The sequence below is a fragment of the Hypanus sabinus genome, chromosome 13 (genome assembly GCF_030144855.1).
Source record: "Hypanus sabinus isolate sHypSab1 chromosome 13, sHypSab1.hap1, whole genome shotgun sequence".
NCBI classification, from domain to species: Eukaryota; Metazoa; Chordata; class Chondrichthyes; order Myliobatiformes; family Dasyatidae; genus Hypanus; species Hypanus sabinus.
The window spans coordinates 102,151,536-102,439,893 of record NC_082718.1 but is presented as its reverse complement, the minus strand read 5'-3'; the positions used below and the strand labels follow the sequence as shown (position 1 = coordinate 102,439,893).

General features: G+C 40.0%; 4 protein-coding genes and 1 pseudogene across 4 annotated transcripts in view; 1 reads left to right on the top strand and 4 right to left on the bottom strand.

Moving 5' to 3' along the window:
* Window positions 1-16,773: 16,773 nt before the first annotated feature.
* On the bottom strand, window positions 16,774-89,222 carry suds3 (SDS3 homolog, SIN3A corepressor complex component). The gene is made up of 12 exons (XM_059988309.1): window positions 88,704-89,222; window positions 55,442-55,514; window positions 51,544-51,599; window positions 46,297-46,368; window positions 45,252-45,271; window positions 43,095-43,251; window positions 41,820-41,915; window positions 38,553-38,614; window positions 37,570-37,591; window positions 37,318-37,423; window positions 19,337-19,421; window positions 16,774-17,437 (listed from the first exon to the last, which is right to left on the bottom strand). The coding sequence occupies exons 1-12, from the start codon at window positions 88,813-88,815 to the stop codon at window positions 17,339-17,341; spliced, it is 960 nt and encodes a 319-aa protein (XP_059844292.1). The 5' UTR covers window positions 88,816-89,222; the 3' UTR covers window positions 16,774-17,338.
* Window positions 89,223-122,959: 33,737 nt separating this feature from the next.
* taok3a (TAO kinase 3a) lies at window positions 122,960-235,194 on the top strand. The gene is made up of 21 exons (XM_059988308.1): window positions 122,960-123,098; window positions 152,778-152,881; window positions 153,224-153,441; window positions 166,917-166,983; window positions 167,145-167,246; window positions 168,302-168,347; window positions 169,496-169,592; window positions 175,415-175,528; window positions 176,038-176,129; window positions 181,713-181,806; window positions 182,260-182,341; window positions 187,568-187,735; window positions 190,317-190,520; window positions 203,868-204,005; window positions 213,365-213,601; window positions 215,824-215,952; window positions 216,750-216,953; window positions 219,138-219,377; window positions 224,818-225,030; window positions 230,185-230,367; window positions 234,132-235,194. The coding sequence occupies exons 3-21, from the start codon at window positions 153,305-153,307 to the stop codon at window positions 234,291-234,293; spliced, it is 2,709 nt and encodes a 902-aa protein (XP_059844291.1). The 5' UTR covers window positions 122,960-123,098; window positions 152,778-152,881; window positions 153,224-153,304; the 3' UTR covers window positions 234,294-235,194.
* A 17,096-nt stretch (window positions 235,195-252,290) lies between these two features.
* LOC132403412 (phosphatidylethanolamine-binding protein 1-like) lies at window positions 252,291-261,393 on the bottom strand (annotated as a pseudogene).
* Window positions 261,394-266,633: 5,240 nt separating this feature from the next.
* Window positions 266,634-272,883, bottom strand: LOC132404218 (phosphatidylethanolamine-binding protein 1-like). Its single transcript, XM_059988307.1, has 4 exons — window positions 272,650-272,883; window positions 271,670-271,779; window positions 269,049-269,149; window positions 266,634-267,005 (listed from the first exon to the last, which is right to left on the bottom strand). Exons 1-4 carry the CDS (start codon window positions 272,782-272,784, stop codon window positions 266,788-266,790), a joined length of 564 nt encoding a protein of 187 aa, XP_059844290.1. The 5' UTR covers window positions 272,785-272,883; the 3' UTR covers window positions 266,634-266,787.
* Window positions 272,884-285,574: 12,691 nt separating this feature from the next.
* The window catches only part of nos1 (nitric oxide synthase 1 (neuronal)), a 94,856-nt gene continuing 92,072 nt past the window's right edge, over window positions 285,575-288,358 (bottom strand). The window contains exon 28 of the mRNA XM_059986940.1: window positions 285,575-286,714. Within this exon, the coding sequence (XP_059842923.1) occupies window positions 286,699-286,714 (16 nt within the window). The 3' untranslated portion in view covers window positions 285,575-286,698. The remainder of the gene's footprint in view (window positions 286,715-288,358) is intronic.

Genomic DNA, 288,358 nt, shown 5'->3' with positions numbered 1-288,358 from the left:
AAACGGGCTGGGCCCAGTGCCTTGAGAGAGTAGTACTGGAATTAACATTAAACTAATGAGGAAGCAATGTATTAATAGTGAAACCATGAAGGCTTAGATCTGCACAGTTAGCAGTTATAATAGTATTAAATATAGCATCTTATCACCACATCAGGAACTTGTTCCTCTTCCTCTTCCCACCCACCTTTTGAAATGCAGTTATTGTAGGCAACTTAATTTTTCACATTGGCACAGTAAGTAACTAAAAACAAAATCAAATAGTGGAGATGCTGGAAATATAAAATAAAAACAAAAAAACACTGATCAGTCGATCCACAGCTATGGGTGGAGAATCAGTGGTTGTTGACAAGTCCCTTCATAATGCAATAATGAATCACAAAAAACTGAAGGTCATGAATCTTCAAGAACTTGATGTTCTTCACAAGACTCGTGGATTCAACTATAACACATGGAAAAAGAGCTACTATAAAAGAACAAGATTATAACTGTTCATTAAAATATCTTACCACAATGAAAGGAATAACATTGCCTGCACAATCTTATTCCATGCCAGTTCAAATTTTACCAACTGTTGTTCAAACCAAATACTGTATGTATATATCATTCACCATGGATGGAATGGCAAAATAGCTACATACAGGAATCATGAACTTTTAATAACTCATCTCAAAATGATTCACAATGCTTTAACACTGGAAAACTCCAACTCAAGATTCAAGATTGTTTAATGTCATTTCCAGTGCACTAGTATAAAGGAGAATGAAATAATTGTTACCCCAGATCCAATGCAGCAAAAACAGAAATACAGTAAGATAAAGAACACAATAATAAAAACACAATAAATATAAACACAAGATAGCTTATATAGATTGCTCGAGTATGTGCAAGGTATTATCAACTTTTACACTGTCAGATGTGCTGGTTTTCAGTTGACTCAATAAACGAAAGGTCCACTCCTCTTAGTTGGATGCAAAAGAATCCATATTTCCTTGTTGATTCCCCAGATAGCATTATCCTTCTGGGACCTGCACATAATTATCCCTGAGTCAGTATCGCTGAAATATCACATACTGCCTGGGAGTTCAGTGTGTGCGAACTGGCTACCACATTTCCAACCTTCAATATTGGCGATACTTCAATACTTTATTGGCTGTAAAATATTTTAAGGATGGCAAGATTATGAAATGTTCCTTTCTCAGGACTGTGCTGCTGCCAATTTACAATTTTAATTGCAATTTGAAATACGAAGGGTGATTGATAAGTTTGTGGCCTAAGGTAGAAAGAGTCAATTTTAGAAAACCTGGCAGTTATTTTTCAACATAGTCCCCTCCTACATTTACGCACTTAGTCCAGCGATTGTGGAGCATACGGATCTTGGACCTTCAGAAAGTGTCCACAGATGGGTGATTGATAAGTTCGTGGCCTAAGGTTAACTCTGGGTGATTATGCAGAAAGTTTGAAGTTAATAACTTATCTCCTTCTACTTCAGACCACGAACTTATCAATTAGCCCGATGAGTTACTAACTGTTGAGTTATTAACTTCAAACTTTCTGCATAATCACTCAGAGTTGAACTGCATGTTCATGTAACGAGAGCTGCATAACTCATCTCCTACCTTAGGCCACGAACTTATCAATCATCCCTCATAGAAGTTCCATGACCGAGCCAAATTAAAGTATATCTCAAGCGCAAAATATTTAAGACTTCAAGATGACAAGATGACTGCTTTTATTCATCCTTTGAAAAATGCTATAGATTTTTTTTTATCAATTACCCATAGCCTCTGATGAACATTCTATTTAATTTAACCAATTGGTTTAGCTACTTGGACTTTCTATGCACAACAATTTCTAAATTATTCTTACTTTCATCATGAGTCCAAACATTTCATATTTCTGAACAGTTCAGAAGAGACAAGACAATTTTTTTTATACAAGAACAAACTTGAAATCCTTGAAATCATATTGAAGACCAAACAATTGTGCCTCCACTGGACAAGCGCTTTCCGCTCCCCCCCCCCCCCACAGATAACACGCAATATACACAAAATGCTGGAGGAACCCAACAGGCCAGGCAGCATTTATGGAAAGGAGTAAAGAGTCGACGTTTCAGGCTGAGATCCTTCATCAGGACTGGAAAAATAGATGAGGTCAGAATTAGAAGATGAGGGGAGGGGAGGAAGAAGTACTAGCAGATGATAATTGAAATCAGGAGAGGGGGATAAGTAAAGAGCTGGGAAGTCGATCGGTGAAAGAGATAAAGGGCTGGAGAAGGGGGAATCTGATTGAAGACAGAAAGCCATGGAAGAAAGGGAAGAGGAAGGAGCAACAGAAGGAAATGATGGGCATGTAAGGAGATAAGGTGAGAGGGGGATATGGGAATAGGGAATATTGAAGGAGAGGGGTAAGGGCAATTACTGGAAGCTCAAGAAATCTGCGTTCATGCCATCAGGTTGGAGACTACTCATACGGAATATAAAGTGTTTCTCCTCCAACCTGAGTGTGGCTTCGTCATGGCAGTAGAGGAGGCCATGGACTGACATGCCAGAAGGGGAATAGGAAGTAGAATTGAAATTGGTGGCCACCGGGAGATTCCGCTTTTTCTGGCGGTCATAGTGTGCTCACCAATGTGGTCATTCCATTTAATGTTATTATGAATTTCGAGTACGATGATTACAATTTTTTTTATAGATAATATATGGCCGAGACATCTTTTCTCAAAAAGGTGCTCCTCTAATTAATTTTTAAAATGTTGGAATTCTGGAGAAACAGAAATAATGTTATAGTTTAAAAATACAAGCTCGGGGTAAAAACATTTTTCTTGAAAGTTTATCAAGTCTGATAAAATACATGATTTCAAAACCCACTTTTGCTGCCATACATTGTTAACGTAAGTACGAGAGAAATTACAAGTTTAAAACAGCAGAGTAATTTGGTAATCAAACTCACTCTCTTTATTTAAAAAAATTGTAGGACATTCATCCTGAGATCACAAGAAGTGAAACCATGCAGAACAATTTAATGATCAGAAGTAATTTGAATACAAAAACAACTTTAATAGCAATATTTTTTCCATGATCTGCAATGCGAAAACAGCATGCTGCTATTTTCACACTATAATTAGCTCAATCAGTAAAGTGGCATCTTTTCAAACACTAAAAAAAATGAATGAATACTATTAATAATCAGGGTTAATTTCATACTGAAGTATCAGTGAACAGAGATATTTGCAGATTTGTGGAAAAGTTACTTGATTTCTCTTTGAAAGGATGAACCATATTCTGATAAAGTACAGATCATCTCAATTCAGTCTTACTCTGCCAAATGATGTAAAAGTGGATTGTCCAAACACACTTCTGTAAAGAATGTACATACTTTGGGTTGAGATCATAATAATAAATAGCATAAGAAATCATTACTTGATTAATACAAGCATGGTCTAACTCAAAGAACTAGACAAATATTTTAAATGGCTTTGAATATTAATAATACATTCAATTAACATCACATGTACATTACACTTCTTTGATCTAACTATGCTTGTATATGTTTAAACAAAAGGCATACCAGTTTATAACAATTTTACATTTGCTTATCCAGTAATTACATCACACACTAACCACAGGTTAAATCTCCATTTTCTTCTCCAAACCACTGGGACTGAAAGAGTCAAACTTGCTTCCCAAGTAAAATTACTGATACTCTCTTTGACATACTGTAAATATTAAAAGTAAAAGATAAAAGGCTCAGATACGTTTTAAGATCAATTACTTAGTTCTGAGGAAAAATTAATAAATAAATATATTTACAACAAAGTTTTAAGAACATGGTTGTGGAAAGAATTTAAACAAAATTGAAGACTAAAACAAACACAAGGTCACTAAAATATTTCCTAGCACATATGAAAGAAAGGAATGCCCTTCTTAAGTAGTAGTCTGAATTTCCTGAATGAACAAATACAATATCTTTTAAGAAACAAGGCAAACTGAAAAATATTTCATCTCCACATCCTGCAGGAAGATAAAACCATATGACACTTATGTTCACAAAACCCTTTGAAGACAGACTGAGCAACAAATGCAATTTCTTTTCCATTATGTTTATAGATTACCACTTATCATCTGTCTGCATTTCAGCACTATTGTTGGCAACATCGTTTACTAATTCAATTGGAGATTACTGTAAGTCTAATTCAAAATAGGATACTTAAAATAAAGGATGCTTGGAAAATAAACATTGCACAAAGGTCTATTGCCAAATATCCTTTATTTTAAGTACCTCATTTTGAATTAGACAAAGTAATCTCGAATTGAATTAGTAAACGATGTTCCCAACAATATACTGGCAAATTAAAAATACCTTTGTCTTTTGTTACCCTAGACAACTTGTTGGTTTTTGAATTAATAGAACTAAAGACAACAAAAAGGAGGAAAATCATTTATCATGGGCAAATAATTTTTAGCCATACTCCAAGATTCTATATGCATAAATTTGACAAGTTTTGATAGATTATTTATGTGGTGGAAAATGTTATGTTCGATCCTTGTAGTAATATACTCGGGAGATAGCAATCAGCGCGAGAGGTCATTCTTTGTATGACGCGGCGCGAGGTTTAAAAAGAACTCAGGTAATTTTGGGGTTTTTTTCTCAGTGAGCAGAATTGAGTGCAGAAAAAGAAAATAAAAAGTAAGGAGGTGTAAGTGGAGCGGCTATTGTATCTGTGGCGCTTTGGCTCAACAGACTTTGGTGAGAATAGGCTTAAGTGAGCACAGACAGAGTGCTCGCCTAAGCCTGTAAGTAAGAAAGTTTCAAGTAAGTTTTTTTTTCCCTGCTGCTAATAACTAGAGCTCTGAGAATGGAATGGATCCACAGGTAGTATTCCTTGTGTGAAATTTGGGAGACGTGTACATTTTCACGAAGTACACCAAACTGCAGTTACTTAAAGACCATGTTAAGGAACTGGAGCTGCAGCTCAATGACCTTTGGCTCATATGGGAGAAGGAGGTGGTGATAGACAGAAGTTACAGTCCATCAATTTAGAGTGACTATCTCTAAATTGCAGGAGGTAGGTCCCTGCGTTGTCGTCAAGAGAGGGAAAGATAATAGGCCACCAGTGCAGAGTTCCCTGTAGCCATTCCCCTGAATAATAAATATACCGCTTTGCATACTCTTGCAGGGGACGCTGCAGCAACCAGGTCTTTGGGACCGAGACTGGATCTGTAGGTCAGAAGTGAAGTGGGGAGAAGAGAAGTGCAGTAGTGATAAGGGATTCCATAATTAGAAGAGCAGACAGCAGATTCTGTGGACATGAAAGAGACACCCAGATGGCACATTGCCTCCCAGGTGCCAGAGTCAGAGATGTCTCAGATTGGGTCCACAGCATTCTAAAGGGGGAAGGGTGCACACCCAGAAGTTGTGGTCCTACCAACAACATAAGTAGGAAAAGGGAGGAGGTACTGAAGAGAGAATATATAGGGAGTTCAGCAGAAAGCTGAAAAGCAGGACCTCCAGGGTAGTAACCTCTGGATTGCTGCTTGTGTCACGTGCCAGTAAGGGTAAGAATAGGATAATGTGGCAGATGAACTCGTGGCTGAAGAATTGGTGCAACTGGCACGGCTTCAGATTTTTGGATCATTGGGATTTCTTCAGGGGAAGGTATGACCTGTACAAAAAGGACAGGTTACACCTGTATCAGAGGGGGAACAAATAAACTTGTGAGCAGGCTTGATACAGCTATTGGGGAGGAATTAAGCTAATTTGGCGGGCGGATGGGAACAGAAGTGATAGGGTTGAGGAATGAGCAGCTGGTGTACAAGTAGATACAGTGAGCAGTGAGACTGACAGCAAGGAATGGCAGATGATAGGGTAACATTGCAGTCAGTGGAATAAGTTAAAGTGTAATAGGGGGCCAAAATCAAAAAGGGTGATGAATGCAGGACTGAAGCTGTTATATTTGAATGCACGCAGTACATAGAATAAAGTTCATGACCTTGTAGTGCAGTTAGAGATTGGCAAGTACATTATTGTGGACATCTCCAAGTTGTGGCTGAAAGAAGAACTTAATTGGGAGTTTAAGATTCAAGAATACACACGGTACTGAAAGAACAGGCAGAGAAGCAGAGGAGGTGAGGAGACTTATTTGGTAAAAAAAATGATCAAATTGTTAGAAAGAGGTAGCATAGGATCAGAAGATGTAGAATTCTGGTGGGTAGAGTTAAGAAAATGCAAGGGTAAAAAAAACCCCTTATGGGAGTTATATACATGCCTCAGAACAGAAGACAGTATATGAGCTAAAAATTACAACAGGAGATAGAAAAGGCATGTGAAAAGGACAATGTTACGATAATCATGGGGGATTTCAATATGCAGGTAAATTGGGACAATCAGGCTGGTGCTGGATCCTGAGAGAGGGAGTTTGATAAAATGTTTATGAGATGACTTTTTAAGAGCAGCTTGTGATGAGTCCACTAGGGGAATGGCAATTCTGGATTGGGTGCTATGCAATGGCCCAAATTTGATTAGGAAGTTTTAGGTGCAGGAACCCTGAGGCAGTGATCATAATATGATGGAATTCGCCCTGCAGTTTGAGAAGGGAAACTAAAATCAAATGTACCAGTATTCAGTGGAGTAAAGGGAATTACAGAGGCATGAGAGAGGAGGTGGCCGAAGTTGATCAGAAGAAAACACGAACAGGGATGGCAGCAGAACAGCAATGGCTGGTGTTTCTGGGGGAGCTTCTGAAAGTGAGGGAAAGATGAAGTCATTGTATAAAGGGAGGATGAGGAAACCGTGGCTGACAATGTAAGTCAAAAATAGCATAAAATCAAAAGTAAGGGCATATAACATAGCAAAAAAAAGTGGGAAGGTAGAGGATTGGGAAGCTTTTAAGAACCAACAGATGGTCAGATGATCTGGATGATGGGGTGGTAAATTGGATTAGTAAGTATGCCGATGATACTAAGGTAGGAGGTGTTGTGGATAATGAGGTGGATTTTCAAAGCTTGCAGGGAAATTTATGCCAGTTAGAAGAATGGGCTGAACGTTGGCAGATGGAGTTTAATGCTGAGAAGTGTGAGGTTCTACATTTTGGCAGGAATAATCCAAATAGAACATACAGAGTAAATGGTAGGGCATTGAGGAATGCAGAGGAACAGAGAGATCTAGGAATAACTGTGCATAGTTCCCTGAAAGTGGAGTCTCATGTAGATAGGGTGGTGAAGAGGGTTTTTGGAACGCTGGCCTTTATAAATCAAAGCATTGAGTACAGAAGTTGGGATGTAATGCTAAAGTTGTACAAGGCATTGGTAAGGCCAAATTTGGAATATTGTGTGCAGTTCTGGTCACCGAATTATAGGAAAGATATCAATAAATTAGAGAGAGTGCAGAGACGATTTACTAGGATGTTACCTGGGTTTCAGCAATTAAGTTACAGAGAAAGGTTGAACAAGTTAGGTCTCTATTCATTGGAGCTTAGAAGGTTGAGAGGGGATTTGATCGAGTTATTTAAAATTTTGAGAGGGATAGACAGAGTTGACGTGAACAGGCTGTTTCCATTGAGAGAAGGGGAGATTCAAACTAGAGGACATGATTTGAGAGTTAGGGGGCAGAAGTTTAAGGGAAACTCGAGGGGGTATTTCTTTACTCAAAGAGTGATAGCTGTGTGGAATGAGCTTCCTGTAGAAGTAGTAGAGGCCAGTTCAGTTGTGTCATTTAAGGTAAAATTGGATAGGTATATGGACAGGAAAGGAGTGGAGGGTTATGGGCTGAGTGCAGGTAGGTGGGACTAGGTGAGATTAAGGGTTCGGCACGGACTAGGAGGGCCAAGATGGCCTGTTTCCGTGCTGTGATTGTTATATGGTTATATGGTTATATGGCAACTGAAAAGCCATAAGAGAAAAGATGAAACATGAAGGTAAGCTAGCCAATAATATATATGAGGATGTGTTATTTCAGATATGTAAGGAGTAAAAGAGAGACGAGAGTGGATACTGGACCACTAGAAAATTACGGTATTGAGAGTAATTGGGGAGAAAGAAATAATGCATTTTGCATTAGTCTTCACTGTGGAAGACACTAGCAGGCCAGAGATGTGAGAGTGTCAGGGGGCAGAAGTATCATTGCTATTATTAAGGAGAAGGTGCTTGGGAAGCTGTAAAGTCACTTGGACCAGATGGACTACACCCCAGTGTTTTGAAAGAGGAGGTAGCTGAAGAGATTGTGAAAACATTAGTAATGATCTTACAAAAATCACTAGATTCTGGAATGGTTCCTGAGGACAGAAAATTGAACATGTCATTTCATTCTTCAAAAAGGGAGGGAGGCAGATAAAAGGAAATTATAGGCCAGAGACTCCAACTTCAGTGGCTGGAAAGATTTTGGAGTCGATAATTAAGGATGATGCTTTGGGGATTCTTGGAGGCACATGATAAAATAGCCAAAGTCAACTAAGTTTTCTAAAATGGGAAATCTTACCAGAAAAACCTGATGGAATGTTTTTGTAGAATAATAGGCAGGATAGACAAATGAGAGGCATTGGATGTTTTTTTTTTAATTTTTAGAAGGCCTTTGACAAGGTGTTGCACATGAGGCTGCTCAACAAGATAAGAGCCCATGGGATGACAAGAAAGGTACTAGAACAGATAGAAGATTGGCTGACTATCAGGAAGCAGGGTGGTAATAAAGGGGGCCTTTTCTGTTTGGCTGCGGTGACTAAGGGGGTGCCACAGAGGTTGGTGTTCAGAATCCTTTTCACTTTGTACGTCAATGATTTGGATGAAGGAATCGATGGCTTTGTGGCTAAGTTTGCAAATGATATGAAGATAGGTGGAAGGTCAGGTAGAATTGAGGAAGCAGGGTGTTTGCAGAAGGACTTAGAAAGATTTGGGAGAGGAGTAAAGAAGTAATAGATGGAAAATAATATACAGAAGTGCATGGTCATGCATTTTCACAGGTGTGGACTATTTTGTAAAAAGGGAAAAAGTTCAATAATCAAATTTGCAAAGAGATTAAAGCGTCCTCCTGCAGGATTTCTTAAAGGCTAACATGTAGGTTGAGTCAGTGATAAAAGAAGGCAAATGCAATGTTAGTACTGTAGCGGTGTGCTACACGCAGCGCTAAAATTATGACATGGAGTCGGTAACTGCAGTCAAAGGAAAAAACTTTATTCGAAATCCCCAGCCTCACTTTTAAGCCTCCCTCAACCTGCCCCCCCCCCCCCCGTGGTGCAGAGGCTCCAAAGCTCTGTGCTTGCAAATCCCCGCAGGCTATCTCCCTTAGCCGGAACGCTGGCTAATTGTGAGCCGGTTCGGATGTGCCAGGAAATGGGTCGCCACAGTACAGTATTCATTTTGAGAGGACTGGAATATAAAAGCAAGGACGTAATGCTGAGGCTTTATAAGGCATTGGGCAGAATGCAGTTGGAGTAGCGTGAGCAGTTTTGGGCCCCTTATCTAAGAATTCTGGCATTAGCAAGAATCCAGAGGATGCTCACAAGTTTGATGGCAGGAATTAAAGGGTTAACATCTGAGGGACATTTGATGGCTCAGAGCCTGTACTTGCTAGAGTTTAGAAGAACAAGGGAGATCACATTGATACCTTCCGAATATTGCAAGGTCTAGATAGAGCGGATGTGGAGAGGATGTTTCCTATAGTGGGGAAGTCTTGGACCAGAAGGCACAGCCTCAGAATTGATTTAGAACAGAGGAGGGGGAAAAAATAGCCAGAGGGTGGTGAATCTGTGGAATTCTTTGTCGCAGTTAGCTGTACAAGCCAAGTCATTTAAGGCAGAGTTTAATAGGTTCTTGATTAATCAGGGAGTCAAAGGTTACAGACAGAAGGCAGGAGAATAGGATTGAGATGGATAATAAATCAGCCATTATGGAATGGCAGAGCAGTCAAAGAGGCCTGACTCTGCTCCTAGGTCTTATAAAATATCAAAATCATTACTGATAACATATGCACTAAACATTACCCCAATGTAAATGGAACATTATTAAACTAAACAAAGCATGATAGCCCAAGGCCTAAAGCAGTACACCATCTCTGAAAACATTAACTATTTCATCCCTCTACATTTCCCCTTTTTAAAAAATGTATTTATCCACTTCCATTTTACCCACTTAAAAATCAGGGGCAACATTCAGTACAAAGTACTCAAACACTTCACATTTCTCTTTTAAATTCTTAAGTTTATTCATGCCATTTAGACTTTTAATGACCAGATGAGAAAAATCTTCCCACTTATTTGATCAAACCCTTCATAATTTTGTACACCTTCCATACTTTCTCTTACCCTTCTTTGCTAAAAATAAAAGAGCTCTAGTTTCACAGGATTCTAAAATTCTGACCCATTAATTTTCACTAGTAAATTTGGAAGTATTACCAAGTGATTCGAACAAAGTGAAATTATGTTGACATTCAGTATGGATTGTTCATCATTTTGCATACTTTATCTGTCCAATAACAGGCAGCATTCACCATTCTGAAATTCCAATTATGTAAGTAAATGAAACTTAAACATGCACTTATTTAGCAATTTTAACATTGGAATTGCTCAAATGCACTTCATGAGCATAATCAACCAATAAAATTAACCTAAAGGAGATAGTCGGACTGTTAACTAAGAACTTGGCTAAAGCAATCAATTTCAGAAGAATTTTATAGAATGAATGATAGGTTTCAAGAAGGAAATACTGAATTTAAAGCATAAATATTTGAATGCATCCTGTAGAATGGTGATAGTGTGCAGATTAATCAGGGACTTTTATTGGGAGAATGTTGTATTCTTGATAGATAGGAAGTTGGTCGGGAAGGGGTGGGGTTGAAAGAAGATGTGGGCGGCTAATGAGGTCATTGAGGGGTTTTGAACATTGACGGAAACATATGAAATATCCAAGTTTTCAATTGCCAAGGTTTAATTGGATCAGAATAGCAAAATCCCACCTAGTTTTAAATTTTAGTGGAGTTGTTTTTGCTGACAGCTATTATTGCACCATGAAAGAAAAAAAAATATTGCTACCAACAGGCTGGTAATGAAAATCGTTCATACTCTTGAGATTATAGATAACCAGTCTCAGTAAATCACAGGAGACCAGCAGTCGAACAAATAAATATCTGGTGTATTTACTAATCGTGCTCTGGGATTGATGGTGAGTGTAATAAATTAAAGATTCAAAAGGTTCAAAGTTTCATTTATTATCAAAGTATACAACTTGAAATTCTTCTTCTCCAGGTAGCTCTGAAACCAAGAAAGGCAAAGCAATCACCAATCCCTAAAATCCCTCCTCCCCACCAAACAAAAAGAAAAAAAATGGAATAGGACCATTGAACTCCAAATCCCTCCACCCACACAAAAAAGTGAACAAAAGTCAGATATTTATAAATTATTTGCTTTAGAGGAGGCCTATTGTCCTGACTGAGAATTATCCCTGAACCATTATCCTGTAACATAGCAATCATCACATTCATCTTCGCAAAGAAAATCTTCATTTAGATCTTGGGCAAGAACATGAAACAAAACAGACCAGGCAAGAAAATATCTGCAGGGTGGGCAGCAACTGCAAAAAGAGGATCAGTTTTTGCAGGTCTTCATCTATTTTGACAGAGTTGCGAAACCACGAAGTTGTCACGGCAATTAGTGCTACTGCCACACAGCTTTGACAATCCAAAGCCAATTCACACAAAAGGTGCCCATGTGAATCTGGCACGATCTCTTTATGACAACTTAGGTTTGTCCCCTCAAGTACTCCAGCTCCGTGCCATGTCGTAAGCACTGTTGGTAGTTTAATTGGCCACTATAAATCACCATAAGTGTGGGTGGGTGGCACAGTAACAATGATTTACAATAGCCAGTTAAAGGTGAAGAGAATAGTTTACAAGGAAATAAATGAGGGAATGGAATGGATGGGAATGCTCAAAGACTCAAGTTAAATAGCCTCACGACATTTTGGGAAAAGGCAAGTTCCCTTTGTTATTATCATTTCAAAGCATACAGAGACTATAAAAATCAATCTCCAACCAGCCCTTCAGAAGTTTTCATGTGTTATTGTTTTACAACATTGAATCACAATGGATTTCATTTGGCTTCTTTTGACACTGGTCAACAGAAAAAGACCGCGTCAAAATGAAAACACATCTCTACAAAGTGATCTAAATTAATTACAGGTAAAACAGAAAATAATAGATTGATGAGTACCGGTATTCACTCTACCCACACCCCTTTTAATAGGGCACACTAAATCATCACTGTTGCAGCCAATTGGTTTTGAAAGTCACATAGCTAGTTAAATAGAGATCTGCTTTTGGAGACCTATGTGCAGTCAGGTGTTTCAATTGTATGTAGTAAAAATACACCTGTATCTGGAAGGTCCAACTGCTGGTGAGTCAGTATCCTGGCAAAAACTACACCATGAAGACAAAAGAACACTCAAAGCAACTTCATGAAAAAGTTATTGAAAAACACAAGTCAGGAGCTGGATACAAGAAAATTTCTGCATGACTGACTATCCCTTGGAGTACAGTCAAGTCAATCATCAAGAAATGGAAAGAATATGGCACAGCTGTAAATCTCCCTCGACCAGGCCATCCTCAAAAACTGAGTGACCATGCAAAAAAAGGGAACTAGTGAGAGAGGCCATCAAGAGACCCACGATAACGCTGGAGGAGTTACAAGCTTCAGTGGCTGAGATGGGAGAAACTGCACAGACATCTGCTACTTCACCTATCGCAGCTTTAAGGGAGAGAGAAAGCCACTGTTCAAAAAAACTCACATGAACTCTCGGCAAATTTGCCAGAAGACACAGGAGACTCTGAAGTCAGCTAGAAGAAGGTTCTATGATATGATGAAATCAAAATTGAGTTTTATGGCCATCAGACTAAATACTGTTTGGCAAAAGCCAAACACCATACATCATCAAAAACACACCATCCCTACCATGAAGCATGATGGTGGCTGAATCATCCTGGGGATGCTTCACTGCAGCAGGCCTTGAAAGGCTTGTGAAGGTAGAGGATAAAGTAAATGCAGCAAAATACAGGGAAATCCTGGAGGAAAACCTGATGCAGTTTGCAAGGGAACTGTGACTTGGGAGAAGATTTGTTTTCCAGCAAGATAATGACCCCAAGTATGAAGCCAAAGCTACAAAGGAAGGATTTAAAAACAACAGTGTTAATGTCCTTGAATGACAAGCCAAGAGTCCAGATATCAATCCAGTTGAGAATTTGTGGCTGGGTTTGAAAAGGGCTGTTCACTCATGATCCACATGCAGTCTGCAGAGACCTATCCACAAAGACTCAGGGCTGTAATTGCTGCCAAAAGGTGCATCTACTAAATGCTAACTTGAAGGCGGTGAGTAAAAATGCAATCAATTATTTTGAGTTTAATAACTGGAATAAATTTAGACTTTGACACGAAGTGTCTTTTCTGTTGATCAGTGTCAAAAAAGCCAAATTAAATCCACTGTGAATCAATGTTGTAAAACAATAAAACATGAAAACTTCTAAGGGGAGGTGAATACTTTTTATTGACACCGTAAAAAGCTTCTCAACATTTTAGGAAAGGGATGTTACTTAACGCAAGCTCCATTTGTCATTATCATTTCAAAGCATATGTTCAGAGCATAGAAGACAATGCTCTACTGGATCAAAAACCCAGCTTATACACCCACACAATTAATACTGTATTGTTAGGTGTACAAAAGAAATATAAGTGGCAACTTCCTATACATTGTGTAATCTCTGAACAAGTACAAGCAATTATTTTAATATTCTCCATCTAGATAACATGCATTATTTCTTATTCATTTGCAAGGTAATCTTGCAGAGAAAGAAAAAATGTTGTATTATGAATTACTTCATATTGTGGAAGAAGATATTCTAAACCTTAACTTGAAAAGTACTCAACAGTGGCATTAAGCTGTGACAAAGACATCTTTAAAACTTGGTGTCATGTTTAATGTACCATTTCAGTTAATAAACAGAATTACTTGCTTTTATTTCACAATCATAATTAAATAATAACACAATGCAAAAAACTTACTTCAATGGGAAAAAAATCTGAACTTTCAAATAGAAAAGGAAATAGTAGTTTTGATTGTATCATTCATGTAGATATTACGTGATATTCATTAAAAACCAAGTTTGCATCTCAAAAGATCTTGAGGGGCAAATATATACAGTAACATTTGCTTTTATGTAGTTGTTGGAGGCAAAATCCAAAAGCATATTTGAAAATATAATGCTGCCATAGTATTTAAAAACTTAGTAACAAAATCATCACTGAACTATTGTGTTCTAAAAGCTTAAGAGAACAATGTTCCCTCTAATTGGTGTGTCACTTAAGACACTCGAAAACTTCTAAAGATGTACAGTAGAGAGTATTCTGATAGGCTGCATCACTATTTGGTATGGTGGGGAGCGGAGGGGAGGTGGGTGAGAGCTACTGCACCAGATCGAAAGAAGCTCAGAATCACGTTTATTATCACCAGCATGTGTTGCAGTTTATTAATTTAGCAGCAGTTCAATGCAGAACAAAAAAAAATCAGTAAATCAATTACAATATGTATATATTGAACAGATTTTAAATTGTGCAGAAAATAGAAATAGTATATATTAAAAAGTGAGATAGTGTCACAGGTTCCAAGTCCATTTAGGAATCAGATGGCAGAGGAGAAGGAGCTGTTCCTGAATCGCTGAGTGTGTGCCTTCAGGCCTCTGTAACTCCTACTCAATGGTAACATTGAGAAAAGGGCATGCCGTGGGTGCTGGAGGTCTTTAATAATGGACGCTGCCTTCTTGAAACACCACTCCTTAAAGATATCCTGGATATTTTGGAGGCTAGTACCCAAGAAGGAGCCAACTAAGTTTACAACCCTTTTTTACGGTCCTATGCAGAAGACCCCCCCCCCCCCCACCCCATAGCAGACAGTGATGCAGCCTGTCAGAATGCATCACTATAGAAAATTGTAAAATAAGTCAGCTCCATCTTGGGTACTAGCCTCCATTGTATCCAAGACATGTTGAAACAGCAGTGTCTCAGAAAAGTAGCATTCATCATTAAGAACACCCATTACCTCAGACATGCCCTCTTCTCATTGTTACAGTCAGGAAGGAGGTACAGACAGCTGAAGGCACACACTCAGTGATATAGGTACAGCTTCTGTTGCACTGGCATCCAATTCCAAAATGGACATTGAATCCATGAACACCACCTCACTTTTATTATTTCCGATTTTGCTCTATTTTAATTTAACTTTTTAATGTACGTATATACTTACTGTAGATGATTTACTTATTTTCGTTTTCCTATATTATCATGTATTGCATTGTACTGCAGTCACTAAGTTAACAAATTTCACAACATAGGCTGGTAATATTAAACCTGATTCTGATTCTAATTTGTAATGAACAATGTGTACAAAAATCTTGTGCTGTGCAATTTTTTGCCCAGTGGAGAACACAGATACACTGTTCTTAAGCAGAAGTAAACCTGAAGCTATTCTAAGGATAATAAACTACCAAGTTCAGTTTGTTGTTCATTGCTTAAAATAAATAAAATAATTGCCAATAAGAACTTTGATCTCTGCTGGGTTTCATAGTTTTCACTTTCATTCAGCTGCACTGTCACAACATATGCAGCAGACCTCCAGCAGGTAATAAAGAATTTTCTCACCAGAGTTTTCGCACACCGCCCATATGCACATTTGCTAAATTACACTTTAAAAAGTCAAGCTTCCAAATATCACTCCACCTCTTCCCACTTGTAAATTTTCCAGTAACATTTACACAAGTAACACATAAATATTTCTCGGAGCTGCACATTCCTGACCTCATGAGCTTTCGGTGTTGCAGCTTCTACTGTTTCATTAAGCCATCTGCTTTAAATGAAATAGCAGTTCTTTTCCCCTTCACACTCTTTGCTTCTTTGGAATTCAACACAGTGAATCAATAATTTCTTCAATAAAAGCAGTATAAATAAGACAGTTCTAAAATCTGCAAACAAATCATTGTGAACTCCATGCTGTCAACACCTTCTACATCAGAAACCGGAAAAGGAAATGTAATTGTGTACAATCATGAAATATAATTAACAAGCCAAGAAGGTAGAGGGTGACAACCTTCTGTGCACAGTATAGATTACTTCGTGCACGAGTAGAAGAAGATCTGTGCGCACACATGCATGCACACTTGAGAGGAAACATTAGTACAGAAGAACATGTTTTCATGTGCACATACTCAGTTTGAGTGTAACTTGCTTCAGGTTTTAATTGTGCAGCAATATCACCAGGTAGACTTTGAAATCCATGATTCAAAAGAAGAAAACAAAACAGAGTTTATAGCAGCCTTCTTGAAGAAGGAACAGGTCTTCAACTACAAGTCATAAATACCTGTTCCAAAAGCAATTCAAAATTTTGCCACACAATTGAGGAAGTTGGCATCATCCAACACTTATAAAAATCATTACAGTTACTGATACCAGGGATAATTACAAAAGAAACACCTTTTGGATTTAATCCTATTTCACAAATACTGTTCCCTCCAAAGCAAAAAACTTCAAATATTTCCAAAGGTTTTCCGAGAGTCAGGCCAAATTACTTTGAATCAGCCATGAATATTTTTAAGATGCAGTTTTAAAAGCACAGCTCTAACCTGCCAATCAAGCTGCTAACAAAAAAAAACTACTTGGTTCAATTCTATTCCAATGCCATGTGTGGCAAAACTCTATTTAAGAGTGTCATAAATAGCGATCATAATGTATGATAAATCATAATCACAGGCTACCAACATTTTCAATTTTATTTAAGGATACAGCATACTATAAACCATGAATTTGAGTTGATTGTTCAAAGAAACAAGGTTATTTGACATACTTATAAAAACAAACAAATGCATGTTTGGCCTGCTCCTTAGAGTGACAATGATAAAGCATTTAATACAAAATAAACAGCATGTACAAAACAGAGTCCTCTCAAAAAAAGAGTGATGGGGTTCAGGAAAAAATGTTCAGATTGTCCGGCACTGAAGCAAACAGGTCTTCACTCTATTGTCTGGAATAAATTAAACAATCCACAATTTGGCAGGTTCCAGCCATAAAGAGTAGTCACCTCCATCTTGCAAATATGATGAAAGCAAAGTGAAATCCGTGAAAAGGTGAATGTTATTCTTAAAAATATGTACAATCATCAAAACTGAGATGGCGTTGGAAAGTGTCTTCAAATAGTGTGTTCTTCAGTCTGTCAATAACTTGTTTGTTTTAATACAGATTTCCATATAAAAGTCATGAAAAGTTGACCTCTGAGCATTGGGAGTTAAGAAGATGTGCGCCTCCAACTTGCTAAGAGTTCTAGGCAGCAGATCGCCTCCGTATAATGAAGACTCCTCTGTGCAGCTGTCCTAGATATATACGCATCTTTGTGCTATCACTTGTCTTCCTTACCCATATCTGTAAGAAACAAAAATGGGTGGACTTTAAATCTGCAACATTTAAATTGATACATATTAACTATTTACAGAAACCCCAAATATCTGGAATGTAAAGCTTCAAATTAGGTAATTATTAGTACACACATTTTTCCCTACAGGTCCCTGGAAGAAGTGTATAGATAATAACAATTATTAACCGGCATTTTGTTCAGATACAGAAGAAGTTTCTCTTCACTCATAACTATTTTTGTGCTTTCAAGGGATGTTAAATTTTCATCAATATCTGGGATTGTGTGACAGATGAGACAGTCCAGAATGCCAGATGCTGCTTGTTTTAGGGTATAATGTAATCACTGATTGCAAATGCCACAATTTGATCACACAGGTACCAGCTGAACACAGATCTTGCAAAATCCAATGTGTTCAATGAAATTAAATGTGCAGGAGGCAATGGCCAATACTCTCCCCAGCCTTTGGTACAAACAAGCAGCAATAGACTTCTCTTTTTATTCCATCCCACAGAGTAATTGCCTATTGTTTAGAATTAAATCAACTGCTGCTGAAAGCTCAAAATTCACCATTGCCTTACAGTGGCCAGCACCAGGGTAGAACTATGGAATATTATACACCCAATAAGCATTTTTTCTCAAATCAGTCTGCTTTAAATCTGTAATCAATCTGATTTTTGCTGAGAGATGATAGTGGATGAGTAGCAAGTGGAACTCTCTGCCTCATTTTCGAATACTGCCATTACATTGTTGTCTGGACTCACCTGAGATAATGAGGTGATAAAAGTTCTCTTCTAAATGGCCGCAATGCTCAATTCCAAAATTATTTGTGTGTTCTATTTTGTTTTGCATCTCCCCACACATAATTCAAGAATTCTAAAAATTCTTAACAAGGACTGGCACATTAAAGTAAAATGGACACCAAGTTGTCCACAACTTCATTTCACTGGTAAGCTCAGGAGCAGCAGATTTTGGCAATTACATTAAATAACATACTACTGCTCAAAAACTACTTTGAAATGTACTTAACCCATCTCAGAATGTGTTTGTCTTCAATATAATCAGCAATGATGTCATTACAATGTTTTGTTATGCAAAACAGGAATTCAGTAAAACCCGTTATGCTGGATACCAGAAGTTTTAAGATATGTTTCTGAACAACTAAACAGTGCTGAAATTAAACTGTGACTGCATGCAAGTCTTAAGTCAGATACATTATATAAGAAATGAACAAAGAAATAATTTTTGCTTTTTAAATGATATTCTAAGCTGCTTCCAAGTTCCTTATTATTAAATGTTGAAAAAAGGCACAATTTTAAATAACACAAAACGAACTTGGATTATACATAAGACCAGAAAAAAATTGACTGATAATAATTATAATTTTAAAAGAAGATTTTGATACTTGGATTTTGTTACAAAGGAAATTCTTAATGCTGTGGGCACCACGATAGCACAGCAGTTAGCGCAACGCTATCACAGCTCGGGGTGTCAGAGTTCAGAGTGCAGTCCCAGCGTCTCCGGAATTCATGGGTTTTCTCAAGGTACTCCGCTTCTCCTCCCACAGTCTAAAAACATACCGGGTAGGTTAACTAGCTATTGTGAAGTGTTCTGTGATTTGGTTAGGGTTAAATCAGGGTTCTCAAGGGCTGCTGGATGGCACAACTCAAAGGGATAGAAGGACCTATTCTGTGCTGTATCTCTCTAAAAAAATGTTAATAAACCTTGATATTAAAACTGCCTAAGTGCAGAAGTTTAGTAATCTAGCATCTTGCCCGTCAACCATTTTACCCTATACCAGGTTAAGCTTTAAGTAGAAGAAACCAAAATTAATTTATCAATCAGGAAGCTTGTGCATCAATGCACACTGGTGAAAAGAAGAAATAGTACCTCAGAATAAGAAAAAGTACCTCATTTGTTCCAACTGAGCTAATTACACAGCCAATCTTCGTATTCTCCTTAGATTCCAGATAGATAGCCTGACTTTTATGATACCTAAAAGGAAAAAAAAATCTAATATTTGTAACAATATCTTAAATTATTGTTTTTAATTCAAGCTTTAAATTTCAAGCCTCACCTTCAGGCCTGAGTTCTGTAACCAGACCAGCACTGCAAACTAGTACTGAGCAAGTGCTGACAGAATCCACTTATAATACAGAATTGGAAAGTGTACTAAAGTTTAAACTTAGTTATTAAATAACCCTAAACAATATTTTTTACACTCACTCACCTAATCTACACACATAAACAGTAAATACTACACATGAAAATACAAACCGAAATACAAACTAGAATGGTAAACCCCTTTTATTCCTTTCTTTCTTAAATTTGATCAAAATGATGAATTTATGGTTTTAAACACAAGCTCTACTACTAAGAACAGTAAAACAGTAAATAATCCAGTACAAGCTAGGTCAGGGGTCGGCAACCCGTGGCTCCGGAGCCGCATGCGGCTTTCATCTCTGTGTTGCAGCTCCCCGTGGTTTGTTAGTTTTTGAAATGTAATTCGAAATTTGAAGATTATGGTGATCTTGTACAATCTAAATGAAACATTGTGGCGACCCCATTTCCTGGCACATCCGAACCGGCTCACAATTAGCCACCGTTCCAGCTAAGGGAGATAGCCTACAAGGGTTTGTGAGTACATGTCTTTTGGAACATCCGCGCCCACGGGGGGCGGGTTGAGGGAGGCTTTAAAGCAAGGCTGTTTAGTTCGAATAAAGTTATCTTTGACTGCAGTGTCGTTATTTTAGCACTGCGTGTAGCACACCGCTACGTGTTTTTAATCGCTATTAATATACGTCACCACTGCCAATGCCTGACACCTGCCAGTGCGCGATTTCTTTTAATTTTTCGATCCAAGGTAGGCTAACTATGGAGTAACCTTTAACCCAACGTCTTTTTTTCGGAGTTCAAAATGTTTTTGTTGCATGCAGAAATGTAATTTTGTTTTCTCTGCAGGAGTTCATCAATTTCATAAATGCAACACATTATAGTTTGTTTATACATAGCATAAAGGCAAAAAAAAGTTGTATGCAGTGTTATTTCATTTTAAAATGTCAAACGGGTTTTGTGGCTCCCAGTGTTTTCTTTTCTGTGGGAAATGGGTCCATATGGTTCTTTCAGTGGTAAAGGTTGCCGATCCCTGAGCTAGGTGATAAGTGAAGCCAGGGGGGTGGGGAAGCAGCGGTGAAGTAAAAGCTGGAAGATGGTAGTTGGAAGAGGGGAAGAGGTAAAGGGCTGAAGAAGTTATCTGATAGAAAAGGATGATGGACCTTGGGAGAAAGAAAAGGAGGAAGGACAGCTGAGGAGGGCGGTACACAGGTGAGGAGAAGAGGTAAGAGATATTGGGGGATTAAAGAGGAGGTAAGGGGAGGGGAAAAAGTTACTGAAAGTTAGAGAGATCAATATTCATTCTGTCAGGTTGGAGGAGCAATAGGAGGCCATGTCAGAATAGGAATGGGGATTGGAATTAAAATGGTTGACTGTGGGAGGTCCTGCTTTTTGTGAATGGAGCCAAGTACTTGACAAAGCAATCCACTAATCTATGCGAATCTCACCAATGTAGAGGAGGGTCGCATCAGGAGTGCTGGACTCACAAATGCACAGGAGGCCACTTTGTGAGTAGCAGAATATCAACACCTTTGGGACTCTGGTGTAACAAGACCAACGAATTTTCCATACAGCTGGATGTTACTCTTACCGATTTTCAAACACAGTTTTATATCACCTTATTTTACATGATACACAGTGAACAGTACAAGTTTTCCAGTGATTAGTGAATTTAAATGGAGTGTGTAATGTACAAGCACTTCAGACATTGGCTCCAATTACAAATGTCTTCATTCCCTACCCACTGTACCAGACCCCAACCCCAGCTCTGGCCACATACCCTCAAAATGTCATAATGAATGAACACCAAATTATTTATAAGACATAGCCTGAACTTTTGCATTCAGTCATAGGTATCAACCTTTAGGAAGGATGTATCAGCATTGAAGAAAGCACTAAATTGATACAAGAATCCAAGTGGTTAAATTTCAAGGATAAATTTTAAAGTCTAGATTGAATTTCCTTGAGTTGGTGTAATGGAAGCACTTAAATTGATATAATGGGTACAAAGAAACTATTTCCTCTCATGCAGAATTTGTTAGCATGCTTGCAACTTGATTTTTATTTTAACAAAAAGAAAATGCTGTGTCAACTGATATATAACAAAGCCTGGTAATTATTTTCATTTGGTGAGGTTAGTAAAGAAGTCAGATGAAAAATTGGTTAAGAAAGAGTTGTGTACCCAGAGCTATGATCCATCAGAAAGAGCTTGAGGTTCTGAATGGCCCTCAGCTCCTATATTTTACAACTAACCACAAGCAGAGAAAATCCTTACCAAATGACAGCATTTGAATTTCCAGCTTCTCAAGGAAAATCATCTTCCTGGATGAACAGTATCTCTAAATTACCAACTGACTAGCTGTATCACAAAACATAATTCTGGTAACTCAACAAGTCTAAAACAGTAGAGGTTTAATTCTTGTTATGTTAATCATATTGCATCAGTGCCTGCTTTTTATTGTATTAACAACTACATAGTTACTCGTTCAATTGGCTTTGTTGACTTCAGCTATTGCATTGATTGGGAACTGATTAGAAAGGTTGATTTGTCTGCCAAGAAGTGAGATGCTGGAAACCTGAAAAAAAATGGAAAGTGCTAGAAAAACTCAGGTCACTCAGCCTAAGTGGAGATATAAATAAAGTTAACATTTCTAGCTAATGACTGTTCATAAGAATTTATGGCAAGTTTAATACTAGTAACTATTATTAACTTTTCATGGACCTCAATTATCAGCAATGCGCCTACAGAAGGTCTTAAACCTGAGATATTTGGATTCTCGCTCCACATATGATGTTTGACCTGCTGAGCATTTCCATCCTTTTGTCATTTGAACTATCGTCATCCACCATTTCTGAGGTATATATAATCGCACATTTTGACATACTAGCTTTCACATTCATTGCTCAAGAAAAAAATTAAAAGGCCACATAAAAAAAACATAAATAGCCCTCAGGGAGGAAGATAAGCCACTCCTATTGCTAAGTGCTTACATATCTAAGCATTTTATGAGCAATTACTCAATAACTACAACTTGATGTAATCTGGAAGTTTGAGGGAGTAGTCATAAAAAAGGTCAGCAAAGGAAGTCAGTAAAGAAAGGGTGATATTCATCATGTAAACAGGTTTTGCCTAAACATGGACACACATTTGTTAAATTGAATCAACACTTTTACATATTATAACATAAACCAATTTATTCCAAACCAGATTGAGAAACAATGAAAGCAAGCTTGAACCTTAAAATGTTATTTGCTTCAAATAGAGAAAACAGAGAAACACATTAAAAATGTATAGCTTTCTGATGCCCCCAACTGGGTAAAGATAGGATTTACTTCTTAAAGAGATAATCAAACCAACAACCAAAAAAAGATCCCAAACAAAAAGTTTCTGAACAGATGTGCATGTGGAATCTTAGCTCACTTACAAGCTAAAATTGTTAATTAAATCTAATTCATACATAAACTATTATTCTAGAACATTTCAAGGTTCAGTTTTGATTGTGATGACAGCATTAGGATACATGTCACAAGGATTTTAGACTGATAGATACTACATCTAAGTGAACAATTGGATCTCATGCAAAGGAGCTCTCTCTGTGATTGGAATTTAAGACAAATTTATCACTTTGAAATGACCCATTTACTAATGCTTTGAGAAGTAACTCTTGATAGACTCTAACTTCAAACAGCTCAAATATGGAATCTGATAAAAGTTTTGTTTATAGAAATGAATTAGCTACGTTCCAAAGAATAAAATACAAGAGCAATGACAGGGAAAGAGGATCAGTATTAACACATGCGCTCTACGATATCCAAGTGTAGCTCCTCTCACCATTTCACTAAAGTAATGATCAATTCAAATGAGAAATGGGCTCAAAGGTTTGTGGCCTAATCTTGTTTTATGCTTTTAAATGTAGAGATGGAACATGACCTCAACTTCCAGAACTGTAATGCAGACGAGCCCTGAAGATAAACTAATTAATTAGTGTTTTGAAATGTATTGGTATGCCTTCACAATCCATTTTGGTAGGTGGACATAATGTTACGAAACAATGAAACAGTGGTTTCAGGATACTTTCATTTCGGGGGAAATGAGGAAAAGAAAACAATCATACAACAAGATACAACATTGTGTGTTGGAAAAACTCAGATCCCTCAGTGCTGTGTGGTGAAACAAATAAAGTTTACCAAAGCAACGAAAACCTGGACTGCAGTCATCAACTTGTACCCCACCTAATGTGTCCCTAGTGCCTATACTTAAGCTACCTTCAGCTTTGACAACTATAAAAGTTGCATGTAATTTTTCATCACTTGAAATTTATGATATCCAGAGGAATTTAAATTGAAGTTAAAAATAACATATAAATAAGATTTAAAGCATATTACCTTATTGTTCCTAATTTCTTGCCCAAAGCTCCCAATGAAATATAGTTCTGCCTTCTGTGTGAAGTCCAACCATGTAAAGCCAGCAACTGAGTTCAGCTGATGGAACCCATAAAACACAAGACCAAGATTATACGTTTTATCCAACGTATAATCCTCTGTAACCTCCGCCACCTCCTACGTGATCCCACAACCAGCCACATCATCCCCTACCCCCCCCCCACTCTCGGCTTTCCACAGGGATCGCTCCTTACGCGACTCCCTTGTCCATTCATCCCCCCCCATCCCTCCCCACCGACCTCCCTCCGGGCACTCATCCCTGCCAACAGAAGAAGTGCTACACCTGCCCCCACACTTCTTCCCTCACCACCATCCCAGGCCCCCGACAGTCCTTTCAGGTGAGGCACCACTTCACCTGCGAGTCAACTGGGATGATATACTGTATCCGGTGCTCCCGATGTGGCCAGTTATACATTGGGGAGACCGCCGCACACTGGGAGACCATTTCGCTGAACACCGGCGCTCAGTCCTCCAGCAGTGGCGGGATCTCCCTGAGGCCACACACTTCAGTTCCACAGACCACTCCCACTCCGACATGTCTGTCCATGGCCTTCCCTACCGTCAAGATGAGGAGGCGCGCAGGTCGATGGAGCAATACCTTATCTCCCACCTGGGTAGCCTCCTACCTGCCGGCATGAACTTCCAACTCACAGATGTCCGTTGATACCCCTGCCTCCACCTTACCCCTATCCCTATTATTTCAGTCTGGTTCTCTTGCTCTCTCTTTTATCCCCCTTCACTATAATCTCACCCCAACCCTACCTTTCTTTCTCTTTTATTTCCCATAATTCTCCATCTTCCCCCTAGCCCATTTCCCTCTAACCTATCACTTCCCAGCTCTCTACTTTATCCCTCCCCCCACTTCTTATCCCACTTTGACCTTACCATGTTACTTCACTCCTGATGAAGGTTTTCGGCCCGAAACGTCACTACCTCCTCCCATAGATGCTGTCTGGCCTGCTGAGTTCTGCCAGCATTTTGCGTTTTTATTTATTTCCAGCATCTGCAGATTCACTCGTGTTACTGTTACGAACCCCATAACTGGGTATCTTACCAGCAAAGATAGGAGTATCCGTTGAAGTCTGATGATAATATTTTTAACAGTATTTACTAGTAAAAATACACAAAAATATCAATGTAAATATATACAGATAATATACGTCATCAATACTAAACCTAAAAGTGCAGGTATAATAATAATCAATAAGAAATAAGCTCTATCGTTGTCTAGGGGATAATGAATTGTCTGATGGAAATATAAAGTTCAGTTCAGTTCATACAGGCTGCAGTTGTTGTTGTTCACTGTGTTGCAATTGTTGGGGGGAGAGAGAGAGAGAGAGAGAGAAACTTGCCGACTTTCCTTTTACGATCTTGATCCGTATCTGTCCTTTAGCTAGACCATTCCATGGAGGACTCGTCACCCAGGCAAGGGTGGACACACACACGAGCCCCCATCGGTCTCGTAGCGTCTCTCCTGGTGCATCTGAGGGGTGTTCCCCAGACCCTACTTTTATCCCCACTCACGGGGTCTCAGATGTCAATCAGGTTGGTATGATGCAATCCCTCAACCAGACCACTCTGGTTGCCCCCTGAGGGGTTTCAATGAATAGAACAGTACTCAATACACAATTCCTTCTCCAAGAAACAATAGCAGTAATCTCTCTCTTTGTCAATAGGAGACATTCCACCTTTGTATATCCCTGCGTTGTTTCTCTCTCATTACTGACATGCTGTTTATCTCTCTCATTTCCTGGGTATCAGACCTGAAATAATAGCGATTTTGCAATTCTCAAAAAAAAGGGGGGGGGACATTGGCGATTCTGTACTCTTCTGCCCATCAGAGCCGCTCCTCATTCGTAACACCCCCATCCTTCTAAGAATTTTTACCACAGGGAAAAATTAAGTACTACAGAGTCTTACAGAATTTCAGAATCTAACATAATACAAAAGAGTTTATTTTAAACTACAGAGTAATACAGTTATACATTCAACTTAGCATCTAAACATTTAGCAATTACATTGTCACTTCCCTTAATATCTTAATATCTTGTACCTTAATAAACTCCGGTAGCATCAGATTCCAATTTAATAACCACCTATTTTTATTCTTTTTCTTCAGCAAAACAAAACTAAAGGGTTGTGATCTTAAGTATATAATACAAAATCTGAACCAATACATGTGTGATTACTCTGTAATTCATTACAATAGTTTATGCAAATATTAATCTTTATTTTACTTTTAAACTTAACAGTCAATCTTTCATGGTGTTGCCTTTATTATTTACATGCTTTGTCGAAATCCCTCAAAACCAGATTCTGGTATTTAAAGTGGCATTTTTCAACCTTCCCCACTTTTCCAGTTAACTCTCACGTGGTTAGCTTGTTCACCAGTGTGGAATAGGCTTTTGCATACTCCTCTCATAGGAGTTATTTTATCAACAATGTTTTCCAAACTTAGCCCATCTTCTGAACTTCCACTCAATTCTTTATTTTTAAGCAAGTCGTTAGTTTTATCTTCAGGACCCTTCATTCTATTAGTTTTCAGGTTAACATCTGCAAGCGATCCCTCTTTGTCCAAACAACATTTCAAATTCTGCCTCTTCACAGCACACCCTTGAATAACATTAGCGAGTGGGGCACCTTTACATTCCAAATCAAACTGTAATTGATTTGCAGGTACCTTGTTAACAAGCCATTGTTCCTTCAGCCTGGTTACTGCTTCTGACACCAATCCAGACTTTAAATTTTCTTCATTCAATTTAGGAACTACACTTTTCCCTTCTCCTTCAATAATAATATCCACATCACCACCTTTTATCTCCTCACTAACTTTGAACACACCTTCGAACATAAACAACTGGGAATTCTCACTTCCCACTAGTACCAAGGTTAACCCTTTCTTCACTGAACCAAGTCCATCTGACCCACAAGGACTGTATTCCTTTTTAACTGAATCAGATACCTCAGACTTTTCCTGAGTTTTATTACTAGGTTCAGTACAACATGCATCCACATCTTGAACACACTCAAACTCAAACTTCCAGGCTTTCAATACCCGTCCCCTTTTCAAATTCTAAGTTCCCCTGATCCTCCCAGTTACTCTCTGGGTAACTCCCTTCTGGAGTAAACTCAACCCTGCGGGCTGAAACAACTTCATCTGCTAACCCAGCAGACTCCTTCAAAGTAACAGCATCCTTTTCATCTAGGACTGCCCTTATATCATTATCGGGAACACATTTAAATTCTTCAACTTCTTCAAACAGTTCTGTCAAGCCAGACAGATCATCCATGTCCAACCCTGGACCTTCTAACAGCCTTATCTGTTTCTCATTTTTACTCCGTGCCTCTATAAATTTCCTCCTGGCTAAGGGTAGGTCTACCTCCTCTCCTTTACTCTCTTTCACCTCCCTATTTTCCGTTTCACCACCCTCCAACCCCTCTTGGTCCAGGGTCGGTAAGAACGTCTCAGCCAAATCAACACAGGACATTTAAACTGGTCTCTTTCTCAGCTGCCTTTCTCGACATGCTGCGATAGATCTTGGAATCTAGGGGCGGGTCCTCAACACTTACAGGCTGGCTCATCAGCTTCACTGCTGAACATACGTCACCATCTGCTAAATCGTTACCAAGAAGGACGTCCACGCCTTCTCTCGGGAATTCTGATCGCACCCCTATTTCAACTGGTCCAGATACCAGATCACAATTTATAATGATCCTATGCAAAGGTACAGTTTCTGTCCCTTTTCCTATCCCTCTCAAAACTACCTTTCCCGTCTCAGGACCAAAATCTAGTACCTTACCAAGAATCAATGACTGCTCAGCTCCAGTATCTCTCCAGATCTGCACTGGAACTGGTGTTTCTCCCTCTTTCACAGACACGGTCCCTTCTGAAATAAATTTCTCACGCCCCTCTTGTATTTTATCTACCTGGGGCTTTCTCGTCGATTTGCTGATCGACACAATACACCCTATAGACTGCTGCGTTCCCTTTTCCTGTCTCCTTCCTCGGAGCAAAGCACTTAGATGCAATATGACCCATCTTTCCACAATTAAAACAGGTCAAGCCAGGAACCCTCCTACTAGCCTGCCTTTCTTCCTCCTTACTTTTACCACTAGCTCCCAGCTGAATTTCTGCCTCAGCCGGCGGGCTTTCTCTACCATTCCTACGGTCTTTCTGGTAACTCTTAGTCGAGGAAAACTTTGTCTTATGGGTTAGGGCATATTCATCTGCGAACCCGGCAAATTCTGATATGGACTTACTCGGCTTCTCGTTCAAATACATCTGGATATCATCCGAAACACAACCTTTAAATTCCTCAATCAGAATTAACTCCCTGAAACACCGAAAATCCTCTTCCACCCTTTCTGTCGCACACCAACAATCCAAAAGCACACACTTCTCATAGGCAATCTCTGCATACGTCTGATTCCACACTTTCTTTAAATCTCTGAACTTTTGTCTATAGGCCTCAGGTACCAATTCATAGGCCCAAAGAATGGCCTGTTTTACTTCCTCGTAATTCTCATACTCCTCCTCCTCCACAGACAACGCCGCATATGCCCATTGTGCCTTCCCTTTTAACACACTTTGTAACAACACCACCCACTGATCTCTGGGCCACTTCTGATTCACTGCCATCTTTTCAAAATGCAAGAAATAACTATCAACATCCGCTTCTTCGAACGGAGGTATTAACCTAATCTCCATACTAACATTAAACCTCTCCTCTCAGTCTGCCCCTTGAGCTCTTCTCACTTGCCTTAACTTCTCCATGTCCAGCTCATGCTGCCTCTGTTTCCCCTTCTCACTTTCAGCTCTTTCATGCTCCCTCTGCTTTTCAGCTCTTTCCTTCTCCTTTTCAGCTACTTCCAGCTATTTTAACCCACGTTCATGCTCCCTCTTCTTCTCTTCCGCGTCTAGCCTCAATTTTTCCAACTCTAACTGAACCGTCCCACTAGCTGGTACCTTTTCAGGGGTAGGTTCCACTACCTCAGCCGAAAACACCTCCTTATTAACATAACATTGAGCTATGGCCCTCTGTATCTCCCACTTTTTCATTGACGACTTCACCTCTGTGAGTTTTAATCTTTTCGCAATATTTACCAAGTCCGACTTTGTGGCAACCTCTAGCGCCTCCGGAGTCGGGTTTTTTGTAAATTCGTCTACGTCCATCTTTGCTGGTTTCCCGTCTGGTTACCTGCGCAACCAGATCCAAGTCCGGACTTAAAAGCCCGATTTACTGGCCCTCCAATTTGGTATCAAATCTCGAGACGAGGCCCCAAGTTGTTACGAACCCCATAACTGGGTATCTTACCAGCAAAGATACGAGTATCCATTGAAGTCTGATGATACTATTTTTAACAGTATTTATTAGTAAAAGTACACAAAAATAATATCAGATATACAGATAATATATGTCATCAATACTAAACCTAAAAGTGCGGGTATAATAATAATCAATAAGAAATAGCTCTATCGTTGTCTAGGGTATAATGAATTGTCCGATGGAAATATAAAGTTTAGTTCATACAGGTTGCAGTCGGTGTTATTCACTGTGTTGCAATTGTGGGGGAGGGAGAGGAAGAGAGAGAGAGAGGAAGAGAGAGAGAGAGGAAGAGAGGAAGAGAGGGAGAGAGAGAGAGAGAGAGAGAGAGAGAGAGAGAGGGAGAGGGGGAGAGGGGGAGAGGGGGAGAGGGGGAGAGGGGGAGAGAGGGAGAGAGGGAGAGAGGGAGAGAGGGAGAGAGGGAGAGAGGGAGAGAGGGAGAGAGGGAGAGAGGGAGAGAGGGAGAGAGGGAGAGAGGGAGAGAGGGAGAGAGGGAGAGAGGGAGAGAGGGAGAGAGGGAGAGAGGGAGAGAGGGAGAGAGGGAGAGAGGGAGAGAGGGAGAGAGGGAGAGAGGGAGAGAGGGAGAGAGGGAGAGAGGGAGAGAGGGAGAGAGGGAGAGAGGGAGAGAGGGAGAGAGGGAGAGAGGGAGAGAGGGAGAGAGAGAGAGAGAGAGAGAGAGAGAGAGAGAAACTTGCCGACTTTCCTTTTACGATCTTGATCCGTATTCGTCCTTTAGCTAGACCATTCCATGGAGGACTCGTCACCCAGTCAAGGGTGGACACACACACAAGCCCCCACTGGTCTCGTAGCGTCTCTCCTGGTGCGTCTGAGGGGTGTTCCCCAGACCCTACTTTTATCCCCACTCACGGGGTCTCAGATGTCAATCAGGTTGGTATGATGCAATCCCTCAACCAGACCACTCTGGTTGCCCCCCGAGGGGTTTCAATGAATAGAACAGTACTCAATACACAATTCCTTCTCCAAGAGACAATAGCAGTAATCTCTCTCTTTGTCAATAGGAGACATTCCACCTTTGTATATCCCTGCGTTGTCTCTCTGTCATTACTGACATGCTGTGTATCTCTCTCATTTCCTGGGTATCAAACCTGAAATAATAGCGATTTTGCGATTCTCAAAAAAAAAGGGGGGGGGGCATTGGCGATTCTGTACCCTTCTGCCCATCAGGGTTGCTCCCCATTCGTAACATTACCAAGATTATCCACTGGGTGCCCCTCAATGCCACTCAACATTCACCATATCATGAAAGATCCAATCTTGGCCTCAATAGAATGTTAACCTTCTCCCCCTCTGTCATATCTCATAATTAAAATGCATGCCACCCTCTACCGTTAAAAAATGAAATTACTCCACCTCCATAATCTCTGGGGTAGAGAAGCCCAAAAAGATTCAAAAGCTTCAGTGAGCATTTCAAATGAATGGCCCTTATTGTGAAATCATGGCCCCAATTTACGACCTTAACCAAGTGAAAGTAACCTTTCAGCATCCATCCTATCAAATTGCTTCAGAAGCTATGGTTTGGTCAGATCACCTCTCACAAGTATAAACAAAACTACTGAACCTTTCTTTGTACACCAACCCCTTCATCCCAGGTATCAACCTTGGTGAACTTCTGCTTAATTGCCCCTATTACAAGCATATCCTTCTTTAGAGAGCAAATCTGATGGCAGTTCTCATGAGTCAACAAGCAGAGAAAACTGATAGATTCAGCCACTCAAATATTTCAGCAAGTTCTGTATTGTGACTGTACCAGCACAGAAATCCACCTTTTACTACAAATGAAATAGCTAAACAATGTATTAAGAACCAGTGAGTTTGACTTCAGAAACTCATTTCTTTACTGAGGATTGCAGGGTCATACCTTAACTCTACCTTTGCTTATTTTAAACTCCCTATTTAATTAGTAAATTCATAGAAACAAGTAAATGCTTCCCTAAACCGATTTTCTTCACATTTTGACAAAAACATTTTCAGGCATTTTTCTTTCATGAAGTTCCAGAAAGGAGAACTTGAGCCTTTAAATTACTATAGCTAATACTCGCAGCCTATGTACACATCAACAATACTTGTAAGGAAAACAAGCAAGATAATCAGGTCACTATTCTGAGAATTTTAACTATGGACAGCAGCAAGAGATGTACAAGATGAAGATTAAGGGATGTCAGTGAGTTAGACCAGCGCGAAGAGTTTAAAAGGAATGAGTTTTTTCTTCAACAGTTTGATCGAGGGATAACTGCGCAGGTGCATGGACATCACTGAGCTACACCAGCACGAAGGATTTAAAAGGAGACAGTTTTTACAGCGGGTGACAGAGTAGAGGTAGACAGAGTAGGAGGGCTTTGGCTCAATGGGGTTTAGGTGATAACAGGTTAGGCCAGGCAGGTTACCTCTGAAGAATAGAAACAGGAAGTATGTTTGTGAGGCCGGTGTTCTGTTCTGGGTGTCAGCCAGACTCCAAGCCTCTCAGATGGCTACATCTTCGCCAGGTGCGTCAAGCTGCAGCTCCTTAGGGGCAATGTTACAGAACTGGAGCTGCTGCTCGGTGATCATCGTCTGGTCAGGGAAAGTGAGATGGTGATAGAGAGGAGCTATGGGCAAGTAGTCACACCGGGGCCTCGAGAGACAGATAAGTGGGTAACAGTCAGGAGAGAGAAGGGCAAGAGTCAGATACTAGTGAGTACCCCTGTGATTGTCCCTCTTAACATTAATTACTCCTGTTTGGATACTGTTGGGGGGACAGCCTAACTGGGGGAATCAACATTGGCTGTGCCTCTGGCACAGAGTCTGGCCCTGCGGCTCAGAAGGGTAGGGAAAGAGGGCAGCAGTAATAAGGGACTCTATAATTAGGGGGTCAGACAGGCAATTCTGTGGACGCAGAAAAAAAAAACACGGATGGTAGTTTGCCTCCCAGGTGCCAGGGTCCGCAATGTTTCTGATATCCTGAAGTGTGAAGGTGAACAGCCAGAGATCATGGTACACATTGGTACCAACAACATATGTAGGAAAAGGGAGAAGGTCCTGAAAACAGACAACAGGGATTTAGGAAGGAAGTTGAGAAGCAGGACCTCAAAGGTAGTAATCTCTGGATTACTGCCTCTGCCATGCGACAGTGAGTATAGGAATAGAGTGAGGTGGAGGATAAATGTGTGGCTGAGGGATTGGAGCAGGGGTCATGGATTCAGATTTCTGGATCATTGGGACCCTTTTGGGGCAGGTTTGACCTGTACAAAAAGGACAGGTTGCACTTCAATCCGAGGGGGGCCAATATCCTAGCGGGGAGATTTGCTAAGGCTATTGGGGAGAGTTTAAACTAAAATTGCTGAGGGGTGGGAACCAAACTGAAGAGATGGAGGAAGGGGCTGTTGGCTCACAAATAGAGAAAGCTTGGAGACAGTGCGAGAAGGAGGATAGGCAGGTGATAAAGAAGGGATGCATTCAGACCAATGGTTTGAGATGCGTCTATTTTAATGCAAAAAGCATCATGAACAGATAGGTATATGGACAGGAAAGGAATGAAGGTTTATGGGCTGAGAGTTGGCCAGTGGGACTAGGTGAGAGTAATCGTTCGGCAAGGACTAGAAGGGCCGAGATGGCCTGTTTCCGTGCTGTAATTGTTATATGGTTATGGTTATAACAAAACAGATGAGCTTAAAGCGTGGATTCGGACTTGCAGCTATGATGTTGTGGCCATTACAGAGACTTGGCTAGCTCAGAGGCAGGAATGGTTTCTTAAGAGTGCCAGGCTTCAGATGTTTCAAAAAGGTCAGGGAGGGACCAAAAGAGGTGGGGATGTGGCACTGCTGATCAGAGATAGTGCCACAGCTGCAGAAAAGGAGGAGTCATGGAGGGATTGTCTACTGAGTCTCTGTGGGTGGAAGTTCGAAACAGGAGGGGTCAATAACTCTACTGGGTGCTTTTTATAGACCACCCAATAGTAACAGGGACATTGAGGAACAGATAAGGAAACAGATTCTGGAAAGTTGTAATAATGACAGGGTTGTCGCGGTGGGAGATTTTAATTTCCCAAATATTGATTGTCCTCTCCCTAGAGCAATGGGTTTAGATGGGGTGGAGTTTGTTACGTGTGTTCAGGAAGGTTTCCCGACACAATATGTAGATAAGCCTACAAGAGGAGAGGCTGTAACTGATCTGGTAGTAGGAAATGAACCTGGTTATGGGTCAGGTCTCTCAGTGGGAGAGCATTTTGGAGATAGTGATCACAATTCCACCTCCTTTATCATAGCATTGGAGAGGGAGAGGAACAGACAGGTTAGGAATGTATTTAATTGGAGTAAGGGGAAATATGAAGCTATCAGGCAGGAACTGGGAAGCATAAATTGGGAACAGATGTTCTCAGGGGAACGTATGGCAGAAATGTGGCAAATGTTCAGGGGATATTCAGGGGATATTTGCCTGGCGTTCTGCATAGGTACTTTCCAATGAGACAAGGGGAGGATGGTAGGGTACAGGAACCATGGTGTACAAAGGCTGCTGAAAATCTAGTCAAGGTTCAAAAAACTAGGTAATGATAGAGATCTAGAAAATTCTAAGGCTAGTAGGAAGGAGCTTAAGAAAGAAACTAGGAAAGCCAGAAGGGGTCATGAAAAGGCCTTGATGGACAGGATTAAAGAAAACCCTAAGGCATTCTATAAATATGTGAAGAGCAAGAGGATAAGATGTGACAGAGTAGGACCAATCAAGTGTGACAGTGGAAAAGTGTGTATGGAACCGTAGGAGACAGCAGAGATACTTAATGAATATTTTGCTTCAGTATTCACAGTATTGGCAATTGTAAGGATGACTTACAGCGGATTGAAAAGCTTGAGCATATAGACGTTAAGAAAGAGGATGTGCTGGAGCTTTTGGAAAGCATCAAGTTGGATAGGTTTTCGGGACCGGATGAGACGTAGCCCAGGCTACTGTGGGAGGCGAGGGAGGACATTGCTGAACCTCTGGCGATGATCTTTGCATCATCAATGAAGAGGGTCCGGAGGATTGGAGGGTCGCAGATGTTGTTCCCTTATTCAAGTAAGGGAGTAGAGATAGCCCAGGAAATTATAGACCAGTGAGTCTTACTTCAGTGGTTGGTAAGTTGATGGAGAAGATCCTGAGAGGCAGGATTTATGAACAGTTGGAGAGGCATAATATGATTAGGGATAGTCAGCATGGCTTTGTCAAAGGCAGGTCATGCATAGGAGCCTGACTGAATTTTTTGAGGATATGACTAAACACAATGATGAAGATAGAATGCAGCGTACATGGATTTCAGCAAGGTCTTTGATAAGGTATCCGAAGCAAGGCTTATTAAGAAAGTAAGGAGCCATGGGATCCAAGGGTACCTTGCTTTGTGGATCCAGAATTGGCTTGCTCACCGAAGGCAAAGAGTGGCTGTAGACGGGTCATATTCCGCATGGAAGTCAGTGAACAGTGGTGTGCTTCGGGGATTTGTTCTGGGATCCCTTCTCTTGGTGCTTTTTATAAATGACCCGGATGAGGAAGAGGAGGGATGGGTTAGTAAATTTGCTGATGACGCAAAGGTTAGGGGGTGTTGTGGATAGTGTGGAGGGCTGCCAGAGGTTACACCAGGACATTGATAGGATGCAAAACTAGGCTGAAAAGTGGCAGGTGGAGTTCAACCCAGATAAGTGTGAGGTGGTTCATTTTGGTAGGTCAAATATGATGGCAGAATATAGTATTAATGGTAAGACTCTTGGCAGTGTGGAGGATCAGAGGGATCTTGGGGTCTGAAAGCTGCTGTGCAGGTTGACTCTGTGGTTATAAAGGCATACAGTACATTGGCCTTCATCAACTGTGGGATTGAGTTCAAGAGTCGAGAGGTAATGTTACAGCTTTTTAGGACACTGATCAGAGTCAGACCCCACTTGGAGTATTGTGCTCAGTTCTGGTCACCTCACTACAGGAAGGATATGGAAACAAAAGAAAGGGTTCAGAGGAGATTTACAAGGATGTTGCCTGGATTGGGGAGCATACCTTATGATAATAGGTTGAGTGAACTCGGCCTTTTCTCCTTAGAGTAGCAGAGGATGAGAGGTGACCTGATAGAGGTGTATAAGATGATGAAAGGCATTGATCGTGTGGATAGTCAGAGGCTTCTTCCCAGGGCTGAAATGGCTAACACAACAGGGCACAGCTTTAAGGTGCTTGGAAGTAGGTACAGAGAAGGTGTCAGGGGTAAGTTTTTTTTTTAAAAAACGCAGAGAGCGTTGAGTGTATGGAATGGGCTTCCGGCAACAGTGGTAGAGGCAGATACAATAGGGTCTTTTAAGAGACTCCTGGATAGGAACATGGAGCTCAGAAAAATAGAGGGCTATGGGTAACCCCAAATTTGTAAAGTAAGTACATGTTCAGCACATCTTTGTGGGCCAAAGGGCCTGTATTGTGCTGTAGGTTTTCTACGTTTCTATGTCTCTATCCGGAAAAAGTGTGTTCACATCACCATCTAGTGGTCTTTTTATTTTAAATCTGGGAAGTAGCAAATGGATTAAAAAAAACGTTCACACAATTTAAGGACTTGGATCCACTTCAGCTTGCCTACCAGCACAATATGTCCACAGCAGATGCCATTTCTTCACTCAACCTTAGAACATATGGACAGCAAAGATGCATATAATCAGGATGCTCTTTATTGACTAAAGCTCAGCAATCAATACTATCGTCCCCTCAAAGCTAACCAATAAACTCCAATACCTCCATGTGCAATTGGAACCTCGATTTCCTCACTTGCGGACCCCAGTCACTTCGGATTGGCAACAACATCTCCTCCACGATTACCATCAGCACAGGTGCATCACAAGAATGTGTTTAGCCCTCTGCTCAACTTACTTCACACTAAAGACTGTGGTGAAGCACAGCTCCAATGCCATATACAAGTCTGCTGGTGACACCATTATCATAAGTCGAATCAAAGGTGGTGACAAATCAACATGTAGGAAGCAAATTGACAATCTCATTAAGTGCTGCATAACAACAACCTGTTACTCATATCAGCAAGACCAAGGAGCTGATTATTGAATTCAGGAGAAGAAAACCAGAGGTCCATGAGCTAGTCCTCATCAGAGAATCAGAGGTGGAGAGGGTCAGGAATATCAAATTCCTCAGTATTATTATTTCAGAGGACCTGTACTAGGCACAACACCTTAAGTGCAATTATGCAGAAAGCACAACAGTACCTCTACTTCCTTAGATGTTTGTTGAAGTTTTAAATGTCAAGCTGAATTTTTACAAACTTCTACAGATGTATGGTGGAGGGGAGACTGACTAGCTGCATTACAGCCTCATATAGAAACAACAATGCCCTTGAATGGAAGATGCCCGTACAGCTCAGTACATCACAGGTAAGGCCCTCTCTACCACTGAGCACATCTATATGCAGCACTGTCACAGGAAAACATCATCCATCATCGAGGACCCCCACCATCCAGGCCATGCCCTCATCTAATTGCTGACATCAGGAAGTACAGGAGCTTCAGGACACACACAAGGTTCAGGAACAGTTAATACCCCTCAATCATCAGGCTCTTAAACCAGAGGGGATAACATCACTCAACTTCAGTTGCCCCATTACCAACCCTTCAAATCATGTTCCCAATATTTGTTGCTTATTTATTATTACTACATTTTATTTCTTTTTGTATTTGCACTGTCTGTTGTTTTTTGCACACTGGTTATTCGCTATATTGGTGCAATTTTTCATTGATTCTATTATGGTTATTGAGAATGGCAACAAGAAAATGAATCTCATGGTTGTATGTAGTTGCATACTGTATTTGCACTTTGTAATAAATTTACTTTGAACTTTCAAATGTTTTAAAAATACTTTAGAAATTCAGGTAACCTCACCTGAATGATGACACCATCTTCCATGGTTTTAAAAATGTACAAGATGGTGCGTGTTAATCATGCATGCTCATTGAGTTAAATTATAACTACTGCAGCAAAGGGAAATAAAGAAAAAATGCAAATTCCTTACTCACCATCTCTTATCATAATATAACTTTCCATCTTCTATTCGTGCTTCATATCTTTGTGCTGGTGATTCAGCAGGAGTGCTGGGAAGATGTTCAGGAGAAGACGGAGATGCTATTGAAAAAAACACAATGAGTTAGGGTACACACTGGTGCAACAACAAACATGATTCACTGTTTCTTCTGTGGAATATTTTGTAAAGCATTGTGTAACCTCACAACTGAATATATGATTTTTTTTAATATATATATAAAAAATACCTGGTCTTTTCGGAGATTTAAGCTGCAAAATAAAATAAAATAGGTTATTTCCTTTGATAGTTAAACTCATTCAAACCCCTGACCACTTGGTATAAACCCAGAATAAATTGCACCATTGTTTTGGAGGTGATTCACTATTATGGCAATCATCAGTTACCAGAACATAAAAGAATTCCTGCTATATAGCTGAAATATTTCAAATAACTTGTTAATCAAAACTTTCTTTCAGGCAAAATCTGGCCCAACCCTCATGCCAGACTAATGTGCTACTAAAATAACCCAATCTTCCAGAAGTTCATTTGCCAACAGTAGACTGCTTGATACATGGAAAATCCACAACTTTCAATGGCATAAAAATCTTGCCATTTCAGCTGGTACTAAATCAACTGATCTTTTACTTTAGCCAAGTCTTGCTTCAGAATATACACAGTAGATAAAAACCAATGATCGACACCTGTGAAAGGTGTGTGCAAACATGTCCAGTAACTGATGGTAGACATTGAATTTTCTACGCAAGCATTTTTAGTTGCTGGAAGACAAAAGAATGTTTTGCATATTGATCACATTGTATGCAAAAATCTAGGGTTCTCATCATAAAATTTAAGAGAGTATTGCTAATATTTTCCACTTTTTAAGTGACATTGTCAATAGGTACCATTTTTACTGACTCCATTTTAATTCTGGTTGAACTAACATCAACCAGGTAGCATTCCAATTCATAAGGTGCTTGAATATGCAACACGTTTTGTTTGTAAATACTCTTAACACGTTGATTAGTAGTGGAAGCCGGTAGATTGAGGGAATTTAAGAAGCTTTTACATAAACACTCGAATATAAAGGGATTGGAGGAATATAGATGATAAAAAAGGAGGTTGAGCATAAATTGGTATCAAGATTAACAAACCCTGGGCTAAACGGTCAGGCCCAGGGCTGTATGTTCTAACACATAATCATTTAATTATCTCACTTTTACAGTAAGTCACCTTATTGAGAGTTCGCAGATCTTCCATTATCTGTTCATCTGTTAACAAGTAATTTAACTGCGGTACTTATTGTTAAGCAGAACACACCATAGTGCCTTCTAAGATTCAAATATCACACTACAGTAAAAAGATAACTTCCAAGAAATAGTCTTGCTTGTTTATTTTCTCTTTTACATCTTATCAGCTATCACTTCCAAGCCTCATTTTATGGTCAATCAAAAACATCCATCCACTTGAGAAAAAGGCGCTCATACATGAAATTAGTGTCGGTAACTGGATTAACAACCGGGCCTCAAGGGAAACCAGATTATTAACTGATGACTTCCAAACGAAACCTTAACGTGTGAAATTTACAGTACATACACTGTAATGCCTGTTGCAGTGATGGTGTGGGTCTCATTGGCAAATCAAAACCTCTTATTCTCTTATTGTTATGCCTTTCTCAAGCATCTCAATTTGCATCAACACTCGTCACATTTAAAAATCCACTGCTTTTGCCTACACTTTTGAATATACCACTGAAAGATGTTTCCTCCCAAATGTATGCCATCTTAATGAAATTGTCTTGTTAATTGCCACCTAAATGTATGCCAACTTAACAGAGAACATAAATGTAGTTTTTTTTTGCAACTTCCCGTCCTATTTTACCTGTCTGCAGTTGGTTACATTAGCTGCCTCCAGCATCTTTTCCCTGTCATCAAGCTAGATCCTATTGTCAATCCAATCATAGGTGGCAAAATCAATGACTTCTCCTGTACCCATAGTCTCTACCCATGAGCTCTCACCACAATCCCCTGCTCAGGTTTTCCATATAACAAATTCGAAAAGGGTGAAAATAGGACTGAAGGTGTTGTATTTGAATGCACTCAGTATACAGATTAAGGTAGATGAACTTGCAGCACAGTTGCAGATTGGTAGGTATGGTGTTGTAGGCATCACTGAATTGTAGCTGAAAGAAGATTACAGCTGGGAGCTTAATGTCCAAGGATACACATTGTATCAAAAGGACAGACAGGGCGGCATTGCTCTGTTGGTTAAAAAAAATGATATCAAATAATTAGAAAGAGGAGGCATAGGGTCAGAAAGCGTTGAATCATTGTGGTTAAAGCTAAGGAATTGCGAGGGTAAAAAGACCCGGATGGAAGTTGTATACAGACACCAAACAGAAGTAAAGATGTGTGGCCTACTAATTACAACAGGAGATTGAAAACTCATGCCAAAAGGGCAATGTTGCAATAGTCATGGGGGACTTCAATATGCAGATAGATAGGGAAAATCAGGTTGGAGCTGGATTACAGGAGAGGGAATATCTAGAATGCCCCATGAGATGGCATTTTAGAGCAGTTCATAGTTGAGCCCACTTGAGATTCAGCTATTCTGCATTGGGTGTTGCGCATTGAACTAGAATTGATTAGAGACCATAAAGGTAAAAGAACCCCAAAGGCAAGTGATCATGATATGATTGAATTCACCCTGAAATTTCAGAAGAGATTAAAGTCAGATGTATCAGTATTACAGTGGAGTAAAGAGAATTACAGAGCCATGAGAGAGGAGTTGGCGAGAATTATGCTAAAACTGGATGAGGTTCAAAGGAGGTTCATGAAAATAATTCCAGGATTGAATGGGTTGTCATATGAAGAGCGTTTGATGACTCTGGGCCTGTATTCACTGGAATTCAGAAGAATGAGGGGTGACCTCACTGAAACCTATCAAATGGTGAAAGGCCTTAATACAGCGGATGTGGAGAGGATGTTTCCTATGGTGAGAGAGTCTAAGACCAGAGGACATGGCATTAGAATAGAGGGCGTCCTTTTAGGTTGAAGATGAGGAGGAATTTCTTTTGTCAGGGTGGTGAACCTGTGGAATTATTTGCTTCAGGCAGCTGTTGAGGTCAAGTCTATGTATATTTAAGGCAGGGGCTAATAGATTCTTGATTGGTCAGGGTGGGCATGAAGGGATACAGGGAGAAGGCAGGAGATTGGGGCAGAAAGGAAAATTGAATCAGCCATAATGAAATGGCAGAGCAGACTCGACAGGCCAAATGGCCTAATTCTGCTCCGGTATCTTATGGTTTTATTTCCATACTCTGCCTGTGATAACAATCTGAGTGGAATGTCACTGATAACCTTTGGCAGCACCATCTTTCTTAATCCCTTTACTGTGCCTAACTAAGTGGTTTGGCTTTTGTCCAACACTGACAGTCAAAGAAAAAGGTTACTTCCAATACCATCACTAAGATTGCATTTAGTTACTCACACAATTGCATTAACAATTTTAATTCTTTTCCATGCAACTGTTTGAAAACAAATCATATTGCTCACAGCTAAAACTTAATGTCACATTTGACCTAGAGGCAAGTTTCAAGCTGCAACATCACCAAGACATGTTTCTATTTACACACCGTTGCCTACTTCATTCCATCTGCTATTGAAAACATCACCCATGCATTTATTACATAAGATTTCAACATTCCAAAGCACTCTGTTACATGCCTTCACCTTTCATAAACTTAAGCTCATCCAAAAAAATAAATGCCCAAGTCCTAACTTGCAAAATGTCCCATACACCCAGCACCTGATGATTCTATCTTACTGGAGCTTCTGGTTAAGTAGCCGCATGATTTTAAAATACTCATTGAATGAAATCCTTTTCTCATCATTGAAATCTTCTCCAGCTCACTGATCCTTAGAGATAATGTACATGGCTTATTCAACCCCAAGTAGCCACTGCACCACTGGTGGCTGTGCCTTCAACACTTGCATGCAGGCTCAGAAATCCCTCCTAATCTTTTTATTTATTTAGAGATATAGTGTAGAACAGACCCTTCCAGCCCAACTTGTAGCATCACCCAACAACCCACCTATTTAACACTAGCCTAATCACTGGACGTTTTCAATGATGAATTATCTTACTAAACAGTATATCTTTGGACTGTGAAAGGAAAGCACAGCACCAGGAGGAAACACACGTGGTTCACGGGGAGAACATAAAATCTCCTTATAGAGGTTGTTGGAATTGAACAGCAGAGCTGCTCAAGCTGTAACAGCATTGTGCTAACCATTACACTCCCATTTTCTGCCTTCCATTCCTCCCTTAAAAATTTCAGAAGTTTGCCCTCAACCAGTGAAGGTAGAGCTATTAGTGTTAGAACTACTCAATTCATATCTGTTACTCTAATCAATAACTCAAATATATCAAAACATTAATTCGCTACTATTATTTTCTGAATTATCCTGAAAGCAGATATTCTTTTTAATGAAAGGATATCAGGTGCAGGTTTTCGTCTTTTGTCTGGAATTGGAACAGGGTCATTAGGTCTCCTCCTTAGTTTCCTAGTCATTATTGGCTTTACCTCCATAGAATCTGCAATATACAGATGTTGTTAACAGTACTGAGGGCCACACCCCAGAAGTTATATTTACTGCACAAATATGCAACACTATTCATTCAGTCAGTTAATACTGAAAATGTAAATATATTAAAGTACATTTTATTCCCATACCATTCCCTCCCCTCCCACCCCATGTTCTAAATTGCTGTTACATTTTATACACAAGAGAAACAGCAGCTGTTGGAAATCCAGAGCAATGCACACAAAATGCTGGAGAAATTCAGCAAGTTAGGCAGCATCAATGAAGGGGAATAAATAGTCGATGTTTCAGGCAAGACCCTTCATCAAAACTGGAAAGAAAGGGGGCAAATGTCAGCAATAAAAGGCAGGGGGAAGGGAAGGAGTACAAACTGGCAAGTGATAAGTGAAACCAAGTGGGTGGATGGGGGAGGGGGAATGAAGTAAGAAACTGAGGAGATGGGTGGAAGAAGTAAAGAGCTGAGAAAAAAGGTATCTAAGAGATGATGACAATGGACTATGGAAGAAAGGGGGAGGAGGAAGGAAACCAGAGGAGCTGATGGGCAGGTGAGGAGAAGTGAGACAGTAAGGGGGTAATCAGAATAGGGAATGGAAAATGGGGGGGCGGGGGGGGAAATTACTAGAAGTTAGAGAAATCAATGTACATGCCATCAGATTGGAGGCAACCCAGACACAATATCAAGTCCTTCTCTTCCAACCTGGGTTTGGCTTCATCACTGGGGTAGAGCAGGCCATGGACAGACATATCAGAATGAGAACGGAAAGTCAAATTGAATTGACCTGGAGATTCTGCCTTTTGCGACAGACGGAGAAAGGTGGTCAACATGCATCAGGTCTCACCAATGTAGAGAAGGCCGCATCCAGAGCACCAGATACAAGAGTTGACCCCAACAGGCTCACAGGTGAAGTGTTACCACACCTGGAAGGACGTTTCGGGACTCAGAATGGTGGTGAGGAAGGAGGTGAAGTGGCAGATGTGGCACTTGTCACACTCGCCGAGATAAGTGCAGGAGAGAGATCAGTGGGGAGAGACAAGTGGACAATGGAGTCAATAACTTTTCATTCAATTTTTAAACATACTCTTGCTCTGCTAGTATACTTTGTCAAAATCAAAGTCAAGGTCAGTTCTTCTTAGAGCACCCAAAGGAATATGAAATCTTAGTTCTACACACCTCCTGTGAGTTCCATTGTTAGCCTCTCATTCTCAATCATCTTTTTCTTTTCTTCTAACTCAGCAATGAGATTCTCTTTCAACTCAATCTTTTTATCTTCAAATTCCTTCACTGCTGCTTTCTTCTCTTTAATATAATTCCTTTCCACTTGTTCTGTCTGCAATAAGAAACGCTTTTGATGACCCATTATTTTTGAAAAATAGTCATTGAGCCATAAAGCAGAGAAAACAGTCCCTTCAACCCAACACATCCATACTGACCAAGCTAGTGCTGTTTGCTTGTGTTTGGTCCACATCCTTCTCACAATGTAAACATGTACTTGCGTGTATAACAATACTGTTGATTTGACTGTTCAATCCACAGTCCACTATACCACCAATTTTAGTGTCTCCACAAATTTATTAAATGTGCCACCTATTTTTGGATGAAAATCATTAATATTAATGACAAACAACAGGGGACTTTAGAGACCCGGAAATGTTATAATTACTTTATGCTTGGTTGTGCCATTTTCAACACTTTAATTCTAGTCTTTGGCATTGCTCAGATCAACTAGGGCATGATTTTTAAAGAAAACAAAAGATTAGTATTTCTGCTCAGCAACATAGAGGGTTTAACAGCATCACCTAAAACTGCTGGCTTACACTCTAGCATTCAAAAGGTATGCCTTAATTTAGCAAATTTTTTGATAGAAATATGGGAGATACTATCTCTAGCTCATGCTGCAGGGTTAAAGTACCTTAAAAACATCAATTGATGAGTAAAACAGTTAACATTTGCCCCTTTCCTTGCTTCGATCTGTAACCCCTTCAATAGGATGTCCTCCCTTGTTCACGAATTGATCTACCAGATTAATCACCTCCTTTCTTCCAAAAGGAATCATGTCCTTTCTGTGATTGTTATAAATCACTTGGATAAGGAAGAAGAGTGGAGGGTTCATAAGTTTGAAGATACCGTGAAAGTTGGAGGTATTGTACATCATGCAGGAGGCTGGCGTGGATTACATTTGGAGGTTACATTTAATATGGAGGAAGAGGGATCTTGAGGTCCATGTAAATAGATCGCACAAAGTCGATAGGGTGGTTAAGGAGACATATCACATGCTGACCTTCATCAGTTGGGGGACTGAGAACAATAGCCAAGAGCTAATATTGCAGCTCTATAAAACTCCAGTTTGACCTCAAGTGGAGTATTGTGTTCATTTATGGTTGCCTCAATTTTGGAAGGATGTGGAAACTTTAGAGAGGGTGCGGAGGAGATTTACCAGGATGCTGCCTGGATTAGAGAACATGTATTATGAGGAAAAGCTAAGTGAGCTGAGGCTATTTTCTTTGGAGAAACAGAGAATGAGAGATGACTTCATCAAGGTTTATATGATTATGAGAGGCTTACAGTGGACAGCCAGCATCTTTTTCCTCAGGGCAGTATTGGCCAATACCAAAGGAGATCCATTTAAAGTGAGTGGAAGAAAGTTTATGAGAGATATCAGAGACAGGGTTTTCTACTTAGAGAGTGATGGGTGCCTGGAACGCACAGCCAAGCTGACGGTAGAGGATGAAACATTAGGAACATTTAAGAGACTCTTAGATAGGCACATGTAAAAAAAAATGAGGGTTAAGGAAAGTATAGGAGACAATGATTACATTGATCATGATGTAGGCTGATATATGTCAGTACAACATTGTGAGCTGAAGGGCCCATACTGTGCTGTACTGCTCTATGTTCTGTTATTGGGATTGTGATAAATGAAAACCCAACTTTCAGGTGACACGAGAGGCTTTGTCTGCTTTGTTGGTTCATCTGCAGTGTATTTTGGACAACATTTAACCACTAAAGATCATATAGTTACAATTTTATATCTATGTTCTATACACTCATTGTTAAAGTCATACTATGCCAGCTCCCACTAGAGCAACCCGTTTTCAGACTTCTTACAATATTTTTCAACAGATGTTAAGTTTGTGAGAAATACATTTCTTTTCCTCTTCAGGGACTCAAAACCACCCAGAACAAAAAATTATAAACAGTTGCCTAAAAGTTGAATCCCACCATCACGTAACAACGCAGTAGTCTCAAGTAGAGAAAATCTTAATGCATCACTTGTTAAGATCTTTTAACTGAATTGGGAGGGGAATATTTAAGTTGCAGAACACCTACCTCCAGTTGCAGAAAAAGCTCTGGAGAAAAAGAAAACAAAATCATCATGTCAATGACATACACTTGAAGTTGTTAGCTGATGTGCCTAAATTCAGCAATGTAAAGTTTTAAAGTTTCCTAACTTTACTTAGAAATGAATCATACAACAGAATATTCAAAAATAACAGTGATGCTAATTCCCCTGTCTACTTTTAAGCACAAATGCTGCAGCAGTTTAAGAAATGGGCCAATACAAGACTACGGACCAACCCAATATCTATTATGTGAGATGGACTGCTCTGTATTGTTAAATTTAAGAAAACACTAACACGCTGTCCAGGTCAACATTGAGCAATTTGAAGCTGCTGAACAAAGTATTAGATCATTGCAGAATGTAAGTGCCTGCCAATTTCAGATCAGTTACCTTGTCAAATGACAAGGTAGACATTCATTACTTATAATCAACTTCTGGCTCTAAAAATCAAATATTGCATTTGTGAAAAATTAGTAAATAATAATATTGTTTTTTGCCTCCTTTTGTCTGTGTTAACCAAAACATTTGATATGGATTTCACAATGAATTCAACACATTGTAACCGGCATCTTTTTTTTTACTGCTACAAAAAGTCCAATTTGTTACAGGGATTCACAGACGTTTGGCCGTATTCACATGCACGATTAATGTATTTTCATCAATTTCTTACTCAAACTTTAGTATCTAAATATATCATGCCATAATAAATTAATGATCTACTTAGCAATATCAATTAGTAAAATAAAGTACATACAACATCTCTAATTTTTTTAACAAATGACATTTCTTTACAGATACCAATGTAAAATATAAACTTAGCCATTAAGACAATCAGCAGCTTTTGCCAGTGGCCAAATTTAAGATTAGCTGTGACCAGATTAAGTTAATTTCTAATACCTTGAAGACCAATTTGCTGATGCCTGGAACAGTGAAATATTAATGAAAACAATAATCTGTGGCAGCAGGAGATAAAGAAAAAAATTGTGGGAACAAAGCAAATAATTTTCATCTTAAATACCGAGTAAAACAAACCTGCATTTCGTATTCTTTCCTTGTATTGTTGATCTAGTTTCTTCATCCTTTTCTGATACTCCTGCAAAGTGCCTACAATAGAAAGACATATTAGTTCAGGAGAAAAACTGTTACATCAATTATTTTAACAGAGCAAATAACAGACAGTTATTTTTTTTTCAAATTCAATTCCCCAAAATCAAAAACAAATTAACAAGGAATATGAGGATGGGTAACAATGCATTAGAATTAGAATGTGGTAATAATTAATCAGTCATAACCACAAATGGAACAGTCACCTCCTTGCATTTTGACATTAATCATCCAAGATTCTTGGGGTCCCATATCTTCACTTTTATTTTTCTAAATAGGACTATACTTGTTCAAATGGAAATGTATAGAGAAAGCTTTTTCATAGGGTCACAGACAACTTCAAGGAGTCCACATTTTGAAGTTTTGGTTTACACTACAGACAAGGAACCATCCTTCTAGTGTACTGCTTAATATTTTTCCAGCCATGGCTGGAATTTTGTCTTATTGTGCTGCCACTGGGGACTTGATTTAAATTAACATTGTTTGCTTCACTAAAGGCAACTTAATCCACTTAAGGTGAGATTCTAGATCCAGAAATGTGCTACACTAGCAGCCTTTATAGCACATGGCAGATTCCGTAGCAAGAGTCCATATAATCAGAGACAAATTGGGAAAAGGAAAGAACTAGTGTTCCAGTAGAATCCCTTTTCAAATGCCACCAATGTTTGTGAGTGTTGAAGAGTGAGTAAGAGTGAGAAGCTTCAAGAACTGAAAGGTCACCCAACTATTAACTCCATCCCAAGGCTATTCTCTGCTTCCCAGACCCCATTTCAAATTCTCCACTACAAAACTTCCTACAATTTTAAGCCACTGCCACTCCCTACCCATCAATTTCCTAACTCTTTCCTACTACATCCAAGACATCAATTAGTACCACTTCTTTTCTGGAAGACTTTTCAATCCATGCACAATAGAGAAACCTTCTATCCTATGACTATAACCCGGAAGTGGAGCTCTACAAGTACTCAGCGATAGAGATGGCATTTCTGCTTTTAGAAAAATGGACTGGAACAACAACAAATTAATGTTTTATTGTAAGTTACCGATGCAACACATCAATGTAGCTATAAATCATAATCAGGTTTATTATCATTGGCATGTGGCATGAAATTTGTTAACTTAGCAGCAGCAGTTCAATGCAATACATAATCTAGCAGAGAGAGAAAAAAAAATATTAATAAATAAAATAAAACAATGATAAACAGACAAGTAAACAATTATGTATATTGAATAGATTATTTAAAAATGTGCATAAACAGAAATACTGTATATTAAAAAAAAGTGAGTTAGTGCCCAAAGCTTCAAAGTCCATTCAGGAATCGGATGGCAGAGGGGAAGAAGCTGCTCCTGAATCACTGAGTGTGTGCCTTCAGACTTCTGTATCCTACCTGATGGTAAAAGTGACAAAAGGGCATGCCCTGGGTGCTGAAGGTCTTTAATAATGGACGCTCCAGAAAGATGTCCTGGGTATTTTGTAGGCTAGTACCCAAAATGGAGCTGACTACATTTACAACCTTCTGCAGCTTCTTTCAGTCCTGTGCAATAGCCCCTCCATACTAGACAGTGATGCAGGCAGTCAGAATGCTCTCCACGGTACACCTATAGAAGTTTTTGAGTGTATTTGTTGACATGCCAAATCTCTTTAAATTTCTAATAAAGTATAGCCGCTGTCTTGCCTTCTTTATATCTACAGTGATATAAAGGTTAAATGCTCAGAGATCATGACACCCAGGAACCTGAAGCTGCTCACTCTCTCCACTTCTGATCTCTCTATGAGGATTGGTATGGGTTCCTTCGTCTTACCCTTCCCGAAGTTCACAATCAGCTCTTTCGTCTTACTGACGTTGAGTGCCAGGTTGTTGCTGCGGCACCATTCCACTAGTTAGCATATTTCACTCCTGTACACCAGAGAAGGGAAGATAGCAGCTATATTTCATTAGGAGTTTGAGGAGATTTGGTTTGTCACCTAAAACACTTGAAAACTTCTACACATGTACCTTGAAGAATATTCTTGCACAAGTCAGCATACAGAGAGGAGATGCAGCAGCTAACGGATTGGTGCAGAGCAAGCAACCTGTCTCTGATCGTGAACAAAACAAAAGAGATGGTTGTTGACTTCGGGAGGGCACTCTCGGCTGAACGTCGACGGCTCCTCGGTAGAGATCGTTAAGAGCACCAAATTTCTTGGTGTTCACCTGGCGGAGAATCTCACCTGGTCCCTCAACACCAGCACCATAGCAAAGAAAGCCCAGCAGCCTCTCTACTTTCTGCGAAGGCTGAGGAAAGTCCATCTCCCACCCTCATCACATTCTACAGGGGTTGTATTGAGAGCATCCTGAGCAGCTGCATCACTGCCTGGTTCGGAAATTGCACCATCTCGGATTGACAGACCCTACAGCGGATAGTGAGGTCAGCTAAGAAGGTCATCGTGGTCTCTCTTCCCACTATTACAGACATTTACACTACACGCTGTATCTGCAAAGCAAACAGCATTATGAAGGACCCCACACACCCGTCATACAAACTCTTTTCCCTCCTGCTATCCAGGAGGTTTTTTTCTGTGTTGTTTTTACATAGTTCAGTGTAGTTTTTGTACTGTTTCATGTCACACCATGGTCCTGAAAAAAGCTGTCTCATTTTTACTGTGTACTGTACCAGCAGTTATGGTTGAAATGACAATAAAAAGTGACTTGACTTGAATTCTGACTGGCTGCATCACCATCTGGAATGGTTGGGGGGTGGGGGGTGCTATTGCACAGGATTGAAAGAAACTACAGAAAGTTGTAAAATTAGACAGCCCCATCATGGGTAGCATCCATTGAAACAAGCAGTCAACGTTTCGGGCCAAAACCCTTCGTCAGGACTGACAAAGGGTCTCGGCCTGAAACGTTGACTGCTCGTTTCAACGGATGCTGCCCAACCTGCTGAGTTCCTCCAGCTTGTTTGTACATGTTAATTTGACCACAGCATCTGCAGTGTACTTTGTGTTCACCCATCATGGGTACATGCCTCTGTAGTATCCAAGACATCTTCAAGACACAGTGCCTCAGAAAGACAGTGTCAATTATTAAGGACCCCCCCCCCCCCCAACCCCATCACCCAGGACATACCTCTTTCTATTTATTACCATCAGGAAGTAGGTACAGAAGCTTGAAGGCACACAGTCAGCAATTGAGAAATAGTTTCTTCCTCTCTGCCATCCGATTTCTAAATGGATATTACCTGATCTTTTTTATTATTTCTGTTCTTGCACTACTTTTTTTAAATTTAACTAATATAGATATAAAGAAACACACATATATACAATTACCGCAAATCTTTTTTATTCGACATTTATCATGTATTGCATTGTACTGCTGCTATTTAATTAACAAATATCACGAAATATACTGGTGATATTAAACGCAACTTTGACTCTGAAGTTAACATCTAGCGCCTATTTGCATATCCAGTACTCTAAAATGCAAGAGATCAGAAATGCAATGAAAAAAAACTGCACAAAGTTCATTCTATTCACATTAGATTCCAGAAATCTATGTGTCTCTGTTAAAATGCAAGGTATTTGATTGAACAGCGAGTTGTTTTTGCAAGCTTCCGTACTTATAGTCTTTAACCTTTAGATAAAAAATTTCAAGTACAACCAGTCGTAATGTTTCTTCTATTGAAGATGTAATCTTAAAATTTTTACAATGTGTTTTCACAGTACTGCACTGTTAACGTAAAGCTATGCTCAGATTGGAATATGCCTTGATGGTTGCATAACAGATATAATATGATGACTCTGTGACCCTAAAAATTCTGTTTTTAACCATTCATCATATAAAGCAATGTCCTTATACCTGCCAGTAGAAGTACCCAAGGTTTTTAAAGATGGATAGGAAGAGATCATGATTACATCTGATGCCACTGAGATTCTGAGCAAAAAACATTTTATTTCTTGCAGAAAATTTACACATGGCAAAACATCTAGTGCAACTCAAAAGAAGTCGTGTAGAGGTTTCCAGCTTTTTTCCCCAATTGTGTCTCTTTACATTTGCTTCTCCTGGGAGATTACATGGCTACAGGTGATAATAGTGATCAGAGATTATGATGCTTTAATGAGCACTATAATGAGACTGGCTGAATGGAATGTATGGCATCTTCCAGATCAATCACAGGCCTGTAGTAGAGAGCACGGGACATACTCTGAAGATTGGCACTACTGAACAAAAGAAGCTTCCTAGAAAATTACATTTATAGCAATTATTGGCCTAGATTAGTTAAGAGGTAAATGTGTACCAAAGGAAGTTGTAAAGGAAAGGATTGCATCTTCAAGGGATTTATAGTACAACAAAGGGAAAATTTTACACCTGAGACAACATAGAACAGTTCAGCAAGAACAACGTCATGGTAAACCTCAAGTTAGCACTTGGAGACAATCTCGGAAAGCAACAGAATAAACCACATTATCTTTGTTTTTCTTCCTTCTACCATATTGCCCAATTAATTAATTCAATGCGGAAGTTGAATTATGGAGTTTTCGTGATTGAAAGGATTGTGGAACTAAAAGTTTACTTCAACCTTAAACAGAATGCTCAAGTCGCCAGCAGCTTAAAGCTTTAGACAGCAGGTGGTAAGGTTGCAAAGTATGACAGGAGCCAAAAATAATAGCTTAGATCACTTAATGTTCAGTTTGAGGAAAATGCAACTCTTTCAAGATTTGATATTGAACTAGCTGTTTGAAAGTGTGAAAGCAAGGATTGAGAAAGACAAGAAGATATAATTCAAATTGTGCACCATTTACCCAATCTCTTTCAGTGACTTGGATTAAATAATACCAGCCAGGCAAGAACTTTCTAATTTTTCTTGATCCATTTAAGATCAAACATAGACAGGCTTTCAGTTTAACATTCTGTCCACAAAACAACTGAGAATTCATCTATTAAATCACTGCCGCTATTTTTCAAACCTAAACATTTTATCTTAAACAATGCAGCACATTGTAATAAAACAACTGAAAGGAGATTTGAGCCCACAACTTTCAGATGTCTGCTAAACATCCATTAATGCATTGTGGAAAATCAAACAAAAGCACACCTGCCAGTACAATAGACTTTCACAACTGCTGGTTATCAAATGGTTCATATTGCGTCATTTATAGTTATTTGGTATAAAACTTGAAAGCAAGGCGCCTACCTTCCTGTAACTGCTGTAGCTGTCTTTTGAGAGATGTCAATTTCTCCTGGTACATCCTATGAATAAAAAGAGGAAAAAAATAAAAGCTTGCATTTAGATTAAAGTAAAATAACTTCAGTAACTTTGAACTTGTACATAGAACAAATATAGATGACGGCAATTCTGATTATGTTCAGCACACTGACCAGTTTAGAATGCCACAATATTGTTTCTGGAAAACACATTAATTTATGAATTCAAATAACCAGGATTATTTTTTTAGTTAAACAAATAGATTGGCATGGTCAGGCAGTTTTATTAGCCCCCTACAATATGTTGTTGAGTGGATACCATGCTGAAAAGGCTATGGAATTAAACTCTTCAGTGTGGAACTGGAGTTGCAGGTAAACTGAATGTGTCCAACAACTCAAAAGCCTCAAATTGAATATTGGCACTAGGTGAGAATTGACTCAATCTCAGTAATATTAGCCCAGCTTATTCATGCAGTGAAAATATTATCATGCCCTTACATATTCATGGAAGCTTTCATCTTAGCTATACTTTTAAAAATTATGCTAACAAATCCCACAAAATGTTATAGGCTCCAGCTTGAAGATATTCTCTTCAAATCACATCCTAAAAAATTCATAGCTTAAGTTGGTATGTAGCCAGCACACATTTTAGATACGTTTCATGAAATAATATGCAACTCATTGTCACTTTACTTTAAACCAATGGTTTTAAAACCATATTGTACAGATTTGCATGTGTATACTTCACAAGCTATTTTAGCAGAAGTCAGAAATTTGAAAGCCAAAACGCTTCACTGTATTTTTCTCCATGGAATTTTAAATTAATCAAGTTCCCCATTCCAGTTAAAATGAAGTTGAAAAGTTCAGCAAGTTATACAGAATGTCTTTCATAGCTTCAGTTGAAATCCAATAAAATAATAGGCAGTCTCCTCTTCTAGCGATACAAACACAAAATGTTTGACTATGGGATTGCTGCAATGTGAAGGAATTGCACCCAAGCAGCTGTACTTTTGACAGTACAATGTTTTCTCATTGCTGCATTGAAACATCAGCCAAGATTGCTGTGCTCAAATCACTAATGTTATTTCAGACAACAATTTTAGATTCAGAGAAAGAGGCTTTCCATTATCTTTTGACTGGAAAATTAAACCAGACAGATTTTTTTTTTAAAAAAAGGAACTATTCAAAGGATTTAAGATTTCTTGGCATATATTTAACCATTTAAAAAAAAATCCACTCATTATTGCAAATGCATGTGGGAACTTGTTACGTCCAGTAACATAAGCATCCTATGTAATAATAATGTAATTTAAATAATAATATTTAAAAGCAACCTATCTGCTGTAAAATATTTTGGAAGGTCACTTAAGGGTATGAAAGAGAATTTACAAACAAAATGATTTGCACAGGATGACTAGCAAACAAAATACAACAGCAGTTTTAATTTAAAAAACAGAATATCATTAGTTAGCATAGATTAGAAATATCATAAAATATGAGCAAATCAAAACAAAAGCAGAACTACATCATCAATATTGATCTTTGAAAACTCCATTTTGATAAATGTTTACTAGATTCATTTTGATTTTAGGCCATAGAAATTCAATTTGAAATATATTAATTTTTCTTTCCATTGCTGCTGATCTGTCCATTACCTCCTGAGGCAAGGTCTGGACCTGAAACTTTAACTACTCCATTTCCTCCACCATTGCCTGACCCATTGTGTACTTTCAATAATTATTTTTGCTCATTACTGGACTCATGATCTTTCAATCATAGTCTTAGGCTTGATTTTCCACATAATAGTTGTTGGCAATGGCTTCGCCGCTTATTCTTACATAGTCTCCAGGCCTCCTTTGACATTCTTTTGCCATCCTTTGACAGTTAATTCCTCTCGCTGCCAACAAATCATCAGCCTTATAATTTTAATTGTCTGTCAACCTCCCTCTGAACTTGCCCAAATTATTTAACCTCTTTAAAAGCCTAGTGAAGAGATTTAATTTTTTTTTAAATAAATCACTCAAGTTCCATTTCACCTGAGTATTTCCAGTATATTCTGTTTCTAGTTATTGGATCTATACAACCTGACTTTCTTTTAGTCTCATATATAGACCTTTTCTGTCAAAACATGAAACCAAAATCTTAAGAGAAACGCTACCATCCAGGAAACTAAATTCAGAAAACATCCTGAGGGGAAATTACAGAACATGGTATATAATAATATATTCCACTGAATCCTTTCACTTCAAAGCAAGTTTCAACAGGTTTCAGCACTATTCTCTTCAAAACAAAAAAGAACTTTTGAAATACATGTTATCAAGCCATCAACAAAATTCTTGGCATCAATATCTACTGATCAGTATATTTCAACTTGCATTCCATAAAACAGGTATCTGTTTCCACATTCTCTAAATAATATTCAACAGCTACAGACCAAAGATTTCAGGCACTAAGCAAGGTACTCAATTTCATTTTTATACATTAACTGCTTAATTGGTTTGTCCTACAATTATTGCCGTTTTGTTTCCCTAAAGTCCCATCAGCTGTATTCTGCAACTGTGCTTCATCTCCTTCCAGAGCAGTATGATTAATTCAAAAAGAAATGAACAGAAATTCTAAAATCAATCAAGCGAAAGTAAACAAAGGTGGAAAGATCATTGATGTTAGCAACCTTTAACAAAATTTATAAAATACAGAAGCAAAAATTGGAAGCAATCTTTCAAATAGCAGCGGAGTCAGAATATCTTACAGCTAGGTGGCAATTTACATTAAATCGACAGTACTATTGCAGAATTGGTTGTGCAAGCTAAATGCAAAGAACAATAATGTGAAATACTGACAAAAGGCCGCACTATTCATCATTGAAATAAAACTTAACAGCAGGACGAGCAGTATCTGTGAAAAAGAGCAGACAGTGTTTCAGGCTGAAGAAACTTCATCAGAATTAGGAAAGAGGGAAAACATGTTTCAAACTGCAGAGGGAGTAGGGAATATTTCTGAAAAGGTGAGGCCAGAGTTGTCAAGGGACCAGTTATAAAGGTTATCCAGTCAATGGGTTAATGGGATAGTTAGATGAAATACACAAAAGCTTTAAAAATTAAGAAAATGGGAAATGGGAGAGTGAGAGTATCATCAAAGGAATTCCAAAGTTACAAAAAATACAGCTCAAGACACCCCCAGCAAGTCAGGCTTTGCTCATGGACAGAAAAATTGTGCCTATAATCACAAATGGATGAGTTGCACCAGAAGTGGTTTGTTCCAATACAAAGAATCAGCAGCAGCAAAAATGGCCCTATGATTGCTGATCATATTTCACAGCTGTGACCAAGTTTATGCTTCTTTATTTGTATTATAATTTTCTAACTGCCTTGGTCACATACCTAGTGTTTATTTTTTTCTTTAACTGTCCATATTAACACTTCAACTGATGACCACTCCAACTTATCCCTATGGCAACACTGGCCTCAATCTACTGGAGATATTCCTTTTGACCTGTCTCTCCCTCTCCCACAGAAAATTCAATTGTTTTCTCTCCTACCCAGTTCCGACAAAGGGTCTGATGTGAAATATTGACTATTTCTCCTTTCACAGAGGCTGCCTGGCCTGCTGAATGTTTCCAGCATTTTCCATGCTTTTTTTCAAATTTGCAGCTTTTGCAATTTTTGATTTTCATTTATTAAAAAAAACTTACTTATCAATAAATTAAGTTGGATCTACCACTGTCAAGTACTTCAACCCGAATCGTGACTTCAAAATCTTTGACAATTTGAACTATCAAATCAAATTAGCATCTAAAATGTAACTATTCAGTGTAAAAGTGATTTTAATCAGTATTTTATTGAACTTATTTGCCACAAGGCAAATGCACACATTACAACAATGCTTACTGCTCTTTTACTTCCAGGTAGTCTTCATCATCCTGCTTATTGGCAATATCTGTCTCACTTGCATCCTCTGTATCTGTAATATAAACAAGTATGCCTTTAAATCATTTCGGAGAAAAGTAAAAGAATTTCATACAAAAGTAATTCTCATTTCTTGAAGGGTTGCATGTACCAGTAAAGTCAGAACAGTTTTTAATCATCCCTAATATTCTTTAATGTGTTGGCAAGAGATCACATGCAACAGGAAGTTCAATATCAATGATAACATCACAGAGATTATTCAACAGTGGGGCACTCAGTGACAGTAATAGATATTAGCTTCAAGTCATTAGGCTATTTCACAACTAAATAATCACTGCCTTCATGGCACAAACCTTTCCTACAGCTAATCAGCCCAATCTAAGTTTTGTTGTACGCAGGTATGCTGAATTTTTCCATGAAGTTATGAAATGAATTGAACATTGTGCATCAGCAGACATTCTCAACTCTGATCTTACAATGGAAGATTAAAGAAACCATCCAATGATTATAGAAAGTAGGACACTGCCCTATGTAATACCTGTAACAAATACCCTGGGGATAAGACCATAAGACATAGCAGAATTAGGCCATTCAGCCAATGGAATCTGTTCTGCAATTCCATCACGGCTGATTTATTATCAGTCTTCTGCCTTCTCCCTGTAACTTTTGACACCCTGATTAATCAAGAACCTATTAACCTCTGTCTTAAATATACCCAATGACTTGGCCTGCAGAGCTGTCTGTGACAATGAATTCCACAGATTTGCCACTCTTTTGCTAAAGAAATTTTTCCTCATCTCTGTTCTAAATGGATATCCCTCTATTCTGAGACTTCCCTCTGGTCCTAGACTCCCCCACTATATTTCACAGTATATTTTATTATTAAAGTTTGTATAAATTATACAATCATGCTATTCGTCTGCTTAAAGGCAGCCACAAACAAGAAACAGGAAAAAACCCAATTTTAAAAAAATACAGAGAGAAAAAAAGCAAATCAAATAAAATTTAAATGGTAAGACTCTTGGCAGTGTAGAGGATCAGAGAGATCTTGGGGTCTTTCTCCATAGGACACTCAAAGCTGCTGTGAAGATTGACAATGTTCTTAAGAAGGCATATGGTGTGCTGGCATTCATCAACCATGGGATTGAGTTCAAGAGCAGCAAAGTAATGTTACAGCTATATAAAACCTTGGTCAGACCCCACTTAGAGTACTGTGTTCAGTTCTGGTCACCTCACTACAGGATGTGGAAACTATATATAGAGTGCAGAGGAGATTTACAAGGATGTTGCCTGAATTGGAGGGCTTAACTTATGAAATTAAGTTGAGTGAACTTGGCCTTTTCTCCCTGGAGTGACGGAGGATGAGGGGTGACCTGATAGAGGTATACAAGATGGTGGTGGTGGAAGTGGATACAATAAGGTCTACAAATAGCCTCTTAGATAGGTATATAGAGCTTAGAAAAATAGATTGCTATGTGCTAGAGAAATTCTAGGCAGTTTCTAGAGTAAGCTACATGGTCAGCACAACATTGTGGCCAAAGGACTTGTAATGTGCTATAGATTTCAATATGCTAAAATCATGCAAACAATAAAGCAAACATCAACATTCAGAACAAAACAGTCCATAAACCCAAAGCTGGGAGCAGCCAGAGTCCATCACACAGTGGCAAGTAGCCATGAAGCTCACAGATAGTGTGGAGCAGCCAGGGCATGACACAGCCTCAGCGCCTACGACAGCAGAGCAAAACACTGCAGATCAGAACCAGTTTGACTCTTGCCACCAGTCCAAACAACCTGCCTTTTCAGTCCATCTGGCCTGCACTTGGTCATCCCCTGCTCTCAGATCCAGGCCCCACCACAGCAATACACTCCGGGCTGAAAGTGGTCCACACTTGACCTTTCCAAATCGATGCGGTGCTTAGATGGATCAAACTCTACTCTCGGTTTAGGTGGACAGTCTCTGAAACAGTTCTGCTTCAGATGTACTCCACTCCTCTTGCTCCAACGATGTCTACAATTCCAATTCCAACTACATTTTCTCCTGGAACACACCTCAACCTTGCTTCAGCTCTGTCTTGCACCCACATGCCTCGACCCTCAGATCAACCTCGCTTCACTCGCCTCTTGTTTGCAGTGCAGCTCACAACATGCCCTTCAGCTGCCAACTAAAATATACTTAATCCATTGCCTCAATATTAAAGGTAGGGCATTGAATCTGCCAGGTCTTGAGATTATAGATTATGATGGAATCAAATTGTGTTTCTAATTACAATGCATGATGTGCTGCAGGTTAATTTTAACAGTCAGTTTTGTCACTTAATCTAGTTAGCAATATACAAACAGTTTGAAAGACAATTGCAGATACTTAGTGTGAAAACAAAACTCTCTCAACATACACAATCCCTCGAGGCCCAAATAATCTGACCGTGAGAACCTACGATTCCACTGATATGGGCCAAATCCATTGCAGCCTATGCAATTGACAGAACAGTTTACTAATTTAAGTCTACAAATTGGTTTAAAAACGGCAAAAGCAACATTATATCTGACACAGACTTCTTGTTTAAATTAACTTAGAAAATAGAATAGTACAGCATAGAAACAGACCTTTCAGCCAACAACATTATGCCAAACTAAAGAGTAATCAAATGCCCTTTTGCCTATTCAATATCCATATTGTTTCACTTGCTGCACACGTATGTACCTATCTAATAGTCACCTGACAGCCTGCTTCAGATTTGCCTCCACCACCTTCCAGTGCATTCCAGCCTCCACCACTCTCAGTGTACAATACCTTGCCCCACACACTTCCTTTGAACTTAATCACTCACATCATAAATGCAAGTTCTCCAAGATCAGACATTTTAACTCTGGGAAACGGATATCAGATGTTTACCTATATATCTCGTAATCTTGTAAAGCTCTATCAGGTCTTCCATCAGCCACCGTCACTCAAGCCTCTCCCTATAGCATATGTCCTCTAATCCAGATAGTATCCTTATAAACCTCTTCTGCATCATCTTCAAAACTTTATCAGGTCCAGGAATGGAACCCGGTGTGGTCTTCTACTGCTGTACCCCATCCACTTCAAGGTTTCACTTGTGCATCCAGAGACACTCTTCTGCACACCACTTGAGTTACCGGCACCTTCCGGTCAGCTTGAACCATTCTCTTCTGACCTCTCTCATTAACAAGGTATTTTCACCCACAGTCTGCAGCTCACTGGATTTTTTTTTTGTTTTCCACACCATTCTCTGTAAAAACTAGATTGTTGTGCATGAAAGTCCTAGGAGTTCAGCAGTTTTGGAGCTACTCAAACCACTCTATATGGCACCAACAAACATTCCACAGTCAAAATTACTTTGTCTAAAATCCATCTAGACAACATCCACAGTTATATCTTCATCACCTCCTCAAAAAACACAATCAAGTTGGTAAGACAAGACTTGCCTCGCAAAAAGCCTTGCTGACTGCCCTAATTTAGGCATTGTTTTCTAAATATTCATAAATCAAATCCCTAAGAATCTCTCTCAATAACCTGGGGTATATCCAATCAGGCCCTAGGGACTTAGCCACCTTAATCCAGCCAAAGTTATTTGCCAATTCAAAAGTTTAAAAAATGCTAAACATATAATTAGAACCAATAAACAAAAAGAAAATAATTTTAAAAGTAACTTCCCCTGGAAACCTGCTTTAAATCTATATGATGTCAGATTACATGGTAGGACACAAAAGCAATTTCCAAATACTGTACAATGCTGGGGAATGTTTGCAAGACCAAGGTCTGTCATTAGAATCAAGCAGCAGAATGATTTGATGAATGCCATCTTCCACAACTAGTAAAAGATCCACAACTTTTGTTTTTGATAGTACATGTATCTAATTTCAGTTAATTCTGCAAAGCTAAACTGCCAGTGAGATCCAGCCTTGAGCTTTTTAGCTTGGCTACAATAGCACAAAGTCCACCAGGTACATGACAATAAAAAAGCCACAATGCCATCAAACTGCACTAACAAGGGATAAAAGAAGACATTCAGAAGCATATTGGAGAATTTAGAACCAGAAGTCCATAATAGTGATCGCAAAGCACAAATTTTGAATTCCACCATAGAATGAGTAGCTATTATAGATGATGGCAAGTATGAAATCACAGCAGTTTATTTTGCTTGATTTAGCATTCTTTGTTTAAAATAATTCATTAAAGTTATGTGAACAAAGTACAGGAATGGCATACGTCATCACTTCACTGCATCAGTAAAAATATTGGAATAAAATTTTATAATTTTAAACAACAGGAGTTTTAGAATCAATATTTTACTATTATTAAAGATTAAGCTGGGAGGAAACATTTTTTTCAGGTCATAACGATGAATATTGGCCCAGAATTTTCTGGGAAAGACAAGTCACCAACTGAGCGTAGACTTATCATGCAGATCTGATGAGATCATCCTTACAAAATGTCAGACAGAACATCTGTGGCAAGCCCTTTACAACACAAAGCTTTTCGGATACAAATCTGAACATATAACAGAACCAGAACAAGTTCTTATGCAGTCCCTCAGGATCAGGATGATACATGCATGCTCTGGTTTCTTGAATGTTCAGGTGGCTAATGAAGCTACTGTAGGAACAACAGCCTCTTCAACTAATGGCATCTGTTAGCATAGACAGGTAAGTAATTTATAAGTTGGCCCATTCCTTCTACCATTTATTCATGTCTTCCATGCACTCCAGGTGCAAGGACTAGAAATTCTCAAAAGAACCTTTTCCACTTCGAGCAGTCATAGGCTTGAGGTGTTAGTTGAACATTGCCATTTTTCCCCAAACACAGCCTTTTCTTCAGTCTTAAAATTTTCTTCCATGACAGAACTCAGAACCGTGTCAGCTTTGGGAATGTAACATTGGGCTCATGAATGACGTGGATTGCCCAGTGTAGACCTTGTGCATATGCATTAGCCTGGGAGAGGAGACTAACACTGGATCACTTAACTTTCCAGTGAATTTGGAGAACTTTGCAGAAATCTCCTTGGTGGCATTTAACCAACACCTTGAGATGACTGCTGTAGGTAGTCCAGATGTCCAAACAATACAGGGCAAGGTTTTTTGGGTAGACAACAAGCTCTGTGCCAGATCTGCGGGCTTAAAAAGCCAAGATGGTGCTAGCGATATTCAGAGACGTTTTGCAGGTAGCTAACAAAATGTACTTTTTCGGGACTACAATCACTGCAGTTTTCAGTCTGTAACTTCCCTTTGGAAGTTGTGCTTTTGAACCATCTGAACAATCTGGCGCTTCTGCGGTATCCTGAATGATTTAGTGAAATACACTCCCAAAAATGCAGGTCTAACCATTGCTGGAGCAAACTTCAGACCTGAATGAAGTGGCGGAACCTGGGTTTAAGAATGAGAAACGAACCAAAGTTCAGCTGATTTAAACACCAAGCCAGATTAAATAGTCTAAGGCATTGAGGCTAAGGGTGGAGGACAAACCAAAGCTCACTACTCCATTTCAACCAGGATACCCCACCTGAGCCTGTCCCATCTGCCTGTGTCTGGTCTGTCTCCCTCTCTTTTTGGTACTGCCATCAGGTGTGAGGTGCAGGAGTCTTGACCAGCAACACTCACCTCAGTGCTGAACTGGCTCCATAGATGTGGAATCACTTTCAGGGACTCAACAGTTTATGTTCTATTCTGTGTGTTTGTCTATGAAGGTTCTCAGTCATCCAGGTAACTGCACATCAAGCAATAGTAAATCAACAGACAGTGGAGCAAAGCAGATGGAAAAACATAGTCATCCCATATGTAACTGGAGTTTCAGAGAAACTCAGAAGGATTTTCAACAAACGCCAAATCCCTATGTTTTTCAAACTTACAAAGACACGAAGACAGAAACCCGTCCACCTCAAGGGTGCAACACCCTATCATAAACAGAGCAATATTATACATGCTATCCAATGCAATGAGAACTGCATAGATCTGCATATCAGCGAGATGAAACAACTACTTCACAACATAGGAGAGCTAACAACTCAGGTCAAGTCTCGGCTGTATATCTACACCTAAAGGACAAGGGACACCACTCCTTTGATAATAACAATGTGCACATTTTGGACGAGGACAGGTAGTTTGAAAAAGGGGCTAAAGAAGCCATCTTTGTCAAACTGGAAAACACATCCCTGAAAAGAGGGATATGATACAACCTATCAGCTACTTACAATGCAGTCCTAACATCTTTACCTCAGGATCTCCACAACAGTTCACTCCTCCATTCACGCCAAGAATAATGACCCTCTCATTACCTCTACAACTCTTAATGGCCTTCATGTGATTGCTATACCTTTAAACAACTCAGAGCTTAAAAGCCTGAAAACTACTCATCATGGATCAGAACTGAAAAACCCTTTCGGATGGTGGCAAAACACCTTCTAGATTTACTACTGCTTGATGTTCTATGTGTTTAATTGTTTACTTTTTATTGCACTATATGTTTTTTTTTCTGCACATTAGATGCTGGCAGTCTTTGTGTGGGTTTTTTCATGGATTCAACTGTTTCTTTGTTTGTGGGTACCTGCAAGAAAATGAATCTCAAGGTATAGTATATATACTTTGATAATAAATGTAATTTGAACTATAATCTTCAACAACCTTTCCTTGGAAGAAAAATCTAATAGTTGATCAAATCACACCATACGGCCTAGACAGTTGTTACTCAAATAGAAGTAAAAAATAAAAACAGTCAAGAAACTGAAAATTACTTTACATTTGCTTTGGTCCCTTATAGCCGAACTTCTCCACGGAAATAGGTGGAGCCAAAGATTTTGCACCAGATATTTTACAGGATCTCTGGCCCAACATGTTCAAATTTCAAAGTAAATTTATTATCAAAGTACATTCATATCACTATGTACAAGCAACATTCATTTTCATGCAGGTATTCACAGTAAATACAAGAAACACCAGAGTCCATGAAAGACCACACCTAACAAGATGGACAAACAACCAATGCACAAAAGACAACTGTACAAATGCAATTAGACATCCAGACAATATCAAGAGCATGAGATGAAGACTCCTTAAAAGTGAATCCATCGGTTGTGGGAACAGTTCAGTGATGGGGCTACTGAAGTTATCCCCTCTGCTTCAAGAGCCCGATGGTTGAGGGGTAACAACTGTTCCTGAACCTAGTGGTGCAAGTCCTGAGGCATCTGTACTGTCTTCCTGACAGCAGCAGCAATAAGTGAGCACGGCCTGGATGGTGGCGAGGGCTTTACCAGTGACGGGCTGGGTAGTATTCACATTTTGTGGACATTTCTGTTCAAGGGCATTTGGTGTTACTATACCAGACCACGATGCAACCAGTCAATTTGCTCTCCACTGCACATTGATAGAAATTTGTCAAGTTTTAGATGATATGCCGAATCTTCACAAGCTTCTAATAAACTAGAGGCACTGCCATGCTTTCTCTGTGCTGGACCCAGGACAAGTCCTCTGAAATGTTAACACCGAGGAATTATTTGCTTACCCTCTTCTCCTCTGAAGAGGTCTGGCTCATGGATCTCCAGTTTCCTCTTCCTGAAGTTAATAATCAGCTCCTTTGTCATGTTAACATTGAGTGAGAGGTTGTTGGTGTGGCACCATTCAGCCAGATTTTCAATATTCCTGCTCTATGCTGATTCATCACCACCTATCATTCTGCCAATGACATGGTATCATCAGCAAACTTAAATATGGCATTGGAGCTGTGCTTAGCCACACAGTCAGAAGTATAAAACAAGTGGAGCAGGAGACTAAGCACAGAGCCTTGTGGTGCTCCTGTACTGATGAAGATTGTGGAGATGTTGTTGCCAATCCAAACTGACTGGGGTCTGCAAGTGAGGAAATCAAGGATCCCGTTGCACAAAGAGGCATTGACACCCAAATCTTGAAGCTTATTGATTAATTTTGAAGGGATGATAGTATTGAATGCCAAACTGTAGTCAACGAAGAGCATGCTGATACATGCATCTTTACTGTCCAGATGTTCGAAGGTTGAGTAAAGAGCCAATGAAATGGCATCGGCTGTTGACCTTTTGTGACTGCTGGCAAATTGGAGCAGATCTTAGTTACTTCTCAGGCAAGAGTTGATACATTTTATCACCAATCTTTCAAAATACTTTATCACTGTAGATGCAAGTGCTACTGGACGATAATCATTGTGGCAGTTTAGCATGTGCTTCGTAGATATCAGTATAACTGAAGTCTGCTTGAAGCAGGTGGGGTCTTCAAAAGCTAGAGATTAGATATCAGTGAACACAACAGCTAATTGATCAGCACGGGTCTTTAAAATTTGGCCAGGTGCCCTGTCTGGGCAGGGTGCTTTCCATGGGTTCATCCTCTTAAAGGATGCTCTCACATCGGCCTAGGAGACTGAAATCACAGGGTCATTCAGGCCTGTGGGAGTTCGTGAAGGTATACAAAGACATTGAGCTGTTCTGGGAGTGAAACTTTGCTGTTACTTATGTCACTTGGTTTCACTTTGTGGGAGTTGATAGCATTCAAGTCTTGCCATAGCTGTCTAGTTTGTATTAGGTGATCAAGTTTGGTCCAGAATTGCCACTTAGAATGCAAGATGGCTTTCCAAAGATCGCACCTAAATTTCCTGTATTTTACTTGGTTACCAGACCTGAAAGCCACTGATCTGGTCCTCAGCAGAGTGCAGATCTCATGGTTCATTTAAGACTTCCTTTTGGGGAAGACTGAATGATTTTGCGGTGACACACTGCTTTTACGCAGTCTGTAACAACTGTGGTGTATTCATTCAAATCATCCAACGAGTCTTTGAAATCGGCCCAGTCCACCAACTCAAAGCAATCCCATAGCTGCTTCTCTGCCTCCTACACTACCTCTTTGTTGTCCTTACTATTGGAGCCTTGCTCTTTAGCCTCTGCCTGTATGCAGAGATGAGGAGGGCAGTCAAGTGATCAGATTTCCCAAAGTGCTGTCTTACATTGAATAGTAGGCATTCCTAATCAGAGCATAGTAGTGGTCAAGCAAGCTGGGCCCCCTGGTGCTGCAGGTTATATGTCGATGATAATTGGACGAGATTTCTTCAAACAAGCCTGATTGAACTCCTCAACAATGATTTGAAAGGCATCAAGGAAGGCTGTTTCTTTCTCGCTGATGGCCGTACTTGGTACCTTGAATGCCTGCTTAACATCGTCCTTTAGCGGTATGTAAACTGTGCTCAGGATAACGGAGGATAATTCTCTAGGTAAATAGAACAGTCAGCACTGAATCATTAGATGTTCCAACAAGAGTGTGACAAGACTGCTGTGTCCAAGCACCACAAAGATTTTACCATTAAATACATAACCCCACCTTTTGCCTTCTTTGAATCAGCAATACAACCCATCCTGTTTATCGAGAAATCCTCAGGTCTGATCACTGAAACCAGTGTGTCTGGAGTGAGCCATGTCTCCATGAAATATAGAACACAGCAATTCCTTATTTCCCTCCAATACAGCAATTTTACCCTAAGTCCTCATTCTTGCTCTCCAGCGACTCTACTTTTTCTAACAAGATGCTGGGTAAAGGAAGATTCATACCCCTTCATTTAAGTCTGGCTTGGAGTCCTTCCCCTCTCCCTCTGTTTTGGCCACAGTGCTGTACCTTTGTCTGTTCAAAAGTGCTGCACCAGCATGCTTGAGAGTCCAGTCCACCAAGTCTTTCAGAAGATCCTGAAATCGCTAGTTCATTAAGATGGTTCAAAAGTAGATTACTTAAAGGGAAATTACATGCAACAGATTGCAGTGACAGTAGTTCAAAAGAAGTATATTTAGAAGTTTTGTTAACTGCCCACATGTTGCTGTGTTTCACCAGCACCATCTTCAAAAAAAAATTAAGGATAATTGTACTCCACAACTATGGGTATAGCACAGCAAACACATATTGTGAGCATTCTTACAATCATAGTTAAAAACACAGGTAATTCCACTGTCACTATTTCGCAGGGAAATTCTGGCCAAGCTTCCAAGTGGATTCACAAACTTACCACAGGTACTCTCCAGGTTAGGTCACGGTTTCTGCTCTTTTGTTTGTAACCTGAACAATTTGCCAGCTGAAAATGCAAACCAAATTCTCACCCGGCAAAAGATGCTTGCAGCAACTAGCAATAGCAACTTGGTGCTCTCCCCAACACTCATTCAAGTGTACGGGCTGCACACATCATGTATCCACAAACTGGGGAAGATCTGCAATGCATATTCTGCATACTATCCACACTGAGTCCATAAATTCCTTGAACTAATGAAGAGGTAGCTAAAGGCACAAGCAAAGTCCAACTCTTACATGAAACCTTACAGTACAAACAATCAAGGAAATGGAAGTTTACTCTCCATTTTGGTCCTTTAAGTAAAAGCCTTGCCTTATCACCATTATTCAGCCTTTATACCCCTAAGTAATATTTTGGATTATTGAGTAAATAATCAAATACAAGTCAAATTCTATCTTCTCTTCCTTCTCCCCTCCCCCACCCATCTGAAGATTATTTTAATTTTGGCCAATTCATATGGTACCGATAAAAAGTAACCAGGTTTGTGCATGGCAAGAAAGAGAAGTAAATATTGGAAGAAAAGAAACAGGACTCAAATAGCCTCAGGTCACTTAACCACAAATGAAGAGCAACTATCACATTACGTTGACAGTAGAAACCCACCTAATGACAAGAACAACATGAATTTACAAACATAAACAAACCAGTGAACCATTATGAGTTAAACAATAGATCTGTTTTATGCAAACAACTGTTAATGTGTTTAACCATACTCAAAAGGAGGAATTAACTTGGACGAAGGAACATCAGATGCACACTTCAATCTATATTTAACTTTCTGACACTATTTTAGTCATTAGGAATGTCTATTTTAAAAACAAATTATTGCAATAAATATACATTTGAATTAAATTACATACTTTACATCAGAACTGACAACAAAATTTCCATGACTTTAACTTATTTGTGATTTCAAAAGGATAGATAAGATTTTCACAGAGTACACACACACACACAAAGGGAGGGACTCGGCATCAATGGAAAAGAGTAAACAATTGATGTCTCGGGCTGAGACCCTTCATCAAGACTAGAGAGAAAAAAGACGAAAAGTCAGAGTTAGAAGGGGAGAAGGGAAGAAGAAACAAGCTGATGAGTGCAATGGGAGAGAGTCGGGTGAAGAGACGGGATACAAGATTGCAGAAGGGAGAATTTGATAGAAGAGTACAGAAGGTCATAGAAAAGGGGGAGGAGCACAAGAGGGAGCTGATGGGCAGGTAAGGCGATGAAATAAGAATCGGGAAGGGGGGCATTATTGGAACTTCGAGAAATTAGTGTTCATGCCATCAGTTTGGAATGTAAGGTGATGCTCCTCCAACCTAAAAATGGCCTCACTGTGACAATAGAGGAGGCCATGGACTCTCATGTCAGAAATGGAATTACCACTGGGAAATCCCACTTTTTCTGGTGGATGGAGCATAGGTATTTGGCAGCATGGTCTCCCAATCTACGTCGGGTCTCAACGATATACAGGAGGCTGCACTGGGAGCACCGAACACAGAAGAGGACCCAAACAGATTCACAAGAAGCGTTGCCTCACCTGGAAGCACTGTTTGGGATCCTGAATGGTAGTGAAGGAGGTGGTGTAGGGGCAGGGGTAGCACTTGTTCTGCTTGCAAGGATAAGTGTCAGGAGAACGATCAGTGGGGAAGGATGAGTGGACAAGGGCATTATGTCGGGAGCAAACCCTGTGGAAAGCATAAAGTGGGGGTGGGGTGGGAAAGGTGTGCCTAGTAGTGGGATACCATTGGAATTGGTGGACGTTACGGAGAGATATGTGATGAACATGGAAGCTGGTGGGGTGATAAGTGAGGACAAGAGAAACCCTATCCCTGGTGGGTGGCAAGAGGATGGGTTGAGGGCAGACGTGCATGAAATGGAAGAGACAGGGTTGAGGGCAGCCTTGATGGAGGAAGGGAAACCCCTTTCTTTGAAGGAGGAGGAGGACATCTCACTAGTTCTGGAATGAAAAGCCTCATCCTGAGAGCAGATGCAGTGCAGATGGAGGAATTGGGAGAAGGTGACAGCATTTCTACAACTAACAGGGTGAGAAGAGGTATAGTCCAGGTAGCTGCGAGATTCAGTGGGTTTATTAAGACAGCAGTAGATAAGCTGTCTCCAGAGATAGAGAGATAGGGAGGGGGGTGTCGGAAAAGGACCGGATAAATTTTGAGGGCAGGTTGGAAGGTTGAGGCAAAGCTGAAGAAGTTGAGCTTGCATGGGTGCAGGAAGCAGCACCAATGTAGTCGTCAATGTTGCGTAGGAAGAGTTGGGGAGTGATACCAGTGTAAGTTTGGAACATAGAACGTTCTATATAGCCGACAAAAAGGCAAATATAACTGAGACCCATGCGAGTGCCCATGGCTACACCTTTTGTTTGAAGGAAGTGGGAGGAGCTGAACGAGAAATTTTTGAAACTGAGGACAAGTTCTGCCAGACGGAGTAGAGTGGTGGTGGAGGGGAAATTGTTGGGACTGGTGACAACAAAGAAACAGAGAGCCTTGAGACCTTCCAGGTGGGGGGTGGAGGAGTATAGGGACTGGACATCCACAGTGAAAATAAGATGCTCTGAATCATTGAAAAGATTAAGAGCATGTGAAGTATCACAGATGTAGTAGGTATGACAAGACTGAACAAGGGGGGATAAAACTGAGTTGAGGTATGCAGATAGTTCAGTGGTGCAGGAACAAGCAGAAAAAATAAGTGTACCTGGACAGGCTGTTTCTAGTTCTTGGGTAGGAGGTAGAAATGGGTGGTGCAGAGTGCGAGAACTACGAGGTTGGTGGCAGTGGATGGGAGATCCTCAGAGTTGTTGATGTCAGTGATGGCGTGGGAGACAATGGCCTCGTGCTCCTTAGTGGGATCCTGTTTGAGAGGTAAGAGGAGGTGTCGCTAGGCCTCAGCAAGGTAGAGGTCAGTCCGCCAGACTACTACAGCATCCCCCTTAACTGCGGATTTGATGGTGAGGTTAGGATTAGTGCAGAAAGAGTGGAGAGCAGTGCTTTCGGTAGGAGTGAGACTGTAATTTGAGGGAGTTTTTTTCCTCTGACTCTCAACTTTTTTTCTCCAGTCCTGATGATGAGTCTCAAGCTAAAACATCGACTGTACTCTTTTCCATTCATGCTGTCAAGCCTACTGAGTTCCTCCAGCATTTTGTGTGTGTTGCTTATGTAAAGAGGGTTTCTTCTTTTTGTTAACTAGCAGGAATGCTAATTTACTGATAACGAGAATGGTATTCCTTTGTAAACCAAATGGGGATTAATGTTCTTTCTTCTGAGTCTGTAAGCTTTTGTTGACGGGCTTTTGGGCAGATCGGCGCGAGGGGGTCGAGAGAGAGGACGCAATGCTCTAAGCTGGGCGAGGATCGGACCCCAAAGGGGGGTCCGAGGCCGGGAGATTCTCCGAGGGGGGGGGGAATGAAGCTAGATGTGCTTGGTTGACCACTCGGAGGGTCCTGAGCTGTTTGGAGAGTCCGAGGAGTTCGGAGGGTCCTGAGCTGCGAGTCGAGGAGTTCGGAGGGGAGCGAATGGTGGCCAGAAGACTTCAGTAATTGAGCTCCAACGGTTGTGCACAAAGTGGTTTGGACTTTGATAAGTTTGGCGCCTTTTCTTTAATTTTCTCTTCATATATACTGTATCGTTATTAATCACTTAGTTATAGTAACCTTTATAAATTGTACTCATTTAATCGCATATGGTGTACTGTCTGTTTTTGGGCCAGGCGGGGACATCACACAGCATCCACACCAGCTGATTACCCAGTTTGGCGGGGCCGAAGGCTGCTCCCCCTAGACGAAATGAGCTGAGCGAGCCTGAGGCGACCCAGGGGGTTGCACTTATCGATTTCCATTTTGGAAACAGGCTCTTTGGCCCAACTGGTCCACACCAACCACAGCATCTTCCCTGCTTGCCCCAGTTGCCAACCTTCAGCCCATAAACCTCCAAGCCCCTCCCCTCCATGAACTTATCTAAATGCCTCTTAAATGTTGCAATTGTACCCACCTCAACCACTTCCTCTGGCAGCTTATCCGAGGTACATACTATCCACTTTGTAAAGAAGTTAACTCCTTTAAGTCTCTTAAATCTTGTATCATGCCTCTTATTTTGATTCTTACCTTGACTCTTCAACCACCAGAAAAGACTGACAATCCACCTATCCACATCCCTCATTCTTCTGCACTCCAGAGAATAAATATCCAGCATGTCCAACTTTTTCCTCCAACTCAGGTACTTTAGTCTAGGCAGTCCCGTTGTAAAACATTTCTGCACCCCTCACCAGCTTGACAATGTCTTTCCAAATAAAGGAAAGACTGTACCTGTACACAGAATTGCAAATGTGGCCTCACCAATGACTTGTATATCTGCAACATAATTCAGATTCAGACTCAGATTCAGTTTATTGTCATTTATAAACCACAAATACAACGCAGTTAAAAAATGGGACAACATACTCCGGAATCGTATCATGAAAAAGCACAAAACAGACCACACAAGAAAAACCACATAACGTTTGGTAATCCCCAATCCAGAGTCCAGAGAGGCTTCTGCATATCGATATCGCACTACCGTCTTAGTACGTTCCCCGGAAAAGAACTACAAACCCATCAGACAAAACTAAACCTACAAGACCTACACAAAACCACAGTTACATGTAGTTATAGTTAACATATAGTTTTAACAGTGCAGACAATACCATAATTGATAGTTTCAACAGTGCAAAGCAATACCATAATCTGATAAAGAGCAGTCCATTGCACGGTTTAAAAGTAAGTCTCAAAGTCCCGACAGCCCATCATCTCACACAGACGGTAGAAGGAAGAAAAACTCTTCCTGCCATGAACCTCCAGCACCACAGCTTGTCAAATACAGCACTCTGGGAGCCCCGACCACAGCCAACTCCGAGCCCGTCCGAAAACTTCGAGCCTCCGACTATCCCTCAGACACAGAGCACCGAGTACTATCTCTGCCGAGCGCTTCGACCCCGGCACCAGCCGCCAAGCAACAGGCAAAGCCAAGGATTCGGGGCCTTCCTCCCAGAGAGTTTTCCAATCACACAGTCGCAGCGGCAGTGAAACAGGCATTTCAAAAGTTTCACCAGATGTTCCTCCGTGCTTCATACGTCCGTCTCCATCAAATCAGGATTGTATACGGCATTCTACAAATCAGGATTGTATACGGCATTCTACATGATAGATTACAGATATTCATTCCAAAGTGGCCGCTGCACGCTGCATCGCGCTGCCATCTTGCAGAGGGATGTCCCTACTACAAAAATCAATGCCCTGACTGATGAAGGTCAGCATACTAAGTGCCTCTTCTAAAAGTCATAATCAAATTTATTATCTAAGTACATATACGTTACCATATACAGTGGATTCCAGTTAAATGGGACACATCGGGAGCAGTACATTTTGGTCCACCTCCGATCCCTAATCAGGGCTTGCTTATAGATCTCTGGTTTCTTTCTCTTGTAATCAATATCCAGCTTTTTGATTTTGTTGACATTGAGTGAGAGGCTGTTGTTGTACCATTCACCCAGATTTTCAATCTGTTTCCATCTCACACCTCTAATATGCCCAGCAGCAGTAGTGTCATCAGCAAAACTAAATACAGCACTGCAGCTGTACTTAGCCACACCATCAAAGGTGCAGTATAGAATGAGTAAAGCAGGGGGATAAGCACCCAACCTTGTGGTGCACCTGTGCTGATGGTGATCGTGGAGATGTTGTTGCTAGTGAGAACATGGAGGCTACAGTTGCACAGGGAGACATTAAGGCCTAGGACTTGGAGCTTAGTGGTTAGCAGAGAGCATGATTGTGTTGAATGCTGAGCTGTAGCAAACGAAGAGTACCCTGAAGTATGCATCTGCACTGTCCAGGTGTCCCAGAGCTGAGTGAAAAACCAATGAAATAGCATCTGCTGTTGACCTACTGTGATGGTAGGCAAATTGGAGTGGATCCAGGCAGGAAGAACTTCATGACCAACTGCTCAGAGCACTTCATTAGAGGATGCAACTGCTACTGAACAATGGTCTTGAAGGCAGGTTACCACATTCTTCTTGGGCACCAGTATGATTGATGCCTGCTTGAAGCTCATGCTGAAGTCCGAGGTTTGAAACTCCAGCCAGTTGTTTAGCACAGGTCTTCAGTACTCAGCCAGGCATGCTGTCCAGGCCATATGCTTTCCATGGATTCAGCCTCCTGAAGAATGCTCTCAGAGCCTGAAAGCACAGGGTTTTCTGGCTGTGAGGGTCCATGAAGGTATCTCCACGTTGTGTCAAAGCAAACATAAAAGGCATTATCAACAACACACACAAAATGCTGGCGGAACACAGCAGTCCAAGCAGCATCTATAGGGAGAAGCGCTGTCGACGTTTCGGGCCGAGACCCTTTGTCAGGACTAACCGAAAGGAAAGATAGTATGCTTATCTGGGAGAAAAACCTTGTTGTTAATTATGCTGCTTGTTTATGTTTTGTAAGGGCCCTGACACTGCTATCAAACATTTTTCTGTGATTCAAGTTTTGTCCTGAATTGCCACTTTGCATGTGAGAAAGCTTTCCAGATATCGTTCCTGGATCTCTTGTACTTTCCTGGATGGCCAGTCCTGAATGCCATTAATCTAGACTTCAGCATATTTCGAATCTCTTGGTTCATCCAGGGGTTCTGTTTGGGGAAGATTCTGAATGATTTTGTGAGAACACAAGGGACTATGAAGTCCATTACAACCGTGGCGTATTCATTCAAAATTCTCTGATGATTCCTTGAAAGTGGCCCAGCTGTCCTCTGGAAGGCATATTTTATTTTGTTCAAAAGCCACTTCCATCGTGCGAATAGTTTCCTTTAAAAGTTTGAGATACTCTTTTCACTTTGGTTGGCTTATGTGCACAACAGAACCCATCTCCAGTTTCGGGCACCGTGGGGGTATAAAAGATAGAACGTGCAGGGAGTTCGCCATCTTTCTTTGATGGCATCTGCAGGGGGCCCAATTTCAGGCTGAATTCGCAACCAGGCCAGAAGGACCACTGAGAAGGAGCATTGCAGACACAGACAGGCCCCTCCAACCCTGTGGCTTTAGTTAAGTATATGTTTGTAGCTTGCTTACTTCTTGGGTTTTATAAATCTGAGAGGCTCAGCAGAGTATTAATTTAAAGGGTAACTGAATGTACAGTGTTTTGGTTTTCGGTAGCTTCAAAAAACACTTGCTCAACTAGACACCCGAATTAGTGTTCACTTTTTCTTTCTTAAACAAATACCTAATATATCCATTTTTAAATCTTTGTCTCCTGCTTCATTCATTGGATCCTTGAACCTGCTTGAACAATGAACCTTGAACCAGGTTACATTTGGCATAATCAGCAGGATCCACTGTTTAGGACAGATGAGTATTTTTAACCAGATGACTAAGACAGTAGAACCCCCCCCCCCCCCCACGAGAGATGGAAATTCCCCCTGGGTGCTCAGATTTGGTAGCCACCCTAACCTAATGCAGGGTTATGGACCGACTGAATATTGTTCGGATCAGTTTGATTCCCACCTGGGTTGAAACCGGACACATTCTGTCCATACTTAACTCATTAGGATTTCCCAGGAGAAAGGGCAGCTGAAAGGATGCTTTCTGGCTTCTTGCAGCTATAGTAAAGCACCAACACTAGCAGATCGTAGGTCTTGAGGATGAGAATGCAGAGTTGCGTGAGTGCTGCATTGCCACAGGGAAAGCTGCCACAACAGCACAGACCCAGGCTACAGCTCTAGAAGATAACGGTACACAGATACCCTGTCAGCTAATGAAGGTATAAAAGTTAGAGGCGGCTCAAAGGGCTAAATGGCAACCAGATCCCACTAAGGTATGAGCCATAATGAGGAGGGGCGATGATCTCAACACAAGTATAGGAGACAGGGATGTCTGGCTAGACGATGAGGATGGGGAAGAGGGGATAGAATAGAGTTCTGGGATTCCCTCAGAAAGGATTGCCCTACCTCCTAGATGCTACAAACCAGGCCCATGCTGGGCAAGCGGCCTCTTCCACCCAGAGGTGGAGGACATTGGCCACAAACAGTTAAGTAGTAATACAGAGGGCCCCTCCATGACCACAGTGACCAGGGAGTTCTCAGCTAAGGAACTGATGGAATTAGGAGATCGATACAGACTGAGATCTGGGGAGTCACTGGCCACTTGGCTGTTGAGGATGCAGAATGAGGGGATACTGGAGTGACCCTACCTAATGTAGAGATAAGCATTTTAGGGGGCTTATCATCTCAGCATGCAATTAAAAGCAGCCTGAGGTCATCACTCAGTTCCCAGGAGGCCAATTTATCACGGTGGGAGAGAGTAGAAGCAGCTGTTAGGTTCAGATGCCCTTCCCTCCCTGAATGGGATTTAAAGCCCTGAGTGGAATGGAGCACAGTAAAGGGAGGCTCTGAGGTCCTTCGCCACTGGGCTTTCATTGCAATAGTGTACAACAATAGTGATAACCTGCCAGAGGATGAGGAATTACTCTTTGCTATGATAGCACATCTGATTATGGCAGCAGCCACCCATCTAAAAGGAATAGCCTGTCTTTAATAAGGCCAGCAGTGGGTCATCCCATAAACGTAGCCATACAATTGTTGCAAGGGTTGGAGTATGTAAATGAAGGTACGGAAGATGGATAGGCAAATAGGGGCTATGTGGCTATATAACCTGTAAGGAGATGTTTTTAGCACAGCTTAGGGCAGGGTTACCAAAGGAGATGATCAAAGGGGTCTCTAATTCTACCTTATATGAGATGTGGAGGAAACGCTGCAAGTGGAAGCCAGGCAAGGGTAAAGCCAAGAGAGGGGTGTCATCTTCTAATCCCTCCTCAGATAGAACCTTGCCTGATCCCTTGCCAGTTTCCACACCTCAAGGTCAGGGTTCCATATATCCCATGCTGGAGTCATTACAAAAGGCCATAGCTGACCTCCAGTACGAACAGTCGTCTACCAATGCCCAATGCCAATGCTCCCAGTGGATATGATTGGCGGCCTTTTCCCTGCCGTGGGACCCAAGGCCTTACATGCACACCTATTACAATGCATTGGGGAAAGGAGAATGTGCAGCAATGGATGGCATTGGTAGATATGGTGTTGAACATACGATCAATCCAGGTAATCTTGATATCTGACAGTGTCCCTGGGTTACTATAAAGGGCTTGGGGGGGGGGGGGGGGGGTCCCTTCTTCCTACACAGGTTACATTGCAGGTGGCCCTTGGAGCAGTATCAGCAGGACCCATGACTGTATTAGTGGTGGCATCTCCTGAATGTATTCTGGGCATTAATGTTTTGAGGAGTAGATCACTGCAGACAGGCAAGGGTAATTTTTCCTTTGGGGTAACCCAGGCGAAGGCGCTGGTGGGATTGGCCAAGTGGGAGTCTTTGGTGATTCCGTTCCCCTCAAAGGTGGTCAACATCAAACAATATCCACATCCCAGGAGGCAGCAAAGAAATCGGGGTTCAAGCCCTAGTATGTGAGGCAGTCATTTGCCCCACCATGTCTCCCTAGAACAGTCCGCTGTGGCCAGTGCAGAAGTGAGATGGGACATGGAGTATGACGGTCGATTATCAACAGTTGAACAAACACACACTGCTTCTCAAAAGCACTGTTCTGGATGTGGTTACCGTCATTGAGGTATAGGGGTGGGGAGGGGCATTGTTATGCGGTAGTGGATCTGGCCAATGCCTTTTCCTTCATTCCTTTGAGTCCAGAATCGCAGGACCAGTTTGCCTTTACGTGGGAAGGTTGGCAGTGCACTTTCAGCTGCCTCCTCCAGGGATATATACACAGTCCTATGTTGTGCCACAGACTGCAAGACAAGATTTACAGAAGATACAGTTAGATTGGGTATCACTAAATAGATAATGTGCTGTTACAAGGACCCTCAGAGAAAGCAGAGCAACAGACATTGGATGACATAGTTAATTACCTCCCTGGGGAAGCAAAAGTGGTCCATCAACCCCAAGAAGATACAAGACCCCAGTCAGAATGTTCTATTTCAGAGAATACAACGCCATTGTGGACAGCAGGAAATAACTGAAAAGGCTAAATGTAAGGTTCTGAATACTGCCGTCCCACCTCGAAGGAGGAGCAACAGCATTTTGTTGGACTTGGGGTACTGACGCCAACATGTACCCCACCTGACCATGATATTACAGCCTCTATATCAGGTTTCCCACAAGAAGTCCATTTTCCAAAAGGGTCCCGAACATCAGGGGCCTTCAAGGCTGCCAGGCAGCCCGTGGAACAGGCCCTCCCATTAGTCCTGCGACACAGTAGCATACCCCTCAAACTGCCGGTTTTGGCTACCCCTCGGGTGGCTGAATAGAGGCTATGGCAGGTTTTAAAGAGGTATCTCGTTCCCTTAGGGTTTTGAACTAAGGCCTTCCCTGAGACAACATTACACACCTCCTTTAAGAAGCTATTATTGGCCTGTTATTTGGTTCTGCAGGTCACTGAACACCCAACAGCCTCTATCAGTTGTGCTACAACCACATCCCCCTTTCATGCAATGCGTAAAATCGACAAAGAGGGCTATGTCCAATGGTCTTCAATTCTCAAATGGAAATCGCAAGTTGCAAAATGTCCTAATAGGGTGAGACAGCTCCATAAGCAAGTTGTGTCTGCCCGATAATCATCATTGCACTCTCGATGAAATCCTTACAATCAATCCCTCAACTATACAGTAGGGTAAGCCAAATGATGATTTGATCCCTGAAGAAAAACGTCTGGTTCACAGACAGCTCTAGCCGTTGGCAGAGCGGCAAGCAGTGGTGGAAGGCTGTGGCTCTCCACCCTGCAACAGGCAAGGTTGGCCCGGAAGAGGGGGAGGGGGATCAAGCCAACAGGCTGAATTGGTGGCCGTAACTCTGCCCCTCCAAGAGACCACCAAGCCTATCAAGGTCTATACTGAATGCTGAGCAGTCACTAATAGTATGCCGGTTTGGATGCATCAGTGGCACATGTAGAACTGGGAGGTGCATAGTCAACCTCTTTAGGGGCACCCTTATTAGGAACATACCTGGAGAGATGCATGGAGCTGCAGATTTCTGTCTACTACATAGATGCCCACACTTCTTGGGACACCGAGGAAGCCATTCCTAACCCTGTGGATAGAGCAACAAAGATCACAGTGGCCACAGTGTGTTCCAAGAAGGACTGAAGTCACCTTGCAGACTGGACACACGAGAAGTGTAGGCATTTGGGGTAGGATGCGACGAGAAAGTGGGTGGAGGCTTAAGGGGTGGCATTAACTTACGATGAGGCCTGAACTGCAGCTGCAAATTGCTCAACCTGCCAACAAGTTAAACCTAGAGTACAGCTGGTGGGTGCCTCAAGACATAAGGGAGCCAGTCAGATCTGGCAGATCAATTGCATCAGGCCTCTACCACAACAAAATAAAAAGCGGTATGTGCTGACAACGGTTGACACGTATTACAGCATTCTAGTTGCAGAGCCGTGTGTCTGTGCTGACCAAGATTACACTATTAAAGGGTTACAGCATTTGGCATCCATGGATGGGGCTCCCTGGGAGATTTAATCTGACAACAGCTCACATTTTACAGGAGCTAAGGTCCAGGATTGGGTCACGGAATCTGCTATGGCTTGAGTGATTCACATCCCATATTACCCACAGGTGGCGGGCCTTATCAAACATTTGAATGGGCTGTTGAAACAGCAAATAAAGCTACTGACCCTGCTATCCATACACTACAGGGATAGCTGGGTGTGCTACAGCAAGCAGTGGATCACCAAGCTCCTGGCTGGGTCTCCCATATCCCAGGATTTAGCTATGTTGGACTCTCTGAAGTTAGGGGAGGTAGAGTTGGATGGAATCAGGGAAGGTTTGGGTACAATAGTCACAATGGCCACTGGACTGGGAGGAGAGCATAGCACCTGGACTGGGGTTTACATTGCCAGGGGAACTGGGAATGTCATAACTGAATAACCAACATTAAGCAAGAGAGAGTGAGTGTGTGTTTACCCTCCATTACAGAATGACAAAGTGGTGGCTGCTGGTGGCAGTGGTAATGATGCTGATCTGTGGTGGGTGGTCCTACAACACATTCCTGCAAATGGCGTATGAATATGTAAACAGGACCAATGCATTGGATTGCTGGATTTGCTTGCAAACACCGAACAACACCATAGAAGGGAAGCCATTAATACCAATCCCTTTCAATGACAAGGAAAAAGATTGTTGGGGGAAATTATCCAGCTTCTCGGGTTTTGGCATTTTGTTTCGGGGAAAACAAGGATGGAGTGGTCTATTTCAGCTAACCCCACCCCATAGTATGGCTGCAGTTTTAAAGAATCTGAGATTTAATAACCCCCAATGGAATAAGGGTTTTAAGGGCTGGTACTTCCCTACATATAATTTGCTTAATTCCAAGGTTCTGACTCCAAAAATAATTTCCCACCCGACAGGGAAGGGAAAGGAATGTTAGAACAGTGATGAGTCTGCATATCAACAGCAGGTGGACCAACTGGCGCTCTGGTGCAGTCGGAACACTCTGGAGCTGAACACGCTCAAGACAAAGGAGATGATAGTGGATTTCAGGAGACATCCCACCATTATGTCCCCCCTCACAGTCCTCAGCAGCCCTGTGTCCACCGTGGAGAACTTCAGGTTCCTGGGAACCACCATCTCTCAGGATCTGAAGTGGGAGCAGAACATCAGCTCCATCCTGAAGAAGGCCCAGCAGCAGATGTACTTCCAGCGGCTCTTGAAGAAATATGGTCTGCCTCAGGAATTGCCACTGCAGTTCTATACTGCAGTCATTGAGTCTGTCCTGTGCACCTCCATCACTGTGTGGTTTGGAGCCGCCACCAAGCAGGATAGAACCAGACTACAGCGCACAGTGAGGACTGTCGAGCGCATCATTGGAGCCTCCCTGCCCTCTATTGTGGACCTGTACTCTTCCAGGTTGAAGAAGAGGGTGGGGAACATCATAAAGGACTCCTCCCATCCTGCGCACGAACTGTTTGAACTGCTTCTGTCTGGTAGGCGCTTCAGATCCCTCCAGACTAAGACTAATAGGCACTGAAGAAGTTTTTTCCCTACTGCGGTCACTTTACTGAACAGTTAACTGCCGGTTAACTGTCGGCTAACTATTACTTGGATTGCACTACTTGTATGTATAATCTATATTTTCATTTATATTTATCATCTGTTATGAGCAGAGAGACAACATCTGCCGGAAGTAAATTCCTTGTATGTGCACAGGTACTTTGCGATTAAAGTCGAATTCTGATTCTGATTAGTGCAGATGGTATGATGAGCACAGGTTAAACCAGTCAGTAGGATACAGCGAGTGTAATTGGGAAAGGTACCCTGAGATGGCTGTGTCTATGCTGAATGGTGCCAAAAAGATAGGGTACTCTTTGGATGCTAAATGGCACTTACTAGCGACATGGCTCTCAGGCCTACCATAGTAGTAAGGTTGCTGCTATCTGAGATATATTGTGCTGATCACACATCAGCTCAGTGCTTTGGATGAGCACCTTACCTCAATTGGTCAGCATAGTAAGAGGGAAGACGGTACTTTAATTTAATTTAGTTTAGTTTTTAACTTTAAGGCCCAATTGGGGTTTAAGGCAATGGATAACAAAGCCAGATACTGCTACAATACAGAGATCACCCAAAAACAAACCTTCATGGAAATCTGCTGGTTAGATTGCGCGACCTCGGCTTACTGAGGGAATCAGGCTTGCAGTCCTTGGAGTCGCCTGGTGCCAGTGGCCGGAGGTGGGGATGTCATAAACGGTGTGCGAAGAAGCAGAAGTGAGGCGAGTGGGCAGGAGTCCGTGCCAGGAGAAAAGCAAGTCCCAGCTGGCCAGCTCTCCCGTCCATTCTGCTCTCCGATGGACATTAAATTGGACTACATCTGTGGCAACAAAATACTCGGCGGAAGTACAGAAATGGACAGAATCCCGGATGCCGCAATTCAGCTGTTTGTTTATTTATGTAACAGACTTTCCCCCAAGCCATCGGACTACCAACCTACTGCCCTCTGCTGTGCCTATTGTCTTGTTTATTATTTATTGTAATGCCTGCACTGTTCTGTGTACTTTATGCAGTCCTGGGTAGGTCTGTTGTCTAGTGTAGTTTTTGTGTGGGTTTACGTAGTTCAGTGTAGTCTTTGTATTGTTCATGTAGCACCATGGTCCTGAAAAACGTTGCACCATGGTCCTGAAAAACGTTGTCTCGTTTTTACTGTGTACTGTACCAGCAGTTATGGTCGAAATGACAATAAAAAGTGACTTGATTTGATTATGGAGGCAAACAGTTTTGGATGATAGCCTTACCCATGTACAGTACTGCTAGGCTGTACAGAGAAACTATATGCATGGCCGCTGCAATGGAAACGTTGGCTAACAAGACAGCCGTAGCCGCTCAGAGATACTGAGGAAACATTAACCCAGGTTTCGGCTGAGGTAGTAGCTATTGGAATGGTTGCCTTGCAGAATCGGATGGTTTTAGATTACCTGCTCACTGTGAAAGGTGGTAGTTGTATTGTTATTGGTCAAAGAATGCTGCACCTGCATTCCTGATAAGTCGGGTAACATCACTCATTTGGCTGATCACACTAAATAATCGGAACAAAATTATGAAAGTTCGGGATCAGTTCCATAACTGTTATATTCTGGGGGGAGGGGAGCCAGGGGTGGAGTTTGTGGCCTTTGGGGCACTGGCAGGCTGGTGGGACTAGAATAATACACTGTGGTGTAACTATTGGACTTATAATACTGAGTATTATACCTTTGTCTTGTGTCTGGGCATTTGTGGGAGTTTTACTAGCTTGAGGACTGAGTTGTCATGATATCACAATTTTCAAGGGATTACTTGTCCTCTAGAGGGTGTAGGTTATTCTGTTTGAAAGCTGCTGATTGGTTCATTTAAAGTTTGAGATGCCGTTTTCTCATTGATTGACATATGGGTGCAAAGGAACCCACATCCAGTTCCAGGCACCCTGGGGTAATAAAAGACAGCACGTGTAGAGACTTCACCCTCTTTCTTTCCTGCCACCCATAGGGCCTGACTTGAGGCTGAATTCACGAGCAGTCCTGAAGGACCACAGAGAAAAAGCATTGCAGTCACAGACAGCCCCCATCCCCATCCCCGCAATTTGTTTCGTTGAGTATCCGTTCATAGCATGTTTACCTCTTGGGCTTTATAAATTGGGGAGGTTTAGCAGTGTATCTGATCATTTAAAGGGTAACTGAATATACAATGTTGTGGTTTTTGGTATCTTAGACGAACACTTGTTTAGCTAGACACCTGAATTACTGTTTCAATATTTACTTCTAAAATATATACCTAATATATCTATTTTTCAAAAAAGGAATCGTCAAAATGATGCAACATTTTCTAACTAACATCCGCAGTCCTTTAAATAATTTTAAGTCGTTTAACCATACATGAATACTGTACCTATGAATACAGCCAAGCAAAATAACGTTACTCTGGGGCCAATGTGCAAAATGCAATACACAGCACAAGGCACATATACTACTTAAAAGCAGTCAACAGCATGGTCAGCATCCAAGTCAGTTTCTCTGACAACGAGCAAATCACTGATGGAGGTAGACCTGCAGTACTTTACTATTAAAGTCCAGCAGGGTCTTGCAATCATAAAAAAAATGGACAAAACATCTTTGGTTGGCCCTGTAGAAACCACCATCTTACCAGAAGTACAACACAACTTGAACACCTTAGTCTTCTAATGCAAGAGATAAGACCATAAGATAAGGGAGCAGAATTACATCATTTGGCCATCAAGTCTGCTCTGCCATTTCATCTTGGCTGATCCAATTTCCCTCTCAGCCCCAATCACTTGACTTCTCCCCATATTCCTTCATACTCTGACCAATCAAGAATCTATCAACCTCTGCCTCAAATATACATAAAGGCTTAGCCTCCACAGCTGCCTGTAACAAAGACTTCCACAGATTCACCACCCTTTGGTTAAAGAAATACCTCCTCATCTCCGTTCTAAAATGATGCCCTGCTATTGAGTCTCTTCCACCATAGGAAACATCCTCTCCACATCCACTCTATCATGGCCTTAGATCATTCACAAACAAGAAAAATTCTGCAGATGCTGGAAATCTGAGCAACACACACAAAATGCTGGAGGAACCCAGCAGGCCAGCCAGCATCTATGGAAAACGCAGAGTCAACGTTTCGGGCCGAAACATTGACTGCACTTTTTTCCATAGATGCTATCTGGCCTGCTCAGCTCCTTTCACCTTTTGATATGTTTCAGTGAGATCACCCCTCCAGTGATTACAGGCCCAGAGCCATCAAATGCTTTTCATGTGACAAGCCATTCAATCCTACAATCACTTTCACGAATCATTGAACCCTCTCCAGTTTCAGCATATCCTGTCTAAGGAGCCAAATCTGCCCACAATACTCCAAGTGAGGCTTCATCTGTGCTTTACAAAGTCTCAACATTACACCCTTGCTTTTATATTCTAGTCCACTTGAAACAAATGTTAACATTGCATTTGCCTTCCTCATCACAGACTAAACCTGCAAATTAACCTTTAGGGAATCCTGCACAAGGACTCCAAGGTTCCTTCGCACCTCAGGTTTTACTATTTTTTCTTCATTTAAAACAGTCAATCCCTTAATTTCTTCTAGCAAAGTGCATGGCCATATACTTCCCAACACTGTATTCCATCTGCCATTTCTTTGCCCATTCTCCTAGTCTGTCTAAGTTCTTCTGTAGCCTCTCTACTTCCTCAAAACTACCTGCCCCTCCACTTATCTTCATATCATCTGCAAACTTTGCAACAAGGACATCAATTTCATCATCCAAATCATTGATATATAACGTACAAAAATCATCCCAATACTGACCCCTATGGAACACCAATGGTCACCACCAGCCAGTCAGAAAAGGCTCCCTTTCTTCCCTCTCTTTGCCTCCTGCCAATCAACCACTGCTTTATTCATGTTAGAATCTTTTCTGTAATACCATGAGCTCGTAGTTTGTTAAGCAGCCTCATGTGTGGCACCCTATCAAAGGCCTTCAGAAAATCCAAGTGCACGACATCAACTGATTTTTTTGTCTATCCTGCTTGTTATTTCTTCAAAGTATTCCAAAGATATGACAGGCAAGATTTTCCCCTGAGGAAACCATGCTGACTACAACCTATTTTGTTATGTGCCTCAAAGTACCCTGAGAACTCATCCTTGATAATCGACTCCAACATCTTCCCAACCACTGAAGTCAGACTAACTGGCCTATAGAACCAACTAGAGAGCAGGCCATTCTAGATTGGGTATTGAGCAATGAGGAAGGGTTAGTTAGCAATCTTGTCATGTGAGACCCCTTGGGACCATAATACGGTGGAATTCTTCATTAAGATGGAAAGTGACATAGTTAATTCAGAAACAAAGGTTCTGAACTTAAAGAAGGGTAACTTTGAAGGTATGAGACGTGAATTAGCTAAGATAGACTGGCAAATGATACTTAAAGGATTGACGGTGGATATGCAATGGCAAGCATTTAAAGATTGCATGGATGAACTACAACAATTGTTCATCCCAGTTTGGCAAAAGAATAAACCAGGGAAGGTAGTGCGCCCGTGGCTGACAAGGGAAATTAGGGATAGTATCAAGTCCAAAGAAGAAACATATAAATTAGCAAAAAAAAGCGGCACACCTGAGGACTGGGAGAAATTCAGAGACCAGCAGAGAAGGACAAAGGGCTTAATTAGGAAAGGGAAAAAAGATTATGAGAGAAAGCTGGCAGGGAACATAAAAACTGACTGTAAAAGCTTTTATAGATACAAGAAAAGAAAAAGATTGGTCAAGACAAATGTAGGTCCTTTACAGTCAGAAACAGGTGAATTGATCATAGGGAACAAAGACATGGCAGACCAATTGAATAACTACTTTAGTTCTGTCTTCACTAAGGAGAACATAAATAATCTTCCGGAAATAGTAAGGGACCGAGGGTCTAGTGAGATGGAGGAACTGAGGGGAATACATGTTAGTAGGGAAGTGGTGTTAGGTAAATTGAAGGGATTAAAGGCAGATAAATCCGCAGGGCCAGATGGTCTGCATCCCAGAGTGCTTAAGGAAGTAGCCCAAGAAATAGTGGATGCATTAGTGATAATTTTTCAAAACTCTTTAGATTCAGTATTAGTTCCTGAGGATTGGAGGGTGGCTAATGTAACCCCACTTTTTAAAAAAGGCCGGAGAGAGAAACCGGGGAATTATAGACCGGTTAGTCTGACATCGGTGGTGGGGAAAGTGCTAGAGTTGGTTATCAAAGATGTGATAACAACACATTTGGAAAGAGGTGAAATCATCGGACAAAGTCAGCATGGATTTGTGAAAGGAAAGTCATGTCTGACGAATCTTATAGAATTTTTTGAAGATGTAACTGGTAGAGTGGATAGGGGAGAGCCAGTGGATGTGGTATATTTAGATGTTCAAAAGGCTTTTGACAAGGTCCCACACAGGAGATTAGTGTGCAAACTTAAAGCACACAGTATTCGGGGTATAGTATTGATGTGGATAGAGAATTGGTTGACAGACAGGAAGCAAAGGGTGGAAGTAAACGGGACCTTTTCAGAATGGCAGGCTCAGAATGGGGTACCACAAGGCTCAGTGTTGGGACCCCAGTTGTTTGCAATATATATTAATGATTTTGACGAGGGAATTAAATGCAGCATCTCCAAGTTTGCGGATGACACGAAGCTGGGCGGCGGTGTTAGCTGTGAGGAGGATGCTAAGAGGATGCGGGGTGACTTGGATAGGTTAGGTGAGTGGGAAAATTCATGGCAGATGCAATTTAATGTGGATAAATGTGAGGTTATCCACTTTAGTTGCAAGAACAGGAAAACAGATTATTATCTGAACGGTGGCCGATTAGGAAAAGGGGAGGTGCAACAAGACCTGGGTGTCATTGTACACCAGTCATTGAAGGTGGGCATGCAGGTACAGCAGGCGGTGAAAAAAGCAAATGGTAAGTTGGCATTCATAGCAAAAGGATTTGAGTACAGGAGCAGGGAGGTTCTACTGCAGTTGTACAAGGCCTTGGTGAGACTGCACCTAGAGTATTGTGTGCAGTTTTGGTCCCCTAATCTGAGGAAAGACATTCTTGCCATAGAGGGAGTACAGAGAAGGTTCACCAGATTGATTCCTGGGATGGCAAGACTTTCATATGAAGAAAGACTGGATCGACTAGGCTTATACTCACTGGAATTTAGAAGATTGAGGGGGGATCTTATTGAAACGTATAAAATTCTAAAGGGATTGGACAGGCTAGATGCAGGAAGATTGTTTCCAATCTTGGGGAAATCCAGAACGAGGGGACACAGTTTAAGGATAAAGGGGAAGCCTTTTAGGACCCAGATGAGGAAAAACTTCTTCACACAGAGAGTGATGAATCTGTGGAATTCTCTGCCACAGGAAACAGTTGAGGCCGGTTCATTGGCTATATTTAAGACGAAGTTAGATATGGCCCTTGTGGCTAAAGGGATCGGGGGTATGGAGAGAAAGCAGGTACAGAGTTCTGAGTTGGATGATCAGCCATGATCATACTGAATGGCGGTGCAGGCTCGAAGGGCCGAATGGCCTATTCCTGCACCTATTTTCTATGTTTCTATAGTTTCTTTTCTTCGGCCTCTCTCCCTTCTTGAAGAGTGGAGTGACATTTGCAATCTTCCAGAACTATTCCAGAACTTAGTGATTCTAGAAAGATCATTACTAATGCCTCCACGATCTCTTCAGCTACCTCTGGGGTGTACAACATCAGATCCAGGTGACTTATCTACCTTCAGACCTTTCAGTTTCCCAAGAACCTTCTCTCTAGTCATGCTAACTTCACACACTTCATGCTGCCTGACACCTGGTACTTCCACCATACTACTAGTGTCTTCCACAGTGAAGACTGTTGCAAAATACAAGTTATATTTGTACAATTCTCCAATTTCATGCCAAGGAATGTATGAGGGGTTATTGATAAGTTTGTGGCCTAAGGTAGAAGCAGTCAATTTTAGAAAACCTAGCACGTTTATTTTTCCTACATTTACACAATTAGTCCAGCACTCATGGAGCATATGGATCCCTTCTTTGTAGAAATCAGTGTCTTAAACTTCCAGAAATGGTCCACAGCAGGGGTGCTTGATAAGTTTGTGGCCTAAGGTAGAAGGAGATGAGTTATTAATTGTAAACTTACTGCATTTTCACTCAGAGTTGAACTGCACATGCATGTAATGAGAGCTGTATAACTCATCTCCTTCTACCTTAGGCCACAAACTTATCAATCACCTCTGCTGTGGACCACTTCTACAAAGGAGGGATCAGTATGCTCCACGACCAATGGATTAAGTGTGTACATGCAGGAGGGGACTATGTTGAGAAATAAATGTGCTAGGTTTTCTAAAATTGACTCCTTCTACCTTAGACCATGAACTTATCAATCACCCCTCGTAAGATGTATACTTTCTAAGCGCCAAGAAACCCCAAGTTGAATATGTGACTCCAAAGAGTGCACAACCATGTCATAATCTCACTTCTGCATTCGTATTACTCTAAGAAAAATGTCAGCATTCCTTATGAGTAAACTTATTATGAAGTTGCTGGTTTAGCAGAAAACTTAAAGCGATTTTCTCTGGGAAGGAAATTTACTCTCTTATTTCTCTGACTTGTATGGATTTCAAACCCACAGCACCAACTCTTCATTCTGAAATCAGTTACAGCCTACAATTATTGCATCAACGAAGTTGGATACCTTTCTCCCAGAATCACACCTTCTACCAATGTCCAAGACTCCTCCAAAGCTATCCCAAGTTACATTCCACTCAAAGTTTTTTTAAAAAAGAGGCCCACCCATAATGAAGGCACAATTGTATCGAAGTTCTAGAAGTCCTTAATGTTGCTGTGAACTTCCATGGTTTGCAGTGATTCAGTCAAATATGGACAAAGGAAACCCCTGTTGTTTACCACCTGTCTTCCTTCAATTAATGAATCAGAATTACTCCATGTTGAAGGCAGCTCAGCAGCATAAGGAGTACACACAGATGGAAGAGTTTAAATATTTGTCACCAAAGGTGTCTCGGTAAATATATGAACAGCCAAGTCCAGAAGAATCAGCTGCTATACTGGACTTGAGGAAGATCATGAAGGAAACACAAGATAAATAAATAAAATTGAGCTTGTCCGCATCATCTATTATATACATTTTGCATAATTAAATAGTTTGAAGCATCCATTGCACAATCCTTTTGGAGACAAATCATAGCTTGAAATGAAAACAAAAGGTCTGCTTGGGATAAATTTAAAATCTGACCCAATCAAATCAAATTTGACCTTGACCAGGGTAATTAATTTATACTATTTGACTATCATTGTAAAAAAATAACTCAATCATTGACTTCTCTAACTTCCGTTAATGCCCCTCCTCCCCTTCTTACCCCATCCCTGACATATTTAGTTGTTTGCCTGTTCTCCATCTCCCTCTGGTGCTCCCCTCCCCATTTCTTTCTTCTCAGGCCTCCCGTCCCATGATCCTTTCCCTTCTCCAGCTGTGTATCACTTTCGCCAATCACCTTTCCAGCTCGTAGCTTCATCCCACCCCCTCCGGTCTTCTCCTATCATTTTGCATTTCCCCTTCCCCCCACTACTTTCAAATCTCTTACTAACTTTCCTTTTGGTTAGTCCTGACGAAAGGTCTCGGCCCGAAACGTCGACAGCGCTTCTCCCTATAGATGCTGCCTGGCCTGCTGTGTTCCACCAGCATTTTGTGTGTGTTGTTGTTTCAATTATTACCAGTTTAGATGCTGAAATACCAAATATTAACAAGCACCAAAAGCAATCAGAACAATTACATGTCAAAAGTTCAAAGTAAATTTAATATCAAAGTATTAAATGTCACTAAATTCAACCATGAAATTCATTTTCTTGCAGACATGCACAGCAAATAAAAGAAACACAATAGAATCAATGAAAGACCACCACCAACAAGGCAGACAAACAACTATTGCGCAAAAGTCAACTGCGCAAATACAAAAGGGAAGCAAATAATAAATTAATAAGCAACACGTACAAAGAACATAAGATGAAGAGTCCCTGAAAGTGAGTCCATAGGTTGTGGGAGCAGTTCAGTGATGGGGTGAGTGAAGTTACCCCTTTTCATTCAAAAGTCTGATAGCTGAGCGATAATAACTGCTCCTGAACCTGGCGATGTGGGTTCTGAGGCTCCTGTACATCCTCCCTGATTACAGCAATGAGAAATTAGCATAGCCTGGATGATGGGGGTCCTTGATGATGGAAGCAGCTTTCCTGCGACAGTTCTCCATGTAGATATGCTCAGCGGTGTGGAGGGCTTTACTTATGATGGACTAGGCTGTACCCACTACTTTTTGTACACTTTTCTGTTCCAGGGCATTGGTGCTTCCATAGCAGGCCATGTAAACATGAACATATGTCAGAATGTTCCTCACTTAACTCGCAATATTAACAGAACCAATCTTTCATACAATTCTGCTATGGATATTCTGGGTGCAAAGGGATTGAAAGGATATATCCAAAACAATCCAAGTTAGGATGTGAAAAATTTAATTAAATTTAATTAAATACCCTGCACTATCCAATATACTTAATTTGCTCAAACGTGGAGACCCGAGTATGAAAAAGCTGTAAATATCACTACTACCTACTAACACTAGCATACTAATAACATCTATTTGGACAGGGTCCCAATGGGAACAAGTGACTCTGCATTAAATTTGAATGGAAAAGGGTGAAAATAACAGAACAATTTCTCAACCGTTTGCTGCTCTAAAGCTACCCCAACACTCAAAGACATGTTGAAATGACTAAAGTCCACAAAAATAAGAGAACATTGAGATATGGTCTGGGAGTCAATCAATGAGACCGAGTTGCTTTTCTCGTGGGAGTTTGCTTAAAGTTTGTGCAGGCTTACCGCACCAGCCACTGCCGCTGTTACCCCAGACAACCCACTTCCCCCTATTTGTAGGGCAATAGTGGAGGCCCAGGGATCTGCCTGTACTCCCGGGATGCGGTTACCTACCGGTCTCCGCCTCTGTACCTGAGGCCCACAAGCCGGCTGCAGCAACCCTCCCTCTCCCGCACCCTCCGCCGCAAACGGACGGGAAGTTACCTTCATCCGAGTCGCGGCCGCGGACACTACGTTCGTCCTCATCGTCGACGCTGTCTAGCTCCTCCTCGTCGTTATAATAGTCGACAATGGGTGAGAGGAGAGCTGCGGACATCTTCCCCGCCGAGCTGCCCGCCCCCTCTCCCTCCCCGGGCAAGCACACACCGACCGGCGCTCTGCCGCCCGCCTGCCGGGGCCTCGCACCACCCAGGAGGGCAGCAAGCACAACCGGCAGCGATCGCCCGGTTACCACAACAGCAGCACGACGGCCAGCCGACTCCGGTGACGAGAGTGAGCCCTACCATCCAGACGGACTTTGAAAATCGGCATCAGGCAGAGACAGGGGCAGCTACCCGGTGGGACCTCTCTACTGGCGCGAGCCGGCCGGGCTCCGCTGAACGACGCTTGTAACCAGTGTGCAATGTTGTCGTTTTGAATTATTTCCCTTCAAATGTTTCTTTGGAAGAAAAATGTCAGTTTCTGATGTATTGCATGCACTCTAACACATTGAAATTTGCTGTTTTGTAATTTTAATAAATCTTCTTAAAGATATCAATAAATGTAAATGATATAAAACGTTATAATAGTTTTTCCAGCTAGTTGATTGAGCTGCTGAATGTTTTTTTCCCGGAGCTTTGCTGTGTTTTCACTTTGGATTTTTCATCAATCACATTCAGCGAACTATAAGCAAGTCCCTTCAATTTACTGAAGTTTTTAAACTACCAGATTAAAGGCAAGTAGGCTGCTAACTGGTGAAAAGTATTTAAAAACATTACCTAAAATGTTCCCAATGGAAAAGTTTATTCTGACAAATAAATCCCAGTGGACACCAAGTTAGCTGTTTTAACATCTTGTAAATAATGTGTTCTTCGAGTTTAAAAGAACATTCCCGTTACTTCGCAGGTAATAATTCAAAGTTCAAAGTAAATGTTATCATCAAATCCACCAGTGGAATAGGTGAATTGGCATTGGTGTTCTTTCCCAGGTCAAAGTCCTCAGATTTTAAGCTATAGGCATAAGCCCTGCCAGCTTCAATAGGTGGCCCACTCTGTCCATAAGTCTGATACCTGTCTCCCACAGCAAGCATTGTTAGCTCTTAGGTGGCAAGCAATCTAAAGAAGAGTGAGAAACTGTTTTAATAATCTTCTCAAAGATGTATTGAGAAAATATAAACAAAATATGAGAAATGGACTCCTTCACCTGATTCTGTGGAGATGGACAGAGGCGTTTGGACACTGCTTGAGTCTCTCTGTCAGGAGCACATGGAGCTCAAGTGCTGACTGTGGGATAATCCAATCAAATCTCTCTTCTGCCCTGTCCTTTTGATATTCAACATGATTCTCACTTCAATTTGTGCACACTACAATATTGAAGTTAAAAATGTACTGCTGGTCACATTTTACAGTGGAGATCAGGAATTAAGTGATATGAATATTGATGCCTTGGAATGTATTCATATTATAGAAGAGGAGGTGTTGCCAATCTTAAAGAATTATTACATGGACAAATCCTGGGGCCTGTCCAGGTGTATCCTAAGACATTGTGGAAAGCTAGGTATGAAATTACAGGAGACTGGCCAGAGATATTTGTGTGAGGTACCAGTTTACTGCCTAAAGCTACTAGTATTGGAATTTTTTTATGCCATTTCAGTGGTTGGTAAGTTGATGGAGAAGATCCTGAGAGGCAGGATTTATATATGAACATTTGGAGAGGCATAATATGATTAGGAATAGTCAGCATGGCTTTGTCAAAGGCAGGTCGTGCCTTACGAGCCTGATTGACTTTTTTGAGGATGTGTCTAAGCAGCAGTAGATGTAGTATATATGGATTTCAGCAAGGCATTTGATAAGATACCCCCTGCAAGGCTTATAGAGAAAGTAAGGAGGCATGGGATCCAAGGGGACATTGCTATGTGGATCCAGAATTGACTTGCCCACAGAAGGCAAAGTGTGGTTGTAGATGGTCATATTCTGCATGGAGGTCGGTGACCAGTAGTGTGCCTCAGGGACCTCTTCTCTTCGTGATTTTTATAAATGACCTGGATGAGGAAGTGGAGAGACAGGTTAGTAAATTTGCTGATGACACAAAGGTTGGGGTTGTTGTGGATAGTGTGGAGGGCTGTCAGAAGCTACAGCAGGACATTTTTAGAATGCAAAACTGAGCTGAGAAGTGGCAGACGGAGTTCAACCCAGATAAGTGTGAGGTGGTTCATTTTGGTAGGTCAAATATGATGGTATTAATGGTAAAACTCTTGGCAGTGTGGAGGATCAGAGGGATCTTGGGGTCTGAGTCCATAGGATGCTCAAAGCAGCTGCACAGGTTGACTCTGGTTAAGAAGACATACGGTGTATTTGATGCACCATCAATAACTCTCAGAGACGTGAGTCAAGGTAGGCTTTTATTAGCTGGAAGAAAGCACCGTCAGCAGCAAGAGCCCACCACACAACATCCTGGAGACTGAGGGAGGAGCAGTGCCTCCGATCGCCTTTATTCAGGGGTCTGAAGGAGGATCCACAGGAGCAGTCAGCGGGGCGGGGGGGGGGGCGTGTCCAGACAGGTATATGTAGTTCACCACAGTATTACCCATTGCCCTTCATCAACCATGGGATTGAGTTTAAGAGCGAGAGGTAATGTTATAACTTTATAGGACCCTGGTCAGCCCCCACTTGGAGTACTGTGCTCAGTTCTGGTCGCCTCACTACAGGAAGGATGTGGAAGCCATAGAAAGGGTGCAGAGGAGATTTACAAGGATGCTGCCTGGATTGGGGAGCATGCCTTATGAGAATAGGTTGAGTGAACTTAGCCTTTTCTCCTTGGGGCGATGGAGGATGAGAGGTGACCTGACAGACGTGTATAAGATGATGAGAGGCATTGATTGTGTGGATAGTCAGAGGCTTTTTCCGATGTTTCAGTCTGAGACCCTTCTTCAGGACTGAAAAGGAAGGGGGAAGATGTCTGCCTGAAGGGTCTCAGCATGAAACAGCAACTGTTTATTCATTTCCATAGAAACTGCCTGACCTGCTGAGTTCCTCCAGCATTTTATGCATATTGCTTCAAGTTGCAAATAGGCACTTATACTCAGGAGATTTTTTAAAAATGACAGACTGCTTTGGTCATACTGCCACCAACGTAACCCATGAGTTTAAATAAGAATCACTTATATCTCAGGCAAATGGGGTAAACACCCATGTTTGATGGTGTCACTTCTAATATTCTGTGTTTCTTGGGAAATGAAAAACAGCATATTGAACTCTCAGCTCATTTAGCATTCTTCTGAATTCTTTCCTTCCTTGTAAATCTCAAAGATTTATTGTCTGGATCAACCCTGGAAATATTTTCTTTAATGTCACTTATTTAATTCATACTTGTTAGAGCAATTTTTGCAACAATTATGATCTATTTTCTCCCTTGAATACACTAGAGTTAATATTGATCCTGTTGATTTCGACACAGGTGCTTAGTCACTGTGCATTCCTAGTAATTTTATTTCAAAATACCTCCAACGTTATTTCCAACACCTGCCTGATTTTGGCTGTCGTCATCTCACTCCTGTCAGACATCAATATTGTTTAGTGGGGTGAATTTGCCTGACTGTGGCCACCAACTATACAAGCATCAGCTGGCATTCAACTACTTGGATACATGCTCACAGACTGATGGTCCAAATGTTAGGTGCAGGTATAAACTTGCTCTCACACACCTACAGGCAGCTCAGAGCATAAAGGAAGTTTACTACCAAAGTATCCACCAGAAGGATAAGCAAGCCAACATCAACCAGGACAACATCCAAATTTTTGAGGGCCTAATTACATTCATTGACTCCATTGGGCTGGTCAGGTCATTTGTATTCCTCCATAAGTAGGTAATCTATTCAAAGGGCTGTTGCAGGGAAAGATAACCAGCCAGTAGAGAGGGATTCAAGAATGTTCTCAAAGCCTCCTTGAAAAAAATAGCAACATTCCTTTTACTCTTGAGAATCCCTGGCCCATGGCTGCTCAAAGTGAAGGAACCTTTAAAATGGCATTCAAACACATCCTTCAAGAGCACGAGAAAGGCTGGTAAAAGCAGGAGGAGTACACTACCTTACAGCCACCTACCCTGTTGTCCCATCAGACACCCCCTACCCCATCTGTGGTAAAACCTGCAGGCCCCACATTGGTGCCATCAACCATCACAAAATCACTGTGGAAGTAAGACATTCACATTCCCAAAGGGCCACCCAAAAAGAAGAGATTTAGATACAGTTTAGTCCCAAACTCAATCAGAGCTGAAAGCCTGCAACAAAATGAATGCCAGATGCCTCTATGGAGTCCAGCAGTGGACTGAGTTCTCTGATCCTACATTAGCTCAGACCTGACAAAAGTCATTCATTTCAGCTGGAGCTCTTGGCCCAAAGAATAGAAAAAGTAATTTAGTTTCTGAATGCCTTTAAACTTTCATTTAAGGCTTTTATACACCTCATTGATAACTATAATTATTTTGATGCATCTGAATATGAATTATCTCAGCTTGAGTCCTGCTTGCCATAGGGATTTGTCTATCCAGTGAGATCAGCCTTCAACATCTAGTCTAGATTAGTGCAGGCAAACAGGAGTTTAAGAAGTGACTCTGGGTAATGGGTCAAGTCTGGAAATATCCAGCTCTTTACGTTGATACAGCTCTTTACAATTATTTATATAGGAGCCTCAATCTATATCAATAAAGATCAATCCAATCTTCACCCTTGTGACCACACACAACACAGATCAGGCTAAGAATCTGCACAGGGAGTCCGAGCAAAACATTACCTTAGGCTAGCATTAAACCCCAATATAATGTAGAAATAAAATGATGCAGCCCAGACCAATAATGAGATAATGTGGACTAATATATCAGTCTGCAGCTGTAAGCTTGCAGTTCAATTCTTGCCTCTGTCTGTATGGAGTTTATACATTCCCTTTGTAACTGTATGGGTTTCCTCCAGATACTCTGGGTTCCTCCCACACTCACTGTGAGTTTCAATATACATGTGACAAATAAAGCTAATATTTAACTGTTAACTTTAAATGTACGAGGTTGTTAATATTTACATAGAATTACGGAATAGAAAGAAACTATTTAGTTCAACTGGTCCATGGTATCATTAATACTCCACTTAAGCCCAATGGCATTCCTTTACTGCAGACATCATGCCACACCACCAGATAATTATCACATCCAAAAAAAACTATTCTTGATATTCAATGATAAAAAGTCCCCCATCATCAATATCCTGGATTTTACAATTGCCCAGTAATTAAAATTGAAATAGACATATCTCAGAAAGGATGTGCTGTCATTGGAGAGAGTCCAGAGGAGGTTCACGAGACTGATTATGGGAATGAAGGGGTTAACACCTGAGGAGCGTTTGGCAGCTTTGGGCCTGTGCTCACTGGAAATTAGAAGAATGTGCAGGGATCTCGTTGAAACTTACCGAATGTTGAAAGGACTAGAAAGGGTGGATGTGGAGAAGATATTTCCTATGGTCGGGGTATCCAAAACTAGAGGGCACAGCCTCAAAATTGAGAGGGGACCCTTTAGAACAGAGGTAAGGAGGATTTCCTTTAGCTAGAGAGTAGCGAATCTGTGGAATCCACTGCCACAGACTGCAGAGGAGGCCAAGTCTTATGGTCTTATATATGTAACATACTTTTAAAAATGGTCAGAGATTTCTTACCTTTTCTGAGTAACCCACTTGTTACCCCAGAATCTTTCCACCTTCTAAAAGGGCACAGTTCAAAGTCTGATAGAACATTTTTTACTTGCCTGGATGAATACAAATTGAACATCACTCAAGAAGCTCCATGCCCTCAGACTACAAAACTGTTCACTTTATTTACAAGGACGAAGGGTCCTGACAAAGGGTCTCGGCTCGAAGCATCAACAGGACTTCTCCCTATAGATGCTGCCTGGCCTACTGCATTCCACCAGCATTTTGTGTGTGTTGCTGGAAATATATTGTCATTCTTTCTCAACACCTGGGTCCAAATCTTGGAATACCCTCCCAAATGGCATTGTCACATTACTTTCACCAGCGAAACTCCAACACTTCAAGTGCATGGCCCTTCCTACATTCTCAAAGGCAATTATGGATGGACAGTAAATGTTGGCCTATCCTAAAGCAATGACATCTTGATAATAAGTAAAACAAAACTCAGTGGAAACAATTTGAGCAGCCTATCAATAATCTGACCTACCATTATCTTTTGTGGCTAGGTATCACATTTTGTCTTTAAACAATACTTAGAGCCATTTTGTTGAATTAAAAATACTATATAAGTGCAAATTGTTATTGAGTAATTTGGTGGCTTCTTGGTTCTCCTGTGAGAGAATCACACCCTTTCTTGCTCAGTCTTGTCAATACCTGAATTTTCTGAAGAAGGAACTTGTGTTTCTATCAGTATTTTCAGTTGCCTGTGACAGTCAAAGAGCACTGAGCCACGTTCATCGCATCATCCGATGCGCTCATTTAATTCACCGGAGTCTCAGTAAATTTTAATTAGTACTGTTATATTCTTCATGTTGCGCAATCTTATAGGTGCACTTACTGTAAAAGACGCAATGTTAAAAGTACACCAAAATCACTTTCACTAAGATAAAAGAAAAATTGTATACATAAATAAGAGAAAATCTGCAGGTGCTGGAAATCCAAGCAACACACACAAAATGCTTGAGGAACTCAGCAGGCCAGGCAGATTCTATGGAAAGGAGTACAGTCAGCATTTCAGACCTAGATTCTTCATCAGGACAGTACACAATTGTACACATAGCCATGGTTCTTGGCCATCAAGGGAAAAAGCAAAATATCAAAGATAAGAGAAAAAAAAGAAAAATAATTAGGTTTATTTTCAATCTATACCGTACTTTTTGATTTATTGATTGAAGTGTGATTGACATGCATCAGAAATAAAGTTCTGCAACATTTTTCACTTCTTGTCAACTTAACTTACTTCCTGTGGTCATGATTTGAGTATAAATACAAATTCAATTTTAGTAACAGATTTGCTTGACATTTCTATTTTCCATTTGCAAATACAATCTTTTAGATAAGTCTAATTATATAGTTGATAAGTGCCTTTTACATCAATGTTTATAAATTAAACACTGTATTACTGTTCCTGGTATAAAGTAATGTTAACATTTACTATGCTAGGAAAAGTTGCACCATTGTTTTAAAATGATGGCTCAAAAGAATGAGTTACTTGGTTCTGCCTGTTATTTTGCTTTTTAGAATCTTTGGACACTTAGAAATCCATGACATAATTTTCAGCAGAACATGTTGGTTGCCTTTCCATTACCACATAATCCAGTTTTAGGTGATGATACTGTGTGCTTTATGGTATTTGTAAGATGGAGATGCCTTCTAGTGCTGCAGTGTATTTAATAGTGATACTCGAGTAATATATTGTTTGATTAAACATTCTTTGTTTACATAATTCATGTGGGTTATATGTAAGAAGTTCATGAATAGCATATGCCACCACGTCAAATGTGAGTGCCTCTCTAAAGAAAAACTAAGTATGTAAATATTCCAGTTCCTGTTTTTTTTTTCTTCTGATTAATTTCTGGAGTTACAAAACATAAGAGTGGCAAGAAGGAAGTTTAAAAATGAACCCGAGACAACTACTTACCAGTTGAAGTGCAGGACGTTTTTCTTTGGAAGGGGAGACAGAAAAATGGTCAAAAGTAACAAGTAACAAGCTCAGCCATGGATTCATAAGCAGAAAGTACTGGGAGATAATAACTAAATAAAGCAGAAATGGCTTGATACATCAGAAAAATAGATGTGTTCAATTGCACAACAGATAACTGGATGTACACTGCATGAATTGAGCAGTATTTTGAAGCAAATGAAACTGCCAGGGAAAAGTGAGTCAGTGTTGCTAAGTACAGCAGATGGAAAAACATCCATTTTGCTTAGAACTTTAGCTACTGCAACCAAACCAGCCAAAATGAGCTTTGCTGATATGAATGTAATGTAGGAACATTTAGAACTGAAACCATTGCTAATCACAGAACACTTTAGGTTTCATTAGCAGAATCAAAAAGAAGGGAAACCCATTTCAGCCAAGGTGACTAAATTTTTCTGCTTAATGATGCACTGAAACATCATTTATTTTGTGGAAATTTACAAGAAAGCATTAAAAATAGCTTCTAACTGAAGCACAACACACATTTAAAAGAGCAGTTGAAGTCACTGTATCAATGAAAACAGCAACCAGAGAAACAATTGAGATTCAGTCAAGAATGAAAGTGAACATGAACAAAACTGCAATGTCTAAACAGAAACCTGCCTGGCCAAACAAAATGACTTACTGTCATGGCAGGGGCACACATACACCAGCCCAATGCAGATTTAAAGAGAAAACTTGTTGAAAATGCAACAAAGTCAGACACATACAAAGAGCATGTCAGGCAGACAAAAAAATTGACTGCACAGAAAAGAGAAAAAGATCTTAAAATGTCATGTTGCAGTTTCAATAAAGGCACCAATCTGCATGTTGTTGATGAAAGATCTGAAAATGATGAGAGTGACACAGTACTGAGTAGCCTTAAGATTTACCATATGAAAACTAACAAGCGACAAGCAATATGGCTTACACCAAAAGTGAATGGCAAATTAATTAAATTGGAATTGGACACTGACTCAGCTGTTACAGTCATTCTGTAAAATGAGTTGAAAAGGCACATCAAAGATCCTGAACTGAAGCCTGCAGATAACTTACACTGGGAAAAAAAGATAAATCCTGTAGGAATGACATTCATTCTAGTGAAATATATCAACCAACAAGCCACATTGTGCTAGTACGTGGTAAAAACAGGAGGGTCAACATTGTGGGGCCTTGCTTGATGGGCCAATCAATGACTGGCACAGCAGAAGTAGCTTTCAAGTGCCAAGCAAATTAACTCTTCACATTACAGAGGGAAGCACTTCAGCAAAGTGGATTTAGCTGAAGCCTGCCTACAGATGGAGGTGGAAGAAGAGCCCAAAGTGTTTCTCACCATTAACACTCATAAAGGGCTTTATCACTCTAATAGTCTTATTCTTGGAGTAACAGCTGCACCTACACTCTGGCAGAATGTACCTGGAGCTGCAAGATTGTCCATGTGCTCAGTGTTTCCTGGATGACACCATTGTTAGTAGTAAGGATGATAAGGAACATCTACAAAATCTCAAGACAGCGTTAAAAAGAATAGATGACTATGGGCTTAGAGCATGAAGCAACAATTGTGAATTCTTTAAACCAAGCATCATGTATTATGGTTACTCCATTGATGCACAAGAACTACACTAGTGTGTAATACATGTGATCTTGGGGCTTCCAAGGCTAAAGGAAGTGTCACTGTTGTGGTAATTTTTTTTTGGATTTGTCAATTACTATAACAGGTTCCTGCCAAAATTAGCTACTGTGCTCCACCCTTTGAACTCATTACCACAGATGAAGAAGAAATGGCAATGGACAAACAGTGTGAGGTGGCTTTCCACATGGTAAAGGAAATGGTGACATAAGAAACTGTATTCACACATTATGATCACATCATCCAGTGAAGCTTCCCTTGGACACCTCACCTGATGGTATAGGTGTAGTCATGTCACATGTTGTGAGTGATGGAAGTTATTGCCCCATAGCCTTTGCACCACTGTAGAGAAAAATTATGCACAGATTACAGATTGACAGCAAGGCTTTGAATCTAGTTTGGGGTGGAAAACATGTCAACCAATATGTATGGAAGGAAGTTTACCCTATTAACTGACCATCAACCACTGGTGTTCATTTTCAATCCATAGAATAGTGTTCTACTAATGGCAGCAACAGAGTTGGACTCTGTTTCTTGGAAGTCACAACTGAAAGGTCAAACTCAAGAGAACAAATGCTGATGCTGATGGGTGGATTGTCCTATTTACCCATGGAAAAAGAAACAGCTGAATAATTTACAAAAGAGGGCTCCTCTTGACATATTTTCCCCAATGCAAATCAAAAGTCCCCCTATTATGGCAGAGATTATCTAAATGGAAACCAGAAATGACCCCACACTATCTCAGGTCTATATGGCCACCCAGAATGGCTGGAATGCGCAGCCAAAATTCCAGTCTCCCCGTTTTTACTAGTGCTGGGATGAAATTGCTTTTGACGGAGATTGCCCTATGTGGGGATTGAGAGTTGCACCATCCAGCAGTTGGAGGACCTATATGCTGATTATCTAGTCATGATCAAAATGTAAGTGTTGGCTCGAAGCTTTGTCTGGTGGCCTGGGATAGATTAGCAGGTTGAGCAGCTTGCCATGCTCTGTTCAGGATGCCAACATGTCCAGAAGATAACAAGAGCAGTGCCACTCCATATATGGGATTTGTCTGCATTGCTCTGGCAGAGGATTCATGAGGATTTTGCCAGACCATTCATGGGCACAAATTTCTTGGTAGTAGTGGATGCAGCTACAAAGTGGCCAGAAGTGTTCCCAATAGCTTCCACTACAGCCTCACACACTGCTGATGTGTTGAGAAGTCTTTTCTCAAGGACTGGTGCTCCAGAACACTCAGTCAATGACAATGAACCACAGTTTGTAGCTGAACATTTTCAGTCATTCCAGAAAATTAATGGAATAAGACATATAGTATTACATCTGCACTGTACCATCCAGCTACAAATGACTCGGTGGAAAGATTTGTCCAGAATCTAAAGAAAGCGCTGTGAGCAATGTCAGCAAAAAGCTCTGCCACAGATGGTGGTGGCCAAGTCCATGCGTACACTTATGGTGGAATTTGATCGTTTCCTGATTAGTGAGAGCATAAAGGCTATGGCAAGAAGGCAGGTGTAGGGGCTTGAGTGGGATCAGCCATGATGGAATGCTGGAGCTGACTCAATGGGCTGGATGATCTAATTCTGCTCCTATGTCTTATGGTCTTAACACACCACACTGAATCAGAAAGTCACCTACTTTCCTTTAGCAAATTGAAATGCAGCATACTCAACAAACAACAACTCACCAGTTATGCTGCTCCTGGGCCATGCCTTACACTCACACTTGGATCTCCTCAAACCCAATCACAGAAGGAGTATGCAGGACAGACAGCTGAGACAAACTGATGACTTCTCAAACAAAGAGGCTCAACAATTCACTCATGGCAAAAGACTACAGAGGTGATCAAGATTGGTTACTTGGAAAGATTAAGGACAGAACTGGAATACTCTGGAGATTTGCATTTGATGTCATCTGGAGATGACACGTCACTCATATGAGGACAACAAGGTCATTTGTTAGAGAAGAAAAGTATCCAGAGCTGTCAGAACCACTTCCTGCGGTCTTAGAGTCAACTCCTACAACCTCCACGGAGGAGGCTCCAGAACCTGAAATTGTTTCATAGCCATCTGCCAAGCACAGTGAACCCCCTTGTCAGGAAAGACTTTATCCCACAAGAGTAAGAAGTCCTTCACATCAGTTAAATCTTTAGACCTGAATGGGACAATTTAAAATTTGCTATGCTGTGGATGTCAAGAAAGTAGTTCTATTATATAGTATACTGGTTAAATACTTTGTAAGTTGACTAGATAGCAATATGTTACATATTTGAGTGGAGATGCATTCTGTATTGAGTTAGAGTTTATCGCTAAGCAGGGAGGAATATTGTATATTTAACATTTCAGTAATATTTGAGTAATCTTGTAAATATATTGTTTGATTAAACATTCTTTGTTTGCTCAATTCATTACGGGTTATATATAAAAGTACGTGAATGGCATATGTCTTCATGCCACCATGTCATACGTTAGCACCTCACTAAAGAAAAACTGCTGAAAGTAGACAATTATCCTGGTTCCTGTGATTTTCTTTTGATCAATTTTTGGAGTTACAAAACATAACTAACACCACTAAATTTAATTGGAAGGTTGTAATGATGTGATACTGCTATTTAAATATATATCAACTTGGCTGGATAGATAACTCAGAGAATGTGATTTCAGATTCCACCCACGAAGTTTTTAATTTGTAATTTAAAGAGTTACCGTGAAGCTGTTAACTTGTCATATATACCAAACTGATTTTGCCATTCATTAAAGAAGGAAAACTGGTTTCCGTACCAGTTTAGAGTTTTTATGCCTTGTACATCTATGTTTGAAGTTAACTTCTAAGGTGGGCCTCTCAAGCCACATTGAGAGATGTGGAATGCTGATCTTTCAAATGACACCCACAGCCTGATTTGCGATTTTAAAAAAACTGAATTAAGCTGAATACATTAGTTTTATAAATTCTAAAGTCCTCTTCAGTTTCCAGCTCCAGCGTTTGTTTTTTTTTGTCAACTTTAATTAATTGTGTTGATTGTGGTTGGACATCAGTGACCACAGTCTTAGAATGTTTGATCCACTACCAATAGATCTTCCCTATCATTTTTCATGGAATATTGCATGAAGCCCTGAAATAGGGGAAGGGGAATAGCTTAGCAAATAATCTACAATGTATTGTTCTGTATAAATGGAGCTTTGTTTTGCAATGTTCTTTTCCTTTCTAAGGTAGTCTTTATTATAACAGAATGTTGTCTTACATTCTGTGCTCTTTCCTGATTATCATTATCCTGCAGCACACAAGTACAGTTCTAGCTGTCCATTTCTGTCTGTTCCTCATAACCCTTGATTCCATAACACTGTAAGACATAAGAGCAGAATTAGACCATTCAGTCCATTGAGTCTGCTCCACCACTCCATCATGGCTGATCCGGGATCCCACTCAACCCCATGACCTTTTCGCCATATCCTTTGATGCCCTGACCGATCAGGAGACGATCAACTTCTGCCTTAAATATACCAACAGACCTGGCCTGCACCGCATTCTGTGGCAGAGCATTCCACAGGTTTACAATTCTCTGGCTAAAAGAAAATTCCTCCTTACCTCTGTTCTAAAGAATCACCCCTCAATTTTGAGGCTATGCCCTCTAGTTCTGGATACCCTGACCATAGGACACATCCTCTCCACATTGACCCTATATGGTCCTTTCAACATTCAGTAGATTTCATTGAGATCCCCCTGTATTCTTCTAAATTCTGGTGAGCACAGGCCCCAACCTGCCAAATGCTCCTCATACGTTAACCCTTTCATTCCCAGAATCATCTTCGTGAACCTCCTCTGGACTCTCTTCAATGATAACGCATCCCTTATGGGATATGGGGCCCAAAACTGTTGACAAAACTCCAAGTGTGGCCTGATTAGTGTCTTATAAAGCTGCAGTATTATCTCCATGCTTTAATATTCTATTGCCTTGAAACTGAACTGAATTGAGTTGACTTTATTTCTTACATCCTTCACATACGTGAGGAGGAAACATCTTTACGTTATATCTCCGTCTGAATGTGTAATATACAGATTGTAGTAATTCGTAATAAGTAGCATGTACAGTAAAATAGACAACAGAACAGTCAATATAATGCAGAAATACAGTTGTGTCAGCATGAATTAATCAGTCTGATGGCCTGGTGGAAGAAGCTGTCCGGGAGCCTGTTGGTCTTGTCTTTAATGCTGCAGTACCCTTTCCTGGATGGTAGCAGCTGGAACAGTTTGTGGTTGGAGTGACTCCAATAATCCTTCCAGTATTTTTTTTCGCATCTGTTGCTGTAAGTATCCTGAATAGTCAGTGGGAAGTTCATACCATAGATGTGCTGGGCTGTCCGCACCACTCTCTGTAGAGCTTTGCAATTGAGGGAAGTACAGTTCCCATACCAGCCAGTCAGGATGCTCTCAATTTTGCCCCTGTAGGAAGTCCTTAGGATTTAGGTACTCCTGCCGAACTTCTTCAGCCCTCTGAGATGAAAGAGGCGCTGTTGTGCTTTTTTTCACCGCACGGCTGGTATGTACAGACCAAGTGAGATCCTCAGTGATGTGTATGCTGAGGAACTTGAAGTTGTTCACCCTCTCAACCCCAGATCCATTGATGTCAATAGAGGTGAGCCTGTCTCTGTTCCTCCTGAGGTCCACAAACCTCCTGATTTTGTGACATTGAGGGAGAGGTTGTTTTCTTGTCACCACTGTGCCAGAGTGCCAATATATAAATGCAAACATTGAATTTACCTCCTTTATCACTGACTTAACCTTCTGGGAGTCTTGCACAAAGACACCAAAGTCCCTCTGCACCTCTGATGTTTGAACCTTCTCCCCTTTTAGATAATAGTCCGCACTTTTGTTCCTTTTACCAAAATGCATTATCATACATCTCCCAAAATTGTATTCCACCTGCCACATTTTTGCCTATCCTTCCTATCTGTCCAAAGTCCAGCTGTAATCGCATTGCTTCCTCAGCACTACCTACCCCTCTACCTACCTTCGTATCATCCACAGACTTGGCCACAAAATCATCAATTCCATTATCTAAATCACTGACAAACAATGTGAAAGGTAGCGGTCACAATACTGACCCTTGAGGAGTACCATTCATCACCAGCAGCCAACCTGAAAAGGCCCCTTGCTGCCTCCTGCCTGTCAGCCATTCTGCTATCCATGCTAGTATCTTTCCTGTAACACTATAACACCTCACGGGTGGCACCTTATCAAATGCCTTCTGAAAATCCAAATAAATGACATTTCTTAGAGCCTAAGGTCTATCAGTCTCAGATGTGCACAAGCTCATGTTCAGGACACTTTTAGTCATATGCAGCAGAATATTCCAAAAGCTTGAGAATCCTCCAAATGAAGAGTTGTTCCATCATTTTCTCATATGTGACTAATCCCTTTCTTCAGACTAAGGTCCCTTAGTTAGAAATTTACAGCTTTTCAGCATATACCCTCTCAGAGTATTGCTGCACTCTGATCAGATATCCTTTTCTAATCTTCACTGATTAACTATCCATACCCCACACCATTCAACAGCTACTGTGTCATTATTCAGGGCAGGATGAGAGAGGGTGAGAGCATAGATGTGGGAAATGCAGCCTGCATGTTGAGAGGCCAAACAACTATAGTAAAGGGGAGGTATCAGGGGAGGCAAAGGATGGCATATGGTAAGCACTCTGGAGCAAACACTAGAAATATCTTAATCTCTGCTACATGTGCTTTGAGGAAACCATCCATGCTTCTAATCACAAACAGTTTCTCTACTTCTCTCTGAATAAACATCAACCTCAACCTACTCCCTACACCTTCTCCTTCTGGCACCATTCTTCTGCTTTGCACTCACTGCTGTATTTATTGTTCTAATTATTATAACCATGTAATTATGTTTACTCTGTGTGCAAAGAATTCCAGTGTATGCTGGCATACATGACAATAAACTAATCTGATGTGATCTGCAATTTAAAACTTCTTCTAACAGATATTTATTTATAAAGTTAAATTAAATAAGTAGTGCAAAAAGAGAAAAGAAGTAGTCAGGTAGTGTTCCTGGGTTCAATGTGCATTTGGAGAAACTGTTCCTGAATCATTGAATGTGTGCCTTCAGGCTCCTGTACCACTTTCCTGATGGTAGCAATGAGAAGAGGGCATGTCCTGGGTGATGGGAGTCCTTAATGATGGATGCCACACTACTTTTTTATTTCTCTTATTTTGCAGTACTTATTTTATATATACACACACACACACACACACACACACACACACACACACACACACACACACGATCTGCAGTCTTTTTATCTCTATTATTATGTATTGCACTGTACTGCTGCTGCAAAGTTAACAATTTTTGCGACATATGCCAGTGATATTAAACCTGATTTTGACTCTGATTTTAAATAGAAAGGCAAACTATATGTTGATCTTTATTGCTGCAATATATAGAGCCCTAGTGAGTATGTATCTGGAACTTGTGTCTGGTTTCCTAACCTGGGAAGGTTATGTTTATGACACACGGCCCTGCAAAGATTTGGCAGATTGATTCTTGAGGCTGGTTGTTACAGGGGAGAATTAAGTAGATCAGGTCTATTCTCTGTCAAGCTAAGAAGAATGTCAAATTGTTCAAAATTCTTAAGGTGTCTGATAGGGTATGTTTCCTGTAACTGGCATGTCTACTACCTAGACTCATGGCCTCAGAATAAGGGGAAGCCATTCAGGATAGAGGCAGGAAAAAATTCAACCCAAGAGGTCGTGAATAATTTGAGTTCTCTCCTGAAACAGAACAGCTGAGGAACAGTCACTGAGCTTGTGCAAGACAGAGATCAGCAGATTGTTAGATAATCAAGGGATATAAGGTTAGTTTGGGGAAGTGCTGCTGAGGTGAAAGGTTAAATGGCAGGGCAGACATAAGGGGTTGAAGAGCCTACTCCAGCTTCTATTCTTTATGTTTTAATGAGTGGTCCTTATAGACAGGGCATCATGCAGACAGCCTAAGTCTTTTTATTATGAGGGAACCAACAGTATTCACTGCGCTCTGATAACTACAAAACATTGGCCAAAGCTGGCCTGGTATTTACCCTATGTTAAAGAGGGGACAAAAATGGGATATAGAGAACTTGGTAGCACAGGCTCTTTGGTGCAAGAAGGACCTGTTTACATAACTGTAACTACATAAAAATTAAAAAATTAAAAGCCTTGGATGGACAGTAACCGTAACCTGGAAACAAGCGTAAAGCCTGTGAATTATTGGATTACTGGAAATCCTACCTGTCACACTTGCTGGTCAACAACCTAATAAGCTTAATCTCATCTTCAGCCAGTGCACCTGCATGACATCCCTTGTGAAAGGTGACTTCAACTTGATCCTCTATGCTGCAAGGCTTTCTGACCATAAATCCCACTGCAGTGTGAGACCCAGTCAAAGCAAACCGCCAAACTGGACTGCTGTCATTCAGGAAAAATTCAAAATCGGCCATATTTCTTAAGAAATCACACTGAAGAACAAGAAAACATGTAAAACATCAAAAACGTTTAAATTCATCCACTGGTTCTCATGAAAAATCATTAAAATATAACATTTCCTGTTTCCATCCCCAGCCACTCCCTGAACAACTGAGTATTTCCTGCATTTTCTCCTTTTATGTACTTTTGGCTACAGTATCATCTTCAAGAAATTTCTGCAGGTTTTTTAATTTACTGATGTCACTAAGAAATGCTTCATCTGAAATTTGCTATGTTCTTTATGCAAACGATAATATTCATTAGGTCAGCCCTTCTAATGATCAGAAGACTTTGAAACCAGGATTGCTTGAATTATATATACTATCTGCAACATTGAAGTTCAGGATAGTGGTCATTTTAAAATGTTTAATAGGATTTTTTTCTGATAATGAGAAAGAAAAAGAAATAAAAGAAAACTATTCATTACACAAAGTAAGTTAAGAACCGACATCGACAATTTTATAAAAAGCAAAGTGTTAATTATTTATGGGCACAGAATTGAAACAACAGAAGAGAATGACTTAAGTTGCAAAAATGTGCAAAATATCTCATTGATTTAGGGTCTATTACTGATTCTTGCTTATATTCTCCTCTATATACAGTGCTTATAAAAAGAATTCATCCCCCTTGGAAGTTTTCATGTTTTATTGTTTTACAACATTGAATCATAGTGGATTTAATTAGGCTTTTTTGACACTGATCAACAAAAAAGACTTTTGTGTCAAAGTGAAAATAAATCTCTACAAAGATCTAAATTAATTACAAATGTAAAACACAAAATATTTGGTAGCATAGGTATTCACCCCTCCCCCTTTAATATGACACAAATCAGCACTGTGTAGCCAAACAGTTTTAGAAGTCACTTCATTAGTCAAATGGAGATTAGGTTTTGGAGACCTATGTGCAATCAAGCTGTTTCAATTGACTATAGTAAAAAAAAAAACACCTGTATCTGGAAGGTCCAACTGCTGGTGCGTCAGTATCCTGGCAAAAACTACATCGTGTGGACAAGTGAACACTCCAAGCAACTCTGCAAAAAAGTTATTGAAAAACACAAGTCAGGAGATGGATACAAGAAAATTTCCAAGTCACTGAATATCCCTTGTGGTATAGTTAGGGCAATCATCAAGAAATGGAAAGAATATGGCACAGCTGTAAATCTGTCAAGAGCAGGCCATCTTCAAAAACTGAGTGACCAAGCAAGAAGGGGATGAGTGAGGGAGGCTACCAAGAGGCCTGTGAAAACTCTGGAGAAGTTACAAGCTTCAGTGTCTGAGATGGGAGAGACTGTGTATGCAACTGTTACCCTGGTGTATCACCAGTCACAGCTTTATGGGAGAGTGGAAACGAGAAAACCATTGCTGAAAAAAATTCACATGAAATGTCATCTAGAGTTTGGCAGAAGAAGGTTCTATAGTCTGATGAAACCAAAACTGAGCTTTTTGATCATCAGACTAAATGCTATGTTTGGTGTAAGCCAAACACCGCACATCATCAAAAACACACCATCGCTACCATGAAGCATGGTGGGGCTGCATCAGGCCCTGGATGGCTTGTGAAAGTAGAGGATAAAATGAATGCATCAAAATACAGGGAAATCCTGGAGGAAAACCTGATGCAGTCTGCAAGAGAACTGCGACTTGTCCAGCAAGACAATGACCCCAAGCATAAAGCCAAAGCTACACAGGAATGGCTTAAAAACAACAAGTTAATGTCCTGAAGAGGCCAAGTCTGAGTCCAGACCTCAATCCAGTTGAGGATTTGTGTCTGGACTTGAAAGGCTGTTCGGTCATGATTCCCATACAATCTGATAGAGCTTGAGCAGTTTTATAAAGAAAAATGGAGAAAAATTGCTGTGTCCAGATGTGCAAAGCTGATAGAGACCTATCCATACAGACTTAAGGCTGCAGTTGCTGCCAAAGGTGCATCTGCAAAATAATGACTTGAAGGGGGTGAATACATATGCAATCAATTATTTTATGTTTTATATTTGTAATTAATTTAGATCACTTGGTAGAGATCTGTTTGGACTTTCACACAAAACAGTTTTTTCTATTGATCAGTGTTTAAAAAAAGCAAATGTTCAATTCACTATGATTAAATGTTGTAAAACAATAAAACATGAAAACTTCTGGGGAAGGTGATGAATACTTTTTATTGGCACTGTATATCCAGAAACAAACACAGCATAATGTTCATATGTCACAAATGTACTGATATTTACAAATTTTTCTAGATAAGAAGTTGCTGTTCAAAATTAAATAAAATGTATCTGTACAGGTATAGTTTGAATAAGTGTTGGGGGGATGGAAACATCTGCAGTTGGAATCAATTTGTGGAAAGGGAACAAGATAAAACACATTACACTACAGTTGTAGGTCATGGTCCACCTACACATTTTCCACAACTAATTTCCTGATTGTTTAGTGAGTCATCCAGTTCTGAAGACAAGTAGTGTCACTGAACTGTGAATCACTACATGTTGGTGCAAAAGAACTGACTCAAAAAATAAAATATGGTTGAGAGTGGGTGTGGAAGTAGTTCTTATGGAAGAACTGGTTTTCTAGCATTTATATGCAAACACTGGTCACAGATAGATCACAAACCATGTTTATCGTCTCTTGAATAAAAAGCATGTTTTACTGTGGATCTAGTTACATTGGCACAGAAAGTGAATCAAGGTTTTAGATTTGAAACTAAATTATCCTCTTTAACAATGGCAAATCCAGTCCAATGCAAAAATTACATTTGCATCTTAGATGTTACAATTAGCATATCACATTTTAAATTCAATTTACTTCTTCAGCTTGTGATCTTTGATTTTTTATTCTTGCCTTCTATACCCTTGAGTGAGCTGATTATTTGCTCAGTACATTTTGATTACCAACTTGCTATACTTCAGACTTGAATCCTGGAAGTCTATTTAAACATGAAATGGAACGCATAGAATATTGGAGTCAAACACATCTTATTCTTATATATTTCTTATATATTATATGTTGTAAGATGTATCTCAGCATTGTATATTGCATACAGGCTTTGATAATGAATGTACTTTGAATCTTTGAACATTATTCAAATGTTCAAATGTTTAAATTATTCAAATGGCCAGTGCTATCATGTTTGCTGTTGTGTGCTGGGGCAGCAGGCTGAGGGTAGCAGACACCAACAGAATCACCAAACTCATTCGAAAGGCCAGTGATGTTGTGGGGGTGGAACTGGACTCTCTGACGGTGGTGTCTGAAAAGAGGATGCTGTCCAAGTTGCATGCCATCTTGGTCAATGACTCCCATCCACTCCATAATGTACTGGTTAGGCACAGGAGTACATTCAGCCAGAGACTCATTCCACCGGGATATAACACTGAGCATCATAGGAAGTCATTCCTGCCTGTGGCCATCAAACTTTACAACTCCTCCCTCGGAGTGTCAGACACCCTGAGCCAATAGGCTGGTCCTGGACTTATTTCCACTTGGCATGATTTACTTATTATTATTTACTTATTTATGGTTTTATATTGCTATGTTTCTACACTATTCTTGGTTGGTGTGAATGTAATGAAACCCAATTTCCCTCAGGATCAATAAAGTATGTCTGCCTGTCTGTCTGTCTTATTATATCTAGATTAATTTTCTTATACTCTATAATATTCTGCAGTATTTCGGATTGTAATTTATAGTATATTATGTATTGCACTGTACTGCTGTCGCAAAAATACGAATTTCACAACATGTACTAGTGATAATACCCTTGATTCTGATTCTCATTCAATATGCATACACTTTCAGGAAAAATTGCTGAAAAGTAATCAGTAAGTGAATCCTAGGCAAATTTCCAAACAATCAGTGTGCAGTATGTAGAAGATATGCACATCACAAAGGGCATTATTTCTAGATACTTTTTAGTATCTAATATCTAATATCCCTACTAGCCCTAATATAATATTTTATGGATGAATTCCCCTTTGAGGCAGATTTCAGTTAATAATTAAAACCTTCAATCTTGCTAATGGCTTTAATGATAAGTAAAATCAAGAACTGAAGTTGAGACTTCCTGTGAAATCAGACTATTTATGATTGAGGAATCAAAGATGGACCACTTTATCTACTACATTGTCCTCCATCTTCTGTCCTGCAACATTGCTAGAATATACTTGAACTGCATGAGACTGTGCATGTAAATGTTACTCACATGTAGCATTTCAGAGTGAGTGCCTGCAGCTGTTTAATGCCAGAGAACATTTATCTCTCTTGCCCTCATGGCAATGTGCAAGTGTTTGCAGCAGGAATTGCATGATAAAGATAAGGAGTGGGAAATCAGGCTGGTCAGTTCCTCTTTATCTCTGAGTCTTGATGAGTTGCAGAAATAGTCTTGACACTGCCCTAGTTGTTTGCTAAGCTGCTGAACACTATTCTGGCCTTTGGAAGTCAGTTGATCGATTTTGACGTATTAGTTTATTGATCTGCCATAAACCAACTTTTGGTTTAGTTCAGGATACATTAACCAATAAAAGATTGAAAGTGAAATAGTTCATGGATCTGTGCTTCTCTTCACACATAGCTGGTTTCGACTTGGGGAATCATGTTAAAACTTATTGATAGCATACATAGCATAAAGTGCAAACAACAAGCACTGTTAAAAGGCTTAACAGAATCCATTTTCCAAGAACACTGAAGACCAATTTGACCTCATCATTCTTTGAATGTAAAATAAGCTGATGGATAAGATTGTTAATAAAGCCAATAAAGTTCTGAATTTTGAAAACAGAGAATTCAAGAATTCATTATTAATCATGAATTTGAAACCTATTTACTTAAGATCTTTACTGGAGCACAGACTTCATTGTGATAAGAAGGTTAATTGGATCTGCTCTACCATTCAATAAGATTATGGTTGATCTGTACCTTAACTCCATCTACCTAACTAATATTTGATACCCACTTTTTAAAAAAAATGTTAATGACATGCACAATTTTCTGATTTGCAAATATTGCAAAATTTAAAGACATGGTGAATCATAAAGTGGATAGGAATTGAGTTGAAAAGTGTTGGAAGGGAGAGGGAATGATTTCCTTCATCCCTTTTATCCCTTTTATAAGTATTTTTAAGTAGGAAATGCTGCCTCTTATTACAAATGAAGATATTATGAACCAGTCAGAATTATCTGTAGCCCTTTTAAAAATATTTGATTCATTTGTAAGTTATTTTTAATAGGTTGAATTAATTTAGATGACTATCAATGAATCCATTTCTGTTTGTTACTGGCTTTAGGAAAGGGAATGCCTTCACTATTATCAAATTTGTCTTGTTTCTTTCTGCAGGGTCTTTGCTACTTCAAATTATTTAATCTGTGGAAAGCACCATCACTGACAGCTGTGGAGGACAAGACCATAAAAATTGATAGTTTCCTGATTGGTCAGGGTGTCAAAGGTTACGGCAAGAGGCAGGTGTATTGGGTTTTGTGAGATCTGGATTCACCCATGATGGAATGATGGAGCAGACTAGATGGGCTGAATGGCCTAATTCTGCTCCTATATCTTATGGTCTTATGGTCTAATCCAGCAGGGTAGTATCAGTTTTGATAACATTAAATACAATGTTGATTCTATTAGAAATGAAGCATTATTGTTAGTAAACAGATAAGATCTGTGTTTGCAATTTTCAGATAATGAAATAGAAGCAGAAAATTCTGGAAATATACAGTATATTCGGCCACAAAGAGAAATTAAATTAAGGTTGTACAGAATAGTCCCGTGACATAAACTGTTTATTCACTAATAAACATACAACATATTGAAACTCGAAATAAAAATGTTTACTTGATCAGTTGAAGAATACAAAATAAGTGATGCATTTAATTTCATTCTTATGTAGCCCTGAGAAGATGCAGCTCAGCCACACTTCTGTGCCAGTGAACAATGCAGACAAGGGCAACATCCCCCAGACAGTTCACAAAACTACTTCTTTCACTTCTTTTACATCTTCTTTTCCTTTCAAATGTGGCTCAGCTACTTCTGGAGCCTGAGATTTACACCTTGATGGTGTGCTTTCAGGCTGATTGAGTGATCTGGCACTCTGCTGTCTCCGAGGGTGTTCCGCGAGGTTCCGAGCGAAGCCTGTGGCCTCAAGGCCAAGAAACCTGGAGACGGCGTGCAAGCCCATGATCGACTCCATTTCTCACTGATCTTGCCAATGGAGGTGTTGAAAAAGATTGAAATCATTGAGGCAAGAGCAGAAGGCGAGCAGGAGTTCAGTCCCGCTATTATTCTCTTGCTTGCTGCTGCTGGAGGCAGGTATCTGTGTGTGTAACAGTCTCTCTCTCTCCTTCTTGCTCGCCTGGAAGAAGGTCCCTGCATTCGAATGGGCTCTCTCTCCCTCTTGCTTGATGCTGCCAGAGGATTGTTTAGAAGTCCTGAGTCTTGGACAAGATTTAATCAATGCGGATTGTGGATTGGGCTCTGTAGATCACATTATGATATGTTTCACTTTACTGCTATTTTGGGCTTTTTTGATCGGGGTGTCCTGCAGATAATGAACAACACAGTGCTAGATTGAGCTGAACTGAATATGCCTGCACTCTTTCAATTTAATGTTTTATATTCTGTGTTTTTTTTGCCGTTAGCACGATGTTTTTTTATAAACAAGTGCGGGGGGGGGGGTGCTTTGGTGTCCTCCTTTCAACAGGTTCTATGGTTTTCTTTTTTTCATGGCTGTCTGTGGAAAGACAAATCTCAGGGTTGTATATTACATGCATACTTAGATAATAAATGGACTTTGAATCTTGAATCTTCTGAATATTTGAAAGTACTGCAGTGCTGTTAGGTGGAGTTCCATTAATTCAGCAATGATTAGATGTTTAAGAAATCAAAGACAAGATATTCTGCAGATGCTGGAGTCTATGATTAACAAAGGTAACATTTGTCTGCAGATCTTTTCCTTTAAAATGGTAAAGTCATCATTTTAGTAGGTGTGGACACCTTGGTGGGTTTTTTTCATTTTATGTAGAGATACAGCACAGGACAGGTCCTCCTGGCCCTTCAAACCATGCTGCCCAGCATCCCACTGATTTAACCCTAGCCAAATCAAAGGGCAATTTACAATGACCAATGAAACAACTAACCCGTATGTCTATGGAAGGTGGGAGGAAACCGGAGCACCCAGAGGAAACCCATGCACACATGGATAGGAAGTTATAAACTTGCTTGCAGTGGATGCTGGAATCGAACCCTGAATTCTGATACCCCGAGCTGTAGAAGCGTCAAACTAACCGTTATGCTACTGTGGCGCCCTGCTGAAGTGCATATTGTAAATTGCACAGACTATGGTCAAAACATGCCAAATTGGAAAAAGAATAAAGTTTAATGTAGAGCAGGGGTTCCCAATCTTTTTTTATGCCATGGACCTTACCGTTAACTGAGGGTTCTGTTGACTCCAAGCTGGGAACCCCTGGTGTAGAGAATAAGGTTCCACTTCATAGAGATGGTTTGTCCTGGATGGTATCAAGCTTCCTGAGCATTGTTAGAACGGTACTAGTCCAGTCCTTAGGAGTATTCCATCATATTCCTGACGATCCTTAAAAGTAATGGAAATGCTGTAGATTAGTTGAGTAAATATACCACAGAGTACCCAGTCTTCAACTTGTTCCCAGAGCTGAAGTCTTTATGTCACTAGTCACAGAATAATCTGGACTAAAACCACATCACCACACACTAGCTGCCAATTAATCCTGCACTCTGCTGATAATGGAGACCTGACGTTATTTTTGATTATAAACATTGATGCTAAGAGTCTCTTCGCTGTTGGAACTGTTCTTTGCCTGGAACCTGTGTGACACAAGTGACATTCGCTGTACGAGCTCCAGTTTTAAAATTGTCCAGGTGTTACAGTACTCTGCCAGGTACAGCTACATTATTCAAGGAGTTGTGAATATGTGTAATCATCAGTTTACATGCCTGTTTCTGAAGAATGGAAGATCATTACTGAAGCAACTAAAAATGATTAAGCAATGTCCTCTACCTTAAAGAGGCTTCTCTATGATGACTGCGGACTGAGACAGTTGATCTCCAACAACCACCATTATTTATTATACTCAATATACTTTCAGCCAATGGACAATTGTTTTTATCATTGATCTGCATTGATTTCAATTCTGTTTGGGTTCCTTGTTGCTGTACTCAAGGGCATTCAATCACAAGGGTTTAGCTCTTTGTCCTTGTTTTCACCAAAGCTGTAATGAAGTCTAGAGCTGACTGAATCCAAATGGAGCATATTGAGCACATGATGACACTTCACAGCTCTACCGATGCCTTTTTATTCTACTGATAATCAGAGGAAACTGATGGCGATGTACTTACACCAATTATGTATTTCCTTTACTTTGTGAATCAAATTCTAATTTTTAACCTGCTCTGACAATCTTCACAAAATGCACATTTTAACATTTCCCTGGTGTCAAAGCGGTTGTTGTGATGCGTCTAATGTGGTAGTGTAGTGGGTAGTGCTTGTCGCTCTTACTTCCAGCTTCCACCACTGGCGAGCCGTCTTGCGAAAAGGAGAGCTGAATCTGCAAGTCTCTTCCTGTCGGTACATAGCATCTCCAACAGCAAGGCTCATGTAATGCTTCCTCACTGGAAACACAAAGGAACTCAGGCTGAATTATAGAGGACAGGGAGGAAGTCTGGCCCCTGCACACGTAGCACACAGGCTATAATAAATTAATAAAAATAATTTAAAAAATAAGCAATAAATATTGAGAATGGGAGATGAATGGTCCTTGAGTGTGAGTCCATTGGCTGTGGACACATTTCAATGGTGTGACAAGTGATGTTGAGTGACGTTATCCCCTTTGTTTTAAGAGCCTGATGGTTGAGGGGTAGTAACTGTTCCTAAACTGGTGGTGTGAGTCCTGAGGCTCCTGTACCTTCTTCTTGATGGCAGCAACGGGAAGAGAGCATGTCCTGGGTGGTGAGGGTCCCTAATGTGTATGCTGATTTCCTGTAGATGTGCTCAATGGTGGTACATATTTCCAGTTTGGCCTAAATGATGTTTTATAACTCCACCATCCCTGCACATTTATTCTTAACTGGTGACTAATGAAGGCAAGTATCCCATAAGCTTTCTTCACTGTGACAAGAGACTGAGGCGAGGATGGTTAGGACCCAAGTGATAGAGTCCTCAAAGCCATTCACCTCTCATCGGTTCTTTCCCCAGATCTCTGCCTTCAGCATGACACCAGAATCAATAGGATGGGGAGTAACGGCCACTATCATCACAGTTCTCCCCACACTGGACACAGTCTTAGCAGCTCTTCTGACAGCTGCAGCTTCGGACAGTTGGCCCATAGGTGACCTGCTTCTCTGCATAATAGCAGCAACCTTGACTCCAACACCGGGACCTCTCACCAGCGGAGAGTCTTATTCAGCTGATTTGCATGGGCTCACCAGGATCTTGGGCAGGAAACAGGCTGGTCATTGTCCAAATTTGGGACCAAGGCCTCTCCGTTCCAGCCACTCTCTTCAGCCAATGTCCAAAGCTCAATAGCGTAGTCAGCTGCTGACTGACTACCCTGACACTCCTTCATCAGATGGTCTGAGGCTCTTCTTCCTCAGGGGTCTGCGGAGATTCAGCATGTCATCAAAAACCTTGACCAACTTCTGTAGATGTGTGGTGGAAAGTGTGCTGACTGGGTAAAACTCTCTCAACCATTGAGCACATCTACATGAAATGTTGCCATAGAAAGGTAGTATCCATCACCAAAGATCCTCACCACATAGGCCATGCTCTTTTCTCGCTGCTACCATGAAATCTTGAACAAAAAGGGATAACTACACTCATTCTACTTCTGGTGTTCCTACAACCGATAGTGTCGCTTTAAGGAGTCTTTTATGTTGTTATTTCATGCTCATTATTTACTGCTATTTATTTTTATCTGTATTTGTACTGTTTGTCCATTGATCCTGTTTACAGTTATAGGTTTACTAAGTACGCTGACATAAAAAGGATCTCCGGGTTGTATGTGGTGACATGTATGTACTCTGATAATAAATGTTACTTTGAACTTTTGAACTTGGGTGCCAACTTCCTCGACTCCACCCGGAGAGGCAAATCCTGAGTAGACAAGCAGACCTGTTGCCCAGGTTATAAAGCTGACTTTTGTTTTCTCTTGTGATTAGTCTTCATTTCAGCTTTCTGGGTTTAGGCCAACAAAATCCCTCTTGTCCTACTGCATTTTTTCTAACAGTGTCAGATAAGTTCTTTGGCTGCCGGAACCACAACCTCAGCCTCCCGCTCAGGGAAGAGTGGTGGAGAATACCCAAATTGGCATTCAAATGGGGACATCCCATGCTCAAAATGCTATAGAGTGTTGTGGGCGACCTCTGCTCACATCAAGTGGTCACACCACTTGCCTAGTTTTTCTGGGGCCTGGCACCTTAGGGTTTGTTCCATATCCTGGTCACCTGTTCCATCTGGCTGTGGACTGCGGGTGAAGCCCAGAGGAAACACTTGCTGTTGCCCCAATTATTACACTGAACACCCTCCAAAAACGTGAAGCAAAATGAGAACTCCGCCTTTACACAATGTCCAGTGGATCCTGAAGACCTGGTGCAGGACAATTTTGGCCGTCTCTGCTGCAGATGGTATTTGTAGAGAATGAATTTGTAGGTCTTCAAAAAAAATGATCTACATTTACCTTGATGACAGCCTTACCATTGGAAGACCCATGACAAAGTCCGTGGTAATGTGTGCCCGTGGTCTGTCCGGAACAGGTAGAGTGTTAAGGAGCCTTTGAGGTTCGGTGTGGGGCTTCTTGTTCTGGGTGCACACCTTGCATGTCTGGGTGCACACCTATTGTCAGTTTCTCTCACCATTCCAGGTCACCAGTATCTTCTCTTAATGAACTTGATGGTCCTGGCTATCCCCGGGTAAGCGTTCATTCTTCATGCATGTCCCCATTGAAGTACCTGAAAACTTGGGATGACTAGACAACCTGGAGGTCTGCTCTTGGGAACCTCCCCTTGTGCCTGGGTCTTGTGGACATGTGCGTCAATTCCCCAATGAACCGGCACCATCACCTTAGCTTGGGGCAAAATGGTGGTAGGCTGTTCCGCTCTTTCAGGTTCAAACTGAAGAGACAAGGCATCCAGTTTCTGATTTGTTGATGCTGCTCGATAGGTCAAGACGAAATTGAAATGATTAGAGAGACCACCTGGCCTGCCTGGAATTCAACATTTTGGCCTCCTGAATATAAGCCGGCTTCATGTGGTCTGTCCCTATGATAAAAGGGTTCTTGGCCCCCTCAAGACAGTGTCAGTGTTCCTTCAGAGGCAACTTGACTGTGAGCAGCTATCTATTTCTGATGTTGTAGTTCACCTCTTGTGGGGATAGCTGCCTGGAGAAGAATGCATACGGGTGCAGTTCATTGTCCGAAGGTGTCCGTTGAGACAACACTGCACCCACTCCGAAGTCCAAGGCATCCACATCCACGATGAAGTGAAGGTCCAGGTTTAGTGAAACCAAAATGGGAGCTGAACTGAACCGTTGTTTGAGCTCGGCAAAAACGGCCTCCACTTCGGTATTCCAAACAGAAGGACCTGTGGTTCTCTTATTCAGTGCTGTCAGTGGAGCTGCAACTGAGCAGAAGTTCCTGATGAACTTCCTGTAAGAGTTAGCAAGTCCCAGGAATCATGGGACATGTTTCATATTGGATGGTTGTAGCCAATCTCTGACTGTCTGTGTCTTGGTAGGGTCCATCTTGAGAATGTCTTTATATAACCATATAACAATTACAGCACGGAAACAGGCCATCTTGGCCCTTCTAGTTCGTGCCCAACGCTCACTCTCACCTAGTCCCACCTACCTGCACTCAGCCCATAACCCTCCATTCCTTTCCTGTCCATATACCTATCCAAGTTTTTTTTAAATGACAAAATCGACCCTGCCTCTACCACTTCTACTGGAAGCTTGTTCCACACAGCTACCACTCTCTGAGTAAAGAAGTTCCCCCTCGTGTTACCCCTAAACTTCTGCCCCTTAACTCTCAACTCATGTCCTCTTGTTTGAATCTCCCCTACTCTTAATGGAAAAAGCCTATCCACGTCAACTCTATCTATCCCCCTCATAATTTTAAATACCTCTATCAAGTCCCCCCCTCAACCTTCTACACTCCAAAGAATAAAGACCTAACTTGTTCAACCTTTCCCTGTAACTTAGGTGCTGAAACCCAGGTAGCATTCTAGTAAATCTCCTCTGTACTCTCTATTTCGTTGACATTTTTCCTATAATTCGGTGACCAGAACTGTACACAATATTCCAAATTTGGCCTCACCAATGCCTTGTACAATTTTAACATTACATCCCAACTGCTATACTCAATGCTCTGATTTATAAAGGCCAACATACCAAAAGCTTTCTTCACCACCCTATCCACATGAGATTCCAAGTTCCATTTAGGGAAGATAAAACCCAAGAATGAAACAGTGGTTACATAAAATTCTGATCTCTCCAGCTTAACATAAAGTCTATGATCTAGAAATCTCTTTAGGTTATCTCTGACGTGAGTAACGTGCTCTCCATGGGCAGACCTGTGGCCCAGGTTATAAAGCTGACCCCTGTTTTCTCTTGTGATTAGCCTTCATTTCAGCCTTCTGGGTTTAGGCCAACAAAATCCCCCTTGTCTTACTGCATTTTTTCCAACAGCATCAGATGAGATCTTTGGCTGCAGGAACCACAACCTCAGCCTCCCGCTCAGGGAAGAGTGGTGGAGAATACCCAAATTGGCATTCAAATAGGGACATCCCATGCTCAGAATGCTATAGAGTGTTGTGGGCGACCTCTGCTCACATCAAGTAGTCACACCACTTGCCACGTTTTTCTGAGGCCTGGCACCTTAGGGTTTGTTCCATATCCTGGTCACCTGTTCCATCTGGCTGTGGACTGCGGGTGAAGCCCAGAGGAAACACTTGCTGTTGCCCCAATTATTACACTGAACACCCTCCAAAAACGTGAAACAAAATGAGAACTCCGCCTTTACACAATGTCCAGTGGATCCTGAAGACCTGGTGCAGGACAATTCAAGATTAGAATATCTTCCAAGCAGATGAAGGTGTACTTCTGGAGAGCATCCCAGAGAACATCATTTACAAAGGCCTGGAAATCTGCTGGCATGTTCGCAAGGCTGAAGGGCATGACCAGGTACTCGCAGTGCCCTGTCGGTGTGCCAGTTGAAGACTTCCACTTGTTGCTCTCCTTAATGCAGAGCAGATTGTACACACTCTGCAAGTATAGCTTTGAGAATACCCTTGTCCCTTGTTGAATCTTGAAGGCAGTGTTCATGAATGGAAGGCAGTCACAATTCTTGACCATTATGCAATTCAGCATTCTATAATCAATACACGGCCGCAGGCTCTTTTCCTTTATCTAGTGAAGAAGAAGTCCGGGCCAGCTGGTGAAGTGGAAGCCTAAATGATTCCTATGGCGGGAGCCTCCTTCATAAACTCCTCCATAGTGCTTCTCTCCAGGCCTGAGAGTGTGTATAATCAACCCCGCAGAGTACCAAGTACCAGGCAGTAGATCTATTGCACAGTCAGTGCAGTGGCAGAGTCAAAACCTTTCCCTTGTTGGAGACCTCTTCCAATTCCTTGTAAACAGAAGGGATTTCAACCAGCTTGGGTATTGCAACTACCCCTGAATGACTCCTAAGGCTTCAAAGGTAACAGGGACAATTCAGCAGACCTCAGAGTCTCCTCCATAGGTTCACTAGAGTCTATAATTGAAACAGAGACCAAATCAGAGTCCAAATTCTCATTCATATCCTCAGACGATGGTTTTTGAGCTCCTGGGACTAGAGTCCAAGGGTCTGCATTTAACAGCCTTCTCCTTAGACGGGACCTGGTGACTGGATCCCTTAGGCTTGGCTGCTAGAGCTCCAGACTGCTTGAGCATTTCTTTGGCTTGCTCCTGAACTAGAGATACTCTCTCTAGTTCCAGCACATCCCCGACAAGACATAGTCCTGTTGGCTACCCTTGGAGGCAGGACTGGGTCTCCCAAAGGTTCCAGGTTACACTGAAAAAAAGTCTGCCTCCTTGGTAGCCATTGGTTTCAAGGGAGTCTGGGGTCAGAATGCCAAGCTGAAAACATATCTCTCCGCAAAGACTGGACCATTCAATGATCCTCCCCTCCTTCTAGTTCACGGAACGGTTATGCTGGGACAACCAAGGGTGCCCAAGGATCAGGGGTGTGTGAGGAGACTTAACGATATAGAGACAACTGTCTTCCACATTTTCCTCTATCCACATCTGCAAAACTGATGCCTGCTGCAGGGTCTACCCAGAACCAAGAGGATGACCGTCCAGGGTTGTTGCAGTCATGGCTAGTTCAACTCCTGCAGAGGTACGTTGAGGCAATAGGTGGTCCACAATTCCACAAAATTACTGGCTGCCCGAGTCCACAAATGCATTCACCTCTCATCGGTTCTTTCCCCAGATCTCTGCCCTCAGCATGACACCGGAATCAATAGGGTTGCGAGTAGTGGCTATACCGTCACAGTTCTCCCAACAGTTTCAGCAGTTCACATGATGGCAGCCACTTTGGATATTCGGCACATAGGTGACCTGCTTCCCTGCAGTAATTGCAGCAACCTTAACTCCAACACTGAGAGTTCTCATCAGCGGAAGTCTTGCGCAGCCAATTTGCATGGGTTCGACAAGATCTTGAGCAGGAGATGGGCTGGTCATTGAAAGAGGTCAGGAAATGGAACTGCAATGTGTTGAGGTCAGGATCGGGCCTTCTTTGGCCTCTTGAGGTAGACCCACTCTCGCTAAGCCAGGCAATTATCGAGGCGGATGGACTGATTGATCAGAACCTCTTAGTCCTCTATCAGTTCTCCCAAAGCTAGGGCATCCTTTAGCTCACCTCGTTGCCCGTGTCTATATAAATTGGCCAACGCCACTCTGCTCCAGCCATTTTCCTCAGCCAAAGTCTGAAACTCAATAGAATAGTCAGTTGCTGAACGACTACCTTGATGCACCATCAGACAGTCCAAGGTTCCATTTACACAAGCAGGATGAGGGAATGCCCTATTCACAGCATCCATAAATTCCTCTGAACCTCAGCAAACCTCTGATTTTTGATCCCTGTGTGTGGTGGCCCAGGCCAGGGCTCTCCTGGTCAGGAGAGATACCATGAAGGACACCTTTCTGAGCTCCATAGGGAAGAGGGATGGCTGGACTTCAAACACCTATGAACACTGATGGAGGAAACAGCGGCAAGAACCCAAATCACCACTGAAACTTTCCAGGGTTGGAAGATGGACTGACAGCCTTACCCAAGCGACCCTGGCTTCCTCCTTCTGATAGCTGCTGCACAGCGACCTGGGGGTTGTGTATCTCCAGGCTCTGCCAGGAAATTTTCTTGCTGTGGCTAGCCACAGCTGACAAGAGGCTCTGATATCCTGCTGGGTCCATGTTAGGCTCGATCGTACTGCGACAAGAGGCCTAGGCGAGGATGGTTAAGACCCAAGTGCCGAGACTAGAATCAAGACACGAAACAAAGACAGAATTCTGAACTGCACGCTAGATGAGAATACAAAATTGAGCAATGCACCTCAGTTCAGGTGTGCCTTTAATATTAAAATCCTGGTGCCAAAACATGGCTGCCATTTAGCAGGGCAGACCAGAATCTTTAATGGGGCCAGGCCAACTATCCATATTCCAGAAGTTAGAGCATCCGGACCCCAGAGGCTGGTGTGGCTGGGTGCATGTCGAAACAGTAACAGTTAGCTGATGATTCCCTATTACGTAAAATTATGCTGGGCTACATTGAAGCCCGAAGGCTGACAAGTCTGGGCAGGAAAGTTTAGAGAATTTGGGTCACAATTGCTTTAGTGATAGATATTTGCTTTGAAGAACAGGTTGAGAGTCTGGAAAGGGGAACCATGGTCAGGAAGCAAGGGCAGTGCAGGTGGGGTGGGGAAGGAGGGGTTTTTTTTTGACTCCGCAGTGTAAAGGAGATTTAACTGTAAGCAGAATTAAACCGACTGTACAAAAAAATGTGGATCAGGCAGCATCTGCAGAGGGAAGCGGACAGTTGTTTTTCATTATAGACAATAGACAGTAGGTGCAGGAGTAGGCCATTCAGCCCTTCTAGCCAGCATGGCCATTCACTGTGATCATGGCTGATCATACACAATCAGTACTCCGTTCCTGCCCTCTCCCCATATCCCTTGACCCTGCTATTTATAAGAGCTCTATCTAGCTCTCTCTTGAATTATTCCAGAGACTTGGCCTCCACTGCCTTCTGGGGCAGAGCATTCCACATATCCACCACTCTCTGGGTGAAAAAGTTTTTCCATATCTCTGTTCTAAATGGCCTACCCCTTATTCTTAACTGTGGCCTCTAGTTCTGGACTCACCCATCAGCGGGAATATGCTTCCTGCCTCCAGTGTGTCCAATCCCTTAATAATCTTATATGTTTCAATCAGATCCCCTCTCATCCTTCTAAATTCCAGTGTATACAAGCCCAGTCGCTCCAATCTTTCAACATATGACAATCCCGCCGTTCCGGGAATTAACCTTGTGAACACGCTGCACTCCATCATTAGCAAGAATGTCCTTCCTCAAATTTGGAGACCAAAACTGCACACAATACTCCAGGTGTGGTCTCACCAGGGCCCTGTACAGCTGCAGAAGGATCTCTTTACTCCTATACTCAATTCCTCTTGTTATAAAAGCCAGCATGCCAAGACTCTTCATCTGAACTACTCTGGATTCCTTGCTCCAGATATCAGTATCTGTAGTCTCCTGTGTTCACCTCCCCCCCACCCCCCTAGCAAACCCATTGTACAAAATACTGGCAAGGCCACATTTACAACATTGTGCTCAGTTCTGATTGCCCTGCTATAGGAAAGATGCCATTCATCTGGAAAGAGGGATAGGGCAGATTGACAAAGATGTTGTCAAAAACTTCAGGAACTGAGGTATGGAGAGAAGTAGAGCAGGTTGTGACTGCTTTCCAATAAAGTGCAGGAGAGTGAGGTGTGATCTTAATAGAGGTGGTTAAATTCATGAGGAACATAGAGAGGGTGAATGTGCGGTGTTTTCTTTCAGATTTGTTAGAGGAAAAATAATTAATGGGGGCCTGATGGGCAAATTGTTTACTCATGAGAAGTGTTTGGGGCCGATACCTTGAAAAGGCACAAACATGGCTTACAGGGATAGCTGAAATGGGAATTTTGATCGAAATGGATCAGTTGGGCGGGCGATTTCCGTGTTGTATGACCCTTCCTTCACTCGGCAAGATGTTCGCACAGAGGGCGGCAGGGATGCCCCTGCTGCGGCCACTGGTCGGTCCTCCAGCCAGCTGGCATACTGCCTGCGCGGGAAGGGGGAGTGCGTGCTCTCTTGCGACGCGTCTGAACGCTCTTTGGCGGCGGGGAGGCGCGGTCGAGCGGCCATATTAGTGGTGGCGGAGAGCGGCGGCTGCTCCGGCGCTGGAGCAGGGCTAAGCGTGCGACGGTCCGGGTGGGAGGGCAGCCGGGGGCGAGGACGGCCCGCTGCCATCACGGCCGGTGAGTGTGCGGGAGGCGTCCGCAGTCCGGACGCATCCCGAAGCCCGGACGGGCCGGCGGCTGCTCTCAGCCGCCGTGTGTTTATGTGGAGGGAGGAGGAGGAGGAGGAGGAGGGTTGGCGGCGTTTCCGCCTGCGCTGTCTGGCCTGCACCAGGAAGTCGGGTCGCGCTCCCTCTCGGGGTCGGGAGCTGAGGGGGTTACCGAGCCGGAGTGAACCTGTCAGCTCGGACAGACCAGCCCGCTGCGGGTCGGGGATTGCTGCGCAGGGGCATTCCCTCTGACAGTCCTGTCTGGGGCTTCCTTAAACCCGGTAAAGCATCGTTCACTCGCCAGGCCGGTTGCGAGATTACGACAAGATCTGATCAGGGGTGAGGGCGTTGAATAGTCGGAGTTGGGTGGGGTTGGGTCGGGGATCGGGTTAGGGGTAGGGGGTTTGGTGAGTGGGTGCAGGGAGGGGATTGGTGGGAAGGCCCATGAAAGGATCTGATGGACAGAGAGTGAATGGAGCAGGGTGTGACTGGATGGTAGATGGTGGGTCGTGGACAGAGAGCAGTAGTTTGGGTGGGCTGAGGGTGGGAGAGTGGACACAAGTGAAAATGACAGAGAAGGGCAGTGGAGGGTGGTTGGGGAGGAGCTGACAATAGTTGGTATGGTGGAGAGAATGGGTTGGGCATGGTGGGGTAGGATGGAATGGCAGTGTTGGTGATGCTGGAGAGGGTTGGTAGGGTCAAGTTTGGTGAGGTCAATGAGAGGGAGCAGTGGGGATGAGTTGGGTGAGGAGAATGCCATCTTCCTTGTTGTTCCAGTGCTTCTGATTATTGATACTGAAGTCGGATCTGCAGTTATGGTGGGTAGAGTTTGCTTGTAGTTGTGCCTTTTATTCTACTTACTGCTATTTGCTAATATAATTTTTGACAACCCCTGGACTGGGCAGCTGGTATTGGCAACAGGTAGCAGCACTGTTTGGTTATGGTTATTTCCCTGTAATTGAGAGTGACCTTTGCTACTTTAACTATTCTTCCCCCCCCCCCCCCCCCCTACTGAGTCTGTCCTACAGTACTTTGGATTAGCACTAGGCCAGCAGGTGCCTATATTTTATATGATCTCTGCAAGAATGCTCCATGCATTCTTCAAAAGACTTACTTAACTAGAAATGTCACCAGGTTTTCAACCCTCTATAAATTACTTGAGAAGTATCAGGTTGTATGGTGCCTCCTGCGTGGTAACCATGTTAGTGTTGAACTTGTACTGTACTTGACTAGTTGGCTCTTGATCCATTTGACAGATGAGGGCTGACCTAACCACAAGCTGTCTCAGAATCTTTCAGGGTGAATGGGTGAACTTGTGTAATAAAGAAATTAGTTGAATATTCAGTGGTCATGTTACTCACTCATCTAGAGTCAGTTTCTTTTGGCTATACTTTTTGTTTTGCAATGCGCTGGAACATAGAACAGTACTGCTCAGGAATAGGCTCTTTGGTCCACAATGTTGTGCCAAATCAATTAAATTAGTAACCAAATGGCCAACTAAACTAATCTCTTCTGTCAACACTGTCTATATCCTTCCATTTTCCTCACATTTATGTGCTTATCGAAATGTGTTTGAAAAGTCCTGACATCTCTGCCTTGACCCTCAAACAAGGCAGTGCATTCCAGGCACCCACCGTTCTGTGTTTAAAACAAAATTTCTCATTCACACTCTCTCTCTCTCTCTCTCTCTCTCACACACACACACACACACATACACACACACACACACACACACACACACACACACACACACACACACACTCACTTTGACATTATCCTCTCTCACCTTAAATGCTTAAATGCCTATCCTCTGGTATTGGACATTTCAATCCTGGGGTGGGGGAGGAGATGCTGTCTACTCTACCTATGCCTCTCATAATATTAACAATCTCAATCAGAACTTCGCTCAGTCTCTGCTGCTCCAGTTTTGATGGTAAAGTCTTCTCTAGCTTTGGAGCCTCTCTTTCTCATAAGTATTTTGAATGGGTCATGTATCCTATCAACTGTAACAGCAAAAATAGTTAAACATAGTTCAATATTAGGACTTTTAAAAATCATTTATTAGAAAGATTATGATAATTAATGCCTAAGAACTTCAGCTAATTTTCTTTTTATAATCCATGGCATTTGGGAGAGCAGTTTTGTATTTAATGGTTCCTTGTATCTTCATTTGCCATGTTGCTGTTCATTATCATTTGATGGCATAATAATATTTAGGTGCAATGCCATATTGTCAAGTATACCTGAATATTTTATCTGCATTATAACATCCATGTTGAAACTAATACTGGTGTTAGGTTGCAAATGCAATAAATATTTTGTCTGTGCATGATTGCCTGTAGACATGAGCATCAGTGTCTCTGAAACATAGCAATATGATAGAACAGGCAGATGTACTGCTGACAAAGGTTAATGCAGAGCAATGTGAATTGATTAAGAAAGGCAACATAAAGTAAATCATTGAAAAAGGATGCAAGTGCAGTGTGACCTGAAGGTATGTGTGTACAAACCAAGGAGTGCAGTGGGCGGGTTGAGAAAGTAGTCAATAACATGAAGTCCCTTTTGGTCTTTAAAAGTGGAGGCATTGACTATGAGAGTGGGGAATTTCGTGCTGAACTTTATTGAATTACTGGTGTGGCCTCAACTCAAATATTGTTTTCAATCTGGCATTAGAGGGTGTCCAAATAAGATTTTTGTTTACAGACTAGTTCTGTTGATTAAAAAGACTGTCCAAGACTGCAACAGTTTGCTTTTCTGAGAGGAGATTTGATCCAAGTACATAGAAATAGGTGGATAATGGAAAGATGTTTCCTTTGGAGTGATTGAGGTCTTGAGATAATGTGTACATAACAAAGCTGGGAAGAACTGGGCGTATTAGGAGGAAAAGAGTTTGACCCTATGTGGTTGGTATTTGGAATGCCTTTCCCTCCCTCTGCAACTGGATCCTTGACTTCCTCATTGGGAGACCACAGTCAGTGCAGATTGGAAATAACCTCTCCTTGCTAACAGTCAACATTGGCGCACCTCATAGATGCATGCTTGGCCCACTGCTCTACTCTGTCTACATCCACGACTGTGTGGCTAGGCACAGCTCAAATATCATATATAAGCTTGCTGATGACATAACTGTTGGTGACAAGGAGTGAAATAGATCAGCTGGTTGAGTACAACAACCTTGTACTTAATGTCAGAAAGACCAAGGAATTGATTGTAGACTTCAGGAAGGGGAAGTTAAGGAAGCACAAACCATCAATGGAAATGGCAATTATTTTTAAGTTTCTGGGTGTTGACATCTCTTAGGATCTATGCTGAGCTCAATATATTGATGCAATTACAAAGAAGGTATGACAGCGGCTATATTTCATTATGAGTTTGAGGACAAAGACACTCACAAATATCGACAGATGTACTGTGGAGAACGTTCTAACTAGTTGCATCACCATCTGGTATGGAGGGGTCACTGCACAGGAACAGAAAAAGCTGCAGAAAGTTGCAAACTCAGCAAGCTCCATCATGAGCACTATTCTCTCTAGCATCGAGGACATTTTCAAAAGGGGATGCAACAAAAAGGAGGCATCCATCATTAAGCTCTCCCATCACCCAGGACACTGCTTCCATCAAGGAGAAGGTGCAGGAGCCTGAAGCCACACACACGTTCACTGTTTCAGTAGCAGCTTCTTCCCCTCCTCATTCAGATTTCTGAAATAGACAACGAGCCTATGTTCACTACCTCACTTTGTTTCTTTTTTTGCTTGCTTTTTGAACTACTTATTTAATATAATAATATATTTCTTATTGCAATTTATAATTTTTATTATGCATGCAATGTACTGCTGCTGCAAAATAACAAATTTCACAACATATGCCAGTCATATTAAGCATGATTCTGACTTGGCTGGTTCTATTGTGACTTTCAAGAAGGAATATGATGAATATATTCTGGGAAAATGAAATATTTGCAAGGCTATAGTCAAAGGGTTTACCTCTTTGATATGTTCTTCCTGCTCTGCATTTTTGCAGCTCCCATGTTTATCTGTGCTCTCACTCCCTAACTGCTCCCATTCACTCATTGACCTTGTTTACAACTTATTCTCATGGAAACCCCAGTTTTACCAGATCAGAGATATTTTCTCTGTCTTTTCCAATTCCGATGAAGTATCTTCAACCTGGAAATTTAACTGTTTCACTTTCCATGGGTACAGCCGATGTGCTGCGTGTTAATTCTGTTTTAGATTTCCAGTTTCTGCAGTTTGGTTAGGATTTTTCATTTGCAGAGAAAGGGCTGGGGCATTAAATTTGAGAGGAGCACCAGTAGAGAACTGTCACATTAATGACTGATTGACATACTTGCTCGTCCATAAGGCAATGAAAGGAGGTACTATAGAAATGACTGTAGGTAGTAATGCCACATAGTATACGTTATTATCCATGCATTAAAGTTGTGAATTCTTGGAGAAAGTAAAAAAGAGTGCAGTGGCTAGAAATGTAAAAATCAAACTAAGTTGTGGAAATGCTCAGCAAGTTGAGTGACTTCTACAGAAAGAGAAACAGAGTTGAAGGCCCTTCCTTAAAACTCAATTCCTGATCTTATGATAATGTGCATTGTTTCCAGAATGGATACCTTGATGCAAAAGGTGATTATTTAAAGTTATGTTGCATTTTAAATTGCTTTTGCTTCACTTTCTGCCCCCCATTCCTAAGGGAATGTGTTAAATGTTTACGTAGGTTATTTGATCCAATCTGTATTTATTAGCCAAATTGAGCAGATTGTTTTTATCACTATCCACTATGGCTCAGTGGGTAATACTAGCTTCTGAGTCAGAAGGTTATGCATTTTAATTCCTGTCAGAGATGTGAACACAACAATATAGACTGGCAGTCCAGTTCAATTCTGAGACTTTGCTGCATTTGCTACAAAGCTGGTTTCAAATAAAATGCTAACTGAGATCCCATCTGCTCTCTTGGGTAGATGTATGTAAAAGGTTTAGTAGGGGATCTTATCCTCGGCCACCTATTTAATGTTTATCTCTCAATCAACATCAGTGAAAATATAATGTGTCATCATTACATTATTCGTATCATCAAATATTGACTGTTTCAATTCCTAATCTGATATTACATTAAAACGTGCATACTTATTTGTCTAGTGCTCTGATCAATCCTTAGATCATGAAACCCATTTAATAAAAGCATTTTTATGTAGATATCTGTGTATAAAATTGAATGTGCCATAATTTCTATGTCAATCATTAATCCTTGACATTCCACAGTTTCACAACTGCAAATTCTGCATGTGACTAAACTGGAGGTTTTTTAACATAGTACTTTTTTTTATTGATAAAACACAAATAATAAACGCACTTGTAAAATTGAACATTTATCATGTATGCTCCAAATGATTTGGTGGCTCATTGACAAAGATAGCAATAATTTAACTAGGGTTCCACAAGTGGTATGGTGGTTGAGAGACTAGTTACAGACTGTTCAGGATCATAAAAAGATAGTGAGTAGACTAAGTGAGATCTTAGAGTGAGAAAATACTGGGGAATTAGATAAATCATAAAAATATTATCTGTTAATATATTTAAGTTAATATTTTATGTGCTGTATATGATATATGTATTCTGTTTTACACCTTGGTTCCAGAGGAATGTTGTTTCATGTAGCTGTATCCATGTGTGCAGTTGAATGACAATAAACTTGAATTTGAACTTTTTAAAAGTCTATACAATACTATACAATTCAATATTTTATTAAGTTTTTCCAACACTATCAACTCGCTAAGCGTACTCGGATATCCCTTTAACCTATTTGCTCTAATCTTTTTGCTGTTTCACTGCTGCACTTCTGTTCACAGTACACTGCTGCTTGTATTTCTTGAACCAGAATTCATTCATCATCCTCTTGTTAAAAATCATCTGCTAGGATCTTCAACTGGTTGATGTGATAGTCCTTGAAAAATCTGTCTTTTGATGACCCTGCCAAATAATATGCAATGAGTGCTTGCACTTGAGTTCTGTCCAACTGTGTCCAGTATCTAGCAATTTTGAGTTGCACATCATCCAAGTTTTTGACTGATTATATTTATTATATCAATTTTCTTCTATATTGACCAATTTTTTTTTGTCTTTTCATATCATTGCCTTCAAAATGGCAAAAACTAATTATAAAGTTCCAGTTTTATTTTGTGGTGGTTTTAGGGAAATTTAGGAAGATAATGTATATATGTGGTGTTTTTGTGGCATGTAGCATTGCAAAGTATTTGATTTAAAATCAATTATTTTGATGTGTAACTGCAGTTATTCAGGTAATATAGCAACAGACATGCAAGAGGGAAGTCCAGAAATTTTCAACATAAATGTTAAGTTATTCTGGATGTTTTGGAAAGTTCTTTTACAATAGCATGCTGGGATTTGGTGTGTTAAGTCCTTGGAGTTCAGCTGTTGAAATGGTTGCAAGTCCCAGACTTTCTCAAGTGTATTGTTGAGTATGGAAGCTTGGGGAATTTTATCAGATCACTCTGCTCTTTACCTCCACGTAGTAAAATAAATTCTAAGGAATGACCTTTGAGTTTTTGCAGTGGGTTGGATCCGGTAGTATCTGAAACCCAGTGATGTTAAGATTGTAAACTTTCAGTTGAGGAGGCAAAGATCAGTCATTTTCAAAAAGAGAATATATACTCATTGACCATTTTATTAACAATAGGAGTGGAACCCAGTTTGATCTACTGCTGTGGCCCAACCACTTCAAGGTTCGGTGTGTTGTGCATTCGAGATAATTTTTTTGCACACCACTGTTCAAAAGTGTGATTATTTGAGTTGCTGTTGCCTTCTGTCAGCTTGAACTACTCTGGCCACTGTCTTCTGACCTCTGATTAACGAGGCGTTTTCATCTTTAGAACTGCCACTCACTGGGTTTTTTGTTTTTCGCACCATTTTCTGTAAACATTAAAGATTGTTGTGTGTGAAAATCCCAGGAGACTAGCAGTTTATGAGATGCTCAAACCATCCTGTCTGGCACCAACAATCATTCCACGGTCAAAGTCACTTTGATCATATTTCTTCCTCATTCTGATGTTTGGTCTGAACAACAACTGAGCCTCTTGACTATGTCTGCATGCTTTTATGTATTGTGTTGCTGCTACATTATTTGCTGATTAGATATTTGCATTAACGATCAAATGTACCTAATAAAGTGGCCACTGAGTATTTTGGTTTGATTAAAATGTTTAAAAAGTTTTTTCTTGAATTTTCAATTCATATTTTATATTGAGATATTTAAAATACTGTAAACCTCACAATAGTTGAGGGTCAATTTTTGTTTTACCCCCAGCTTTGCCAGTCGTTAGGATGGTTCTAGACGTGGGGCTCTGTAGTAAGGCCCAGTTGCTATTTAGGCCTTGGTGCTGCACTTCAGCTATTCTTTAGCTGTGACCATTGTAGAGTTAATTGTAGTAGCAATGTACTTTTGTGTATGATTTTAAAATAATAATCCAATTTAAAAATACTGGATACCTTCTAACTGCCTTTATCATAATTGTATCTGCTGTGTCAGTGTTTCACCTCCTGGTGATGAACTAGAAAAAGTTTGCAGTGGATAAGTTGGGTATTGCAGATGATGTACTTGGTTAATACAGTAGTTTTGCTTAGCTGTCTTCCTATTGGAACTTATTGTGTTGAAGTTACTGCATTACTGAGACTTTGTGAGATAAAAATGAAATGTTTCTGAAAGAAACTTGTTTTTAACTTTTTTAACCTAGTGAACACTAGCCAGATACTGGAGATCAAGTATGTGCATATGGCAAAACTTTTATTTTATCATTATTTTGATCTTCTAGGTGTTCTCCGCACTGATCTGTGGAATGGATACCAGACTATAATAAATTATGCTGTTCCTTATGGCATTCCGTATATTTTAGTTGACCCACAGTGTTTATCGTTAAGCGTGAATAGTCATGGATGTATACAGTTTTTTTTAACTTCAGCATTAATTTATGCTTTTTGCCTTTAATCATCTGTTTTTGAGATTATCCTTTGTCTAGTTGTTGGTGGGCTCATTGAGAAACCTCGATGTAATCAAGTGCAAGGAAGAGAAAGCAACTCAAAAAGACATTTTGAAAGGCAAGAATGTATTTATACTGAAATAAAGTCATGTTTATATTAAATCCAGAGGTCATAGAATGCAAATGGAAAAGGATGAAATAGGCCAAGAAGAGGGCAAATATTTGAAAATGTGAGAAACTGTGTGGTTTTACTTCTTTACAGAATTTATAGATAGTCCAGTGTTAAGGCAATCATACCAGACAACGAAATGGGGAGGAAATGTACAGTGTCATTCTGGCTTTTTTTGGGATAATTATATTTTCTGTATTTACTTTCTGAAGGACGAGATGTTATTACTGTTCTGTACTAACTGTGTTCAATGAAGAAGTTGAGGGTCTAGTTGCAGAGGGAGGCACGGAGGCCCAGGTCTTGAAGATTGTTGAGTAGTACTGAGATGGACGATGGTGTTAAATGTTGAGCTGTGATCAATAAACAGCAGCCTTATGTACCTGGAGGTCTTAGCCAGGTGCTCCGAAGCTGAGTGGACAGCCAGTGAGATTGCATCTGCTGTATACCTGTTGTGGTGATAGGCAAATTGCTGTGGGCCCAGGTCCTTGCTCAGGCAGGAACTAATTTTTGCCAAAAAACATTTCTTAAAGCACTAGATTTGATGTGAGATGGCAAAGAAGCACCAAATGGAATCATATTGAAACGAGCTATAATTCAGTTTTCTGGAGTATTGTCAGACTCTATCTGAATATTGTATCAATTGCCACGTTGTGGTTGGTTTGGATAGAATATTGTTTCAATAGAATATTTGGGCTTGGTTAAATTGAGGATGGTTGTATAAACTGCAATGTATTTTCCGAAGTATGACAGAGATTATCTTGTTGGCATGTTATTATAGGAGATTAATCAATGGTTACTGTGGAAATCAAGAGCATGAGAATATCTTGAATTTTTTAGACTATTTATGATTGAAAGCAGGAGGCACTTTTTCATGCTGTTGCAGAAACTTTGAATGATTTCTTTACCTTTTTACACAACAAGTCTCCATTCTTAAAGGCTGGGGTCATTGGGAACTTTAAAACTGAACAAATTTTCTTCATAAGTGGTATCCAAAATTAGTAGTATTTGTAGGAAAATAGTGCTAAGTGTAGATGAACCAGAATAAAATAGACCTTTTTAGCTCCTCTGTTCCAAAATACCCAGTCTAGTAAATTGTGTACATTTGATTTTGAAATCTCTTGTCTATGCCAGTATCCAGATAACATTTCTAGGTTACATATCAATCTGAAGTTAAAACAATTCTCACACTTTAATTGGTTAATAACTTCAGTTAGCCAGTATTTCACTGATTTCTACTTTTTTGAGTAATTAGTCTCATCTTTTTATTATTGTAATTTTCTTGTGTTTCATTATGATTTCACTGGGACACTAAAAGTGAAGTTTAAAGCCAAATGCTGTGATGGAATCCAGAAGTTCATCATCCATGAGGAGATGGCAAAAGAAAGTGGCCATCAAACTGAATCTTTCATTCAGTGTGACCAAGGTGTATCTGATCTTGGTTCAAGCTCCACTCCTGCCTCTTGCCATAGCTGATGATTCTTCTATAAATTAGCCCTTCTATCTTGTCTTTGAGATGATTCTGTAGAGAATTCCAAAGACTTACATAACCCATGAGAGAAGAACTATATAAATTGGTGATCTGTTCTGAATTGGTCTTAAATTAGATCAGTGGCCATCAGCTATAGGTTTGTTCAAGAGTGAACATAATCTCTCAATATTTATTCTAAGGTAGGTAGATAATTCTTGCAGAAGGTGGTGTATCTCTGGAATGCTCCGCCCCTGCAGGTCTTGGAAATAGGATCATTACAGACAGTTAATTATTTGATTAAAATAGAGTTTCAAGAAATGGTGCAGGTATTGAGACCAGTGTAAATTAGCCATGATCGTAGTAATGCCAGGGCAGACTTGATGGTCTCTTAATTTCTTATGTTCTTGTTCTTTGTGCAAATGAGCAAACAGTAAGGATGCTAATACCAGGTTGCATTGAGTGAATTGGCTACATAGGAGTGTCTGCTATTTTCTGTTCTGGTGATGGATCTTGGCCCAAAATGTGAACCAAAATGTAAACTACTTTGCACAGATGCTGTTTGAATTGCTGAATGTTTCCAGCATTTTCCTTTCAAACATTGAATTATTTCTGAAGATTTTTTCAATTAATTTTAGCAATAGCTTTTTCCCTCTGCCATCAGATTTCTGAATGACCCATGAACACTAACTCACTATTCCTTTTTTACAGTTACTTATTTTGTAATTTCTTGTAATTTTGTCTGCACTGTACTGCCACAAAAAATAAATTTCATATCATCTAAGTCGGTGATAATTCTGATTCAAATTGCTATGGATCAAAAGGTTATTGTAAAAGTATCTTGTGAAGCACAGCTTTAAAAACCATTGAAAGCACATGAAGTTGTATAGCAAGTTCATGGAAATTCTCTCAGTAAAGCAAACTGAACACTAACTTGTTACCATTCAGCAACTTTTGTTCTCATTTAACCATCAAACACTGATTATATTCCTATTGAGCATGGTAAATAGACTAATGTTCAGTCAGAGTAAGTTTTTAATGATATGATTTATGTTTTAATTAAGACCAGTCTCTTGGTAACTAAAGATAAACCTTCAATCCTTTTTTCAAGACTTCGTGCACACATTTTAATTGGCTAATAACTTCAAACAGTTAGTATTTTGTTGAATTTCTTTTTTTTTGTAAAACTTGTCTCATTTGATTCTTGTGCAGATTTTAGAAATTTACTGTTTTTTGTTTATAGCTGTATTCTTTTAATTATGCCATTCTACACTGGATTTTTTGCTAAAAAGAATGAATTGAATATAGTATTATAATTTAAACTTCACACACAAAATGCTGGTGAAACACAGCAGGCCAGGCAGCATCTATAAGGAGAAGCACTGTCGACGTTTCCAGCCGAGACCCTTCGTCAGGACAAACTGAAAGGAAAGATACTAAGAGATTTGAAAGTAGTGGGGGGAGGGGGAAATGCGAAATGATAGGAGAAGACTGGAGGGGGTGGGATGAAGCTAAGAGCTGGAAAGGTGATTGGCAAAAGTGATAGAGAGCTGGAGAAGGGAAAGGATCATGGGACAGGAGGCCTCAGGAGAAAGAAAGGGGGAGGGGGGAAGCACCAGAGGGAGATGGAGAGCAGGCAGAGTGATAAGCAGAGAGAGAGAGAGAGAGAGAGAAATAAACAACTAAATATGTCGGGGATGGGGTAAGAAGGGGTGGAGGGGCACTAATGGTAGTTAGAGAAGTCAATGTTCATGCCATCAGGTTGGAGGCTACCCAGCCAGTATATAAGGTGGTGTTCCTCCAACCTGAGTGTGGCTTCATCTTGATCCTCGTGTTTGATAGTTTAAACTTCCTGGTTTTGACTTGACTGCTTTAATCTGATAACTTTGGTGTCTTGCCAGTTCTAGCATGTCCCAATACAGTCTAAATCGGGTAGGCAACCTTAAGCACAAATGATTTACTAGCATGTGTTATTCATTAATTTGAGGCAAAACATTACTAGATGTATTTAAATGGATAATTCCCATATTTAAAGTTTTTTATGGCATTTATCTGGCCCACTGTCCGTTCATTAATGAGCGATCCAGCCCACAGAGGCAACAAGGTTGCTGGCCCCTGCTCTAAATGATGCTTCATTGGAAGGCTTTCCCTTCCCTCACTAAGAGTAAACAAGTCTGCACATTATTTTGATTTACTTTTCATGTTTCAATATCCTCAGTAGTAAAAGGATATTTTTCAAAGTGTCTGTAGCCCTATCTGCGGCAATAAATATTAGTCATATCTCCTCTAATGGCTAAATTTACATTGGAAACCTGTTTTCAAAAAGATGTAATTTTGAGGAATGACTCCATTATACATTGTTAACTCTCTTGCAGCTGCTCTGTCAAAACTGTTATGACATATTATTCTTCCCATTGAATCCAAATGTATTCCTATTCTGAGACCAGGCAAAAATGTATCCCACTCAACCACTACTGGAGTGAAAACTGTATGAGTTTTAGATTTATACTGTAATGCCTCTGAGGCCCGCCATTGCTTGGGGTGACTATAGATGTTACACCCCAGTTGTTTACGTTGTCTCCGTCAGTTGATGCACAAGCCAGGGCAGTACGATATGGAGAGCAAGTTGTTGCCCATGCTGCAGACTACCCCGGTCCACACAGCTGATGAATCAAAATAATGACAGAGACCAATAGAGTTTAGCACTGGTGGTGTTGCAGGAGTTGCCAGTCAGCATTGAACTCAACATTTGTAGACACAAGAGGTACTGTGGATGCTGGAAATCTAGAGTACTGCACAGAATATGCTAGAGGAGCCATCAGATCAGGCAGTGTCCATGGATGGGAATAAACAGTCGGCATTTTGGGCTGAGGCCATTCATCAGCTCTGGAGGAAGAGTCTCAGCCCGAAACATCGACTGTGTATTCTCATCCATAGACACTGTCGGACCTACTGAGCTCCTCCATCATGTTGTGTGTATTGCCCAATGTACGTAGGGCTGCCATCGGGACTCCAGGTCCAGATTTTTCTTTGGGGTTTACTCCCAAAGCCTTCCCCATGAATCAGTATAACTGCAGGACAGCGGAGGTTTGACCTCAGAGTTTTCTTTCTCCTCAAGACGCTGATGAGCTCATCTGCCCAGAGTGACTTGTTTAAGGTGCCTGACTTGTTTATCAGAGACTATTTAAGATGCACGCCATTGGGAGCATTTAATAGTAGTGGGAGTTTATCCCTGCAACTATCCTTTTTAGCTCTGAGAGAGTTTTTGTATTTCAATGAGATTGCCTCACTTTCTCTTTTTTTAAAATTATAAGATAGTAGAGGTCCAGTCTGTTTCAACACTCCTCATAAGACAATGTCACCTCAACAAAGTTAACCCATGAATCTTTTGCACACTATCACATGGCAATCCTCATGTTGGCAGTACAAATGTACACAGATCTCAGCAGAGCCCTGAAAAATTGTGATGGGAAATGGGTGGGAAGGATCCCTGTATTTATTCCTGAGAATTGTCTTTAAACTGAATTTTCTGAGTAGAAACTGAATAATTTCATTCATCCTCAGTGGCCAGCCCATTATCCAAGAACCCTTATGTTTCTTCTCGCTTCCCTTTCTAGATATATTTTTATTAGTTTGCCATCCTGTATGAATATCCTTATTATTTTGTTAAGAAAGTAGAAATGTAAACTGGTTAAAATATGGTTAAATATGTATTAATTTAACCCTCAATTACATTTTAAATTTTAAGCTGCTATTTTTCCTCTTCACTGAGCCACACACTGGAAACTACATTCTGTGTTACATGAATGCAACTTGTCATCGTGATGTTGATTATATTCAAAGAAACACATCAGATGACTGGATATAAAGTTGTGAATAGAGATAATGGGAGTCATTGTTCCAGCTGATATCAAAGTTGTGAAAGTTTATCAAAGTTGTTTAAGATAGTGAATAGATGCAAGCATTTTCCTTTTGTGAACACAATTTATAAGCACTTTTGATGACAAAAGGTAATTGTCTTCTCATGGAGGAAGAAGACATTGTTGAAAATCAGCTTCATAAAGTGAATTAGGTTTGAAATACATTGGCATGGAGAGACAATTTATGTAGCTATTTAAAGCTATTTTTCATTTATTAGTTTGGCATATATTGCAAAAATGTTTTCCCCTGCAATATTTAATTAAATTAGCAAGGTGACTATTACTCCACTCCTCAAATCCCCGTTGTCTGATTTGAACATATTGCAACACATTCTTTGTTTTAAACAAAATAGAATTTCATTTAGTTTTGGTCTTCATCTGTACCTAGAGCAATATTGTTCCCGAGCATATTCTAAGTTTTTATGAACTGTGATCTCATTGTGATCAAAGCTTTCAGAGCTCAGTGTAGCTTAATGCTATTAAACTTTGAATCTGGCTTCACAAACATAACTGCCTGAAGTAGGCCCCTTGTCACTGAACTTGTCTCTTTATATCTCAACTCCATTAGTCTTCCCCTTGGTTCTATTACTTCCCACCTTGCATCAGTGTCCCTTTGCATGCCCTCCAGTACTTGAAGAACTTTCAATTCCCCATCCCTGACTGCCTCATTTTCACCATGAATGTTAAGTTCCTCTACACTACCATTCCACCACAAGGAAGGCCTCAAGGCTGTCTGTTTCTTTCTTTCTTGACAACAATTCTAACCACTTCCCCTCTAGCACCTCCTCTGCTCAGCTGAGCTCAAACATTCATAATTCAGCTTTTATTGTTGGCACATTGCTACCCACCCTTTGTAGTTGATGGAGCGGAAATGAATTTTGAGCTAATAATTCATTTAAAAAAAAAAAAAAAAAAAAAAATATATATATATATATATATATCTGGGGAACAAGCCTCTAACGTCCCAGTAAACAGAAAAAGCTGCAAGGTTTGACCATGGTTGGTTGGATATACCTCAGTTGTTTGATGTCTAGAGCAGTGCATGAAGAAGCTATTAAAGGCATCAGGAAAGACAGCCACATGATTTTTGCAGTCTTACAATATTTGAAATTCATGGTAGAAGTTATTTTAAAAATCAGAAATCACTTCAGATTTTTACAGATGTAAAATAAAATGCTGCAACAACTCAGTTGCAAGTGTGATTGTAGAAATGATTTATGTTTTGGATCATGATCTTTTCATTGGAACTGGGAAAAGTTGTCTGCCTCGTTTTTCAACGATGTTTGAAGGCATGTTGAAAATAAAGGGATGTGGAACTAAGAGAGATGGATTAGAATGCTACAGGCAAAAACGGGATTGTGAAGGTTGTTGAATGTCTACAAAAAAAAATCTCCACATGCTGGAATTCTGAAATAGAACAAAAATTCAGGGATCAGTCAACAGGTCGGGCTGCAACTATAGCAAGAGAGGGTGCCTTTCAATTGCAGCTGTCCTGCTTAAGAGGTACAGAATTCTGATTGTTGGAAATCGAAGTAGAGGGGAATGATGGATATAATTAGTCTGGCAGTATCAGTGGAGAGAAAAGATGGAATTAACGTGACAACAGCTTTATAACCTTTCATCAGAAATGTTTAATTATGGTGTAAAGTAGAACATTTAGCTCAGTGAAATCGTTGAGTTCAATATTGATTTCTTTTGGTTGTGATGTGTCGAGTTGACAGATCAGATGCTTGCATTAGGAATCATTGGAACAGTGTAATAGGCAAAACACAGGTTTTGTTCCCTCTTGCATTCAGGCTAGAATAATTACAGCCACAATAATTGGCCAGATCCATTCCCAGAAGTAGGGTCCACCAACATACTAGCATCTGAATTGGGAGAGCTGTCCTGCAGTCCAATTAAGTAACAGCCTGATATAGTTGCCACACAGATTATTTACAGATAGTTTGGCAGATTTGTGGATATGTATGCAAGTAACATTTCCTGGTTTAAGATAGTGCTGGTGAGATGCAGTAGTGCCTTACTGATTGCAAACACATCTACTAACTATTAATCACACTTCTGGAAAACAATCACTGCAATCAATAGCTTGTATTCCATTTCAGAACTGTGCTTTTGAACTGCATTTTTTGTGGTGTGAACTGGAGTCTTGAAGGTGCAGTAAGATTGCACTGGGTACGGGTCAGATTGAGGCAGCAGGGTCTGGGCTTGAGAGTGAGGAATGAGCTGAGGTTAGCTGATTTAAGCACTGAGATGAGGAATCGGTCGATGTTCACTTCACAGCTCCACAAGATTTAATTATCTCTGCTGCACTGAGGCTGAGGACTTGCTTTCTGAACTTTAGTTCTGAGTGCTTTTTTTATTGTTTGCATTGTTTTTTTCTTTGTTTTGCATATTAGTTGTTGACTATCTGTTTAAAAATGGATTCTATTGGGTTTCTTTGTTTTGTGGCAGTCTGTAAGAAGACCAATCTCAAGGTTTTATTGTGTAGAGTTTACATACTTTGTGTCCTGTCCCACTGGCATCACAGAGCCACCAAAAAGGTTGTCTTTGCCAGTGGGAGTAGCAATGAGAATCCTTTCACTGATGGAAATCTCTTGGTGGAACTTCAAACTTGGCCAGGGAACCACTTTCTGATTACTACCCCATCTGATTGCTGCCTACTAACCTCGTTGAGCTGATTTTGAAACACTGGGAACTCGTTAAGATATGGAATATACTCTGTATAGTGTCTTCACTATCCATCATCAAGAGTGGCACACCAGTGATCAAAATGACTCACTCCTGAAAGACATTGCACTAAAAGGAATAAAACTAATTGGCCCTTTTCCCACAAACCAGCTAGTGGCAGATGCATCTATGCCTACTATCTTGCCTTAAAGTGAGCACCATGTGATCATTGTGAGTTAAGTCCCAGCTTCAGATTGAAGAGAGTCTCTGTCGTGAATCCTCAGCAATCTTGTCACCAGATATGTCTTAACCCTTCTCCAGGAGTTTTCAGAATCATGTTTACTGTCATTGACTTAGTCATGAAATTTATTATTTTGTGGCAACGGGGCAATGCAGGCATAACAAATTCTAAGTTACAATTTAAAAAAAGATATTTAGTACTGAAGAGAAATAGTGAGGTAGTGTTCATGGGCTGTTCAGAAATCTGATGGTAGAGGGCAAGAAGCCATTCCTAAAAGATTTGAGTGTCTGTACCTCCTCCTTAATGCAAGTAATGAGAAGAGGGTATGACCCAGTTGGTGATGGTCCTTAATGATGGATGCTGCCTTTGTGAGGCACCACCTTTTGAAGATGTCTTCAGTGCTGAGGAGGCCTAAAAGAAAAAGATTAGAGATTACACACAAGCTGCTGGAGGAACTCAGCAGGCCAGGCTGCATCTGTGGAATCGATATTTTGGGCCGAGACCCTTCATCAGGTCCTGATGAAAGACTGCTCTTTTCCATCAATGCTGTGTGCCCTGCTGAGTTCCTTCAGCATTTTGTGTGCATTGCTTGGATTTCCAGCATCTGCAGATTTTCTGTTGTTTAAGATTAAAGATTAGCTTTATTTGTCACGTAACATGGAAATATCAAAGCATGCAGTAAAATGCATCATTTGTATCAGCAACCAACACAGTCCAGCTTTGTACCGTGGGTTGCCATGCTTCTGGCATTAAAATAGCATACTCACAATTTTCTAATCCCAACTTTTAATCCATATGGGCATATGGGAGGAAAGCCAAACATCCAGCGGAAATCCAAGTGCTCACAAGGAGAATGTGCAGATTCCTTACAGTGGTGGGAAGGGGACACCAATTGTGACTGCTGGCGCTAATCGCTACACCTCTGTGCCACTCTTCTGGAGCTGGCTGAATGTACTATCTATCATGTCTCTTATGATCCTGTATATTAGTGTTCCCATATCAGTGATGCAACCAGTCAGAATGCTCTCCATTCTACATCTTCAGAGATCTTTTGTGACATCCCCAAATCTCCTCAAACACCTAATAAAGTACAGCTGCTGGTGTGGTCATGATTGTGTCAAAATGGTGGGCCCAGGAGAGATCCTCGGGTGTTGATGCTTAGGAATTTGAAACCAAATTTGCCTTTTTCCCCACTGATGACCCCCCCCCCATGAGGATTGGTGTGTGTTCTGCCGACTTCCCCTTCCTGATGTCTGCAATCAATTCCTTGAACTTGCCGATGTTGAGTACAAGGTTGTGGTGACACCACTTGACCAGCCAATTTATTACATTACAATACGTCTCCTAGTTGCCATTAATTGCTTTTTTTTATATGACTAGCTGAGTTTTTCCTGTGTTTCTTTTTTCCCTGGGCTTGTACTTTCTGAATCTAATATTTGATTTTCCCTCTTGCAGTTAATCTGATTTCAGGAACATAATTTCCTCTCCATTGTAGATGATGTTATATTCACAGTTTTTATTTTTCTTAGTTGAAGTGATGGACTCCTGAACATAACAGTCCCAAGTGTAGCATCAATGCCACACAGTAATCAATTTGTACTTTAAAGTAATTTAGTGTAGAAGTAATACATTCTGAAAGGTGAGGTAATAAATTCAGTGCTCTTAAAAAGGCTAAAGTTAAAAACTTGATTTTTATTAAATAGCTGGTGCAAAAATTGTTAATAGAACTAATATACTTTCAAAATGTAAAAAAGTAACATTTCACAGTTCTGTATATACTATTATCATTAGAAGGTCAAAATGTTCTACAACCACCTGTATTGTTCAATATTTTTCACGCTGTAATAACATGCTCTTGTGTAGTATCTTACAGTGGTTTCTAACGTCTTTCTGCTATACCCCCACTTCAGAGCAGTTTGTTCTTTATGCTCACCCCTATTTGTTTTGGGTAATCTTAACAAAGGTGCTTCTGTTTTTAATCCAACAAATCCTTAATGTTTGAGTTTTATCACCTGCCCCCAGGGTTGAAAATAATTGGTGTAAACGGAAAGTTTTGATAATGAGTTGCTTGTGCAATGCAAAATATTCAAGATAGATCAGAAAGTCCTTTATGGGGGTAGACTTGAGAGTGAAAGCAATAAAGTAATAAAAAACTAACTTTGATCAGGCATTTTTGAGGGATCCAAAGAGAAACTAAACCTGCACTCTCTGTATTGTTGTACTAATTATATTCTGAATAAAGGAGGCAGTTCAAAGGTGAATCACGAACAATTCCTACCAAGGAGGACTTAACATTTGGGCTTATAATTCTTTGAGGGGTAACCTGACTCAAAGTGCAAGATCTCAAGTAGACTTGACAGGGTAACATAGAGAAGTTTTTTTTTGAATGGGAGAGTCATGAACAAAGGGACAGAGCTACAAAATAGAAGCTGTTCATTTAAAATTGGTGCATAGACATTTTTTTTTAAAGAGCTCTGGAATTCTCTACCCCTGTGTGTGGTGGAGCTAGATCATCAAATATATTTAAAATGGAGATAATTATTTGAAAGATTGAGGAATTAAAGGTTATAGGCAACTACCACAGAAAAGGAGTTGAGTGAGGCCAGTGTCTGTGAACAGTCATATTGAATGATGGGGCAGGCTTGAGGGGCTGAGTAGTGTCCTATTTTCTTGTGCGTTCCTCGTGCTTCTACATTGAACACTCACTTGAACCATTGATGTTTACTGCATAACCGGAAGTGTATAGAAATATTATTTTCCTTCATTTAAGTTTTTCAATTTCTATTGAGTGACTAAATGAAGGTGCTTAGTGAAATGCAGACATTTGCCATTGTAAATAGAAAAGATTTGATAATTGCTGTCAGTTTCAGTGTAATACTGGTGAAAGTCTGATTTTACTAATTTTTCACTTAAGGAAAAGTCAACAAAGAAAATGCAATGAGGGTGACCTTGCAGGTAAAAAAAAATGCACAAATTAGGACCATGCTATAAAGTTCTTGGAAATCTTTAACCTTTGAAGTGGTGGCACTATCATCAACAATAAGAATTAAAGAATGTAATAATATCTACCTGCTTTGACGTCTATGATGCAATGAATACTAAAATCTGTATCGTGACAATCTTAACTGTTCTAAGACCCAATGTATGGCATCCGTTAGTCTCACGCGAGCATTGATCTGCACCTGGAACAGAATATAGACTTGTGTAACTATTTTTAGCGATCTTCAAATTTCAATGTAAATTTATTATCAGTGACCACTCCCTACTGCACATTAATGGCTTCTTGGAGGACAGAGTCACAAGTACAAAGATTCTTGGAGTGCCCATCATTGATGATCTCACCTGATCTCTCAACGCCATCTCTTTCATCAAGAAAGCACCTCCACTTCCTGAACAGATTGAGGCAAGTGAGGCTTCTGCCCGTATTCTAACCAGATAGTGCCAGAGCACTATCAAGACTATCCTGACCAGGTGTATCACCGTTTAGTATGGAAATTGCAAAACATCTGAGCCTAAGCCCTGCAATGGATTATGAGGACTGCTGGGACAATCAATGGAGTCTTTCTCCTACCCCCCCCCCCCGTTCCAGGATGTACACCAGAAGCACTTCGTTCGTGGTGCCCTCAGCATTGTCAAAGACCCTTGCATCTGTCCCACAATCTCTTTGACCTTCTAGTGTCAGGCAGAAGGTACTACAGAATAAGAACAAGGAATGTGAAGCTGGGTAACAGCTTCTTTTTCTAGCTGTGAGACTTCTGAACACCCTGCTACCACCCAGAGCATTTTAATTATGACAGCGCCAGTAGCATTTTATTGTTGTATATTTAACTATATGTTGTATATGCATTTTATGTAAACTTGTACATCTACAATTTTTTTTACTATCTTAATATTATTTTATCTGCTTTGTCTTTAATCTCTCACTGCGGCAGTTGGAGGTCAAGTCAAGTTTATTGTCATTTGTATACCATCAAACAAGGCAACATTTCTCCGAATCAGGGTGTAAAGCACTGTAGTATATATAGCACACACAACTTCTGAGAGTAAGGATGAAATCTACAGATAGATTACACACAAATAAAGTGCATATATTAAATATTGAAGGTATAGAACAGATTGATCTGTGACACTTTGAATGTGGTGCAGCAGGGAGTTCAGAAGTCTAAAGGGCTGGGGGAAGAAACCATTCCTCATCTTGATCATTGGTGCTTTTATGTGTCAGAGTCTCCTGCCCGATGGTAGAAAGTCAAAGAGGATGCTGGATGGAGGGGTGGGATCCTTAATAATTCTAAGGGCCCTGCATACGCAACTGTCCTGATAGATGTCCCCTATGGATGATTGGGAGACTCCTATGATCCTCTTGGTCATTCTCACAGTTCTTTGTTAGGACTTCCCGTCTGCTGCCTGGTTGCTTCCATACCGGATGGAGATACAACATGTCAGGACGCTCTCAATGGTGGTCCTATAAAATGCAGTTAAGAATGGGAGGTGGGGAGCCTCATTTTCCTCAATCTCCTTAGGAAGTGGAGTCGTTGCTGTGCCCTGTTCGGGACCAGGTGAGGTAATCTGTGAAGTGAACTCCTCGGAACTTGGTGCACTAACTCTCTCTAAGGAGGAACCGTGTATTCTGAGAGCAGGTTCCCACCTGCTTCAAAAAGGTTATAATCATACCAGAGCCAAAAGAAGAGCAAAGTGAGTTACCTCAATGACTATCGTCCAGTGGCACTCGCATCTACTATGTGACCGAAGAGAGGTTGGTCATACATATAATCAACTCTTGCTTAAGCAGGGACTTGGAGCTGCTGCAATTTGATAATCACTGCAATAGGTCAACAATGGATGCAATCACACTGGATCTTCATTTAGCCTTGGATCACCTGAATAATAGTAATACTTCTGTCAGGCTGCTGGTTATTGACCGTGGGCCTCTGTACCTTCCTCGGCAACTAGATCTTTGACTTCCTCATCAGGATGCCATAGTCTGTGTGCATTGGAAATAACATCACCTCCTTGCTGACAGTGAACATTGGTGTGCTTCAAAGATGCGTGCTTAACCCACTGTTCCTCTCTTTCTACACCCACAACTGTGTGGCTAGGCACAGCTTAAACATCTATAAATTTGTCAGTGGCACATCTACTGTTGGTAAAAATTCAGATAGTGATGAGGAAGCATACAGGAGCGATCTAGATCAGCTGGTTGAGTGGTGTTGTAGCAACAACATTGCACTTAGCATCAGTAAGACCAAGGAATTGATTGTGGACTTCGGGAAGGAGAAGTTGAGGGAACACACACCAGTCCTAATCGAGGGATCAGCAGTGGAAAGGGTGAGCAGTTTCTGGGTGTCAACATCTCTGAAGATCTATCCTGGGCCCATCATATTGATGCAATTACAATGAAGGCTTGACAACAGCTATATTTCATTAGGAGCTTGAGGAGAATTAGAATATTATCAAAGACTCTCTGAAATTTCTACAGATGTACCATGGCGAACATTCTAGCTAGTTGCATCACTGTCTGGTATGAAGGGGCCTCCCTCCAAGATCAGAAAAAGCTGCAGAATGTTGTAAACAGAGCCAGCTTCATGTGGGTACTATCCTGCCCAGCATTTAGGACATCTTCAAAAGATGATGCCTCAAAAAGGCGTTCATCATTAAGGACCCCCATCACCCAGAGCATGCCCTCTTCCCATTGTTATATAAAGGAGGAGGTATAGGAGCCCAAAGACAAGCATTCAGCATGTCAGAAACAGCTTCTTCCCCTCTGCCATTAGATTTCTGAATGGACAACGAATCCATGAACACTACCTCACTATTTTTTTGGCGTCTCATTAACTTTTTTATTTCTACTTGTAATTCATAGTTTTTATTATTGTGTATTGCAATGTACTGCTACCACAAAACAACAAATTTCACAACGTATGCCAGTGATATTAAACCTGATAATGACATTGTGTTTGCATCTTGGTTCCAGAAGAACGTTGTTTCATTTAGCTGTAAACTTTAATGGTTGAATGACAATAAACCTGAACTTGAGCTTATCAAAGTATGTGTGACGGTGGTAATATATGTTATCATACACTGCCTTGAGATTCATTTTCTTGCAGGCATTTGCAGGGGGTACATAAACATACAAAGCCTGACATAACCAGCTTGCAAAAGAAGACAGCCTGTGTCAATAAAAAATAATATTGAGAACATGAGCTTAAAGAGCCTTTGAAAGTGAATCTGCAGGTCATTGAATCAGTCCAGTGTTGTGGTTGTTGAAGTTATTCATACTAGGTTCAGGAGCCTGATGGTTGTAGGGTAATAACTGTTCCTGAACCTGTTGGTGCGGGACCTAAGGGTTCTGTATCTCCTGTCCAGTGGTAGTAGTGAGAAGAGGATGTGGCCTGGATGGTGGTGTATGCTGATGATGGATGCTGCTTTCTTATATACTCAATGATGAGAAGGGTTTTGCTTGTGACGGACTGAGCTGTATACACCACTTCTGTAGCCTTTCTGTCCAGATTCTCATGAGTATTGTTCTCATCCAGTTGGATTCACACAATTATATATAAAGCTTCTGTTGCAATCTATTTAAATATCTTATTTAATATTTCTAGTAGTAATTATTTTAAAAATAATATATTCTAGTTTTTCAAAGCATGAGCGGATCTGTTGTTTAAAGAATCAGTGGTTAGGCCACTGAAAATGAGGTTGCATTTTCACTTTCATTTCCAGTGCAGTATTAAGATACTGCGGGCTGGAGGGCAATTGTTATAGTACCTGTTTGGGGGTAAAAGTGACCATTCATTTAAATTGGCTGTCTTATTTTCAAAATAAGTTGAAAAAAAATGAAGAAATTGTTAATCAAAGCACATTGTTATGGTAATTTGTCTCATGAAATTTCATGTAAGCTTTTGATTATCCTTTTAAAATATTCTTTGAATTTCTTAAGTACATATTGAAATAATAGGATTTGATTAAGTGACATCTGTTTGACAGATGTATTATTTCAGAGTTAGATTAAATGTCTTAATTTTAGTTTTATTGGTTTTCATTAATTAGCCCTAGAAATATTTTTTTCTTGGGAAGATAGAAGCCCAGATTAAGAAACTGTCTCTGAAAATGAAATTATTATTCATGAGCTTTGTTGCTCATGCCAACCAGCAAATTGGAATTTTTTAAATCATGTATTGTTTGTTTGATATTCCAATGAGTGAAGCTGGCCCTGAAAATACTTGAAATGTTAGCTTCAAAGACTCAATTCTAGACATACGGCGCCTGCAGTTCCTCCCACCATGTTTCTAATGGTTGTTTATGTCAATGCATATTCAACATGCATTTATGAGCACATATGGTCAATTCCCTAGGTTGGGTATTGTTATTGATGGAAGTAAGTGATTAACTTCACAGCCTTCAGTCTTTGTAACAAGGGTAATTAAAATGGCAGATAATTAGAATATCTCAAGCTGAAGTCTATACTCTAGCGGATTGTTTACATGCTGTTTCTTTTGCAAATAGAAAGTGATACATTTGTTTTTAAATATTTTAAATTATTCTTAAAATTACTGTATCCTTGATACTGAACTGCAATAGTGTAAAATACCCATATTTCACCTTTCAAGAATTGGGTGCCTCACCTCATTAACCAAAGAAATGATTGTGATCATTCTGGGAGCCAGATACTATCTTTGAGAGGTACTGTTATTGTTGTGATTCCATAGCTGTTATTTGCCTACATGGGTTGAACAGCTAATTTTTTTTTGTGAAGTTGACATTATTCCATCTATTCTGCATTTACTTCAACAGCTCTCTTTATCTAAACTGGTTGTAATATTTCATAAAAATCCAATATAACCACACTACTTTTGAATTTGTTCTCTATGAAGTTTTGGACATTTCATTACTGCTGACTGAATACACCCTGCAAATTTATGCACTTGTACACCTATTTTCTAATTTTGCACATCCTTTAGAATTTTGCCTTTTGGTCTATATTGCCACTACCCTTGTCTGCCAGAACACTTACTACTCTCTTCTCTGCATTTAATTTCTTCTGTCTGGCTGCCCATTCTGCTATCCTTTGTATGTTTTGCTCACTTTTTCAAACTCTGGGTTTATAAATTTTGAAAGCATACTGTACCATAGAAAGTGTATCAAAAAAGAAAGAATCCTGGTGTTGATCTTTGTTGAATAACACTGTTTGCTTTCTCGTAAGGTTGCCGTAGTGTCCACTTTCCAGTGTTCTGATACCTGGTTATACTCGGAGATTAACAGACTATGGCAAACTCTTAGTATTCTCAAACTGTACTTCTGTTAACCATCATAGACACATACCAATTTTAGCCATGGCTGGCATTTTTAATACCATTTACTTGTGGATTTTTTTGTTTTATCCATTTTCTCTGCCTCTTCATCTGTTGAGGTATTGGCACCATGTTTTTCTTTGTTAAAGACCAAAACAGAAATTATTTTTTTTTAAAAAGGAAAAGCTGTTGACTGCTCAAACTTCCATGAATCTGCAGTAATTTTAAGATAGCTTCATATCTTTAAAATTAACACTATTAAAGTTTGGGAATGACTAATCAGCATTTATGTTCTGTGCAACTTTATGCTGCTGCAAAACAATGTGGCCCGGGAGTAGGTTAATTTGAGTAAAATGTAGTTAGCATCTGCTATTCTCATCTTTCTTGATGCAGATTGCCTTAATTTTAATGTGAAAATTGTATTTTAATTTTTAATATATGATCTTTATATCACTATACCTTTTGGTTATTGAAGTCTGGCCCTGTTTTCAAATATTTGTCCAATAGCTACAAGCATCCTTAGTGCTGCCTTCACCACCTTATCTGCTTGTGCTGTCACCTTTGGTAATCTTTGGATTTATACATAAAGGTCCCTTTATTTTTCAAAACTCTCTGGGACCTTGCCATTTATGGCATTTCTTAACTTTATTTGACACTTCAAAACCATTACCTCAGTTTTCAGGATTAAATTCCATCAGCCACAGTCCTACCCAATTTATGAGCTAATCAATATCACCCTGCAGCCTAAGACTACCTCCTCACTATCAACAAACCACCAATTTCCATATTCTCTTCAAGGTTAGTCATTGTACCTCCAAGGTTAACGTCAATCATGTATAACAAATAGCAGGAGTCCTAGCACCAGTCCTTCTGGTCACAGGCTTCCAGTCTCAAAAGCAACCTTCCACTATCACTTGCTATCTCCTATTTCGAAGACCCAGACTTCATTTCTATTTTGGCCCAGTCTTTTTTTTATTGCTATCCTGACTTACAGAAAAAATGATGTTCTACATTAAGTTTTGAGATTTCTTTTGGTATTGAATTAACTAGAAAGTGATGATCATCCTGATAGATTAATTAGTAGTGAATTGCCCACTTGGCTGCTTTGGGAGATGAGGTTAAAATATAAGTAAATTAATGGTTGCTTCTATTGATTACTTTTGGTTTACTTTGGAAGATAATTTGGCATTAAGGTTGGAATATATTTTTCAAATATTTACATAACAGTTCCATAGCAAAGAAGGTCCAGCAGCATCTCTACTTATCTTTGAAGGCTGAGTCCATCTCTCCCACCCCCCCCCCCCCCCCACATCCTCATCACATTCTACAGGGGTTGTATTGAGAGCATCCTGAGCAGCTGCATCACTGCCTGGAATGGAAATTGCACCATCTCGGATTGCAAGACCCTGCAGCGGATAGTGAGGTCAGCTGAGAAGATCATCGGGGTCTCTCTTCCTGCCATTACGGATATTTACACCACACGCTGCATCCGCAAAGCAAACAGCATTATGAAGAACCCCATGCACGCCTCATACAAACCCTTCTCCCTCCTGCCATCTGGGAAAAGGCACCGGAGCATTTGGGCTCTCACGACCAGACTATGTAACAGTTTCTCCCCCCAAGCTATCAGACTCCACAATACCCAGAGGCTGGACTGACACCAACTTACTGTGCCTATTTTCTTGTCTATTATTTATTGTAATGTCTGCACTGTTTTGTGCACTTTATGCAGTCCTGGGTAGGTCTGTAGTCTAGTGTATTTTTTTTTCTGTGTTGTTTTCACGTAGTTCAGTGCAGTTTTTGTACTGTTTCATGTAGCACCATGGTCCTGAAAAACGTTGTCTAGTTTTTACTGTGTACTCTACCAGCAGTTATGGTCGAAATGACAATAGAAAGTGACTTGACTTGACTTGATATTGATTGGTTCTTTCAAAGTTTACAGTGCCTTGAAAAAGTATTTCACCCCAACAAATATTTTCACATTTTACTGTCACTTTTTCTAAACCTGAAATATATTGAAGTAGGACTTTTGAGCTAATCTTCAAAACATTGTGCATCATGTCAAACTGAAAGAAAAATTCCAAAACCTGTCACAAAATTACTAAAATTTAAAAACTAAAATTGTGAGGCTAAAAAAGTATTCATCCTCTTCGTGATTACAATTTAATCTTTCTTCAAGTACTGTATTAACTCACCAACTCTCCCAATTTGTCGATGTAGAAAATTGGAAGATCGCCTGTTTTCAATGAATTTATGAGAATAAATACCCTCTCTCTCTGTAAGAATGATAGATTTTCAACAGACCAAGCCAAAATTAAGACAAAAGAGCATTCAAAAGGCACTGAACATACCTTGGAGTTCCATGCAATCCAATATGAAAACGTGGAAAATATGAAACCCCAATCACAGTGTGTAGGTTAGACTGCTCCTCTAAACCTAGTCGCCCGTGAAGAATAGCACTTGTAAGAGTGGCTATTATGATGCCAACAGTCACTCTGAGTGAGCTGCAGAAGTTAGTGGCTGCAACTGAGGATGAAGTTCATGGTTCCACAATCTCGAAGGCCTTGCACAAAAAGGGTATTTATGGAAGAGTGGCAAGTAAGCACCACTCTGCTAAGTTTTCAATCACCCTTCTATATGCTGATTCATCCCTTCCTTTGATACAGTCCACTACAGTGGTGTCATCAGCAAACTTGTATATGGTGTTGGAGCAGTTATAGGTGTAAAGCAAGTAGAGTAGGGAGCTAAGCACACGTCCCTCTGGTGCACCTGTGCTGATGGAGATTGTGGAGGAAATGTTTTCGCCAATCCAAACTGACTGGGGTCTGCAAGTGAAGAAATCAGGGTCCAACTGCACAAGAAAGTATTGAAACTTACTGATTAGTTTTCAGGGGATGATGGTATAACATGCTGAGCTGTATTTGATAAAGAGCATCCTGATGTGTGCATCGTTGTTTTTTAAAAAAAAAGGCATTGTCAAGACAGGCTATTACCCAACCAAGTGAAGTCGATTTCTATATAACCCTTTCCTATTCACAGATTGAATTGCAGTTGTGCTGGGGTTCATCACTATTTCTGAGTTTGGTATGCTTCTACCAAAAGCCAAGCTATTTGGTTGGCAAGAGGTATACTCATTTTTAACCAATTTGATTGCTGAATTTTATCCCTCAATGCCTGCAGTAGTGTAGTGGTTAGCGCAATGCTATTGCAGCTGCAGGTGTTGGAGTTCAGCATTTAATTCCAGCATTATCTATAAGAAAGTTTGAACATTCTTCCCATGTATGTGTGGGTTTCCTCTGGATGCTCCAGTCTCTTCCCACAGTCCAGTCTTACTGGCTTGTAGGTTAATTGGTCAGTGTAAATTGTTCTGTGATTAGGCCAGCATTAAATCGGTGAGTTGGTGGGCAGAAAGGGCCTGTTCCATGCTGCATCTCTAAATAAAGTAAAAATTTTGCAGAGATGAAATATTTCCGATTCATGGTAACAGTTCAGCCTTCGAATTATGTTTGCATGTAGTTCTGATTTCCTGCCTGCAAGATGTCTTAATTTCATCACTACCATCTTCTTGAGTAAGAAAGAGTGAATCATAAAATTTGGCCTTGATACCCAGATCCCAGAAAAATTAACATGCATATTTTAAAGATGCTGCCTGACCTGCTAAATTCCTCCAGCAGATTGTTTGTTGCGATTTCAGCAAGCTCTTTTAATAAGCTATATAGGGACAGTGGTTTGGAAATGTCTTTGAATTACCATTTCTGCTATTGTCTCTCTCACAGATTTTGTTGTCATTGGTGATGTGGCATAGAGTGTAGGAAAAAAATATAGTAGGTATATGCAATTTGGCCTCCATGCAACATGATCCTAACTAATCATATTTAGGAATGTGCCTGACCTTCATTGCCTTTGTGGTAGAGAATTCCAATGAGGGACCAATCAGTACTTTAAGTTGCCACTCTCCTGCTTGCTGCTTTCCACCTTGACTTCAGCCACCTTAATTTCTAAGGAAAATTCTTAAGGTAAGATTCACTTTCCTGTCACAAGACTGGGTCAGGATAACCAGATGTTTTTTCTCAGCCTTGATGGGCATCTTCTCCAGCATTAGATTTGATATATTCCTACTGGGACTATCAGTGAGGCTTCTAGATTTCTTGGAATCTTAGATGGAATTACTTTCCTGCATTCATCCATTCAGAGATTTGCTTGTTCTTTCTTTCTTTCTCTTCTTTCTTTCTTTCCTCTTTCTTTCTTTCCTCTTTCTTTCTTTCTTTCTTTCTTTCTTTCTTTTCTTTCTTCTTTCTTCTTTCTTCTTTCTCTTTCTTCTTTCTTCTTTCTTCTTTCTTCTTCTTCTTCTTCTTCTCTCTTCTCTCTCTTCTCTCTTCTCTCTTCTCTCTTCTCTCTTCTCTCTTCTCTCTCTCTTCTCTTCTCTTCTTCTCTCTTCTCTCTTCTCTCTTCTCTCTTCTCTCTTCTCTCTTCTCTCTTCTCTCTTCTCTCTTCTCTCTCTTCTCTCTTCTCTCTTCTCTCTTCTCTCTTCTCTCTTCTCTCTTCTCTCTTCTCTTCTTCTCTCTTCTTTCTTCTCTCTTCTTTCTTTCCTCTTCTTCTTTCCTCTTCTTTCTTTCTTCCTCTTTCTTTCTTTCCTCTTTCTTTCTTTCCTCTTTCTTTCTTTCCTCTTTCTTTCTTTCCTCTTTCTTTCTGTCCTCTTTCTTTCTTTCCTCCTTCCTTCCTTCCTCCTTCCTTCCTAAACTTATTTATGTCTTAATTCTTTCCATTTTCATAGAAGATCAGTGCCGAGAACATTAATTCCCACTTTTCATCATTTTTCAGCATTTTTCTTTTTAAGTTTTACTCTTATTAAAGTAACAATACAAGCTTGAATTGTATTTAATTCTCTTCCACAGATGTGCTGAGTGAACTGAAAGAAGAGTTCAGAAAACAATTCCGGAATCAGTATGTTCCAGATTTACATACACTAAGCAAGATGTTTAATGGATAAATTTGAAAGGCAAGTGCAACTGTCTTAAAACACAGTTTACTCGACTTGCACCATCTTTTCAGGTGAAGTGACACACTTGTAATGGCAATTTTCTCTCTCCCTACTAGACAATTCAGATAATCAATGCATTACCAAACAGTAGTCAATGGATACCACACAATCTCTGTGAAACACTCATGTTCTAATGGCTATTATTTCTGAAATTAATTCTTATTTAACTAGAATATCTTCTAATTCTCAAAAATGTATTAATAGTAATTACAATGCCATAAAGCAAATAAGAGTCGAAGTAAGTTGCTATACCAGTTTGTTTCCTTTCCCACTTAAATGCTCCAGGGTCATCTTTTACAGTTGTTAAAACAACGTTTGTCCATGAAGGGAGAAATTTTTGACAACCCAACGTCAACCTCTACCACTTTTTGATGGGAAAAGATGCCGTCTTCAACTCGTAAAGGAGCAGCAAGAGATCCAGAGGTTTCTGAGCTGTTCTTTAAAGATGATCCAGAAGAATTGTTTGTTGACTTACATGAAATTGGACATGGAAGTTTTGGTGCTGTTTTATTTTGTAAGTCAGAACCTAATTAATCTTACAATGCCAAGTTGAATATTAAATCTTACAATATGTGTTTAACAGAATTTTTAATGTAAACAAGACTAGTGTTGCTAGTTTCATAAATAACTGAAAAAAGCAGCATTGTAATAACTTTCTTTGAATCAGCAATTTTTATTACTCTGAGTATTAATAACTCAGAAGACTTCGTGGATTTTACATTGCCTTATTAAGTATTTGCCCTAGTATTTTAAAGAATGTTCCATTGGTTGGCTGGGAGTAGGTGGATATAGTGAGTAGGGTGCAAAAATGCAATAATAATGATACTTGCATAACAGAAATGATTTGGGGAGTTAAAGATTTTGTTGGCGAGAATAAACAAAATGGACAACATTAGTTTTTAACTTTTAAAAAATTGGGCAAGATCTTCCTAAACCAGCACACAGCTCAGAGTCACTACTTCTGGTACTTGCATGGTTCAGACTGCAGTGTTCAAGCTTGCTGATCCTCACATTCCCTTGATTTCAGCATTGATGTCCCAGTAATGACTAGGCTTGGGATAGTATATTGTACAGACTGGTCTTGTAATGCTTCTATTGCAGTTTAAGAAAACAAACCTGCAGATGAAGCTTGGTTTCCTGTCAAAGCCTTTGAAGATATTTTACTTTTAAAATCTCTTGATGTTCACAGTACAGAGAAAAACTTATTAAATTTAAGGTTTGTGTCCCTAACATTTTGATTAAAAACTTAAATAATCAAATTCCACTTTGACTACTCATCCAGGAGTCTCAAATTAAGATTGAAATTGATCACTCCAATCCTTTGCAACACTTAGTTAGAAACATGGAAAACCTACAGCACAATACAGGCCCTTTGGCCCACAGTGCTCTGCTGAACATGTACTATACTTTAGAAATTACCTCGGGTTACCCATAGCCCTCTATTTTCCTAAGCTCCATGTACCTATCCAGGAGTATCTTAAAAGACCCTATTATATCCACCTCAACCACTGTCATCGGCAGCCCATTCCATGCACTCTTCACTGTCTGCCTAAAAAAAAAACTTGCCCCTGACATCTCTGTACCTACTTCCAAGCACCTTAAAACTGTGCTGTCTCGTATTAACCTTTTCAGCCCTGGGGGAAAAAAACTTCTGACTAATTCACACAATCAATGCCTCTCATCATCTTTTTACCTCTATCAGGTCACCTCTCATCCTCTGTTGCTCCAAGGAGAAAAGGCCAAGTTCACTCAACCTATTCTCATAAGGCATGCTCGCCAATACATGCAACATCCTTGTAAATCTCCTCTGCACCCTTTCTATAGTTTCCACATCCTTCTTGTAGTGAGGTGACCAGAACTGAGCACAGTACTTCCCAAGTAGGGTCTGACCAGGGTCCAATATAGTTGATGTGGCATCAAAGCGACAATTTCTCTTGAGTAATGCTTAAGAATCCTCTAACATCATCCTTCATTACTGGTCTCTGTTGAGTGAAGTGACTGGTTTATCCAACCCATCAATCAGTCTTGGATTCTAAACTCAGCAACACAGTGCCAGATAGATTGATAGGTACTTTATTGATACCAAAGGAAATTACTGTGTCACAGTAGTGTTGCAAGTGCACAGATATACAAATATTAGAAGAGATGCAAGAAAGAATTTTTTTAAAAGTTACCTCAAGCTGGTCTATCAGGAGGGGTCATCACTTCCTCAGCTATTGGGTGACTCATTGTAGAGCTTAATGGCCAAGGGTAAGAATGGACCTAGTAGTGGTCTTAGGAGCTGCGCAGTTGTCTTAATCTATTACTAAAAAGTGCTCCTTGTTCAGCTCAAGTGACATGTAGAGGGTGAGAAACATTGTCTAGAATTGCCAGGATTTTCTGTAGGGTCCTTTGTTCTACTACAGCGCTCCAGTTTGGCTCCTATAACAGAGCCAGCCTTTCTAATTGATTTATTGAGCCTGTTGGCATCACCCCGTGTTGATGCCATTACCCCCTGCACACCGCCACCATAGGAAGATTATACTGGAGACAACAGACTGCTAGAACATGTGAAGGAGATGCTGGAATACTCCAAATTGACCTCAGCCTCCTCAGGAAGTAGCGGCAACTCTGGCCCTTCTTGTACAAAGGTTCAATGTTGGTGCTGCACTCAAGTCTATCATCCAGGTGCACCCTAAGATACTTGTAGGTCTTCACCACATCCATGTCCTCACCTTCGTTAGTAACAGGGAATAGTGCAGCTTTAGTCTTCTAAAGTCCATCACCATCTCTTTTTGTCTTACTGGTGTTGAACTGCAGGTAATTCAGCTTGCACCATTTGACAAAGTCCTCCAGCAGAGCCCTCCCATCCTCCCTTTATTCACACAATTATTGCTGAGTCATCAGAGAATTTCTGCAGATGACATAACCTGACCTTTTTTGAGAAATCAAAAAACGTGATCCTCACAGTGCTGACCTGTTTATCCAAAAGGGAGTAGGCTCTGTTCAGCAGATAGGTGACAGCATCATCGACTCCAATGTGCTCCTGGCAGGTGAACTGCAGGGAATCGAGGGCTGATATAACCTGGGGTCAGAGGTGAGCCAGGACCAGCCTCTCTAGGATCTTCATGATGTGTGAGATCAGGACCACTGGGCGGTAGTCATTCAGGACTTCCAGTTGGCCCTTCTTGGGTACTGGGACCCCACGTGATGTTTTCCTCACAGTCGGGACCCTTTCCAGGCTGAGACTCAGACTGAATGTACGCTGGAGAGTTCCACACAGCTGCTCAGTGCACTCCTTGAAATAGTGGAATGTTTGGTTCTAAATCAGCAACTTTTCCCTGATTTGTGGCCTCAATATACTTTAAGAGAAGGTGTGGAGGAGATTTAAGAGAGAAACTTCAGAAATAAGGGATCAATTATATGGGAAAATGAGAGGTTGGTATTGATTTTTTGAGAGCAGTGGAGGTTAAGGTGCAGTTGACTATAGAGGACTTGTTGGCAGGTTAAATGGCTTTCAGAGGAGATTTAAGATAATTGGTAAAGGTAAAAGTCAGGAAGATGAGGTTTTATTTTGAAGGCAGTGATTGGTTTTGTTCTCGACTTTTGCTTCAACCATTCACCAATGGTCTTGCGTTTTTTTTCTTGCCAGCCTGCTGGTATCTTGGTCAGCTCCCTTCTGTATATTATTATTTGGGCAAAATAATTTTGTTTTACGGATTTTTTTCATTGATATGGGATTTGTGTGCTGCAATAAAAATATATTTTCTTCAAAATTATACATTTAAGTAAAAATTTATGTGCGGCACTATGCTGTATTTCATTGGAAGCAGCAAAACAAAATTTTATATGCTGAATACACTCCAGTAACTATTGTCCTGACCGAGATGGAAACTGTCAGTAAGATTGTTTTACCTGTATATACAATTTCTCAAGAGATTTTTTCAAATTTGAGCTGATTAAGGGTCAACAAAATACAAATTGTACATCAGAGTGCTTTCATGTGACTAACAATTGCATTGAGACATCAAATGACATTAGTTTATGCTATTCATTTCTTTCAGTACCTTTTCTGACAGTATTTTATACTATTGCAAGTTCCACAGCTTTAACAGCCAGATCATGACATTTAGAAACCAATACAAAATATAATATTAACAGTCCATTTTTGCCTTAATGTTTTCTTTGCATTTACATATCATTAATTTATGATAACTAATTATATTTTGGCATTTCATTCCCTAATCTGGAATTGCTGAGTTTCTTTTTATTTAATGTTGGCTACTTTCAATACTTTGCTTAAAGGAGCATTCTTTATGCACCTACCAAGGTGGAATGTCATCAATCAGGGATGGGATTTTGAGTCCTGAGTCTGTCCTTGTTGAATCTTCCTTAATGATCATTTATGTCAAACTATGGGTTTATCCAATTCAAGTTGGAAGTGATAAAACTTTTTGTAGATTTATAAATAAGGGTTTCTCTGGCAAACTTAACACATGGATGCCCTATATGATCATAGGAGATGCCACCTTAAACGCATGCTTGTGGTGAAGGTATTGTGAAGTAGGATATGGAGTTTTTTAATCAATTAAAAATTAAGGAATATATTTCAAAATCTGAATGGCTGGTTGGTATCTTTCAGCTGGTGGTGTTCCTATCCACCTACTACCCTTGTCCTTTTTGAAGTTTTGCTATTGCAGGTTTGAAAGGTCCTTCAAAAGAAATTTTTGGTTTTATAAAGGTTACCCACACCACTGACAAAAATGAAATGTAAATTTTAAGCCACCTGCATTGTTCTGGATATAGTTGAGAGTCATCGAAACTGGTCATTTCAGCAAGTAGCAAATAGTTGAACTCGTAATCAGATTCTTGTGAATGACAAGACAGATTCAGAGTTGAACCATTTACCACAAATTAAAGGAAGGTTCAAAATTTTTAAAAAATCAAGTTCAAAGTTATTGTCATGGGCCAGGGCATACGCGCTCTGAGAGTAGGCTTTCTAAAGCAGCATAGTATATTGCTTGCATTGCATGTAGGGCCTGAATAAGAAAAAAATGAAAAAGCAGTCAAGCAATTAGACAGAATACAAAAACTAAGATGTTTAAAAAATGTTGACAAGACAAATACAAAGGTACTGTGTTTGAATGTGCAAAGCATTTGTGATAAGACTTTAATAGCACAGTAGAGGTAATTGGAGTTTAATTGTCATGCATGGGGTCAAGGGTTGGGATTGAAGAATATTTGATACCCTGAGGGTATAGCAAAAGTGAACAAGGATATTAGCTTAAAAAATCAAGATGTGGACTCTCTGGGTTAAACTAAGAGCTACCAAGTGCAACGTTTTTTAAGTTATTCATGGGCCTCTGTGTAACAGTGGCCATGAAGGAGATGTTTTCAAAGGTTATTGGTGACTTTAACATGCATATAGACCAGCCAAACCAAATTGCTTCGGAAAACAAATTCCTGAAGTATAGATGTTTTATTTGACCCTTATATTGAGGAGCTGACTAGAGAACAGATGAAAATAAAGTCAATTTATTTATTAGGATATTGAGATAGGTAATCAAAAAGTTGAGATTTTGAGAAGTATTTTGTAAAAGGAAACCAAAGGAAAGAAAGATATTGACAGTAACTCAAAACAGTTCACAGTTAATATGCACTTTGACATGATTATTATCTCAGTAACTTCTTTATACCTCCCTAAAACCCTAAAACCTTGGAAATTAGATAGTTAAAAACAAAGTTATAAATGAGGAAGTTACATTGCCAGCTACCATATCTAACTGTGACTTCCTTAAAAAGAAACTAGTCAGCCCTCCTTATCCGCAGGGGATTGGTTCCAGGATCCCCCCCGGTGGATGCCAAAAAATGCAGATGTTCAAGTCGGTGGACTTCAGGACCCGGTGGGGCTTGGGACCTGCCGCCTGCAGTGTTTCTGTTCCAGAAAACAATCACGTTTGAAAATAAAGTGGAAATAATAAAGCAATTGGAAAGAGGTGAAACACCATTGGTCATTGGAAAAGCGTTAGGCTACAGTCGGTCAACGATCGGAACAATCTTAAAGGATAAAGTGAGAATAATGAAGCATGTGAAGGCCCTGCCCCGATGAAAGCTACATTAATTACTAAGCAACGCAGTGGTTTAATTATTGAAATACATACATTTCTTAAGTGTTTTATATGCATAGAAAGGTCAAATATATACTATATACTAAGACAAACATTTGACTAACTGACGCTAAATAATAGTGGATGTACCTGTTCTGACTTAGAGAACTTCTGGGGTTTTTTTCGATTCCCAATCTGCAGTTACCTATGCACATCCTCCCGTATACTTTAAATCACCTCTAGATTACTTATAATACCTAATACAATGTAAATGCTATGAGAATAGTTGTTATACTATATTGTTTAGGGAACAATGACAAGAAAAAAAAAGTCTGTACACGTTCAAACAGCAAGTGCTGGAGAGAGAACTTCCGGGTTTTCCTGATCCGCAATTGGTTGAATTCGCGCATGTGGAACCTGTGGATAAGGAGGGCTGACTGTACCTACTTTGGAACTTCCTATTTTACACTGTTATAAGACATGCAATCTTTGCACAGGTGATAACATTAAAATAAGTACAGTTGTTCATGGATCAATATTACAGTGACATACATTTTAAGTTACTACTTTGGAGAATCAGAGGAAAAACCTTTACTTAATAAGTGGTGTGAACTTGTTAATACAGGGAGTGAATGGAGCTATCAGAAGCATTTAAGAGAAGCCAAGTAATAGGAGCAAACCACCTGTCCTTTTGAGCCTGCTTCACCAAGATCACGCCTGATCTACTGTATCAGTACCATTTTCAAGCTCTAACATAACAAAAAAATGCTGGTAATACTCAATGCATCAGGCCATATCTGAGGAAATTAAAACAGGATTAATGTTTAAGGTCAGTGACCCTTTGTCAGAACTGGAAAGGATGCAAAAGGAGCTTATAAAGTTACGGGAAGGGTGGAGAGAAGTTGGATGTCTTTGATGATATAAAATGAGGAATAAGCTGTAAACAAAGTTTTCTAGCCAATGACTAAATGGAAACATTTGGAGAGTGAGACCATGAAAGAATCTAGGAGGGCAAAAATGCAAAGCAGTATGACATGCCCAGCAAATCAAGCTGGGGCATGTCCTCCAGTTCCAGGAGTGAAGAGGGGAATAACAGGGCAAAAAAAAAGCAAGTGAGCTGAGGTTTTATCATAAATGGATGACTGACACTTGAAATCAAGTTGCTGTAAATTTATAATTCAATATTCAGCCCAGAAGATTAAGTGCTGTTACTCAAGTTTGCTTTGGACTTAATTGCAGCAGTACAGGAAGACACTGCCTGAGAGGTCAGAGTGAGAGTAGGATGGGGAATTAAAATTACAGATAACAGGAAGTTTAGGGCTGCTCGTGTTCTGAGTGCAGGAGTCCTGCAAATTGATGACTGATCCAATCTATGACTGATTTTTCCAATGTAGAGAAGATGCAATGTTGTAGTCTAGATTAGAAGAAATGCAGATGAATTGTGGCTAACCACAGTGCTGATTTAAACTGCACATCGTCGTGGAGAAGTACACCTCAGAAACAGGCCCTTTGGCCCATCTAGTCCATACCAAAATCATTTAAGCTGCCTAGTCCCATTGACTTGCACTGGGACCATAGCCCTCGATGCCCCTACCATCCAAGTATCTATCCAAACTTCTCTTAAAGGCTGAAATTGAGCACACATGCACCACTTGTGCCGCCAGCTCATTCCACACTCTTACGATCCTCTGAGTTTCCCCTCATGTTTCCCTTAAAATTTTCACCTTTCACCCTTAAACCCATGACCTCTGCAGTCCCTCAACCTCAGTAAAAAAAAACCTGCATGCATTTACCATATCTGTACTCCTAATAATTGTGTATGCCTCTATCAAATTTCCTCTCAGTTGTCTATGTTCTAAGGAATGCAGTCCTAACCTATTCAGTCTTTCCTTTTATCACAGGTCCACCAGACCTGACGATATCCTTGTGAATTTTCTCTGTACTCTTTCAACTTGTTTACATCTTTCCTGTAGGTTGGTGACCAACACTGCACACAATATCACCAAAGGCTTTACATCCCATCCCCTGTACTTAGTACATTGATTTATAAAGGCCAATGTGCCAAAAGGTTTCTTTATAACCCTACCTACATGTGACACTGCTTTCAACAAATTATGGACCAGTATTTCCAGATCCCTTTGTTGTACCACAATCCACAATACATTAAGTACCATCTGCCATTTTTCAGTCCATTTTTCTAGCTGATGTAGGCCTCTGCAAGCTATGATAGCCTTCCTCACTGTTCAATACACTCCCAATCTCGGTGCATCTGCAGATTTACTGCTCTGGTTAACCATATTGACATCTAGATAATTGATACAGATGACAAACAACAAAGGACCCAGCACTGATCTCTGCAGCTCACCACTCGTCACAGGCCTCCAGTCAGAGAGGCAGCCCTCTACTACCATTCTCTGGCTTCTTCCACAAAGCCAAAAACCAGTAGAACTCTACACTTGATCTGTCCCAAAAGAGGGGGTTGAGAGCAGAGATGTAGGAAACAATAAGATGAAATTTTCCTGAACCTTGAATTTCAGAGTCACCTGTATAGAAAATCTCATTATGTGAGCTAACACAACTGGGAGAATGCAACAGAGTCTTTACAGGAAGCAGACTGGGATGAACACAAGTAGAGATAGCTGGCTGGAGGCATGGGAAGGCTTGGTATGGTACTTGTGTATGGCCTATCTCCCAAAATGAAGGCAGATTTTAAGAAAAGGAAGAGTCAGATTAGTCATGTGACGGTGAGAAAAATGTGGAAATTTCCTGCCACTGTCTGTAAGGAATTTGTAGGTTTTTCCTGTAACCACATGGGTTTCCTCCAGATGTTCCGGTTTTCTCCCACAGTCCAAAGATGTATTGGTTGATAGGTTAATTGGTCATTGCAAATTGTCCCTTGATTAGGCTAGTGTTAAATCGGGGGCTGCCGGGTGGTGAGCTCAAAGGGCCGGAAAGGCCTATTCCATGCTGTATCTCAGTAAAGTAATGAGCCAGTCAAGTACTGCTCCAATACAGGAGGCAGCACCAATGCAGGGAAAACGGACTGGCTTGGACTGAAATAGACTGTTCTGCACATCCAGCAAAAAGACAGGAATAAATGTGAGTGTCCATAGCTGCAGCTTTGATCAGGCAAAAGTGAGTGGAGTTGAATCAGAAGCTGTTCAACATGAGAACTAGTTCAGTAAGATGAACGAGTGTGATGTGGAGGGCACTACTTCAACTTCTACTGCAGTAAGAAATGGAGGACCTTCAAATTATCTTGATGTGGTATGTAGGTGTAAAGAAATTGTACATCCATGGTAAAATGAGCCTGTTAGCACTAGGGATTTGGAAGTAGTCAAGGTGGTCGTGGAAAGGATAGAATCGAGCTAGGAAGAAATCAGGTTGAAACGATCGATTGTGGCCTGTTCTGCCTGACATTGAGTATTACTAGCATTTTCTATTTTTTATTTCAGAGTTCTGGTATCTAGTTTTTTTTTGCGCTTTTTGAGACAATATCCTAGTTTGGATACAGTATAATGAAAAGGGGTTGTGTTATAAATCTTGTAACATATATTTAACTAGATGGCCATAACATGGATTTCTTCCTGATGTTTGAAAATGAAGTTCAGTCTCAAGCTCGGGTCCAAAATCTAAAGAAGGAAGTGAATTGGCTGTGATAGACTGAGCTGCATTGAGAAGAATGACAGTGGATCACAAATGGCAAACATTTAAGGATTGAGTATAAGAGTTGAAATGATTAGATATTCCCTTCTAATGCAGAAACCAAAATAAATTTGATTCGACTGTGGCTGACTAAAGTAGCTAAGGATGGAATTATAATCAAAGAGAAATTATACAAAGTTAACTGATAAAGTAGCATGTCTAAGGATTGGGAGCTGTCTCGAATTACCAAAAACATTGATTGAGCGAAAGGAAAATCGAGTACAAGAGGAAAAGCTTGTAAAATACAACAAAAAAGGGAAGACAGATACAGTTCCCTTTGTCAAGAACATGAGAATTTTTAAGGGGAACAATGAAAAGGCAACCATAATTTGGTTCTGTCTTCATGGAAAAAGACACAAATAACTTACCGTAATACTAGACAACCAAGAGTTTAATGAGAGGGTGGAATCATAGGAAATAATACCTTTAAATAGTGCCGAAGCAATTAATAGGACTGGAGGGACTGGGGTTTGTTAATCTGCAAGAGGCTGCTATAGAAATAATGGACACAGAGTTCATTACCTTCCAAAATTCTGGACGTTATGGAATGGTTCCTGTAGGTTGTAGGGTGGCAATTGTAACTGCTCTATTTAACAAAGTGGGAAGGGGGAGAAAGACAACTACAGACTGATTAGACCAATAATGGGTTTATAAAGGATTTGATAACAGTACACAAAAGCTATCAACAAGATTAAGTGAAGTCTATCTGAATTTATGAAAGAAACATAATATTTTACAAAGCACATGGGAATCTTTTTGATAAGGTAGCTGGTAGAATAGATAACGGTGAACCGGGGATGTAGTGTAATTGGATTTTCGGAAAGTGTCTGAAAGAGTCCCAAGTAAGAGTCAAGTGTGCAAAATTAAAGAATTTGGATTGGGGTTAATGATGGCTGGAGACTGGAAACCTGTCCTGGAGTTTGGAGAACTGTCCATGTGTGTGGCAGGCTGGGAGGGAGGACAGAACTTGTTTTGCTGTTGTAATTTTGTATTTTGTTGTGTTGTGTTTTGTTCTGCCAAGCATTGTGAACATGCTACGTTGGAGCTGGATTGCTGACCCAGACCATCCTTGGGTGTGATGGTTGTTAATGCAAATAGCACATTTCACTGCATATTTCCATTTACATGAGATAAATAAATTTGAACCTGAATCTGAATCAATACTAGCTGAAGAGGAAGGAGATTAATAGAAAAAAATGGGGAGAAAAGTGAGTGAGTATTTTTTTGTGATGCCAGGCAGTAATCACAAGAGTATCACAGGGATCAGTGCTTTGAGAGCCTGCTTTTCAATAAGAGAACTAAATTTAATAGGGCATAGAACAGTACAGCACAGGAACAGGCACGTCTGTATTTTTTATTGGTGGTTCTTCAATGTCATTGTATTGAACTATTAGAGTATAGCCAAAGCATTACACAGTATTTGTGCAGTTCTAAACTAGAAACTTTGAGAAGAATTTTCAACATTCTCACAAGCCATGCCTGGATTTGGCTTAGGCTTGCACTAATATGGATTTCTTGGCGAGTAGGAATTGATTTCCATGTTAAATTCTACTTGTATGTATTGGGATTCTTTGTTCACAGATTGCTATGTTTTGAGCAGCTATTTTTCTCAGTGGTTCTGCTAGGTATCAGAGATTAGATGTTCAGCATGTAAGAACCCCCCCCCACCATCCCACTTATGTTCTCTCCATTGCTTAATGGTTCTGAAGCATATTGATACACTGGTGTAGAGCCATAACCTGGAACAACTGTTCAAACATTTTCTTTTGCTATTCAGGAGAAGCTTAGAGAGAGAGAGAGAAAAGTGAAATTAGTTATACTCTTATGTTAAATTACTGAACAACCAATGGAAGATAGAATCGGCTGGTATTTGCTCCTGGTTTTTGAAAGCTTTCTATTTTAAAGCTTTCTATCTTTCTATTTTAAGAATGACAAGGAGCCAAAGGACCATTCAGTGTGTGACAGCAGAGCTAATAAATCTGCTGATTTGTAGTTCCAGCGACCTGGCTTCACTTCTGACATCTGGTACTATTGTGTTGAATTTGTATGTTCTCCCTATGACAATGTTGTCTCTCTCTCCAGGTGCTCTGGTCTCAACCCATATCCCACAGATTTGCTTGGTTAATTGGCCACTATAAATTCCTGTTAGAATATAGGTGAATAGTGGGGGAAGCCTGGAGTTAATTAAGAGGACTATCACAACAATTTAAAAAAATAACCAGATTAGTTTAACTCAGTGCTTGATGATTTGATGTGGACTTTGTGGGCTGAAGACTTTTCTCACTGCTGTGTGATTCAAACTAACTGAAGTCACAGAAAAGGGATATCACTGATCCTGAAACATTCAGAGTATCCTTTCCAATAATATTGGTTTTTGTAACCCACTTTTAACATCTAATCAGACGTTGCCTCCATTCATCACTTTTTTTTCATCCCTTGAAGTTCAGGGAACTGTACCATATTCTGTAGAGTTGGGTGGGCTATGCCTTAAGCTTGAATGGGAACTCGCATGACTACTTCCTGGCACAATGTTCATGAGTAATTTTTTGATTCTCCAAGATGATTTAATAGGAAATACTTCGTAAATAGTTCGCAATTTTGTACTTTTTTTTTCAGTGCAAGAATAAGCCATGCGATGAACCTCATCCAAAATAAAGGCATAAGGAAAGATAAATATTAAAATTTTCTGAGCCTGTCTTCTACCTTTCTTGCTCCCACCTGCGCTATTGTCATCCCATTACCACAGCACCCAAATTCACCACTATTCCCTAAGGTTATTGCTCTGTCTCTATAAACAGCCATTTATTTTTCCAAAAGTTCTCTCTCAGTCAGAAACTTCTGTCCACTTTGAGCAGCTGCTAACTGAAACCTATTGCTATACCCTGAATTATTTAAAGGAAAACCTTCCTGCTGATGCTTAAGCAGGGCAGTTAAACTCTCATGGTAAGCCACTGCTATTTACTGGCTGCCCAAAGAGTGGGCTGTCCCTGGTTTTCTTTTCGCTTCAGTAAATTGATCAATCCCTGCCTGAAAAGAAAGGGAAATACCATAATCTGTAGCTGCTTGGAAGATGCAGTCCAAGTTAACAGTCAAAGTCATTGATTTTGCCTTTGGTGATAGGTTATCTCCACTTGATTTATCCATTGTGTTTTTTAAAAAAAACATCCTTGTAATTTTTCTCCAGAAAGGCATTCCAATTTAACTCTTGTTACAAAAGAGGCATCAAATCCTCATTGATGTTTCTCATGTATAATCCTGCCTTTTCCAGTTTGCTGAAGTACCATGCAGTTATGTGGTTGTGCACATTTTGTCATTTTATTATAATGGATTAGGTGATTTGGGCATTTGTCATTTCCCAAATTGCCAATAGAATTTATTGTTGCTGTTGAAAGCATCATCACTTACACTGTCTTACTACACATTAACTATCAATTTTTAAGTAATATCTATTCCATTTTAAGTGAGTGACTAATTGTCCTCTGTTTTGAGATACCTATGTTATTCTGATGCTGATCAAGTCAAACTGGAATGCTTTGCTGGAATAATGTACATCTTCACTTGTATCAGTTTCAAAGAGTGCTGACAATAGAATTTATGGAATAAAAGCAGAAGCTGAAAACACTCAGCAGGTCGGGTAGCATCAGTAGATAGAGAAGCACTTAATTTTTGTTGATTAGCATATATGAAGTCTGTGCATTGGAATGTGTATTTGCATAATAGACTTGGTGTGGTAGCAATAGATTGCCTCTGCAGGATTTAATAACTTATCAAAACATTTAGTGGTTGGAAATGTAAGTTAAATTGTGCTATTAATGACAAATGTAGTGCAGTGTAGGCCTCCGTTAGTCTAAATAAACCATGGATTCGCGCCTTGGAAAGTTTCCAGGGCGCAAACCTGGGCAAAGTTCTTTTTTGTGGAAGACCGGCAGTTGCTCAAGCTGCAAGTCTCCCCTCTCCACGCCACCGATGTTGTCCAAGGGAAGGGCATTAGGTATAACAAATAGTTATACAATGAAGCATGCTGATGTAGCCAGGATTTTTGAGTATTTTCAGTATAGCTCTCAAAATATTGGGTGGCTGAATAAAAATGGTTTCTTCTATGATTTTGATAAGGAATGGTAATGGTTTCTGTCACCTATATGTGGATGTTGTCATATTATTTTTAAAACATATTATGTTTATGTATTTAATCTCAAGGCCAGAAATGCTCGCACATCTGAGGTGGTGGCAGTTAAGAAAATGTCATATAGTGGTAAACAAATAACAGAGGTAAGAAAATCCAGGTTTGTTCATTTTAAAGCCTATTTTTCTCTACATACTGCTAAGGGGTTACCAGTGACATTTAATACATTTCTAATTTTTGGGATTAAATCTCCAAAAATGCCCAGCTGATCCATTTGACAGTAACAATACAACTAATTTTTTTTCAGAAATGGCAGGATATAATCAAAGAAGTAAAATTTTTACGCCAGCTGAAACATCCAAATACCATAGAATACAAAGGTTGCTACCTAAAAGAACACACTGCCTGGGTATGTTGCAAAGCTATCGAATTTTATATGATTATACTGTAAGTCCTAAATGTAGACTTTTTGCTGTTCAGAGTTACCATGTGAATCGTGAATAGATGATAGACGCATTTTGCTGGGGAATGTATTTTTATGTCTGTTTATCTTAATAATATCTTTTCAGTCTGTGGAAGTTTTAAAAAAAGTAAAACTGTTAGAAATACAAGTCTGCCTTGTCCATAGCTTCCTTCACTCTTCCATTGTAGATGGAAAGAAAGCCTTACATATTTTAATTAAACACATTATAACCTTCAAAACTCAGCATTTATTTCACTAATGGCAGAAAATAGCATTTGTTTTGCCTTCCACACAGTTGTTAAGGTTCAGTTCTAGCTATTTACAGCTCATCTTAAATCAATTTTTTTAACTTTACATATTCCACTGACCACACCATCAAAATCTCACTTACATCAGCGTTTTTGTCTGCTAGTTAACTAATTCCAGGCCTTTTAAAAAAAAATCTTATCTTTAATGGCTTCTTTTCCCTCCATGTCTGGACATTTATGAAATGAACATCTCCAAATTCTTTCTTTTATAATGACAACTCATTACTTGAATATTCCTTCCTTCATGGGATCCTTATAAATATTTCAGCATTTTTTTATATTTGAATTCCAGTGTATGCAGTATTTAGTGTATGTATCCCATATGCTTTTGTTAAAGCATTCTTCACTTTAAAAACTTGTAAACTACTTGTTATCCTTCTTCCTGAAGAAAACTAGGGAAAACCTTCTTTATTGTATGAAGAATATGAATCTTTTACTATAAGGAGTAAGTGTCAAAAGAGCATAAAATGCACCAAAAAGCATATAGATAAAAGTGATAGGAAAAGGTGCCTGCTTTTAGGATGAGAAGAAAGAGGCTCGTATGCGCATAAATTTTCTGTAGCTATTGAGGCTGAGAAACCTGTTTTGAATTGCATTTTCAATGCAACTCTTAATGTGTTTTTTTTCAAAAAATGTAATTGTCCATTTAGTATTTTGTATAGGCAAGTAATCCTTAAGCATTTTTAATTTCAGATGGTTATGGAATACTGCCTAGGATCAACTTCTGATTTACTGGAAGGTAAGTACCATTAAGTAAGCATTGAAAAATTTTACTATGGGTCAAAATCAGATTTTAATGTGCAGTGCAGAATGATTCTTAAATTTCCATAATAAAAATAATAGATTTTAAAAATTTCTGACTGTGCAATAAAGAATAATCCGGTTGCAAAGTATTACATTTTTTAAAATTATAGAAGAATTGGGAGCAGGAGTATGCTCCACCCCTCATCAAAATCACAAGAAAGTAGGTGCAGGAGTAGGCCACTTCGCTGCCATTCAATATGATCATGGCCAATTTAACCCAGGCCTGAACTGTTCTTTTGTGGCAGCTTCTTATAGCTTTAAATTCCTCAATGTTCCAAAATTTATCTACCTCAAATTTATATATTTCTAGTGACCTAGTCTTAATAGCTGTCTGGGAATAAGAATTCCAGAGATTAATTACCATCTGGAAAGAAATGTCTTCAAGCAACACTATGAAATGATGGACCTCTTGTAACTGAGTCCTCTTGTTCAAGGAGGTCATGGCTTATTGTCTTCATTAATTTGATTTTTAGTCACTTCCTATTTCCCTTGATTCTGTTAATATCCACAAATCCGTTGAACTCCCTGAATGAGTACTTCAGATTTAGTTTGTAATTTTTAGGCATGTGTAAATAATTTTATATGATTACTTTCCAAATATGTAAGTACCCCTTCTGATTTGGTTCAGATAAACATGGTAATTGATTTCAGTCGTGTTTTTATATTATTGGGGATATAAAATGCAAGTTTAAAGTTGTGTATAGATATAAAGTAGTTTGGTAAAGTTACAGTTCCATCACCTGTTCATGCACCTCTTGATCTGGAATTGTTTGATGCTGGAAGTCAATGCCTGAAAATGTGCAATTTAATAGCACTGGCATCATCACCCTAAAACTTGACTGCAAAACGATATGGCAGATTTAATTTTAATAAATCTTCAATAAAAATATTGGCTATTTTTTGCTTTGAAGTAATGCTTTAAGTGAAATCTGAGCCAAAGGGAAGTTAAAACCTTCTATGATTGCATTGTGTTGTAAAATGCTATTTTTCATTGAGTTTTGCAACTCATTTTCTTTAAAGAATTTTGTTATGAGCCTATACATGAAAAGAAATTCTAATTTTGAAAACATGCTTTCTCCTTAGTTCACAAGAAACCACTTCAGGAAGTGGAGATTGCTGCCATTACCCATGGTGCCTTGCAGGGGCTGGCCTACCTGCATTCTCATAATTTGATACATAGGTGAGAAATTATAGTGGGGAAAAAATCAAAAGAATGTGATCTGTCCTCTAAAGGTTGAACTAATGAATTAAATATCTATAATTGCATGTGATAGTGGAAGTGATGATCAGTGATTTAGAAAGGAAATTAGATAAGCACTTGAAGGAAACATGACTGCAGGACTGCAAAGATAGAGCGGGTTAATGGAACTGATTGGATCACTGTACAGAGAGCAAGCACAGGTTTGATATACCACGTCTTTTTTCTATGTTGTTGTCAATCTGATGCAGGGTTTTGACTCAAAACATAAATAATTCTTTTCCTCACAGATACTGGGCAACTTGCTGAGTCCCTCTGGCAGGTAGTTTGTTGCTGTATTGTGAATCTGACTCAGAAATATCACAGATATGAAAACATTATCCCTTCCTTTCATACATGACAGTAGCAATACATTGTTTTCAATAACCCTAACATTTTGGCACTAGATTTTGATTGATTAATCTAGTGAAGTTATAGAGAAGTTGTCTTCTGCAATCTGTGTATAACTTTATTTACTGATTTTGTTTTTTTTCTCTAAGCCTAGTTCCAATACCTTCAATATTTACTTAAGCAACTAACTCTTTATACTTAGAATTTTAAATAACCCTTTTAACTATTTCCCTTTGAGATTTAAAGGATATTGAGTTCTGTAATCCTTGCGCATCAAATCACTGCAGTTATCTGCTTTCAAATATAAATATATATTTCTTCTGATATTGTCCTGCTTGGTGGCGCAATAACATCAGCGCCGGACTCTGGAGCGAGGGTTCCTGAGTTCGAATCGAAGTCGGGTTGAACGTCGAACTAGCAACTCAGTCTCGTAAAAACAAGAATAGCTTGCTACGGAAACACCGTCGTGACGGTGCTCCAATAACTCCAGTGCTGAGTTAAGCGCTATTCTTCTTCTTCTTCTGAAATAACTAAAACTGGAGAAAGTATTCTCTACAGCAAAAATGGAAAAAGTAGGGATACAATTCAATATTCCAAATATTCCACCAGTTTACAAGAGTAATTAAATATCAGGATATAACAGAAAATTTCAAATGAGCTTGAGGTTTGGGCAGCAGAAAAAAAACTTGGTGTATTAAAATTGAGAGTGCAAATGATGCTAAAATGGGGTATGGGTTTTTAATGTAGAGGTTGAAGGAATTACAGAAATATAAATTTAAAATGTTGCTAAGCTAGGGGGCAGCAAAGTTAGAAAACATTTGATCGAGGAATGGGATTTGCTTAGGTAATAATAATGATTACCTGTGCTTGGATCACAAAGTGTTCTCAAGGTTGGAATGGAAATTCTATAATTGCAATGTATCCCTAATTTGGTTTTGCAAACTGCAGTTGTTAACCTGGTTCAAACAGAGGTATCTTACCTTGTATAATAGGAAGCTAAAAGGAACAATTACTCCATTTTAACAACAACACACACAAAATGCTGGTGGAACACAGCAGGCCAGGCAGCATCTATAGGGAGAAGCGCTGTCGACATTTCAGGCCGTCGTGAATTACTCCCTTTTACTGAAAATGCACCTACCACATAATTAGCTGTAGGAAGTAAATAACCAGACAAAGAAAAAGGTAATTTCAAGGACCAAATGCAGTTTTGGGGATGTTTCTTTTTTTCCATCTCTTTCATTATGCTGATAGGAATTTGGCCAGCATTATTTGCCCAGATATCGACAAATCACTTGTGCAGAGAGTTTTTGTATGCTGCCTTTAGTGCAAGAAATAGAATGGAGGTATAATGAGTCAAAAATTGGAGTATGGATAATCATCTTAAAAGAGATAAGAGTGTTGGAAAGGAAAGTAAAATGACAATTACAGAGTGGCGATTGCATTTGAAACAAGTGAGTGAAGTAAAGTACAGGTGGGCAACAAGTTGCTTTCACCCTTAGGTAAGAGGTTTATAAACACAGAACTGAATGTTGGTGTAGAATAGAGGAAGTGCCTTACATATGGTGATAGATCATGAATTTCATTTCATAATGTAACTTGAACACTGCTATGTTTATATGTATCATTGTTCTGTTGACTGCACTTTTTCAATATCCCAACACTTGAGGTTTCAAATGATCCCTTTTCTTGTCTGTGCATTAGTCCATCTATGTAGATGGAGGATGGGATTGGGAAAACACTGCAACCTAATGACCCAAAAGCAGCCAGTTGCAGAAGTTACTGAACAAGTTGCACAACGTTCATGTCTCTCCTCTCCAGTAAGACAAGCTCTAAGCATTACAGATGCAGATAGAATGGGACATACTGCATTAAGCTTCAGTAGATCCAGATAACATAAACCAGGTGATCAGTAAGAGATGGGATTTATCAACTTTGTACAAAAACTCACAGAGAAACAATCGTAAGCTTTGTCTTTTTGAATTTAAGAGAGCTCATGAGGATGGTGCTTGAATTGATCTGTGCCACACAGCATGCAGGAAGGAATAATAATATATCTTAGCTGCTCAGTTGGAGAAGGTATGTAGTAAGTGAGTATTTTACAGGGAACTGACTGTGCTGTTTATTCAACACAGCTAATAGATGAATTCGATTGGGGAGATGAATGTTCCCTCTGGTGGAGGTCACAGCAGGATCCATTTACTGTCATGATGTTGTGAGCATATTTAAAATCAGCTGTAGATGTTGCACTTGTCCAGTAGATGGTGTAAATGACTATTTTTCATAAAACAAGCTAAGCATTACAAGGAAATGAAAGGCACCAGATACATGATTTAATAAAAACACTAAATGCTGGCAGAACTCAGCAGGCCAGACAGCATCTATGGGAGGAGGTAGTGAGGACGTTTCGGGCCGAAACCCTTCATCAGGAGTGAAGTAACTGTTTCGAGCCAAGAATTTCTATCAGGAATCTTCTGATAGAACTTCTATCAGGACTATCAGATACATGATTTGATGCTTCTTGGCATGAAGAGCAACTTGTGGTTTACAGAGGCTGAGAAGTCATGGTGATAAATTAAACACATGCATGGTCTCCAAAGCCATTACTGTGGAAATATTTTGGAAATGTTTGTCACACGAAGAGGATTCTGTTTTCCAAAGGAGAAGCCAAGATTGTCTGCAGAATGAGAGATTGCAGACAGTTGGATTGCAAAGTTTGCTTTGTTGCAAAGTTTGCAAACAATGCAAGGATAGGTGGAGAGGTAGGTAGTTATGAGGAAGTAGAGAGGCTACAGAAGGATTTAGACAGATTAGGAGAATGGGCAAAGAAGTGGCAGATGGAATACAGTGTCGGAAAGTGTGTTGGAAAGAGCATGAAAGTCTGTCATGCTCTTTGGTAGAAGAAATGAAAGAATCGACTATTTTCTAAATGGAGAGAAAATACAAAAAAAACTGAGGTGCAAATGGACTTGGGAGTCCTTGTGCAGGATTCCCTAAATGTTAATTTGCAGGTGATAAGACAAATGCAATGTTAGCATTCATTTCAAGAGGACTAGAATTTAAAAGCAAGGATGTAATGTTGAGACTTTATAAAGCACTGGTGAGACCTCACTTGGAGTATTGTGAGCAAATTTGGGCCCATTATCTTAGAAAGGTTGTGCTGAAACTTGGTGGGTTCAAAGGAGGTTTTTGAAAATGATTCTAGAATTGAATGGCTTGTTATATGAAGAGAGTTTGATGGCATTGGGCTCGTATTCACTAGAGTTCGGAATATGAAGGGTGACCTCATTGAAACCTATCAATTGGTGAAAGGCCTTGATCAAGTGGATGTGGAGAGGATGTTTCCTGTGTATATATGTGTATAAAAATAAAATATAATAAGTGCAAAAAGAGGGGAAAAATACTGATGTAGTGTTCTTGGGTTTACTGTCCATTCAGAAAACTGATGGGGAAGGGGAAAATGTGGCCTGAAATGTTGAGTGTTTGTCCTCGGGCTCCCATAGCACCTCTCTGATGGTCCTAGGTGATGGGGATCTGCAGTGAAGGATGCCATTTTTTTTTTTTTTTTTTTTGGAGGCATCACCTTTTTGTAGGTGTCCTGGATGTGGAGAGACCAGTGCCCATGATGGAGCTGGCTAAGTTTATAATTTTCTGATCCTGTACATCGGTCAATACCAAATGGTGATGTAGTCTGTTTGAATGCTCTCCATGGTACGTGTATAGATATTTGCAAGTGTCTTTGGTGACACACCAGTTCTCCTCAAACTCCTAGTGAAGTATAGCTGTTGTCAGTGGATCATTGCAGAAGGGTTTTGGCCTGAAACGTCGACTGTGCTTTTTTCCATTGCTGCTGCCTGGCCTGCTGAGTTCCTCCAGCTTTTTGTGTGTGTTGCTCGGATTTCCAGCATCTGCAGATTTTCTCTTGTTTGTGATTTTGAGTATTGAAAGGTCTAGGTAGAGTGGACATTAAGAGGATGTTTTCTATAGTAGGGCAGCCTTGGACCAGAGGGCACTGTCTCTGAATACAAGGATGACCCTTTAGAACAGACATGAGGAATTTCTTCAGCCAGAGGGTGGTGAATCTGTGGAATTCATTGCTATGGTTGACTGTAGAGGCCAAGTCATATTTGAAGTGGAGGTTAATAGGTTCTTGATTAGTAAGTGGGTCAAAGGTTACGGGAAGAAGCCAGGAGAATGGGGTTGAGGTGGATAATATATCAGTCATGATAGAATGGCAGAGCAGAATCAATAGGCTGAATAGCCTAATTTTGTTCCTCTGTCTCACAGTCTTATTCCTCTTTTTAGCGATTGATTTATTTGATTTTTATAGTAACTTATAGTATTTTTGTCTTGGACTGTACACCTGCCACAACAAATTTCACAACATTTGTCAGTGATAATGAGTCTGATTTTGATTCTAAAAATGCTGCTTTTCATTTTTCAACTTTTAGTTTTTCTGATGGTAGTAAACATTTCTTTGGTTACTTTTCTGATACTTTATTCAATTATCATTGTTTTGTAGCAATTTAGGCACTTGTTGGCAAGTCATTTCGCAACATTGTAATGGATAGGTAAATGCCCCTTGGTCTCTTCTGGTTTTCATTAACATCATGGCTAGTTCTGTACCCTACTTCCATTTTGCTGCATTCTGTATACTTGATGTTTCACTTAGTGCCCAAAACCTGTTGCTTCCTGTGTTGAATACACTCAATGACTAAGCATCCAATGATATCTAAAGTAAAGAATTCCAATGATTTACAACATCTGCCACAAGAAGTTTCTCGTTGCATCACAGAAAATGGTCAGTTGCCTATCTTTTGTTAATCCTTGTAGAGTAAAATCTTAATGATGTAGTTCTTAAATGATTTTCAAAAATACAGATGTGCTGGCCCATTGATTTCATCCTTTATCTGCCTTACAAGATTTATTTCCAGAATTAACATTTCTTTTAAAACTAAACCTTTTATCAATGAGCAGTAATATTTTGTTCACTTTTTTTTAATCCAATTCCTCATTGCCTTCTCGTCAAAATTATCTCATTCAAAGATTAAATTTAGTTTTTCTTGGCAAAAACCATTTCAGATAAAACTTTCTACTGCATTCTGGAAGGGTAGTTACGCTTCGTGTGTTAATTAATTGGCAGCCAAGCTCTCTCACATATACAGTAACCCTCTGTGCAAAGTTTAGCACTCTGTTCGAAGTGTTGAATGGAAGTTTCAAGTTAGTTTTGTATACAGGAGATTGGAACAATATTTTTATAAGTGCAGGCTGAGAATCTGAACATTCAGGAGCTCACTGAGCTGACTCGCAGTAAGATCTGGATGAAAGAATTAGCTAAATATGAAATTTTCATTAAAAAAGATCATTTGAAAGGATCAAAACTGGAGGTTAATTTTAACATCTTTGTTTTACAGAGACATAAAGGCAGGAAACATTTTATTAACTGAGCCAGGACAAGTTAAGCTGGCTGATTTTGGATCTGCCTCAATTGTATCTCCTGCTAACTCCTTTGTTGGAACACCTTATTGGTAAGAAATACATATTTAAAAGAAATGTATTGTGGCCTCTTTTAAGAAAAACACGAGCAAAACTTGGAGCTTTGTTCCAATCATCTTTACAGTGTGCTTGTGCTGCATGTTTCTATTTAACTCCAGGAAAGCCATAACATTTGGTAAAGTTGTTTATTACAAATTATTGCACCAGTTACTCTATTTACCACGTCCTACAGAACAGAAAAGTACCTGGTTCAATCTCTGGTCAGTGTTGTATTAAAAAAAATCTTGAGCAAAGTGGTATTAAGCAATGGTACAGCTGAACAGAATAAACCAATTTACATTAGCTGCTTTAAGTAATTGTCTTCAACAGCGGAGGAAAATATAATTGGTTGGAGCAATCTAGCTGTGTATATTTATGTGTATTTTTGGTATTTTTGACAACTCTTCATTTTGGTCATCATACTCAATTTGTTTTACTGCTCTAATGCATTTTAACAATGTAGAAAGATTTCCTCATTAACTTAATGTGTAATATTTTACAGGATGGCCCCAGAAGTGATTCTTGCTATGGATGAGGGACAGTATGATGGGAAAGTAGATGTGTGGTCTCTGGGGATTACATGCATTGAACTTGGTTTGTATTTCATTCTTATGACATAATTTATTCATTAGTATCTTATGATTTTCACTTTTCATTTCCCCCCCGAAGTGACCATGAAGTAGTAATTATACTTGTTCAAAACATTGGGCAAAGTTCATATAGTGCAGGGGTCGGCAACCTTTACCACTGAAAGAGCCATTTGGACCCGTTTCCCACAGAAAAGAAAACACTGGGAGCCACAAAACCCGTTTGACATTTAAAATGAAATAACACTGCATACAATGTTTTTTTTTGCCTTAATGCTATATATAAACAAACTATAATGTGTTGCATTTATGAAATCGAAGAACTCCTGCAGAGAAAACAAAATTACATTTCTGCATGCAACAAAAACATTTTGAACTCCGATAAAAAGACGTTGGGTTGAAGGTTACTTTTAAGTAAAATACTCAATGTCTATTTGAGTCCTTCTTGTATTTATGAAAAACGCCGAACTTAAATTGTCCGCCAGCAGCAAACCAAAAATAACGTCAGCCAGCTGTCAACCTGAAAAATAAAAGGACTATTTCACTGAACAATGAAAAAATATGATTATACGTAAAATAATAGGCAATTAAAATATTTATCATACTTGGTTAATGGGATTTCTGCTCCTGGACCTCAGCGCACAGCGTCTGCACATCAGGGCTGTATGACGTCACCTTCATCTTTACACAGGATCGCAAGCTGTCATCTGTGAGGTGTGCACGATGTTTGTTTTTAATAAAGTTCATGTTGGAGAACACCTGCTCACATACATATGTGGATCCAAAGATCGACAGGACTCCAAGTGCATACTTTTTAATGTTTACATAAATGTCGGGGATAGCATTCCATGTTTCGAACACAAGTTTGTCCGGTTTGGGGAGGTTTTCAATATCACTCCTTTTGTGATTCTGAGCAAGAACGGCCTTCTGATGGGCAACATCTTCAAGGTCTGCTGTCAAGCGTCTAAACTTGGACACCCATTTGTCTTTGTCGGCTATGTCGGCCAGTTCCATCTCAAGATCAGGTTGACTCACACCTGCTAATGCAGTCGTATTCAGTAGGGATGGATCGATGCTTAGGGGAGTGACCGGGAAGGATAATGTGGTTTTTTCCTCTCTGAACTCACAGAAGTGTTTCCCAAACAATGTTTGCATTGCAATAATTGCAGAATGTAAATACTCCGAATTTATCATGTCATGAGCTTGTTTGAACTCTCTCAAATTGGGGAAGTGAGACAATGTGCCTTTCTGTAAATCTCTGGCAAGCACTGTCAACTTGCGCTCGAATGCCAAAACATCCTCCAACATGTGCAGGGCTGTGTGTCCTTTCCCCTTAAGAGCTGTGTTCAGCGTGTTCAGCTGCGCAGTCATGTCTACCATGAAGTGTAGCTTTTCCAGCCACTCTGGCTGTTCCAGCTCAGGGAAGGTGAGCCCTTTGCTGCCCAGGAAAGTTTTCACTTCTTCCAGACACGTGACAAAGTGTTTCAGCACCTCCCCTCTGGACAGCCACCAGACTTTGTTGTGCGGCAGGAGATCAGAATATGCGCTTTCTAGCTCATCCAGTAAAAAACGGAATTGACGGTGATTTAAACTTTTTGCCATTATTGACAATCTGAATAACAACATCCATTACTTCTGTGCATTCTGGAGGAAATGTTTGAGCGCACAGTGCCACTTGGTGCAAGATGCAGTGAAAAGTCAGCAGCTTTCTGTCCAGCGACTTATGCAGTAAAGCCACAAAGTCCGTGTGCGCTGCTGTCATACTTGGTGCCCCATCAGTAGCTATTGGCACCAGGTGGGTGGTCTTTATTCCTTTGGCTCTTAAACAATTCAAGACAGCCTCACAGATGTCCTCCCCCTGTGTTTGGCCTTTTAGAGGTATCAACTCAATCATTTCTTCCTGTGGCCCGGCAGAGTTTACATACCGGCAGAACAGCGCTATTTGTTCAATATCACCTTTGTCTTTAGACTCGTCACAGGCAATCGAGTAGGCCACAGCTGAATTGATGTCTTTAATTTGCTGTCTTGTGATATCTTCTGCCATTTTTATGGTTCTGACTTTGACAGTCTTTGCAGAGAGGGGCATATCCCTGATTTTCTGCACAATTTCACTCTTGTTTTTAAAGTCCGTGAATAGATGTTCTGAAATCTTAATGAAAGATTCTTTTATATATTCACCATCTGTAAACTGATTCCCGTGCCTGACTATTTCCTGAGCGGCAACAAAACTAGCATATGTAGTTGATTTTCCAGACATCATTCACTTCTTGAAAAGACTTTTGCTCAGATCAATCTTCTGCATCAGTTCCGAAACGACTTTTTTTCTCTCATCTCCATCCGGATATTTTTGAGCAAAGGCTGTGTGTTTATTCTGGAAATGTCTTGCGACATTTGACTTTTTGTTGTTTGCTAGTTTCTGATTGCATATTAAGCATACCGGTAAACTAGTCTCGTCAGCAGTGAAAGCAAATGAATCTGCCCACGTATCATTAAACGTTCTGTTTTCTTCAGTCACTTTTCTTTTTTTAGTATTCTGCATAGTTAGCCTACCTTGGATCGAAAAATTAAAGAAATTGAGCACTGGCGGGTGTCAGGCATTGGCAGTGGTGACGTATATTAATAGCGACAAATACACGTTTTATTTAGATTGTACAAGATCACCATAATCTTCAAATTTAGAATTACATTTCAAAAACTAACAAACTAACATAAAATACATTTTAATTAAATATTCATCATTTATTTTCCAAAGCCACAGGGAGCTGCAGCACAGAGATGAAAAAGTCGCATGGGGCTCCAGAGTCGCGGGTTGCCGACCCCTGATATAGTGAATCCCTTGTCTGCCTGCAAAGTGTTTCTGTTACTCCAACCTGTTAAGTGGACATATCTTCATATATATGTCAGACTGAATTATATAGGGTCCCAGAGAGGTACAGCTCCAAAACACTCCCCCAAGGCCAATCAAATCTGCATATAATATTCTGTATTATGATTTTTAAAAATTCTTCACACATTCTTTTTAATTTACCCCTGCTCCTATGACACATTTACACACAAGGGTCATTTTTACAGTGGCCAATGAACCTACCAACCCAAGCATCGGGTTGCAGGAGGAAACTGCAGCATCCTCAAAAAAATCCACACACTCATGTAAGAATGTGCAGTATCCACATGGTGCCCCAGGTGATGGTTGAATCCAGCTTTGTTGTACTGTGAGGCAGCAGTTCTACAAGCTGCACCACTTTTTTGGCTTAAATTAATGATCCTTGTCATTGTCCCTTAAATCAAGAAATAATGATATTTCTGTTGAACTTAGTCTTTTGTTTTGATGATCTTTCAGTGATGGAATGACCAAATTTGTTGTAACACCTTAATTGTTGGTTAGTCAATAATTTTAATGAATATCTTACTTTATTCTATACTAAAACCAAAATATTGTTGCAATTAACATAATATTTTATGCTAATTGTTGCACCTTCTTGGAATGGCATATTTTGAACTCTGAGATCTATTCATCCGCACCCTTTAATATCATTGTAAATTGCCTTTGTAAAGATGGTGGTTAGTTGCCTTCTGAAGTCACGAGTTGGTCTGGTGAATGTCCATACAGTAGAATTATATCATACTGTAGGAATTTGATTGGCAATGAGAAGGAATGGCGCCACGTTTCCAGGTTGGGATAGCATTTGCTTGGTGGGGTTCAATTGTATCTGTATTCTATGCCCTATTTAATGATAAAGAAGATAGATTTAGAGGGTGCTCTTCAGAAAGCTATAGCTGCTTGCTGAAGAATTGCTTCAAACCACATGAATTTGATGCAAAATTTGTTATTTCAAGGTGCTTAGTATCAGAAAATGATGAGGAATATCTCACATTAATATCCTATTTTCTAATGAATTATAAGTTTGTTTTATGCTTAACAATAATCTAAGTATGGTGCTACTGTCCAGAATACAATTTTGGAGCCTTGAACATTCACTTAAGTGAAATCTCTGGGAAGTAAGACCTCTTGCAAAGGACTATAGAGCTTGGTGATTTGTTTTTGTTCCTTGACTTGGGTTGGATTGCTTTTAGGAGGACTGTCTGTGTATTTGTGCAGAGCAATTACTAAATTCCTCATGTGGTGCAAGAGCATTATCAAGAAATTAAGTACACAAATGGAATAAGGAGACATGGAACAAAAAGTTTTAGCCTCGTCATGAACAAGACCCTACCTAAATTATACAATAAGCCTCAAAGGTTTTACAGGTGATGATTTAAAATTGATGGAAAGCAATACCAAATTTTCAATAGCAGCATTATTTTATCAAATGTCATTATATGTTGTTGTTTCCAGGGGAAAGAAACAATAAAACTATTGAACTATTGCCTCTGCCAACTCCCAGACTGGCAGTCTTTTAGCTTCTCAAAGGACTTAGTCAAAACTCAGAGTTCTCGGTGTAGGCAGTTGTGGGCCATGGTAGTTTCTAAAATTGCACCTGCAGAAAAGCCCTGGTTTGAAGATGCATAAACTGAGCAGAATTTGGAGTTGGAAACATATGCAACAAAAAAATTAACCAAGGCAATAAATGAGATTTTTAAAATGGAGGATGTGGATTTAAAAAACTATGGCTTTGCATAATTTGGAGTTGGTCAGTGAGAATTGCATTGATGTGTGCATGGGACGGAGTGATTTGGAACATGGACAAATAAATCTTGAATGATCTTGTAAAGGATAGAGAAAAAAATAATCCATTTTACATCACAGGGAGCAAAGCACAAGGGAGCAAATTTATCAGAAAAGCAAAAAACTGCAGCTGCTAAAAATCTGAAATATAACACTTCTGGAAATGCTCAGTAGTTTAGAAAACATTTGTAGAGAGACAACATTTAAGATCAGTAGAACTTTGAACTGGAGAAATGTGAAAACTCAAGTATTTTAAGTTGCAGAGAGAAATGGTAGGAATAAAGGAAATAATTGTGTTCAGTGGAGACCAATGTTGTCCAGTAAACAATGCTTTTGGTGCTGTGTAATTGATAAAGGGCTGTTAGAAAATGAGGGGAAAAAGTGAAATGGAACATGAGGAACTTGGCAGTTTCTGAAAATGTGAAACTAAATAATGCTAAGAATGCATTTCACTTTAGAAAAATATATATTTTTAGAAATGAGAACTATTTTGTCACTGGACTGATCTCAAATCCTTCTTTCCAGGAAACATTTTTTCTATAGCAGTGTTGTTAACCTCTGACATGGCTCTATTGATATTACAAATTATGCTGCTTTTAATATTTTAGTAATTACCCTGTGTTTAAACATTAAAACACCCATTTCATAAACTTGACTGCATTTGAAAGGGACAGGGCTTAGATTTCCATTTTGTCTTTTCAGTGCCATAGTATTACATAAAGCTTTATATAGCTTCTAAATAAAAACAAAGTAACAATTATATTTATTAGATGTGGTCATTAATAATTTTTTTTGCGAGGTTGAACAGTTAATCTTAAATAGGAGTACTTCCTATGATGGCGGTTGTTATCCATGTTGGTTTATTACTTGTCTTCTGTAGCTGTAAAACAACCTTTTAACATGTTCTCAATTTTCCTTTTGTAGCTGAACGCAAGCCACCTTTGTTCAACATGAATGCAATGAGTGCCTTATATCACATTGCCCAGAATGAATCACCAACACTTCAATCAAATGAATGGTACATTCATACTTATTAAACAGAGGATTATTAAATCAGACTATTATTTTGTAACCATTTATTAACATTACTTTTGCGTATCTTACAGAGTTTCCACTGTTGGTAATTGTAGTTTGAGCAATACATTTTAACATATATGAATTAATAATTGTAACTCAACATCAATGGTGTGTTTGTCAATATTTGTTTTGTAGTCAGTGTGACTTTTTTTAAGTGCAAATGTGGTTTTAATTTTAATTTTTGACTTGTTTTCTTTTAAAAGTCTGAATAACATTTTTATAATGATAGTAGGGAATGCAAAAGTTTTAATTTATAATTTTTAAGACTGACAAAACTATCAAAACTGTCAAAATTGTATGTTGCCAAATGGATTCTAGAAAGCAATAGTTATTTTCAAAGGCATTAGTTGCAGAAAATAGATACTAAAGCTTATAATTTTGATTTATTTTTCAGGTCTCAATTTTTTAGAAACTTTGTAGATTACTGCTTGCAGAAAATTCCCCAAGATAGACCTACATCTTTGGAGCTTCTGCGGGTAAGCCAATACGAATTAATGATAGAGTAATTGGGAATATTTATTATTTCCAGTTAACAGAAATTAATTTGTTTCGGACAGTGCATGATTATTTTGTTGCTTCAGTGTCCTATAATTGTTCCATTGTATTCTGAATGATTTCCTGGCTCTGATTTAAAGGTTTACCACACTCTTGCATATCAGTGTATTTATTTTAGTATTTTGGAAAGGCATGATCCAGAAATACTAATCAAGCAACCAAACTAGCTCTAGTATATTTAGGACCCTTATAATCAAAATGTTTAGAAGCCACACTCAGGTTGGAGGAACAACACCTTATATACTGGCTGGGTAGCCTCCAACCTGATGGCATGAACATTGACTTCTCTAACTTCCGTTGATGCCCCTCCTCCCCTTCTTACCCCATCCCTGATATATTTAGTTTTTTTTTGTTTTTCCCCCTCTTTTTTTCTTTCTCACTGTGCCTGTTCTCCATTTCCCTCTGGTGCTCCCCTCCCCCTTCCTTTCTCCCCTAGACCTCTCATCCCACGATCCTGCCCCTTCTCTAGCTCTGTATCCTTTTTGCCAATCACCTTTCTGGCTCTCAGCTTCACCCCACCCCCTCAGGTTTTCTCCTATCATTTCGCATTTTCCCCTCCCCCTCATACTTTCAACTCTCTTGCTGTCTTTCCTTTCAGTTAGTCCTGACGAAGGGTCTCGGCCCGAAACATCGACAGCGCTTTTCCCTATAGATGCTTCCTGGCCTGCTGCATTCCACCAGCATTTTGTGTGTGTTGCTTGAATTTCCAGCATCTGCAGATTTCCTCGTGTAGAACCTTTAATGTCAGCTTCAGCTTTTAACATTAAGGGTGTGGGCCAATGTCCAAAGTATTGAGAAGCAATTTATTTTTCAAGCAAGTATTTTTCAAAACAGATCATAAATATTATAGTAACTAGAGCTTACATCACTATTCAATTGGCAGAATTTCTGAATTAAATGTTTTAAGGGCCAAAACTAGTATTGTTATCCATGCTGTGGATACTCTTCAATGTATTCAATTTTTTAATCTGTCTTGATTTCATTTATTTATGTAATTCAGAGTTGATATTATTCATAAAATTCTGAAAAAGCCTGTTCAGACCATTTGTCTTCCACATCCAACCTCAGAAGTGATCAAATTATATATTTTTGCATAATTTTCCTGAATCCAAGTGACAAAATGGGTCTTTTATTTAATTAGCTCTTATAGCTTATTTTTATGCCATACCATTGCTAGATTTATCATGCACTTTGGCTAATGCTCATCTTTTTAAAATTCAGATTATCGCTTCCAAGTTCTAATTCCATTAAAGGCTAAAGTATTCTATTATTGGTAGCAGTGTCATCCATTCACTTCTTAAAATCATTCTTCGTCTTGAACTGCCTTTACTGTCCATCATTTTGTGGTTAGTTTCCAAGCCAAAAACCATTCTATGTGTCATCTTAATTGAGAGAATAACTTCTCTGAGTTCACAAGTATTTCAGATTATTTCAATATTAGTTAAATCAAAAAGGATGAAGTGAATTTTGAATTAGAAGTGTTTGGACTTTGGGAGATTTGCACCTTCTGTTTCAGTCAAGTGGAACACAATTAAATCACTTTCCTGCAGCTCATAGGGTGGAGTTGGTGTATAATTAAATTGACTATACTTTTTCCATTGTCAGCACACTATCTTGTTTAATTTGCACATACTTACTTAGCCTTTGGAAAGGAACATTATTGCATTATTTTTGTCTCTATTTTAAGCTCTCCAGTTTATATTTATGGAAGATAGTTATTGGCCAGTAGGTTTGCCGAATTAGTAATCCCCCACACCTGTGCATTTTGTGTTTTTCTTTAATTATTTTTAGGGAATGCGAGGCCAGCATTTACTCCCCATCCCGAATTGCCCTTGAGAAGATGTTGATGAAGCTTCCTAGAACTGTTACAGTTCTGCTGTTGAGTGGGAAGTACCAGGATTTGAATTTAGAGTGAAGAATAGAGATTACAAATTCGATTGTTGTGTCACATGGAGGGGAGCCAGCAGATAAAGTTCTTAAATGCTTGCTGCTGTTTGTCCTTGCTTTTGTCCTTCTTGACTCTTATCCTCCTCTGTAGTAAAGATTATGGATTGAGAAGGTGCGAACGGTGTGGCCTGGCTGAGTAACTGTACTATTTTCTGTACATGGTATATAATGCAGTCACAGTGTAATGATGGTGGAGAGAACAAATGTTTATGATGGTTGTTGAGTTACAAGTTAAATCAGCTTCGAACTGGCAATCAAACCTTGCACTTCAAGGTGTGAAGTGTGGTCCATTACACTCCTGGTTTGTAGATATTGGAAAGGATCTAAAGTGGTAAGAGGTGAGTCACTTGCTGCAGCATATTCAGATTCTATCTTGATCTTGTAGTGGTAGTATTTATATGGGTGATCCACTTTTAACCTTGTGATGCAAGGAAAGTTATTGCTGAACATGGTTGTGCCTATGATGCTACCCAAAAGAACTGCTACAGTGATGTCCAGGACTGATTGACCATCACCAGCTACAAGCTTCACCCTTTTGAGCCAATTATTGGATATTTTTCCCCACTGTTGCTCATTGACTTCAGGTCTCTTTCATAACTCTGATATCATACTCTGCAGACAGTCAAATGTTGCCATAATTTCACTCCCTGCTTACCTCTGGAGTTTAGCACTTTGGTGTAAGTTTGGTCCAAAATTGCAAGCTGAGTGCCTTGGGGAAACATGACTTGGCATCAGTGAGCATGTTGCTGGTAAGTAAGTGCCAATTACATATGTACAGGTGTAGTGTGGCCAGAAGCATGACTGCTTCTGTTCATTACTACAAGCAGCATGTTATCTGATCCCAGTTTTCATTTAATCCACTGCTGTTAGCCCAGGTAGTGTGAATCAAAGTGGTTGTCTTCTGTGGTGATGGATATATTGGGAAGAACACAAAATAGATCATCTGTTTATCTCTTTTGACTGAAGGCAGCCGCAAATGCTTCAATTGGTATTTGCTTAGGTCCTGCCATTGTTGAGGATCTATTAACTATTCCGAATGCATACTCAGGTGCGGCAAGTTTACAAATCTGATCTGTTGTGGGAATGCTTACCTTTGCTTATTTGTAACAGTATTACTGTTTAGAATGTCGTTTGTCAGTTACCAATCTAGGTCAATTAATTTTTTTCATCTTTGCTTTATGGTTGAACAAGTTTAATTACCTGATTGTCCATTTAATTCATCCTAAAATTGCAAAAAAAATTAATACAATTGTTTTTAAAATGTCTGCAAAATAAAATAATAAAGGGGGAAAGCAGGCAAATTATTATAAAAAGATTTGGGATGAATTTGGTAGAAGAGGTGAAAATGAGAATTTATAACATTACGTTGGTTCTTTCATCTGGCATTCATGATGATTGTGCTCTGCACCATTTAACTAAACATTGGGCCCTACCCAACTTGTGGAGCAGACTTCAAAGCATTATAACTGAGTTGCAGAGAATAAAGACAAAATTGTGGAGGGGTAATGTTGACTTGTATTTGATAGCAGCAATTTCCAAAAATCATTAAGTGTGTTCATTCCTGAGAAAGAGAGAGAAAAAAGTTTATGTTCCATAAACGCTTAAGTTATTTTACATCTACAATTATGGGTGTTGTCTTGTGGCTCCTCTTTAATTATCATTTGGTGTCCCTTTACAGCCATCAGAAAACTTTCTCAACAAGATTTAGGGAGTGAGCAGGTGACACTTAGTACTGATAATCTGTTGGTGGGGTCATGATTCATCTCACCCCAAGCAGCTTGAGGGATTTGTCTGAATGGCACATTAACTGTATCTCATTGGCAGGTTGAAATTGACTTCCAGAATCAGCTGGGCAATCAATATTTCCTATTCTCTGATAGTCCTTCTCTGCACATACTACTCTTTGCTGTTCTGTTTTTACACAGGCTTATGCTGCAGAGAGAATGAGTCAGCCTTTCTGTGGTGGAGTGAGAGTCAGTGGATGGGTAGTCAAAATTAGAGATGTAAGAGGGCAGAGGGTTGAAATGTCAGGGAGAATGGAGTGTCACTCGCAGTGATGGACTGGCCTAATGGAAGTGTAACATTGTGGAATTATGCAAAGCTGAAACTTGGGGCTAGCCTAAATACATATACTTGTCATTCTGTTTAGCCCTGTTTTTGGCAATAATGATATCGGTATATGTGCAGTGGCAACACCTTTGGCTCACCCAAGGCTTTCCACCAACTAGTTATCTTTTGCTTAAGGGCTCAGGATATTGATTTCATCACTATGTCTGGGTGATGTTCATTCTACGAACATTCCAATAAATGTTCATTCCACTTTATTGGAAGCACTTCATGGTGGTCCAAAATATACTTTAAACTTGAGCTGAAATATACTTTATACTAGAAGTACCCTGCCAGTTGATTCTTTTCACAAAAGAAGACAATTTCCTTAGTACTTTATGAGTAAACAGCTCACAATTTTCTTGGGGGAAAGAGTCACAATTGTTGTTTGAACTATTTTTCTCTCAAACTACATAAGTGGGTAGTTGAAATTTATGAATATGGAAATAGAACTAACAATGCTGGAGAGCAACTGATTCTTAATGCTGGGTATTAAAAGAAGACCAAGTTTTCATTTCATGCCTTCCTTCAGATAATCAATTGATATCTAGGTAGTGTGAGCATGTAGAACTTCGATAAATGACATTCTAGTAATATTTTCCATATGCTACAATACGAAGGTGCATCTGTAATATGGGTAGGCTGCCCAGACAGCCTCTTCAGCAGTGCATACAAGTAACCTACATAGGTTCATAAATATTCTAATAGCTGCCTTATTTTACTGGATAATTTGCTTCTTACACTGGCTAGAAAGTACATATTTAATGAGAACATCTTGAATTTTACTACACAGTGCATGGAGAAATGCCTAACAAGAATAAAAATCCAGCTATAGACATGGGAAGTGTGTTCTGTTGTTTAGTCACACTATGAGATTATAGTTCCAATGTACTTCAGTATATGAAGCACAGTACCATTGTTATTTATATTACAGGGGTGTTTGCTTTCCAAAATGGTCTTGTTTCCTGAATATTGTTTTCCAGTGTTCTCGTACATCTCTCTATATGATGCAGCATTAATTTATATTAATTTATATAACATAATTAAATTTGATTAGATATTTTAGTATTGATAATTTGAATTTTCTGTTTCAGCATGAATTTGCACGCCGAGAGCATCCACAAAGAGTTCTTTGTGACCTTATTGCAAGAACAAAAGATGCAGTTCGCGAGCTGGATAATCTTCAGTATAGAAAAATGAAAAAGATCCTTTTTCAAGAAACTCGCAATGGACCAACAACAGAGTCACAAGAAGAAGAAGAGGTAAGATGAATTATGTGCCTAAATAATAGCTCCAAATCTAAATAAATGAGCAAAAGAAAGCAAGTGCTTTGGTTTGAAGTAATTGTTCCCCCTGAAATTGCTGACCTGAAATATAGTTCCTGCTTTAATGACATCACACCATCCATAAAAGAAAGCAGAACATGGGTTAAGGGTGAAAGGTGAAAAGTTTAAGGGGGATATGAGGGATATCACTCAGAGGGTCATGAGAGTGTGGAATGAGCTGCCAGCACAAGAGGTGCATGTGAGCTCGATGACACAGTTTAAGAGAAGTTGGATAGGTACATGGATGGTAGGCGTTTGGAGGGCTACGGTCCTGGTGCAGGTTGATGATAGTAGGTAGTTTAAATGTTTTGAGTAGACCATTTAAACAGCATGGACCGAATGGCTTATTTCTATGTTGTACTTTTTTTTAATCTTTATGTCACTAATTGCAGCATTATTTGTAAAGATGACCCTAACCAAGGTCTACAAGCTCATATTCATAGGGATCAAACCTCATAATTCAACCATCAATTCTCTACTTGTTCTCCTAACCTCTACAGTGACTTTTCATGAGTCATTTTTGATTGTCGTAGCAAAATAACCAACTAAAGATCAAATGAACTAGGTCCTTCTAGCAGTTTTGCTTAATCTCCAGTTTTTTTGAATGGACTTAAACATGATAGGAGATCTTTGATAGCACTGTATAAGAGTTTCAAAATTCACATTCTGAAAAGTCAAGAATTGCTGTTGTTCAGTAGTGCTCCCTATTTGCAGAACATGAAAAATAGATTCATTTGTGCATTTGGGCAAACTGAATGGGAGTCTGGCATATGAACAATAGATGTAAGTGGTAGCTAATTAACATGTTTGATATTCCTAATTATTTGGGTGGTAATGAACTGTTTGCTTTACTGTTATGCAGTACATTGGAAGAAGGAACGAGATTTTATACCACATGTATATAGTGGAATGATAAATTGAACACTGTCTGGCTAAGTGGACCTAATTTTTGCATAGCGGCAGTGTTGGGCAAAAGGAAAGAGGACTGCAAACCTAGACTGGGCATCTGATCCATCTTTGTTATTGTGTAATATTGTCAAAATGTGCATTTGTACTGAAGGAAAATGGGGTGAAATGCACCTTGGTTCCTTCCATGTAATCAAATGGCACAACTTGACACAACATCTGATCTTCCAACAAAAATATATGCTTGGTTATGTATGATGTGCCTGTGGAACAGAACTAAACCAAAGCATAGCTTGAATATTAGATTAGTGTTCAGGGGCACAGACATTGACCTCAAAGCACAAGTTGAAATTTTGCTGCAGCTGCTGTGGGAATTCATATTTAAGTAATCAAATGTGGATATCAAAAGACAGTTAACATCATTGATGTTGATTATTAAACTTTGGATTATAATAAAAAATTCATCTCATCCACCTGTATCCATTGGGGAATTAGATTTATTCCTATTAACCATTCTGACACAAATGCAATTCCACGCAATATTGGGGTTAATTTTTAGCAGTCTTCTGAAATAGCTTAACTAACTGAACAGTTCAATGAGCAGTTGGAAACAGATAATAATAAATCCTAACTTTGCCAGCATGCCCATATCCCATGAACTAATATAGAAAGGCAACTACCAAAGGGAAAAATTGCTTTAATATCAGCTGAATTTGAGTAATTATCAGTGGATTGTTTTATGAAATGGATTGCTTTTGTGCATAAATTATCGATTTTTTTTTTTTGAAGGGTCATTTCAGGGAAGAATAGCTTGTCTTAATTCATTACAAATCAAATTAGGTTCATTTGAAAATCTTTTTTTTAACATGGTTGCAGAGCAATTATGCATGAGAATAAAAAAAAATCTTGAAAATCCACCATCTACCCCTTGTTCACCACCATTGGTAAGTGGAGGGTTAATGTGAAAGGGAGGTGTTTCTTTAACTACAGTGTGGTTTACTCTAGAACTAGGTAAAGGGATCAGTGGAGAAAAATATCCCCACTCGAGAGCAATAGCACTCTTATTTAAAAGCTATCTAATAGCTGATGGATCCTAACTTACCAGGCTTCAAAAAGAGACAAGTAGAGTTATTCTGAATATTTTTAAAAAACATTGTTATAGGTGTCATGGGCCAAATGGCCATCTGTGTATACTGTAAATTCTTGTGCTCTAAATTCTTAATCTGCTATTTCATCCTCTAATGATAGTGCTAGACTTAAAATTCTTGACCCTAGGCTTCCTCTTCTTCGACCTCCTGCCACTTCTAAGTTGCAACCAACTAATGATCCTGACTTTGCACTTGCCTCATTTGCAGTCCTGTAACATTTAAGGTTGCCTACTGCTCATGATTTTTTCGAATGGCTATTATTTACATTCCATCTTCCTGCTGGGATTTGGTTATCTGGTCTCAGTAAATAACCCCATTACTTTATATTATTATTATTGCTGTTATTATTGTTTTAGCTCTGTACAAAGTAAAATAAGAAAATACTTGCTGCATGTAATTTCCAGATGCATGACTGTACTAGTGCATGTTGGCCTTCACTAACATTGCTTTCCTCTATCTTACAGGACAGTGAGCATGGTGCAAGCCTAGGTAGTAAAGTAGACAGCCTGGGAAGTAATCAGTCCATTCCCAGTATGTCAATCAGCACAGGGAGCCAGAATAGCAGTGTTAACAGTCTGCATGAAGTCTTTGATGATAGCTCAGAGATCGCCATGATGCATGATGGCGATAACACCATGCAATCCAATGTTTCCGTCATCCACAGAAAGGTAGGTAGCATCATTGTGTTTGAAATGTTGTCTCTGAACGTGCGTGTATACAGACACACACATACACATGCACACACTCAAAATTGCTGCTAGATCTCTCCAAAAGCTCTGCCTTAAAGGTCAAGTTCCAAGAAGACTTATTTCAGAAAAAAACAGTCTGTTGATTAAACATGAGGTGTAATTCCACTATTTAACTTTTCTCTGGTGAGCAATGAATTTTCACAGAAGGAGGTATAATGGATGTTTACTTTCCAGGGCCTGAGAGACTTATTGCTAACCTCAGCTTTTTAGCACAGTAGCACAACATGGGAGCTAATGGTAGAGTAACAATTAGTGTGTCAGCATTATGCTCAGAGTGTTGGAGTTCAAACCTGGTGATCCCTATCAGGAGTTTGTACATCCTCCCCGTAGAATGTGTGGGCTTCCTCTGAGTACTATCGTTTCCTCCCACAATCCAAAGATATACTGGTTGTTAATTGGTCATTGTAAATTGCTAGGGTTAAATCGTGAGTTGCATTGGACTGCTTTAAACCACACAACATTGGCTACACACACAAAATGCTGGTAGAACACAGCAGGCCAGGCAGCTTCTGTAGGAAGTACAGTCGACATTTCGGTAAGATATGTATATAATATACATATATATAGGGATGGGGTAAGAAGGGGAGGAGGGGCATTAATGGAAGTTAGAGAAATCAATGTTCATGCCATCAGGTTGGAAGCTACCCAGACGGAATATCAGGTGTTGTTCCTCCAACCTGAATGTGGCTTCATCTCAACAGTAGAGGAGGCCATGGATTGATATATGGGAATGGGACATGAAATTAAAATGTATGGCCATTAGGAGATCCTGCTTCCTCTGGCGGACAGAGCGTATTGGCTAAGTTATTTACACTATTGTGACTGAGTTCAAAGAAGCTTGCAGTTCAAACTGATTTTGTCACTTGGCACATCAAACATGGTCACAGATATAGTTGATCAATCAGTAGTTGGAATATTTGTATACTCAGAGGGTCAAACTTCACAGCATTAATTTTGGGTACCTGAGTTCTCTATCCCCTGAAGCTTTTAGACCATCTGTAGTGTAGCAGTTAGTGCAATACTATTACAGCTCGGGGCATTAGAGTTCAGTTCTGGTGCCATCTGCAAGGAGTTTGTATGTCCTCCCTGTGTTTCCTTCGGGTGTTCTGGTTTCCTCCCACAGTCCAAAGATTTATCAGTTAGTAGGTTAATTGGTCATTGTAAATTGTGCTGTGATTAGGCTAGGGTTAAATAGGTGGGTTACACACACAAATCGCTGGAGAAACTCAACAGGTTAGGCAGCATCTATGGAAATGAATAAACAGTCGGCCTTTCGGGCTGAGACCCTTAAGGACTGGAAAGGAAGGGGGAAAGACACCAGAATAAAAAGTGGAAGGTGGGGGGGGGGGGGTTGTAGAAGGACTAGCTAGAAGGTGACAGGTGAAGCCAGGTGGATGAGAAGGTAAAGGACTGGAGAAGAAAGAATCTGATAGGAGAGGAGAGTGGAGCATGGGAGAAAGGGAAGAAGGATGGGTACTGGGGAGGTGACAGGCAGGTGAGGAGAAAGAGTTAAGCAGCCAGAGTGAGAAGTAGAAGGGGAGGTGGGGGAAGGAGAAACACTGGAGGGAGAAATCCATGTTCATGCCATCAGTTGGAGGCTACCTAGGTGGAATATGAAGTGCTGCTCCTTCACCCTGAGAGTGGCAAAAGAGTAGGCCATGGATTGACATGTTGGAACAAGAATGGGGATAGGAATTAAAATGGTTGGCCATTGTGAAATTCCACTTTAGGTGAATGGAGTGGAGGTGCTCGACAGGTCAGTCCCGGAAATTTACTTTGGGTTTCATCAGGTTTGCATAGGGAATATCGGATGCCTTAGATGATCCCAGCAGATTCACAGGTGAAGTGTTGCTTTACCTGGAGGAACTTTTTGGGGCCCTGATAGAGGTAAGAGAGGAGGTGAATGGGCAGGTGTTGCTTGCATGGATATGTGCGAGGAGGGAGATTAGTGGGGAGGGACAAATGGACAAGAGAATCACAGAGGGAGCAATCCTTGCAGAGAAGGTAAAGATGTGTTTGATGGTAGACAGTGAATTTTAAGAGCAGGGTGGAAGTAGAGGCAAAGTTGTTGAGATTGATGAAATCAGCATGGGTACATGAAACAGCACCAATGCAGTCGTCAATGTAGCAGAGTAGCAGAGGAAGAGTTGGGGACAGGTGGTTTGCTGGGTGGCACGGTTCATTGGGCTAGAGGAACCTATTCTTACGTAATAACTAAATTCTTTTGTCCCAACAAGAACAAAAACATCACCTGCAGATAATGTTAACTAGTCACAAAATAGTATAGATGTTAGAAATGCATTGGGGATTGAGAGGAATTTGAGTCTCGATGGTCGATTAGTTCAAGACAATTGCATCTGTGTTTGGAAATTCTTTGTAGTTTATATATCTTTTGTAATTTGGAAATCTTTTATAAATCAGAAATCAAAGTTCAAAGTAAATTTATTATCAAAGTACATGTTTCTCATCATATCCTACGCTGAGATTTTTTTTGTGGGGCGTACTCAGTAAATCCAAGAAACATAATAGAATCAGTTAAAGACTACCCAACAGAACGGACATACAATCAATATGCAAAAGACACCAAACTCTGCAAATTCAAAAGAAAAATAATCAAGAATAGGAGATGAAGAGTCCTTGAAAGCCCGTAGATTGTGGTGGGCTCAGTATGCAGTGGAACAGTTCGGTGATGGGGTGAGTGAAGTTATCCTCCCTGGTTCAAGAGCCTGATAGTTGAAGGGTAGTAACTAAGGGTAGTGGTGGGGTCCTGAGGCTTGAGATTTAAATGTGTGTTAAGAATTATTTGTCTAAATTTAAACTTGTATCATTAAAAATAAAATAAACCATGTTTAAACTACTATGTTCACTGGAAATAATGTCCTCCTTGGGAGTGGAAATCCACTACTTAAATAGTGGGTATTGGCAGCTAGACCTCGCTGCAGGGACTAGGCAGGGAAGTAAGCTAGCCTTACAAGAGTAGGTGGATACCATATAACCTTCTTTTAGTGAGGGTATCCATAGATACTTAGATTGAATGGGGTTAAATCTCCTTTTGAGTTCAGGGTGAACCCAGGAGGTTGATTCCAAGCATCTACTGAAAGTTTAGCAGGACAACTAGAAAGTGCTGGGCTGGTGAACAAAATGGAAGAACTCCCAACAGGAAATCTTCCAATGGATATTCAAAAACCCGGAGATGATAGTTTCTAGTTAAATATTAGAGCAAAGAAAATGTCACCAAAAAGGCTGAAATTTTAGCAATCTTTTACCCGGATCCAAACTCGAATTTGACACACTCAACCTTTTATGCCCCTATATCAGGCCATATCATTAGATCAATTAACCATAATTTTGGTTCCACAAATTTAAGTTCCTTGCAATGCTTATAAAAATTAGGATGTTTCATGTAGTTCAGAGTGTAGAAAATGTGTTTAAAAAGGTGTTTTTATGCATTGAGAATCTAACTACTGTATTCCAGTATGACTAGTGAGATTTCAATAATGTTTAAATCAATTCTTTTATTTAACCAAGAGATGTTAAATGCTTAATATTGTGTTAAGCTAACTTTAGCTGTATTTTTCAAACCACTCTTATCTTTTTCTGAACTGTGGAGTCATGGAGAAGGGCAAGGTCGAAAATGATTGCTTTTGGTCTGTATTTATTCTCGAGAGGTTCATGGAAGAGAGCAGTGTTCTGAAAATTGCCGTAGAGGTGGCCTTAGTTGTTTGGTAGTGCAAAAATGTGGATGTATCTCCAGAACTTTAGCAGAGATGTTTGTGCTTTTCTAAACCACGGGTGAGGTACTGGCAGGTGGCTTATATGCCTTTAATTTAAGTAGGTCTGCAAGGACAAACCAGAGAGCTATATGCTAGTGAACCTAACATCAGTAGTACATTGACTACAGGAGAAGAGTGTGAGAAATGCAGCTTGTCTCCATTTAGAAAGGCATTGACTGAATGGGAAGACTTAAAATGGCTTTTTGTCTGAGGGAAAATTTGAACTTATCAATTTGTTTTTTTGAAGAGGTGACCAAGAAGAATTTTGAGGGCAGAGCAGTGAATGCTGTCCATAGCGACTTCAGCAAAGCTATTGACAGGGTCCTGCATGGTAATCTGGTCCAAAAGTTTTGATCCAGGGTGGACCAGCCAACTGCAGACAAAATTGGCTTTCTGGTAGGAGGCATTGTGTCATAAGATAAGGTTACTTTTAAGATTGGAGACCCAGTGGTGTGCTGCAGGCATCAGTGTTAGGTCCCCTCTTTATCATGTATAGGATGAGAATATTGATGGAATGATTTAGAAAGTTTACTAAATTTGTCAGAGTTGGTGGAAATGTGGACAGGGGAAAAAATTGTCTAAGGTTGGCAGTGTTTAACTCTTGATACGTAAAAACATGATGCATTTTAATCAAGTTAAACTGATTAAACAGAGCATATACAGTAAAAGTGTATTATTAAGTGCAGGATTTAAAGATCTTGACTTTTTTTACACAGTTTATTATCTAGAATGACTTAAATTATTGCTTTTTTACTGACTAATATGTGCTAACAACAGTAATTAATTTTACAGACCCCACAAAACATTCATGCTACATTTAGATGCGAGCCCTTGGACCACACCAGTGCTCCCGCTACCCCAATTCCCCACCTCTCTTCTCTTTAAAAATCCGTTAATTATGAAGTGTGTGAGAGAAAGCTGAAATTTATTGAACGGTGCTTTGACTGCCTGTGTTCTGTGATATATAAAATAAAGCAAAGAGAAATGTATAGACCAACCTCAGATTTCAAATCTCAACATCTTTGATTGTTAATAAGGCAAGAGTTTGATTTTTGTCATTTTTTTATTGTCCCCAAGATACAGTGGGGGGAAAAAATCTTGGTTTTGCATGCCATTCATTAGATCATTTCATAACATCAATAGAAGAAGAATTTTATTTCATTGGCTCAGTAGACCATTCAGAGTTTAAAGTTCAATGTAAATTTGTTATCAAAGTACAAACCTGACATTCACTTTCTTGCAGGCATACTCAATAAATCCAATAACGATAATAGAATCAATGAAAGACCACACCAACAGGGCAGACGATTAGTGCACAAAAGACAATAATGGTGCAAATACAAAAAAGAAGGGAAAAAAGTATAGCAACAATAAATAAGCAATAAATATTGAGAACATGAGATATGTAAGTAAGCCCTTGAAAGAGAGTCCATAGGTTGTGGGAACAGTTCAGTGATGGGGCAAGTGAAGTTATCCCCTCTGGTTCAAGAGCCAGGTAATAAAATTAGGTTGTTCTTTGCATTGAGTTCACTAAACCTTTTATGATTTAAACCTTGGCGGCTTGGTGAACGCTGTTGTTTTGACATGACCACAGAATCCAAATCAGGATATAACTTTTGATTTAATCAGTGCTCTAAAATTATTGGTACTATTAGTATACAAGATCCATCTTCTGCATTCATAGATTATTACAGAAAATTTCACTGGCTTAATGGATACTGCGCCAAAACTTTTTGGAGCAAAGCAAGAATTATATTATTCACTGATCTTGCAGCTTTATAATATTTTACATTTCCTCTCATGCAGAGTTCCATATCCAACTTGACTGACCAAGAGATCCACTCTAGTATATTTAAATCAGTATTGGCTACTTTTTATCCCTTTAAACTTCAGCTATTTTGCTTCATTTTATTGAATTTATTTATTGAAACAGTTTACACTACCATGTCATGAATTAGCAGTGTTTCAAATTCAGCCACCAATTTAAGAAATGATTTTACAACTTGTTTGGCCAAGATCTCAATTTTAATTCTGAATGTTTTGGCTTGAAGTCATTTTTTTTAATCGAAGGAATAGTAAAATTATTTTCACTGGAGACATTAAGCCAAAGCTCTGTGCCTTCTATGATAAAGACAGCACAAGAGACCTGCCACACATATGGCTTTGTGCATGGTCAGTCATATCTAACCAATAGAGTTTTTTGAGAAAGTTACCAAGAATGTTAATGAAAGATGTTGTCTACATGGGCTTCAGCAAGGCCTTTGACAAGGTCCCACATGGGAGGATGGTCAAGAAAGTTCAGTCACATGGTATTCATGATGAAGTGGTAAATTGGATTCAACATTGGCTTTGTGGGAGAAGCCAGAGTGCTAGTATCTGGTTGCCTCTCTGACTGGAGGTCTGTGACTGGTGGTGTATAGCAGGGATCTGTGCTGGGTCCATTGTTGTTTGTCACCTATATCAATGATCTGGAGATAACGTGATAAACTGGATCAACAAATTTGCAGATGACACCAAGATTGGGGGCGGAGTGGACAGCGAGAAAAGCTATCAAAGCTTGCAGATGGATCTGAACTAGCTGGGAAGAATAGGCTGAAAAGGGCAGATGGAATTTAATGCAGAGAAGTGCGAGATGTTACACTTTGGGAGAACCAACCAGGGTAGGACTTTTACTGTGAATGGTAGGGCACTGAAGAGTGCAGTAGAACAGAGGGATCTGAGAATACAAATCCATAATTCCTTGAAAGTGATGTCACAAATAGATAGATTGTAAAGAATGTTTTTGACCGGCATTCATAAATCAAAGTATTGAGTATTGGGATGTTATGTTGAACTTTTATAAGATATTGTTAACACCTAATTTGGAGTATTGTGTGCAGTTTTGGTCACCTACCAACAGGAAGAATATCAATAAGATTGAAAAAGTACAGAGAAAATTTACAAGAGGCCCGGAGTTATAGGGAAGATTGAATAGGTCAGGATTTTAATTGTCTGGAGCACAGGAGAAAGAGGGGGAGATTTGATACAGGTGTATAAAATTATGAGAGGAATAGATAACGTAAATGCAAGTGGGTGTTTTGTACTGAGGTTGGGTGGAACAAAAATTAGAGATCATTGGTTGAGAAGTTTTGGTAACTACGTGGATGGGAGGGGTATGGAGGGCTATGGTCCAGGTATAGGTCGAACAAACAAAGCAGATTAATAGCTTGGCATGGACTAGATGGGCAAAGGGCTGTTTCTGTGCTGTAGTGGGCAATAATGCTATGACTCCTAATTCCAGAGATCTTCAAAGAAAAACAGGAGTGTTACTCTCCAGTGAGCTGGCCAGAATTTATTCCCAACTAATGTTTCCTAATCAGATTCTTTGGCCATTATAACATTGCGGTGGTGGGAGTTTGCTGTTGACCAGTTAGCTGCTGAAGCTCCATTACTGTGCCCCTCCACTTGACTTGGGTCTCCTGTTGTCTGTCACTGGCTCTCTCATACTCTTTACTTCTGGTGATACTTTTACCAATCCCTGTGTTTTCCTGTCTCTTTACAAATTCGGTTACAAGCCAGTACTTATAAGTTCTTCGTTCAGATCAAAATTATTTTTTTTTTGATACCACGTTGTTTACATTAAAATGGCAGATTTAGCCTGTTCTTTCTTACTTGTATATATTTCTGTCGAACAGTTAAGTATCTAGTTAAATGGCTTGTCGAGTTACATTGAAAATATGCAAGTGGGCTTACTTGTGTGTTCTGAATGTATTGATTAAATTTGAAAGATTGAATCTTCAGTACACCACAAAGTCGTGGAAGATGTATTTCTTTGGTGCCATCACATATGAAACCATTCTGATGGGATTCTGATTCCAACCAGATCTATCATAAGTGCTGGATTTTAAAACAGTTATATATGGTATTTATATTGCTTGAAAAATAATACCAACATAATTAATGTTGCTTAACATTTGAAATGCTAATTATATTGAATAATATATAAATTTTTAAAAAAAGAATCTGTCCATTAATACCGTTCAACACGCGTGGCTCCATAATGCTGCTTTATATTTCTTCACTAGATTTTCAAACTTGAATGATGTACCATTATTCATTGGTGGGTAATGGTAAAGTTAAAAAAGATTTTCTAGGGTTTTTATTCATTTTTACAACTTAGAATGGAAAATCAGTAAGAAGGGTTGTGACTGTAAAAAAAAAAAGTCTGAAGCTTGTCACACATCTGCTTAGAAACTCTTGTCCAAAAGACGATAAACTTGCATGTTTGCTGTCATTTCAATGCAGTTAAGTCATGGGATAAACTACTGTTGAAGGAAATGTAACTAGTAGAATCATCAAGGCAAATCCTGTGGATGTGATGCACTTAGATTTTCAGAAAACCTTTGATAAAGTCCCACCAAAAAGGTTATGGTGTAAGATTAAAGCACTTAACTTTGTTTCTAATAGTAGGGTATCACAGCAATTGCTGCTTGGTCTTCACATTTTATAAGTGACTTGGATAAGGGCACAAGATGTAGTAATTTGAAGTTTGTTAACAACACTAAACTCTGAGGTTGGAGTTGTGAGAATGATGCAAACATTGCTGGAGGCAGCTTAGACAGATTAAGAGCGGGTCAGAACTTTGGCAGATTCAGTACAACTTGGATAATCATATCCATTTCAGTTGAAAAAATATGAATAGTGCCTTCTTATTTCATTTGTGTTAGATCGCAAGTATTGATGAACAAAAGGAATTGTGTATTCCAGTACAACAGTCACAGAGCGAGCAAGCAGTTAAGAAAACACATTGTGTGTTGTCCTTGATAGCAAAAGGATTTTAGTACATCAAAGATATTTTCTTTTATTAAAGTGTCTTGGTTGACATACATGTGGAGTACTGAGTGCAATTTTGATTTTGTTGTGTTTAACTAAAAAAGTAGTTACTTGCTAGAGAGGAATGCACAGAAGATTCACTGGACAGTTTTCCTGTGAGAACAAGAGTGCCACATGGGGAGCAATTGGTTGACTACTTTTGTATTCACTTGATTTTAGAAGCTTGAGAAATGATCTTGAAGGGCCAGAGCAGCTCTTTCTTGTGGTAGCCAAAAGAAAGATTCACAGGCTCAAGACTTTGTGCTTGATTAAGACATTTTAAATTAAATGAGGTCAGGAAAAAAAAGACTAAGTGATGGAATTGTGGAATTCTTTACCATAGAGGGTTGAAGAGACTAAGTTGTTGCATTTGAAAAGGAGACTATAAGACATTGGAGGACTGGCTGATGGTGTAGTGGCGTCAGCACTGGACTTCGAGGCGGATGGTCCTATGTTCGAATTCAACCGGGTCCCAACCTGGGGAGCAATAGTATCTGCATGGAAGGAAGACCTGGCAAACTACTTTCATACCTTGCCACAAAAAACCTATGGAGACAACTACACTATCCGTAGGGTGGGAAGAAACGACAATAACAACAACAACAAATAGGAGCAGAATTAGGCCATTCAGCTCATTGAGTCTGCCCCACCATTTCTTCATGATTGATTTATTATCTCCATCAACCCCATTCTCCTGCCTTCTCCCCATAACCTTTGCCATCCTCATTAATCAACCTCCACCTTAAGTATGCCCAATGACCTGGCCAGCACAACCATCTGTGGCAATGAATTCCACCGATTCACCACCATCTTGCCAAAGAAATTTGTCCTCTTTTCTGTTCTAAATGGATGTCCCTCTCTTCTGAGGCTGGGCTCTCTGATCCTCAATTTCTCCACTACAGGAAACATCCTCTCCATATCCATTCTGTCTAAACTTTTCAATATTCGATAGGTTTCAATGAGATTCCCCCACCCCTCCCCCGTTCTTCTAAACTCCAATGAGTACAGGTCTGGAGCTATCAAATGCTCCTCATTTGTTAAACCTTTCATTCCTGGAATCATTCTCGAGAACCTTCTCTGGACCCTCTCCAATGCCAGCACATCTTTTCTTAAATAAGGGTCCCAGAACTGCTCACAAAGCTCCAAGTGTGATTTGACCAATATCGTATAAAGCCTTGCTTTTGTATTCTAGTCCTCTCGAAATGAATGCTAACACTGCATGTGCGTTCCTTACCACTGACTCAAAATACAAGTTAACCTTTACGGAATTCTGCATGAGGACTCCCAAGTCCCTTTGCACCTCTGATCTTTATTTTTTTCTCATTTAGAAAATAGTCCACACTTTTATTCCTTCTTTGTCCATGCACTTACCTCCACTGCCACATCTTTGCCCACTCCCCCCAGTCTGTCTAGGTCCTTGTGCAGGCACCCTGCTTCCTAAACCTATTTTCGTATCATCCACAAACTTGGCCACAAAGCTATCATTTGCCATTATTAACATATAACGTGAAAAGAAGTGATCCCAATGTTGACCTCTACAGCACACCTCTTGTCACCAGTAGCCATCCAGTAAAGGCCCCCTTTATTCACAGAGTTTGCCTCCTGCCAGTCAGCCAATCCTCTATTGATGTTAGTTTCTTTCCTGTAATACCACAGGCTCTTATCTTGCTAAGCAGCCTCATATGTGGCACCTTGACAAAGGCCTTCTGAAAATCCAAGTAAACCACATCCACTGACTCCTTTGTCTATCCTTATTTCTTCAAAGAATTCCAACATACTTGTCAGGTAAAATTTTCCCTTCAGCAAAGGAGATGGATGAATTTCTTGGTGCTTCTGGAGATATAGAAAGAATAGGAATATGTCAGCCATGATCACGTTGAATGGCAAAACAGGTTTTATGACCAAGTAGCTTACTCCTGGTTCTATTTTTCTATGCATTATGTTTCCTGCAATAATTCCATATTTGATTTTTTGTATTGTCAAAAAGAAATTAACAATCTGACTCATATGCGCAGCCCTCTGGGGTAAAAAAAATTCCAAAGATTTGTCTTTTAGGTGATTTTTTTAAAATCATCATTGTCTTGAATGTCTAATTCCTTGCTTTAATACTCTAACCTATGATTCAAAATATCCCAGCCAAAAGTATCATTATCCCTGCATTTACTTATTTCCTAATAAGCATGTTTAGGCTAAAACAGAGCACTCTGCAGGTCAAGTACCACCAACCAGGAGAGAAAGTAAATGAAATCAGGGAAAGAAAGTCTCCAATTTAGGACAAGGACACTTCATCAGAACTGATGAGGTGAGAAAAAGCAAGCATGGTTTTGGTTGTAGGGAGGGGAAGTTGAAGAGGGCAGAAGAAATGTTCATAATAGCATGCAGACTACAGTCATAAAGGTAATTATTTTTCAAAAACATGGCAATTCAAACAATTGAAATAGGAAAGAATACCCATATTTGTATGGAATTATTTCAAAAAAATGGGGTTACCTGAAATTGTTTAACTTATTATTCTGTCTTGAAGGATGTATTGTTTTTAGTCAGAAGATGAGGTGTCATTGCTTGAGCTATGCTGGGCTTTGTTGGAACAATGTAAAATGCTGAAGGCAGATTAGGAAAGAAAATTAAAGTGACAGGTGACTGAAAGCTCAGAGTTGTCTTATCACTCTCTAAGCATTTTATCAGCTCCAATGAGATCACTTCTCATTCTTCTAGGCTATTCAGCCTAATGCCAAACCCACAGTCTCAGGAATCAATCCAGTAAGCTTTTGCTGTACATCTTAGTTGCAAGTGCAGTGGATTCCAGTTAATTTGGGCATATCAGGACCAGGACATTTTGGCCCAATTAGGCAGCTACCTCAAAAAGCAAAAGGTTCATGGAAATAGTTAAAAAGGAATTTTTTTAAAAAAAGATGAGCTATTGTTTAACTGAGTAACAAATTGTGTTTTTAATGAAATACAGAGCAAATTAGAACGCTATCAATATTCTACAGTACTATAATACTGTGTATTCCGAATTCATCCAGTTAATACTGCCATGTTCTTTTGATTGACTGTAAATGAGCAAAATTAGCACAGTGATAATGGACTGCCTTCCTACAATGGACTTCAAATCTTCATTTTCATTGTAACATTTAAGGTGATTGCTGATACCTTCAAATTCTTTATAATTCCTAACTTGTTGAAGTAATGAAATCATTTTATTTTCTCTCCCGGCAATTTCTGGTATCTCCAAGTCTGAATGCTTGAAACTGCAGTGAACAATACAATTCTGCATTGTCTTGCTGCTTATTTCTCGCCAACTATCAGTGACAGAAATCACTGCTTTTTGAACACAAGTGCACAAAACTGATGTTACTTAAAAACAGCTTGCTGTAATCAAGGCATAGTGTCAAACGGCCATATAGGTGCGTGCTTCTGACGTTGGTTAGAAACTGTTCAACGATTTCTTGCCTCAATTAAGCGGCACAATGTCCCATATAAAGGGAATCACAGCTATTTTCTCAGTTAGTTTTTGTTCTCAAAAAGCCGTCCTAAATAAGAGGCTGTCCAAATTAACCAATGACCCAATTAACCAAAATCCACTGTATATTCATCCCTAAAGTACGGAGAGTACACTTGTGTACATTATTCTGGATGTCTCAGTGGGGCCCTGGATGATTGGAGCAACTCATATGTACTTTTGCACTTATTTCCTCTTGTAGTGAAGGCCAAGGGACAATTTATCTTCTGGTGTTGTAACTGCAAACTGACTTTAAGTAATTCGCTGTGTTGGATCTGTATAAAAATATAAAATAAGCTCAAAGACAGTACTCTTCCATTTCTGTTTTGTACTTTTACATGAAACATATATGAAAATTTGAATGCTTTGCATTTTAAAAAGTATAATTTTGCATTGTCATAAGTCTGGTGTAAAATTGAATATCATTTTTGGCACTTTCTTCTGAAAGCGTGCTTAGTTCAAGTTTATATTGGGTTTGGAAATGTTTACTTTGTAGCAGAAAGCTTGTGATTTAAAATTATTTTGGTACTGATTTTTTTTACATCACCAAATTTCTAGATCTATTATTTTTAATATGGATCCAATCACTATATTTTGTATCAGAAAAATTAATATCTCACGAGATGTGATGAGAATTATTTTATTTCTCAATGTTGGCATCATTGACTTTGCAAAATTTTTAAATTGAGAAGTTATTTGGGGGAAAATTACAACAAAAGTGCCTGCATGATTATTTCATAATTGCTGTGTGATATTTCCAGATGCAAAAAAATCTGTTCACAAATCTATAATTTATCATGCTTACATTGCTTATTTATATGCTGATTGTAAAATGACAAAAAAAGATTAAAAATGAATAGAAATCTATGCAAAATGTTTTGCCTGAATAATCAGCTTGAATGTGATGCAAAAGGATTTTGCTGCTGAAGGGCTGCCAGTGATTCAGGAAGCATCCCACAACTGATCAGCTGACTCCTCTCCTGCAATGTGTTGGTTATTCATCTCACTGCTCAGCTGCAGTGACTGGTACAGCTAACTATGCATTTCGTTTGGTGCTCGCAAAAGAAGCAGAGGTATAACAAAGATATCCAGCAGGGAAAACACACGGTTTGACGTCGGATTTGTTTTATCCCATTTCAGCAGGACCATGTATTCATAAGGGATGAAGCAGGCCAGAAAGACTCACGGCCTGATCTGCGGCCTACACCGTCTCTCCATAGTCGGGCCTCTCTTCTCAAGAACCGAGAGCATTTTGCAACAATTAGAACAGCATCTCTGGTAAGCTATATGAAACAAAGGATTTTTGTATGTTTCTTTTTTTCTCTCTGCAGTGACTGCTTATGCTAGTTAATCACCTTAATCTTTTAAGTCCAAGCATTATTTCTTCCCCCAATCACTAATTGTAAGCTAATTGTCCTGTATTAACCATTTATACTCAAGATTTGTGTAGCTTTTGTCTTTATTTGAATGTTTTAGAAAGGTTAAGTAAATGAAGCATAGCTTTAGCATTTAAAATACTCGGACTTTTTTTAAAAAGGATTTATGGTTGCAGAGACTTGATCTCCAATGGGTAATCTGTTGAAGCTCTGAGATGGCTTGCTCTCAGTGTAGCAAATGTCAGTCTAAAAGCAAGTATGCAGTCTTGCATTGTGCATTATACATTTTGTGTGCAGGCTGAAGGAAGGCGACGTAATAATTAACTTGCAAAATGTTTTATATCAGGGCCTGCTTAAGTATTTAGATCATGAGTAGGTAATTATTGAAGTAAAATACTTATGTAGTGTAAGATTTATTAATTAAAATCTATGTTACCTTAATATATGTCTGGAACATTATTAGGATGTACAAATCAGTTACAAATGCAACTTGAATTCAAATTGATTAATTTTCCTTTGAAGTAAATGGCACTGTTCATTCAAAAATCATCAATTACAAGTCCAGAGAACCAAAATATATTAATACATAAGATAAGCCATCATGATTCTTATTATAAATGTTCTAATTTAATGCTAAATATGGAAATTAAAAGGACCAACCAAGGTATTATATTCCGGCTTGTGTCTGATTCGGTATAAAACAGTTTTACTTGTTTCATGGAATGATGGTTTAATCGATTTCCAAATGGGATATCAATGGCTTTACCTGTTTCAGGCATATTTAATTGCTCTTTATGCACGTCACTGCTGAGGAAACCATTAAATGTAATTTTGATTTTGGCTATGTTACTGTATTAAAGGATTTGTGTGTGAGTATGTGTGTATGTGTATATGTAGGTACCTTCAGTTCGATGAAGTAGTTTTATCAATGTGAAATAATTTGGTCTCTTGACAAGGGGTCATTGTCCTCTAATATTGGAAAATCATGACATGCACAGTAGATGTTAGCTACTGAAAATCTATCACTTCTGTTTAAAAACCTAGCTTTTTAATAGCAGATTAGACATTTATGGATTTTTTTTTCCAGTCCTGGCTGGAAAGTCGAATAGAACAGCAACCTTATCGCAAAATTAAATTGCTCACCTTTTCTCCCCATTGAAATGAACCAAACTGAGCACCTTGTGCTCAATTTTCCTCTTGTTTCTTGGTGATAAGAGGAAAGTTTTCTTTCGCCCTCCCCCATTACACTTTACTACCATAAAGCAACTCAGCTTTTCAACATAACTCATTTTTAACCATCATGTATGATTGCCATTGTTTGCTGTCCGCTTTAAGAAGTTGCCCGCCCATTATTCCAGTGAACACGTGCTTATCTACTTGTTAGGTTAGCTTCAGTAACAATAAATGTGTATTTGACAGTTTCAAATACAGTGTTAGTAAACTTTTATACACATCCGGTTTAACCACAGAATTTGTTACAATATTATTAACCTGTTTACTTCTAGAGTTTTTTGTTTCAGATATTTTTTTTACTGTACACTGTTTTTCAATATAGAATCTAGAACTGTAGGAAAGAGAGCATTTTGGTTGAGTATCATTTATTTCCTCATTTCTCAAACACATACCACCCTGTTATTTCACTGCATGAAAGGTATATTAAATGTCAAGTATTGTAGATTGACATATTTGTCCATAATATTTGGCATCAAAGCACTGCATTTTTAACAATCACTTCAGGAGTATTCTTTTTCTGCACATTCTTAAAATTATGTCCTTCCCACATCTAGCATTGGAATTTTGAGGGAGGCTGCTTTGGATTAATCCGCAATCATCCTGTAAGATGTGATTGGTCTATGAAATATTTCCCTGATGTTTGTCTGATTACAAGCTGTTAAATTTTGTCATCTGAAGAAGATCAGAGTTAGTTTTGCATCTAGTCCATGGGTATCCAATATTTCAGATTTGGAGGAGCATTTTTGAAGTATGAATACACCGGAGAACAAAACTGCTGCTACCACTCATTCAGGTCTAACTTTATGAATGATACTTCCATATTGGAGAACTGTGGTATCTTTGGAGGCCGTTCTTAACTAGAAGAATGAGACTTCATTTCAGCATTTGTTAAACGGTTGTACCCTACTTGTACCAGCAAATCAAAGGGTTGAACCATCCTGTTTCATGAATTGCCCATCAATCTATCAATTTTACTATCTCTCAGTGAACCCCACAGCAAAGCCTTACTGCAAACATAGCAATCTGCTTTCTGAAAGCACCCTCATCCAACATTCCCCCCTTTATGTCATCTCAGCAGTAAATCTTTATTGTGGCACAGTAATGTCGTGGTTAGCACAACGCTTTACAATACCAGCGACCCAGATTCAATTTCCACCATTACCTGTAAGGAGATTGTACATTCTCCCCAAAGTGAGTGGGTTTCTTCCGGATGTTCTAGTTTCCTCACACACTCCAAAAACCTACCAGTTGGTTAATTGGATATTGAAAATTGTCCTGTGATTATGCTAGGATTAAATTGTGGGATTGCTGGGCACCACAGCTTGAGCTATTCCATGCTGTATCTCAAATAAAAAAAAAACAAAAAAATGTGGGAGACTATTAAGCAAATTCCTATCGCTGGGCAATTTGTGACTTGTGAGCAGCAGAATACTGCGGATTGCCATTGAGAGGGTTAGTTAGTTCAAGTATGAGTTAATGAATATTCACATTCATGCAATGTGTTTAAAATTAGTTTTTCAGATAAAACTTCTCAATCAATCATCTATATTAATATTTTTATAACCTTTGTTGCAAATTGATGCACTGACTGCAAAGAAATCTGCCCTAAAAAAATTTTCCATCCAAAGTGTAGGCTTCCCTTTTCCTGATGAAGGTTTCGAGCAGGCATCAGTGCACAGAAATCATGATGTCATTGTGCTAGCTGAGCACCCAATCAGATTGAGGAATTTTTACAGGCAGCAGTGCATGAATAAAAGAGGCTAACATAGCTATCGTTCGATCGTTTTACCAAATGGAACATATATGATGTACAGTAGAACCTGAAAAATCACATTTTAAAACTGAAATATATAGAAACAGTTAATTGGTACACTGCTTACATTATATTTTTAGGTACCAAGTGTTTGCTAAGCAGGGAAAACAGCTCAATATGCCATCTTATATGTCACATAGCAGCAAATAGTATTTTTAAAGTTATTTTGTTGTGTAATCAGTTAAGAAATCCCTTTTTTGACATTTTATTTGATTCTGTTTTAGAAGGCTAGCAAATGGTGCAACCTGGAAAGGAGCACCCTATCACTGATTAGTAGCTTATGCATTTTGATATTGAACTGTGTCAATGCACAAATCATGAAAACTAACGCTCATTCTATCAACAGTGGGCATTAATATTTGTGTTATTATTACTTTGCACAATTTAAGCCTTTAATTTCACTCCATACTCAAACTCTCCTGCTTTACTTTTTCCTTTCAAGTTTTGCAGAAAAGAGAAGTATCTAATTTGCATGCAGCCTTTTGTGGTTAAAATTAAAACTGTAGTGGAAGCATTATAGCAAAAATTATAATTGCATAGCTTTAAACAACATCTAGGGTATTCAATAACTTTTTCAACTCCATTGTAGGTACATTTGTTTTATTAACTAATTTAGGCTGCATGAAAATAAAACTGATTGATTTAATTGCAAAGTTTAGGACCAGTGGAAAAGTTCACTATGTGTGATTATATAAAACAGATGTAGGAACAATTGTTGGCATGGGTAGTTGGGGAAGGATTTACACATCCAGTGGACTAAGATTTTTAATTGATGGGAAATAAATCTTATTCAATTTTTTTTTTGATGTGGATGATGCAAATTAGAGTGGAATTCTGATTTCCTCTTCTGAGGAAACCATGTGGTGAAACCATTTCACCCTGAAATTGGGAAATGCGAAAACCAGGTATTATCAATCTACAGTATCAATCTTTTGTTCTAATTTCATTGGGATACTAGTTCCTCGTTGTAGCTTGAAACTTGAATTCCTAAGCATACTTAAGTTGTCATTTTATCTGTTCAAGATATTAGAATGAACGATCTTCTAACTTAGGAGAAAATACCAGTATTCAGCACTCATTGCATTGAAATCTATGAATTTGAACCCACGAACTGTTTCAGAATTGGGACTTTGGTTCTCCATATAAATGTATATAACTTAGCTTAAGAAAATGGCAGAATCACCTCCAACCAAATTTTAAATGTTTATTTGTCTAAAGGGCAAATTAATCAGACAGTGGGAAAGAGTATTGAATGAAATTTAAGTGGTGTTCACTTGTTGAAACCTGAAAGTAGTGATTTTACAGTATTTTGGCTAGAACTGAGAAGATGTTGACAGGAGGTTAGCTTCTTGTTGGTTAGAAGTAGTTTGGAATATATGTCTTTTTGACACATGCAAAAATAACTTGAGTAGATTAGTTTCTATACCTACAGAACAATACAGGCCCTTCAGCCCACAAAGTTGTGCCGAACATATCTCTACCGTAGAAATTACTAGACTTACCAATAGCCCTCTATTTTACTAAGCTCCATGTACCTGTCTAAAAGTCTCTTAAAAGACCCAATCATATCCACTTCCACCACCGTTGCTGGCAGCTCATTCCACGCACTCACCACTCTCTGAGTAAAAAAACTTAACCCTGACATCTCCTCTGTACCTCCTCCCCAGCACCTTAAACCTGTGTCCTCTTGTGGCAACCATTTCAGCTCTAGGAAAAAGCTTCTAACAATCCACACGATCAATGCCTCTTTTATCATTTTATACACCTCTATCAGGTCACCTCTCATCCTCCGTTGCTCCAAGGAGAAAAGGCCAAGTTCCTCAACCTATTCTCATAAGGCATGCTCCCCAATCCAGGCAACATCCTTGTAAATCTCCTCTGCACGCTTTCTATGGCTTCCACATCCTTCCTGTAGTGAGGTGACCAGAACTGAACACAGTACTCCAAGTGGGGTCTGACCAAGGTCTTATATAGCGGCAACATTACCTCTTGGCTCCTAAATTCAATTCCATGATTGATGAAGGCCAATACACCGCACGCCTTCTTAAGCACAGAGTCAACCTGCGCAGCTGGTCATTTTTCTCTTTTAGTTTCATTTAGTTGAAGAGTCATGGATTGCTTGTTAGTTTTTAGTGTAGTTAACATCTGAAGCACTTGTAGGATCAAGGTACTTTAAATAGGGAACAACAAATTATACATGGCATCACAAGTCAGGTGAGGGAATAATATTCTTCAAAAAACATGTTAGTTTCATTTTTCCAAAGCAGGTTATTAGCAGCATTTTTACTTCATAACTTTGCAATGTTTGTAGAGCAGATATTTAGGACAGTGAAAAGTAGCTAAGTAGCCATGACTCATTTGAAAGTACAAGTAGAATCATGAGCACAGAGGAAGCCATTGGCCATCAAGCCCATGTCAGCTCTCTATAGACTAGCCCAATCAGTGCCCTTCCCTAATAGATCCTCATAGCCTCGTATGTTTATCTCTCTAATGTGCAAACCAATTTTTTTATTTCATTGATCATCCTTACTTCTACTACTGCTATAGGTCACAGACACCAGGTTGTTACCACATGTTGCAATTTAAAAAATTGTTCTGGACATTCCATTGGTACTCTCTGCCAAATCTATGTCCTCCAGTATTTTACCATCATACAAACTTTGCTTTTGTCCACTTATTTAAGACTATCATAACCTTGTACAGCTCTTTAAAATTGCCCCTTGACTTCCTTCCCATTAATAAAACTGCCACTGTCTTCAGCCTACCCTGTAGCTAAAAGAACTTCATCTCTGGAAAATATTCTGGCAAATCTTTCTGTCAATTAAGGACATCCACATTCTCTCTAAGGAGTGGTGACCAAGATTGGCACAACTAGAGTTTTGTAAAGGTTCAGATTGCCTCTCTAATTCTGTATTCTGTTTATTAGGCAATATCCCATAAGCTCTGCTAAATCACTTTTGATGTATTCATCAAACTTCAAAGGTCCACGTACATGTATCATTGCTCCTTTGTTCCTGCATATTATTTAGAACCATGCCATTAAATCTGTATTGTTTCTGTCTGTACTTTATGCAAAATATCTTGGGTTGACAGCTCTATCTTTTCAATAGCTGCCTCCTCACTTGGTACTGATGCCTGTGTCCCTATCAGTCCTAATGTGTGACCTAGCTCTACATTGATAATACTTCCCTTTCCATTTTGACTCTTGTTAGCCAGCAGTGACTATAGATGATTTAAAGTTCTAATCTTGAAAGCATAACCATAGAATCTCAGTGCTGCTGATCCGTAATTTTCCATTAGTGCTCCTGGATATCCTGCAGCCTTTATGAGCTGTCCTTTATCCCTGAAGGGAGCCAACACACCATACCTAAATCAGAAGATGGCAGGTTCACTTTCCATTTTAGGTATTGTAGCAACCAAAACTAATTTGATGTTCCAGTGCAATAATAGGGTGCTCCACTTTCATGGGTTTATTTACTAGCATGAAAGGTCACTACTGTTAAAACATTAGAGTGCAAAAAGTCAGTGATATTTTTAAGAAACAAATTTCTCTACCTGAACAAATTATGTATTTCCAAAGCATCTTGGATAGCCACGATAGACACTACGTGCACAAGTCTTATCCTTTTTAGTTATATGTCATTAGGTGAAATGTCATTGGCCTTTGCTGTAAGCAGGTGTAACACTTGCAACACATATAAAATGCTAGAGGAACTCAGCGGTATCCGTGGAGAGGAATAAAAAGTCAGTGTTTCAGGCCGAGACTCAGTTCGAAACGCCAACTGTCTGTTCTTCTTCATGGATGCTGTCTGACATGCTGAGTTCCTCCAGCGCTTTGTGTGTTCCTCAAGATTACTAACATCTGCAGAATATCTTGTGTTTACAATTAGCACTTTCAATCTAGGACCTATTTGCACAAAATCTAACTGAAGGTAACGTAACAGAAGAAAATCAAAAATCTGTAGCTACTATATTTAAACTTACTGCAGCACATATTGGGGGAAAAAAGCAGAATACTGTAAGCATGGAAGTGCTCATTGAAGATGAAAAACCAGCTTAAAGCTTTTGATCAGTGACTTTCATCAGAACTCATGAATTTTATTGGCTGGTGATGTAGTGGCATCAACACCAGACTCCAAGTCAAGTAGTTTAGGGTTTGAATCAACCAGCTTCTTACACGCTTTACATCCAAGCTGGGTTGAGCGTCAAGCTAGCAGCTTGGCCTCACAATAAAAACAGACAAATGCTCAAAAAACGGCAAGGTTGCCACCGGGTTCGCCAAAAGGCAGAGACAGGAACAACAACCTGAATTTTATTAGAAAGTCATTGTTAATTCAGCTTCTCGCTCCTCAGATGCTGAATATTTCCAATAAATTCTGTTTTACTGCAGTTTAATGTTGTTTGATTTTATCTTTGTGTGGAAGAATATTTATACAGTGGTGGCCTCAAACTAGAAACAAATTGATAAATTTATTTTTTTATCATTCATATATTGGATATGGGCCAGGCTGATATTTTCCAGTATTCACTGCCCATTTCCAATTGCCATTGAGAAGGTGGTATTGTTCTGTTCACTTCAACTGTTCCAGCTAGATAAGATTTTCCCCAGTGCAGCAGGTCAAAATGAAAATTCTATGACTATGGCATAGTCTGGATGGTGATTGTCCTTATATTTGTGCTCTTAAAAGTGATTCAGAGATTTGAGACATACTGTTTAAGAAATCATGGTAATTTGTCACATTACATTTTATAAATGATGGAAGCAACAAAATGTCTAGTAGTAGAGGGAGTGAATGTTTAAGATGGTAGATGGAGTGTTAATTAAGTGGGTTGCTTTGTACTGGACATTGTTGAGTTTGTGTGAGTGTTCTAAGAACTGTTGCTAACTACCTTATAGATTGGAGAAAGTTATTGGGGAGATGGCGAGCGAGTCGACTTTCACAGAATATCCAGCCTCTGACCTGCTTGTGGTTGATCCAATTATGTCATTGGTTAGTAGCCACCTCCTTTGATCATGCCATGGATTGTTTAGGGGAGGTGGTTAGAATATCCCATATTCAAGGTTGTTGTCTAGGACTTGCATGGCATGATTGTTACTTTTCATTTACTAGCTCAGTGTAAATGTTGTCCTGTCATGCTTTGTGCAGTTGTGAACAGTTTTTTTTTGAGGGCCACAAATGAATGCATGTCATCAGTTATTGGGTTGGGGCAGGATAAAGTCAGCGATGAAACAACTAAAATTGTTTGTGTCTGTAACAATGCTGCATGGAAATTCTCCAGCAGTGTTTCAGAATGTCTTAATTACAGCTACCCCATTGGCTTTTTGTTGTTTGAGATACGACTCCATCCTGTGGAGCATTCTCAGATGATTTACATTGAACAATTTTACCTGAGCACCCAAATGCCACAGTCAGTGATGTTTAAGATCACTGGAATTCAGCCATTCTGTCCTTGTTTTGACCAAGGCTGCAACAAGGCCTGGTGGCAAAAAGTCTTCTAGAGTCTAGAATATGCATCAATGAGTACGTTATTGGAAACTAATTCAACACCTTCCATTATTTGGCTGATGATTGAGAGGAAGTTGAGATAATTTTCCTGGATTAGGTTTATTCTATATTTTATATGTATGATATGCCTGCAAGATTTTCTGCTTTTGCCCAGATAAATGAACACATTCAGTAGAAACACTTGAATTAATGTAAAATGTCTTGACAGCTTCAGACCGACATGGGGATTAAGGACAAAGAACCTAGCAATAATCTTATATGTCAAGAATACCCTTTTAATAAAACAAAACAAAAATTATTGGTCCTTATCTTCCTCTTAAGTGTAGCTGTCAGTCAATCAAGTCAAACACTCTGAAGGATCTTCAACGCTGCAGGCTTATTGAATGATTTGATGTGAAGAGAAAACTTCATAAATCGATCTGTCCCAAATCTGTTAATAACCTGGCAGACCAGTAATAACTAAGCATATCAACACTTATCATTATAAGTCTTGTATATCAAAGATGGCGATGATAGTAATCAAACTGCAATGCACGTTTTTGCAGTTTGCGGAACTAACTTAATTGTGCATGTTCAGTTTTTATGAAATAACTATTAAATAGTACATCTGAACTAGAAATGTTCCATTTTAATAGCCCTATTTTTCTTAATTTTTATATCATTGTAATACTGGTCATCTTAATTTCATGATTTTATTCTTGCTACCAGGTTACAAGACAGATCCATGAGCATGAACAGGAAAACGAATTACGTGAACAGATGTCAGGCTACAAGCGGATGCGAAGGCAGCACCAGAAGCAGCTGATGGCTTTAGAGAATAAGTTGAAGGCTGAGATGGATGAACATCGTCTAAGATTGGAGAAGGAAGTGGAAACTCAGTGTAACAATGCATCCATTGAGCTGGAGAAGCTGGCAAAAAAACAACAGATTTCCATGGAAAAGGAGGTAAAACGAAAAAAAGGGAATCTGAAGAAAGATAAATATAAAATTAGTCCTGGAGGAGGAGGCAGAGCCATATAAATACACATTTAGAAACTACGGACTATTTAGGTTATAATACTTGGTACTGCATTGATTGGTTACCAAAGGGTGATGTTAAGTCTAGATTAACAGTAAAAGGTGAAAATGGATGGGTAGAATGAAGAGAATATCAGTTATAGAGTGAGACTGAGTAATTTTAATGTGGCTGTAAAATGGCCAATTATGCTGCTTTGTCCTTGCAATGTGTTGCTAATAACAAGAAAGTGCCATTTTGGCCAGACTATGCAAATAATAGCAAAGGAAAAAAAAACTGGCCAAAATAATGACTTGTTGAAAGAGACAGCTCTGATATAGATATAAAGACTAAATTAGCAGAAGTTGGAGAATTTGATAGTATCAAAGGCAGCAACATGCCAAATGATGATTGAGTTCCTCAAAATTGCATTGATGTCTGTACCCAGAGAATTGTCCTGCACCATTACCTCTCATGTTCCCCTTGGGTCTTTCCTTGGAACACACAGATTTCTTGTGTTGCTATCTGGCAACATCACACAACATGTCTCCATCTCATCTCAATAAATAATTTCTTGGGATGTCCCAGTTTTCTCTGATTTGGGGCACTTATTGTCAAACTTCCAACTTTGAAAAAGCAGAAATTTCCACCAACTAAATGCTGCACGATTCCAATTTAATCACTCCAACACTGGAACGACATTTTAAGATCCCTTGGCCTTGAGCTCTAAAATTCTACCCTTTATGTGATGCTCATTAAAATCTAAAATTGAATTGACTTTATTACTTACATCCTTCATGTACGTGAGGAGTAATAAACTTCATGCTATGTAAAGTTTTCAGTTTTTGATCACTTCCCTTGACTTGCCTCAATGGTGAACTTGTATGTAAAACACTCATGTATTTGTTGAATTACTGTATCAGTAATCAAGGAATCAGTTTGGTTCACATCTGAATCATGAAACTGGCATTTATTTTAACACACTTTTTATTTCAATTTAAAATCAAGGTCTTTAATTGGCTAGAGTTCTAGCTCTGGATGCCCTTTTCCCCTCAAAGGATAGTGACTCATCTGTGCTCGATGAATATTCTCTTTTAAGGCCTTTTATTGTTAGTTTAATATTTTTTTCTGCTAATCTCGGATTCCAGTCCATCTGGGTCAGATTCCTTTGCATATCATTGAAATTATTTTTTTGTTCAATATTTTCACTTAAGTTCCATTTTTTTCTGCACCTACTGCGAACAGAATGTTTGGATTACCCCTACACATTTCTCCAACTTTGTGCTCTACAATTAGCTTCAATTGTTTATTTTTTGTTTCCCTAATGCTGCAAATGTGTATGCTAATAATTTTTCAGGAGTACTTCTTCCTTCTTGGCCCTTGCAGTCTTCTAATTAACAGTGGAATTGTTGAAGGCACCTGCTGTCTAAAGTTTTGGCACCTTTCTGAAATTTTCTAATACAATCACTCTTCCATCTGCTTCCCATTATTTTGAGGCCTGAAAAATAACTTCTCTATTCTTCGACTGCATTCATATTAATCTCTTTTGATTTTCAAGCATGTTGCTCTGTATCTGGGAATATGCTACATCAAGTTCCCATTCCTACTTTGAGCCTGATGCTATTTTTTTCTTTAAGTAATCTCTGGGGCTACATGCAACAAAATTCATCAACCAAGTTTACCCCTCTGCAGATTTGTAAAACGCTCAAGCTTTCTTTGCATCTCTCCGCTTTCTATTCCTTCTTATTCCTAAATTTTATTTTTTTTGCTTTCCTAATACAATGCCAGCTTGAATCTACTCTCAGATCATTACCATATTGCCCTTCCTCTAGCTAAAGCTGGTAATTAAATTCAATTTAAAGACTCTGTTATTAATTTAAAATAACTCTAATTATCTATCTTTAAAAATTTAATCCAGCTGAACTTAAATTTGCCAAAAAAATTGACTCATTTGTGCATATTTCATATATTTGGTCAAATTATTGGGCAGATTCTTGAGCAGTGTGCATTGAGTTTGAATTCTTATTTTATATGAGCTAAAACACAGGTTCTTTTGTGTGCTGAGAACATTATTAAATGTAGATTAAACATTGAAGTGGCTAAATAGGATTCTGCTATCGTAGTTTCATGGCTGTTGCCCTTTGCAACTGAATATGAACTTTGCTTCTTTCAGATGAAGATAGCAGCACAGGATGAGAAAAAAACACAACAACAAATTGCAGCCCAACAGAAAAAGGAACTGACCATGTTCTTAGACTGTCAGAAGCACCAGTACAAACTTTGTAAGGAAAAAATTAAAGAGGTAAGTATGAATAGGGGAACATGGTTTGGGATGAGAGGGGGCGCTGTAAGTTGAGTAAGTCACTATTTTGCAAAACAAAATTGCATTTATTTTCATGCAGAACTTGAAGCGTAAAGTAATCTTGAAAGGGTCTGAAAAAACGCTCTACATGACATTTACTTTAGATCATTTGTCTAAGGTTCATGGTTCAAGAGCTGAGATACTGCAAATCATCATTGACCTAATTCAGAGGAATTATTTGAATTTTCTCTCCTGTGATAGAATCAGAAATTTAGTGTGCATATTGGGCAAACAAAGATTATTTGGTTTAATTTCAATTTCTATCTTTAAGCATTTCCGTTTCTCTTCTCAAGTAATATCATCTCAACCACATTCCAGCCCATTTCCACCACGTATGTAGCCAAAGAGAATGGTAAATGATAAATGGCTATATCTTCCTATGCATCTTTTAAAGGCTTTGGTTTTTATTCAAGGCTGGGGATCTCAAGATTTGAATACACTAGACAACTTAATATATTCCCTCAACTTTTGTTTATCACTACCGTTTCTTCACACTCTTTTCCCTTAATCTATATCATTCCCATTTTCTGTGAAGCCATGGAAAGTACTCATTCAGACATTTACACGTCTTCAGCTTCTACACTCATATTGTCACTTTGGCCTCTAATAAGGCATGTTCTGGTATCCTCTCGCTATGTATTTATAAACTATCTTAGTGGTTTCTTTGATTTTTATCGATATATTTTACACACCCACTCAGCCTCCTTAATTTTATCTCTGCAATTTTTCTTCTCCAGGAGATGAATGAAGATCACAGTACACCAAAGAAGGAAAAGCAAGAGCGATTGTCCAGGCACAAGGAAAACCTTCAACGCACACAGGCAGAAGAAGAATCACAACTTCTTGGCCGCCAACGATTACAGTATGATCGAAACTGTCGAGAGCTTAAGCGTAGGTTGTTGATCATGCGACATAATTTGGAGCAGGAGCATCTACGCGAGGTAAAATAGAAGAGAAATCAGACCTTTGTATATGTGAATCTAATCATTTAATACCTTTTGCTTTAAAATAGAGGTGTCAGTGTTGATCAGAAAAGCAAAACTTTCTCTGCTCTTTCTCTCTGCTGTCTTCACACCATTCTGTTCATGAAAGGAAATTTTATTTAATTTTTAGTTCCAAACAGGTTTTTTAAATACACTTAATGACCACTTTATTAAGTACACCTGCTTATTAATGCAAATATCTAATCAGCCAGTCATGTGGCAGCAACTCAGTACATAAAAACATATAGACATCGTTAAAAGCTTCAATTATTGTTCAGACCCATCATCAGAATGGCGAGGAAGTATGATCTAAGAGACTTTGATGTGGAATGGTTGGTGTTGCCAGATGAGGCGGTTTGAGTAGCACAAAAACTGATATCTGAATTTTCACGCACAATAGTCTCTTAGAATTTACAGTGAATGGTGCATTAAAAAACATCCAGTGAAAAGAAGTTCTGTAGGCAAAAATGCTTTGTTGATAAGAGGTCAGAGGAGAATGGCCAGACTGATTCAAGTTGACATGAAGATGACAGTAACTCCAGTAACCACGCATTGCAAATTGGTGTGCAGAAGAGCATCTCTGAAGGCATAACAAGTTGAACCTTGAAGTGTTTGAGCTACAGTAGCAGAAGATCATACCTAATACAGTGGCAACTGAGTGTATATGGTATTCAAGATTTGTGAACAAAATGTAGTTTTAAAGGACTGAAGATGCATGTCAATAACCGCCATTCACCTTTATTTAGGCAGGTCTCACACCTGTGCAGATATGCCGAGTCTAGAATATGCTGAGTGACAGATGCCAGTGGAGTAATAGTTGCAAGTGTATCTGTCACCCTAGTGTCATCAGTTCCCACTGTCCTGGAATTGTCCAGCATTATTCTGGGAAATCTTAACTGTGCCATCCCAATCTTGCCAGATAGTTATAGAGGTTATCAGCACTGAAACAGGCCCTTGTCCATGCCAACCATTCTTTCTGTCCAAGTCAGTCCCATTTACCCACATCCCTCCAAGTCTTTTCTATCCAAGTACCTGTTAAATGTTGGTAATGCATCTGCCTCAACTACTTCCTGTGGTAGCTCACTCTCTGGATGGAAAATGTTCCCCTCAGGTTCCTATTAATTTTTGACCATTCCACACTAAATCTAGGCCTTCTAATGATTCCCAGCTTGCTCAGCCTCTCTCCATAATCAGCCCCCTGCATCCTGGCAACACCCTTGTAAATCTTCTCTACACTCTTTCCACCTCAATGATACAATTCCTATAGCAAGTGACTAAAACTGAAAATTAATATTCAAAATGTGGCCTTACCAGTGTCTTGTATAACTGCAATTAACATCCCATCATCTGTGATCAATGCTTTGATTGATGAGGACCAGTAAGCCACAAGCTGCCTTCAGCACCCTGTTCTACCTGTGGCATCTCTTTCCAGTATTGATGTACTTGTTCTCCAAGTTCTCTCCACTACAGCATTCTCCTGGGTCCAGTTGTTAACTGTGAATGTCTTACCCAGTTGATCATGATCCTTCTGTAAATCTAAAAACCATCTTCACTGTCAGTGACACCATTTGTTTCAGTCTCATCTGCAGACTTGCTAACCGTGTTTTGTACATTCTCATCCAGATCATTTCTATAGATGACAAACAGCAATGGACCAAACACTGACCCCTTGGAAACAAAAAATAATCTTCCATTATCACCTTCACCTTCCTTTCAGGCCAATTGTACATTCGATGAGCTAGCTCTCTTTTAATGCCAGACAACCTAACTTTTCACTTTTCTATCCCACCCCCTCCTCCTTTGCGACTTGTTTTCTAATTTTTCCTAGTTTCAATGAAAAGTAGTCTAAATTATTCTCTCCATGGATGTTGTCTGAGCTGCTGAGTATTTTCCAGCATTTTTTCCTTTCTTTTTATTTCAAATGTCTGCCACCTGCAGTTTTTATTTTCTTGTTTATATGAATTTTACCTCTGATATTGATTGTAATTTGTGTATTTAAATTGTCATCATAAAGCAGAGGTACTAATTGTGTTGCTGACAAAATATGAAACTGTGACAGTTGTTCAAGAACATCATTCAGTTGCTGAAATTATTTCAGAGCAGATGAAATATAATCATGTAATATCACTGTCTACCTTGTAGGAAGTGAATAAGAAGCAAACGCAGAAGGAGATGGAACACGCCATGTTAATTCGACATGATGAGTCCACGCAAGAACTGGAGTTCCGACAGCTGAACATGCTGCAGAAGTTGAGGATTGATCTAATCCGCTTGCAGCATCAGACTGAGCTGGAGAATCAAAGGGAATATAATACACGGCGAGAACGAGAATTACATCGAAAACATGTCTTAGAACTCCGACAGCAGCCAAAGAGTCTGAAGGTATGGGATGCATCTTAGAGTTATATCATTCTTAATAAATCCAAAAGAGATGTTTTGGGTGAGCAGAAATGGTGGAGAGTTCATAAGAGAGATGGTGATGTAAGGCTGATTAATACTGGGTGCTGGTTTTGGATCTTTGTTTATTCATTTAGAGGCGCAGCATGGTAACAAGCCCTTCTGGCCCAGGAGCCAGTGCCACCCAAAAACATGCAAATGACTTAGGTAGGCTTGGGTGGAAAAAAAATGGAGAGTGAGATGGGAGATGAGGGTTAGATTGATCTTGAAGTAGGTTAGAATTAGCACAACGTTATGGGCTGAAGGGCCTGTAGAGTGCTGTACTGTTCTGTGTTCGCTGTTCTGTACTACACTAGACCTATGGAATCATAAGACCATTTGACTCCAAGACATAGGAGTAGAATTAGGCCACTTGGCCCACTGAGTCTGCTCCGCCAGTCCATCGTGGCTTATTCATTATCCCTCTCAACCCCATTTTCCCACCTTCTCCCCATAACCTTTGATGCCCTAATTGCGCAAGAACTTCTCAAATTCTGATTTAAGTATACTCAATGACTTGGCCTCCATAAGCGTCCATGGCAATGAATTCTACAGATTCACCACAGCCTGATTTTTCATTTCTGTTTTAAATGGATCTCCCTCTATTCTGAGGCTGTGTCCTCTGGTCCGAGACTCATCTACTATAGGAAACATCTTCTACACATCTGCTCTGTCTTGGGCCTTTCAATATTCGATAGTTTTCAGTGAGATCTCCCCCCCACCCCACCATTCTTTTATACTCCAGTAAGTACAGGCCTAGAGCCATCAAAAACTTTTCATCTGATAACCCTTTCATTCCCAGAATCATTCTCATGTACCTCCTATGGGCACTGTCCAATGCTAACACATCTTTTCTTAGACAAGGGGCCCAAAACTGCTCTCAATACTTCTATCTGCAGTCCGACCAATACCTTATAAAGCTTCAGCATCACATCCTTGCTCTTATTTTCTACTCCTCTCTAAATGAATGCTAACATTGCATTTACCTTCTTTATTACCAACGCAAACCTGTGCAGCAATTTTTCTCCCCATTTAGAAATATTCTGTGCCTTTATTCCTTCTACCAAAGTGCATGACTGTACACTTCCCCACACTATATTCCATCTGCCGCTTCTTTGCCCATTTTCATAATCTGTCCAATTCCTTCTTCAGACTCCCAGCTTCCTCAACACTACCTATTCCTCTACCTATCTTTGTATCGTCTGCAAATTTGGCCACAAAGCCATCAGTTCTGTCATCCAAGTCATTGAGATCTAACATGAAAAAAGCAGTCCCAGTATCGACCTATGTGGAACACCACTAATTGGTGGCAGTCAACCAGAATAGGTCCCCTTTGTTCCAACTCTGCAACTCCTGCAATTATTCAGTCTTCTATCCATGCCAAAATCTTTCCTGTAATACCATGGGCTCTTTTTAAGCAGCCACACATGAAATATCCTGTCAAATGCCTTCAGAAAATCCAGGTTAATGACATCTACTGACTCGCATTTGTCTATCTTACTTGCTATTTCCTCAAAGAATTCCAACAGATTTGTCAGGCTAGATTCCCCCTGACTTTGTCCTACATTATCATGCACTTCCAAATGCCCAGAAGCCTCATCCTTAATAATGGACTCCAACATCTTCTCACTACTGTGTCAGGCTAGTTAGCTTATAATTTCTTCTGCCTCTGTCCCTTCTTAAAAAAAAAGTGAAGTAACATTTTAAATTTTCCAGTCCTCTGGAACCATTGCAGAACCTAATGATCGTTGAAAGATTATTACCAATGCCTCCACAATCTCTTCAGCTATCTCTTTCTGAAACATGGGGTGTATTTTTTCTGGCTCAGGTGACTTATCTACCTTTGGACCTTTCAGTTTTTCAAGTATCTTCTCCTTAGTAATAGAAGTGGCACTCACTTCTACCCCCTGACACACTAAAATTTTTGGCATACTGCTTGTGTCTTCCACTGAGAAGACCGGTGTAAAATACTTATAGTTCATCCGTCATTTCTACTTCCCTTTTACGGAATTGATAGTGTTGCATTTTCCTATACCTTGCTATGATTAGAGTATGATCAGGCAGCCCACTAAAAACAGTCCAATGAATACAAATGCTATTATGTGTTGATTATGTGGTCAATACCTAAGGACAAATAAGAGAAAAGTATCATAAATAATAGTACTTTTTGTTACTTCCCAGTCTTTTTGGCAGTTTCCCACCATTCCATCCCCCACCTGACTCCCATCTACCATTAACTCCTTACCCCCTCACCTTCTTTCCACTGGCTGTTTCCCCACTACTCCTGTCCAGATGAAGGGCCTTAGCCAAAAACATCACCATCCATGTTTTTGCCTGACCTACTAAGTTCAAATACATTTTATTATCAACTACTATGACTACTACGTTGACTTAGGCCTTGGGGCCGGCATCAGGCACAATGACGGACTCTCCACTCCCCCCTCTCCCTCATCAGTGTGTTCAATTCATCTATATTAGCTGCACCATTATCTTCAAAGTATGTATAAATTATACAACCTTGAGATTAGTCTGGTTACAAGCAGCCACAAAGCAAGAAACCTGAGAAAATCCAATTTTAAAAAAAGTTCCTCAGCAGCTCACATTTGGCTTTAGACCCCAGCACCTGCAGTCTCCTGTGTCTGCAGCTACTTTTTGTTGTCCAACTTTTGTAAATTGAAGGGGAATTATTAGGAACCAGTGAAGTCTTTTGGATGATGAGATGATAGTAATGTTAAAGTTATTATGATAAAATGCTTCATGAAATTATTACATTAAATCCCTCAAGCTCAAGTTTAATGTAATATCACGTTGATGAGTCTACACGCAGTCTCTTTGAAGTATCGTAAAGATTTACAGAATAATGGGAACTGGTTTAGCAAATTAAGAGAGATTGAGTTTACAAGCTCAGTATTCCTCAGAATTTGAACCAGAAAAGCTGAAGATCATTGAATATTTTAAATGGGCTGAACTGTGTAATGCTGGAAGGATGCTGCTTTTACATAGGATGCCCAAAACCAAGGTTTTAGGTCTGAGAAGGAGACTTTTTCCCCAACATAGAACACTATGAAATAATACAGACCTTTCGGCCCAAGATATTGTGCCAACTTTTTAACCTATTCCAAGATCAATCTACCCTTCCCTTGCACATAGCCCACCATTGTTCTTTCATTCATGCGCCTATCTAAGAGTCTTGAATGTCTCTATCACTTCTTGCAGCAGTTTGTTCTATGCATTTACCACTGTTTTTTTAAAAAATCACCACTTCTGACATCCCCCTACACTTTCCTGCAATCATCTTATAAGCATGTCCTCTCACATTAGCCATTGCCACTCTGGGGGAGAAAAGAAATGGCTATCCACTCTATCTGTGTCTCTTATCATATGTGCCTCTAGCAAGTCACCTTTCAAACTCCTTCACTCCAAAGAGAAAAGCCGTAGCTCACTCAAACTTTCCTCATAAGATATGTTCTCTAATCCAGGCAGCAACCTGATAGATCTCCTCTGCACCCTCTCTAAAGCTTCCACATCCTTCCTAGTCACTCAGCAGGATGTGAATCTTTGGACTTCTGCACTCCAGGATGGTGAGATGAGTTGTATTTACAAGATTGGTACTTTTTCAGATTATAAGGGAGTGGCAGAGAATGCTCTAATAGCCAAGTGTCTTGTTCTTATTTCTTCAGAGATATTTTATGACAATGAATTAGTAAACTTTTTAGGGAGACAGTTACAGTGATGTTGTTTGTATGATACTGGGACCAAAGGCATCCAAATCTCATGCCCTGAATTAATATGAATTAGCTTACGGAAGATCAGTGAGTTGAATTTACTCTGAGGCAGTTTAAATAGATGTATTTTAAAGGGGGTACAGGAATGAGGCATTCTGAAGTTAAAGGTACATGGGTCAAATCTGTGATCGGTGAGTCCTGGGGTCAAGGCTCGAAGGTCAAACCCATGAACAGCAAGTCCTGGGGTCAGGGTCCGAAAGTCAAACCCATGATTGGCAAGTCCTGGGATCATGGCTTGAAGGTTGAAGATACTGGGACAACTTGTCCAGAGGGCAGAGGGCCACTCTCTGAGAGCCTGGGGCCAAGGACTGTAGGCAGCCTTTCCTGGGGTTGGAAGCCAACCCTAGTGAGTAGGAGGGTAGGTAAAGGGCGACACTTGCAGGTTGCCCCAGCACATCCTTGGGTGAATTGGTTATTAACACAAACAACTCATTTCACTGTATGTTTCAATGTACATTTGATAAATAAACCTGAATCTGAAAAAGTCTTTAAACATGTCAAATATAATTGTGTTGCAAATATAGTGGTGCAGTGATTAAATTACCAAAATGGTAACTCAGTCTTGCACTAAAATCCAGAGACAAGATTTCAAATCCAACTTGGCCTCTGGAATTTAAATTCAGTTAATAAAGCCTAGAAGAGCCTTGGTAATGATGACCTCAAAACTATTGTATTTTCTTGCAAATCCCCAGAGATGTTTTGGATAACCTGTATATCTACATAGATATATTCTTCATGAAGAAAAGCACTATTTCTGAATGTGTTAATTTAATGTGAGTCATTTACATAAGCAGCAAGTTGCAATAGTTGAAAGGCAAAAGATTGCGGGTGCTGGAAATTCAAAATAAAACAGAATTATTCAGGCAGGTTAAATGTCATATGTGGTAGGAGAAAGAGTATCAATGTTTCAAGTCGATGAATGTGAAACATAACTAGGAAAGATTAGCATCAGTTTTAAGCTGTAGGGAAGAGCAAGAGTTGGAGAGAACAAAGAATGTCAGTGACAGTGTAGAAAGCAAAAATGGCTGATGGCACAAAAGGTTTTGGAAGCTGAGACTAGGTGAAGGCCACTGATCTGTAAAGAGAGAATGCAAATAGAAATTGAATGAGAACAGAGAAGGAAGAAAAACAATGCCAAAATGGTAGAATATGCACTACTGCAGTTGTCAGAAATTGAAAATAATTGAGGCTGCTTGAAATATCCAGCAGGTTAGGCGGTGTCCCTCGAGAGACAAAAAACTGAGTTAACACTAAAGGTTGATGGATTTTTCATCTGAACTATCCCAACCTTTCCTGCTTATCAGAACTGCACAATACTAATGAAAGATAACCCAAATTTGTTCTCTCTCAACACTTGCTAGCTGAGTTGCTGGGTATTTGTGCTTCTGTTTTTTTTTAATAGTTGTAGGATTATAGTCCCAAATTGCATTTTGGGCCATTGTTTATCTTTTGCGATATCTGAAATTTAGTGAGTACATTTTTAGTGAAGGTAGCTTTCTGATGTAGTATATTGTTCTGTTTAATAAAAGTCAATTTTCTAAGTATATTTATCTTCAAAACAGCTTTTGCCTAACATGATCTTCCCTTGTGATTATGCACAGGCCATGGAGTTACAGATAAAAAAGCAATTCCAAGACACGTGTAAAGTCCAAACAAAGCAGTACAAAGCACTGAGGAACCACCAGCTGGAGGTAACTCCAAAAAGTGACCACAAAATGGTCCTAAAAGCACTTAAGGAGGAACAGACACGGAAACTGGCAATCCTAGCAGAACAGTATGAGCAAAGTATCAATGAGATGATGGCCTCGCAGGCGGTATGTGTTCCATTTTTGATATTGCTTCAGTAGAATTACATCACATTAAATATAATTTATTACAAGTGCTTTAAGAGTCAATATCTGATCTTTATCCTTAATCCAGTGGCTTTTTAGTGAAGTTGCTTGTGCAATTATATAAAGGTTCAAAGCTTAATTTTATTATTAAAGTATGTATGCAGAACACAACTCTGAGATTTGTCTTCTCCAGATAGCCATAAAATACAGAAAAACTATGGAAGTTGTTGAGGGCCCCTCCACACAAAAAAGAAAAAGAGACAAAACTTGCAAACCCCAAACTCCCCCCACCCCTAAATCTCTCCCTCTCTCACACAAAAACTAGCAGATAGCCTACCCAGACAAAGCAGCTAAAACATCAAACCCCTAACCTCAAAGTTCCTCCCACGCAAAAGAAGCGACAATAACATCAAACACCCAACTCCAAAAAAATTAACCTATCACCCACCTGCCAGTTGGCAACAAGAAAGAAGACACAGAAGAATTGAAGGAGACAAATATAAACTACTGTCCATGTTGAAATTACGTCTCGGAAGTTTGAAAACATCCTCTGTCAGCATCGAGGAGAGCAATGGCTCAAACTCAGTCCCTCCGTGGAAACTTTATCTGCCAAGAAGTGTCCTCCTGACATCTAGCCTGACACGGCCTTTTGATCCCCCTGGCCCAATCTGTTAAGAGTGTCCACCGGCTGGCCTCCACATTCACCTCGATGTTTCAATCTTCCTCAACGCTTCAATCAGCAAGAAATGGAGTCAATCATGGCCCTGCACTCCGTCTCTTGTCTCCTATCCAGGACAGCTCATGCTCATGGTCCTCACCTGGAACTTACTCGGGGACAGCAGAGCACTTGATCACTCGATTGAACTACAAACTGTAGATCATAGGCTCTAACAGTTTCTGAAACACAGTTAAGATTTAAAAAAAAGAGTAAGTAAAAGGCATAGAAAAGTTGAAATAATTGACTACCTGGAAGATGTTGCCTGAGGAATCATTGTTCACTGGCACCATCCTGACCAAGAATAAAGAGCTTTAAAAGACATGATGATGAACACTTAAAATTTTGTTATCCAGTGTTTGCCTTTGCAAAGTGATAACAGAAAATTACTGACTACATGCTAATTTGTGCAATTAATTTACCCATTTTGATACTTTGGCCACCATTTTTTAATAAACATAGAAAAATATAAATTTAATGTGTCTTTAAATTATTTTAGTGATGAATTGATGAAATCTACTTAAAATAGAAATTGTAATTTAAAGTGGATAAATCACCTGGCCTAGGTGGAATACATTCTTGCGTACTAATGGAAGTTACAGTGACAATAGTAGACCTATTGAGCATAATCTTTCAAACATCTGTAGATAAGGAGCAATGCTTTTGGACGAAGAAGTACAGATGGTACTCCCTTGCCCAAGGAGGTTGTATTGCCAAACCCAGCAAATGTAGGCTGTATTCCGATGATGTTGCATTTGTGATAATGAACCAATCAGCATTGAAGCCCATTGAATAAAGGAGGCAGTGCAGCATGGATAGAAAATTTTTCGGTAACAGGAAACACGACAGAACGAAAGGGTTACTTTGCATTTCAGAAGGTAGTATGCAGTGGTATTCTTTGGGGGGGGGGGGGGGTGGGAGGTACTTTGTTATATGTGCAGTCCCCAAGTTATGAACGTCTGAATTACGAACAACTCATACTTACAAACCGAGGAAGGAGGATGTCATCTGCCATTTTAAGTCAGATCATGATGCCGTCCACCATTTTAAGTCGTTGCCGTTGACACTGTGTTGAGTGTGCAACTTTGTATTTGGCTTAAGTTTTTCTTAGCAAGATTCACCGTGACCCTACCCCCCTCCCCTTTCCGGTTGGCTGGTGGTACAGTGAGATCAGTGCCGGACTTGAGAACGGAGGCTCCTGAGTTTGATCCAGTGACAGACCGCTCCCGAGCGCACTCTCCATCTGTGCCGGGTTGATGTCGAGCTCGCAACTCGACCTCGTAAATAACAACACTGCCACCTTCAGTTTAAATTCCCAAGTGGAATATTGTGGAGGATCAAATGCTCAAACCTAGCACAGCTCCCACTTGTCCCATTTAACCTTTCTCAGTGAGGTGTAATTTAGGACCCGGGGAATTCAGTGCAGTGGTCCTTAGGACCCAGTGGAGCTCAGGACCCGCCGCCCACAGTGTTTCTGTTCTGTTGACGGGAAGCAATCACGATTGAAAATAAAGTGGAAATACTAAAGCAATTGGAAAGAAGTGAAACGTCATCGGTCATTGGAAAAGCGTTAGGCTACAGTCGGTCAATGATCAGAACAATTTCAAAGGATAAAGTGAGAATAATGGAGCATGTGAAAGGCCCTGCCCCGATGAAAGCTACAATTATTACTAAGCAATGTAGTGGTTTAATTATTGGAATACATACGTTTCTTAAGTGTTTTATATGTATAGAAAGGTAAAATATATACTGTACTATATACTAAGACAAACCTTTGACTAACTGACGCTAAATAATACCGGATGTACTTGTTCCGACTTGCGTACAAATCCGACTTAAAGACAGATTCGGGAACGGAACTCATTCGTAACCCGGGAACTACCTGTATCAGTAACTTGGATTTGATTTAACAAAGCACGGTAGTGCAATAAACAACATAGTAGTAGATTTCAAGTAAATGCACAAGTTAAAGGAGAGATGAAATTTGCAACAGTGAAGTGCAGTATGTTACAATTTAATAGGAAGAACAAGAAAAGGTAAGAGGCTACATGAGGTAGTTCTCAAAAAGGCTGAAAAAACGTGCATCTGCAGTTGCAGGAAAAAGTTTGCGAACCCTTTGTAATTAACTAGCGTTCTGCATGAATTACTCAAAGTTACTCAATTACTCATCTAAGTTGCAATAATAGGCAAAAACAATCTATCTAAACTAATAACACACAAAAAATTGTACTTTCATGTCTTTATTGAACATATTGGTTAGTCATTCACAGTCCAGGCTGGAAAAAGTATGTGAGCCCTTGTATTTAATAACTGGTAGAACCTCTTGGGGCAGCAATAACTCCACCATACGTTTTCTGTAGCTGCAGATCAGACTTGTACGATGGTGAAGAGGAATCTTGGACATATAGAAGTGTTTCAGTTCAGCAATATTTCTGGGATACCTTGTATGAACAGCCCTTTTCAGGTCATGCCACAGCATCTCAATTGGGTTAAGGTCTGGACTCTTGACTAGTCTGTTGTGGATTTACTCTTGTGTTTTGGATCATTGTCTTGTTGCATCATCAAACTTCTTTTAAGCTTTAGATGACAAACCACTATCCTGACATTTTCCTGTAAAATTTTGAATTCATTGTTCCCTCAACAATTATAAGTTGGTCAGCGTCTGAGGCAGCATAGGAGCCCTAAACCATGATGCTCCTTCCCACAGTTATCCCACAGTTGGGATAAGGTTTTGGTGTTGGTGTGCAGTGCCTTCATTCCTCCAAGCATAGTGGTATGCATTTCTGCCAAAAAACGTCAACTTTTGTCTCACCTGCCCACAGAACATTATCTCAGGAGTGTTGTGGAACATCCAGGTGGACTTTGAGATATGCAGCAATGTTTTTTTTGGTAGAGCAGTTGTTTCCTCTAGTGTCCTTCCATGAACACATTTCTTGTTCATTGTTTTTTTCATAGTGGAGACATGAAGAGACTTTAACAAGTTCTAGAGATTTCTGCAGGTCTTTTGCTGTTACTCTTGGATTCTTTCTCACCTCCTTCAGCATTGCCCATTGTGCTCTTGGTGTGATCTTAGCAGTACACCCACTCCTAGGGAGAGTAGCAACAGTACTGAACTTCCTCCATTTGCAAACAATTTCTCTTACTGTGCAGTGATGAACACTCAGGTCTTGTATGCTTTTGTAGCCTTTTCTAGCTTCATGCATATCTACAGTTCTTCTAAGGCCCTCAAAATTGTTTTGATTGAGGCATGGTGCACATAGATCTTTCTTGAGAAAAGCAGGCTGTCAGTAACCTGACTTTGTGTGCCTTTTTTATAGGGCAGGGCACCTCTACAACCCACACCTTAAATCTCATCACATTGATTAGAACACCAGACTCCAAATACCTTTTGTAGAGGGCATTACCCCAGAGGCTCACATACTTTTTTTGAACTGAGACTATTTAAATGGTGTACTCAGTATTGACGAGAAGTCCAATTGTTTGTGTGTTTTTAATTTAAGTAGATTGTGTTTGGTGGCTTAGATGAAGATCAGACCACATTTTCTGAGTAAATAATGCGGAAAACCAGGTTCGCAAACTTTTTACAGCAGTATCTGCTTAAATTGTTGGCTGGGCATTTGTGGTGCTGAGAGTCATAAATGGAGCCATAAAAAGGTCAGAACAAGGAAATCAATGTGAAACTTTGAGAAACTGATGTGGAGTATTTTGTTTGATTTTAGGCATCACACCTTAGGAAAGATGAATGCTCCAGAGAAGGTAGAGGAAAGATTTGCTGAATATTTGCAGTAATAAGGGACTTTTGCAACATGAACAAACTACATAGATGGAAATGATTGAAATTAGATCTGGTAGAGGAATTTAAACTCATGAAGTGATACAGACAGTAGAGAGAGTTTCCTTTAAAGGAACTCGAATATAAAATGAAGGTGATTAGAAAAAGGGGGCTTGGGGAAACAAACTACAAAGCGGGTGGTTGGAATTTAGAATGTACTGACAGGAGAAAGAGACGAGATAGATTCAGATGTGCAATTAAAAGAGAATTGGCCAAATACCTGAATGGAAAAGGAATGCAGGGAGAGGACAGATCTAGGAGCAGCTAGATGACTCTTGTGTGCCGTCATAGACTATTAAGTTAAATATCTGTACTCTTGTGTTATAATTTCTGTGATCCTCCGAAATCAGAGCGTCTACCCCAATACGGTATTATTATTTATGTACCTCAGCAATAATTCAGTACAGATTAATGAGCTTCTTAGTTTATGTTACTTCAATAGTCAAAAGTCTGCCTTTGATAATGGCTTCTGGATTTGCCCCAATCTCCCTAGAGATCTAATCTACTAATGAGGTTGAAACCAAATGTATCTTATTCTAGAAATTTATGGAGGATTGCAGTAATACTGACTTATTTTTGTTTTAAATAGTTACGACTAGATGAGGCTCAGGAAGCAGAGTGCCAAGCCCTGAAACATCAGCTTCAGCAGGAAATGGAGCTTCTCAATGCCTACCAGAGTAAAATTAAAATGCAAACTGAAGCACAGCATGAGCGAGAGCTTCAGAAACTGGAGCAATTGGTTTCATTGCGCAGAGCACGTCTTGAACAAAAGGTCAGTTTAAATCAAAATTATAGTAGAAATTTAACAAATACTTTATTAATCAATATAGACTAATTTATCTTTATGGAATATTATAATTTTAAAACATTTTTTGTGCATTAAACAGCACTGCAAGATTGATTAGATTCTCGATAAGCAGAAGCTTGCCATGGCTTCAGAGAGTTAGGCTCTATGATTCTGTATGAAACCATGTCATTATTCCCTAGACTATTATGTTAATAATGACAACTTGGGTTATGTACTTAATAGCTTCATGGAGCTTAAAAAAAAATTATATTTGGATTCTGAAAAATTTACCACTGAGCATCTATGTTAAGGAAAATGTGGAACATTGAAGGGAAAGAGGAAGAAGAGCTACACTGTGGTGGTAGGGGAACAAACAGGAGGCTCTGTGGGCAAGAACGAGATTCCCGGATGGTATGTTGCCTCCCGGGTGCAGGGTCTAGGATATCTTGGATCGAGTCCTCAGCATTCTTAAATGGGAGGGTGAACAGCCAGAAACCGTGGTCCAGTGATAAGTGTTAGACAACTGACAAGGTTCTGCATAGGGACTTGGGTGCTAAGTCAAAGGGCAGGACCTCCAGGGCTGTGATCTCAGGATTGCTACCCGTGCCGCGTGCTAGTCAGGCTAGAACTAGGAAGATTATACAGTTTAATATGTGGCCTAGGAGCTGGTGTAGGAGGGAGGGCATAAGAATTTTGGATCATTGGGCTCTCTTCCAGGGAAGCTGGGACATGTACAGAAGGGATGGTTTGCACCTGAACTGGAAGGGACTAATATCCTAGCGGGAAGGTTTGTTAATGCTGCATGGTGGGGTTTAAACTAGAGTTGCAGGGGGATGGGAACCAGAGTGCCAGAACAGTTAGTGGAGAGGTTGTGGAGGCAGATGTTGATAAGACCTCAGACAAAGTCAGGAATCGAAAAGGATGAGTACAGGACTGAAGGTGTTATATGGATAAGGTAGATGAGCTTGCAGGGCAGTTGCAGATTGGCACGTATGGTATTGTAGGCATCATGGAATTGTGGCTGAAAGATTATAGCTGGGAGCTTTATGTCCAAGGAAACACATTGTATTGACAGGATAGGTAGAAGGGGTGGCTCTGTTGCTTTAAAAAAATAGAAATGAAATCATTAGAAACAGGTGATTATAGAGTTGAAAGGTGTTGAATCATTGTGGATAGAGCTAAGGAACTGCAAGGGTAAAAAGACCCTGATCTGAGTTGTATACAGACCCCAAAACAGTAGTAAAGATGTGGTCTACAAATTACACCAGTAGAAAGAAAATGCATGTCAAAAGGACAATGTTACAATGGTCATGGGGGCTTCAATATGCAGGTAGATTGTGAAAATCATGTGGTGTTGGAGTACAGGAGGGAGAATTTCTAGAGTGCCTATGGGATGGCTTTTTAGAGCAGTTCGTGGATGAGCCCACCAGAGAATCAGCTATTCTGGATTGGGTGTCGTGCAATGAACTGGAATAGAGATCTTAAGATAAAAAAAAAGCCTTGGGGGAAAGTGGTCATAATATGGTCAAATTCACCCTGAAATTTGAGAAGGAGAAACGAAAGTCAGATATGTCAGTATTAAAGTGGAGTAAGAAGAGTAACAGAGCCATGAGAGAGGAGTTGGCCAGAAGTGATTGGAAAAGAACACTGACAGGGATGATGGCAGAGCAACAATGGCTGGAGTTTCTGGATGCTGTTTTGAAGGCAGGGGATATATACATCCCAAAGAGGAATAAGTATTCTAAACACAAGATGACGTAACCATGGCCGACAGAAGGTTAAAGCCAACATAAAAGCCAAATACAATAGAGCAAAAGTTCATGGGAAGTTAGAAGATTGGGAAATGTTTAAAAGCCAACAGAAAGCAACTTGAAAAGTTATTAAGAAGGTAAAAATGAAATACGAAAATAAGCTAGCCAATAATATTAAAACAGCATACCAGAAGTTTTTTTCGATACATGGTCTAAAAGAGAGATGAGAGTGGATATTGCACCATTGGAAAACAATGCTGGAGAAGAAGTAATGGGGGACAAGGAAATGGCAGATGATGGCATCAGTCTTCACTGTGAAAAACGCTGGCAGTATGGTGGACGTTCCCAGTGTCAGGAGTCACAAATTGTGTGAGGTTACCATAACTGGACAGAAGCTTCTTGGGAAACTGAAAGGTCTGAAGGTAGACCAGTCACCTGGACCTGATGGTGTATATCCCAGGGTTCTGAAAGAGGTAGCTGAAGAGATTGTGGAGGCATTAGTATTGATCTTCCAAGAATCACTAGATTCTGGAATGGTTCCAGAGGAATGTAAAATTGCAGATGTCACTCCACTCGTGAAGAGGGGAGAAAGGGAGAAGAAAAGAATCTTTAGCCCAGTTAGTCTAATCTCAGTATTGGAGTCAATTATTAAGGATGAGGTCTCAGGGGACTGTATTTGGAGGCACTTGATTAAAAAAAAAGGCTGTGGTGAGCATGGTTTCCTCAAGGGAAAATCTTGCCTGACAAATCTGTTGGAATTCTTTGAAGAAATAACAAACAGGATAGACAAAGGAGATTTGGTTGACATTGTGCACTTCGATTTTTAGAAGGCTTTTGACAAGGTGCCACACATGAGGCTGCTTAACAAGCTACGAGTCCATGGTATTACAGAGAAGATTCTAGCTTGGATAAAGCAGTGGCTGATTCGCAAGGGGCAGAGAGTAGGAATGAAGGGAGCCTCTTCAGGCTGGCTACTGGTGAATTGTGTATTCCACGGGGGTCTGTGTTGAGACCAATTCTTTTTACATTATATGTCAGTGATTTGGATGATAGAATTGATGACTTCGTTGCAGAGTTTGCAGATGATACGAAAGTAGGTGGAGGAGCAGGTAGTTTTGAGGAAGTAGAGAGGCTACAGAAGGAATTAGACATATTGGGAGAAAGAACAAAGAAGTGGTAGATGGAATACAGAGTCGGCAAGTGCATGGTCATGCATTTTAGTGAAAGAAATGAAGGGGTTGACTATTTTCTAAGCTGAGGTGCAAAGGTACTTGGGAGTCTTTGTGCAGGATTTCCTAAAGGTTACTTTTCAAGTTGAGTCTGTGGTGAGGAAGGCAAATGCAATGTTAGCATTCATTTCAAGTAGACTAGAATATAAAAATAAGGTTATAATGTTGAAACTTTATAAAGCACTGCTGAGATCTCACTTGGAGTATTGTGAGCAGATCTGGGGCCCTTAGAAAGGATGTGATGAAACTGGAGAGGGTTTAAAGGAGATTCACAAAAATAATTCCAGCATTGAATGGCTTGTCATATAAAGAGCTTTTGATGGCTCTGGACATGTATTCACTGGAATTCAAAAGAGTGAGAGATGGCTTCATTGAAACCTATTGAATAGTGAAAGGCCTTAATAGAGTGGATTTGGAGAGCTATTTCCTGTGGTGAGAGAGTCTAAGACCAGAGGTCATGGCCTTAGAATTGAGGGCGTCCTTTTAGGATAGAGAGGAGGAGGAATTTCTTTTATAGAGGGTGGTGAATCTGGAATTCTTTGCCTCAGGCAGCTGTTGAGGTCAAGTCTTTATGTATATTTAAAGCAGAGGTTGATAGGTTGGTCAGGGTGGGCATTAAAGGATACGGAGAGAAGGCAGGAGATTGGGGCAGAGAGGAAAATTGGATCAGCCATGATGGAATGGTGGAGCAGAGGCGATGGGCCAAATGGCCTAATTCTGCTCCTATATCTTATGGTCTTATGATAACTATATACTTGGTTATTTCAAGATTGAAGAGGAACTTGCTGCACTTCAGAAAGAACGGACTGAGAGAATACGAAATTTATTGGAAAAACGAGAGCGTGAACTTGAAAGCTTTGATATGGAAACCCTCAGACTTGGGTTTGGAAATCTTGTTACGCCGGACTATCCGAAGGAAGACTATAGATGAGAAACTATGCCATAAATCTTGCCCAGGTATCTTAATCGTGGGCTCACTTAGTGAGGGCAGACATCACCTCTGGACTAGTGCCTGTACAGTCCTTAAATTTCCTTGTAATCAGGGCCCCATTGTTAATGTTGAAAAGAACACTGACCATTTGTTGGTCACCTTTTAAAATGACACAGTATTGATATATGTGCAATCATACTTTTTGTGAAATTGGAAAGCAGGATGTACATTGCTTATCATGCATTACAAATAATTTGTAAATCTGTGCAGAAAGACAAATGTTATTATCTGCAGCCTTATCTTACTCGCTGCTAGCTTTCTTTTGGTATTTATTCATCAGGAAATTTTATTAAGATTGAATAATTTGATACAAAAATTTGATGTACATGTTGATCATACAAAGTGCTTCTGGGAAATATATAAGAGTTTTAAAACATGCTGGCAAGGGTATCCTGACCCAGTGTTATATATATAAATATATAAATAAATCATTTTCTGCTGTGGCAGAGGATGTTCATACTGTATGTGAATCCTGGGACCCAAGTAGCACAATAGGGCCAAGGCACTATCACACATATTGTATAGATGGAAATCAAGAGAGCTTTTACTTATTTTCATAAAGTATTTTAATGTTCCTCAAATTAATTTTTAAATATTTTTTTGTTTAGAGTATGGAGGCAAATCTGGTTTTCAGTGGGATCTTTTAATGGAATTTTCCATCTAAATCATAAATACCAAATCATAAATGTTGCTTAGTCATACTACAAGCTGTGTATTTTCTTACAGACAAACGAGTAAGATGCTTTACTATTGCATGCACCCCATTTTTTTCAGGTAAAATAGCATGACTGTCAAGGCAAAGGCTTTTAATCATATTTGTAAATAAAAGTGCTCATCACAATTTGTTGTGTTTTTTTAGCCAGTTGTACTAAAATCTGCAATCCTTTTCTTTTCAGCTTCAAGTGTTGTGGAAATGTTGAATGGGAACCCTTTATTAAGTAATTCTATTATCAAAATACTTGAAATGTTTGAATTTTAATTAAGCACATCATTGTTACTCAGATTTGGCATAGTTTTGCAGTGCTGTGTCTTGAAGATTGTGTGGCCCTTCATATGACTTAGCCCAATGGGATTAAGGGGAGAGAAGCTTTCATTTTTGTATTATTGATGCAACACGCACCCATGTTGATGTCACTGATGTTGTCTGGTCCTACGGGGGAAAGTGATTGTTTTCTGGATCCACAGCTGGTTAAGAGCTTGGTACATATGATTAATTCTGGGTCCCCTGTCCTACTTTGTGCATCGTGGCTAAATTTAAGTGGTTTAAATTGGAAAAACATTTTAAATGGCCTTTCCTGAAATAAATGTGCAATTTCTGCAGCTTTAATTGGTCTAATCAGTCTCAATCTGGTTTCTATTGGAGCTGAGAATTTTTTAAAACTTGCAAGTTGATCTTAAGCTTGTGTGTGTGACATTAATGAAATTTTGAAGTATTTTGGACTGTGAACTTGTGCAAACCAAGTTTGAGGTCATTTCATCTATTGAGAGTGAAAATATTACTTCCCAACTATTCCCACCATCACTTCCAGCCAACTGAACTATATTGTTTCTTCCACCACCTTCAAAGATATAACAATTGTAACAGTCAAAATATTCACATTTAACTGGAGCTTATCTATAATTAATTTCTGATTAACTGCAAATAATCATTGTAGTGTATCATGTCAGATTTTTATTTGGTTCTTTCCAAGAGAACTAATCACAATCATTTACATGTTACACAAAACATTGAAGTAAATATTATTATTGAAACAAGCCATACACATAAATTCCTCCATGTCAGCTTTTACAGGCTATCAGATGCTCTTTAATTCTTTTCCTTTAAATTGACCAGCAGTGACCTTTCTCTCTCAATTTCATCTCCAGCCTCCCAATAAAGCCTTCAATATCATCCTCTTCAGCCATTCCCTCTGGTTCCACATTCCTAACACACTGGGGAAAGAAGCTTCTATTGAATTCTGTATTGGAACTGTTGCTGAATATTTCTTATTGATGGCCTCCAATTGTGTTTAACCCCACAAATAGAGATACTGTGTTAACATCTTTCATCATTTTAATGACCCCTATTTAACCTTAAGAGTTCATTCCTTCCTCATGTGTATACCTCCCTGCTTCTGTTATGGTTATAAATAATTTCTGCACCCTCTGCATTATCCATATATATTACTTTTTATATGGTGACCAGAACTTTTTTGGCATCGTTAGCAAGGTCAGCATTTATTGTCCATCCTCTATTGCCCTCAAAATAGAAGTGTCCTCATGCACTGTTCTAATGAACTATTGGCAGCAAGTAGGGAAACAAACCCAGTGAAAAAGGAGCAGTGATTATTATAATTTCAAGGCAGGACCATTGACTCAAGTCGCCATTTGGCCCGCTTTGTCCATGCCAGCCATAAGCATTAAATGCTTCCTACAAATTATGAGAATACTTGCCTGCAGCCCCAACCCCTAAAAGCATTAAAGATTCTTGCCATCTCTGAATAAAACAATGATTCTGTTCTCCGTTGCCACCTTAAACCTAAGTCTATTGATTGTAAATGCCTCAGCTAAGGGGAAAACTTTCTCCTGATTTACCTATTAATATCCATCCTAATGTAGTAAACTTGGAAAGGAATCGGAAGGCTTGGCGTTTCCATGAATCATCTGCCATTATCCACCTTGGTGGTAAAAATCAGCAAGCTTTTTTACTGTATTTTATTTTGAAATACAGTATATTAGCAGCCCAGTGAGTCTGTGCTGCTCAATTACACCCAATTATCACTGACGTATGTCATGAATTTTGTTGTTTGTGGCAGCAGAAAGACATGAAATAATTACTGAAAGTTACAATATATGAAAAAATGAATTTTTGGTAGCAAATTGCAGCAAGCTCCAGTCCTTGTTTGTGCAACTTTAGCCATGACCAATCTCTCAAAGTAGGTTTAGTCCATGTTTATGCCACTGTCTTGGCAACTGTAGTGCGCTTTGTGAATTGTGTTCCCAGTATCCTTGTTACAACAGTGATGAAGGGAGTGTCAGGTAAGTGAAAATTATTCTATTGCAGATAGTGAATAATCTTTGATGTGTCAAGCAGTGAGTGACTTACCCTGAAGTAGACAGTCTTCAACCTACTCATGGAGCCAGCATATTTTTGTTGCGCCTCAGTCAATAGCAACCCTTCAGACTGTTGATGGTGGGGATTTGACAGTGCTAATACCACTGAATATTGAGGATGGTTGATTCGACTTTCTTCATTGGCCAATGCTAATGTGACACTAATGTTGCCACTTACCAGCCCATTCTTGCATGTTTTTAACCCTTACTAAATGGAGATGTGGACTTCTTCAGTTGCTGAGGAGTTGCAGAAGGAATTGAACTTTGGTCACCTTATTGATAAAGATTGATCTTTATTGATAAAGATTTTGAAACTGGTTGGGTCCTGAAACTATCCTGGAGAGCTCTTAAGACATGCTGGGTATGGCATGATTCATCTCCCAACATACAGAACCAGCTCTTGATATGACTCCTGCTGTTGTGGTAGATACTTGTTGACTTTAGATTTAACAGCACCCCTTTTTTTGTAAATGCTGTAAGATAGAGGGACAACCCTTTCTGCTTTAAGAATAAGGGACTACCTTTTTTTGCCAGGGTGGAAATGGCTAAGACAAGAAGGCATAATTTTAAGTTGATTGGAGGAAAGTACAGAGATTTTTTTGCTCAGAGTCACAGAACACACTGCCGGGGGTGGGGGTAGAGGCAGATACATCAGGAACATTTAAGAGACTCTTAGATAGGCACAGAGATTCTAAAAAATGGAAGGCTATGCAGGAGGGAACGTTTAGATTGATTTTGGAGTAGGTTAAAAGATTGGCACAACATTGTGGGTCAAAAGGTCTCTTTACTTGCTGATTAGACTAGCAACAATGAAGGTCTGCTGATACATTTCTGAGTTAGGATAGCAGTGTGATTTCAAAGGTTCATTTATTATCGAAATATGTTTGTAGTATATGACTGGGAATTTTCTTCTCTAGATGGCCATGGAACCAAGAAAAGCCATGGAAGTCAGTTCAGAGAAACAGGAATCTCACCCCCCTCCCCCCGTATACACCTCTCCCCTGCACAAAATACCACAAGATTTGGAAGGAAGCCTGCAAATTGGTGACGTTGCTATATGCCTTGTTTTCCTCTGTGTTAAAAGATTGGGAGGAGCTGTTGAAAGTACCTTAAGAAAGCATTTTGTAGATGCTGCCTACTGCAGCCAAGCAGGCTCTTGAGAGTTGTTGGAAATTGAATGATTCTAGGAAGGTGGAAAGTATTCCCTTTTACTCCTGACTTGTGTCTTGTAGTTGACGGAAAGGTTGGGTTTTGGAGGTGAGTTGCAAGGTGCTCAACTTCTGACCTGTTTCCCTGCAGTAAAAGTACTTGTGGTTGATCCAGTTGAGTTTCTAGTCACTAGTAACACATAAGATACTGAGTACAGGAGACTCAATTATTGTGATGTTATTTAAAAATTGTGGGTAATTGGTACAGACTGTTGTTGATGAACTTCGTGGTGTGAATATTTCTTGCCCATACCTGAATGTTAGTCTAGATCTTGCTGCATTTGCTGAGAAATTATGTAATCTTCAGTGAAGCCCTTGCATCCATTGATATTTCATCCACTATGCTGCTGATTTAAATAGACTAGGCAATTGTTTTAATACAAGTGCAGATAATGGAAAAATGAAATTATACAAAAAAAATGCCAGAAACTCAGCTGCTCAGGCAGCATCTAAGGAAAGCGAAAGTTTATTCCTGAGGGTTGAAGACCTTTTGTCAGAATTGGAAAAGGATAAACAGGGCAAAGCAAGTATCTCTGATAGTGTTAATACTACAGTTGCCATGGGGATAAGTAATAGAGGTAAAGTTGTTTCATTACTGTAGACATTTGGAGAGAAAATGAGCTGAAGGTAGTTATAGTGAGGATGCAAACAAAATGGTGCAACACAGTAGTGTAGCGGTTAGTGCGACTCTATTACAGCTCGGGGTGTCAGAGTTCAATTCTGCTGCCATCTGTAAGGAGTTTTTACGTTCTCCCTGTGACCACGTGGGTTTCCTCCCACGGTACAAAGCAGTACTGGTTAGTCGACATTGTAAAATTCCTGTGATTAGGCTAGTGTTAAATAGGTGGATTGCCCCGGGGGGGGGGGGGGGGCACAGTTCATTGGATTGGAAGGGCCTGTTTTGCACTCTTATTTATTGAGAGATAGAGCACATAGTTGGAGGAAATACCAAGCAGGTCAGGTGTGCTGCTGGAAAGGGGAAAAGCTGAGCCAATACTGCAGATAGATAATTTGCAACAGATGGTTGGTTCTGTGAGGGGTAAGTGTGTTATCCGAGGTTGCAGAATTCAGTATTGAGTTGAAAAGTCTGCGGTGTTCCAAGATGAAGTAGTTTTTCCAACTTGGACTTTGGCTTCTTGCACAAGCATAAAGTGGGATGGGGATTAAGCACAAATGAGCTCCTTCTCTCTGCCAAATACGCGAGTTCTGCAAAATGGTATCCTAGTAACGTAGGCTTGACCAGGTGGTATGAGATTTCATGGTTCCTCTTGACATGGACATGACATCTTGGTCAGTGAAGCCCATCCAATGTAGACATACACTCCATATCGGTGTTTTTAGTATCACTCCCTTCTGTATGAATGCTGTTTCTATTGGGCCAGGACAGACCAAGGATTTGTGATGGAGGATGGCATTGTGTCTGTTAAGGAATGACACTGCAAGTATGAATCAAGCTATTAAGAGTCTGTGGGAAAAGTATGCCCAGTTTGGAGACTCTTGTGGATATGCCTTGTGAAGTTGACTGGCTAAGGGCAACTTAACCATGGCAGAGTTTGGTGTCTTTCTCTGCTTTAGTGTAGAGGGTATAATAAAGCCATTTCCTAGCCCTTTTCAGACAGCAGGTCCAGAATTTTCTCAGCCTGAATCAGAAAAAATGAGATTTCCTCCCTGTAGGAGGACTTCATGATATGTAGTTTTGCCTTCATCACTCTTAACAAAACTTGATCAAGATAGGCATCCCATCTCCCACAAGTCATGTTATAGGTATGAGCATTCAATAACCTAAGGCTGTTGAACCTACAATGCTGACTTTGTTATAAGCCACCAAAGCCACCAAAGTACAAAGAAAGGAATAAGAAAAATTACAAGGCTAAGTTTCAGGAGCCATGTAACCTTAACTACATTTGCACATTTTCAGATTACAAGAAGGTATTTTTTGCATTTGTGAAGGAGACCAAAACCAGCCTGGGCTTTACAAGATGATTACCCACAAATTGCTGGAGACTCAGCAAGCCAGGCAGCATCGGTGGAAAAAGAGTAAACAGTCAACTTTTCAGGCCAAGACCCTTCAGAACTGATGAGGAATCTCAGCCTGACATGTCAACTGTACTCTTACCCATAGATGCTGCGTTCCCCCAACATTTTGTGCCTGTTGCTTGGATTTCCAGCATCTGCAGATTTTCTTGTGTCTATACAAGATGGTTGCCAATCAGTCTGAGAGAAATAGCTTTTCTGTTTCTAATATGGAGGTCTAACACAAGCAACATTTAGGAACTTGCTTATTATCAGAAACTTGAAGTTGTCTATTGTATAAGATGATAATGTGCCGAGTTCAGAGAAGGTTCGTGCCATCACCTGACGTCGTTTCATTGGAACTACCGTAAGAGGTCAGAATGAACGTGGAATGCAAACAGGTATTCAGGGTCACATTTCAAACCATGAAAAGGAAGTTCAATTCATTGCTGTGTATTAAACAAGGTGGTATTGTGAACTTACATCATTACAAAAGGTCTGGAAAAACAAATTACTGTTTTTAACCTGTGAATGAACTAGTAAACACAGAGACAAGACAATTTTCATCCACTGATGTTTTATTTCAAAGTCAAAAAGGTAGGTGCAAGTTCAGGATAGGTGCACACTAATTACATCAGTCACAAGTCAAATCAAGTCACTTTTTATTGTCATTTCGACCATAACTGCTGGTACAGTACACTGTTAAAATGGGACAATGTTTTTCAGGACCATGGTGCTACATGAAACAATACAAAAACTACGTAAAACAACACAAAAACTACACTAGACGGCAGACCTACACAGGACTGTATAAAGTGCACAAAACATTGCAGGCAGTACAATAAAGACAATAGGCACAGTAGAGGGCAGTAGGTTGGTGTCAGTCTAGACTCTGGGTATTGAGGAGTCTGATGGCTTGGGGGAAGAAACTTAAATAGTCTGGGTGTGAGAGCCTGAATGCTTCGGTGCCTTTTGCCAGATGGCAGGAGGGAGCAGAATTTGTACGAGGTGTCCTTCATAATGCTGTTTGCTTTGAGGATGCAGCGTGTGGTGTAAATGTCCATAATGGTGGGAAGAGAGACCCCGATTATCTTCTCAGCTGACCTCACTATCTGCTGCAGGGTCTTGCAATCCGAGATGGTGCAATTTCTGATCCAGGCAGTGATGTAGCTGCTCGGGATGCTCTCAATACAACCTCTATAGAATGTGGGGTGGAAGATAGACTTTTCTCAGCCTTCGCAGAAAGTAGAGACACTGCTGGGTTTTCTTTGCTATGAAGCTGGTGTTGAGGGACCAGGTGAGATTCTCCACCAGGTGAACACCAAGAATTTTCGGTGTTCTTTACGATCTCTACCAAGGAGCCATCGCTGTTCAGCGGACAGTGGTCACTCAGTGCCCTCCTGAAGTCAACCACCATCTCTTTTGTTCACATTCAGAGACAGGTTGTTGGCTCTGCACCAGTTTGTTAGCCGCTGCACCTCCTCTCTGAATGCAGACTCGTCATTCTTGCTGATGAGACCCACCATGGTTGTGTCATCGGTGAACTTGATGAGGTGGTTCAAGCTGTGCGTTGCATCACAGTCTTGGGTCAGCAGAGCGAATAACAGTGGACTGACCACACAGCCCTGGGGAGCCCCCATGCTCAGTGTGATGGTGTTGGAGATGCTGCTTCCAATCTGGACTGACAGGTCTCCCAGTCAGGAAATCTAGGATCCAGTTGCAGAGGGAGGTGTTCAGGCCCAGTAGGCTCAGCTTTCCAATCAGTTTCTAAGGGATGATTGTGTTGAATGCTGAACTGAAGTCTATGAACAGCATTCGAACATACGTGTCCCTTTTGTCCAGGTGGGTTAGGGCCAGGTGGAGGGTGATGGCAATGGTGTCATCTGTTGAGCGGTTGGGACGGTATGTAAATTGCAGGGGGTCCAGTGAGAGGGGCAACAGGGTCTTGATGTGCTTCATGATGAGCCTCTCGAAACACTTCATGATGGATGTGAGTGCAACGGGACGGTAGTCATTGAGGCAGGACACTGAAGACGACTGGCACGGGGACGATGGTGATCTTGAAGCACGTTGAAACAAGGGTGCTGCTCAGGGAGATGTTGAAGATGGCACTGAGAACATCTGCTAGCTGGTCTGCACATCATCTGAGCACTCTGCCAGGAATATTTTCTGGTCCAGCAGCCTTCCGTGGGTTAACCCTGCACAGGATTCTTCTCACATCGGCCACGGCGAGACACAGCACCTGGTCATTTGTAGGAGGGGTGGACTTCCTTGCCACCACGTCATTTTTTCCACCTCAAAACGAGCGTAGAAGTTGTTCAGCACATCTGGGACGGAGGCATCACCTGCACAGTCAGATGATGATGTCCTGAATGCCCTTCAAAATGTGCTGCGTGTCATTGTGTCCCGGAAATGGCTGTGTATTCGCTGGGCGTGTGCACGTTTTGCCTCTCTGATGGCCCAGGTCAGTTTGGCCCTCACTGTTGTTTGGGCTGCCTTCTCACCTGCTCTGAAGGCGGAGTCACGGGTCCTTAGCAGCACACGCACCTCTGCTGTCATCCATGGCTTCTGGTTAGCACGTATAGTGATGGTCTTGGACACAGTGACGTCATTGATGCACTTGCTGATGTAACTGGTCACTGATGCTGTGTACTCCTCTAAGTTGGTAGAGTCGCCATCGGTTGCAGCCTCCCTGAACATGTGCCAGTCAGTGTTCTCAAAGCAGTCTGGAAGAGCAGAGATGGCTCCTGCTGGCCAGGTTTTCACCTGCTTCTGAACTGGTCTGGAGCGTCTGTATGCTGGAATTAGCATAACAGAGATGTGGTCTGAGTAACCGAGGTAGGGGCAGGGCTACGTTCCGTTGTATACCTAAATTTGCAACCTTTTACTTCTGACCTAACTGTTCACAGAGTTTAGGTACATAGTTATAGATATCAGCCTGGTAACAGGACCCAGCTATAGGTGAACCCAAATTATACTTTTTATAGAAATCAGTAATTTTGAATTTGCCACATCTAAATCAAGGCAAGCGGCTGAAAGTGAAGGACTAAAGGCATCTCGGAGAGAAGCCATTTTGTTTTACTGATTGGGGGAAAGAGGCTAGACTACGCAGGCGTGTGACATAGCGTGCCAAAGGTTTAAAATAAAACACCGCCATATACAGCGGCCATCATCAGAGTGGACTGAGTCAGAGTGGGATGGCTTTGGATCAACATGCTTCGGCGTAAACAAGCAGAGGGGAGGGTAGGTTTCAGTAATTTTTGTTTTGTTTAGAGTAGAGAGAATGGCAGGCAGGATGTTGGAATGCTTCTCTTGCAGGATGTGGGCAGTCAGGGAGACCTCTGGTATCCGACAATGACACCTGCAAGAAGTGCATCCAACTGCAGCTCCTAAGAAACCGCATTAGTGAACTGGAGCAGGAGCTGGAGCTGGATGACCCCCGGATCATTTGGGAGAATGAGGAATTTATAGATAGTAGTTTCAGGAAGGTAGTTACAGCAAAGGAGCAGAGCACAGGTAATTGGGTTACCGTCAGGGAAGGGGAAAGGGCAGGCAGAGCAGGGCCCCTCAACAACAAGTATACAAATTTGGATACTGTTTGGGGGGGGGGGGGGGGGTGGAGATGACTTGCCTGGGACAAGCTGCGGCAACTGGATCTCTGGCACTAGGTCTGGTTCTCCAGTGCAGAAGGGAGGGGGGAAGAAGAGGAGAGCGGTACTGATAGGGGACGTGATAGTTAGAGGTACAGATGGTTCTGTGGCCGTGACAGAGACTCCCGGATGGTTTGTTGCCTCCTGGGTGCCAGGGTCAGGGATGTCTCTGATAGTGTGCACAGCATTCTGAAATGGAAGGGTGAGCAGCCAGATGTAATGGTACACATCAGTACCAATGATGTAGGAAGAAAGAGTGAGGAGGTCCTGAAGAATAAGTATAGAGAGCTTGGTAGGAAGTTAAAAAGCAGGACCTCAAGGATGGTAATCTCAGGATTGCCACGTGCCAGCGAGGATGCTCTGGAGGATGAACACATGGTTGAGGAACAGGTGTGGGGGCAGGGTTTCAGATTTTAGGATCATTGGAACCTCTTCTGGGGCATGTGCAACCTGTACAAGAGAGACGGGTTACACCTGAACTACAGGGGGACCAATATCCTTGCAGAGAGGTTTATTAGTGCTATTGGGGGGGGGGGGGTTAAACTAGATTTACAGGGGGATGGGAACTAGAGTGCCAGAGTAGATAGTGGAGCAGGGGTGAAAATAAATTATGTTAAAGGTTCATGCAAAGTCACAAATAGAAGGGTTGTGTGTGTTGGTAATAATCTTCTGAGGTGTGTCTATTTCAATGAGAGGAGTAGTGTGGGGAAGGCTGACAAGCTGAGGGTGTGCATTGACATGTGGAATTATGACATTGTAGCCATTAGTGAAACTTGGCTACAGGAGGGGCAGGACTGGCAGCTTAATGTTCCAGGGTTCTGAAGTTTCAGATGTGATAGAGGCAGAAGGATGAAGGGTGTGGGGGTTGGCATTGCTAGTCAGGGAAAATGTTAAAGCAGTGCTCAGAGGGCTTGTCTACCGAGGCCATGTGGGTGGAGCTGAGAAACAGGAAAGGTACGACCACATTAATGGGGTTGTATTATATAGTCAGCACAAATTGGAGGAGCAAATCTGCAGAGAGATAGCAGACAACTGCAGGAAACAAAGTTGTGATAGTAGGGGATTTTAATTTTTCACATATTGATTGGGACTCCCAAACTGTTAAAAGTCTAGATGGGTTAGAGTTTGTAAAATGTGTTCAGAAAAGTTTTCTAAATCAATATATAGAGGTACTGACTAGAGAGGATGCAATATTAGATCTCTTATTAGGAAATGAGTTAGGAAAGGTGACGGAAGTGTGTGTAGGGGAACAGTTTGGTTCCAGTGATAATAACACCATTAGTTTCAACTTGATCATGGATAAAGATAGATCTGGTCCTCGGGTTGAGGTTCTAAACTGGAAAAAGGCCAAATTTGAAGAAATGAGAAAGGATCTAAAAAGCATGGATTGGGACAGGTTGTTCTCTGGCAAGGATGTTTGTTGGTAAGTGGGAGGCCTTCAAAGGGGAAATTTTGAGAGTGCAGAGTTTGTATGTTCCTGTCAGGATTAAAGGCAAAGTGAATAAGAATAAGTAACCTTGGTTCTCTCGGGATATTGGAACTCTGATAAAGAAGAGAGATGTATGACATGTATAGGAAACAAAGAAAATAAGGTACTTGAGGAATATTAAAAGTGCAAAAAAAATACTCAAGAAAGAAATCAGGACGGCTAAAGACATGAGGTAGCTTTGGCAGTCAAGGTGAAGGATAATCCAAAGAGCTTCTACAGATATATTAAGAGCAAAAGGGTAGCGAGGGATAAAATTGGTCCTCTTGTAGATCAGAGTGGTTGGCTATGTATGGAACCAAAAGAAATGGGGGAGATCGTAAATGGATTTTGTGCGTCTATATTTACTAAGGAAACTGGCGTGAAATTAATGGAAATACGGCAAACAAGTAGTGAGGTCATGGAACCTATACAGATTGAAAAGGAGGAGGTGCTTGCTATCTTGACACAAATCAGAGTAGATAAATCCCCAGGACTTGACAGAATATTCCCTCGTACCTTGAAGGAGACGAGTGTTGAAATTGCAGGTGCCCTGACAGATATATTTAAAATGTCGGTATCTACTGGTGAGGTGCCGGAGGATTGCAGGATAGCTCATGTTGTTCGGTTGTTTAAAAAAGGCCGGGAAATTATAGGCCAGTAAGTTTGACGTCCGTAGTAGGTAAATTATTGGAAGGACTACTAAGAGATAGGATCTACAAGTATTTAGATAGATAGGGACTTATTAGGGAGCGTCAACACAGCTTTGTGCGTGGTAGGTCATGTTTAACCAATCTATTAGAGTTTTTCGAGGCGGTTACAAGGAAAGTGGATGAAGGGAAGGCAGTGGATGTTGTCTACATGGACTTCAGTAAGGCCTTTGACAAGGTCCGCATGGGAGGTTAGTTAGGAAGATTCAGTCGCTAGGTATACATGATGAGGTAGTAAATTGGATTAGACATTGGCTCAATGGGAGAAATCAGAGTGGTGGTGGAGGATTGCTTCTCTGAGTGGAGGCCTGTGACAAGTGGTGTGCCACAGGGATCAGTGCTGAGTCCATTGTTGTTTGTCATCTATATCAATGATCTGGCTGATAATGTGGTAAATTGGATCAGCGGATTTGCTGATGATACAAAGATTGGATGGTGGTGGACAGTGAAGAAGGTTTTCAAAGCTTGCAGAGGGATCTGGACCAGCTGGAAAAATGGGCTGAAAAATGGCAGATGGAGTTTAAATCAGACAAGTGTGAGGTATTGCACTTTGGAAAGACAAACCAAGGTAGAACATACAAGGTAAATGGTAGGACACTGAGGAGTGCAGTAGAATAGAGGGATCTAGGAATAGAGATAGAAAATTCCCTAAACGTGGCATCACAAGTAGATAGGGTTGTAAAGAGATCTTTTGGTACATTGGCCTTTATAAATCAAAATATTGAGTATAAGAGTTGGAATGTTATGGTGAGGTTGTATAAGGCATTGGTGAGGCCAAATTTGGAGTATTGTGTACAGTTTTGGTCACCAAATTACAGGAAGGACATTAATAAGGTTGAAAGGGTGCAGAGAAGGTTTACAAGGATGTTGTCGGGACTTGAGAAACTGAGTTACAGAGGAAGGTTGAATAGGTTAGGACTTTATTCCCTGGAGAGTAGGAGAATGAGGGGAGATTTGATAGAGGTGTTTAAAATTATGATAGGTATAGATAGAGTGAATTTAAGCAGGCTTTTTCCACTGAGGTTAGGCGAGGAAAAAAAGCCAGAGGACATGGGTTAAGGGTGAAGGGGGAAAAGTTTAAAGGGAACATTAGCGGGGGCTTCTTCACACAAAGTGGTGTGAGTGTGGAATGAGCTGCCAGCTGAAGTGGTAAATGTAGGCTCACTTTTAAAATTTAAGAAAAACTTAGACAGGTACACGGATGAGAGGTGTATGGAGGGATATGGCCCAGGTGCAGGTCAATGGGACGAGGCAGAAAAATGGTTTGGCACAGCGAAGAAGGGCTAAAAGGCCTGTTTCTGTGCTGTGATGTTCTATGGTTTACCAGCTGACCGGATGGTCAATCATGGCTCATCACACTGTAGCGGTTTGGACTATTCATAATCCAGCCAGACAGAGCGGTGAAGGCCTGAAATAAATTTGAAAATTTAAAATCTAAGCCCTTTCAAAATATTAGCACAGTAAATAGTGAGTTGTTTTTTTTTTAAAAGTTAATCATTAACTTCAAAATCATAGCAGCACCTAGAACACAGAATTAGTTAGGGTAATGGGAAACTAAAGGAAAATTTTCTCCATTGAAGGACAGCAATACATTAACACAGTCTGGCTGAACAGCTGGCTGGACTGTTCTACGAGGCTTTAGACTAAACTGAATTACTTTATTAAAAATTATTGTGGATGCAATGGGCTATGAGGCCACTTTGTGGAAGCTTCAAGATCTTAATGTACAATGTATGACAGTACCCAGCGAAACCATAAGCCACTGGACATTTTCCTCCCTGCCTTCAATCATTTTGACATTAGAACCAACTAATGCTCCTCACTTTACTGATACATCACTCATAGTCCCATCATAACATTAAAGATTGCCTAGTGGACATAATCATTTCAAATAGCCATATTTACATTCCATCTTGTGCTGGGTTTTAAGCACCAAGTTAGTAATTTGGTCCAATTCAAACATTTTTAATTGCCATCAGAAACAAAAAGGAAAACAAATAACCAACTTTCTACATAGGACCATTTACCTCTCATCTTTTGCCCATCACTTTACATTTGCATCCCGTCACTAACAAACCTCCTAAACTATGGATTCTCCAGTATAAGAACCTTTCTTTTCTGCATGTTCTGCCAGTTTTCAACAAATACTGCAATAACACTTCACTTCTATAGCAGGTTAGCTCAGTTGTTTTGGGGAACTGTTGGCTAAAGATTAAATTTTGTACATGGGAAATGTAAGCTACGAGTCTACATATTACCACCGCTTACTTGTATTTGACAGAGTGTAGAAGAAAGAAGGAAGAAAAAATGAAAAATTGTTAAAAGGGCAGAGAAGACATGATCCAAAACATGCATTGAGGAGTTAAAGTCAGCTAAGGTTCCATTAAAAGTTAAGAAAGTTTGTCCAGGGTATGTATAGGAACAGATCAAGATAAACACTAACAGTACATGTAGTAAAATACCACTGAACACTTCAAACTTATTTTGCCATAAAATAACTCGAATACAAGCTAATGCTAGTTCACATATTAAGTGTTATGCAGTTAATCAAATTAATCATCCTTTTATGACAAGGTGTTGGAGATGAATTACCAGCAACTTTCAGATCTGTCTCTGCATACCCATGTGAGACTCCCAACATTGCCACTGATTTTGTGGGGAAACACCCACAAACAACAAGTTATGTCATCATCCACAAAATCCAATCTGATAATTTTTATCATCAGCATTTGAGAATGAAAGAAAAAATTATCAGAATTTTCCAGGTATGCAATTTCTGCATTGTCCTCAGGGAAATCTCCTGGACCTGATGGGTTCCCCGTAGAATTTTATAAATCATTCTCTTCACTTCTTTCTCCTCAGTTATTCTCAGTATTATCTGACTCGTTTAATTATGGCAAATTGCCACCCTCTTTTAATGAGGCACCTATTATTCTTTTATTAAAAAAGGGTAAAGACCCAACAGAGTGTTCTTCGTATAGGCCGATTTCTTTGCTTAATGTTGATGTTAAAATCTTGGCCAAAGTTTTGGCTTATAGATTAGAAACTGTTATTCCCTCTATTATTTCTGATGATCAAACTGGTTTTATTAAAAACTGTCTTCCTTTTTTTTAACATTTGGCGTTTATTTAACATTTTATATTCCCCTCCAACTGGGATTCCTGAATGTGTTATTTCCCTCGATGCAGAGAAAGCATTTGATCGTATAGAGTGGAACTACCTTTTTGCAGTTTTAGAAAAATTTGACTTCAGTCAAAGTTTTATCTCTTGGATCAAATTGCTGTATTTGTGTCCTACTGCCTCTGTTTTAACTAATTTTCAGAAATCCCAGTTATTTAACCTCAAACGTGGCACCCATCAGGGATGCCCTTTAAGTCCCTTTCTCTTTGATTTGGCTATAGAACTTTTGGCGATAGCATTTCGAAATTGTCCTGAATTGACTGGGATTTGGAGAGGGGGTGTTGAGCATAAAGTTTCTCTTTATGCTGATGACTTATTACTTTTTCTTTCAAATCCGTCCACATGCTTACCTCCAATGTTTTCACTTCTTGACCAGTTTAGCCAGTTCTCTGGATATAAACTTAATTTACATAAGAGCAAACTTTTCCCAATTAATAAAGAAACACAAGAATTAACATTTCGTGATCTCCCTTTTAAAGTAGTTCATAATCAATTTACTTATCTTGGGATTACACACAAGGAAGCTTAAAGATCTCTTTCGTGAAAATTTTGCCAATCTTTCATATACTGTAAAACAGAGTCTGTTACAATGGTCACCTCTATCTATGTCTTTGGTAGGTCGTATTAATGTTGTTAAAATGTATGTTCTCCCTAAACTTTTATATTTATTTCAATCAATCCCAATCTTTATTCCTAAATTTTTTTTGATTCCTTAGACTCTATTATTCTGTCATATCTGTGGAAGAATAAACGCTCTAGAATTAATAAAGTTTATCTCCAAAAATCTAAAAAAAAGGTGGCATGGCTTTACCTAACTTTCATTTATATTATTGGGCAGCCAATATACGTTGTGCTACCTTTTGGTCTTTTTTCCATGGCCAACCCGAGTGCCCTAATTGGATAGCAATGGAGTTGAGTTCCACTAAAGATTTATCTATCTCTGCACTTCTTGGCTCTGTACTCCCTAGTAGTTTGTCCAGATTAATAGTTAATCCTCTTGTTAGACACACTTTGCATATCTGGGCTCAGTTTAGGAAATTTTATGGTTTCCATGGTTTTTCCGTTTCTAGCCCTATCTTACATAATCACCTTTATTTTTACCTACTACGTATGACTCAGTATTCCATGATTGGTATAGGAAGGCCATTAGACATTTTGAAGATCTTTTTATTGATAATCGCTTCGCTTTTTTTCAACAGCTCTCTGCTAAGTTCAATCTGCCCAATGCTCATTTTTTTAGATATCGCCAAATTAGACACTTTATTATTCCTTTAATTCCTAACTTCCCTGAAATGCCTGAGAAAAATGTTATGGACTTATTTCTTTCCATTAATCCACTAGGTAAAGGTTTAATATCATTTATTCGAGATAAATTAGCAGCCTTACGACGTGCCCCTGTGGATAAAATTAAAATGGCATGGGAGCATGATTTAAATACCTCCTTATCTTATGAGATTTGGGACTCGATTCTCAAATCGGTTAATTCAACCTCTCTTTGTGCTCGCCATTGCCTTTTACAGTTTAAGATTGCTCATATTGCCCATATGTCTAAATCTAAATTATCTCGATTTTACCCTAACATTAGTCCGCTTTGTGATAAATGCAAAAGGGGCGAGGCCTCTCTCATTCATATGTACTGGTTTTGTCTTAGCTTGGAGAAATTTTGGAAAGATGTCTTCATAACGTTATCCTATATTCTGAATCACCACCCAGAACCTAACCCTTTAATTGCTTTGTTCGGTTTCTGGGGTGAGACAGATTTACGTCTGAGTTCGACTAAGTGTCGAATATTATCTTTTGCCTCTCTCCTGGCTAGACGTTTAATCCTCCTTAGATGGAGAGATGTTGCCCCGCCCACGCATGCTCAATGGCTTAACGATATTATGGCCTGCTTAGACCTTGAAAAACTTCATTATTCAGTTCTTAATTCGGATATAAAGTTTCATAAGGTCTGGGGACCTTTTATTGAGTACTTTCATAACCTTCCTCTTAACTAAGGTTTTTTTTTCGGTCCCTTGCTTTCAGCTCCTTTTTTTTTGGTAGTAGGCATTAATATCTTCTGTTGCTAAGTGTATTTACAGCTTTGGGGGTTTGATTGTCCTGATTTATATTCTCTATATTGTGTTGTGGTTGGTCTGGAGTTTTTTTTTGTTGCGGGGCTTGGGGAGGATACTAATTTTACATGTCTTCAATTTGGGTGCTTTCTCAATTATCTTTCTTTGTATCATATTATTATTGTATGTTTATTTTTGCACTGTATCAATGTTCATTTTGATCTGGGGTTTTTTTATCTGTAGATATGTAGAAAATGTATTAAAAAAAACATTTAAATTAAAAAAAAATAATTTTCCAGGTAAAGCAGGGATACCTCATTTCTGGTTCAGATTCCAAAAAATGAAATTCGTGGCACAAATATTGTATCAGTCTGAAGTGGTGTATTATATTTTAGGATTGTGTCATGTGTGGCATTACACTGGGTGTACTAGAAGTGCACAATTGAGAGAATTTGGATTTACATTTTCCACAAAACAAACCTGAGTGACTGAATACCTGTAACTAAAATTACATTTGAGTATTGACTCGGTCTGTACTAATCAATCTGCCTTACCGTTTTTTTTTTAAGAGGGCCAGAGCCAACAATCAGAAAGAATTGCTCCATTGTTAATATTTTCCTTTACGTTAATTACAAGAAAATGATGCCATCCCCTATTGAACATAGAATGAGAGTAATTCTTGGGCAATACCCTGCATCAGCCTGTTTGGGAAAATTAACAAAGAAATAGTGTAAATGGAAAATTCTGCACATAGTTTTCAACTAAATGATCCAATGAAGTTTAGAAAAGGGAGGAGCAAGATCACAAATCTGACATTCCTCGTAGGGAAAAAAAAAAATCAGACAGTCAAAGATGACCAAATGATCTCATTCTTGAGAAGTTGGCTTGTGAAGATGGAAGTATCCTACTTCAGTGACCTACTTCATAGAGACACAGAGCATGACGATTGGGTAATCAAGAGTGTGCCCTATATATTCTGTGCAGAATTCACAAATAGAAACATGGAAGCAAATCTTACGATTCCAGTATCAGGCTATACTGGACAAATTTTGGAAGGTTTATGGAAGCGCAGAGCCCAATGAGCAGAACATATAGTTATTATCCTACACAATAAACCCATCAGTAATGAAAACCAAACATACATCCTCCCAGTAACTTATTTTTTCTTTGTGTATTTTCCAGCTGCATGGTACAAACCTGGATGTCAGCAAAGATGTTTATAACTATTTAAAAAAAAAACCAAAGCAACTTGTAAAAACTACTTGAAATTTCATGAATTTATGTCATGCCAAATTTATTTACAGAAATAGAGAGGAATATTTTTTAAGCTTTACTTAATTACACCTCATCTATTAGCTACGGCCAGTGGTGCAATACAAGGGAGCTGCAGCATTTTCAGACTTATACTTTGTCTTCAAGATATTTAGCAGGGTAAAGAGCAATTTGAAACAATGGATTGTTCACTGAAGAATGTTCAGAATATACTGTACAGTGGACTCCAGTGAATTGGGCCATCGGTTAATTGGGGTAGCCACTTATAGACAATAGATGCAGAAGTAGACCATTCGGCCCTTTGAGCCTGCACTGCCATTTTGGGATCATGGCTGATCATCTACTATCAATACCCAGTTCCTGCCTTGTCCCCATATCCCTTGATTCCCCTATCCATGATACCTATCTAGCTCCTTCTTGAAAGCATCCAGAGAATTGGCCTCCACTGCCTTCTGAGGCAGTGCATTCCAGACCCCCACAACTCTCTGGGAGAAGTTGTTTTTCCTTAACTCTGTCCTAAATGACCTACCCCTTATTCTCAAACCATGCCCTCTGGTACTGGATTCTCCCAGCATCTGGAACATATTTCCTGCCTCTATCTTGTCCAATCCCTTAATAATCTTATATGTTGCAATCAGATCCCCTCTCAATCTCCTTAATTCCAGTGTGTACAAGCCCAGTCTCTCTAACCTCTCTGCGTAAGACAGTTCAGACATCCCAGGAATTAACCTTGTGAATCTACGCTGCACTTCCTCTACAGCCAGGATGTCCTTCCTTAACCCTGGAGACCAAAACTGTACACAATACTCCAGGTGTGGTCTCACCAGGGCTCTGTACAAATGCAAGAGGATTTCCTTGTTCTTGTACTCAATTCTCTTTGTAATAAAAGCCAATATTCCATTAGCCTTCTTCACTGCCTGCTGCACTTGCTCACTCACCTTCAGTGACTGATGAACAAGGACACCTAGATCTCTTTGTATTTCTCCCTTACCTAACTTTACACCATTCAGATAATAATCTGCCTTCCTGTTCTTACTCCCAAAGTGGATAACCTCACACTTATTCACATTAAACGTCATCTGCCAAGTATTATTTGGGACAATCCTTAAAGAACAAAAACTGATCAAGAAAATAGGATTCCCTTCGCCAGTATTTGGGACATTGGGCACTTAATTGGGACAGGAGACTTAGCTGAGTACTTTCTAACTAGCGTCAGTTGCATGCACTTACATGGCCATTAGAAAACACCATGCTTAGGACGACAGTGTTTAAATAGTGTTAGTTGCACATGTTCAAAAAGCAGTGATTTTTGTCACAGATAGTTGGTGAAAAATATGCAGCAAGACAGTTCAGAAATGTTCTGCTCACTGCAATTTCACATACAGTATTCAGGCTTGGAGATGCCAGAAATAGGAGTAAACATGAAACGATTTTGCTACTTCAAGTTAGGGACTACAAAGAAATAAGGTATCAACAATCATCTTAAATGTTTCAATAAAACTGAAGATTTGGAGGATACAATTGTCAAAAGCATTTTATGAAGGCAGTCCTTTACGAGCACCAGATATTTGCACCAATTTTGTTCATTTGCAGTCAAGCAACAGAACATGGCAACGTACATTGGATGAATTTCTCCATTGATAATTATTAGGAACTAATACAGTTTTATAGTGCAGTAGTAGTAGTAAATGTGTTCTAATTTGATTTGCAATTCATTTAGATACATAAATTGTTACTCAGTTTAATAGTAGTTTTTCATTTTTATACCTTAGCCGTTTCCAAGAAGCTTTAGCTAATTGGGGCAGCCACTAAATATTAAACAGAATTCACTGTATATAACTCCATCACACATTTCCTACAAGAAATACCAAAGACATGTCTTTTCATAATTTATTTAGATTTTAATGTGCAACATGAAGTTAAATAAGTACAACTTGACTATTGAAACAAATGACAGACTAGATAACTGCTTACAAAAAAAAAGCAGGTTACAATTTAGTGAGTAAGACTAGGAACAGGGAAAGCAAAGATGTGGGTTTAAATTATCAATAGGTAAGATTGCTCGTTTTGTGCATGTGATTTTTCCAACCATTTATTTCTGCCTTTTTAAGGCCACCTAATTATGCATATTTGTATATCTCTTCCTTCAAATAAGCCCATTAATTGACAACAAATTTCCAGCTGGACCTCAGCAGCAGCAAAAACGACTATATTAATTTGTTGTAAACAAGAAAATGATCCTCAAGGCTGGATAAAATGTTGGAATGCAGGATATTCTCAATTCTCTCTTTTATATTCATTCAAGTTTGTTCTGTCGCTCAATGAGATCACAGCTGATATGCAACCAATTTGTTTTTATTTTTTCATATGTTCAATTTGTTCATTTGAATTAACCCGATTTGTCAGTGACCATTTACGGAATCATGTTCCAAACTTCCAATGATTATATAGTGATTCCTCCTGGGGGGGGGGGGGGGGGAAGAAGACTAGCACTAAATTTTAGACTGCAACTGTCTCACACTCCCTCAGGCATAACCTTAGGAAAGACCAAATGTATTGTTTTTGAATGTTATATTTGTTAATTTATTAAAAATTGTCTGCTTATCTGAAATTATTTCACTCTCAGCCAGTTCTTTTAAAAACAAAATCAGAAGTTGTCTTTTCACTACCAACAACAACAACACACACAAAATGCTGGTGGAACACAGCAGGCCAGGCAGCATCTATAGGGAGAAGCGCTGTCGACGTTTCGGGCCAAGACCCTTCGTCAGGACTAACCAAAAGGAAAGATAGTAAGAGATTTGAAAGTAGTGGGGGGAGGGGGAAATGCGAAATGATAGGAGAAGACTGGAGGGGGTGGGATGAAGCTAAGAGCTGGAAAGGTGATTGGGGAAAGTGATACAGAGCTGGAGAAGGGAAAGGATCATGGGACAGGAGGCCTCAGCAGAAAGAAAGGGAGGGGGGAGCACCAGAGGGAGATGGAGAACAGGGAAACAACTAAATATGTCAGGGATGGGGTAAGAAGGGGAGGAGGGGCATTAACGGAAGTTAGCGAAGTCAATATTCATGCCATCAGATTGGAGGCTACCCAGCCAGTATATAAGGTGTTGTTCCTCCAACCTGAGTTTGGATTCATTTTGACAATAGAGGAGGCCATGGATAGACATATCAGAATGGGAATGGGACGTGGAATTAAAATGTGTGGCCACTGGGAGATCCTGCTTTCTCTGGCGGACTGAGCGTAGGTGTTCAGCGAAACGGTCTCCCAGTCTGCGTCGGGTCTGACTAATATATAAAAGGCCACACCGGGAGCACTGGACGCAGTATACCACACCAGCCAACTCACAGGTGAAGTGTCGCCTCACCAGGAAGTACTGTCTGGGGCCCTGAATGGTGGTGAGGGAGGAAGTGTAGCATTTGTTCCGTTTACAAGGATAAGTGCCAGGAGGGAGATCAGTGGGAAGGGATTGGGATCCCGTTGGAGGTGGCGGAAGTTACGGAGAATTATACGTTGGACCTGGAGGCTGATGGGGTGGTAGGTAAGGACAGATATGCGGGAAATGGGAGAGATGCGTTTGAGAGCAGAGTTGATGGCTATTTCAATACCAACCTAAATTTTGGTGTATTCCTGCTTGGAGCATCTGGGTCAGTTAGAATCAGCGTGTACAGCTTGTCTGGACTGCAACCAGGCCAGTCAATGCTGACAGGACACTTCTGTACCTGCACACACAAAGTAAATGGCAGAATTGACATAATGCCAGTAGCCAACCATCTGGAGAACAGGACAAGTTCAAGCTCAAGTTAATTGGTGGTGGCAATAGTGATGGTGGGAGGAGGCAATAATCAGAAAGATTAATGGAAGGGGAACTAGAGACATGTCTGGGCTTGGGCACTGCCAATTCATGTGTTGCAGAGGGCAAAGAAAAAAAATAAAAAGAGGGATTAAAAACCCAGAATGGAGACAGTGAGCAACGCCTCCTCTAAGGCATGTACGGAAGAGTATGCAGACACCCAGAGCATGACACATGGACTGTTTAATTACCATGCAGCAGAATCTGATCTTCACTTTATAGACAATAGGTGCAGTAGACCATTCGGCCCTTCGAGCCTGCACTGCCATTTTGGGATCATGGCTGATCATCTACTATCAATACCCAGTTCCTGCCTTGTCCCCATATCCCTTGATTCCCCTATCCATAAGATACCTATCTAGCTCCTTCTTGAAAGCATCCAGAGAATTGGCCTCCACTACCTTCTGAGGCAGTGCATTCCAGACCCTCACAACTCTCTGGGAGAAGAAGTTTTTCTTTAACTCTGTCCTAAATGACCAACCCCTTATTCTCAAACCATGCCCTCTGGTACTGGACTCTCCCAGCATCTGGAACATATTTCCTGCCTCTATCTTGTCCAATCCCTTAATAATCTTATATGTTGCAATCAGATCCCCTCTCAATCTCCTTAATGCCAGCGTGTACAAGCCCAGTCTCTCTAACCTCTCTGCGTAAGACAGTCCTGACATCCCAGGAATTAACCTCATGAATCTACGTTGCACTTCCTCTACAGCCAGGATGTCCTTCCTTAACCCTGGAGACCAAAACTGTACACAATACTCCAGGTGTGGTCTCACCAGGGCTCTGTACAAATGCAAGAGGATTTCCTTGCTCTTGTACTCAATTCCCTTTGTAATAAAGGCCAACATTCCATTAGCCTTCTTCACTGCCTGCTGCACTTGCTCATTCACCTTCAGTGACTGATGAACAAGGACTCCTAGATCTCTTTGTATTTCTCCCTTACCTAACTCTACACCATTCAGATAATAATCTGCCTTCCTGTTCTTACTCCCAAAGTGGATAACCTCACACTTATTCACATTAAACATCATCTGCCAAGTATCTGCCCACTCACCCAGCCTATCCAAGTCACCCTGAATTCTCCTAACATCCCCATCACATGTCACACTGCCACCCAGCTTAGTATCATCAGCAGATTTGCTGATGTTATTTTCAATGCCTTCATCCAAATCGTTGACGTAAATTGTAAACAGCTGTGATCCCAATACCGAGCCCTGTGGCACCCCACTAGTCACCACCTGCCATTCCGAGAAACACCCATTCACTGCGACCCTTTGCTTTCTATCTGCCAACCAGTTTTCTATCCATGTCAATGTCTTCCCCCCGATGCTCTGAGCTTTGATTTTACCCACCAATCTCCTTTGTGGGACCTTATCAAATGCCTTCTGAAAATCGAGGTACATTACATCCACTGGATCTCCCCCGTCTAACTTCCTGGTTACATCCTCGAAAAACTCCAACAGATTAGTCAAGCATGATTTACCCTTGGTAAATCCATGCTGGCTCAGCCCGATCTATCAATGCTATCTAGATATGCCACTATTTCATCCTTAATAATGGACTCTAGCATCTTCCCCACCACTGATGTCAGGCTGACAGGTCGATAGTTCTCTGTTTTCTCCCTCCCTCCTTTCTTAAAAAGTTTGGTCCCCCTTACTCACTGGCTCGAGACCCTGCTCCCTGAAGCCCATTCCAACTGGTATGCAATGGTGACATTACATTTGTGGAAACCACACACAAGCAACTTCCATTCCACATTATGAAGTTCAGGAGCTGGAATGTCAGGACCCTCATGGTCAATCCCAAATAAGGGAAAGCTGAACTCTGCTATGACGTCGGAACCCAGGACATCAACTTTATTGCACTGAGTGAGACATGTCACTCAGAAGGGGTGGTATAAAGTACAAGGCAGCAGTTTGTGGAAGATCAAACCAGATGAACACTATCTTCACAAAGCAAATTCACCAAGAGCATCTGGCCCTGCAGAGTCAGAAAACATTTCATGATCATGACCCCTTTTTTATGATGGAAAAACATGTTACAGGCATCAATGTATGCTCACTCCCAAATTCTGTGGCTTTGTACAAGGCCTAAAAAGACTTGCATTCCAACCTTGAAAAAAATCCTAGTCCGCACCTCAAAAGGGAGATAAATTCATCCTCTTGGGCAAGTTCAACAGCAGGGCTGGAAGTGAAGTCACATTTAGCACTAATGAAGAGGCACAATAAAGAACTAACAGAATTACTTTGATGGGAATAATCGGGAGTTTTAGGAGCTAACTAACCAGTATATAAAGTACTCCTGAATTAGAAGCTCTACCTTTCCACTGGGATAAAGTAACCACTCTAAAGCTGTTTAAAAAAGGCTCAAAAAGCAAGCTGGGAAATTATAGGCTGGTAAGTTTGACATCGGTAGTAGGTAAATTATTGGATGAAATACTAAGAGATAGGATCTACAAGTATTTGGATAGACAGGGACTTTAGAAAAAGTCAGTATGGCTTTGTGTGTGGTAGGTCATGCTTAGCCAATCTATTAGTTTTTCAAGGAAGTTACCAGGAAAATGGATGAAGGGAAGGCAGTGAATGTTATATACATGGACTTCAGTAAGGCCTTTGACAAGGTCCCACATGGGAGGTTAGTTAGGAAGATTCAGTCGCTAGGTATACATGGAGAGGTAGTAAATTGGATTAGACATTGGCTCAATGGAAGAAGCCAGAGAGTGGTAGTGGAGGATTGCTTCTTTGAGTGGAGGCCTGTGACAAGTGGTGTGCCACAGGGATCAGTGCTGGGTCCATTGTTGTTTGTCATCTATATCAATGATCTGGATGATAATGTGGCAAATTGGATCAGCAAATTTGCTGATGATACAAAGATTGGAGGTGTAGTGGACAGTGAGGAAGGTTTTCAAAGCTTGCAGAGGGATTTGGACCAGTTGGAGGAATGGGCTGAAAAATGGCAGATTGAGTTTAATGTGGACAAGTGTGAGTTATTGCAGTTTGGAAGGTCAAAACAAGATAGAACATACAAGGTAAATGGTAGGACACTGAGGAGTGCAGTAGAACAGAGGGATCTGGGAGTACAGGTACATAATTCCCTAAAAGTGGATTCACAAGTAGATAGGGTTGTAAAGAGAGCTTTTGGTGCATTGGCCTTTATAAATCAAAGTATTGAGTATAAGAGTTGGAATGTAATGGTGAGGTTGTATAAGACATTGGTCAGACCGAATTTGGAGTATTGTGTGCAGTTTTGGTCACCTAATTACAGGAAGGTTGAAAGGGTGCAGAGAAGGTTTACAAGGATGTTGCCTGGAGTTGAGAAACTGAGTTACAGAGAAAGGTTGAATAGGTTAGGACTTTATTCCCTGGAACGTAGGAGAATGGGAGATTTGATAGAGGTGTATAAAATTATGATGGGTATAGATAGAGTGAATGCAAACAGGCTTTTTCCACTGAGGCCGGGGAGGAAAAAAAAGAGGTCGTGGGTTAAGGGTGAAGGGGGAAAAGTTTAAAGAGAACATGGGGGGGGGGCTTCTTCAGGCAGAGATTGGTGGGAGTGTGGAATGAGCTGCCAGATGAAGTGGTGAATGCGGGCTCACTTTTGACATTTAAGAAAAACTTGGACAGGTACATGGATGAGAGGGGTTTGGAGGGATATGGCCCAGGTGCAGATCAGTGGGACTAGGCAAAAAAAAAATGGGTCGGCACAGCAAAAAAGGGCCAAAAGGCCTATTTCTGTGCTGTGGTTCTATATGCAGCTGAAGTCAGAGGTCCAGCTGAAAACCATGACCAGAGGAAAGATGGTGGGTGGCGAGTGTCAGATGCCCAGCCGTGACTTGTTTGGGTCTTCAGGCAGCAAAAGAGCCCTCTGGGGGTACAACACCCAAGGTCCTACCCCATGAAGTGCCAGGAACAGGGGTGAACCCAATAGGGGCAGAGACAGCCTACGCCCTCTAGAAGGAACATTTTACAGATTTCTCAACCATAGTTCCGTCCTTCGCAAAACACAGTTAACAACAGTCTATGGAAGGTCTGTGACTTGAAGAGTTAACTTCTCTTTGCGCAGATGCCAAGCGCTCTGCCTCCACCACTTGCTGTTTGTTTTAAATTTTAACAAGGAATAAAGTTATCTAACAAAGTAATTAATAACGCATCCCCCTTTTTACCATCACTCCAGAACAACAGTGATCGTTAAGCACATGTAGAGATTAATTTCCCCCCAAAGCAGCAGCGGGCTGCAGCCAACCGAAGCAAAAAGACGGCGCTGCAGCGAAAGAAACGCCGAATGACAGTCACCCTCCAACTATTAATAAACCAGTGAGCAGTAACAAACTCCAAGCGAAGCGTTGTGACCAGGCAGCGCCCATTTTCAGCCAACCGCCTCACCCACCCCACCCCCTTGTCCGGGGATTCGCGGTACCTGGGTCGGGGTCAGCGCTTCGCACAGCCTATCGATGTCCACGTCGTGACGGCGAGAGGCTGCTCCGGCTTCTCTTCCACTTTGCTCAGGGCCAGGGGCCCGCTCCATTCCCGCAAACCCACCGGCATGTCTCTGTCACTCACTTTCAACTCAGTCCAAACAATTCCACACTCATCCCCTCAATAAGCTGCGAGGGGTTCGTTGCCCTCAAACCTTATAGGCTTGTCCCTGTACACTCTCCCAGCAGCCAGCCAATCACTTTGAACATGTGGTGATCTCGAACACATGAATTCGCTGACTTGATATCAGAGATTGGTCTTCTTACTCCGTTCTATGAAAGTTTAAGTCGCTTAATAAAATTACTCATCGTTGGCCAATCGTATTTTTACATTCCACCATAGCTACCGTTAAGGATTCAGCAGTTAAGGAACCATGTGAATATCGAAAACGTTAATTCAAACGAGAAGCAGCCTTGAGTTCTTAATGAATGTTGCGTGCAGTAATCAGGTTGAAGTTAAAATAACAATTTTGTAAACAAATAATATTGTTTAAAGAGTATGAGGGTACTGGCCCCCACAAGGGGGCTGGCTGCTCAAGAGTTATGGTTCCCAAAGTGTTGTGACCATGAGATTTTCTTGTATGCATCCAGCAAAACTAAGGCAATGGAGGTATGTTAATAGGCCAGCATCAAACCAGGCTAAGTTGATTTGCATGATTTGTGAGTGAATTCAAGGAAGCGTTTATGGCCAGACTGATATCATCACCAAGCACATCAAACATCATCACAAGCCCATCCATTTGTATACGAAGAGAATATGCCCTGACAACATCAGCTTAGGTGTTTGGGATCTCTGTGCTATTGTACTTTTAGACTATATGTATGAATTATTTGTCTTCACAAAGGTGTACGAACATTCAGAGGTTTCTCCCATTGTATACAGTATATTATAGTCAATAGACACATTACCAGACTCAAAATATTGTGCCACACACAAGATGCTGGAGGAACTCAGCAGGCCAGCTAGCGTCTATGGAAAAGAGTAAAGAGTCAACATTTCAGGCCGAGACCCTTCTTCAGGACTGGAAAGGCAGGGGAGAAGTTGGATTAAGAAGCTGGGGGGAGGGGAAGAAGTAATACAAGGTGGCAGGTGACTGGTGAAACAGAGAGGGTGAGGGAGACAGAAAGGGAGCTGGGAAGTTGTTTCGTGAAACAGATAAAGGGCTGAAGGAGGGGGAGTCTGATAGGAGATGATCAAAGACCATGGACGAAAGGGAAGGGGGAGAAGCACCAGAGTGAGCGGATGGGCAGGTAAGGAGAAAAGGTGACAGAGGGAAACAGGAATGGGGAATGGTGAAGGGGGGACAATTACTGTAAGTTCGAGAAATTGCTGTCCATGCCATCAGGTTGGAGGCTACCCAGACGGAGTACAAGGTGCTGCTCCTCCAACCTGAGAGCGGCCACATCGCTGCAGCAGAGGAGGCCATGGACTGACATGCCGGAATGGGAATGGGAAGTGGAATTGAAATGGGTAACTTCCAGTAATTGCCCCTTCCGGTATCGCTCCCTTCTGTTTGAATGCTACTCCACTGCTCTCTCTACTGGGCCAGGACAGACCAAGGATTCGTGACAGAGGATGGCATTTTGTCTGTAAGGAATGAGACTGCAAGTATGAATCAGACTATTGTTAAGAGTCTGTCGGGAACGTATGCCCAGTTTAGAGATTTGTCTGTGGAAATGCCTGGCTAAGGGCAACTTAACTGTGGCCGAGTTCGGTGTTTTTCTCTGCTTTAGTGTAGTGGGTATATTAAAGCCATGTACTTTCCTAGCCCTTTTCAGACAGCAGGTCCAAAATCTCTCAGCTCTGAATCAGAAAAAAAAAGATGAGATTTCTTCCCTGTAGCAGGACACCAGTAAAGGAGATGAGTACTTAATGATAGGTAGTTTTGCCTTCATCACTCTAACAAAACTTGACCCAAGTTCAAGGAAAGCATCCCATCTCCCACAAGTCATGTTACAGATATGATGGACACTCAATAACTTAGGGCTGTTGAACCTGCAATGCTGACTTCCTCCACTAGTTGTAAGGCCGCAACCAAAGTACCAAGAAAGGAATAAGAAAACTTGCAAGGGCAAGTTTCAGGAAACATGTAACCTTAACTACATATGCAGTACATTTTCAGATTACAAAAGAGGTATTTGTGCACTTGCGAAGGAGACCAAAACCTGCCTGGACTTCATAAGATGGTAACATGAACAAAATGCAGGTGAAACTTAGCAGGCCAGGAAGCATCTATAGAAAAGAACACATTTGGTGTTTAGGGCCAGCTGTATTCTTTTCCACAGATGCTGCCTGACCTGCTGAGTTCCTCCAGCATTTTGTGTGTGTTGCTTGGATTTCTAGCATCTGCAGATTTTTTCTATATAATGGTTGATCAATTTGAGAGAAATAGCTTTTCTGTTTCAAATATGTAGGTCTACTACAAGTAATATTTGAGCACCATAAAACATAGGAGCAGAATTAGGCCATTCAGCCCATTGAGTCTGCTCCACCATTCCATCATGGCTGATACTGGATCCCACCCAACCCCATGCACCTGCCTTCTCGCCGTATCTTTGATACCCTGACCAATCGGGAAACTATCAACGCCCACCTGAAATATAGCCACTGACTTGGCCTGCACCACAGTCTGTGGCAGAGCATTCCACAGATTCACTGCTCCCTGGCTAAAAAATTTCCACTGTGCCTCTGTTCTAAAAGGTTGTCCCTCAATTTTGAGGCTGTGCCCTCTAGTTCTGGATACCCCCACCATAGGAAACATCCTCTCCACATCCACCCTATCTAGTCCTTTCAACATTTGGTAGGGTTCAAAGATTTCCCCATGTATTCTTCTAAATTCCAGTGAGTACAAGCCCAAAGCTGCCAAATTCTCCTCATATGTTCAACCCTTCATTCCCAGATCATCCTCGTGAACCTCCTCGGGATTATCTCCAATGACAACATATCCTTTCTGAGATATGCAGCCCAAAACTGTTGACAAAACTCTTAAGTGTGGCCTGACTAGTGTCTTATAAAGCCTCTACATTACCTCCTTGCTTTTATATTCTATTCCCCTTGAAATAAATGCCAACATTGCATTTGCCTTCTTTACCACAGACTCAACCTGTAAATTAACCTTCTGGGATTCTTCCACGAGGACTTTTAAGTCATTCTTCACTTCTGATGTTTGAAACTTCTCCCCATTTATATAATAGTCCGCACTATTGTTCCTTTTACCAAAATGAATTATTATACATTTCCCAACACTATATTCCACCTACCCTTTTTTTTTGCCCATTCTAAGTCCTGCTGCACATTCCTTCCTCAACGCTACCTACCCCTCCACCAATCTTCCTATCATCCACAAGCTTTGCCATAAAACTATCAATTCCATTACCAAATCACTGACAATGAGAAAAGTAATGATCCCAATACTTACCCCTGAAGACCACTAGTCACTGGCAGCCAATGAGAAATGGCCGATTTACTCACACTCGCTGCCTCTTGGCAGTCAACCATGCCAGTACCTCTCCTGAAGCACCATAGGGTTTTATCTTATTAAGCAGCCTCATGAGTGCCACCTTATCAAATTCCTTCTGAAAATCCAAGTGAATGACATCCACTGCTTCTCTTTTGTCTCCCCTGCTTGTTACTTCCTCGAAGAACTCTAACAGATTTGTTAGGCAAGATATCCCTTTACAAAACCATTTTATCATTAGTCTCCAAGTACCGTACCCTGAAACCTCATTATTAATTAGTCTCCAACACTTTCCCAACTACGAGGTTCGACTAACTGGCCTATAATTTCCTTTCTTTTGCCATCCTCCTCCTTAAAGAGCAGAGTGGCATTTGCAATCTTACAGTCCTCTGCGACTATGCCAAAATCAACTGATTCTTGAAAGATTATGACTAAGGCATCCATTATTTCTTCAGTAATCTCTCTCTCTCAGGACTCTGGGATGTAGTCCATCTGGCCCAGGTGACTTACCCACCTTAAGACCTTTCAGCTTGCCTATCACCTTTTCCTTGGTAATAGCAATGACACTCACTCCCACTCCCTGATACTTGCAGACCCCTGCCACACTGCTGTCTTCCAGAGCGAAGACAGATGCAAAGTACTCATTAAGTTCATCTGCCATTTCTTTGACCTCATTAGCACCTCACCAATATTATTTTTCAGTGGCCCAATATCAACCCTTTTACTCTTTATATAACTGAAAACAAAAACTTAGTATCTTGCTTTATATTATTGGCTAGTTTGCCCTCATCTTCCGTCTTTTCCCCTCTTAAAGCTTTTTAGTCACCTTTTGTTGGATTTTGAAAGCTTCCCAATCATGCAACTTCCCACTCACCTTTGGTACCTTGTATGCACTTTCATTGGCTTTTATGCAGTTCTTAACTTCCCTTGACAGCCACAGCTGCCTGCAACTTCCATGTGAGAACTTCTGTGGGGTATCTCTATCCTGCACTTTGTGACCTATTCCCAGGAACTTCAGCCATTTCTGCTCTGCTGTGATACCTGCCAATACCTTCCTCCAATCCACCTGGGCAAGCTCCTCTCTCATGCCTCTGTAATTCCCTTTATTTCATTGCAATACTGATACATGTGACTCCTTCCTCTTCCTCTCAAAGTGCAGTATGAATTCAATCATATTATGATCACTGCCTCCTCAGGGTTCCTTTACATTAAGGTCCCCAATAAGATCTAGGTTATTACACAACAGCCTATCTAAGGAAGCCTCTCCCCACCCCAAATAAGCTCGAAAACAAGTTGCTCTGAAAAGCCATCTCGTAGGCATTCAGCAAATTTCCTCTCTTGCAATCCAGCACAAACCTGATTTTCCCAATCTCTTTGCATATTGCAATCCCCTATTACAATTGTGCCAATACCCTTACTACATGCCTTTTCCAGTTCCCTTTGCAATCTCAACCTCAAATCTTGGCTACTATTTGGAGGCCTGTGATTCCTATTATGTTTTTTTTACCCTTGTAGTTTCTTAACTCCACCCACAAAGATTTGACATTCTATTCTGACTCCATTATCAGAAACCTGACATTTTCATTATGTAAAATGGTAATGTGCTGAGTTCAGAGATGGGGTTCAGTGCCATCACCTTGCATCAAGTTTCACTGGAGCTACAGTAAGAGGTCAGAACGAATGTGGCACGCAGAACAGGTATTCAGGGTCACATTTCAAACCATGAAAAGGAAATTAATTCATTGCTGTGGATTAAACAAGAGGTACTGTGAATTTATTCACATTACAAAAGGTCTGAAAAAAAATTACTATCTTTAACCTGTAAATGAACTAGAAAATGCTGAGACAAGACTATTTTCATCCACTGATGTTTTATTTTAAAATGAAAAGCAAGGTGGGTGCTAATTCCGAAGATGTGCACACAATGTTAATGACACTGGTCGCAAGAAAATACACATTTGTTAATACTGGGAAAGAAATGGTTTAGAATACAAGTTTGCAACTTTTTACTTTCCAGCCAACTGCTCATAGAGTTTAGGTACATAGTTATCCCATTCAGCCTGGTAACAAGTCCCAGCTATAGGTGAACCCAAATTATACTTTTTACGGAAATCAGTAGTTTTGAATTTTCCACGTTTATCACCTGACCGGTTGGTCAATCGTGGCTCATCACACTTTAGCGGTTTGGACTGTTCATAAACCAGCCAGACGTAGCGGTGAAGGCCTGAAATAAATTTGAACAAGTTAATTTTCTAAGCCCTACTAAAACATTAGCACAGTAAACAAGTTTTTTAAAAAAAACTGACATTAATCAGTTCCCTTCAAAAATCATAGCAGCACCTAGAACACAGAATTAAGATAGTAGGGTAACGGGAAACTAAAGGAAATTTTTTTCCATTTAATTCAGCAATTAAAGAGTCTAGCTGAACAGCTGGCTGGACTATTCCGTCAGGCTTCAGACTAAGCGGAATTACTTTATTAAAAATTATTGTGGCTGCAATGGGCTATGAGGCCTCGTTATGGAAGCTTCAAGTTCTTAATGTACAATATATTTGTTGTAGTGACAGTACCCAGCGAAACCATAAGCCACTGGACTTTTTCCTCCCTGCCTTCAAGCATTTTGAAATTAGAACCAACTAATGCTCCTCACTTTACTGATACATCACTCATAGTCCCAACTCAACATTAAAGATTGCCTTGTGGACATGATCATTTCAAACAGCCATTGTTTACATTCCATTTTGATGCTTAAATCCCAGCACAAGTTAGTCATTTAGTCGAACTCAAACATTTTTAATTACCATTAAAAACAAAAGGAAGACAAACATCTACTAACTCTAGTGGCAATTTCCACGAAGTTTGCACGATCACCAATTTCTACATAGGGCCATTTACCTCTCATCTTTTGCTCATCACTTTGAATTTGTATCCCATCACTAACAAACCTCCTAAACCACAGATTTCTCAGCACAAGGTCAAAGAGAGAAATCCTTCCTTGAAGAACCCTTTCTTTTCTGCACTTCCTGGAACTTTTATGTCATCTTGAAGCGTGATGCCAGGAATTAAGATGCAAGATTACATTAATAGCCTTAAACAGCATTTTTATAAAAGATTCAAAATATCTCCATTGGTCACTTTATTAGATACACCAGCTTGTTAATGCAAACATCAATTTGGCCAATCATGTGGTAGCAATTCCATGTGTAAAAAAAGAGCAATTCGGTTGTTCAAACCAAACATCAGAATGGGAAAGAAATACGATCCAACAGTCTTTGACCTTGGAATGATTGTAGGTGCCAGAAGGGGTGATTTGACCATCTCAAACAGCTGTCTCCTGGGATTTACATGCACAACAGTTTCTAGAGTTTATAAAGAATGGTGCAAAAAAAAACACACAAAACAAGAAACATCCAGTGAGCAGCAGTTCCGTGGGGAAAAACACCCTGTAAAAGAGAGGTCAGAGGAGAATGGCCAGATTGGTCTAGCTGACAGGAAGGTGACAGTAATTCAAATAACCATGTTTTTTGACTGTGGTGTGCAAACGTACATCATTGCAAAAGCTCCGAAAACTCAAATTACCATGGGGAACGTAAGCTACCAGTCTACATATTAGCATTATTTATATTTGGCAAATTGTAGGAGAAAGAGGAAAAAATGAAAAATGTTAAAGGGCAGAGAAGACATAATTCAAACCACGTATCTGGGAGTTAACATGGGCTACAATTCCACTGAAAATTTAGAACGTTTGTCCAGGGTACGTAGAGGAACAAATCAAGATGAACAGTGATCAATCAAATGGCTGTTGCCTCATTCATCCTTAACAAGCGCGGTGTTGGAAATAAATTACCAGCAACTTTCAGATCTGTCTGCATACCTATGTGAGACTGCCAAAACTGCCACTGATTTTGTGGGGACGCCCACAATCAACAAGTTTTGTCATCGCTCCACAAAATCCAAACAGGTAATTTTTAATTCTCAAATTTTGATGGTAAAATATTTCAGAATTTTCCAGGCAAAGCATGGGATAGCTTATTTTTGGTCCAGATCCCTAAAGAAATGAAAATTAGTGTACAAATATTGTATCACAGCCCCTGAAGTAAAGTGCATCATATTTCAGGATTGTGTCATGGATGTATTAGAAGAGCACAAATTAAGAGAATTTGGATTTACAGTTCTCACAAAGCAAACCTGAAAAGATGGAATACCTGTAACCAAAATGACTAAACTTTTGAGTAATATCTCAGTTTGTACTAATAATCTGACTTACCAGTTCCTTGAGGAGGCCCAGAGCCAACATAGTCAGAAAGAATCTCTCCACTTTTAATATCACTTCCTTTCATGTTAATTACAAGAAAATGATGCCATTCCCTAATAAACAAAGAATAAAGATTAATTCTTGGGCATCATCACATTTAGAAATTAAAACAGTGTAAATGGAAAATTCTGGACATAGTTTTCAACAATGATCCGATGAACAATGAAGTTTAGAAAAAAAAGGAGTGTCACAAATCTGATATTCTTTTTAGGAAATCGGATAGTTAAAGATGACCAAATGATCTTACTCTTGAGAAGTTGGCTTGTGAAAATGGAAAGTATCCTATTTCAGCGACCTACTTCATAGAGACACAGAGCATGACGATTGGATAATCAAGAGTATGGCCTATATATTCTGTGCAGAATTCACAAATAGAAACATAGAAGTAAATCTTACTATTCCAGTATCAGGCTGTACTGGACAAATTTTGGAAGGTTTGTGGAAGCGCAGAGCCCAATGAGCAGAGCATATAGTTATTATCCTACACAATAAACCCATCAATAATGAAAACCAAACATACTTCCTCCCAAAAAAAAATCCACTGTTACTTTTCCAATTCATAAACTTCAACATATTTGTAACATCCTTCCAGTAACCGTTTATTTTTGCTTTCTGTATTTCACAGTGTATGCTACAAACTTCAGTATCAGCTAAGGTGTTTATAACTATTTAAAAAATAAACAGGACTAACTTGTAAAAACTATTTAAATTCATGAATTTAAGTCATTCCAAATTTACTTACAGAAATAAGAGATAGTAATATTCTTTAGGCTTTACTAATTACACCTCATCTATTAGCTATGGCCAATGGTGCAATACAAAGGAGTTGTAGCATTTTCACATTCATAAATACTTCGTCTTCAAGACCCTCAGCAGGACATTTAGAACACTGGACTGTTCACTGAAGAATGGTCAAAACATATACAGTGGATTCCGGTGAATTGGGCCATCGGTTAGTCACAGTAGCCATCTAGTAAAGACATCTCTTAAAGAACAAAAACGAGTTGAAAAAATAACCAGGATTCCCTTCATTCATTTGGGACACAAGGTCACTTAATTGGGATACGAGACTGTTGCAGAACAGTTTCTAACTAGCATCAATCGTATGCACTTATGCAGCCATAAGACAGCACCATGTTTGGAGTGACAGTTCTAAAGCAGCATCAGTTGAGCATGTTGATGTTCAAAAAAGCAGAGACAGTTGTCACTGATAGTTGATAAAAAAAAAACAAGCAGCAGGGCAATTCAGAAATGTTCTGCTCACTGCAATTTCAAGTACTTAGGCTTCAAGATGCCTGAAATGGCCAGGAGTGAAAATGAAACAATTTCACTACTTCAACAAGTTGGGACCTATGAAAAATTAAGTTATCAACAATTATCTTGAATGTTACAATTAAAAAATTTGGAGGATGCAATTGTCAAAAGCATTAAATGAAAGCAGTCTTTTATGTGCACTAGACATTTGCACTGATTTTATTTACAATCAACAGAACATGGCAGCATACACTGGATGAATAAGAACTAATGCAGTTGTATAGTGCTGTAGCAGCATTGGGAGTGTTCCAATTTGTTCTGTAATTCATTTAGATATCACTGTTTAATAGGAGTTTGTCATTGTTATACCCCGGCTATTTCCAGAAAATTCAACTAACTGGGCAGCTGCTAAATTGGACCAAAATACATTGGTCCTGATGTATCACATTTAAACAGAATCTACTGTTTCCAACTCCATCCCTTTCCTACAAGAAATACCAAAGACTTGTCCTTTCAGAACCTAAATTAGATTTTAATGTGCAACATCAAATTAAATAGATACAATAACTTGGCTATTGAAACAAATGACAGACTAGATACCCACCTAAAAAAAGCTTACAATTTATTAAATAAAAAAAAGGAACAATGAAAGCAAAGATGTGGGTTGAAGTTATCAATAGTTAAGATTGCTTTTTTTGTGAATGACTTTACAACTGAAGGTCTTTTCTGCCTTTTAAAGCCACCTAATTATGCACATTTGCATACCTCTTCCTTCAGAAAAGCCCATTAATTGTCAACACAAGAATTCCCAGCTGAACCTAAGCAGCAAAAAAATGACAGTATTGCATTTCTGTGAACAGGAAAATCATCTTCAAGGCTGGATAAAATGTTGGCAGATAAAGTTAAGAATCAGGGAATGCAGGATATTCTCAATTCTCTCTTTTATATTCATTCAAGCTTGTTCTGTCACTCAATGAGATCACAGCTGATATGCAACCAATTTGTTTTTATTAGTTCATTTAAATTAACCCAGTTTGTCAGTGACCATTTCGGGAATCATGTTCCAAACTTCCCATGGGTGTGAAGTGATTCCTCCTGGAGAAAGAACAGGAACTACATTTTAGACTGCAACTCTGTCTCAGCCTCCCTCAGAGCTAACCTTCAGGAAAGGATAAATATATTATTTGTAAATGTCACATTTTGTTAATTTACTTTAAATTTTCTTTTACCTGAAATTATTTCACTCTCACTGTTCCTTTTGATAATAATAATAATAATGATGATAAAAAAAAATCAGGAATGATCTTTTCAATACCAACCTAAATTTTGGTGTATTCCTGCTTGGAGCATCTGGGTCAGTTAGAATCAGCGTGTACAGCTTGTCTGGACTGCAACCAGGCCAGTCAATGCTGACAGGACACTTTTGTACCTGCACACACAAAATAAATGACAGAATTGACATAACGCCAGTAGCCAACCATCTGGAAAACAGGACAAGACAAGTTCAAGTCAACTGGTGGTGGCAGTGGTGATGGTGGGAGGAGGTAAAATCGGACAGACTAACAGAAGGGGAACTAGGGACGTGCCTGGGCTCGGGCACTGCCAATTCGTGTGTTGCTGGGGGCAAGAAAAAAGAATTAAAAACCCAGAATGGAGACAGTGGGCAACGACTCCTCTGAGGCATGTATAGAAGAGTATGCACACACCCAGAGCATGACATACAGTATTAGTACTTATGGACTGTTTAATTACCACGCAGCAGAATCTGATCTTCACTTTGCCTCCCCTTATTTTGACTACACTGATTCGGTATTAATAGTATGAAGCGGTTCCAGGGCAGTGGACGCACCAGAGGATCTTAGCACCGAAAAAGAAAACGTCCCAAGAAATGAAGTTAAAACGTCAAACGAACCCCAAGGAAGGTCTGCGATTTGCAGAGTTAATTTTCCTTTGCGCAGATGCCAAGTGCTCTGCTGAATGCTTCCAGCATCTTGCAGACTGTGTTAAATTTCAACAGAGAATAAGGCAAAGTAATTAACATTGCATCCTTCTTTGTACCGTCACTGTCGAACGAGAGTGATCGTTAGACAAATTTAGAGAAACTCCCCCTCCCCCAGCAGCAGCGGCCTGCAACCAGCACAGGTGCTGGAAGGGGAAACGATGGCGTTGCGGCAAAAGAGACGCTGCTGCAATTACAGCCGCAATGGAGAGCACGTTCGCCCTCCAACCGAGTCCACGCGACGGGCTGTGGCCCAGCAGCGTTCAGTTTCAGCCACCCCGGGGTGGGGTATCGCGGTACCTGGGTCGGGGTCAGCACTTTGCCCAGCGCATCGATGCCCACGCTGTCATATTTGACGGCGAGGGGCTGCTCCGGCTTCTCTTCCACTTCGCCCAGGGCCAGGGCGCCGTTCCACTCCTGCAAATCCACCGGCATGCTGCTTGCGACTCGGCCTCTGTGCTCTCTCTCCCCGACTGGAAATGGCTGCCGGCGGTCCCACTTAAAGCTGCAGTACCGCCACCAACTGCACTGGAGTCGGGAAACGAAACCCCTCCTCGTTCTTTATCAGCTGAAAGCTAAATTACCCCGCCCAGCCCGACAGATTTTAAATAATGAAAGACAATACTGTGAATTAAATTAAAGTCAGTTCCATAACTTAGTTAAGTTTTTAAATGAAAACTGTCAACCCCCAAAGCTAGTAGTGTAGCCTCTATTTGTTCTCTTTCAACCTTGTATGCTTCACTTTGTAAAAGAATGTGTTCAACTGTTTCATAATGATGCCAACACCTACACACCCCAAAATGATGTTTTCCAACAAGATATAAGGAATAATTAAGCATAGCATGCCCCATTCTAAGTCGAGTCAATACAATTCCTTCCCTTCTTGTCAGACAGACACATATTTTATTGATCCCAAGGGAAATTGGGTTTCGTTACAGGCGTGCCAACCAAAAATAGTGTAGAAATATAGCAATATAAAACTATAAATAACTAAAGAATAATAAGTTAATCATGCCAAGTGGAAATAAGTCCAGGACCAGCCTATTAGCTCAGGGTGTCTGACACTCCGAGGGAGGAGTTGTAAAGTTTGATGGCCACAGGTAGGAATGACTTCCTATGACGCTCAGTGTTGCATCTCGGTGGAATGAGTCTCTGGCTGAATGTACTCCTGTGCCTAACCAGTACATTATGGAGTGGATGGGAGTCATTGTCCAAGATAGCACGCAACTTGGACAGCATCCTCTTTTCAGACACCACCGTCAGAGAGCCCAGTTCCACCTCCACAACATCACTGGCCTTACAAATGAGTTTGTTGATTCTGTTGGAGTCTGCTACCCTCAGCCTGCTGCCCCAGCACACAACAGCAAACATGATAGCACTGGCTACCACAGACTCGTACAACATCCTCAGCATCGTCCGGCAGATGTTAAAGTCTCCTCAGGAAATAGAGACGGCTCTGACCCTTCTTGTAGACAGCCTCAGTGTTCTCTGACCAGTCCAGTTTATTGTCAATTCGTATCCCCAGGTACTTATAATCCTCCACCATGTCCACACTGACCCCTTGGATGGAAACGGGGGTCACCGGTGCCTTAGCCCTCCTCAGGACAACCACCAGCTCCTTAGTCTTTTTCACATTAAGCTGCAGATGATTCTGCTCGCACAATGTGATGAAGTTTCCCACCATAGCCCTGTACTCAGCCTCATCTCCCTTGCTGATGCATCCAACTATGGCAGAGTCATCAGAAAACTTCTGAAGATGGCAAGACTCCGTGCAGTAGTTGAAGTCCGAGGTGTAGATGGTGAAGAGAAAGGGAGACAGGACAGTCCTCTGTGGAGCCCCAGTGCTGCTGACCACTCTGTCCGACACACAGTGTTGCAAGTGCACGTACTGTGGTCTGCCAGTCAGATAATCAATAATCAATCTTACCCGCTTCTCTCATCAATCCAACAGTTTTATGTATTCTGTAAAGGATAATGTAGTGCATTATCCCACAGATCTTGCCATAATCTCCTAATTGTTAGCCCCACCAACTCCTTAGCTTCTGCTTTGCTAAATGGGAGGTCTATATCCACCGGTAAAGTTTTAATAGCTTTTTGGCCAAACAATCAACCAGCTCATTCCCCTCAACATCCCTATATGCAGGAACCCATAAGAAGACATGTAGACTAATACTTTGAATTTGAAATAAAGTTTGAAGAGCTTCCAGCAGTAAATCAAACTTACTGCCAGAATAACCTGTTTTAAGACTTATCAAACCAGAAAAGAATCTGAACAAATTATAACTTTGCAAAGACAGATTTCCTCCAGCCTCTGTAAACCCACAATGATAGCAACCAGTTCTGCAGTATACCCTGATAAATAGTTTTAGTAAGATGTTTCTTTATTGTTACCTGTAATTCAGGTACAAAAACAGCCACACTGACATTCCCAGTTAAATTATTTTTTGATCCATCAGTAAAAATGGTTAACATATCACAATAATTCTCCTTAGCATACTGATGTACCAACAGACTCTCGGGCATATCTGGATCTTGGATTTCATTAAATCATGCAACCCAAATCAACTAACCATTGGAAAAACCCATGATCGAGTTACTGAAAAAGCCACAGTGGGACAAATTTCATAATCCAGCAAAGCTATACTCCTGGTGTGATGAGAACCCAGACATCCAAAACTAAAAACACTCTTCCTGTGATGTTCCCAACGGTCACCCAACACATTTTTAACAGGGTGGTCATTCCTCTGTCCCCTCAGGTTAACCCAGTATGTTAACAACTTCATCCTCCGCAACTGTAAGGGTAATTGTCCCATTTCAACCAGTAAGGCTAAAACAGGAGACGACCTTATTGCACCACAACACAGGCTTAAAGCCTGAGCATGTACCACACCCAAACATTTTGAATTTGAAGATGAAGCTGATCCATAAGCCACACAGCTATAATCAAGTACTGATCTAATTAAACAAATATATATATAGGCAACAGGGATTTTCTTGCAGCACCCCAAGAATACCCACAATAGAAACCTTATGATATTTACTGCCCCTTTACATTTGTCAATTCTCTTACTGATATGGTGCTTCCATGTGAGCTTATTATCCAGCCGCATGCCGAGAAATCTTACCAGTGACCCTTCTTCAGGAGTTTGACTACACAATTTCAAATTAAGTGCAGGTCTATTGATCCTCTTTGTAAAACACGTTACTTGTGTTTCTGCTACTGAAAGCTTAAAACCCCACTTATTTGCCCACTGTTCGACCTTGTTAATTGCTAATTACATCCTATGTACAGTTAAATTGAAAAATTTCCCCTGATCCTTAGAGCTACGTCATCTGCAAAAAGTGATTTACCCACCCCAGTGCCTATCTTGGAGAAAATATAATTAATCATAATATTAGACAATAAAGGACTGCATATACTGCCTTGTGGAGTCCCATTCTCTATCTCATAGAAGCTTGAATATATCTTTCCTAACCTTACCTGGATAGACCGTCCAAATAAGAAACTCAGAAAAAAAATTATATAACCTTTCTCCCACTTCTAATTTCTATAATTTAATCATAAGACCCTCCCTCCATAACATATCATATGCTTTTTGTATATATAAAAAAACTGCTATTCCAACTTCTTTATTTACCTGGGCTTTCCTAATATCATCTTCCAAACATAACACTGAATCCAACGTCATCCTACCGTTTCGAAATCCACTCTGATAGTACGCTATATCACCTCTTTTTCCCAAAATATAATTGAACCGCTCTATTACCATACGCTCCATAAGTTCACACAAATGGAACATTAGTGATATTGGTCTATAACCAGAAGGATCCTACAGGGGTTTCCTAGATTTTAGAATATGCACTACTACATGAGGGGGGAAGATGGCCTAAATTCCAAATATGATTCAAAAATTTTATTATCTTAAGAGAGTTGTCAGCCATATGTTTAAACGTACAATAGCATATATCATCCTTTCCTGGAGCCTCCTGACCTGTACTATTAATAGCTTTCGTAAATTCACACAAAGAGAACTTTACATCACTGGTACTATCATTGCTACAGCTGGCTTCCAACACATCAGGATACTCACTTAGAATCTTATCCCTACTTTGTTTAGCCTCTTCACTTAAATTATCTTGATTGTGAATTGCAGCAAATGACCAAACCAGTAGCTGTACCTTCTCTATCTCAGTATTAATCGTATTACTTTCTTTGATCACTCCTGGAATGTTAGTAGCCCTATGAATTCCAACCACCCCACCCCCCCACCATTTTTTAATAATGCCACAAACATCTCCAAGTTTAATACTCCTTCCAATACTATCACAATATGACCTCCAGTAAACTTTTTCTCTATCTTCCCTACTTTCCTCACCACAGCCCGTGCCCTTTTATACTTTATGTGTAGGCCTCCGTTAGTCTCGATAGACCATGGATTTGCACCTTGGAAAGTTTCCAGGGCGCAAGCCTGGGCAGGTTTCTTTTTTAATGGAAGACCGACAGTTGCCCAAGCTGCAAGTCTCCCCTCTCTACACCACCGATGTTGTCCAAGGGAAGCACATTAGGACCCATACAGCTTGGCACCAGTGTCGTCGCAGAGCAATATGTGGTTAAGTGCCTTGCTCATGGACATACACGAACTAGTGACCTTCAGATAACTGGACGAACGCCTTAACCACTTGGCCACGCGCCAACGCAATACTTAGTAAGGTCACTCGGAGAGTGATACTTCCCAACTTTCCAAAACGCCTTATTTCTCTCTCTAATTGCCTCTGCACATTCCTCACTCCACCGTGGTACAGCCTTTCTCATATTAATGCCCCTTTATAATTGGAATCACTTCAACCACATTTGATGAATAATGTGGCGTAATCTTTCATTGCAGAAATCCACATCACCCTCAACATTCAGCCCTGACGGATGTTCATCTCATAAAGCCTTAACCCTCTCCCAATTTGCTTTACCAAAATTCCACCTCCTAAAAGTGGGCTTCTGTCCACTATACAAATCCACACCCAAGCTTATAAACCCAGGAAAATGATCACTCCCCAATGTTTCAACACCCATGAAATCCCACTCACTCATTCCAGCCAGAATGTTCAAAACTAAAGTTAAATCTATAGCAGTTTTAGAACTATTATGAACAGTAAATCTCAGCCCCCATTGATAAGACACACAAGATGTGAAATATTTAAAAGTTCTTCTACAATCAAACAATTACCATCACTTAGCAAACAACCCCACAGTGAACTATGTACATTAAAATCCCCACACCATTCAACCCTTAGGGAACTATGTACATTAAAATCCCCACACCATTCAACCCTTAGGGAACTATGTACATTAAAATCCCCACACCATTCAACCCTTAGGGAACTAGAGCTACATATGCTTCCCAAAAAAAATCACTCGAAAGCTTTCCACAAGGGGTGATAAAAATTTACCACTTTAGGTTGTGCTCTTGTTGCCCTCAATCCTTATAGGCTGTGAGGCTCGTTGCTCTCAATCTTTGTAGGATGCGAGGCTCACTGTTCTCAATCTTTGTAGGCTGTGGGGCTCGTTGCTCTCAATCTTTATAGGCTACAGGGCTTGTCGCTCTCAATCCTTATAGGCTGCAGGGTTTGTTGCTTTCAATTCTTATAGGCTTGTCCCTGCACACTCTCCCAGCAGCTAGCCAATCACTTTGAAGATGAGTGTAAACCTTAAACACACATAAATTCACTGCCTTTCTAACATAGATTAGTCTTCTTGCTCCGAGTTCTATGAAAGTTTAAGTCACTTAATAAAATTGCTCATTGTTGGCTAATCGTTGCATTTTTACATTCCACCGTAGCTACTGTTAGGGATTCAGTAGTTATGGAATTATGTGAATATAGCAAACATTAATTCAAACAAGAACCAGCTTTCAGTTCTTAATGAAAACAAGAAGTATGGGCAGAGGAGGAGGAAGTACAAGATAGTAGGTGATAGGTGAAACTGGGAGGTGGGGGGAATAGGAGAGAATCGAAGACCATGGAAGAAGGGGAAGGGAGAGGAGCACCAGAGGGAGGTGATGGACAAGTAAGGAGATAAGGTGAGAGAGGGACACAGAAATGGAGAATGGTGAAGGAGATGAGCAGGGGCAATTACAGGAAGTTCAAGAAATCAATGTTTATGCCATCAGAGTAAAGGCTACCCAGGCGGAGTATAAGGTGTTGCTCCTCCAACCTGATTGCGGCAGTAAGGAGGCCATGGATTGACATGTCGGAATGGGAATGGTAAGTGGACACAAAATGGATATCTTCTGGTAATTGCTCCCCGCCTCCTTCACCATTCCTCATTCCTGTTTCCCTCTCTCACCTTATCTCCTTAACTGCCCATCCCCTCACTCCAGTGCTCCTCCTCCTTCCCCTTCTTCCATGGTCTTCTATCCTCTCCTACTAGATTCCGCCTCCTCTAGGCCTTCATGTCTTTCACCTATCAACTTCCCAGCTCTTTACTTCACTCCTCCCCCCCTCCAGGTTTCACCTATCACCTGCCACCTTTTACTTCTGCTTCCCCTTCCCCCACTTTCTTAATCTGACTTCTCCCCATTTTTTCCAAACCCAAAGAAGGGTCTCGGCCCGAGACATCGACTGCTTACTCTTTTGCATAGATGCTGCCTGGTCTGCTGAGTTCCTCCAGCATTTTGCATCTGTTGTTTTGTATCTCCAGCATCTGTAAAGTCTGTCATGTTCAACATATTGTACCAATAGTCACTTTATGTATATAATCTAATCTTATGTATTTATATTTACTGTGTTTTTGTTATGTTCCTTATACTTTTTGCACTTTGTTTAAGCTGCATCGGATCCGGAGTAACAATCATGTTACTCCCTTACTCCCATGTATTGACGAATGACAATAAACACTGTTGAATCTTGAAGTAAACAATATCATTGAGGAGTAAAAATCTTTATTTACATGTCCATCTAAATGTGCAATGTGCAATTATAGTAATTTATAATAAATATTATGTACAACAGGATAGTCAATATAACATAGAAATACAGTTGTGTCAGCATGAATTAGTCAGTCTGATGGCCTGGTGGAAGAAGCTGTCCCAGAGCCTGTTGGTCCTGGCTTTTATGCTGCAGTACCGTTTCCCAGATGGTAGCAGCTGGAACAGTTTGTGGCTGGGGTGACTCGGGTCCCCAATGATCCTTCGGGCCCTTTTTACACACCTGTCTTTGTAAGTGTCCTGAAAGGTGGGAAGTTCACATTTACAGATGTGCTGGGCTGTCTGCACTACTCCCTGCAGAGTCCTACGACAGAGGAGATACAGTTCCCATACCAGGCAGTGATGCAGCCAGTCAGGATGCTCTCTGTCGTGCCCCTATAGAATGTCAGCATGGTTTCTGAAAAGGGAAATCTTACCTGACTAATCTGTTAGAATTCTTCAAGGAAGTAACAAGCAGGGCGGACAAAGGAGAGGCAGTGAATATCATGTACTTAGGTTTTCAGAAGGCATTTGATAAGGTGTCTCACATGAAGTTGCTTAACAAGATAAAATCCTATGGTGTTACAGGAAAGATACTGGCATGGATAGAGGAATGGCTGACAGGCAGGAGGCAGCAAGTGGGAATAAAGGGGACCTTTTCTGGTTGGCTGCCATTGACTAGCAGTGTTCCTTGGGGGTCAGTATTGGCAAAGTTTGCAGATGATACAAAGATAAGTGGAAGGGTAGGTAGTACTGAGGAAGCAATGCAATTGCAGCATGACTTAGACAAATTGGAAGAATGGACAAAAGGTGGCAGATGGAATACAGTGTTGGGAAATGTAAAAGGAACAATAGTGTGGACTATTATTTAAATGAGGAAGAAATTCAAACATCAGAGGTCCAAAGGGATTTAGGAGTCTTCGTGCAAGACACCCAGAGGGTTAATTCACAGGTTGAGCCTGTGGAAAAGGCAGCAAATATAAAAGCAAGGAGATAACACCGAAGCTTTGAAAGACAGTAGTCAGGCTGCACTTGGAGAATTGTCAACAGTTTTGGCCCCGTATCTCAGAAAGGATGTATCGTCGTTGGAGATAATCTAGAGGTGGTTCACGAGGATGATTCTGGGAAAGAAGAGGTGAACACCTGAGGAGTGTTTGGCAGCTTTGGGCTTGTACTCACTGGAATTCAGAAGAATGCGTGGGGATCTCACTGAAACCTATTGAAAGCTGAAAGGACTAGATAAGGTCAATGTGAAGAGGATGTTTCCTCTGGTGGGGGTATCCAGAGCTAGAGGGCACAGTCTCAAAATTGAGATGTTGTGGCGACCCACTTTCTGCGCAGGCGAACTGGCTCACAAATAGCCCACGCGCGGGGGGAGACTTTGGTAATGCACCTCTGACATCATTTCCACCCGGAGAGGGCGAGCACTAGGGATTAAATGCCAGCGCCGCGAAGTTTGAATAGTCTCCAAACGACTTACCGACTGCATGTCATTATTTCAGCGCTGTGTGTAGCACATCGCTACAATGTGACCTTTTAGAACAGAAGTAAGGAGGAATTTTTTTAGCCAAAGAGTGGTGAATCTGTGAAATGCTCTGTCACAGACTGCAGTGGAGGCTAAGTCCATGATTCAAAGCGCAAATTGACAGATTCCTGATTGGTCACAGCATCAAGGGATAGGGTTAGAGGGCAGATGAACAGGGTTGAATGGGATCTGGGATCAGCCATGATGGAATGGCGGAGTGGACTTGATGGGCTGAATGGCCTAATTCTGCTGCTTTGTCTTTAGATCTTATGGTCTTCGCAATAAATTTGATATTGTCAGTAGAATAAATGATGTTAACGGTTCATTTCTGTTATAAGTATGCATTTCTTTTAATATTATAAAATTTTATGCAAAATTCATTAACATCATAAAATACTTACTTTTCCTAATACTAGTTAAAGGAAGAATCAAACACCAGTTGGGTATAATTAAGTTTTGCATGAGCATTGTTTATTGATTATATAAAGTGTATCTTAGAACGTGTCATGAAATTATTCCCAGCATTTGGGGGTTAATTGAGCAAGCAAAAACCTTAATTTGTTAATGGCATAATGTCAATAAAGCTTGCAAATAGTCTAGAAATCAGTTTTTATTCTTTATCGAGCTGTGATTAACGGAATGTAAACTTGTTATGTATAAAATGCAAAACTGCTTCTGCAGAGTGCAGCTTTTGTGATCAAAAATAGCAAAACATTCCAAACTACTCAAAAATATTCGAAATTAGAATGGAATGAAGAACTTGGTTTCACAATGAGGACACAAACATTTCAGGAGATTACAGAAAAGCTGAAGCACTAATGCCATGAAGCCCATAACAACAACAGGTGACACAGCTCAGTTATATGTCATTCATTGTAACTCAGATTAGCAATGTGTACACTTCAACATGCAACATGTACTCACTGGGGTTCCAACCTCCCTGTACTCCCTATCTGGAGGTGCGTCATTTGGTGTGAATTAGGGAGTGCAGTAGTTTTCTTCCCCCCATGTAAATGGTACCCTTTGGAAGTACAGCACTATTGGACTGTTACATTGTAAACAAGCAAATGAGAGATGGCAGTGAGTTTAACCTTCACAGTTTAAAAAGTTAAGGGAGAATATCAGAGTATCTTACATTCAATAATACAGAACACATTGAGAAAGCAAGACCAATATGTAAAAACCACATTTAAAGTGGACATCAGGAGAACCTGTTTATCAAAAGTGCAAACTTGGAATCGTCCACCAAGGATATTAATGCCAAAATCAATGAAATACAGATGGGCTAACAGAATAGCCTTCTCAGTAATAATCTTTCTTCCCTTCTTTGATACAAGTTTGTGCTTTTGTCACAAAACCTCACTGGGATATCTTTACAATGCATATACTGACCACAATATATAGTTTGAAAAGATGTCTGCAACTGTCATATCACAAAAATGATATATCAGTGTCTCAAATGAAATGAAGACAATCCCAGACTTCAGGTACAACATCAAAGTTGTGCAGTACACACTTGGGTGCTACATTTAAACAGCAGGATTCTGGGTGAATTTCATTAACCATCTCATCATCGGTAATTCCCATTCGTGTTATGTATAATAGGCCCAAGTAATGCTATGCTCCTGGAACATAATTCTCCACATAGTTTGGTATCTATGAGATCCAGGAAAACATGGACCATTTTCCATAATATGGAAGCCCCTTCTCAGGGAAGGCAGACATTGATGATGAAATTCACCACAAACTTCAATGTGCTGGCTAAGGCTTTGGTCTACTGAGGAAATGGGCATTTGGAAAACAAGTCCTTAGATCTAGCACAAAGCTCTTGGGCAACAGTGTTCTGGGCCCTCCTACTTGTCAGGAGGACCTTCAGCAGGCTTCACAAGGCACTGGAAAAACCCTCCAAATTGACTGGAAGGATGAGCAAATCAACATCAGTATCATCTCCCAAGACAACACCCCCAGTACTGAAGCCCTAGTTATGCTCAGCTAGGTTAGGCAGGCCATACAATCCATGCATTCTTGGCCTTCTCCACGGCCACTGTAAGGCAATTGCAAGCTCAAAGAACAACACCTAATAGTTCACTCTGATAGACTACAACCCTTTGAACTTTCCAACTTCATCCAACCCACCTCCATTGTGTTCCTCTCCCTCTTCCACCAGTTCCCCCAGAGTGTCTATCTATTCCTCCTCTCCCATCCATTTCTCCCCCATTAGTTCACCATCCCCAACATCTACATCCCATTTACCCATGTATTCTTATTTGGTTCACCCTTCCAACCCCCTCCCCACCTGGATCCATCACCCCTCCCTTATTTGTTTCTCTTATCAACTAACAGCCCTGATATCAGCCCTCCCTCCTGCCACCTCCCTCCATTTGCATCCAAGTGCCCACACCCCAAACCCCCGAGTCTAGTCCCACCAATCATGTACCAGTCTCTCACCCCTATTACTGGCTCTCTTCCTTCTACAGTCTCAATTGTGATGCAATGTCTTGACTCAAAACATCAATACATCTCTTTGCCTCCTCAGATGTTGTTTGACATGCTTTTTTTTTCCAGTGCAGCAGATTTTTTTTTAAACTGCTCCAAGCTCAGTCAAATTACCAGGGACACAGATTTCAAAGATGTGCTCAAAGCCTTAGTTAGGACATGCACCATCCTGACTAACCCCTGGGAATCTCTGGGACACTGATCAGTCAAAGTAGAGAAGCTCCATCTGGGATACTATCAAGGACCTCAGAAATGCATCATGATCACACAGAAATCCCTTGGAGGAATGAGACCACTTCATAGACTGCCCACCTGCCCTCCATATCAGTCACAGTCTGCCTGATCTGTGGAGAAGTCTGCAGTTCCCACATTGGCATTGTTACCCAATGCAGAATCTACAAAACTAGAGTGCAAATAAGTTATCTGATGCCAAAAGATGACCTAGGGAGAAGTAGATGCAATATAGTTAGATGTCAGGAGACTTTTGTTGATTGACTAGTAATAAATGGGCTGTTGACTTTGTTGAGAAACTCTGCACAGAAATTCCCTGATTGTTGATATATATCACCTTTATTCATGAGGAGCACTTTTAATTTTAATATTTATTGAGATTCATCATGGAATAGCCCCTTCTGACCCCTGAGCCATGCTGCCCAGCTACTCTAGGCTAATCACAGGACAATTTACAATGACCAATTAACTGGTCAACTGGTATGCCTGTGGACAGTGGGAGAAAACCGGAGCATTCGGAGGTAACCCACATTTTCACGGGGGAGCAAACTCCTTACAGACAGCAGTGGGAATTGATCCCGGGTTGCTGCCACTGCAAAGTGTTGTGCTAACCACTACACCACCGTGTTTAACATGTTGTGTGCAATCCCAAACTTCAAAATCTCAGCTTACTCAAATAAAACAATTCAAAACTTTCTTAGTCATCAACAATTTCAATAAAAGTCATTTCAATTTGCTTCAAAGTCTTCTTCAAGTAAATTAATTTAATAAATTCTATCTATTTTTATCTAATTGCAAATCCACCAGAACACTCTTTGAATAAATGTAAAATAATGAGGGCCGAAAGGACAGGAAACTTGACTTGTGCTATTCGACAATCAAACCATACTCATGTTAAATTCTGCGTCGGAGAGGCATCTATGTTAAAAATGGAAAAGAAATAAAACCACAGATGTTGGAATCTGAAACGAAAAGGGAAATGTTGGAAGATATCAGTCAAGTATGCATCTGTGGAAGAAAAACAGTCAAAATTTTGGGTCAAGGAGCCTCCTTCATCACCAGGGAAGAATAGTGGAGTGACAGTTTTCAAAATGGAGCTGGCGGTGGGGAGGTGCAGAGCGAAGACAGATGGATGTATGGGGGTGGGTTAAGACAGGTCAGGTTGTAAGGAGACAAAGACAAATGTGACTACAGGTGCTGGAATCAGGAATGAAAAAGAGAAAGTTGGAAGAACTGAGCAGGGCAAACAGCATCTGTGGAGGCAAAAGGTGTACTTCAATGCCCCGGGTCTGGTGCAAGGTCTCAGCCCAGAAGAGTAGTGTACCTGATGTTGGAAATACCTCACTGTAAAACAGCTTAAGTTATAAACATTTGATCCTGTTTCTGATTAAGTCAGTAAAAGCTCACACATGGTGATGACTTCATTACATGATAAAATATGATAGATAAATTAAATGATTATTAGGGTGAATTGTCACAGGAATCTGTCTGGAGGAATGCTACCACAAAAAAAGTGGCATCCAACATCAAGGGCCCCCATCATCCAGGCCATGCTCTCTTCTCAGGCAGGAGGTAGAAAAGCCTTCGATCCCACACCACCAGGTTCAGGAACAATTATTACCCTTCAGACATCAGGCTCCTGAACTAGAGTGGATAACCTCACTCACCACAACACTGAACTGATTTCACAACCTACAGATTTACTTTCAAGGACTCTATACTCGTGTTCTCAGCATTATTTATTTATTTATTTATTTATTATTTGGGATTCTTTTTTTTTTGCATTTGCAGTCTGTCTTCTTTTGCACATTGGCTGTCTGTTAGTTTTTATTTATGTGGTAGTTTTTCATTGATTCTATTGTTTTCTTTGTTCTACTATGAATGCCTGAAGGAAAATGAATTGCAAGGTAGTATATAGTGATATATGCGTACCTTGATGATCAATTTACTTTGAACTTTGGTTAATTTCCCAATAAGACTTCACCAGAAAACATTTTATGCGAGGACAGTGTTGCCATTTATAGAGGAGAACAACATAAGACAGATGCCAAGAAACCAAGCAGCGAATTCTTAAAAACCTCAACTGAGAAAATGGTGAGAATGTGGTACTCTACGACAGCTAGTGCTTGAGGAGCTTAATTTAAAGGCAGGTTAAATAAACAGACATGGGAGGAGGCAGTTGTGGTGAACTACATATACCTGTCTGGACACGCCCCCCACCCCCCACCGCTGACTGCTCCTGTGGCTCCTCCCACAGACCCCGGTATGAAGGCGATTGGAGGCACAGACCCCTCCTCAGTCTCCAGGATGTTGTGTGATGGTCGCTTGCTGCTTGTGCTTTCTTCCAGCCAATAAAAGCCTACCTTAACCCACGTCTCAGAGTTATTGATGGTGCATCAGCAGTAGAGCAGTACTTTTGGCTCACAAAATGACTAAGTCTTGAGTGAACTATTGATAACTACATGGAGAAATGCGTTATTATGCTGTACCACCTTGGGTTTCCATACTGCCACAGGCTTAAAGAGATATAAGTATTTTTTTCTTGTTGCATAATCAGAGAATAATAACATTTGATATCTTTGAAGTATGCAAACACCAGGACTAAACTTCCACAAGCAGAAAAATCTGTATTTTTTTCTTTTAAGCCTCTTGCTACCTTTTAGGAGAGAAACGTACCAGAAACGTTTCCTGTATATGCTACTTGAATTTCAAAAAAAAAGGAAGTATCTCCTGTAGACCTTTAAAATATACATTTACTGAATAGAGTTCATGGTGTTTTACAATGACCCCCATGTATGCTGAATGTTGTTTCATAAAATGCCTGTTGTTTTTATTACATGCAACAACTTTCTTGTCATAGCACAGACTGTTTGCTTGCTTGAGGCATCGCAAATAATCTAAAAGCAGCATATTAGCAAAAATTTGACCCAACAATAATCACCCCATGTAGCAAATTACAGAGCAATCTTCCTTGTGTAAAAATATTGCAAGCTATGTTTCGTAGAAGAAAAGAATTAAGCTTTTTAAATCACTCTCGTGTGGCAGCCTTGTGTGGACTTTGATGCGCAATGAAGTGTTCAGAATTGAACAAAACCTCTTTCAAAGGCCATGGAGTATATTGTCATGGGAATCTTCTCATCAAACGCAGAACACCCTATGGAAGACAAAGAAAAATGTAGAATCAGTAGGACTGTATGGAAGAAAATCTTTACAGATTTTATGTAACTATCAGAAATTAAAATAGACGAGCTGTGGAGATTATTCAATCAGCAAAATCTAGTATAGACCTATATAGACTAAGGGTATATTTAAAGTGGAGGTTGATAGGTTCTTGGTTAGTAAGGGTGTCAAGGAGAAGGAAAGAGAATGGGGTTAAGAGGGATAATTAAGTACGCGGCTCTGTAGCGTCTAATGCGGTGACATTACAGTGCCAACGACCCAGTTTTAATTCCTGCCGCTGTATGGAAGGACTTTGTATGTCTGGTCCATGACTGCATGGGTTTCCTCCTGATGCTCTGGTTTCTTCCCACATTCCAAAAAGTGGATGTAATTGGGTGGTGCGGGCTTACACCGTGCTGTATCTCTAAGTAACCTGCGGTAAAATAGAAATGAGCCATGATGGAATGGCAGAACAGACATGATGGGCCAAGGTCCCAATTTTGCTCCTTTGCTTTATGGTCTGAACTGAAATAAGTTCCTGGATCATTAAATTAGAAAGACAGCAAAGAAGATTTAACAAGGATGCTGCCATGACTGGTCAACCTGAGTAATAGAGAGATGTTGGTCAGGTTAGTACTTCATCCCTTGGAGTGTAACTCACTTGCAGAGTATATGTAATCTTGAGGGGCTAAGATAGGGTCACTGTCTTTTTTCCAGCTTAATATCAGAGGGGCATATAAAAACTAAAGGTACAAAGGTAGAGGCAAAGAAGTCAAAAGAGAGTTGAGGGGCGCCCTTTTCATGCAGAGTGCGGTGTATATATGGAATGAGCTGTCAGAAAAATAAAATTAAGACAGATACAATAACAACATTCAAAAGACATTTGTATAAGTACTTAAATAGGAGGGATATGTAGCCAAACAGGGCTAGCTTGGGGGGCTCCATAGTCAACATGAACATATTGGGCTGTAGGACATGCTTCAATGCTGTGTTATTCCACAATTTGCTGAAAGTCAGGTTTCAGATGGAATCACTATTGGCCCATTAAAAGTTGACCTCATCAATTCTGTCAGCATAAATCCTGAATCCTACTTCCTGTTATACGTATTCAGCCTTCTCTTAAACTATCACTTCAACTACTTCCATGATGGAGGGCTAAGCTCTCCCCATTTTCTAGGCGAAGACATTATTTAACTCTAAACCATATGCGGAAGAACTAATGCAGGTCATATCTATCACATGATCTAATGATTGCATTTCGATGGGGAACGTCCTTCACACAGGAGTAGCCATCAGACAGATTATTTCCTTAAGTTCAACAGTTTGGGATGGATTTTAAATCTGACAAGCACGGACAAAACTGGTTCTGTGGATTGGTTAGTGCGTTGCAACAATGGAGAACATCCATCTGACTAAGAAATAATTTCAAAGCAATATATCTGCTGATTGAATTGGTGTGAAACCAGGAAAAGACTTTCTGGCATTGCATTTATTGGTTTAGGAATCACAGTTACCAGTTCATCCATTACCAACTTTGAATTCATTATTTTCTCAGATTCAACTGCTAAGTTGACCTTTACTTTTGACTTAACCCAAAACTAATTTTGCTTTTGGTCTAAATCAAATCTAAACCGATAGT

Excerpts from the sequence above, each read along its gene's own strand:
- suds3 (XM_059988309.1), bottom strand. The coding sequence starts at position 88,815 with ATGTCCGCAGCTCTCCTCTCACCCATTGTCGACTATTATAACGACGAG. Across the intron at positions 55,515-88,703 it reads CGGCCGCGACTCGGATGAAG|ATACAGAGGATGCAAGTGAG; the intron begins GTAACTTCCCGT and ends TTTATATTACAG. Across the intron at positions 37,424-37,569 it reads TAAATCTCCGAAAAGACCAG|CATCTCCGTCTTCTCCTGAA; the intron begins GTATTTTTTATA and ends TTTTTTCAATAG.
- LOC132404218 (XM_059988307.1), bottom strand. The coding sequence starts at position 272,784 with ATGCCGGTGGATTTGCAGGAGTGGAACGGCGCCCTGGCCCTGGGCGAA. Across the intron at positions 271,780-272,649 it reads AAGTGCTGACCCCGACCCAG|GTACAAAAGTGTCCTGTCAG; the intron begins GTACCGCGATAC and ends TTGTGTGTGCAG. Across the intron at positions 267,006-269,048 it reads TGGGCCTCCTCAAGGAACTG|GCCTTCACCGCTACGTCTGG; the intron begins GTAAGTCAGATT and ends AATTTATTTCAG.
- taok3a (XM_059988308.1), top strand. The coding sequence starts at position 153,305 with ATGCCGTCTTCAACTCGTAAAGGAGCAGCAAGAGATCCAGAGGTTTCT. Across the intron at positions 166,984-167,144 it reads GTGGTAAACAAATAACAGAG|AAATGGCAGGATATAATCAA; the intron begins GTAAGAAAATCC and ends ATTTTTTTTCAG. Across the intron at positions 176,130-181,712 it reads GATTACATGCATTGAACTTG|CTGAACGCAAGCCACCTTTG; the intron begins GTTTGTATTTCA and ends TTCCTTTTGTAG.